At 39.2% G+C, this 288,358-nt stretch overlaps 2 protein-coding genes across 4 annotated transcripts; one reads left to right on the top strand and one right to left on the bottom strand.

The window, feature by feature from the left end:
• The first annotated feature begins 58,218 nt into the window (after window positions 1-58,218).
• On the top strand, window positions 58,219-73,356 carry SLC5A12 (solute carrier family 5 member 12). The gene is made up of 15 exons (XM_056354555.1): window positions 58,219-58,575; window positions 60,668-60,733; window positions 61,373-61,424; window positions 62,722-62,789; window positions 63,830-63,984; window positions 65,062-65,202; window positions 66,583-66,712; window positions 67,074-67,162; window positions 68,414-68,526; window positions 69,762-69,829; window positions 70,185-70,271; window positions 70,954-71,135; window positions 71,312-71,415; window positions 71,641-71,762; window positions 73,201-73,356. Exons 1-15 carry the CDS (start codon window positions 58,219-58,221, stop codon window positions 73,354-73,356), a joined length of 1,890 nt encoding a protein of 629 aa, XP_056210530.1.
• Window positions 73,357-75,801: 2,445 nt separating this feature from the next.
• Window positions 75,802-283,645, bottom strand: ANO3 (anoctamin 3). 3 transcript variants are annotated; one of them, XM_056354931.1, is made up of 27 exons: window positions 283,115-283,645; window positions 167,071-167,283; window positions 166,062-166,133; window positions 153,476-153,612; window positions 140,461-140,613; window positions 138,618-138,718; window positions 134,320-134,364; window positions 129,188-129,319; window positions 127,806-127,912; window positions 126,397-126,452; window positions 123,905-124,026; window positions 122,545-122,679; window positions 116,714-116,810; window positions 111,470-111,530; window positions 96,644-96,726; window positions 95,560-95,700; window positions 95,040-95,204; window positions 93,673-93,709; window positions 91,563-91,674; window positions 90,293-90,350; window positions 88,708-88,805; window positions 87,133-87,278; window positions 86,873-87,025; window positions 86,042-86,189; window positions 84,131-84,211; window positions 83,179-83,284; window positions 75,802-82,420 (listed from the first exon to the last, which is right to left on the bottom strand). In XM_056354931.1, exons 1-27 carry the CDS (start codon window positions 283,266-283,268, stop codon window positions 82,238-82,240), a joined length of 3,096 nt encoding a protein of 1,031 aa, XP_056210906.1. In that variant the 5' UTR covers window positions 283,269-283,645; the 3' UTR covers window positions 75,802-82,237. The 3 variants fall into 3 exon arrangements, with proteins under 3 accessions (XP_056210906.1, XP_056210908.1, XP_056210907.1); XM_056354933.1 differs by lacking the exon at window positions 283,115-283,645 and adding an exon at window positions 214,663-214,766; XM_056354932.1 differs by lacking the exon at window positions 134,320-134,364.
• Window positions 283,646-288,358: the final 4,713 nt, after the last annotated feature.

Raw genomic sequence — 288,358 nt, 5'->3', positions numbered from 1 at the left:
GAGAAAGTTTCTGTTTATTCTTCTAGCATGTCAGATACAGCCACCTACATAAAACAAACAAAAAATACCTTGCAGAAAATGCAATGATTTAAAAATGATATTTTTAAAATGTTGTTTTCTGTAATAATTGTGGATTTAGAATTGGACATCTAAAATCCAGACAGGATAAAGTATCACCTGCATCTACTGAGCAGTAAGGTTCACTCACCTACACCGGGATGCCAAAGGATGCCTACGGAAATTATGTGCTGAAATGCAAACTTGAGTGTCTAGAGAAGGCAGGGGGGAGGGCAGCGGTGCTCAGGACCACCTGCCCTCTCACGCTGCACTGCGCTGCACCATCTCCCATCCAGCCGCCACCCTGGGATCACTCGATTAAAACCCAAACCTCTATCCACACAAGACAGAAATAAAGCCTAAAACTCAACATTCTCCTGGAGACCTTTCTTAATTATTTTAAATCAAAACAAAACCCAAACACAAATTACAAAAAAACGAAACCAAAAACAAAACAACAAAAAAAACCCCACAAAACCCCCTTGTGTATTCTTTTGAGCAACTCCAGGCAGTCAGCAGTGCTTGTGCTTCTTTTCACTGTTTGCTTGTGATACAAAGCTGCACGTGATAAGTATTCACTTGGCCCTACATTTCTCCGATTTCTCACTTATGTTCTCTCCACTCCTTTGCAATGGCAGCTGTCTTTGCTTCAAAGGCTCTGAGGGAAAGGCTGTCCCTGTGAACTTTGCTCTTGCAGTGAGACCTACGGCACTGCCAGCACCCCACGGAGTCCCACCATGGTCTGACCTGTGGATGGTTTCATTTGTGGTTGCATACCTTAGGTTAAATTTAGCAACAGGCACTTCAGCTGATGCTTACTTGATGGGTCTCAGATAAGCCCACGGTAGCTGTATGGGCAAAAACTTCATAGTAACAGTAATGAGTTTCAGCCTTTTGGCTCTACAGTTAAAGTTGCCAAGGATACTCTTTATTCTTAATTTATTTCATCACCCTTCAAGAGCTTTTTATGGTGGCTGCGAGGAAGACTGAATTTGTTTTCACAAATCCCACTCACTTTGCCATAATTACTGCTCTCCTGACATGAGTTAGAAGACAGAATTTGGTGCAACGTTCCCTCTCTGCTGTTCCTCTTTAGCCATGGTAATATTTCAGACTGTCTTTGCTTTATGTTCATGTGAAAACCCCCAACCCCAAATCCAAAGAACAGCTCTGTATTTTAAAGTTATTAACCCTTATCGTGGAATAGTTAGGAAGCTAAACATCTCTGTATTGACATTTCTAAGCAGTGCTGGTTGTGGTAGTCAGGGGCAGCAGTAGGCGTGAAATATCAACATGCTTGAAGCTCTTCTCTATGCACCTGTAGTTGAGTATTAGTTGCCAAACTTAAATTTTTGCCTAAAATAACTTATCTCAACCTACAGGAGCTTTAGAAGAAAACCATGACTGGCAGTGAGAGCAATGGCATTTCACAGTTTGTTGTAAAGGAACTGGATGGAAAAGTTTTAATTATTTTGTTTTGTTCCTCTCCATCAAGCTTCAGTCTTTAGAGACTGTTTCCTTCTGTTGCACAACTCCACAGTATTTGGAGATCAAATGCCTGGTGTGAGGTGTGTTGCTTTCTTTAAATATCTAATTGGCTAAGCATACAGACCAACTTAGTATTTTGCTCAAATTTTAATTGAACTTAGGTCCGTGATTCCTTATAAAATAATCAAAACAATAACCTGTAGGTATGTCAAGATAAGGTTCCAAAACATTAGGTTTTTATCCTAAAAACACAAGTGTCCTGTTTTCTCATGCAGTTACAGACTGAATGCTTCAGGTAGAAAGCCCTGACAATCCCCCTTGGTTCTATAGCTTTTGGTGTCGTGGTGATGGGTATTTGCTTTTCCTTACAGCAAAAGACAAGTACAATTTAAAAAATAGCTCTAGCACTTTTCTCTGTTTTGAATACGAGAAGAAATATGCCAGCAGAGCCCCGCATTTGCTGTTAGCTTTTAGAGATAATTTATTCCTCATGGCAAAGGAACAATCTCAGAGATTGGATGCACAGAAACCTCAGTGCCTGTTGCAAGTTTCCCTCCCATGAAAATCAGTTTCACTTGAGAATTGTGAAGCGAGTTAATTACACATGAACTGTGAAAACTTGCAGCTCAAGGTAGAACAGGAGTGCTGAGTACTGAAACGCTTGTTCACCTGTTTCACTTGCACTCAGAGCACGAGTGATCCAGTTTAGCAACCAGCCAGAAGCAAAGAAAGGAGGCTGCATTCCTGGTCTCAGCCCGTTGCCCTGCCGTGGTCAGAGCGGTGCTAGCAAAGGAGCCCCTGGCAGAAGGAGGAACAGTGTCGGTCGATGGCAGCCCTGGACCCTGGGACAGGGCTGTTCCCTCCCCAGCTGTTTCAGGGGAGCAGGAGAACCACTTCTCTTCAACAGCTCAGCTCCTGAAACCTGTCCCTTCCTCCTCTCAGGACAGAAAAACACCAGGAGCAAGAACCACTGGCATGTGTCTATTACAAGCCTGCAGTACACAGTAACACAGGAGAGATGCCACTGGAGGTATGGTCCAAAGCAAGCAAGGGTTTACAGAAACACGCTTTGCAAGCTTCTAGGAGTGCTTAGAATTAAAATGCGTGCCCAGATCCAAATCCAAGCTCCTGACAGGAAGAGCAATACCTGCTGCTTTAACATGCGACAGGACTATACATACAGGAAGCCATACAGAAATGTTGGGAGTAACAGAAGAAGCCATATCGTGTTAATTCTCAGTTGCAAACTGCTAGCCATCCAGGGGGATGGTAAAGCTGCAGAGCAAGATTGAAGTATAGTAGTGGCTTTGTAATTTAAGCCTCAGGGTTAAAATAGCCTTACCACAGGCTGAAATCCCGGGAGTGTCAACTCTCCACTCTGGAAAAAGAAAATGAGCTTTATGCAGCTGGTTTTGCATATGTACTTCAAACAAGATAGAACTTTAAAAAATTACGAGTATGATTATGTGTCTGATTCCAAAGCATTTTCTTTAAAAGGGAGAGTGGTTGCTTTCATTTTCCCTTTCCTCATTGTTCCACAAAATGATCCTAAAAAGTAATTGTGAAAACATGTAGTAATTCCCCAAACTATATATATGTATATGTATATACACATATATGTGCACGCATGATACTGTATTATCACTCCATGAGAATAATATGTTGTTCCCAATATTATAGAGCCTATATTGTGGCTTCAACACCCTTGCAGATTTAGACAGCAATTAGTTTGGGGTTAAGTACCTAGGAGTACAGCAGGCGTTGCAGGTACTGCATGTACCGTGTTGCAATCCTGCGCAGAAGTCAGGTGGGGAGGATGCTTGGGCATTGCATGTATCTCCGTGGGTACCAGCTACGCTCTCCGTATTTCACTTCCCATTACCAGGCCCTTCAACAACGTCCCAGCTGCAGCTCTTAGCTAAGCATAGGCAGAAGCAGGAGACGTCAGAAAGTCTGAGCTCGGTTTGGAGGGGCTTATCCCTCTGGCAAACAGCCTCACTCCAGTGGTAAATCGTCTTACACTTGGCCAGCAACCTCGGGGGCCAGACGCCAAAGCGTAGAGGATATTTCCTCAGCAGCAGCTAAGCTGATGACTGCACATAGACCTGACATTGCCAGCTCTTCAGTTGTTTCATGTCTAGCAAGAAGAGCTTCCATAGCTGCCTTGTCCTCCTAGATGCTTTTGACTGACACTCTGTAACATTGCAGGAGAATTTATTACAGTCTTCCGGTACAGAGTTGCTGCTCTTTGTCACTTTAAAGTGAAACACATGCTTACGTGCCACCTATCCTTTTTCTTTTCTCTTTCAACTTCAAGACAAAGCTGTGCTGCCTGATCACCCCTACAGATCCCTTCCATCTGTATGTCCCCTCCTTTGGACTCCTCTTGCACAAGCAGCACTTTGACCGGCATCATCTCAGTTCTGGATGATATGGCATGCGAATGTTACTGACCCAACTGCCAGTTCCCCAGGAACACACAAACCATCATTGTAACGTGTAAGCAAAAGAGTTTTTAGTCTGTCGTTTATTCTCCTGCTTACATGTAAATCTCACCTTTTTAGGGTTGCAAGGCTGAATTCAAATGGCTGAAACTAATCTCAAACCACCGTTTCCCCTTGACACTGCAACTGTGTGTTATCCATGATGCACTGAACAAGTAATGACATGAAATTTAATATCACTACAGGGCTGCCATACATTATTCATTAAAGGCCAAAGGTCCTAATAACATAACCATGTGCACTGCTATCATCTTTCCTAATGAAACCCTCCCCAGGCAGCCAGAAGGGCAACTTCACAGGGTAAAATTTCGCATACATTTGCAGTTGCAGGGCCTAACTAAGTGTACAGATTTCTAAGTTCATTAAAAACAGAAGAAGGGAACTCCCAATGACTCTTTATAGACCACAGACCGTGGTCAGGATCTGCTGGTGCTGCTTGGCTGGATTCATCCCAGCTCTGCTGTGTGTGGGAGCCCTGGGTAGAGCAGCTCTGCAGAACTACCCCCGACCAGGGTCTCCTCGACCCTTGATGGGATGAGGCACGTAGCTGGTGGCAGAGCTGGCATTGCATAGCCAACCTGCAACAATTGCTTCTATGGGGCAAATCAAACCTTCCATCCAACATCAGAAACTTCCTACCAGCCCTGTATAAAGTGCCATAAATGCTTGCATTAAAGTAAATGCCTGCTAAATCATGCCTTTGCTTTCTATATGATTTGCGTGGTTTATTATACATGAATGCATGCTAAACAGCAAAGATGGTGATAGCAATTCCCTTTCATTTCATTGTCTAATATCCTCTTCGAGATCACAGCATAACAATAACAATTAAAAAAAAATCCAAACTCTTGAAAATATTAATATTGACTTTACAAAAGCCTTGTCTGTCACTCTTGGTTATTAACAGCTGTTGTGACTTTCTGCGTTGTTTCATAAAAGGTTATGCCCCAAACCACATCTCACTTGGCAGCAAACACGCATTAATTAAAGATATTAAGCTGTGAAAATTTCACAGAAAATAACCACCCTGGTAGTCATGCAAGATTTTTTCAACATCAGATTAGGAGTTGCAAATAATTGATAAACCGTGCCATCATGACTAAACCAGGTCATCAACACTAATCAAATTAAACTCTTGTGCATAAGCATGTACTGTTGATTGATGTAATCCTTGGAACAGATTCAGAAAACGAACATGTCAGGCATTTACAAATCCTCCTATTCAACAGCAGAGGAGAGTGCTTGACACTGTTTCCAGCTTCCAGAGCAACAAGCAAACCAAAAAGTGCTAGTTTCAGCTAAACCACGGCAACCTTATTACACTGTGCTATCTCAGCATGTTCGTACTCCTTCCACAGATCAGAGATAGTATTCCCAACATAATGCAAGTTTCCACACAAATTTGTATTCAAGGATTTTAGAGGTGTTTACAGCAACATGATGAGCCTCAGCAACAGTTCCCATTACTGTCCTCAGTTTTACGCATTGTATGTTAATCCTGCTATTTATCACTGCTATTGCAGTGGTCAGTCAGACCCAAACAGCATGAACTGGCCAACAGCAGTCTCTGTCAGGCGTCCCCTGGTCCAGAACGTCATGCTTCCAGCAGATCTGAGCCAAAAAAGAAGAGAAAAGCAGGAGCTCAGCCATCATTCTTCAAGGCAAAAAGCTAAAACCCACTCACTCAAGGCTCAGAGCAGACCCTGGATCTTCTCCCTCGGCCTTGGACTTGAGCTTCAGGATTATGTTTTCTGTGATGATGGAATGAACCCTGACAGCCTAAATCAGAATAATCCTGGCCCCAAGAATCACTCTCGTAATTGAAAACAATTGAGCATACGGCATGGTGGATATTTTTTGGTATTTTTTTTTTCCTGAATGAGTTATTTTCTTGTGAAGCAAAATGTTGGCCCTGCTCCAGCAAGAGGGAGCACACGGATGAGTTGCTGCCATTACATCTTGTCTAGGCAGCCGGGATGCTTTGGGAAAACACCTGTGATGCAAGTACACGTCATGCTCATGAACTTTGCCAAAGTAAACTTTTAATCTATATGAACACTGCGCTGCTCAGTCCTTTCTTCTTTCCCCTCTTCTATTACCAGATCCCTACTCCACTAATTATAGAATAAAAACCTAAAGCTGTACTTAACCTCAGTGCAGCCCCACAGGCAGGACTTGCTCGCTTATAAAAAAACACAACGACCCTGGAATAAACATCCTCATATTCTTTTGACATTCAGCACAAATGGAACCAGCCCAAGCACAGGCTGATGGCCAAGTGCCAGGACTGTGATATTTCACAACTGGAAACGCTCACTTCTGGGTTTCTGAGCTTGATGTCTTGTTATTGCTGTGCGGTGGCAACTCGTTGGGCAACTGCTGGGCTTTACAGAGCGCATTCCTCTGGCTCGCCTGGGGCTGCTCTCGGGCAAAAAAATGCTTTTAAAAGAAGGCTTCAGAAGAAGACAAAAGGGTATCCTTACTCTGCCATGAAAGACATAAAGGACTTTAAATTAAAAATAATAAGACTACAGCATGTTCTGTGTCCAGAGACTGCAGTACCACTTTGCACAAGCTGTGGTACGAGGAGGTGACGATGCCCAGTCCCACTCTGTCCCTTTGGCACTGACCTGCTGTAAAGCAGGAGCTGAAGCTCTTCTGGGTGCCGAGCAAACACCCATGTCCAAAGGCAACTGCTGCTGTCCCAAAGATGGGAACGTGAGAGGTGGTTTGGAGGTATTTGCAGCACGCTTACTGCAATGGCACAGCTGAGAAACCTGCCAAGGGTCCGGAAGGTCAGAAACCAGTGGTACTAAGCTGACAGGAAAACGATGAATTTAAATGTGTACATTAATAAAGACAAAATATGTAGTGCTATGGGACATGGTGTATGCAGCAGTAAGAGAGATGTAACTGGCGTCAATTTTTAACAGACTGAAGGGAAGGACGAAAAAGTGATGATCAGGAAAGGCTAATACTCGTCTTACTCATTGTAAGGCATGGTGAAGTCTTACACTTGTCATTCCATTAAAAATAGTGACATAACCTCATGAAAAGGGACTTAAAGTTAATTTACCAAAGGAAAATGAAATGGGGTTTAATATATATTTTAATTATGAAGCACAAACTTTGCATCAGCATGGCAAAACCCTCTGCTTCTAGAGCCATATCTGTATGAAAGAGCATGCGGTGTTTCATGCCAGAGGAAGGGTTATAGCCATGAACACAAAACGATTTTCATGTGTATAAGCAAATTTATATTTGCAGTTATCCTCCTTCAGCTACACAACCGTAATTTTTCTAAGGACACCAACAGCCTCACAGTCTTGCCAAAACATGATCCTGAGCTTTGCACGAGTGGTTTAAGACATCACCTTTGATTTCAGTGCGGTTGGTCCCGAAAAGTTCAACCACCACTGAAAAGCATCTCTATTTATTACAGCAAAAATAACTGAGTGAAAACCCAGATTCAAAGTAACGTAAAGGGTTTCAACCCTGGAGTGTTCCTCTGTCATGGAAAGCTTTGCAGAGTCACACTATGGCCAGCGGTCACTGATGTGCCTCTAACGGTGCCAGCGTTAAAAGCGCAGTGACAACTGCCCATCGTGCCAGAACTGACTGCGAGTCCCAGTATTACTGCTGCTGCGTTTAAAGAAATGTAACAGAAGGGTGACAAAGAGTGCTTGTACGTTATTTAAACCAAAGTCACAACTCCACGGTTATTGCCAAGTTACTTTCAGGCAGCCACTGCCCCGAGTGCACAGGACCTTTACCACCCTACTTGTTCAAAAAAAGCTTGAGCATGCAAAATGCCAACAAAAACTAAACAGACGATGAGTGAAAAGTAAGCATTAAGCACAGCGGTTTTAACTTATGGAAAAATATGTGATATGTTTTGCTTATGATGATAATACAATCTAAGTTTAAGTGGGTACTTTTGCAAATAACGATGATGAACAAATCAAATGCCAAGCATATGTGCCAAAGAAAGAAAACAGTAAGTGATATCCAGAGGCTTTAGGAGGAAAAGCAGCTGCTTGAATGAATTGTGAGGTGGAATGGCTGCAGAACGCGTTTGGGTAAAATCCTTCTCCTCAGCCTTTCAGGTCTACCCCTCTGCAAAAAACTTTCAATACAACTGCATTTTAAACGTGTTACAAAGCCAGATGCATGTTTAATTTTACAGAGGACAGCACTCCCTCCAACAGAAAGTTAGGCCCCCATGCTGGTAGAAACATTCTTTTTTTCCCCCTCCATCATGCTGTGGACATAAAAAATTTGTATTCAGTTCACTGTTTCCTACAGTGTGGAGCACTCCCTTTTGGAGAGGGATAGCTGGGCAAAATGTATGCAAGAACGCGTGCGACTGTGGTGCCAGAGTATACTAATTGTATAAGGGATATACAGGGTCCAAGTGAAACACTGATTGAAACGGTTTTGGAAATAGGCATAGGCATGTGCTAAAATACTTAGTTGAATTTGCGACTATACATAGCATTTGAAGGAAGTTTAGCCCAAAATCAACACTGCTGTTTTTCCTTAAGAAAACAACAAAAAAATCCCAATAGTTCAAATAAGTTCCAGAAAAAGCCTAGGAAATTTAATAAAAAGTCTCCTCTTGATATCCTCTTCAAGAGATTTCCAGACTATAAAGTTTTCCTGTATAAATGGTTAAAAACAGCTACAGAAAAGATCCCCTTGTCTCTCAAAACTCAAATTTTTTGCAGTAACTATATAAATACACATATCTACGCATGCTAAAACGATACATACTATATATAATAGTATATATATACTATAATAGTGTATATACTAGATATACTGTATTTTTATTTATATATGTATATGTATAAAACAGAAAACTACATTTAATCCTGTTAAGCAGGTTAACTTTTTACCAGATCGGTGAAAGGAAAGGAAATCTAATTTAAGAAGTATGGTTTTTGTTGTAGTATTTAATGGTAGAGATATCAAGAATTTATGTATACTGTGAGTTCCAGTAAAGTATAACATATAATAATCAATAAGAATTATAGAAATTTCAAAATTTTAAAGAAATTTTGGAAGTATTTAGCAATGAATGACATCCCCATAATGTTATCTATGGGCATGATCTTGAATAATATGCTCCCATTTATTTCTCTAAGAATGTTATCAAGGACTGGTTTTTGTTTCTGTTTTATTACAATATTAAGCATGTATTTGACTTAATTTGTAGAAAAAAAGGTAACTAAAATATATAACAGTATAACATAACATTTATAATTTTTAGGCAGTGCAGCAGTTAGCATTATACGCAGCTGCTGTTAGTGTTTATTAAAGACAGCACCCAAAAACCTCAGCAGAAGGCACGTATCACGTGCTGCACCCATTGCCAAAGCGCATACATGTTTTGGTGAACAAATGAGTGTTTGTGAACATAAAAACTGTTGGCAAATTACAGCAAAATTCTCCAAAGCCTGTAAAAAATCCTTGCGCACCCCTTTTCTTCATTTTGGGATAGCTGTGCTTTATGAAGTGATAGAACTGGAACATGCCTCTTTTTTTTTTTTTTTCCTTTTTTTTTTTTTTCCGTCTGGCTGATTTTACTACCTCATGCTGCTCCTTTTTTATTTATGTTGTGCACATGAATGAAGGAGATTGTCCTTAGCTGGGCAAGCAAGTTAAAGTGTTTCAGAGAATTGGTTTCTATTAGTAAAACCCCGGCTAGCAGCTTCTGTTCCAAGGTGTCAGAGCAACCTGCTCACAGAAAGGCATCCAACCATCGTGACACGAGTCTCACCTTTGGTGTGGAGGCAGCGATGTCACACCAGCTTTTGGACGTGAGATCCCAACTGCAGCATGCAGCAGCTCATACCCGCAACTCAAGCATTCTGAGACAAGCGTTTTTCTGTGACGAGGTGAATTTATACACCCGTATTCATGAATCCTAAGCACCAGAAAAATGTCAGTCCAAGACTTTATCCAGAGCTAAGTACCTGACCCATTTCCTTCCCCTTGAGGGCAAAGAAAGATATTCTGCAGATATTGGATTGTACAAATGAATGATATATAAACCAGAGCTGGAGCTCCTTGGGTCAAATTCAAATGATTGTGCACATCACTGCTATATAGACAGGAAAGTATGGATACTTTGGTATATGCAGAATAAGAAAACAACCTCAGAAAGGTGATTTAGTACGTATAGGGAAAACAACTTCAAGGTTTAGATTAAAATTATGGTAGATGCACAATGGTGTAACAGGCACCCCCCCTTCATACCCCAGCTGAGGAAGCATTCGGAGCACAGAGCAAGCAGAAACATATTTCTTTTGAGCAGCGTGTGGTGGCAGAGAGCAACGTTCCCATTCTAGGCCTGCATTTCCAGGGAAACAGGGCAATGAAGCTCAGACTTGTGCTCTGACCTCACACTTCACACCGACAACGTTTTGCTATAAAGCATGGTGACAGCTTCCCTCCCTGCTCCCCTCTGAAGTGTACTTATAAGCAAGGATGCGATGGATCCTTCTAGATCTCGTCTGCCTCCAGATTCCAGCTGCTACTGCTGTGCTTTCCCTGCAGGCACAGCCTGAAACTGCTAACTCCATTTTCATTCAAAAAGGCCACTGAGGTCTGAAACGTCTCAGTCCAGAGCAAACAAATTTGGAAGGCACCAGCCAAAAAAATAACAAAACCGAACCCACCAAAAACCCCACCAAAACCCACCCCCAAGAAACCCCAAAACCCAAAGAACCCCCAATATTATATACTTTCAAATGGATTTCCCCCGAACTACAACTATTTTTAAATTCTATTTTCTGACTGTTAAATATACCTTGCCTAAATCAGGGGGAAAAAATACCCGTCCTTCATGCCTACAAATTCAAGTTGCTTCCTCTGTATTTGCACTAAACCATGCCTGTGTTCTTTATGCTGCAGAAGGTACAGCTTGCACAAGGAGCCGTTATATCTGGATTACATCAAGCAATATTCACTCCAATTTGCAGACGGCAATTTCCTTGCCAAGTTTTATATTATTAATCCCTTGGTAAGCTGAAAGGAAAAATATCTGGTTCTAAACTCTGCGTAAAATGAAGAAGGGAAATCCATGCTTTGGGGGGGTGGGGGGCAGCACAGGGGATAAAAATCTAGTCTGTGGAATTTTAACTTATTTATGAACACTGCTGTTTTAAAGTAAGAGTAGGAAAAGCTGGAGTAAGTTTCATCTACTTAATTCATTGCAATATTTAATATAAGATGAATGTTTACGACACGAAGATAACTCCAGATTCACATCAGTGTGTCCTAAAAAAATAATTTGCTCCAGATATTTTCAGTGTTACCTTTCACCTACATATTGTAAAATTCATTACCTAAACTTTTCTGGCTGAATGAATGTTAAACTGACACGGATGTATGTGGAAACAATTTGCCTTAGGTGAAGAAATTCCAGCACAGGCATGGAAAAACTGCTGAACGTGCACGTTTACACTTTATGACAGGAGGTAACACTTGGCATGTCATTTAATTTGTATCTTTAATATAAAATGTGTTCATTTTTTCCTTGTGAAAAACAAAATATGAGCTTTAATTAGTACAACCCATCAGGATAAACTGACTGCTACACCAAGGTCATTGCTCCTTCGCAATAGCAGCTGTAAAGGCTTTTTGGCTGGTGGGAATCTCGAGTAAATATTGTGCTTAGGAAGACACTTGGGTTTGCAGGCAGTGCAGTAGGGGGGTGGGGTGGAGAACAGCATTGTGCATGGCAAGAACAGGGGGGGCTATTCGTTATCAGGACAGCACTGAGAAGATGAAACTATGTAGTTATTGCTGGTTAGAAAATAATAAGAAAGAAAACCAAGAAAGGCTATAATCTTTTGGGAGGCCGTGCAGCTGCCTCCCACCTAGGAGCTGTGTGCAGCCCAAGCAGCCACGTGCCTGTCTCGGTGGGTTTGGGAACAGCCAGAGAAATTGCAGCTGCAGGCTGCTGCATGGGATGATGCACACCCAGACACTCTGCAACAAGCTGAAGTATCAGCAAAGCTCTCAGACTCGTGGAGACCCATCAGTGCTCCAGCCGGACTCGCTGCCTCCCTCCAGCTGCCCAGGATACGAGGATTTGGGGAGCCCGCAGCCCTGCGTGCACTCTCCTCCGCCCTGGCCCCAGGTGTGGGGCATCCCCCCACGCCCCAGCCCCACCGTGCAACGCTGCTCTGCGGCAGCACGAATGCCTGATTAGTCCCTGGGGATCTTAACGAGGGACTTATCTAAATGAGTAAATTAACAGTATGGCAAGCTCCACAGCAGAACTCAGAGGCAGACCAGAGTAAATCCCCGCCCAAGTACATACTGTTTCTGACACTGTGCCCGCAGTGCCTACTCTCACTCTACAAACCTGCTTCTCTTCTACCTCAGCAGCAGCGTCACCATGTTTTAAACACACCATTTCCAAATGCTGGTGGTGAAACTTGGGTTCCCAATTGGATTTGATACATCTAAAATAACAGGCTAGGAAAAAGCATTCACAAAGCTGCCCTAGGGACCAGTTATTTTTATAGCTCTTAAATTTTCAGAGGTATTTTATGAAACTCAGACACTGTTATGCAAGCACATAAGCAGAATGAGTTAGTAACAGTCCAACAACTAATTAAATGACTGTCATGCAAGTCTCCGCGCAGTTTTTGAACAGTGCATACAAGTAACGGATTCAACTGTAAGATAAGCTTCTAGTGAAGCTGTGGAAGAAAGCCTGTAGTCATGATAAATATTCTGAATTATGATGCACGGAGCTGTAATAAAGTGAGTTTGAATGCTAAACGTAGATCACTAGGAAAAAGGAATAGATGTAGATCTGCTATAAACCTTTTCTATATTGTTTAAAGTTACACACCTGATGCCAACTAACACACACACAAAAATAGTAAAGACCTTTAGTGTATTTTCAAAGGAGAAAACGCAAAAAGTAGGAGGGTTCAGCTGAAAATCAAATGGGAAGCCTCACTGCGTTACCTGGCTTTGCCCTAGGCAAAGAGGAACTGGACTGTCAGCACAGAACACGAGTAAGAAATCAATTTGGTTCTAAAAAACAACTGCCAGATGCTGAAGAGCTCTTCCACAGAGAAGATAAAATTTTTGCAGCATGTAAACAGTGCTTATATTAAAGAATAGCACACAAGTGCCACAAAGGGGAAAGAATATAATTGTGAGAACGCAAAGGAGCTGTGACACACAAGCCTGGCAGACAAAGAACTCCAAAATACCTGGCTGTGGTAGAGGCTCACTAGAGGAAGGAGAACGCCTGGCTGTAGAGGGATTCTTGACACCATAGTTACCAACTGGACGTGGTGGAAAAAGACAGTGGTCTTTCTTTGTAAGCTAGACAGGAAATGAAATTTGTGATGGAAAAGGGTTCAGGATACTCAGATGAGCCACAAAATGAAGGCGTTGTGTGTATTGCACTGAGAGAGATATTGAAAGACACCCAAAGGGACTCTCCAGCAAATACATTAGGAACCAGTAAACAAACTCAAACTTTTATATGATTTTTTTTTTTTTTCTTTCAGCACCAATGAATTCAATTACTGAGAAAACTACTGATGACTCTGGTCGGTTCATGCAACTGCCTTCCCAAATGGCTTGGCGTCCTTGTGGAGAGGTGTCCACAAGAGCTTATTTTCCTCCGATGAGCAACACTGGTGACTAATACTTGTATTATGGGCTTCTTTAAAGTTACATTGGCATACACTAGTACATATTTTCACAGTAATTTGAACCTCTGAAACCCGTAGGCAGGCTCACAAAGCCGGAACAAACCTTCCAGAAGAAATGACATCATGACACTCACAGAAAGGATCCCAATTAGAACAACAAAAAAGCGACCAGAAACGTGAGTTATTAACCTCTGTGTTTCCAAGTAAAAGAGGGCATGCTGAGAAATGGCTTGCATCTATAATTCTCCCACTTCCACGATTTCTTTCATTTTGCCATTGAAATCTACAAAAATATTTACACATCTCTATACTTTAAAAGAAAGCCCTCCCATGCTTGATGTGCAGTGAATTGCGGTGGTTGCATGTGTGTTTTTCAATGCCGGGGCAAGTCAGCAGCCTACAGTCCCCTTGCTGCTGATTTCCTGGTACAGTCTCTTTACAGGGATGCACAAAGGACATGTGCAATTCCCTCCCTGCATTACTCAAAAAAAGAATCTTGTGTAGAGTTTACGTTTAAATATTTGGAATTCTTCATATGTTGCTTAAATCTTTCTGAAGACATTTGTAAGAGGAGTTAGAATCCACAAGGCAAACATGTTCTTGGTACTGCCTTTCTGAGCGTTTTTAGATTCAAACTAGCAAACAAGCAACACCTCAGTCAAATCACATTTCATTATCGCTTACTTCACCAGAATCTGAGGCAACCCAAGCTCTCAGAGGTCATTACTACAGTGGTGAATTGTGCGCCACTGTCCCACGTGCCCGTGGGCGCAAATAGTACTTGGCACAGTCAAAGGCAAAAGATGTTTCACTTGGCTTTATCCAGCAGCCCAGCCAGGGTGCTCGAGCTGCGCCTAAGCCAAAGACAAGCCACCTATTCAGCTGTCTGGTTAGTTAGCTCCAGTGTGCTAAGTAAAAATGCAGGTTTCAACACTGGGATACAGCACTAGAATGTATAGCATTTCAAGAAGAATTAATTTTTCCTGGCATTCACTTTTCTTCCATATTATCCCAGTGCCTAAGGAAATCTCTCAAAGACCCTTCAGTGCGAGCTATATATCTACCAAAGTGTTACCGAGAAAACATCTTTGCAATAAATGATCTACCAGAATATTTAGGACCATTCCTGCAGGGTTTTCTTAGTAACAATAGTTAGACCAACAATACTGAATAAATGTCCAGATACATAGGGGTTGTGTTTCATCCGTCTTTCCATTCCTACGATCCTCCTAGCCCCTTGTATAAATATATTAACATCTCTTTTTGAGGAATCAGTAAACCTCTTAACATGCTAAGTTGCTTGTACCACGTGCTGATCTGTTGCCTGATGGGACACCCCCAAAAATCAATCTCTACATAGAAAAATAAAACTCAGTTGCTGCTCAGCCAGCAAAATCCCTGACACAGAGTCACATTCTGAAACCTGACTTCACATCTCCCTGCACACACACGGTATTTTCATTGTCACACCAGTCTGCTAAAGCATACAGTGAGGTGGAAGATGAATTTTCCAGATCTCGAAAACTATGTGAACCACTACAGAGACCCATGCATATGGTAGCATCCCTATGGGACAGGTGATTAAACCTTCAGACAGAGATGAACGCTATGCAAACTCAAGATAGCAGAGGGGTGTGGTGTTACACGAGGAGGTCCCCAAGCACTCTGAATTCCACGTGATATCTCCACACCATGAACAAAAAACAATAAATGACTGTGTGGATATCGGCAACAGATTCCTCTTCAGCCAGCCCTTCCAGTAAGCACATGACTTTTCCTTCATTTCAATGCTCTTAACAGAACATGTCTTTAATGTTTACTAAAGCAATTTTTAAATGGCTTTATCAGATTCCAGTAATGGAAAAGCTATTTCAGAAGCCTGAGGCAAGTAGTATATAACAGTTATAAAAATAAGGTGTAACAAATGGGGGGGGGGAAAGATGTCTGTTATATAGTCTGCTTGAGCTAATCATAAATTGTTATTCAAGTAGCTAGCTTTATTAGGACATGAGTTAAGCTAATTTTAGCTAGTTATTGGTATCAAATTTTGTATAGCTGAAGTAATATTTTGTGCTTGGGGTACTCCTCCTGCATCTTCTGCTTCTGATCTCTTACACCCTGCATTGGCATCATTTACTCCATAGGGAATTACTTTTTTTCTCTACTGACTAGATCTAAAGCAGAGGTCTTCGTGTAGGTTTTGTTTTATACAACTTTAATATGGCATTATCTTTATTTATGAACTCAAATGCAATATCCTAACCTAGCTCATTTATATTTGTAGAGCTGGATGCAGGGCTGTTGGAGAAAAGGCAGCAATAGCAACCCCAAACAGCACCGCATGGCAAAGCTGAGAGGTTCTTGCGCCTGCTGTGCTTCAGAAAACACTATTCCTACATGAAAAAGAAACAAACTAGAAGACCTTTCCCCAGCCTTGCGTTAGCATATACACTATCTGGCAGCCAGGTCAGTGCCCCGAGGCTGGAAGATGCTTTGCTTTCCTCACAGCATCAGTGCACCCCATGGCATGAGGTGAAGGAACAAAGGTCTTTGCTTCTACCAAGAGTCTCCCGATAACCGAGAGCTATCACTCTGTTTGCCTCACAGGCTTTGATTCCTTGATGAGCAGAAACCACAGAAGATGTGAAAAGAATGATGCAGATACAGGTAATATTTGTATACTTCAGTACCGTCCATTTCACAGCAAAGAAACCTTTTATTTCCAAACTTCCTTTTTTCACATGCTAAGTCCTTCCCTGGCTTATCCATAAATTGCTTGTTTAGGGGAAAAATCAGTCCAAAATCTGAAGCTGTGCAAAATCTACCTTTCTTAGTTCCTGATTTATTGGAGTTTTAAAACTCACATCTGATTACATTGCAGTCTTAAAATAGTTGTTACTGGACAAAAAAACCAACCAAGCCAAAACAAAAACCTGTGTGAAGAGACAACAGATGCATCCTATACATAATATGTACATCCCTATGTACACATACAGACATAATACATGTACATCCATATGTATGCATACAGAAACGTGTAAGACTGCAGGGTGAGTGTAAATGAGCCACTTGGCAGAGTTCTACTATCGAATGACTGGACGACAAAATTATTGATGACATATGTACAAAAAGACTATCATTGCATGGAATAGTATTTATCCAAGACATTTTTCAACACAAGTCATTAAATCGCTACCTGCTTTACCTCCCTACAGGAATGTAAAGGTGACATAAAATAAACGTCGCATACCTCCGGCTCCCTTTCAGCCAGAATTACCAAACTCCATGCTAAGTTACCGTAGGTAATGCCTGAGCGCAGACGAGCCGTCTCGCTGCTCGGCGAACTGCTCCGATTCATCAGCAAGAGTAAAAGCTCTCTAGCCATCATTAAAGTGTGGCAGTCAGATTTAAATCCAGTAGAATATATTGCATATCACAATTTTCAACTGAAATAAAACGCTGTTGTTAGGGATCAACATGGTGACAGAGCAATAAATAGTTTTATGTCATTTCAATTAAAATTTAAAAAAAAATTCAAAAAAAATATACCTCAAAAGCAAGATATATAATTTTCAGAAAGTGTCAACGTGCTTGTTTTCTGTTCCAGAAATGATCCTGAGTCCAGTAGCTATAGTAACAACATATTTAATAATGAAATTCGTATAACTTATTGCTCTAATAGACCACTGCATGTGTTTTTGATCTTTGAAGAACTTAACTACAATTTTTATATTTAATGCTGTTTTTTAGTTAAATTAGATATCCAGACAAATAGAAAATATTCCAGGAATATTTTCCTTTTTTGTTTACACCACAGGAAGACTCTAAAGCATCCAAAAGAATGAAAAAAGAGAAAATATAAACCACTGTTGTCGGTAATCTCCTACTGTGTTTGTGACGTCTTTGAAAAGCAGGATTTCATTACTTCTATTTCCTTCAGTTTTGCTTGCTGTTCTCTTATTTGTTTTTTTTGGAAGTGTATATGCTAAAACTGGCTATTAGAACCTTGACTTGTATACAGTTTTTTTTTTAATTCCCCTTCTTCTATTTACAAGTAGCACGTATTCTTCCATAGGTGGGAAAATCATGGTTTGATCAACACTGAAACCCTATCTTCAAAATATAAGATCCTTTTAAACAGGATGCAAGTAAGTGGAGAGGGAATATGCATCACTGAAATGAAACTTCAGGCTGGCTGAGTCCTCGCTTCTTAAATATACAAGAATATTCTATCATCTATATTATCCATATGTATCCGCAGTAATGGCACCAAAAAAAAAAAAAAGCAGCAGAGATACTTTATCAGATACTTTGTGTCTCACAAAACTACATTTATTTTCAGACATTTTTCACGTCACCTTTTCAACCAAACGCAGCTACTTCAAATCCAGAATTTGTCTTATCAGAAGTAGATTCTTTTATAAGCACTGTAAACTATTCAAACCTGAAGAATAGCTCTAACAACTAGAAAACATCACACTAAGCATATTGCTTCTTGTTAACTCCTATTGTCACACTGACTTCAGTGGTTTCTCTTGGAGACGTATATTTGCAAGTATTACATACAAACTGTATGAAATAACCTGATGCTTTGTTAGGTAAATTGTGAAATTAATAGGGGAAAATACTCGATGCTTCACTTTTATATTGCTTTATGCAGCTAAGTCAAATTTTTTTCTTACATTTATTAAAAGTCTTTTTGGAAATTTATAAGCACATTCATCACTGAAATTAATAAACTGAGTTTTCCACCCAAGTATTTTAAAAAGGGAAATTATAATGACTTCTTGAACAGCTGTTAAGTTTAAAAGATGCTTTGAAAAGATTAAATACTCATAAAAACTTTTTGTGACTTTATAGTTGGAAATAGAGGCATATAAAATACAAGTCTGCATGGATTCATTTAAATGTAGTTTTAACTTAGGAAGTTAAGGTCAGAAAACAGGTTATTAAAAAAAACGGTAGCTGTGTTAAAATTAAAACATTAAAGACAAAATACTATTACTGTCATAACAACACAGGAGCACGCAAATATGCTTACTACATGTTTAACCGACCCTTGAGCTATTTCCAAGATCAGCCTGTTATGAAACTGCCCCACTGACTAGTTAACCAGCATGGTTAGAGCCCAGTTGGGGTTGGGGGGGGGGGGGGGGGGGGGGGCGGGAAATGTTTCCATTCCGTGCAGATGTAGAGATCTCCAACCCAAGCGATCCTCATCCTCCTGCTCCTACTGTTCCGCAGGGAACATCCTGTCCACTGCAGCCCCCAGCCGAGAAAACCAACAGAGAACAGAAGACGTGACCCACGCGAGCCCCAGGCTCCTCACCAAACCTCCCCTCCCGCGGTGGTGAGACAGGACCGTGCAGCCTGGCCGGAGAAATTACACTCACCCTCTCCCAGCAGTGAATTCTAGGGAATAGAAATTCTGCTCCATAGAGAAATGCTAGTAGTTCCTCCGGTGAAATGCTGAAACACTCAGAATGTTCCACAGGAGATAAAGCTTGAGTTCACATTCGGAGAGCAGAGGGGCGCACAGGGAATTAATCTGATCATTGTGTCCCCCACTGCAGCTTTTCTAAGTAGTTGACAAATACTGGCTTGCTCATATAGCAATAAATGAGTATTTCTTATCTTCTCATTTGTATTCTTACTCAATGGTTATTCTTATTACAAAAGGCTAATTAGAAGAAAATAAAATTTCCCTCGCCCAACTTTATAATGGGTCTATATGCGAAACTGGCCCTGCAGGTTGCTGGGGGATGGATACATTAACATACTGAAGGCACAGCTGACCTTCCATAGGCATTCCCGAAGAGAAACCGTCTGAAACAAGCATTGTCGACTGATTTTGTTCTGTCATACTTTGGATTTTCCTGTTCTTTTGTATTTTAAAGTAAAAATTAATTCTTGGGATATTCTGCCTTGGCTTTGATCATCACTTGGCCTGAGGGGTGGTAGAAAGAACTTATGTAACTGAGATGGCTTGGAACAGCTTCAAAGGGAGACATTGACCAACATCCTAATTTTCTTCTCTGAGGATGCAATGTGATGCAATCAAGCAGTTACTCAACAGAAATAAAAATGTTCAGCCACTGGATACAACAGAGCTCCAAAGAAACAGGAAAGGGTGGGGAAAGTTTTCATTAGTGTTTCATTCGCTTTTTTGTTTGTTTGTTTATTTTGGTTTGTGTGGGTGTTTATTGTTTGGTTTTGGTTTTTGTGTTGGTTGTTTTCTGGTTTTGTTTTTGGTTTTTTTTTTAAATAAGGTCAGGAATTTCCTCTTTTGGGCATGATCTAACTTCACCAAGGAGAGCGTTGCTGTAATTTGAAAAGGAATAAGCTGAAGTTACAAACAGAAAGTATAAAAGAGGAAGGAGGAGAAATAGTTAAAGAATTGATAAAGGAAAGAAAACTTTGAATTCTTGTGACATCCATCATAAGGCCTCCCTAGAATAAAAGATTTGAAGGTAAGTGGTTTGGCCTAGTGAGAACCTTTAGCAGGAGAAACGTTAGGCAGCAGCAGTCCATCACCCATTCGCTGCCCATCACTGTAGAACTTCACCAGGACTTGCCATTGCGAGGTCTGGGCAACGTACTGGGCAAAGTGGGGCATAAATTTGGAGGGGAAACACCAGTTTTCTATCAGTGACACGAAATCACTGTCAGAATTGCACAGAGAACATGCTGTACGGAAGGTTCACTTCCCTTTCCTGAAGAATAATTTTCAGAGGGGCAAGGTAAAACAGTATTTAGTTTAATCTTGAATTTTTCGGTAGTATATTCATAGTGAGTCTCCCTATTGCTTTTATTTTCTATTCCTTCAGCACAGATTTAAGCTAGTGCATAGATCTGGCAGCACTTTGGAGTCTGTTTAAAGATAAATTTGCTTGTAGGATATTTACCACTGGAAATCTATGCCCCTGGATGAGAGGCACCTATGTGTCCAGCTCAAACATCCCACTGAATTCAGGCAACCAAGTTGAATTTCCAGTGGAAGGATACATTTCATATTACTCAGCTAAACAAAAAGGAGACAAGAATAACCTAGAAGAGTGATGGCCAGTATGTACTTAGATGGGACAGCTAGGAAAAAATTTATTATTATCACTCAGAGCTCAGGGCTTATATTCCTTCTGATGTGATACATTTAGATTTTTCATCACTTATCTGATCAGATAGTTAAGTCTAGGCACTTAAAATGATTAGCTCTCGTAAATTATTCAGTTTCCTATGAAAAACATATAGTTGACAAATAAAATATCAATTCTTATTTCAGTTTCTACCAAAATAATAATACTATTAATAATAACAATAATAATAATGACAACAATAATGATGATAAATCTTCACTTGAGTACTTCCATCCTAATTCTGAAAGACTATACAGCCTTCATTAACCCTGTCTACAGCTCACTGGAAATTAATTAAAGCTAGTACTGAACTAAATTTAATCCTACTGTTTGCAGGCTTCTTCCCCACTTATTTAAAAAGATTTTGCTCCCAGTTTCAGAGCACACCTTAACTCAGTTCATCTGTTTTTCAACACCTCCAGCGTGTTCTCACCTCCTGGGGGTGGATGCTGCTTCACGTCAGGCGCTGCCAGCTTTCAGAGGCGAGGAAAAAGCTTGTGGGCTTTTGCTTTTCTTTTGGAACAATTAATGCAGACAGGACCTATGACTGTTACGAGGATTCCAGATAAAAAGCCATGTACAAGTAACTGTAGGCACAACAACAAAACCACTTGTTCCCTGAGCCAAACCCCCACACCTGTGCATTTGAACACACAGCCTTTATGCGTAGCACATTGGTAGCTGTGCTATTTATAGTCGTCTGTACAGATGGCTGAGAGAAATAGTTGTTTTTCTGTTACTTTACTTGCTTTTACTCACAGGGCAATTTTAGCAGGAATTATCTCTTGCCCACTGAATCTCATGAGAATATATTCCTCATGAGGGAAATCTTTTCTATAGGTTTTGTCTCTTGCAAGACCCATGACAAACATATCTTGTTCAGAAAGTCTTGAACATCATTATAGATGTGGACATCAGAAGCACAGCTAATTGCAGCTCTGAGAAAACACTATGGAGCTCACTCAGGCTTTTGGAAACCCAAAATTGTCAGTGTTACCCTTTACAAAAAATCATAATGGTGCAACTTTCCTTCCTGGCTAGGGGCAACACCAGCACATCTCAGAAAAAAGAAATTCTGCATTCTGAACATGATTAATCTATGATCATGAAAATAAGAAGTTAAAAGAGACACTGAGCACTGTTTCCAACCTAATGAATCTCCTTTGGAGCTGCAGCACACCAGCTAATGCCAAGTAGATACACTTTTCAAAATACTTATCTATTTCATCTGGGATGATAGCCATTTATTTTATTTATTAGTCTATGCGGAGCAATTTAGCTTTAATTTATGCCTTTTCAGCTAACCTCTGGTTGAGTGAATTCTGATCCCATGTTGTGAAGAAGGATGAGGATAAATCTAGTTTTCTTGCAGTTATAAAACTGTAAGTTTTTTCCCTCCTCTCCTTACAAAAAGATGGAGAGCAAAACACATCATATTCTTGAAAGAGGCATTGTGCATCAGATGACCTTGCAAAACAAGTACAAGGAAATTTTATAGCACAAATGTTTTATATTTAGAGCTACGCAAGTACCATATAACTAAAGAGGTCTGGGGTTTTGTTGTTTTTTTGGCCTTTATATTTTTTCCTCTTTTTTTTTTTTTTTTTTTTTTTTGTATTTTTTTGCCCCCCTCCCCCTTTTTTAAAAAAAACAAAATAAAACCCACAAAAAATCAACATAGTATTTCAGGGAAAAACAAGTCTTTTCCAGAGATGCTTCAATACACCCAGCACTGTCCTTTTACCAGTGATCAAAGCTAGACCATGGCTACCGCCCTCCCGTACTTCATTGCAGAGGGCATCACACCAGGACTTGGGCCCAGGCCAGGGGCTGGTCCCCCTTCCTCACCCAGCACCATGGGCTGGTTCTCTAGGTTCCCCTTTGCAGGTCAAATGAAAACTGACCCAGCCTCAGTTTCTAAATCCCCACTTAGCTAGTCATGTAATTTTTTAACAAAAAGGAGGGCTTCCTTGTGCTACAGTTTGCCTTGTTTTCCCCAAAGTTTTTTTTCACCTCCCCCTTATTTCTGCCATGTCTTGGTGTCTCCTTGTTCAGTCAAGCCAATTTCACAAAGATCCTGTCTAAAAAATAAGTTTCTCTGGTCTACCAGGCTGCCTTCACCTGTTATTGTACATGCATTACTGCATGGGCTTGTGTCTTCACTTTCTTCTTTAAAGGGAGAAGAAAACTTTGTAGAAAGGATGAATAAACTGCAGAGAAAACATACCAGATCTCACTCCAGGTCACACTGGAAATCAAACAGTATTTTTCATATGATGAGCTCACATTGCTTTCCAAATCCCTTTAAGATTTTCATTTCTTCCAAATACAGGAAAGCAATTGCAAAAAAATTGATCACAAGTAAAAGAGAAATAAATTAAAGTTTTCTTTTGCTTGTTTCCCTAACAGCTAAATGTTTTTATATTATTTGCATCTCTATTCCTGTTAAGAAACCTACTCTGGTATCTACTTTCTAGTTTATCAAGCTCCTACGTAAATAACGGTCCTGCTAGCTTTTCCGTAGCATCCCCCTTTTGACTGTTGGAAGCAATCTGGGAACAGCAGGAAAAGCTGTAAGCGGAGGGAGAAGTCTCAGTTACAGGACATATTTTGGCAAGCGTCAATGCAACGAACATCTGGTAAACATTGATTTGGCCAACTTCACCACTGATGTTGTTGTCAGATAATACTATGGGTAGGAATCACTTGTTTAGCAGGGGCCTTTCAAGACTCAGTAATTTGAACTTTACCAGAAGCTGAATGTGTAGAAAAATAAAGGTGTTATACAAAATGGAAGAGTTTTTAACAGAAGCCTGAAATTTTTTCAGGATTGGAAACCCTGGCAAGATTATATTTCCATTTTCAGTGGATAATTACCTCCTTCTGAAGGAAAAAAAAAGATTGATGATTTCCATTTAGGCTTATAATGTGTTTTTAAAAGTGTAATTACATATGCCAAATGTTCATCTTTGTCCTTCAGAGTTTATATAAACTCCCAGCAGGATTCAATTGGACTTGGCATTGAGAACAACAAGTCGACAATCATTTGGGCTCTGGGCAATTACCGGAAAAGCGGCAAGAAAGTGAACATCAATTTAATTTTGACTTTCTTCTGGAGAAAAGAGATTCTTGCTTGAACTCTTTTGGAAGAATTAGAAAAATCAGTACAACAAATTATTACCACATGGAGAAACCCAAGCTCGCTGAACAAGCCCATAACTACAGTGTCATGTGGTGGGATGAACCTGAATATCAGAAACAGCACAGCGTCTGGGCTAGGCTGTCCCTCCAGAAAGGTTCAAAAGTTGTGAACTCAGTGGTTTGGGGTATCTAAAAAGCAATAGATGCTTTTCAGGAAGGTCGACAGAGATCCTGCAGTTCCTTTTGTTAAGGGAGCCTGTGGAAGCTTTGCACAAGCTGATAAGAAAATGACCGAAGATGGTGGAATCATTTAAGTTGGAAAAGACCTTTAAGACCATCGAGTCCAACCATTAACCCAGCATTGCTAAGTCCACTGCTAAACCGTGTCCCTAAATGCCACATCAGCATGTCTTTTAAACACGTTCAGGGATATTAAATGCAAGATCATGGCTTTCTGCCCATTTTAAATTAATCAGCCTGACAGAAGCCCTCACCTGAATATGAAAAATATGTGAAGTTTTTTGTGTTGTCTCCTGTACCTAGCAGAGGAACAATCCAGAATTTTATGGTATACTGAGCTCATTAAGGATTACGTTTAAGTGAATTTTGATTCGTGCATTATGAAATTCAGTGCTATAGGCTGGCTAGCCAGTTTATTGGCATTTGCTGAAAGTGGTAAATGAACCGGCATCTTTCTGCTACTGAAACTAACTTGGGACATAACAGAAAGCTTTGATTTTTATCAAGCTTATCATGCTCTGGTTTTATTTATTGTGACATTTGCGATTTAAATGTGGCCTAACATGCTAATAGCATTCCAACACAATAGTTTGTCTTGTCTGGAAGAGGTTTTAGGGTAGCGCCCTGCTATCATATCTCTGTATTAAATACAAGCCTTGAAGAAATGAGTATTAGAAACAGGAAATATTCATTCTGTACTTAGAGGTAAGTATGCCCCACTCCTCCTTGTAATAGCAGCCCCAGGGTCTCCTAGCAAGCAAAAGGCTATGACTGGTCCCCAAGTCCCCCAGCCCCTCCTTGGGCAAGGGACACCCCTGCCCTGGGCAAGGACACAGACAGACAGAGCTAGGCACCGATTTTTTTGAGGCATCACTGGAACAGCTAAGAGAAAAGATCTACCCCCGTCTCCATTCTTCTCAGACATTTAGCAATCAATTAAACTAGGCATTTCAAAACCAATGTCAGTACCAACACATTTTGACTACAGGCACTGTGGCACTCAGGTTGCGTTCTCAAACTCTGGAAACTGGAGCCATTTATGTCTAACTACCCTTCTGACTGTGGAGATGGCAGCTTAAAGAGTAATTATTTTTTTACATGTCAAATATTTTAAAACCAATTAAAATATTTATTTTAAAAAATAAAATCTTAAGGTTCATGAACTCCACCTCATATGTTTAAAATGCTAATAACTTGAATCATAAAATGAGAAACAATAGAAATCGTTGTTCATTAAAAAAAAAATCTCCAGGTGACCTTTTTGGGATTGATGTGTTCAGCAACTGAGATGTTATTGCTAGCCCATATATTCACCACCCTAGCATGCAAAAGCATATGGATGTAGTTATTTGTAACTTGAAGCTGCTTTTAAATTATAGTAAATTAAATATTTTTGGACTGTTGAAATTGCAAGTCTTTCAGACGTACAAAACTAGGAGATACTGTTTGAGTGTGTTCTGATAGCGTGGACTACTTATGATTTTTCAAGCTACCTTGTAAACTAAAACTCCGCAGGAGTCAATCTGTTACAATAACAGGCAATCCAAAAGAGAAACAGTAATATTAAATGTGAGGTTTTAGAAACTGCTCCTTGCTCTTTCTTTACATGGTCCTTTCTCAGAGACTTCTTTTACAGCTATCAGTGTACGTTTGCTGGAACAAAGCCCTCTAATTTTATGTGTTGATAAAACTAGAATTAAAGTGTAACCTCAAAAAACCACCCCAAGAGTCACAAATATTTAACTAAGATAAAAAGAGGGGCTACAGCTTGCATGGAGCAATCAGCCAGACAAAGTAATGGGACCAAGGCAGCAATAACCAATTGTGTGAGTCCATACTGCTGCCGGCCAGGGAATCCCCCAACCTCACTCAGCCCAACGTACCGTGCTGCCACAGAGGCTGCAAGCCCCAGCAGGGCTGAGCTGGGCTGTGTCTCTCACTCCAAACCAGTAACCATCTCCCGAGTCCTGAAATGTCTGTCTCTTTTTGGGTTAAACAGGGAATCAGTTTGCACTCGACAATGCCACAATTTGGCATCTTACCAGACCTGCGCCAAACCCCACGCTAGCTCTGAATGCCAGGCTGCTCCGGGCTTGAACATGGATTGAACTCACCAGCGCTACTGCAGCAAGCACCCCAATGCACCTGAAAGCCCTGCAGCATAACTGGCTGCAGTCAGGCTGCCAAATTTGACCAAGAAAGGGATTTATGTCCCCAGAAGGAGCCCTCCACTGCCCCTCCACAGGTGCAGATGCCTTGGTCTGCAGCAGGCGGCTACCAGCCAGACATTGGTATGTTTGGGAGCATTCTAACCTCATGTGGCAGCTTTCCCCTACCTCAGGAACAAATAGCCTCAAGAACATGTTCTGGCATCACTGAAGAAGGCGGCTGACATGGACTAGACAGGAATAGCAAAGGGCTGAGATGCAAAACTGAAGGACACTTGCTCTTTTTATTCTGCGAGCCGGTCTAGGTCTGAACAGGGCAGGCACAGTGGTCACACACCAGCCGGGGCAGCTCAGCTGTGTTTTCTGTCTGAAGACCAGCAATTACAGACCTTTCCATTCAGAAATTCAGAGTTCAGAAAACCCCTCCACTGCCTCCTTGGAGGGGCCAGTCCTGCCTCTGGTTGAACTCCCTTGTCCCATACTCCCCAACCTTCCCCACAAGCAAGAGGGGACCACTTGGTAACAGCTGTCAGGGCAGCACTTGGCCAAAGCCACTTCCCTGCCAACACGATGACAGAAGAAATTCTTCCCGTGAGATACTCAAGGCTGTACATGCCTTCTGAACCCAATCCTATGGCACATTCATGCCAACCGTCATAAACGAGAAACAGAAAACAGCCTGGTGGTCTGTTCTGTTCCACCTCCAGTGGTGGAAGGAGGGGGAAAACATTCACAGATCTAATTTTTTTTGCAAATATTTTTTTTGTAGATCTATTTTGTGAAACCTTTTCTAATAAGTTGGCAGAAACAGACTGAAAAGGGTAAGAATTTATAAATGAAGCGACTGCTCATCTTGGTTTTTTTCTAGTTACATTTCACTTTCAAAGACTTGGTAGACAGCATAATGTGTAGAAATTTCCCTTATGTTAATGTCAGTGTTATATCCCTAAACTAAAAGCACTATCTCGTTTCTGTTACTAGTCTTCTGTTCAATCCATACAAGTCTCCTGGCTCTGCTAAATTTACAGTTAGCCGAAAATATTTCTGCATTCATACTCTATTTTATTTTAACATAAATGACTTATTTCCTTTTTTTGGTATTAATAAATACTCAAGTTTGGAAAAGCTCAGACTGCTCTAAAATGCCAAGATAAACATGAGAAACTCACATGCTTCCACTTGCCCCCTCCAGCTGTTTCTTGGCTGCTCTGAACTGGTGTCCAAGCAGCCCTGACAGTGAGAGGATACGCATGTTGCATCCTACCAGCCAAGGAAAGAGAAGCCTGATAGGATCTCTCAGATGGAACAGTAGAAAATAAGAATATTCAAGAAATCAGAAATAAAGTCGACTACACTGATCAAAGCTTTTCTAATACTGCCAAGAAACTGCAAAGTGTACATGAGCATTTATGTTTACACACAATACATTTTAGAGGTTACGTACATACAACTAAATTACAGAGGTTTGAAGACTGTGGGAGAAAAGTCTGCCGTTATTTACTGAAAGCTGCCTAACAAAGCTTTCAAAAGGGCCTTTCACAGATGTGGAATTTAAATGTACACTTACGTTTCTGTGACCACAGGGAAGGAGTCACCACATTTCATTTCAAATGACTCAGCTATTTAAGACCTAATATTCCACTCATCTGCAATCAACCAAAATTAGTATGTGGCCCAATCAATCTGAAAAAGGAAAGTCACCTTACAATTTAAAGAGATCTATTGAGAAATGTTTAAATTCCACTCCATGGAAGCAGTACATCTGAGCAGACGCAGGGCTCGGCTGTCACTCAGGATCCAGTTCTGCAAGGTTTACACTTCTGCAAGAACAGCATCACCATCGAGTTCAGTGCTTTAATACCACCTGGACAAAAATTTAAGATGAACTTTACATTCATATCAAGATCATAAAGTCTCCTCCCGACCTACCTGCAGACATATACTGGGAGGTATTTGGTGTTCTCTTAGGCTGAGTGTCATTACCAGGAATTAGAGCCGTAGCACAGGGTGACGAAGTGATTAACGTGGCATCCACAAAAGCAGGGATCAGTGACTGTCATCAGTCTTGCTAGATCTGACAGAACAGTATGTTGGGGCCTGCCTTTGGAAACCAACACATACAGTGTCCGTGAGGTTTTTTGTTTGTTTAAGCTATTATTTACTTGGGTTTATTTAGAATAGAACCATAGAATGTGTTGGGTTGGAAGGGACCTTGACAGGTCACCCAGTCCAACCCCTCTGCCATTAGCAGGGCCCTCTGCAACTGGATCTGCTTGCTCAGAGCCCCATCCAACCTGACCTTGAATTCTTCCAGGGCAGGGGCATCTATGGCCTCTCTGGGCAAACTGATCCGGTGTTTCACCACCCTCAAGGACTGTTATCTTTAGTGATGTGTCACACTTACTAATAAAGCCATTTGTCTGTTGCTAGATAAGTGCTCAGAAGCTCCCTGAGCTCAGGGACTGAGATATCTACAGAAACCTACGCACGACAACTCCGCCAACAGGGGCTTTTCCCAAAGGGCCAGAGACAAGCAAAAGTATATTGGAAGATACTATCACAGGAGCAAACAAATGCCAGAGCAAACAGTGGCCACAAAAACAGCCTAGGTAAAATGAGCCTCAAAAAACGATACCATAATTTGTTGGGTTTTTTTGTTGTGTGTGTTTTGGTTGTTTGTTTTTTTTTTTAACTTTGACCTCACCAGGAAGAAATTCTACTTTAAGATCATCTCCAATGAACTGTGAGGAATTCTGTTCCTTCCTTCAGAGGACCGCAGCCAGAAGGCTAAGTGTTGAATTCAGCTGTTAACTCATTGGTTGGCATTATGGGCAGGAGCTAAAATAAAAGCACATATTCTATCAAATCCCTTAAACAGCAGAAATGGAGTAAGGAAGCACAGATCATGCTGTCCTTACTTCCCGATGTAGCAATGCAACCAATTTTTGAACCCTAATAAGCATTTGAATCCCTAATAATGTGCTGAACCCGCTGAGCTTCTTATCATCTTGGGAAAAATCTGTGGCTTTGAAACTGGAAATGAAAAATATTTCTGCTGATCAAATTGTTTATTCCATTTCACAGATGAAAAATAGTGGAGCTGGCTACTGGTTTGCTAGACTGCGAGAGGGGTATAAGAACAGGGTGCATTGAGCCAGGAACATTAGTTACGAGATTAAAGAAAACAAAAGCTCCTCCAACCCCATACAAATGAGCATCTAAAAATATCTATTGTGAGTCAAATAACATGGAAGGGGGCACTGCGAGCATTTGCCTGGCTCCTCTGGCTGTTCAGGTTCAATATTCATATTACTTGTCGCTTCTGAAGGGAGCACCCGTACATGCAAAGCACGCCAGACCTCGGGCTGCTCTGCATTGAGAGCTGTTAAATAGTTCATTGAAGCAGCTGGGGTGTTCTGGTTGATTAGGGTTTGGTTTTGTAAAATATTATTTCCAAGAAAGTGGAACACGTTACAGCACGAGAGCCCACGACTGTGTATCATAAATAAATACACCAGCTTGACAGAACAGGTAATTAGAAACCTGATCTATCCAAGGACCAGCACAGCAAGTAGGGAAATAGATGAGACATGTTCTGTATTTTCTTATAAGTGGGTCTGAATCCTGACTTAAAAGAAAACTCTGGGGATGGGAAAGACAGTCTCTGGACGGGAGGGCATGGAGGTAACTGCTGAAGCAAGCAGCTGGGGTTTTGGGCCAGCCCTAGGAAAGAGGGACGCTGAGGGTCAAGACCAGCCCTAGGTAAGGGGGATGCAGAGGGTCAGGACCAGCCCTAGGAAAGGGGGGTGCTGAGGGTCAGGACCAGCCCTAGGAAAGGGGGGTGCTGAGGGTCAGGACCAGCCCTAGGAAAGGGGGGTGCTGAGGGTCAGGACCAGCCCTAGGAAAGGGGGGTGCTGAGGGTCAGGACCAGCCCTAGGAAAGGGGGGTGCTGCTGCTTTCTGCTCCATCATCACTCACTGCCCCTCTTCCACCTTCTCCTCTCCACCAGCACATAGAGCATCCTTCCCCCCCGGGAAGCAGGAAGGCTTCAGGTTTAGGGCAGCAGCAGTCACCATGGGTTATCCTGCTTGGAGGTGGACATGTCTCTGTCTGATGGCACATGCTGCTCAAGCACCCCATCTGCGACCCTGCCCCTGCGGGCAAATACACAGTGCTCCGGCACAGCACATACAGCACACATGGCTGCTGTCACAGGCGTCTCTCTATTACTTTTATTTAACTTGACCTGATGGCAAGACATTTAGATACTATCTCCAGCACCAAGAATCTTTGAATCAGTTCTCACGTAGATCAACAGCGTGAAACTACTAAGGCAACCTGCTCCGTGAACGAGGCTCCTCCAGACAAAATCCTTCACTAGCTTGCACTAGTTATGATCATATTTCCAAAAAATGCTTTAAGTGTGTTCTCAAGACTGATTGCAGAACTCCAGACGAGTGCCAAAAAACCTGTCCAACTGAAATGGATTCTCTACCATTACGCAATTTAAGATAGTTTCTTCAATGTTATGAATATTTTCCTCACTATGTTCCTTATTATAGACCCTCTATAAACTTCCAGGTTGCTTTAGTCATCAACATCTCATTTGCCTGGAAACCAGATCCCCAGATTATTCATTGCCAAAGCAGCTGTCGCTGCAGTGGGAAGTGGAAAGGCACATGGGACCCCCTCTGCCCCCCACCACTTCATTTCCAAACGCCACCATCAATCTAAACTCTTTCAGAGCCCAAAATCGGCTTTGCTTTTGTTTACCTTGGGGAAATCAAAGCTCAGACACGCTGGAAAGTACTCCATCTGACAACATTCGAGAGAAATGTTTTCCCATTAGCTCTGTCAAAGGCTCTAGGAGTTTGCATCAGAGAAGGCGAACTGTAATTTCTACAATAAACACTTAGCTGGGATACACTGTGCCTCCGCCTTGCTGCTGGCTAACGCTTGCTGCTGTTTTGAGGAGTCTGCCAGCTGCATTCAGTTTTAGTTAGTCACTGAAGTAAATTAATTTTTTGTGCTATTACCTGGCAACTGGTTAAGAAGCCCTGGATGTAACCTTTGATCTGTAGGGCGCAATATTACGTGCAAGTATATCTATATAGATCTATAGATGGACATATTTGGTATTTGACTTTGCTTACTGTTCTTGACAACATCGTAAATCAAGATCATCTGCTTTACTGTTAGATTAAAAATATTTGTTCTTGCTAATTTTCCATTTAAAAGCCAAGTGTTTAACTTCAATGAGCAAATATTTGCAGTATCATACCCCAACGTTGTTATAGAATCCTTTCCTCCACACAATAAGGCCATTTTAGATCCCTTTCTGGTTCTCTTTCTAACATACAAATTAGCAAATATTCTTTAACATATATAAACTTATATATAATTTCTGTAGTTCTTCCCACTGGGTGGAAAACTCACCTCCTCCATCTTCATTATGTGTCTGGATAGATGTTGTGTTCTCTTACTTCATTTCAGCCACGGCAGATTACCTTTATTACACCTTAACAAGACCTACAGACCTTATAACTGAGCCTAAACCAACCAAGAGCGTATCCCACCTCACACCTCTTACTGTCTAGGAACAAGGCAACAGGAAAATGCAAGGAACGGATGGGAGAACACAAGGCAAGAGTCTGAAAATTCATAGGCGGTCGATGATCACAACACACCATTTGCCTGTCCATGGTTGGGTTTTTTCCCCTCCTTTATTTTAACCATCACACAACAGAGATGGCTGCTGGACACGGAGTCTAACGGCCCAAGGTTGTCTTGCAAATTCCTGTGAGACGTTTCAGCCCTAGGTAGGAAATAGCATCTTCCCATCCTTTAGACAAAACAGCAGCAGTCAACAACAGGATGGGACAGGCCTGAAGCAGTAGAGACAGTAACAGTATAGAATAACTGGTGGCATCCTCTTAGCCTTACCAGCAATGTATAGCGTGAGCCAGGGAAACAGTCCCGCCAGCAGCATTTTGGTAGAAGCATCACAGAGGACCACGCTGCATTTCTGAAGGCCTTGGAGCTCACAGGGAAGGAGAGAAGCAAACAGCAGCACAGGCTGTTGTGGGGGCAGAGGATTTTAGAGCCCACATTTTGTCATAGTCAATTTAGACCAACTTCTAAGTCTGGGGAAATATCTCAAACTGAGATTTCAGCCTGGCAGATGTCAGCTCTAGAAGCAAGAGGTGGTCTGGGAGCGATCAGTAAAGCAGCGCTAGCGTAAGGGGTGTTTGTGAACAGCTGTGGTCAGCAAGAGATGGGCAGCAAGCAGCATCAGCTGAAGGACAGAACCAATTTTAGAAAGAAAAACCTAAATCTTGGAAATGAAAAATGAATCCCCATTAAAAAAAAAAGAAGTTCGCTGGAAATATCTTTCAATTTTGAACAAGTTCATGTTGCAGCCAGTGTGCTCTGGGTTTTAGGCAGTTTACAATAAAGTGGGCCAGTTTTCAATAAGAACACGCTTTTTCCATGAGTCTACAATTTAGGTAACTCATGCAACTGCCAGCATAAAATCTCCAAGTGGCAAGATATTGCAAGTAAGCATTTAAATCCAGCTTGAATCATTTTCAAATTAGGACCAAATGCTGCCCAAGCCCTGACAGTATTCCCTCGCTCCAGATCCACAGCGCTATACATAGAACCAAAATCCGGGCCAGCTACGAACAAGTTAGTGGGAGTACTACACACATGTTTAGAGTATTGTGCCACGGAGGTTCTATCGTCCAAGTCTGCTACGGCAAGAAAAGTGATTTATTAAAATCGTGTCTGGCAATCACCCTGAAAGACCTCAGAAGAGATAAAGGCCCTTTTTCTGCTGAGGCCCCACAGAAGGATGGCGAAAACCAGATATCCAGGTATCATCGAAATGGATACCGGAAAGAAAAGGTGGATTGGGAACGGGAATCACCTCTCCCAGGTTCCTTCAGCAGGTCAGCACCAGTACCACCTAGTGATGTGCCTTTGGCCAGCCCTCTCCCCTGTTACAGCAAGTGTGGCTGGTCCAGCTCTCCTTGCAACACATTATAACCCTCACAAAAATGAGAGGAATTCAATACCTCACAGGCTCAGAAAAGGATGGTGTATTTATTCAGAGGTGGCTTGTGGAGCCTCAAGCTGTCATTATTTTCCAAGCCATACGATATTTGCAGTTCTCCTCAAGTGGTTTGGGAAAGGATTTGCACAAAGCTGGTGGCATGAGAACATTTACAGCAACTGACGTTTTCTTGAAGTATGGTGGAGGCCATAAGATGATGAAGCAGGCATGTTTCCCTATTAGTTCATGTAATTAGTTATGATAGCACAAACCACAACTTTTACAACACTGAGCTAGATACAAGCAAATGCTTGTGCCTACAGTTATCCATTTATTTAAAAGCAAGCTAGTAGACTATACACGTAGAACTTGTTAATTTTTTAAATTGAGAGTACAGAAGGATCACAGCATATTCTCATTACAATATGCTTTCTAACCTGAACTGATATTCACAGCAATTTTGTCATTGATGATACAGTGTAAATTTCCAAGGGAATAGGCATATCACCACCTAGGCTAGAAGCAGAGACAGCTGCGGTTTAGTTCTGTGTCACTCTGCCCCTTATCTGCTGTTCATACTACAGAAGCCTCTCATGCTGAAATCTTATTGGATTCATTTTGAAATGCAGTATTAATTACAACATTTTTGTATCATAGTGCATGTACCAATTCAAATAAAACAGCATTAAACTTCTCTTTCCTAAGGAATAACTGTGTTCTGCTACATTATTGCTACAACATATGAACTCTTTTGATTTGCCCCAAGTATTATTTCCATGCTTTTTATAAAATACAGATGTTAAATTGATAGTTTGAAGTGCTTCAAACTGGCCCTTCACTCCCCAGCAATTATTGAAATATTGGTACCACATTTCTAGCCATCTAAAATGTCCTGAAACTTCATACAAACTGGAAAAAACGTGCTGGTTTTCGTTACCCTCAAATTTTTCCTTCTCCATCTCCTTTCAGAACCCATGATGAACATGCTTGTGAACCTGCTGATTATTCAGGATTCACCCCACTCCCCCCGCGGCGCCCCCTCCCCCCCCCTTTTTTTTTTTTTTGAGGTTATCCTGTTCTCCAGACACCCTCAGGAGCTGCTGCTAAACAGAAGCATTTCCATAGCGGCATAAGGCATTTTTGCAGTGAATGCAATGTACCAAGGTTTAATTAAACCACCACTGCTCAACTTAAGTCACTTATTTAAAATGCTGGGAATTTAGCACGTTGCTTTTTAGGAGACTTCAAACTAGCTTAACCAGTGAGCCATATTAATTTGAGATTCCACTGTCTCCAGTGAGCTGGGACAGTGCTCTGTGCTTCCAAGAAGCGCACAGCTGTAGGTGTCCCGGTGTTCCTCAGGGAAAGGCCAGCAAAATCACTTCTGAAATGAGATCAGGGGCTTGGAAGCCATTAAAGGCACAAACTCTTACTACCTCTCATAGGCTGTCATTACTTTTCAGGAGGGGAAAAAAAATAAACTCAGTTCATTGTCTCAAATTTAGTAAAACTTGGACCAAAAAGGTAACTCAGTTGAATGGTAGGGCTATAAGGACCATCTACAGGACAAAATTATAACCTGGCTGATGTATTTTGACAGCACCAGTTTTACAAATATGTTATGAACCTTCTTTACAAACATGATGTTGCTTTTAACCCAGGACAGCATTACTTCTAATCTGCAATAATAATTTAGATTAAATAAATCTGTGCTGCAAAGCATTGGATGACATTTCCAGTCCCTCTTGAGACAAAAGAGCACTTGGCTCCATCTTCTCCTTTAAAAGAAAAGAAAGGCTGCTTTAGTGTGAGAGCAGTCGAGAGGGGCTGTTCAACAAGCTTTTGAATGCAGAATATAGACTACTGTAGCGACGTTTACCTCTTGTACATAACGAAACTAAAATAATCACCGTAGTCATCCTTGCACACCGAGTCCAACCTTCAACCCTCCTTTAAGACCCACGTTAACAAGCAGGAACCCAGATTTCCTCCCCCCCCACCCCCCAACCAAGACATCAATAAATCTCCATCAGCCTTAATAGGATTTACTTGTCTACTGCAGCAGGAGAATCAAAGCCCTGGTGTGCAGGGACAAAGTATATTTCTAGCTCTCACCTGCAGCACTTGCATGGATTGAGAGCAGTAACACGAATGCCTAGAGTATTGAAAAAGTGACCTGCCTCCACACACATGTATCTGCATCGGCACACACACACACGTGGGTTTCACGTAATTGGAAAAACAAGTTACATGATCCCTATACTATGATCTCCCAGCTCTGTGCTGCTTGCTTTTTTTTTTTTTTCCTGTTTCTTTGATTTTCTGTTTTCCAGATGAGGAGTGGAGGGATGGGAGTTGGGAAAAAAAAAACACCACCATTTAACAGACCACAGAAAAAAAAATAATGGAGAAGGAAAGATCATTTTTGTAGTCTCCTCTCTTAACTAAATTAACATTAACTTCATTTTTCAAAGTCCCCACTGTTCCTCCTGATTTACTGTTTTTCTTTCTACCTGATTTATTTTCCAGACAGAGGACTGTAAAAGGCAGACAACTTTTCAGCATGGTGCCTTATTTCCTGCTGGGTTATTTTGTCTGTCCAAGGAGTAGTTAGAACAGAGGGCAGAAAAATGAATTTACGTTGCTGTACCTGAAGAAGACACATGCAGCCGGGCCCATCTGGATGGTGACAAATGACTTCTGCATGTTACGGCACAATGCTGCAAGGGGCTGGGTGTTTGCTTCGCAGCACGAGGGGAAGTGCCCACTTTCCGTGGCACGATTTTGGGGTGTGTGGCAAGAAAAGGCTTTCTAAGATCTTCCATATATTTGTGAGACTCCTAGTTTCTGGTGCAGAAACTGGAAGCATTGAGGAATAGCTGCATGCAATGTTTGCTAAGATATGCAAATTCCTTGCTACAGCCATAACAGAAACAGTTTAGAAATCATAGTGAAGATAAATACATAAATAATAGACCATCGTGAACAGCTATGACCAGCCAGTCAGATTTCCCACAGATGAACGCATCGTATTTGAGTTGGATTAGTTCTTCAGGCGACAACCATTCTTGATGCAGATTTGTGTGTAACAGGTTTGCATAAGCACCTTGGATGCTGAAGAGCAACGGGCTCTTTCTTACAATATTGAAGTTAACATTTGCAGTATGTTACCTTGCACATTAAATCAGGAAAAAAAACAAAACAAGCAAAACCCCAACCCACAGAGATCAAGTTTGGACTTCTTTCAGTCAAGCAGTTCACGTGCAAGAAGTGTTATAGATAAGATTGCATTTGGAGAAAGCAAGAATGATGAACTGTTCAGACTAGCACGGGAATACATTTTTTGATGTTATGTGCATCTACATGGTACTACTAAAAAGGGTCAACATCTATTTCTTTTAGCCCCATGTCACTATTAATAATTAAAATGACAAAACCATGTCAGTAAGTGGCTTCAAGTGAGGAATCCAGTTCTGATACCTAAATGATTAACTTCTGACAGCGAGTTTTAGGTCCCTTAGCTAAATGCATTAAAAAATAGCAGATTTCATGTTTATCAGAGTTCAGCATCCTACAATCTTTAAAGAATATGAATCCCAGAGCCCCAAATGTCCTATGGGCTGCGGAATACAGGATCCTCTGATTAAAGTACGGTATTTTGAAGTTTTACATATCTGTATCTACCCGACACACCAACAGCTGTCTAATTACTCAAGCAAGTCATCTCTCCAACAAAATGTCTCTTAAAATCTTTTCTACGTCTTGTATTTTTCTAGAGCAGTAAGGTCACACCTCATCTCGATGCCCTTCAGCAATAACATGGGACGTACCTATGATTAAATACTCCATATTTTCCATGTTTCTGCCAGTTGTCTGCCAACGACAGACAGACCTGTCACATGGACACGGTTCCTTCACTTGAAATTTGACAAACACAATTAGCTCATCCAGCTTGCTTTCCTGGGGCCACAACTTTCTGTCTGGAATCAGTTTGGAGAGATGTTTATTAACACAGATCCTGAGGCTTGCTCTAGTCACATATGAACGTTTTTCAAGCGCTGTCATTGAAGATGTCTCAGGAGACATGCTTTACTATAACATTAATACAGGTATTGCCTGCAGTAATGGATAACGAAGTATTTCCAGTTTTCCCCTCTGTGTGTCATACCCCCTCCCCCCCATTTGTTTATTTATTTATTATTGTAAACCACCAAGTGCTCATCAAGCAACATTTTTCGACTTGAAGATGCCTGGCAGGGCATCTTACACACACACACACCTTCTAGCCTAAATTATTTTGATGGACCTGACAATACCATCTGTAACACTCAGAGTTTTAGAGAAACAACAGCGATTTAAAATAATCCCCGTGAAAGGTATAGCGAGTAGTTCCACAGCATAGGTCACAACTGGTCCTTTTATAGTCACATCACCCTAAAACTTATTAAACTCTCAAAAGAAAAAACACCTAGACCAAGACCCTGTAAGCTGTATAATTACCCAAGCAGGTTTTTTTTTCCCATACTCTACCCTATATGGGATTTTCATGACAGCCTTTCTGGGATCTGCTTTTGCCGTGATCCACCTCCTGTTCCACCCTACAAATGGCTACATGCAAGTGATGTATATTCACAAAAGTGACATATGCATGCTGACCACCACAAGGGATCCTGTATGGAAATAGTTTTGCAGGATCAAGGACACTACTGAATTGCTTGAGAAAGAATTTCAAGGGTTTTCGTGTGAAACCTTCTGGTCAAGGAACGCTGGAGGCTCTGGTTTCCCTCCCTACTTCTGAAAGCAGGTGATGACACACTAACTTCGTTACTGATACAAAAGGTAATAGACAGAACAATAACACTGTGGGTTAAATGAGACTTGCAACTGCTTTGTTTCAAGAAATTAGGGTACCATTTCTTCTCAGGCATGCTGAGATGGGAGCTCAGACCTACATGCATCCATGCAGAGACTCCAATGTATTTCAGTGGGATTTACAGGTTTTTCTTAACATAAACAGACAATAAACAGAATAAGAAACAATAAGACAGAAGAAGCAGATTCAAAGCTGGCAGAACTGAGTAGAGCTCCAGTGTATTCAACACACCTGCCCTGCCAGAGCTTCTTCAGTTGTGTTCAGCAACAGCCTTGAACTTGCCAGCAGTTGTTAAACTACTTTTAAGTCTGAAAAACCCTGAATTATACTCAGTTCCAAGACCCCTCTGACACTCCCTTTCCATTCCTGCATACCTGCCTTGGCTCTCTGCTGCAGGATCTCCCTGCATTTTTGTGGGTCTGCTTTCCTTCCATCCAAGCGTTGCGACACATAACCATGGCCATTGTGCTCCACGGGACAGACCTCTTGGCCCAAAAAGCTGGCAGCTCTCTGGTGTTCTGACTAGTGTTCAAACACTTCCATTCAAGGCATCAAAGTGACCTTTAAGGGTGTTTTGGGAAAGAGCGTGTGTCTGGGATTTTGGTGGGTTTTTTGTTTGTTTGTTTGGGTTTTGTTTAGGTTTTTTGTTTTTAAACCTAAATACTTAAAACAATATCGTAAGTGAATATAACTGTACAATTATAGCCAGCAGTGAAGCCCTGTCCTGAGAAATAATACAAGCCATTTTCCCCAGAAAATTTACAACTTTTAAAAAAGCCAGGGAAAAAAAAAAAAGAAAATAGAAAAAAAAAAAAGAGTGGAGACAAGCAAAAGAAACAGGAGACACGATGAAACAGCAAGAGAATAAAGACAGCATCATAAGGTACAGGATATTCTTCATATGTCCCAATGTCTTCCATTGTGGTTCAATGCCTGGATTTGCCTCATTAGTATAAGATTTAATATGAGGAGTTTCATTTACTGTAGGATCAAAACATACTGCAGTAGCCTATGAAAAATACCAGGAATTAACAAATAGCAGATGTGATACATTTAAGTTGAGCATGACAAAAGCATGCATTTGTACAAATGCCTTTCAGCTGCAAAACCATCCTCAAAGCACGAGTAACCACCACTGCCAGCTTGCTCCCATGGTAAATGCCACTGGCTTTTTGGTAACTCAGTCACTGAAAATTGAAACATTCAATTTATAGTTCCTTACGTATAGAGAACTGTGCGATTAAATAAAATACCATTGCCTATGAATCAAAATAATGTATTGTGACATTTATTGTGGTGGCGCTGAGTAGAATAGTCTGTGCTCCAGTCTGTGGAATTAAAAAGCAATTGCATTGCCTTCCAAATGTCTCCTACTGATTTACAAGGCAGAATTTGAACTAAAACTGAGAAGAATTCGGAGTTTATGAGACTGAGCAGCAGTACCTCATTTTGAGGTATCTTGAAGATAATGTTTCCAGTTATTCCAAACTGAGATGCTACAGAAAATAAACGTGTGATTTTTTTTCCCCTCCAAACATTATCTAAGGTTGTCTTAGGAATGACATCATGCGGCAAATCCAGGGAGTTGATTCCCTACAAGGAAAGCAAGTTCCTGACAGATTCTGGTTTCAGCCCAGCAGAGGGGATGAAGAGGTGGGGTGTGGGGCATTGCCTGCCCTCTTCCAGGCAGCTTCATACAGAAGAGCAATAGCCACATTAAACGTTTCACTGAGCATCAAAAGCATTTTTAACTTTGAGTTATCTTAGGAATCACTTTAACACTAGGACAGCTTCCCACATTCCATTCTCGGACAAAAATCTAACGCTTACCAAAACATAAATTAATTTTGGCTTGTGGATATTAAATGTTTAAATTCAAAGAACTCCAGTCAAAGTCCTGCCAAGCCTTTGACAGCTCTGCACAGAACTGTTCCCACTGAGGTAGTTGCCACAACTGTACAAGCTGGGTTAGGGAACCGAGATGCTGGACAGCAAAAAACGTATTGAGTTGTGTTGCTGGCATTCCAGACATCAGTAAAATTATACTAAGTGTCAAGTAGATTGTGAACCTTTAGAAAATAAAGAAGGGGTATTTCCTTAATACTTAATACTGTTTGATTCTGCTTAATACTGTGGGAAGTTGCTGAATCGCTATGCGACATATCCCTACCTTGAATTACTCCAAACACCAGAGAAACCAATATCAAAACTTGATATGGTTTTGAGTTTAGTATTTTCTATTTTATTATTATTATTATTTTGGAGACAAAACGTGGCCACACTTGCCTCCTGAGCTATCAGTGAAGTGACGTAATGCTGACACAGAGGCAGATAGCGGCACATGTCCGTACAGCTCCACTCACCTCTGCCCTTTTCAGGTTCTCAGGAGCTTGATGCTCTGTCTACCTTTTATCTCTGTGAGCCAGGAACTTCTCCAATATATCAGTGCTTAGGCTGTAATATCCCAAATATCACAAGTACTGCTAAACACTCTCAATGTCATTTACTGTCTCAGAGGTCTTTAATTCTGGTGATTACGGTTGCATTTAAGATGTTCTGCTTTCAGAGTTCCACTGCAGATTCCCAGGCATCTGTCACTTGCATAAAAAGATGGAATTCAAATCCAGCTGACCCTTTCATTTACGAAATCATTTTTAACACCTCTATATAAAATGTATGGCAGTAATGTGATATTTTTCCATTTGATACTGTTTTAAACTTGAATTTATTTATTAAAGTACGTAAGGAGAATTCAGTAACCCACTGATTAATTTTCAAGTAGAATAAAGTGCATGTTGAATTCTGAAATTCCAAGAGATGAACTGAACAACCCATCACGCATGTCTCATACGTTTTGCACAAGTTTACAAAATGAATTAAAATGCCAAACCCTGATGCATACAGCACCAGAGAATTACAAACCCAGGTGTGTTGTTATTATTAAGTGTCTATGTGCAGAAGTTGATCTGACCTTGATATAAGGCTTTTGTGGGAGAAGAGACCCTCTGTCTCTCCGAGTCCCCCTTGGCAGCCGAGCTGGCTATGTTCAGCCTAACCTAAGTGCAATGCTCTCCTTACACATGGTCATTTTTCTCCATTCCCACTGATAAGGAAGTCAGATAAGACAAGAAATTAAGTCTTTTGCAGGCTGAGTCCCTACCAGAGCATCACATACAATATTATACCTTGAACATAACCATACTGAAAATATATAAAGAGATGGAATGTGCCAAGGAGCTATGGGAATGAGTTTTGAGTTTAATCAACAGAAGCCCTGTTATTTTAAGGCAATGATTTTACTACTCCATTTTATGGTCTTCTTGCCACCTTCCACAAAGGATCATACTTCACTCAGATAAAATGATCCTTCATCTCCACGTCCTTATGTATAACATTCACTCTGTGACAGAATTTTTGGAAAGCCCGATCATAATAACACTTTTGCATCTGGTTGCACATTTTCCAAGGCTGTCTAGAGCCCGAAGCACGTGAAAGCATCAGGACTGTACACACTCAGTTTGAAGAGCAAGTGACAGAGCCTCCCCCTCCCCAATTCTCCCAATGCCACTGAGTACTGGTTCTTAAAAACAACTCCTCCCACCCCCCAAAAAAACCCAAACCCACAACCCAAACCCCAAAACCACAGGATGACAGGCTGTACTTCAATTAATTGTATAGAAAAATACCTCGGTTGTCTGAAAGAAGAAGAGTCACTTAAATCTATGAAACTAAAAAGTATATATTTTTTTCCTAGACTAAATTTTGCTGTCTAAGTAACAGACATTTTCAGTGTAGGAGGAAGTTTTGCCTGCATTCAGACAGAGTGTGGGCTGTGATTTTGGAGGAGGAAGAGGCACTGACTGTATTGCTATGAAAGAAAAATAAAAGGTGAGTAAATACTAGACAGGAAAAAACGAGTTGGAGCAGTTGTCTCATCTAGTAAAAACTGGAAATAACACGGAGAATTCAGCTACCACAGCTTGCTTACACAGTTTCAAGAGGTGTACCAACAAGGAGGCTTCTTGTTTCTGTTCTAACCCCTCCACCTTGTCATGATGTTCTAGAGTCAAGAGCAAACCCTCCTCTGCACCCTGCCCCAGCTTTCTTGCTGAAATCTTGGGTTGGTTCCTCCCAAGCTTCTCCTTGGAGCAACTGCTCAGTGGGCAGTGTAAATAGTTCAGGATATCACAGATTTGTAGCAAATAATGGAGAAGCAAAAAACCCCTAAACAATACAGAAGCAACCTTGCACACAACAGCAGCTACCAAGCGCCTGGGGTGGGGGGTGGGGGGCAGCTGCGCATGGCCCTGCGTCTATCTGCACAACCTGCTGTATTTGGTACTACAGCATAAGAAATGAGTCCAACAAGCACCAGATACATTTATACAGGCTGTTTACTGAGCAGGAATGTAAAACCATAGAGCCATTTCCATTGGAAAAGACCTTTAATATCACAAAGTCCAACCGTTAACCTGACACTGCCAAGTCCATCACTAAACTGTGCTGATAAGTACTGCACCCATGCCTGTTTTAAGCATCTCCAGGGCACGTACACACACATCAAGGAAGATTGGACTGAAACTGTCCTAAATTCCCTCTGGTGAGAGCCATATTTCTACACCAAGAGGCTGCAGAAGGTGCCAGCCCAACAAACGTGCGGGAGAATCCTTGGCCAGCACAGATCTTCCCCACGCACTTTTATTTCCCACTGTTACTGACAGCAGTTTGTGGACTTGATTGTAACTGGTGTAATTGGAACAGAATCTGTTGTAAAAGAACAGGTACCAGAGGCACTGAGATCAGCCCCGACTAAATCATGGAGCGAGGCTAGCACAGATGTAGGGTTGTTAACATCTGCACAACCAGCGGTTGTATAAATGAAAGGAGGAAATCCACCAGCCACGAACCAGTATCCTATTCATCAAGAAGCTGAGGAAAGCGTACAAAAGCAGATAGACCGATATCTAGTCCAAGGGATTTTAAAAGTATGGATTTCACTATGTCATATTCCCATACACCCTTTAAAAAAGAATAAATTAGACATAGGTTGAGGTCCAGAACACACTTTTGTGCAAGATTTGCACAAAATCTACGTGTGGTGTCTCCTTACCTGGTGGTGCCTGACCCTTCCTTCCACAGTACTTCTACAAATACTGCATCGGGCGAAGTATTTTAACTTAATTGATCTATAATGCTGCTTTCTGTAGTATCCTACTTGATGAACGCAGTCAGCCCTCATGTGCCTTTCCATGGAAAGGACAATCAACGTATAGATATGCCTCCCTCAAGGCTTCACAGGGTCCGATAGAATTTTGTCACCAATATTAGGAAATGGTTCAAAAGATGTAGAATTACCAGGTGAATCGGCTCTTGTACAGCATGTAGACGATTTCCTGATACCGGGTAGGGATGAAAATGTCTGTATAATAGACACGGCACATCTGTGCACTGCTTTAGCAGAAAAGGGCCACTGTGCATCCCCGTCTAAACTCCAGCTGTGTCAGAAAGGAAGTAAAATATTTAGAATTCCTTTTAAGAGAAGGCCAACAGCTAGCAGACCCAGAAAGAGTAAATACTATAATAAAACTCCCCCATTCAGTAACAAAGAAACAGTTATGAGGGTTCCTTGGAGCTGTGGGATTTTGCAGACCATGGATTCCTCTGACAGAGGCAATGAAGGATGAAGAGGCAGAAGGCATTGCATGGGGCCGGAGAGAGAGCAAGCCTTTAAAATCGTAAAGGGAGCATCGGTATCTGCGCCTGCTCTCATGCTTCCAGATTATACAAAACTCTTCAATTTGTATATACGTGAGCATAAGGGGATAGCTGGAGAAACGACAACACAAGGATTAGGACTCTGTCAGAGACCAGTTGCATATTATTCTGCTCAGCTGGATTCAGTTGCAGCAGGAGCACCATCCTGCATAAAATCTGTGGCAGCAGCAGCGATAGAAGAGCCACATGTTATTTCTGGGACACCCTGTAACCGTTCATGTTCCACATGAGGTAGAAATACTGATAAAAGAGCACACAACACAGGCCCTGTTACTACAGTGAGCACACAGATATGAACTGTTCCTCCTAGTGGCAGGTAAAGTAGCCTTGAAAAGATGACATCCTTTGAATCCAGCAACACCACTGACTGTGCCAGATGGTGGAGAAGAACATGGCCAATGTGAGCAGGTGATGCATACCTTCTGTAAACCATAAAACAGTTTAACTGATGTTCCTTTGCAAAACCCAGATCTAGTTCTATTTGTAGACAGTTCATTGTACTACCTGCACGGACAACGATGGACCGGGTAGGCTGTAGTCAGCCAGGAACAAGTGACAGAGGGCGAACCACTTTCCACACGGAGGAGCACACCAGGAGCCGAGGTAGTAACCTTGACTCGTGCAGAACACCTGGGAAAAGGAAAGGGACTTAACATCTACTCTGACTCTTGGCATGCCTTTAGATGTCATGGAATGTTATGGATTGATGTTACAATTGGGATGTTATGGAAAGAACACTGACTTCTCACATTGTCACCGAAGAAAATATCCAAGAAGATACATACAATTTGCTGGAATCAATCCAACTACTTAAAAGAAATCACCGCAACACATTACCCAGCACGTACTCCGGACACTACAGAAATCAGTAAAGGAAATGCTTTAGCTGACACCGCTGCAAAGGCTGCGGCCCAACAGCCTCTGAGAAATATGTATGGTTGCCATTGCAACAACAAACCAGAGTGAATGGCCAAACTGAACAGACCCCAAAATCACATATGAAAAGAACTGCTCAGCAGAAGGGAAGAAACAACTGGATAAGTGGGAAAAGGCCGATACAGGAGGGGTGATAAAAGCCTTGCAAAAAGAAGCAATACCCAGGTATGGGGGTCCAGAATCAACTGAATCAGGCAGGTGCCCATTTTACAGTAAACATGAGTGATCAACTATATAAATCACTAGGAACAGAAAGGAGCTTACCTACCCCTTGTCACCCACAGTCTTCAGGATGGGTAGAAAGAATGAACAGAATGTTAAAAGAAAAAAATAGCAAGAATATGCACACACAGTAGCCTAAAATGGCTAGAAGCATTGAACTTAGCTCTATGGGAAGTTCAAAATGCTCCTTGATGACCCATAGGGCTAACAGCAGCAGAAATATTCTCTGGGAGACATTCAGCCATACCAGGGACTTATATTCCAGCTACAACCAGCCTGTTGAACAGGGATGAACAGTGTCGTATACATATAAAAGGTTTGAAAATCTAAAACCCCAAACCGAACAACAAAAAAAACGCTCAATGGTTTCAGTCTACACCACCTGAAATATAAGTGTACACTATACAGCCTGGGGATGCCCAATGAAACCCCTGAAACAGTACCTGTATATATTGGAAAAGGCTGCACTTCTGTAAGAACTCGTGGTGATTTTGTATTAGCAGATGGTGTTACAGTAGGAGCCTGAAATCACTCAAATATTTGTCTTTCTAATGTCACTACAATATGGGGTGTGATTTCATTTATTAAGCTCCCGTTCTGTCTGATTAATTGTTACAATCAAATTGTACGTTAATTCAAGATTTACCACCCACCGCAAAGGGACTAAAAGCTCCTAGTGGTTAAAGCCTCAGGTGGTATGAACACAACCTCTCAACTGAGTGCACGATGAGTTCATTTTCCCTACCACCACCCACACAAAAAAGCCCCTTCCTAATTCTCTGATATTCCCTACACACTTTACTCTTGGGAAACTACTGTCTCAGCCCATTAATATTAAAGACAACAGATCCATGTATTTTTCCCTAAGATTTAACTGCAGCTGAGATTCAACGTCAGTCTTTTGGCAAAGTAAAACAAAAATCAGTGTTCAGGAGAAAGTACCAGGGGAAAAAAAACAACCCTGAAAACCAAAACCAACCAAACAACAGCGCAAGCTGTAAATTTTAATATCTGGAGTGCATTTTCCAATGGCTACACATGTCAGTGCTGTGAACATTCTGTAAATTAAGTACAAGTGAGAAGCAAAACATATACAAACTCATTCATTGCATCAAGACTGTTAAGATGGGCTTCTCATTTCCACAAGCAATTAAAGCTTCTAATTCATGCTGCCAAGTCATTGCTAACGCAGGATGCTCACCTTCAGAATCAAACCACACTCTTACACCAAAAATAAGGCTAGACACACGAACCATGGTTTGCCATTCAAAGATGCTGCTCAGCAGCGCGGTGTCTTTTCATACTCAGTGTTGATTTTGGCCTGTACCTACACCAAGCCAAGAAACAAGAGTCATAGGAACACAATCAGCAAAATGGCTTTGAGGTGGATGTTTTGCCCCAATTATAAATATCTTTACTCAATAAATTATATACAGTCCTTATGTCCTTTCTTCTAAATTAGCCAACTGCCAGGAAAGTTGTGATGTAAATATGAAAGTGAAATGCAAAACGATAGTCTTACTACTACTCTTACCACTATTCAGTTACAAGCAAGATGCTTAACCACACTGCCTAAGCCTCCATCAGATCAAACCCTGTCTTACAAATTTCACTTATAGTCCCAAAGGGAAAAAGCTGACTCATTCCCAGCCAGTTGTTTTAAACCAGTATTAGTCCAAGCCTTCAATACAGCTGTGTTACGATTTCTGTATTATCATTTCCAGATTATTCCTATCATGTTTTTCCTCCAGAGATATCAGTTATCAGCTGTTTCTGTGTTATGGAGCTGTGCCTAGACACTAAGCTTTCCGGAAAAAAAACGATAAGGAACTACGCACATTGCAAAATGAATGCACAAATGTTTAATGCACACTGCAGTAGTCAAGAGGAACAGCAGTTCTGTGAGCGATCATCTGTATTAACATAATTAAATTACCAGATTAGATAACATTTGGAGAACAAAGTGTCCTACAGCTTGTCCTACGTTTATAAATCAAGCATTTTCATCCTGTAAAGAGTATTCTGGTCGTAACTCCAAACTCCAGCCTAGAGATGGAGCCGAGAAAAGAGCAGGGATACAGTGACACAGATATTTTTGCACCATGAGTGGCACCTGGACCCATCTGAATGCGTTTCCTCGCACAGCACCGCTAGGTGCAGTAACCTTGGGCTACCTGGCAAAAGGCTGATGAGTCGCGCCTTTTCCTACATCTCAAGTTAAGCATCTGGTCTTTCTTTATTTTCCTTTCCTGTGGAAAAGGAAGGTAAAAGACTGAATTACTAATCCAGAGCCACACAGCCAGCTGGCAGGAATGAGGCATGGGATCGGAAGTCCTGTTTCCAAGTCTTCACCCACAGACAAACCCTACTGGAAAAACAAACCCAAAGAAGGCAGCTGCCTCTCTTGTTTTTCCCTTTACTCCTCCAAATTGAAAGCAATACAGAGTTACTGTTTCACAGATGTTACAAAGCAAAACAATACAGAAAACAACGAAAATGTTAATTAAAATAACCCCTAACAACCAAAAAACAGAAACAAAAAAATCCCCAAGCAAAAAAAAAAAAACCAAACCAAAAACCAAAACCAAAAAAACCCAACAAAACAACCACCAAACCACAACCACTATGACACAAGCAGCGAAAAGCCCAGACAACAGTACTTCACAGATTATCCAAAAATTCTGCTGCTACTTTGTACTGGCTGCATTATGTATGAGAGGGAGAAGCAGAGGGACGAGTTGCAAAAGAACAGAAGGTTGAAAAACAATTCCTGTCGTCTCTATATCCAAAATTCTTTGGCAGTGAAGTTACCAGACTCTCAACAGCAAGCGACTTATCCCCAAGTTTCCAGTTACCCTGTCACAGCTTCAAACGGAACATAAAGTAGAAGTAAAGGAATTGACCTATTCTCAAGCCTGCAGTACACAGGCAAGGTGTGTTCCACTTCTAATTTTTCAGTCCATCAAGTCACCATAGAGCAAAGAGGCAACAGAGAGATGTCCTGTTTTTTGTTTACATAAAATAAGATAAAGGAGTTTTTCTTCTTAAAGGATTTGTAAAATGCTCCATGTGTCACGTGAGACAAAACCTTCATCTCCTGAGCACTATATTCTGCATTTAAAACTGCAGCTTTTCCACTGTATGCCCTCATGTATAGCAAACATCCCGAATTTATGGCTGAACCCAAGTTTATTTCCAACTTTCTTAATTTCAATGTCTAATTTACTGCCATTTGTAGATCACATTCTACTATCATAATATTTTCTTTTCCCTGCTTAACTTCAGGGGATAGCTTTCCAAAACTGTTCAACATGTGTACAGAGTCGAGTTTTCAAATGAGTAAGTGACTCAGACTGAATAAAAATAACATTCACCTCCCCACAGCTTACAACGAGAACCACCCCAAAGCTTTTTGGTATACATAGGAAAAAAAAATATCCAAAATGAAACTAGAGAGATGAATGGAAGAAACACACATCAAATCTCTACAGCCCCTCTAATTCACCAATGTATATATGTATGTTTTACACATATATTTGGATATAGGCACACACAAAGGCACAAAATGGACGGAGGGGACCCACATAGCCATGAGGCAACCACATTTTCTATAACAACATACAGACACAATCGCACGCAATATGACATTTGGGATATTAGCCAGCATACAACAAACTCATTGCCAATAAACGATGAGGCAAACCTGTGGTTTAGGCAGCCACCTAGGCAGCAATGGGATTTATCTCCCTCTTCCATTACCAGCAAGAGAAAAGCTTCAGCGGGCAGCAGGCAGAGAAGTTAGCAGCAGAATGGACATCATATAGGGTGTGATCCCAGCCCAGCCCCTCACTGGTGGGATTTGGAGATCCCCAGCCAAGCCCCTGCTGAGGCCACGTGCTGGTGCCCGTGGGCTGGATGAGCACTGATGGGCTGTGGCACAGCCCCAGTACCCTGCAAACACTTCTCCCGAGCATCAGGAGATGCTCCCTTTTGAGCAGGGAGCTGTCATTTATATACATCTAAAGGAAACAGAAAGGGCTGTTGATGTACGCTTCCAGCTGAGGTTTTGTTTCCTTTATGGTTCACGATATTTAGGGCAACCCCAAGATATTTTTATAGCTTGTCTTGCCAAGATCACCAGGTACCGCTGCGAGCTGGAGTCCTTGTGATACCTGTTTAGAGATGCTTCCTCGAGTCTGCATCCAACATGCCATCTGCTTCCCCCGTCTGCACCCTCTGCCCCTGATAAGCGGCTCACACATTTCCTTGAGTCACCCCAAGTGAAACCTCTGGTTTCCCCAAACAAGCAAAACAAAAGCGTCCCTGCTGTACTGGAGGCAACAGCACCAAAAGCTGAGCAATTTATCAAAAAGCATGAACATATGTAGGAGTAATTGTTCACATAAGCAAATTCCAGAGACTTTTTTACAGCTATTCACGCTGTTATGATGTCCCTTTGCCCGATTTCAAAGCAATTACCGTGGCAGCACATCACACGTCCAGCTTCACGTGAGGTGCTGAGCACACGCTCAGCTCTTACAAAAACAGGCTAACGTGGCACTGCATGTGAGCTCCCCTACTACCTGCTGTCTAGGGGCAAAGTCTGTTTTCCATTAAGCCAAACACATCTCAAACTCCTAAGGCTCGCTTTATGTCATATTATTTTTTGATACCTTCCAGAAGCTTTCCCTTCTCGCCCTGCTTTTTGGCCCCTCGGGGAAGGATAAAGAGGAAGCTTTCCACAGCCTTGAAGATAGCCCCAGTAAAGGTCTGCACAAACCCTCATATATCTGAATTTAAATTATTTACAAGATTTTAGCAAAGCAGTAAGAGCTTTAGGCCCTCACGTGCAAGACAGGAGAGAATGCCCATCAGGGCAAAGACCTGCAGAAAAGCCACTGCCCAGCAACTTTCTTCCTCACCTCATGCCCCATCACATGCACGTTAGAGGCAAGACTAGAGCAGGCCAGCTCTTCCACCTGGTTCTTTCAAGAGAAACTTTATAGTCACAAGGCAAATTTGCATTTATTTATTTATTTATTTATTTATTTTGCTTGGTTATTTTAACTGTGACTAGCCTTTTATCTTTCATTGTTTTAACTTATCTTAAGGTAGGGAAAAAAAAGGAATGGATAGTAATTTGCAGAGTGCAATGATAATGAGCAATATCTGAGTAGTTAAACAGCTCAAGAGAAGCTATTTTCTGCACAAAAACGCACAAACCCTTTTTTGCACTGTGGTAATATTACGTTGCAATCTATATCAAGGTAAGGATGTGAGTACATAAAGAGAGTGAAATTATATAGGCAAAACAGGATGGAGAGATCCTTTTAATGTATATTAAGGGAAAAAAGTGAAAGTGCTACAATAAATAAAATAAAAAAGAATTATTAAGGATGATTGATCTCCAAGTCCTATCAGAAAGGTCTTCCTTTGATTTGGGTTTTCTATTATGTGAGAAAAGGTACTTTATGTAACAGCAGTGCACTGGAATACATGGAAACTCTAATCTGAGGGAAGATGCCAGACCAGTTCAGTGTTAACCAGCTTCATTCCTTGGGGAATGCCTGAATTTTCCCTTTCCCTTTAGTAGGGTAACATGGAGCTAAGTGAAGGCTTATGATCCTCAGCTTTACTGTAAGTAACGAAGCTCATAAAAGCTGCCCATGACCAGCACAAGCCTCCTGTATGGACCAGTAATGATTATCTCATTAACTACACAGCATCCTTCTGTCCCTAAGCTTGTGAGACTGTTTCCCAACGAACACAGTTGACTTTGGTTTCCAGAGCTTTGAACAGCACAGGAACAGTGAAGCACACATTATTTTTTCATCCTTTTCAAGTGCACTCTGTGCTGCTTTATCCTTAAATCACCTGCAGTGAGGTCTCGGCTCCCTCTTTCCTTCCCAGCCGCTACGTAATTCCTGAAGGGCTTCTTGACCAGTGTATCAGGTGCCTTACTCTTCCTGCATCTTACCCCCACTTTAAAACAAACCAGAACATAACGCTGCTGTTTTGTTCAGTCCTTGACTGCTGTTTTTTGATGAGACATGCTGGGAGCAAGGTGGCTTAGCCTTTTGTCAGTCCACAAGTATTACTTGAAATGAAAAGCCAGGCTTAGTTTGCAAAGCTAGGTCTACCTGTAAGCCAAACAAAAATAACTTGGGTGTTCTCATATTGTTAACACCCTGCTCTTTGCTGCAAGAGCCTGAAATAGCCGATGCAGTACAAATTCCGCCAGCGCAGCCTTGCCCTGCCTTCCCTCGGTCCATCGCCTTCCCTTCCCTCTGCCACGCTCATCCCTGTGCATGATCCCTCTCCCACACAGCCACTTCCACCGGCAGCACCAGGGGAAAAGGAAAAAGTAAATCTGATTCTGGATGCTTCCTGAAACCTGGGGACCTGCAGCAGCAGCCAGGTGTCAGAACAGAGCAAGTACGAGACATGTCACAGGTAAAAGCATCCCGACGCGGTAACTGGAGAGCACTCCAGAGTAAGCTGAGACCTTCCAGTCCCACCACTTAAGGAGTGTTTACCGCAGTGTCCAAGTGGCAAACAGGGATGATCCGAAGGACAGCCTTATCTCCTGGCTGCCCACACCAAGGGCACCACAGCCTCGCTGGCTCGCTCTGCTCTGCGGCCAGGCCAGTGGTGGCCGTCCCAGCACCTCCACCCAGCTCCGGGTGTTACGGGCTGTGCAGTGCGTGGGCTTCACTGCAATATCCATCAGCTGTTTTGGCTGATATTTGGCTAAAACCATCTTTCTACATATCTGTGCTATTCCTGGAAAACGTGTCATTACCCTGGGTAGATAGGTAGCAAACTACTTTCTTATATGTTATTTTTCCTCTAGAAACAAGCAAAAAAAAAGGAAAGCAAGCGAAAAAAAGGAAAACAAGCAAAAAAAAACCAACCCAAAACGAAAACAAGCAAAAAAAACCAAAAAGGGAACTAAAGGTGAGAAGCCAGGCTGCTGCCCTGCGTGCCGGGTAGCTGGCGTGGCCCCGTGCAGAGGCAGCCAGGGAGCTGCAGGGATGGCTCGGGTCCTGGGGAAACAGCAGCCGTACGGTAGTACGGTAGAGGGGGTCCCTCTTCTGCTGCACTACAGGTTAGGAGCGGTATCATTTTAACCTTTTTTTTTTTTTTAAGAATAGGATTATTGGGAATCCAGTGTTTCAGATGAGCACTTTCATCTGCAGCTGCCCAGCTCACTGCCTTTGTCAAAGAGAGCCCAGCTCCCAGTGCCCACCACGCACCTTCCTCTCTAAGTGTGTAGCAGTGAAACCCACCTCCGCACAGCCCCAGCGGCCACGCTCACAAAGCACGCCACCCGCTCGGCATGCTACTCTGCCGCTTGGCATCCCAGGGTGCGAAGTCCAGCAGCTGGGAGCAGGGGGATGGGAGGAGACCTCGCCGTGGGGGCTCTGCTGCGACCTGGCGCTGCCAGGGAGGAGCCATCCGCAGGGGGTGCTCCCTGTCCCCCGGGAACAGCCTGCTCTCAAACCATAAGCAATACCTCCAGTTCCCCACACTACTGGGTTATAATGATCTTTGTATAGATAAATTAACATGTCCTTCTGAGAAAAGGGTAATCATTAAAGAGGAGCCTCTTAAGAAAAGACAAAGTCCGCCGTCAGGGAGAGATAATAACCCATGGGCTTAGCAGGGGCTCCTAAATGATGCACCTTTGATTTTCAGTGTGGTTTGTGCTCCAGTAATCTACTTTTCCTCAAAAAACTACTTACTACATCATTTCAGCCACCTAATTAATAGTGACTTCAATCCTCCAGTGCCTATTTAGATGAAGTTTTCACAGTTCTATATTGAAAAATATTGAGAACTAAAAAATATCTCAGTCAAATATCAGGGTGCACTAAAACACTTCTAAAGCTAACCCCTCCTGTAGATGCTGCCTTGCAGAAACGCTACCGTATTGTGTAGATTATTATTCAGTATCGTTGGGAACGACATTACACCATTTTTTTGTATGCAGCTGTTACTCATTTCCCATTTGAGGGGAAGGAGAGACTCTACCTTACTAAGAGTAAGGTTCAGCATAAAAATCGTGGCATCTTCTACAATACGAGACGCCTCTTTGTGAAAAGAACCCTCCCTCTAAATCAGTACCTAAATACATATGAAAAGCAAAACATGCACTATATATTACTACTTATAAAATAACCACACTATATTAGTTTAGGAACTGTGATTTGGAGGGAAATCTTAAACTATTAAAAAAAAAATCATGCAAAATTTTGATTCAGGAGTTTTTCAGCTGATAACACCCCCAAACATGATTGTGTATGTACAACTCTACTAAGCAAAATGTCTCTGCCTGCCCCGCAAGGGGGAAACGACATTTTACTAAAAAAACCCCTTTGTATAAACTGAAATACTACTTTAAAATTCAAAGAATCTATGTAAGCACTAGTATAACAAGATTTCAAATATTTGTATTACACGAGAAATCTGTTTACAACAAAGATATAATTTCTCTTTTCAGGCTGAAATAGGGTTAGAGCTAGAATCTGTGTTAATGGAAACCAAAAGTCCGCTGCAGAAGGTCTGAGAAATCACTGTCCTACAAAACTACATTTATCGAACAAACAAGAATATTAAATATAACCAATAATTTATCCCCTTTTAAAATAAATATCAAAATACATAACTAAATTACTTGAAAGATCTCAGCGAAATGCCGAAGAGCAGGTCACGCCCATAGGTTATTCAAGACAGGATATAATTCCAAACAAGGAAATCAACAGCTGATTGAAAACCACCTCATTTATACATAATCTTACCTGTGAAAGTTAACACAACCCAGGGTGAAGGATGCTGCCAGCTGAAAACACAATGGTAAAATATCATTCTTTGAAAATTCTTCATTTTAGCAATTTCTAATGATTTCATATATTGTACATTTTCTTCTCCGGACATCTTTTCCCTGCTCAAAAGCCTTGAACTCCTGTCATCAGAAGACTTCATTGGCAAGCAACATTGAGGTCCATGAAGAATAGCCTCTGCAATTAAGCTCCCTCAGCAATTTAAAAAAAATCTACTCATAAAGCATCACACTGAGAAAGTTTAAGTGCTAACAACTTTTGAAAAGCTAGCTCCAAGTTAGTCACCGAGGATGGGTCCACACATGGCCTTGAAGCGCGCAGTTTGCATCCAATGAACTTCCTCAATGGTTATGCAGCGGAGCACTACCCCACATGGGGGGCACCTGGGCACCAAACCCCAGCAGGTTCCTCAGTTTAAGCACGTTCTTATCATTACATTAATACCTAATTGGCATTATAGGCTGAAAGGGATAGAAAGTAAAAGCACCCAGCAAATTACAGCTCTGAAAGTTGTTCATTTCCTAGAAGATGAGGAAACCCCATGATTATAACTATCCAAGCAGGAACTATTATGATGATACCAGGAGAACTTTATGCCTTATCAGAGTCTCTAAAGCAAAACTTGTAAAATTAAAATAATTAGGAAGACCTAATTGTGGCTCAGTTAATTTCCTATGATACAAGAATAGAATGAATGCTTGAACGTTATCAGCCTAGATGCCAGGCTCTACTGATTGTTTAGATAAGCTTTTGAGCACTGCAAGACAATTGCGCTGCCAAATCAGGATCTTCACACTTCTGACGCCTCTGATTTAGGCCTGGGGGGGGGGCTATGCAGCTCATTCCCCAAATCCCTGACCTTGGTAAGAAATTGCCTTGCTGTTCTGCACAGCAGCCTGCAAGGGGTTCACCCCTGCGTGCAAAACCTGCCCTCATCGTCCTTGGCTCAACATGCCCAAACAGCACTAATGGCAGAGATCTGCCTTCGTGAAAGGCTGTAAATCATTTCACTGACTTAAAGAGACCATGGGAAGGCGGGGGTGGAAGGAAAAATAAATAAATGTATAGAGAAAAAGTGGCTGTAAAAAGAAAGTGCTGGGCAAGCTTTCATCCTCAGCCCCTCAGAAGAAGACATGCTCAAGCAAGGATGTCTTAAAGGTGGAGATGAGAACAAGCCCATCAAGCAAAGCTTGTCAAGCAATGTGCGGTGACGATCCATCTTAAGGGAAGGGTCCTGCGCTCTATTTCAAACACAAGCCCTGAATTTCTTCAATAATAAGGAGCCAATAACTTTTCCATTAGTTGAAGTACTTTTAATCAAGAAATTGTACAAGCAAAAGGCATAATTGAGATAGAGAATATAATTAATAATGGTTAGTTGGTTGATAGCTCAAGCAATTTGATGGTAGTATCAAAATATACTTGGCATACATTTGTTTGTACTGCTTAAATATATTGCTTAAATGGGAGATTTTTTTGCTATATATTCCTTTGGGTCCCTGTGGCCGTGTGAAATGCAGGATCTGGGTGGACAGGGTGGCTGCGACGTTTCTCCCAGGGAACTGTTGCAAACATACAAAGCGTGGTGTATAGAGCATCACTTTTTGGGAGGTCCTAACCTCTTGATGGCCCGTGGATCTGGCAAGCGTTGGAGGAGAATCCTGAAGTGATTATAACGTTAAACTAAGGCCTGAATTTTTCCTAATCTCAGCTGGAAAGATGCAAGTGATGTATAGCCATTCATTCCCCTCTCCCCTGGACAGGGCTGTTCTTACCTCCCCAAAACCAGGGGCAAAGTAGCACAGGAGGTAACAGGGGAGAGCATCCCTTGCAGGTTTGCCTGCCTGGCTGCAGGAAGCTGGGCTGAGAACTAATTAAAAACACCCTTATCTATTTCAAGCACTTATTTCAGATGCCAGAATGGGTCCTGATACAGCCCCTCAGATGCTAACAGCTTGGAGTGGTAAATCCAAGCACTGGAGTCGGATTTCTTGTCAGCTCCTTGGCTTGCAATCAGCTATGGAAAGGGGTATTGAAGCTTCAGGAAATGAAGCTTCTTCCTGAGGCTACTCTGGCTAAAACTTTATTTCACAGGAGTTTTCACAATATAATTTTTTTATTATTTCAGGGAAACGAAATTTCAATTATTCCCATCTAAGGCGCACCATCATAAAAGAATAACAGGTGGTTTTGTACTGTTTTAAAATAATATTTCTTCTTCAGAAATTGTATTTATAAGGTATATTCTTTTGTCTGTGAGATTTAGCTAAAATAGCTATTCTGACCACCACCATGAAGCTATGCTAAAGATGTATCAGATGGCTATAGAGTCATAAAAATACAGATTTACATTTCTAACTTTGGTTCCAGTTTATTATTCCATTAGCTTTTTTCTACTTTGTGTGAAATACTATCATCCAAAAATAATTTTCTGCCAGAAAGAACATTAATAATTTAAAATAAAATAACAATTAAAAAATATCTCTGCAGGCTTACATTTATGCCAATGGGAATTTTGCTTTTGGAAAAGCTTCCTGGAAATCAACCCAAATTGCTATGCACTGAGCCCGTGTGAGCTGACAGGCAGCTTTATTTGTCGCTGTGTGACAGCACAGTTAGCCCAGCTGCTAATTAGCAGCGTTTGCTGATGGCAAACACGTTTTAAAAACATATTCAAGCCAATAATAATATATGACACTACAGTTATTTTCCTAAAATGGATGATACAGGGATCTTAGCGTTTCTCTGGTTAACATGACCGGCACAAAAACCTTCTGACCCAGGTGTGGTTTGGGATTTTTTGCGGTTTTGTTAGGTTTTGGGGGTTGGGTTTTTTTTTAACTTTTATTTTTAATTTTTACCCCAGGCCTCACAACCAGTTCCTCACTCTCTCCACCAACATGAGCCAGACTGATGCAGTCCTACATGATGCAGCTCAGGGGCTCAAGTTTAAGAGCAAATACCCTCACGTTTGGTCCTTTGCAGCTTTTTGTTAATTCATTTGACGTGACAATGCCCGGGCAAGCTGGCCATCAGCCGTGCTTTGTGGGGAGCAGCAGGCACGTGGTTTGCCTGCTTAGCCCCACATGCTGCATTCATCCCCCATCAGATTAGCTCTCTGCCAGCTGAGGTTGGTGGTTGACCCTAGAACCTCGCTGCTCTAACCGCATGGCTTTTACCGCTGCCGGAGACATTTATTAATCAGACTCGGTAGGCATGAATTAAAACCTGCAGAAAATATCCATGTTCTTACAGCTGTAAGGAGTTGCAAAAAGGGGGGGGGGGGGGGGGGGGGGGGCAACCACCCCCCCAAAAGCAGAGAAATGCCTGGCAAGTAGAGTCACTGCTTTTTTGAGACTGGACACACCCTAAGACATTTGTTCTGTACAAAAAAGAAATTTTAACTAGCGGTGCGGGTACACTTAGATAAACAAATTACTGTGAAGCAGTTGTGTGAGAATTTACAGAGCATTATCCATACTGTCCATTATCCATACTGTCTGTTAACTTCTAGACTGTCTACCAAGGACCACACTTAGAATGTCAAAGGACAATCCTGAACCCTATCATTGATGTTCAATTTCAGTTTTTAACCATATGAGGGAATTGCTCCTCTGAAAAAAACCTCACCAGTGGGGACATGGGTCTGTACGCTGAGCTTTCCTTCATTTTGCTTTCCTTAATTTCTTTATTGCTCTCATTTTATTATTTAAAAATGCTGAGAGGTTAGAAAAAAAAAAGAAGTCAGATCAAGTCAATGTGTCAGGCTAATGGTTAACCTTAAATTAAAACCTCACAGATAAAAAGGGAGCATACTACAGATTTCACAGCTAAGCCTGCCTTGCACAAGTATCAGTAGCACCAGGGTCTACATCCATCCAGCACCCTCCTAACTCATACTTAGCTACTTTTATTTTTTATCTCCTTAGAAGCGAACTGGTTAAAAAAAGAAAAAGTCTCCTAACTGAATAGTCTTTATCACTTGCCATTGATGAGCTACAGCTTCAACGTTGTTGCCAACTGAGTTACCTGTTTGGAGCAACAGCTACAGAGCAGCAGAATCCTCCACCCGAGGACTGTCCAACCCGGACTATGTCCAACTTCATAGCTCCAGAGGTCAAAAAATTTGTGGTGTGGGACTACATTGTTTTTGCAGCGCTATTTTTAGTATGTGCTAGCATCGGAATCTTTTTTGCAGTTAAAGAGAGGAAAAAGAAAACCTCAAAGGAATTCTTGGTGGGCGGCAAACAGATGACGTGTGGACCTATAGCCTTCTCGCTCACATCAAGCTTCATGTCAGCAGTGACCGTTCTGGGGACACCCTCCGAAGTTTATCGCTATGGGGCATCCTTTGTGCTCTTCTTCCTTTCATATGCGCTGGTCATCATTTTCACTGCGGAACTTTTTCTACCTGTATTTTACAGATCTGGCATTACAAGCACTTATGAGGTAAGTAAAATCCATGAATAAAATAAAAGGCACTATTCTAACATAAAAGTCAGTATCATGCCTATAGATACTTTTAGAGAAAAATCTGACAGAAGACTTTCTGCAGCATTTCACAGAGCGAATGTATTGATAAGTTTATTAGTTTTAGAAACAGGTTGCATTATTCTAACTAGTTATTTATGTTGCAAAAGCTGAGAGCACAAACTGAGGGTCAGAGCTCCTGTTATACATATATAACAAAGACAGCATAAGGGTTTAACATAAGCACCAAATTAAATTACAGCTGGAAAATAACTGAAGTATACCTAAATGCTTCTGATCTTATAAGTAACTATTTCACTCTGGTTGAGAGAGCAGGTATTAAAGACAGACTTTAAGAATAATAATCAATAGTATCCAGTTAAAACTCTGTCTACATCTGGCAGTTCAGCCTAATTTACTTTGAAAGTGGACTATTAGATATCTAAAACACTGAGGTGGGAAGAAGGGATAAAGAGGAAGATGGTGGGTCTCTTTCAGAAAAATAATAAAATAGTCAGGGCTGGGTAATTAATTCAGGGATTCTCTAACAAATTAAATAAACAACCTCTAAATTGGCTATGCATTTTGCCTGGCATTCCTCCTAGAACACAATATTTGCTTCATATGACAGATCAGTAGTTAAAAAATAAAAATCAGTAGTCCTCGTGATGTTACTGCTAGCAGCACAGCGCACAGCCCTTATCATCTGCACGCCCACGGGGTGGCTACAGAGCATTTGGGAATAGCTTTTTAGTCACTTTAATCAGCTGTCACAAATTTGGTTGCTCCCGTTTGTGGGCAGTTTCAACTAAGCAAGAATGGGATGAAGAAAGCCAGGTTAGTTCACGAGTGAGTAAGGCTGCTCACGTTCTTCAAGCCCGAACCCAAGGGAGGGCTTTGGGCAAACAGCTCTGCCTGGGTATTTCGTAATACTCCGGTTACAGATTAGAAAAGAGAAAAACTGACCATCCATTCCCATTGCCCCAGGTAACTGCATTTTTTTGGCTGGTTTTAATGCAAGATCAGAGAATGAATTTCTTTTCTCATCTGAACTACTGAAGGTGTCATCGTAGCCAGAGTCCCTCCAAGGTGGCTCTGCTGGCTTCAGGAGTCATTTTTAGAAACAAGTCACAGAAATCAGCTATTGACTCGTATGGCAGACCGTAGGGCTTATTATGCAAGAGGCACAAGAAAGATGAACATGAACAAAATTAATAAGAAAGAAGCTGCTTTGGAAGTACCGTGCCCAGAGACTTGTAAAAGAGGGGACTGGTACAGCCTCTGCCTGGCGTCTGGTGGCCAGCACAGGGGCTACGGCCCAAGGGGAGACCCCAGCCCACCCAAGGCGGCGTGAGAGGCTGCCATGGGGTTAGCAATGCCCACTTCATTTTTGTAGTGATAATGATTTAATTTCTTTTTTTGGTCAACTCTACAGAGAGACTCCAGGTGGTGACTCTGGCTTAAAATCTGGGCTCTTGGGGCTAGAGATCTATTCACTTCTGCAGCTGTGCAGTACTGGGGAACACCTCTCTACATCCACCTGGAAGTCCCCAAAGACTCCACTTGCCTCTCCATACCAATGACGCACAGATTTGGCTTTAGACTGTGACAGAGGGAAGGGAGAAAGCCAGCTTAGCTCCAGCACTGCAGAACTAGGTTGCTGCTTCTCCACCTGCCCTACCACATCTGTCACTACAGGAGTCCTATTCCTCCTAGAGATGACCCCAGGGTTCCCCTTTAACATAGTTGGATGATATTTTCATTTGAAGTTTGAAATTGCTTTTCTTTGTAGCCCTTGGGCTTTGTCATTTATTCCCAATCAAGAGCAGATACTAACCACAGAAACCCAACATACAACTTCAGGTACATGATACTGATGAGAAGACTTCTTAAATGTAATTATTGCTACGTGTAATAACAACTATGCTGTCCTGCTCATTACTCACAGTAGCAGAGCCAGATGTCAGTAATTTTACTTGCACAACAAGCTGTTACTCAGAGTGAACAGAAGGTTAATAGCTATGTCACAAATGCTACACATGCAATTCAGTGAGATTCCTCTTTTCCCTAGTATTTGGAGTTAAGATTTAACAAGATGGTCCGTTTTGCTGCAACATTGATCTACATCCTGCAAACGGTAAGAGGACATCGGCTTTTTGCTAATTTCACTCAACATTTATTTTGACAGACTAGTCTTAGACTGCACATTTTTTATAACGAGATGTTTTAATGAGTACGCTTTTTAATTTTTTTCACTTGGACTGAGAAAGTTAAAAAGAAAGAAGGGTTGCTTTCCTAACTTATCCTCTTTAGGACCAAAAATGCCATTTGTGTTGTCTTTGACAACTGGATGTTGTGCTGAACTCTCACAGCTCTCAAACTCTTGGTCTCACTACGTTCCCCTGAAGCCTCTTTCCACGAGTGGGTTCTGTCATTCTTGAGAAGCCAGATGAGCTGTACCAGGTGCTTTTAGTTCACCAGTCACCTGCCTACGTCAATGGGGATAAAGCTATCCTGTTTGAAAGCTGCTGCATGTGGCATCATCTTAGCAAGGGGTAAAATAAGTAATAGGAAGACAGATAATGGCTCTTCTATCAGAACGGAATTAAAACAAAGGCTTTTGTTTTGTAAAGGCTGAAACAGAAAGCCACACACAATACAATCTGATCTAAATAAATCCCTAGAGCTGGTATTTCACGCTGAGCACCGCCCTAAATAGAAGCCTTATCACTGAGTAGTCACATAAATGGTTTTTTATCAACTTTTTCTCCTTCAGATCCTTTACACAGGAATAGTGGTTTATGCTCCATCACTGGCACTCAACCAAGGTGAGTTCCCATACCACGCTATATGGCTACCTCAAATAACCACACCACAAGACAATCAGAATAAATGAAGTGAGGAAAAATAGATAAAGAAATCTAACAAAAAAAAATTTCTTCGGAAGTTCTGTAAGAAGTTTTTGCCTGCACCTTGTAGCTCTGCATTGCCGACTCCCCCGATCTCTCTCCCACATCAGTATGTCAGCAGGAGCCCCCTATTTGCTGTCCTGCTCTCCTTTGCACTCAGTAACCACTTGAAGAGGTGAGCAACGAGCAATTTCTCAACATCCTGACAAAGTTCACAGGACAAGCCGACGACCCAAGACCATACCCTGTACTTTGCTTGCCCCCTTCCCTGCCTCCCACCATCAGGTTCCCATGGGCAGAACCTCGCTCCCTGGAGCTGGAGCTGAACGCCGTGCTGCTCTCCATCCGTGCCCTGCTGCGATTAACCTTCATGAACCAGGCAGGCGGCACCCATCATGATGGATAGGATTAGTAATGTCACTGGAATCACCGTGACCCAACTCCTGATTTCACCAAAAATCGATTGGGAAGAGACTGGGAGGCTCTTTTCATTTTTTAACATCTAAGTTGCATCCAGTTTCTCCAGCTCCACCTCTTACCCAGCGTCGAGCCTCCTTCCTCTGGAGCTCAACCACATTTTATGTGACAGTTCACGTTCATTATCAGGCCATACTAATTTTGCTAATAAGAGAACCTTTAAAAATAGATTTTCTCTCACAAACTATGCCTGGCGGAAAACACTACAATATGAGCCCACTTAAAATTTGTACATCCTGAGCAAAGTACATTTATGAAGCAAGATGAACATGAAAAATCATTTTAATGCACTACATACCAGCATTAAACTGCTCCTAGATGCAGGGAATGGAACATAGTTTGGTGTTGGTTTGTTTCGTGTGTTTTTTTCCCCTCAAAATTCTTTGGAAATCTCTGAAGAACTTGATCTCGCTAGAGAAAATACTCGACTAAGAACCAAAGGAAAGCATTGCTTATAAAGCTGCGTCCCTTAGGAATGCTGTTTACGCTTTGTGCAATTCTTCTTAGGCATTACTTTTGTGCACTTAAAAGTTAGTTAAATCCAATTTGCAAGAAAAAAACAATGCAAACCATTATCCAGTAATGTTAGGAAACCTGAACAATCCAGCAAAGCTCCTAATAGACACACAGAAAAAAAATTACTCCCATCCTTCTAAGGCTGAAGGATCATAGCTTTCTGTTACCATCCATATGGCCTACCATCATGTCACTAACCATTTGGTTTTCTTTGGTTTCGCAGTGACTGGATTTGATCTCTGGGGCTCTGTAGCTGCAACAGGAATTGTCTGCACTTTCTATTGCACTCTGGTACGTAACAGGCACAACCGAACAGCTGGAACACAGATTGCTCATTCCACCATCCACAGGCTATCACAGAAGGGCGGCTTCTAAATACAGTCCAAGTGACCGAAGTTTAAAGTAAGAGAACACAGAGACAAATTTCTTTTAGATTCTGTGGTATAAGCAAGCCGATTTGGAGGAGAAAAATATTTCCTTTCAAATCCTCTGCTGGATGCCCCCAGGTTTAGCACAGACAGCTTGAGGCAGAGTCCTGATAAGGAGGCAATAACCTTCCCCTGCCATACTAAATCTTTTGAGAACATGACTCTTATCTTTTACAAGTTATAAACTGAAAAACACTGTAATGAGAAATGTGCCTCGGATGTCACCCCAGATCAAGAAGAGGGTGATAAAACCTAGGAAGGATGATCAACAAGTCATAGAGAGCTTTGCTTCTGAGTGGAAGCAACAGGAGACTCTGGATTACAAAAAAAGATAAAACAGGGCAGTGGAAGGGGCAGAGCCCTGGGGCTTAGGACACCACCTCATTTCTGTTTTCATTACCACTAATGAATTTTCTCAGCGTTTTGGTCCACCCTTGCTGTAAACACTTGTGTTGCTCTAGTACAGATTTGATCAAATATGAGAGTAGCTATGGGAGAAAGCTGGACTGCAGACTGGCCACAGCTATTTTTCTGTGTTAGGCAAATCATGGGTCACTGGGCTCCGAGAAGCAGAGTGCTATGGCAAGTACCAACAGCTTGTGTTCCCTAGGCTTTTCCACACCAGGATATATTTTTCCAATACATACAAAGGAGGCAGGAAAAAAAAGCATTTAACTGGATGTCAAGTATTTTTATACGACTGCGGACAAACAACGGAGGCCACATCATTTTCTCACCTCTAAAAATAGAGTTTTCATGGGAGAATCCAAAGTTTAAGCATTGCCCCGAATTCCTAGATGCTATGCATCCAGCTCACCAGCTCCTGAAATAAGGGGTCTTTCTACCTTTCGCTGTACTTGAACAGCGGGAAGAAGATGAGAGCATACAGTCTGTTTGTTTTAGGGAGGATTAAAAGCTGTCGTCTGGACAGACGCATTTCAAATGATTGTCATGGTGGCTGGCTTCGTGGCGGTTTTGATTCGAGGAACTACTCTGAACGGAGGATCGACCAAGGTCTGGGAAGATGCTTATGAAGGATCACGGCTGAGCATATTTGAGTAAGAAACAAACGGTGCAAACTTTCTCCTTTTGCATACTTAATGTTTATAAACCCCACCCTTACTAAGACAAAAACCCCTCAGGCTTGTTATTCTACTACCAGTGAACAGCTGCGGTGACTCACAGAAGCCATTCCCTGTTTCTTTGGTCCTTGGGAATGCAGTTGACCTTCAAGAGGCCAACCCCTCTTTCTGTTACCCTCTTTGAAGAAACCAAAGCCCCGCTGAACTGGAAGGGAACTTGCCCATTTTTCTTTCTGTAGGTACAAACACACCCCAATTATTCCTTCCAATTGCCTCTTTAATTTTCCACTCATAAAACTGGCACTTCATTTTAAGTACACTCACCACAGCAGCTAGCAGCGATGCGCTGGGACAGAAAACTGACCTTCCTTTGGCTGTTTGTGGCGCTGACTGAAAAGTTCATTGATCAAGGCAATTCACTGACAGAATCTAGCAGCAAGGTCAAATGTTATCTGCTGTACCTATCAAGGTTAGGAGAACTGCAGAAAACAGATGTGAGACAGAAAGAGGTGCTTGTACTGGTTAGAATTACTGAGTAATGAAGTTTCATTGTTAAAAAGATAACACTGCAGCTGAAGCAATTTCTTGTAAGGGAAATCACACATCGTGATGATGTAACAGAGTTGGGAAGATTTTAAGAGTTTAGCAACTGGCTTTGCTCCTCGCAAAGGACAAGGTCCCAGGCAGGATGGCTTGGAGGTTCCACAGGTCTGTTGCTGCAGTATGACACAAATCTGAAATCTGAGCATAAGCAGCCTTATAGGTGTGATTTATCCCAATTAATTGATCCTCTGACTGCGCATGCATGATATATGTTTATCCTTGACTTGATAGTAATGTGTTCCAATATAAAAGTTTAACACCACCCTCACCCCACCCCCAGTTTCCAAACCTGAACACATTAGATGTTTGTGCTGGAAAACAGTATTACTGATACAGTATTTCTGATTCAGAGGGTAGGACATACCAGATAGCTCTGAAAAATCACCTACCTCTTGCTAAATAAATGTGTGCTTAAATAAGTGAACTGAACTGCTTCTTTCTCTCTTCTAGTTTTGATGTCGACCCTTTGAGACGACATACCTTTTGGACGATTGTTATTGGGGGAACATTTACATGGCTAGGGCTCTATGGAGTTAATCAGTCCACAATACAGAGATGCATTTCTTGCAAATCGGAAAAGCATGCTAAACTGTAAGTTGCCTGTCACTAATCTATCCCAACAATCAAATGTATTGACATAGAGTTATACTAAGTTTGTTATTTATGTTAAATAAGTATCGGAATCCTGTTGGGTAGTAGTAAGCTAGTTGTGCTCTGATTGTCTTACACCCTCTGGCTCTAAATGCTGTAAGTAAATGCAGGAAGAACAGGTAGCTAGCTACCTCTTGCAGCTGATTAATTTGGGGTCAGGCTGCCAATGTAATCCTCGGAAGCAAGAGTATGGAAGAGATGCCCACCCAGAAGCTGTGCTATCTACAGCTTCATTGGAAAAGTGATTATTGATTTAATGGGGCACTATAGTACAAGGCGTTATCTAAATAAAATTAAGTTAATAAGTTCTTAAATTATACAGCTTAAGAATAATTAGAATCAACATTAACCAAGTGAAACTTTACAATATAGACATATAGGTGTCCAGCCTGCTACATTCTTCCAGTTCAGCATCAGTATGTGCACAGCTAGACACGTTTTACTAAGGAACCAGATTTTTTTCATACGCCTAGCACCAAGTGCTTGCCTACTTGGCTAGAGCATAAAGGTGGCAATGTTTTCCTTCTTCAAACAGTTAGCTTTTTTGCTAGCTGAAATCACACTCGTTTTTCTTAAGATCGTAACAGTTTATATGAATTTATCCTGTAGAAAACTCAGTCTCTGAAAAGCGTTTGGAGGTCACAATAGTGAAAACGCCAACAGTAAAAAGTTCTGAAAGACCTTCAGGTCCCAGTAGCACAGCTCTGAACTGCCCCTTGCAAGAGACCTCGCATAAAGCGATGCTCTAATGTAAGGTAGGCTAAATAAAACCTGGCAGCTCTCAGGAACGACAGGATTACCCAACCGCAGCCACATGGCCTCCCCAAAGATACCGTCAGCCACAGCCATCTCGTGGACTACTGAAAAATACCCAAGGGCTTACTTTGCACGGTGATGCCGCAGCCCCGACAGAATCCACCAAACCAACACTTTGCTGGGCTTAAAGGGGGAGCAGCCAGAACAGCTCCCCACAGGCAAAACTGCTCTGAAGGGGACAGAGGGACAGACCCAGCGCTCAGTGCAGCCCGTTCCACATACAATTTACTGCTTTCTCCCAGCTGTACAGTTACTCAGAACCTTTACCCTTGCCCTATACCATAAAGCGGCTGTATTTGTCCATTTTTATGTATTTTTTTTTTTTTAAATCAGCACTATGTACAATTTCTTATCCTGGTTATGCCTTTAAGAAATTACATAGCCAGCTTTCAATTATATAGCTAGCTTTGATTCAGGTCTCTCCCTTAAAATTTAGAAATAACTAACTTCAAACAGCTTTTCTATATTTTTCTTGTATTCAACAGTTTCTCTCCTTTGTTCCAGGGCACTTTACCTGAATTTATTGGGGCTTTGGACAGTCCTGGTGTGTGCAGTATTTTGTGGTTTGGTGATGTACACTCATTACAAGAGTTGTGACCCTTGGACTGCTGATTTCATTTCAGCACCTGATCAGGTACAGATACCCCTTACCATCACGGGGAGCTGCTTTGGGCTCAGACACAGCACATATTGAGACAGTTTAAAATCTATTGTAATTCTATATGTCCTGTCAGCACTCAGGCACCAAGGCAGTTGCCGAATCAGGGCTAGAAAATTATATATATATATATATATATATATATATATTCTGGCACTCTGACAGCACTAACCAGATTTTTGCCAAATGACATTGCCTTTGCTCGAAATCTGGCACCTTTTGTTAGTTGGAACGAACACACAATTTAACAGCGTGCTCAGAAGTAGCTACTTCTCTTCCATTATCCAGGAAAATCTGAACTAATTGCTCGTGTTGCTCTTGTGCTCCTTCCACCCAGCTCATGCCGTATTTTGTTATGGACATCTTTTCTTCGATGCCAGGAGTCCCAGGACTGTTCGTTGCCTGTGCATTCAGTGGAACGCTAAGGTCTGTTAATCTGGAGTGATGTTTTAGCTGCAGACAACTGATTTCTTGAGGACCCAGACTGAGGTCAAAACATGAAACCTCAGAAAAGCCCAGCTTGTTTTTCGGAGAACGTTCTAGGAAGCAGCAGTTGCATTACATGAATGTCAAAGTCTAGCTACACTTCTCCAGTATCTTTATCCCAAGTACATTTTTGACTAACATTTCAGTACAGACAAAAGGGTAGGAAAACTGAGCTCAGCCTCCCACAATCCCTTTGGAGCTGTGCACGGTGAAATGCCCTTTACACAACCTGACTGCCAGAACACTCCAGCGAGGGACAGGGAGTTTCCCAGCACATCTGTCCATACATGAAGCGGAGTTAGACTAGGAAAAGAAATGTCTGCATAGAGGAGTTTTAGAACTTCTTTTGAACTTTGGGAGGTGCTGCCTGCTACTGTAGTTTCTACCCTTTCCAGGCCAAGCGCCAGCACTGCACAGGACATTAGAGAGAGAGAGAGAGAGAGAGAGAAGAATCAAGTTCACACTAATTCTATGGCATTTGCATAACACCAGTCTGCAACAAGCTGTTTCTAAAGACTTGTATCTGCAGAAAAAGCAAGACAGTGCTAACCTTTAAATGGTCCCTTCCAACCCAAATTATTCTATGATTCTATTCCATGAAAACTGGGGAGAAGAAAAAAAACAACACCAAGAAAGCCCCCACATAAAAGGCACCAACTGCTCCTGGCAGGAGAACAGAGTAAGGGGGACCGAACGCTGTGCTGTAGGCACTGACACTGCCATGCTGTCACTACAGATGTGCAGAGAATGTATTCACCAGACACAGGTTCACTCACCCAGCTAAGAGGGTCAGACTATTCCATATTTTTCAGTTATGAGAGAAAACAACAGGCATCTTGTGGAGGAACAGGGTATCAGTAGCGGTCACTGCACATCCTTTAATTTGCAAAGGAGTAAAATTTTTATTCTAGAACACATGTATATTCTTAGTGTCTTTGCAGACTGCTAAGCCCAAGGGTCAGTTAGGATGAGTTTCTATCTTGTTCTGTGCCAGCATGAAGCAGACCCCCCCACAATCGCAGAAGGGACAGAAACCTCTCCAGCATCAGCAGCACATGTGAAAAATACTATAAGATGTACAGTTCTTGAAGAGCATTATCGCTGAAAAAGAGGAAGCATTTCTTTATAAATACAACTTTGTTAAGTACATAGAAGGCAATATAATCTGAAATATTCTTCTCCTTTCTACAGCACGGTAGCTGCCAGTATCAATGCTTTAGCAACTGTTACCTTTGAAGACTTGGTCAAGAAAGGTTTCCCAAACCTCTCTGAGAAGATGAGTACATGGATTAGCAAAGGCTTATGTAAGTACCCCAGATGGTATCCATTTCTTTAATGGCAAAGATGCTCATCCCCCCAGTTACTATCACTATAGAAAAAAAAAGGGCAGGATTGTATATACTCTGAGCCTTGAGAGTCTCAGATTCCCAACTGTCTCCAAGAGCAGTTCTGTGAGTAGTGAAGGGCACTGTCTGGAGACACCTTCAGAAACACACTCGAGCTTTGGAAATCTCCACAGAAACGTAACCCTTTGTAAGCTCTCAGGATGAATGTCAGCCTAATGTTTCAGTAAAATTAAGCGTGGGTACTATACGGTACAGAAACAAACCTAGGCCACCACTCAAAATCCTTGGAAAAGTTTAATCTACTGAAAATATTGGAGGACACTCTGGGATCTTCTTTACGATACAGAGAGAATATCAGTGTAGTTATTAACGCATTACTCTACAGTGGAATTATTAAATTATTTTTTATAGTAGTACAATAAGACATTTCTATTAAAACAGAGTATTGCATAAGAATGTTGTTCAGCTTTTCAGAGAAAAGTAGAAATGTAAAAAAGGCAAATGAAAACTAGGTCGTTAACACATCAATTGTCCAAAGTGGTTTGAAATTCCAAGATACTTTTTACAAATATTGCAGTAATATCATAACCCTTTACAAGTTCTGTAACAACATCATAACCATTTGTTAATGTTCGTAAAGATCACAGAAGAGCCAAGCCAATACTTCCTCCATCTCTGCAACTGTCTCAGCCTGCTCTGTTACTGCTGTTCCACTTACTACTTAGTTTTTGCACTCGGGACCCAGAAAGACAGACAATTTTTACCTCTGACACTATGCTCTGCTAGCCCATAAGATAAGTTTGGGTTGGCTTTACTCAAGACTGTTACATACAGAATTTTGTCTACCACAAAGTTAATACTGATGTCAAAGGAAGAAAGCCATGTTGTTTATCGTTGCCTAATTCATTCCTTAGATTATTTTAAGTGTTACTTCAAGGCAACAAAAACATTTCTGCACGAGGCATAACTTCCAAATTAATTTCACTGCTAAATTCTGCTTCATAAGAAAACCCAACCAACCAAAATCCCAACGAGACTTCATGCAAGACACGTCTGGGTGTTTGATGGTCAAGTGTTAAAACATCAGAGCGCTAATTCATCCATGCTGCCTGGTCACTTCAGACACCAGATGAATTACAAATTGTCCACACCATTAACCAGCACCACCAACCTCGCTGCCTGACCTTTTCCAGGTATATTATACGGTGTCCTGTGTACTTCGATGGCTGCAGCGGCATCGCTGCTGGGAGGAGTTGTGCAGGTATCTATTGCCTCCAAAATATGATGAACTGAACACAAATCAACAGAAACACAATGCACTGAACAACTAATGCTGAAGCCCTGAGGACTACTAGATTATGCAAATAACTTCTATGGACACTCTCCTGAGGGGCATAATTATGGGGGATGGCAAAAAAATCATAAATCCCCCAACTCCTTCACCATTTACTCGCTGTTGGGAAAAATACTGAGTGTGATCGTCTCTTTAATTACACACTGAAATCACTGCTGGTCCCTTCTTCCCCACCATTTCCTGAAAATTACAGAGCAAACCCAGAGCTGCCGCGCTCCCTCCAGCTGCTGTGCTAAGCTACTTTCTCTCCCCGTATCCACAGGCTTCCCTCTCCATCCATGGGATGTGTGGCGGACCCATGCTGGGATTATTTACCCTGGGAATTGTGTTTCCTTGTGCTAACTGGAAGGTAAAAAAAAAAAAAAAAATATCCTGATCAAAAAGAAAAATCTTTTGGACTTGTTTGGTTAAAACTCAACCTTGAAAATTGTTTGGGTTTTTTGTGTTTAGTCTCAGAGCTGCTTTTCAGATTTAGAGCATGAGGAGTCCAAGATCTGTTTATAGGTCCCTTTTCACTGTCTGAATTAAACCCACTTGAATTTAACTCTACCCGACTGTGGAATAATTGGTGATTAGATCCACATGAGAGTTTTTTTAAAAAAGATTTTTATTTCTGAGTTTCTTCTCTTCAATTAAAAAGAAAAAAATAGTAAACACTCACCCCAGCCTATCTTTGCCTTGGGACACACAGGATGATTTCAATTGCTCTGCCTTTACTAACTCCAGCAAAACATGAGATGAGCTCATCTCATATTGCCCCACGAGCAGTCCCATCAAGCTCACCCAGAAGAAAAACTCAACTCTGCATTGAGGTTTTGATCATCACAGTTTTCCTCCAACTCTTATTGCTAGAGGACAATAAATCACCATGCTTTACACCTTGGTCAAGGGAGAACAGAACTGATATCCAGCAAGAGAGCCTGTAACCAGCCATCACCTGCTCCTGCCCCCCACACCCCCCGCCCCCCCCCATTCCCAGGGCAGTGCTCCCCACGCACCAGCTCGAGCAGTGCCTTTCTCCCCCTGCCCAGGGCGCTGTCGGAGGCCTCGTGGCTGGGATCACCTTAGCTTTTTGGGCTGGTACCGGCTCTTTCATTTACCCTGCACCCCCAACAAAGTCCATTCCTCTGCAACTGTCGACTCTCAACTGCACGCTGGCTAACAGCACCGGGGTGCTGACGACGGCGGCGGCTCCCACCGCAGCTCCAGACAGGTATCCTCCCTGCCCGTGCCGCTCGAGCCCGCGTTTTGGCACAGCTGGCAACTGCCACACAGTGAGAGCAGCTCATACACCAGCTGCAGCGGGAGCTGCATTTTGCTGGTATAGTCAAGACGCAACTTAAACCGCCCCACTAGTCACTGCTAGCTGCTTTTGTCACCTTCCCACAGGCCTTTGCTGGCTGATACCTGGTACTCCCTGTCCTACCTGTACTTCAGTGCCATCGGCTGCCTGGGCTGTGCCACCACAGGGCTGCTGATTAGCTTTGTAACAGGTTGGTGTTTATATATATATATATTTTTTTTTTTAAATGCTTTTGCACAAAAACCTGACTCAACTGTTAAAAAAACTTTTAAAAAGTCCAGCAAGCAGATGATGAGACCCAGACTAGCAGAGGGCAGCGGGCTCCGATCCCGCTCCCCCAACCTCACCACCTGAAGCTCCTGGGGCTCACACCTGGCTGCCTGCAGACTTACGAATCATTATTTTCTCCTTTCAGGACCCACTAAAGGAGAAGATATCCCACCAGTGTTAATTAAGCCAGTGTGCAACCTGTTTTGCTTTTGGTCGGAAAGGCTGAAAGCTTCCCTATGGTGCGGCGTGCGGCACGGCAGCCAGGAGGTGAGTACAGGACACGTGCCACATGGCGAGTGGGCTAGCTGTCCGCAATTGCTTCTTACAGTTACACAAGGGATGCTGCATGAGCAACACAGGTTGGAAATGAGACCAGCCAAACCCTACACAGCGGTGGTCAGGAATAGGTTAATGATTTTCCCTGTTTGTGCAGCACGCAGGGACTTGGGGGTCTCTGGAGACCAGCAGCCCTCAGGATGGCCAGCAGCCCATGAAACGAGGCTGACCTCCCTCCCGCTCTGTCCTCCCCGCTCCAGCAGCCAAATGGGGACAAACCTGTACTTTATCCCTCAGAGATGAGATCATAAGCTAGAGCCTCCTCCCACCCAGCACAGACAAAAAGACTTTAGCACTCACATGTCCCTGGAGCTCTCCTGCTGCTGCTGTCCTCATCTTCAGACCCTCTAGGACCACTTTCCCCTTCTAGGGCGGCACTTCCAGCCCATAAGGCAGAGCTACAACCACCAACACCTGTGCCGTTCCTGCCCACCACCTCCTCCTCCTCCTCCACCAGCACAGGACCAAGCTTTACCCCAGGTGTCTCAGGGCTTCATAGCTCGTTAACAAGCCATAAAGAACAAGCACCTCGTTTTCTTGCAGTTGTAACAGTTTGCAGAGAAACAACATTGCTCCATCTCAGCAGAACCTGCTAGGTTTAGAGAAGGGACATAAAACGTACGTTTTCAGGTCCTTTAGAGTACTCTACAGGTAGGTTGAAAACTTGAAAGGATTCTTTCAGCTGTAAGACTCACAGTAGTCGGTGATAAGGCAGAAGCTGTCCCTCCACCCAGCTTGCATTAAGCTTAACATTAAGGTTGATGGTTTAATTTGGAGAGCAGCTGGGGCTCTAGATTTGCTTCAGCTGTTTCACCTGGCTTTTAGGTGCTTCACACAGACTTCAGGTAGAACTTTGCTGGGGAAAAAAAAAATCTCAATAAAACCAGTTAGACAAAAAAGATCACATATGCACTTATTGCCTTGTATTTACTTAAAATGTAGAATAACAACATTAATTAAGTAGCGGCAGTGTGAAACCAGTGAGGCAAGTGTGGACAGACAAAAAAAAAAATCAATCCACTAAAATATGCAGATAACTATGCAAATGAAAAACAAAATCTAAGTGGCTGGGAATGCACCAAGGGCACATTTTAAGACTTTTATATGAGGGAAAGAGTTGTGAAAAGTTGTTTGTGTTGCTTTTGCCAAAGACTTTCCATGGGGGAATTAGAAAACCAGCAGTTGCTTATGGAGGGGACACACACTAAAGAGTGCCTGTTGGTGGGTAGGACAGGCATTTTATATAGTGAAGTAACTGCTCAGATCTATAAGAAAAAACGTCAAATGCAAAAAGATACCCTTCAAACAAAGGAAAAACCCAGTGAATACAAGCTTCAAACTACTTTTTTTTTTCCTTTTTTTTTTTCAGGTGGACTTTGAAAAAAATCTGCCTAAAGTTATTGCAAATAAAACTGGATCAGATGACGTCTTCAAGAGTAAAACCAAAGAAAACAAACGCCAGTTCCCTGATTACAATCCCAAGGAAAAATCCTATACTAATATGAGCAAAGAATCTCGCCTCTAGAAGCTGAGGGACAAGGGACATTTAATCAAACTTTATTTCTCCAGCTTCAGGAATGAAGAGCTTTTTTTATCACATTTACCAGCTTGTAGATGAGCGAGGGGGAACAATTGCTCTCTATAGCAATAAAGGCCAGATTTTTATTTAGGAATTTCATGACAGACCTGGGAAATCATTGGACAATGGGGTTTTGGAAGCACTGTTATTTCAGAAGAAAGGTTTCCTGAATCTTCTCATGGAAGCTCCTGCCCAGGAGTAGCTGCAATACGTCTGTGTCACACGCTCTGTTCAGTAACTAGTCATCGAAGGAGAACGTGCAAAGGTGAACTGGAGATAAAGCGAGACTGCGGAGAAGATTCTGAGGTCTCTCACCAAGGTGAGACTGTGAACTGCCCTCTGATGGAGGGGACAGGAGGGAGGTCAAGCTGAGCCAATCTCCCCCTGTTCCTAAGTATTGCAAAAAGCCTCCTCACAGGAACGTTGTATAGACCAGACTGGTCTTTTAGTGACTGAGTTAATTGTGTTTGATTCCTCTGTGGAACTCAGGTTTCTTTACAATGTCTCATTGTAAAAGCTATAGGAGAGAGTAACAAGTTTTCCTCTGAATTCAGGATAGTTCTTTACCTGTGTTAGCCTTGGAAAGACATCCTTTCAGCTCAAAAAGATCCATCTACTACCTTTATGCAATAAAGAAAATAAAATGACATTTGGTGATGATGCCTCCTAATTGATAATCCATGCTGAATTTTGAAAAATGACACATAATTAGGCAAAACAGTCTGTCCCATAAAAGTCATTGAAGAAGGTACCTAGTCTACCAAGCGCTCTGTTTCAGTGAAACACATTTCCTCTAAAATTTGCCTGTCGTAACTTAACAGACCACTTCTCACCTTGATAAACTTTTGGATGTAGTTTTTTGGATGAATATATTTGTCTTTAAACAAAACTCACAACTGAATGGAACAGACTGAATGAAAATACCGAGGACAACTCAGTTATGGACCCAGCGGATATATTTGGCTCATATTGCTTTGAAGAGCCCAGCTGTTGCTTTTGGTTTATCAATGACCATCTTTATTAAGGAGAACTCAGTCAACCTGGTTCTTGAACTTACCTCCCCTGTCTGCATTCATGCCCCACCTCTGGGAATGGTCTGTAAATGTACTGCCTTGCTTGCAAAAGACAGTTTGTCAACCAACTGAGAATTAAGTCAATATTTGTGTTAATCCCTTCTACACAACTTTTACAGTCTCATAAAACCTTACAGCTGAGTCTGGCTGGCAGCCTGCTGTCTCACGCGGCGTGCTTTCCTTTCATGTCTCCCCCCTCGGTATGGTTAGCAAGGGAGAGATGGAAACTCAGGAAATAATGCTATCGTGCATTTATATGTCATGGCCACACACAAGGTTGCTTAGGTTATGCTAAGAGATCCTAACTAGCATGCTTAAAGACATACATAATTTTGCATGGGAAGCGGTTCAAAACACCAATGTGAAGCTACACGGTGCGTGAAAAAAATCGCTCCACTAGTAGTTGGAAGATACCTGATTCAGAGACTTCTAACTGTGACAACAACCAGGTCTGCTCTGAATATTTCTTGAGGTGCTAATTCACCGCAGTATTGTTATGCTCTGCATGCTGGAAGATGCAGTTTGATTTTTCAGTATTTTTTCACGAGCTAAGCAACACCTTTACACAGGATTCGCTATAGATTTAAAAAAAAAAAAGGAAAGTGAGTTAGGTCAGCTAGAATTGTATTCTCTCAAAACACCTTTGAAGATGTAACCTGAAGAATTTCTCTTGAACTTCGTATTTCTGGACTAGTTTTGTTTCAACTAAAGCTGCTCATCGAGCCCAAGTGATTTCTCTATTTGTAAAGGAGCCAGGCATTCCACAGGGTTTAACTGAGTCCAACACGTGGACTTAGGTATGATGGCTAACATTGTTAATCAGTAGTTCATTATTCAGTCTTCTACCAAGATTTAAGGACGTGGCCTAGCAGAACTGGAATTCCATTCCGATTAAATATTCATGTCAATGTTGTTTAATTATCTTCTTATCTTCTCACTTCATTTACATCTTGCGCCACTGAGCCTTCCAGAGAAGAGCTAGCCTGTGGACTTGAGTTGAGAAAATGAGATTAAGAAACTAGGAACATGTAAATTCTAAAACAACAGCTTAAATTCAAGAGATTGTTAGTCACTAGTGAAAGCAGCAGACCATAAATGATTGACTCAAAATCTGAAAAGTGAGTCTACATGTGCCTTGAGACCACACTGTGTATTTAATTGCTAAAAGTTCAAAGTGTCTGAGCCAAGTCTAACCCTTACATTACTTCCTTACAATACCGTCGTTTGAAGGCTCACGAGCACTAACTTTTCAAGTATATGATTATTTTAATTAACTTTGAATATTTGGAATAATGAAGCAGCTCAAAGCCTCTTTCAAAGATATCCAAGTTTATTACTGAAAAAATGCAATATTCAAATGTGTATGATACAGTAAGTAGTTGCATTTGTACATGTAAACCTTGATAACGTAAACAGCATCTCAAAGACAAATTTATGCCAAAAGTGTCTTACAATAGTTAATCAGACCAACAACTTTTTCCTCAGTGAATTCTTTTAGTTCTGGGGTACATCTCAGCTTGTAAAAGTAATCTTAAAACACAAAAGAAACCGAAAGCTGACACGCCAGAGGAACTTCTAGCTTGTAGTGAATAAAAGTCAACTTCTCTAAAACGCTCTGTGGTACTGTAATTTTATTTTAAATATTAATTACAAAGTGTGGACTTATGAATAGAAAAAATAGTTGAAATTTTATTCTTATTCCTTACTTAGAAACCAAGTTGTATTTAAATATTACATAAATTTCAAATATATACACATTTTAAGAAATCTGTTACGATCATGACGCTGCAAGTTAGCCAGGACTATCAGAGTAAAAAATGACTGAACTATGTCATTCAGTTAGATTTTACATGAGATTATTTCAAAGAACTGAAATTTCAGTGATACTACTCTAGGTAAAAATCAGAGCCAACAGTTTGGAAGTTTTTTCAATACAAAACTCCGAGTCATCTAAATAGAACTCAAAATAAAAAGGTGATCTGAAGTTATTTTTCATTATTAACAGAAAATTCAGTGTGTTCTCAGTGGTTAGAATCTCATCAACTTGAGACTGCATTGGGTTTAATCCTAATTTCCCAGCCAGTAGCATCCTAACAACTAGCTCACGGCAATAAGAAAGCAAACTACAGAGAGCACGTAACATTCTAAGGGTTATGGCAAAAAGGTAGAACAAGCCAACAGAACTAAAACAAGGTAATTTCCAGTGTAGTGAGGAGGGAATTCATGACTAAATTAACATTAACATTTCAAGACTAAATGCCAGTCCTGGATTTAAAAAGTTCCTGTATAACATGGAATAGCGAAGTGATTTCTCTACAGTTCCCAGTTGTGCCATTATAACTTTGTGCTGCTGTGGTAACATTGTGCTATCATGATTATGCCAAAATCATGCCGATGCAAATTACTGGTCAATGTGGTTGAAATGTCAATACGAGAGAAAAATTGTCAGCATGAGTCTATTATATAAATTTTAAAATGCTAGAATTGTGTAGGGTATTTGAGCTGTATGTGTGCGTGTAGGGAGGGACACAAGGAGTGCAAAGTGTGGTGGTCAGAAAGGACAGATCCTGTAATGGAGTGGCCTAACGGCACCCACAGATGCACCCCCTGCTTCCCCGCATCGCTCTGTCCAATGCATACCAACTTGTAAAAAGCACCAGACACACTAGGATTTGTGCGCTTTCTGCTCTGGCTTCTCATTAAGGACATCCCAAACGATCCTGTAAATAATTCTGCAGCTACAGAATCACTCTGCAAATCAGACTGTCAGCAAGAAGGCATCGTTTAATAAAACACTGAGGCTAAGTCAAAAACTGAGCCAGACGAGAAAAAGAAAAGGATCAAGAGAGCTGTCACCATCCTCCATCTCCAAACCCTTGTTCTGCAGAACCTGTCGGAGTTCTGGAGAAAAAGTCAGCGAAGAGGAGAGCTTTGCTTCCCCTGCTCACTCCCCGCTCCGCACGTGGGCCTGGTGCACCTTACCCCAGCAGAACACGGGCTTTACAAGCCTGAGGTCAACTATGAACAGACTTGGGGAGCTTTTCAAGCTGCTAAATTTTCCACCACAGGAATTTAGGCTTGCAGCTCACTTAAACGCTTTCAAAAAGTGTCACTGCATGCATTTTCATCAGACAAAGTATGCATTGGAACTAACAAAATAACTACTCTGTCTAAATGTGGAAATTTGTTGGAATTCTAGTGTCAGCCTTAACACCAAATAAACATTATTATGAAAGGCTGGCTGTGTATTTGTTTCAACGTTTACCCCCAAATAAGCAACATGAGTTGCTTAGTAAACATAAAGTAGTTTATGAGGATTACAGAACCTAAAATGCCTCTGGAAGTACCACTGCACTGTAAGAGATTGTTGATACGACTATTTTTATCTCTGTCCCTTTTCTCCTATGTAACGCTTAATAGAAAACATGATTGTTTGATTTTCCATTAACTTTATTGCCTTCATATTTAGCTGTTCATATAAAATGAGTTTTATTGATAAGGCCATTGCCCAGTGTATATAAAAAAATCTAGCTTATAATTGTTTTAATGAAAATTTGTGACACTTGCAAGTTAATTATGTATCAAACATTTCTTTTCAATTTATGGACGTGGGTGATTTTCAGTTAATCAAAATTATATGATGTTGCTAAATATGTGTGTAGTCATTTGTCCCTGAACAAACTGTGACATAATGCAAAAGATTAGTAAGTTCCATGATTCATGTAGGACTTTGCAGGTAATGCCACTGGACCTCACGGCTCCAGAAATTCTCTCTGGCTGCACTGCCATTTGAAATCTGGTGTGGAAGAAGCCACAGCGAGGAAACAGCAGGTGTGCACTACTTACATTAAAGTGACCATCTTAATAGCATATTAAGAATAAAATGTCACCAAATTTCCCCATATTAACACTCAAAGTTGTGTTTCCCAAGATACTTTTCATTCTGCAGAACTTTTTAGGCAACTTCAGGAGATTTATGAATTTATGCCTTAAGAGATATACTTATTAACCTATTTTCACTGGTTTTGATTATTAACTTTTTTTTAAGCTTTCTGAAGGACACAATCAAGCCTAACTGATCCTCAGAACACAATTTAAGACACGCTGCTGTCGGAAAAGGGCACAGCAACAGCTAATGTGTGTTTTGTAGTAATGAAGATATACTTCCAAAGAAACATCTAACAAAAAACCCACTTATGGTCCATCATAACTATGGAAATTTTAGCCTTGTCATCATCAATATTAACTTCAAAGTTCATCTAAATTTTCTCTAGAAATCCTTTAACAAAAAGGGGTAGGAAAGAAAAATTTTAAAATAGCCATCATGTGGTTTGCCTTGTTTCCAAATATTAGTGCTCTACCAGGATGCTCGATTACTGTGCTGTGTTTCTGGTAAGGAAACTGAATTACAGCAGAACCCACGGAGAACCTGTGCTTAGTCTTCAGGCAACCCTGTTAGAGCTCTGTTGTGAATACTGAGCTCTTAATGTGTGTGGAGACAGACTTTGAGCTCTAAGAAGAAACCTCTCATTAGGATGGCTAATGAAGCAGGATTATTTTTTTCCATTTTTTTAGTCACCAGAATTCAGATCTCACACATTAGGCACAAATTTAGAATACAAAGTCATAAGAAATGAGATGTGTATAATGTATGCGGACTTTTTGCTATTTCTGAAATGGAAATTTCTTTTGTCTGAATCAAGACATGGGATTCGGTTAGGAATAATTAAGACATTGTGAACTAATCCTTGTATTTAAAAATACCTAGTTGCTCATGCAGTCTCTCTAAGGGCGCATGCATAGAGCAAAGTTGTCATAGATTAGATCTGCAATGATCTAAAGCATTTTTGCACAAATTGAAGTTCTAAAGCTTTGTCAGATTTCACAAACGCAGCTTGCATGCACAGTCTATTCATACTGGTCATTTGTTTGGAAAGACAATATTTAGAATATGAAAAGACCATTCACCATTCATAAAATACATTATTCCTGAGGACAGTGTGTGCCTTATACTTTAGTAAAATAACGTGCAGTCAATGCAAAGAGCATACTAAACAAAGTCTAGCAAAAAGTTTCCTCAGCTTAAGCAAATGGTTAGATAGTGGCAAAACCATTAGACATTGCTGATTTCCTCCAAAAATATGCAACACACACAGTGTTTCTCCAACACTTCTTGTGCTTTCCCAGTGCATAAAATGCACAATGTCAGATCAACATACTAGCCTTTGATAAACTCCTATTCACCAGTGTTGAAAATCATTTATATATATATATATATATTTAGATGTCAAATACAGAAAGGTTTCCTTTCCTATGTGATTTTTAAGTCCAATTGGAATTTGCTTAAGTATGCGCTGACATGTGCCAATATCTGCAGCAGAAACAGGAAAGTATAAAATAATCAATATTTCTGATTCTTGCCTAATTTTATCATGTATCTTTATACCTTGGGCCAGCCAAAGTGTTTTGTTTTTTACAGAAAACATTAAAAAGGAAGCTCATCTGTGACCTTCTGAAGAACTTCAGTACTATCACTATGTGGCACAGGAACAGAAGCTGTGACAGACGGTTAATGCTGTCAAACGACGCTTGAAAATCCACAGAATGGAAGAGAGACACAATAAATCAAATCAAACTGTGTGATTATAAAAGCACTGAGGAGAGTGCATTAATTACTTCTGATGAGGACTCCTGAGGAACTCAACACACAACCCAGAATATAGAGGAACAAAACAGCCTTTCCAAAATACGGGAAGCTGAGTTCCACCAGCCGTTTACCACAGAACTAATGGGTAATATATCTGATTAGATCATACCTTCACAATTCCTTTCCTCCTTTGTGCAATACTGTAGGTTCTCCTACAGTTGCCTTGTCTGGTCACAGAGAGCTGGAATTAACCAAGAAATCTCATTAATATGACCAAATGACTAAAGAACTTAAGGTCTGATGCTAGGCCCTCTGGACAAAATAGAATGTTCTCAACCACTGTGATGGGCTCTTGACTCTTAAAATTAATTTTATATGGCATAATAAAATAAAATGATTGTGCTAATACATGCAAATGAATTCTGGAATCACATTATTTGGTTCAATAGGGTATTGTAAGTACTTAAAATACACATCTCTTCATTTCTGTCAGCAGTGATTTTGCTGCAGCTTTATCCCTAAAAATATGCTAAAATTTGCAGCCTTTAGAGTTACTGTACTTTGTGACCCTTCATTTCTTAATTTTTTCTCATCCAATATAGAGAAGCATTATTTAAAATTGTGCAAGAGAAACAGAATTAGAATCATTCTGTTCCTTCGCTCCCTTCTCTGCAAGGTAACCTCGCACCCTTGTTGAAATTGAGGGCTTATCTTTTCCCATATTATGAAATGTTAGTAATAGACAATTTCATCACCAAAATGTGACTATAACCATACCAACACTGCTGTATACTGTATGCACATAAAAACTGAAATTTGATTCTTTACATGAACACTACCTTTTATAGTGATTTCATCCAAAAAGCCCCCCAAAACTGTAAGAAGGTGTACAAATAATAATAATAATAAAAAATCTAAAAGTAACCTGTATGTGTGTGTGTGCATTTATATACAATCTGTATACATATCTGTCTGTATCTAACTCCCATGCTTTGACTTATTTAGGCCAATAAAAGAAGTGCATGTTACTGGAACATTTACTATTACAACAAGAGCATTGTTATAAAGTGCTCTGCTTCTCCTTCCCTTGAACAAGCAAGTCACAACGTTATACTGTATGTCTGATATATATCTGCATAAGCTTGCATACTATAGAGAGTTAATTGTATATTGAGGACGAAGTCATCTGCACTGTATGAGAATATTTCAAAGTAGCATTCTGTGAAGTCATGAAATCATTGCCCAGACAGGTCAAAAGGAACAGTAACACAGTTAGACATCTGCATGCTGCATCAGAGCATGGAAATGACAGTTCTTTCACCCTGGAAGTGTGTGGAGGTGGCCTTTCTGCACAGAAAAGTGGAAAGACAACTCAACAGCCACATCATTTTCAAATATAGCTGCAATGTGGGCAATGCAATGCATTCTTTTAGAGCTGCTGTTTTCTCTTTGAATTTAGAATTTTTGGTTTTCAACTAGAAGGATAAATTAATGACACTGATGTGCAAATCTTGAACTGCATAGTATATATTAAGCAGCCATAGACCCCTTTCTTAGGGTAGGACCACATCCGCAATCTCAACAAGAGACTAGGACAAACCTGACAAAACAGTAAGCCTGAAAGATCATTTATACCAAGTTATGGCCACAAAGGCAACAATTGCTCTTTTCTTCAGAGGCATTACAGATGGAGCTGAGCAATCAGAAGCTGTAGAAGTAGTGGATATCATGTAAGTTGGTTTTAGTCATGCCCTTACTGTATAAACTCACAGGCAATTTTTAAATTTCATTAGGCTGTTAGTATCTTCACGAACAGCATGAAAACTCATTGCCTTTTTGAAAACCAAAGTATCCAAATTTTTAATTTGTCTGCACATTCCTGAGTGCCAACTCTCCTTGGTGCTCACCGCAGACGAGTTACAGGTAGGGCTTTTCATTTTCTTCGTCAAAGCATCTGTTTTCCTATTCCCTCCAAAGCCTGCAACTGTACCGCCCAGCAAGAACATATATACACCGTGATTCTCACATGCTGATGCCACTCTGACTTCATTTTGTAAACTGCACTCTTCAATTTCCAAACAGTGTTTTTGTTGCAGCATAGTAGTGACTAAGGCCATTCATGGTGATACTGTTTGCCATTCTTTTTCCTTTCTCTCTGCAAATGCTCCAGTTCAGCCTCATACATCATTTCCTGGACTAAGTACTTCTCTCTCCTCATTCTGTCGCACAAGTCTTTGGGCATGTCTGGAATCAGGTAGGCAATGAAAGACTTAATTCCAAAAACAAGGTGCTGAAAAGAACAACAAAAATAATTGCTTCAAAGATGCATATTCATTCCTCAGGCCACGTTTTAGGGACTAAACGTCTGTGGGAAAACTGGAACTGAGATTCAATTAATCACTAGAAACCAGCTCCTTCCCTTTTTTAATACATACACACACACACAGAGGGGAGTAAAGAAGCTGTCTATCAGAAATGTGAAAATGCTGAAGTCTTCTGAAAAGCAAAACTAAGGGTATAGCTAGTGACTTAAATGAAGACATGACTGCAGGGTATGCTAGTCTCAATAACCTGCAAGCAGTCTTTGGGAAAATCTTGTAATCAAAGTAACCAGATTCCTGGTCAGTATGTAATACACTCTTCAAAGGTAGTACAAGCATTTTGATTTGATATTAGGCTAGAATCATGTCTTATTTTCCTGACGCAGATTTTAACTTGTAATAACTGTGCTTAATGTACACGTAAGTTGCATTTCTTCTTTTTCAATAAAACACAAAAGATTTGCTTGTGAACCAACATGCTGTATAAGATGACTGTTAAGGAAATACGAATTTTGGAGGGACTCTAAAATCAGCGCATACTCTGTCAATGCAGTTTGAAGCAGCTGACTGACAACGGTTTGGGGAGGGCTTTTTTTTTTTTTTTTCCTCTCTTGATTGTAACAAACAAGCTGTTGATGATACTGAAATTTTTTTCATGGGACTACTTTAAAAAAATCATTTTAAACCTTGAAGAGGTTGAAAGGAACTGTTCCTTTCCATGACTAACCTCAAATACTATGATGAAGGCCAGCCGCGCTGCCAGGACGTGCCAGAACTGCAACGTGAATTCATATGGAGTTGAACTCCATGGTGGGGCTCTGTAATCTCTGTACCTGTAAAGCAAAGAAATACCCAGTAAGTTAGTCCGTGCTAGAAAACCTGAACAGGGTGAAGAGCACTCTCTCCCAGATCCGGTTGAAAGCAGAGAAACTGAAGTGAAAACACGGTTCAGAAGGAATTAAACAGAAAAGGAGAATAATAGTCCACAGTATAGGCAATTAAATAGGGCTGCTTATAAGATGGCACTCTTTGCTCCAAAAATCCAGAGCAAACAACTTCTTTTGTTGCTACAAAGCTGCGCCTTGGAGTGTTAAGTTCAAAAGCGTTAACTCCAAATTGGTTCTTATCTTTGCTTATAAGGATCTGAGATTTTCCAGACAAGGTTTGCATAAGTGTAACGTGATTCTGTAAGTCCTTAGTCAACTCAAGCTAACTCTCACTGTAAAACTAAATCTGAAACCAGAAGGATTTAATTTAATGCTGAATTTCTTGTATTCACCTTGTGTAACTGTTTGGGATCCTGACCTGGGTTAGAGCCAAACAAAAAAATATATAATTTTATTTAATAGACCTCAGAATGCTTAACAAAACTGAAATGAGAAATTGTATCCTTCTTGGCAGCTAGGTAACTTTGAAATGAAATAATTCATAAAGGCACACAAGATACAGGTTGCAGAAGTCCTGGAAAAACTCAGAACACAGGTTTCCCATGTGTTACTATTGTGCCCTAACACACGGTGTTTGCACCTAAGACTTCCACACTGAACAAACTTGAACTCCAATGCTTTCACAGACAAAAAAGAAATTATTATGCCAGTAATTTAAGCACTGAATTTCCATTTAATATCTATATTAATGTCTATGCCTGTATTACAAGAAGGGAGAGCATTGAAACATACCGGCAGTATCCTGAGTATCCCATCCCGAGTTCACTCAAATCAAATACTGACAAACTGCTGTTGACATATCCTTTTAAGCATCTGAAAGAAAGACAGGGTCAGGACCTTCTTCATAAAGTGGTTATATAGCATAGATCCTGTATGGAAACATATTCTGCTGTCATGTATTGCAAACATACTATTTGCTTATCAGGACAAAAGCAGTTCTAAAATTTTAAGCGGAGAAGGCAAATTTTATTGGAAAGGAACAAATAACACCTGTTTCAGGGATAATGCAGTTTAAAAATCTATTTTCAGCACTTTTCATGGGTTTGCTTCTTATCTACCAGCAGATATAAACCAAGAATTGTTGCTAGCATTCTTCACTCTCTTAAAATTACTGAACTTAGAAAGATGGCTAGAGAGGCAGAGAGGAGAATAATTTAACATCCTTGCAGAATCTGCCACCAATCATGCAGCATATAGCAACAAATGACAGGTTTTATGGCTTGAATCAAAGAATTTTCACCAACAGTAAAATGAACAGTGCATATATACCAATCGGCCATCTGAAAGGCAACAACTTATGACTATTAATGACAGAAACCACATAAATACATTGAATTATGACTGTAGGAGTGAAATTTTTGTCTTTTCCTGGAAAATCATGGCCATATAAGACATCCCATCTCCTCGGAAATCTGTCCTGTAATTCAACAAAGAGCATTCTGAAAGGCAAAGAACATTTTAAAAGAGATGCATCAGGGATCCTACTACACCCCCTGAACTTTCAGGTTTGCTGTGACACCTCGAATCACTACTGGCAAAAGAAGAAATAGAATTATGTAGTTCTCTATTAAAAGGGTAGTGCACATTAAGCACTAATGTTGCTCTGATATTGTCTCTTTTCATCCTATCCTGCTTCACTATTTTTGCCCTTAAATTCTCTCTTCCTGTGACACCACAGGAAGCGTAAATGTCTATTTTGAATCATTAGAGATGGAGCAACGAGGGAAGGAAGGGCAGACCGCTGAGGTTTGAGCTGAGGCATGCTCTATGAATGAAGCGGTACTGGCTTGCTGGACAAGCCTTGATGCTTTCACTCTTACCCAACCTCCTGCACAAAAACCAAGATAAGTTGTGCTTGTAACATACGCTGTATTAGCAAAGTGATGCTTCCTTTTCTCAAGGTAACCCTGATTCCCATATTAAAAAGAAAAAAAATAAGAACACCCTTCAAAACCACCCCCCAAAACCACCTGTAGGGTATTGGTCTCCAAATAAATGAAAGGATGTCCATGGGTACCGTGATCTGTTCATATCATGTAAAAGGTCATGACAGACAGCGGGAAAGGTAGACAGAGCATGGTGGACCCACAGTTCAGGGACAGCAGTAAATGTCTGGCAGGAAACTGGCCCGGTGGTACAAAGATAGGCAAGATACCCTGTTTGATGCTAAGATACACTAAAGATGGAGTTACGTTAAATAGTGTCAAGGCCAATCTTGCTGGAGGTGGGCTGCAAGCATTTCTGAAAACAGGCAGGGAAGTTTGAGGGTGAATGAGGCGTAGCCTAAAAGAGGGTTTGGGATGATATATATGTGTGTGGGAGTGCAGTGGGAGAAGACAGTCCAGAACTATTGCAGAAAAGAAGAAAAGCTTATCTGGAGAAAGCCAGAAAACTGCTTGATGTATACTGAACTCTGTGGTTTGCCTTCAAAAGGGAAGACATGATTTTCCACTTCGGTAACTGTGGAGTAAGTTTGCAAACTCTTTGGGATGGATGAATTACTTGCACTTAACATCTGTGAAGGTTTGCACAGATGTAAAAGGTAAAAAGTTACTGATATATGTTAAGTATGTTAACACAGAAAGAGAGAAAAAGTGCGCTTCCACTGAAATATACATGTATATATAAAAGTATGTTAATTACTTTTCTTGTCTGTACCCTTGATCTGTACAGGGACCATATTTGTATGCATAGACAAAACGTGGAATGTAATCGGAAGTAATGGCAATAACAAAGGCGTTGGTGATGACAGCCAGAACTCCAATTCCTTCCAGAATCCCATACCAGATACCTAGGAACAAGAGAAATGACAACAAAGTCATTAGTCTTTCACAGTCATATTAAGTCATATGAAGTCATACTAGTAATATTAAAGTCATTGTTAGTCACACAGTTTTCCCTTCTTATCGAGAGAGAATTATTCAGTCAGAAAAGCTAGTCAAGATGAAGCCGTGTCCCCACATTCCTGCCACCAGTGGCTCCACCTGGACAAAGCCTTACAGTAGGGCACACCCTGTCAAGAAGAAAGAGTTAAGCAACAAATGTATAACCATAATCTTTGGATATAAAGACCAAATAGAAGATTTTTGAAAGACAAGGCTTATTTTCATTTAGTTCAGTTTTAAACCAAAACTGAATTTACTCCTTATATTTAATTTCTAAATTCAACTGATTTTGGATAGCATTTAAGACATACAGTTTCACAATTTGGAAGCCTAAAATACTATTTAGCCTGTTTTCAAGATTCCAACTACTATGATCCTTTATTGAAAATGGAAAGAAAATCCGAGTAGTCCTCTTAACTAAGCAACTGAGTATCCTTTTGTTGCTTAACAGGAGAGTTATCACTGAGATCTTTCGGTTACACTATCAACTTCACTCTTGATGCACGAAATATTTCAAGGGTTAAGCTGCACTGAAGAAGGAAACACAAATAAATGGTATGTGACAGTGACAGTCAGTAGTTTCTCTCACCTATATCTGTTGCTCTCGCAGGCATAGGTCTTCGCCACTGAGTAACAAACTTGTACGCATCTAACCTTATTTCTATGATATTATTAAGCAATGCCAGGAGCGGTGCCAGTGGGAAGGCAGCAACGAAGATGGTGGTAAAGCCAAACTGTAAAACTAGACAGACATTTTTGTGGTTAGCAACTGGAAATGCAAAAGATCTTTCAACATGTGACATAGTCCCAGTTTCTCAAAAGAAGTGACACATCCCTAAATGTACTCACCCATCTCTAAATATTCGTCCATTAAACCATGAAGATTCATAGGCTGCAGATTCCAGTCTTTTTCCCATTGAGGCAGAGAAACTTTATGCTCCATTAATTGCCCTCCTCTCTTCATTTTGCGTCGTGACCACCAATTCTGTAATAAACTTTATTAGATAAACAGAGTATTATTGACTGTACTTGCTCAGTAATTTACAATACTAGCCGGTATAGTTTTGCAGTCAGTGAGCCTATTTTGGATAGCACATGAATGTATATTTAGATATTTTTTTGAAGTATTTACAATATCATACAAGATACAATTCCAAGAATTTCCAAAAGTTCTCAAAATTCTGCATTACTATTTTAATTATGTCTTTAATGTAGCATATTAGTCATTGTACAAAAAAGCTTTTCAGAACATGCCATTTGCTTGCATAGACTTTTTTTTACAGGATTTATCTGTATGCCTAAATAAAAAAAGAACAGGGAAAAAAATCACACATAGTGAGAGCATTAAAAAAATAAATGATGCTTTATTTTTAATCCTGTAAAAGACAAACCAAGTAAATGGAGCTCATTAAGAACTCTATGATACCACCATATACTGAATAGTAGAATACGACTATTTTTGAACAAACCTAAAGGTCTAGATGCTCTACAGAATTTTTTCTGTAGCATTTCTCATGAAGCATGAAGAAGTGTCTAAAAAGGTGTTGCTGAAGCTGCAAATATTTAAGACTTTTTTATTTTTATAAAGCTGTGCAGAGGTCTTTTCACAAAGTAGTTATAAATATGAAGCAGGTCACAGTCTCACAAATTAAAGTGTTACACAAATGAAACCTATTACCCAGTACAGACACAGGCGGCAATGAAAGACCAGTGTTTGTTTCTAGACATTACTGAAAAGAGACTGAAGATGGGAAAAAATTTTCTTGTAAGTATTTTTATTAACAGGCTGCTACTTTTTCTCAAACTAGTGTTTAGCTCTTGATCTCTCGGTCACTGAAAGAGCAACTGTCGCCACAGTTGCAAACCATGGTTTTGTCAAAACAAAACACTGCTTTCCATAAAGGAAGATAAGCATCTTTGAAAATAAATTCTAGATAGAGTTAAGACACTGCTGGGCTGAGGAGACAGGAAGCCTGACACTTCAAGTAGGCTTCTTCTCAGAAATCCATCTCACAGCAATACAGTACGCTGCCCCTCATCTGCAGAATGGTTGCACATTGTGAGCATAACCATTTCTGACATATTTTCAAGGTTGAGACTTTGATTAAATTAATATTTGATGAGCAACCTTTTACTGAAAACATATTTTTCCACTTTCAAGAGAACTGTAAGACTCTTAGCCCATTAGTCTTTTCAGTAGTTGAACAGCTCTGTATTATGGAAAATGAAAACACAATAAACAATTAGGGTGGTTAACACACCCTGAGAAGCCTTATCTTATTGCTTCCCTTGGGAATAAAGCTACAGTTTGAGCCATGCAAACAGTGAAAACATTCTCCTAACATAAAAATATTTTTCCTTATCACTGAATCACACCAATACATAATCACTAGCTGTAAAAGAAAATTTGACATCTGAACTTACGGATAGCCTAGCTCCATGAAGTTGTTCCACATTTGTTTTAAAACCATAATAACTCCCATTTGCAAGCACAGATCTATCAAGCAGCCACTAGGATGACACTAAAATGAAATGGGAAAAGATTAATAGCTAAACAAGATAATTTCTTTAATTTTTATTTGTTCAGAGGGTAAATGAAAAATCTTCAATATATATGTCTAGTGAAGAACACTAACTTCCAGCTACAGAAACATTAAAAGAAATATTAATAACAGAAATATTAATGCACTTTAGTTGAACAACCTTTAGACATATTATTTCTTGAAAAACTAGACCACATTACCTAAGTTAAGGGTGTGTGTTCTACATATATGATAAATGATATAGTCTATTTCATTTAGACTGATACATACATATTCATTTCAAAAGAATGGAGCAATATTTCATTTTTAATACCCTAAGTTTGAACAGAGACTTAGTAGCTGAATCTCTGGTACTACTAGCTAAACTACCTAAATTGCCAAATTAAAATGTTTAGTAATTACAGAAAATTTTTTTTAGACCATGGACTACAAATGTTATGGCATTTTATTCTGTGGCTACCAAGGTTCAACAGAAGAAACCTGTTTTTCAGAGATAGGAGGGAACTTCAGCATGGTAGAGAGATCCAGGGAGATACAATCCTAACACGTTTTCAAGCTAAATTTTGAAAATACTGTTTTTCTTCTTTTAAATCATAGAATCATAGAATAGTTTGGGTTGGAAGGGGCCTCCAAAGGTCATCCATTCCAACGCTCCTGCAACGAGCAGGGCCATCTTTGACTACATCTGCTTGCTCAGAGCCCCATCCAACCTGACCTTGAACGTTTCCAGGGATGGGGCATCTGCAGCCTCTCTGGGCAACCTGATCTGGTGTTTCACCACTCTCATCGTAAAAAAATTTCTTCCTTATATCAAGCCTGAGTCTACCCTCTTTTAGTTTAAAATCAATCCCCCTTGTCCCATTGCAATGAGCCCTGCTAAAAAGTTTGTCCCCATCTTTCTTATGAGCCTCCTTTAAGTACTGCAAGGCCACAATACGGTTTTACCCCTGAGCCTTCTCTTCTCCAGGCTGAACAACCCCAGCTCTCTCAGCCTTTCTTTGTAGCAGAGGTAGTCCACCCGTCTGATAATTTTTGTGGTCGCCTCTGGACCCACTCCATAAAGTCCATGTCTTTGCCTGTGCTGGCAGAAACTTCAGAAGCTGATAGAAAAACACTATATATATGTGCATTACATTGCTCTCCATCCAAAAATTCCACATATTCAGGAGATTCCAATCCTGTAGGACTTAGTAGTGCCTCTGAGACAAGGGACTGTCACTGTTTGTTTTTCCCAAAGAGAGAAGCAGAAGAAACTGCATGTCTGGGGCAGAGGCACTCAGCACGGTAGAGGACACAGAAGGAAAAACATGTCTCCTGTTTCCTATTCTTTGCTATAAATAAGAGTTTACTCTTCACTGCACGTAGATGGAAAAATAAATCTTTCAAACCGAACATAATTCATATTCTTCAGCCATTTCCTTTTTATTCATGGAAATGTCACAGGAACACAAAACAGGATTGCTTACCTCTTCTAGTCTCCATCTGTTAAAAAGCTTGTTGTACTTTCCTGGGCGGCCTGCAAATCTGGAAAATAAGATTTCTGTTTCTCAGTGGACATTCCAAGAACAGCCTGTATCAGCATTTATTTCACAACATCCATTGAACAAACTTGTGAAATATAAACACATTAAATCATTGAGGCTTAAATTGGGTATCTGTAGGATATGGAAGTTTCAAAATGCAAACAAAGAACATCATTTTGCAAGTGATCCTAAGCTTTTATTATGTCCAGAACAAAAATCTTAGCTTCAGAGGTTTTAGACGTTAGATATTCAGACTCTAATCTATTTCTAAGAAGATAAGCCACTGCAATACATAGGAATTTACTGCATCACACGGATCTTCTTGCCCACGTGAAGTGTGCACTGGATTGCACCCTCAGACATAGAAGCAGAACATCACTCCCAAACCCATCATAATCAAATAGATTCTTGTCAAATGAATTGAATCAGAATTCTTCATGACCTCAGCAAAAGTTCATAAATGAGACAGAAAGACCTTTATGCCTGGTCTTGCTAGACAGAGGAGATAGCAAGATACAAAGAAGTTTTGGAACTGTATGGAGGTGCACCACTGGATGTAACATGCAGATATTTTACTCTTTACTAGATGTTTTATTTGTTTTTTTTTTAAAACATTCTTGAAGTGAAATTGTATTATAAAACTGAAATACTCTATGTTATATAGGAATGGTAAGTCTGATCATAACAAAATTGAAATGAAGATGAAGCAAGGTTAAACCTGTCTAGTATCTCATGCTCTGAGCTAAAGATACACACAAAACCGAGCCAGAATTTCTGCCTCCTACTCTTGTATAAGACCTGCCAGACAATATTTGATATTTATAGAAAATGATCCTGGGAAATGTAACCAAAGGGGAATAAACAAGAAAAAAATCACTACAGTTTATTAGTGCAGGGCTAAATACAGACCCACATTTAGGAAGTGGCTGTATTTTCAAATGAACTGAATTCTCATTTAGTAGGAAAGTCATGTATGTAGACCCACTTAAGAAGTACACTTTGTCTAGTTTCATGAGTAAATATTTCAAGGGTCCAACCCTCACATACAGTTAAAAATGTTAATGTAGTGCTATCAATTATCCTCAGAAACTGACTTGCATCTAAATCTTGCAGCTCAAACAATCACTGCATTTTCTTCAAACCTATAAAATTAGGAAAACTTATGAGTTCTGTGCAACTTTTCCCTCCAGCTCAGTTAGCAAAGACAACTTACCTGCCAAGAAAAAAGGCGATGTAAAAGATGGAGCTGTTCAAGTTGACAAACTGGAAGAGGAACATTTTCAAGGCAAAGCTGTTTTCCCATTCAGATTCTGTTCTAGGGTGCTCTGTGGAAAGACACAATACGTGATATAAACTAAAATGAAATCCAGTTATGCCTAACTTTGCTCACAGATCCACCAACACTAACAAAACAAGCGATGGTTCCAAGTCATGGGGCCTCATGAGGTTGCAATTAAGGTGTCTTTTTCTTCAAAGTATTCAGTTTGCAGGTCACAAACCCATTGTCCCAGCTCAAACTATGTTGGCTTTGTGTGGAAAAGGAGATACAAGCCCCTGGGTACAGAATAGATCACAACTCTATGGGAAGCTACCTGTTCCATTTCCATGAACAATTTCTGAATTCAGTGTGAACCTTTAATTTTAAGGCTACAGGTATCTTGGGGAAAAAAAAAAAAAAAAGCCTACAACAAAAAGCAAAAGCACCTGGCATCAGCAGAGCAATAGATGGGGGCTGCCAAGGAAAGCAGAGGGAAAAGAGACAAGCAACAGTCAGTTTCTCACCCAACCAACTTGCCTTCTAAATACGTCTGTGAGACCATTACTTCATCCTCAAGGCTTTCCTTTCATGATTCTTGTGAAGTGTTAAACAGTTTATAATTCCACAAGGAAAGGATGGAGGTCCTTATTTGTTTGGGGTTTTTTTTGAAAGAAATGTAGAAATGAGTAGCAGGGCTACAAGTATTCTGTGTGGGTCTGCACTGCCTTGCATGTATTTCTTTACTGTTTGTAGTACATTATTTATGTCTGAATTAGAACTTGGTGATAACAATTAATTATTTTTTTTTTTTGTAAAAAATTCAGGTTTCTCTGATGGATGTATCAAACTCAGAATATAGTACACTGATAAAAGTTGTAAAGCACATACATGAGTTAGAAGTCTAAGCAGCCTGGATTTTTCAGTTAAAATTTGTACTGCTTAATTACTTTGGTCTAATGATGACTACATTAGGATACAAATATACAGCCTTACATATGGACACTTGCTCCCAGAAGTTAAGATGTTCTCCTCCTCTTTCACATAAAACATCTTAGGAAATGGAGTGAGCTACACAGCTCAAACACCCAATGCTCCATCATGCTTGATTCAAGAAGCCTTTTTTGTGTGTGTTTTAATTCTTTCATGTATTTTGGGAAAAATCAGCTTGCACACTTAAATGAAATCACTATTTTCATTCTAATTTCCTGGTCTGTAAAAATGTATTTAAAAAGTAGGAATATAAATCAGTGTGATCTGAAAAAAAAAATTAAAAATTTTAATAATTCGAACAAGTTTACTGTACATCCTCAATCTTTCTAACCCGTTCAATTGCCTGTTGTCTGAAACACTGAAACCATTCAGTACTTGAACCAGAAGAGGGAGCCGTTAAATTTAAGCACCGAGCTTGCTTTTAAACTACTACAAGATCAACCGCACATTTGGACATGGGCTAAAATAGAACATGCAAGAAGAAACCCTAAAAGGTAACATATTCACATAGTAGATCTTAAACGCTGCCTTTGCTTTCTTGTTTTCTATAAGCTAGAAAGTTTTACCTCTATGAATCATGACTAAAGGCTTCAGTATAAATTTTTAATGTGACAAAATCAGAGCGACTTTAAATTTATGACTTAATATTTTTATCTTAGAAAATGTAGTTTTATCTTAGCCCATTTTTTCCCCATTAAAATACACATTAACAAACTGTAAACAAACAACAACCACCAAGCATTTGGGAAAACTGGAAAAAAAATCGCTATTAGCAGTCTAGGAAAGAATATGTTTTGACTTTTGTTCCATTACAAATGTCAGTTTTTAAATATACTATAAATGTTAATATACTATCAAACACACACAAAAAAGCAGAAGATTAAATATCTTTCTTTTTCATTATTTCCTTAGTGAAATAATAATTTCATTTCTTCTTCTGATATCTCTCACTTGGTTAGGGAAATGGCAGAATCATACTATGCACAGATAAAGTTTTCAATCCCTTATTTTATGGAAGTACAGAGGTATATGCCACAGCTAGCAAGAACCATACCATGAAGGCAGACCTACATACCTAAGTCTGTCAGGAGATAGGCAACCTTTTCATATACCTAAAACAGAAATAAGAGATGGTTTAAGTGTAGCATGTGCTGTCTGTTGTGACGTCAAATTCAGAATGAAAACATGCATCAAAAGCATAGGCGTTCTGTCACCCTATAGCATCAAGGTATCTGCACAGGGAAGGGAGGGTGATGTCGTAGCTATGCATGGATGTATAGTTTCCTATAAAGACTTCATTGAACTACTTCAGGCTTCTTTATCCATGTAAATATGTAAGTATATACATTAAATATACATTAAAGATAAATCAAGACCCAATAGATGAAGAGAAATGTTCAGACTTCAATGGTCCTTCAATTAATAGTTACACGCTTACCCTCTAACTTCAGGAACAAACCTATGTGATCAAAAATTGGCAGAAGCATTTACACAATGCAGTTTTCCTTTGCATGAATGTGCGTACTGGTGAGGATATTGGCCTCCTACTGAAAACGTCCTTATCTGCCTATATACTGACTACCTTCAGTCTTTATTTTAAGTGACATGTAGCCCAAGGTAGCTACCAACTCTGAAAAATTTTTCCTTGAGTATTTATTATTAATAGCAAGTTATTTTCAGTAGCTGTGGTGTGCTTGTTCACTTGAATGTACTTTTATGACTTAGAATTATCACATATAATAACAGAAATAAATAAAAGACAGTTCTGAAGAATGCTTTCTTATTGCAGCGAGTGCACAATCTTCCTAACAGAATTAAAAGCCATTGTTCGCTGCGCTATTATTCCTTTTTACCTTTTTGCACCTGCATGGGAGTAGAAAAAATGATAAATTATATTGCAGTTGAAGAAATGGAGTTTATAGCAATGTACACTGTGTTACCACAGTAACTGATTAAACCTGTGCTGTTACATGACAGGAAAAACTTAAAACAAAATTATGCATCATAGCGATTCTAGGACTGTGCAACACTGGTATCACAGCTGCATTTTAAAGAAGAAAGGGAAGAATTCAAACTTCTCAATTGAAAATAACAGGAAGGAAATTCTCAGCCAAAAAAATTATTTACTTCCATTTAGAGATGTATTGTAATGTATTGTAAAAGGTAATGTAAACAAAAAAAATTCAGGTGCAGAAGGCAGTAGCCTGTACCACTGTGACTTGGTGACGTAAGTAAAGATATGTAGTGACAAATCAAGCAGGCAAAAGAGAAAAACATTGACAAACACAGCATTAGAAGAGGAAAAACCCCTCAAATACTAGCCTCAGGCACTGCTAGATGGATAAGCAAGAATATGTATATATCCGATATACAGTAAACTCAGTCACCTTGTGTAAGTACTGTTTTAAATTAATCCCTCCTTTAAAAGAACAGAAGACTTACAACATTGAGTGACATGATGATCATAAAATTGATACAGACTCCAGTGCCAGATGTTGCAAACTGCCAATACTTCTTGATGAAATACCACTTGAAAGAAGCAAACTGTTCCATGGCTACCAGACGATACACCACAACTGCAAACACTGCAGTAAGGACCAGTGAAATCTACAGGTAAGTATTTATGAATAGAGATATTAGAACAAAATAAACCAAACCTGAAATAATTTCCACTGAATTAATAAAACTAACAAGTGTTTTAAAGATTGCCATTTGTTTTGGTGAGCAGACTTTAACAGAATGAAAATATTAGATTGATGAATTAAAACATTCCTTTACAATACAACTATATCACATCTTTTAAAAGAAAGAGATCCAAAACCTAACAGTATGACTGACACAATCAGTTTTGCTTATTTTATGTAAATCCACTAATTTTTATGAATGCACTCATGACTTGCGTTACTGTTTACATCAGAGTAAGATTAAAGGCTAAAATAATGTCAATACTATTAAACATTACCATGAAGAATATTCCTGAGACAGACACCATCAGTCGACTGAGCTTATCAGGGAAAGGCTGAAAAGGTTCAGGTTTTCCTGTGATGGGATTTACTCTTTCCACTTGGGAATATTTAGCTTCAAACTGCGGGCGCAGCTCTTCCTGGAACGACAGAGTAGATTCCATTTGTTGTACAACTTGCTTCACTACAGTATCAAAAATCAGACATATATGTGCTATAAAGTAAAAAATTTATATTGATACAAACTCTTTTTTATAATGTTCCAACTCAAATATCCAAATAAATTTGCTCTTTTGAAAATCCTTAGAAATAGTGCCAAAGACCTACAACGAACATAAACCATAACAGCCTTCCTCACTAAGCGAGGATATTAAAATGGTCACAGGTCATAATACTGACTTTAAAACTAGTTTATCTGCACAAATTGATGAGAAAGCTATAAATAAATGCCAGTTATTATGGTGCTTTTTGTGATATGAAACCATTTACTAAAAGCCACGAGCTTGTATCTACCCACCTATGGAAAGCTATAAAACAAGTAATGGTAAAGTCTCTATAGACTTAGACTGCAGTTAAATCACCAATATACTTAAATTACAGCTATGTTCAGTAGTGATTTATGAAGTAATAACATCATTTTATTATTGCTGATGCTGATAGTAGATGTAAAAGGATAAGTTATGTCTCTCAGAAGGACAGAGAATCCAGTCTCTGTCCCTTTGCTTGTCTTGGTCCTGTTTTGAGGCAGGATTAGGAATTTCCAGTACAAGAAACCACAGCATTGAAAGGTATCTGTGCTGACATCAGTCATAGCTCCTGTCCTCTGTATTGGCAGTATTTCCACTTGTTTTTTCAATGGACACTTTTAATAAATGTTGAATTACATTTTGAATTATAATGCTAGACACAGAAGGTAAAGTATCCTTGCATAGTCTCAAATATACTTCCTTACTCGGCAACTAGTGTTATAAATACAAATATCTGAATGACAAATTCAGATTACTGGTGTAAAATATGCATTGATATTTACACTTAAATCATGCTGATAGCAAGATTTACAGGTTTACTTCCATTTGGTCTTACCTCTTCATCTTCCCAGTCTATGAGGTCCCAGTCATAGGTTAACACAGCTCTACGCCTCTTCCAAAACTCTAGAAAGACTGTAGCTGTGGAAATCATCAATTGCATTTTTATTATGGAAAATACAGAGAATAGGCCATGCAGATCTCAAGGAAATCAGCAACATGTAGCATGACAGCTGTCACCAGCCACTTTCTGGCTGTCTTCCCCATGGAATCTGAAAACTATAAGTAACTTCAGGATAAACACTGTTAAAATTGGAACACTCAAAGGTAACAGAAATTAAGGAAGCGTCTCAGTTATCAGGAATAAAATTCTGAATTTTAAATCCCCCTGAATTAAAATACCCGACTTGGAGAAAGTGAAACCGAACAACTGAATTAGTGGCTTTTTCCCCCCAGTGCCATTACTGCAGAAAAGAACGAGGAAGGGTGGGCTATCGAAGTACACGCAGCTCCTTTGGGCAAGGAAATATTTTCGCCTGTGTAAATATCCACCGAAGCTGTGGTAATAAAATGAGGCAGTCGTGGCCTAGAAGTAATACTAGACTGTGGACAAATGGTGTCCTCAATTGAACATACACTAATCTTATAATGCAATATATTTCATTCTGTCTGTCCTCTAAGATTTGGGATAACTTGCTTACTCTTTAAATTAAGATCCATCTCTAAGTTAAGAGTTTTCAGGCTCTGATATAGCATGAATAATAGTTTACTATAATATGAATACTAAAAAATTATGTCTTTTATGTTACTTATGTACACAAAGCATTTGATACTGGAATGATCAGGAAAATCATCCATCTAGATGAAGCAGGTGAGGCCTAATCATTAACTATACCTCCCAACTAAAGCACTTTTTCCAGACCCACCTGGGCCCTTAAAAAACGCTGCAATACTCTTTACCACAGTTGAACAGCATTCATCATAATTTTGCTGTGCTAAAAGGCTACTGAGAAAATAGCATTAAAAACTAGAAGGATATAAATACAAAGCATGTGGGGAAAAAATAATCCATAAAACTTCTCTGCGGTGTAAACTTCTAGTCTAAATGACTATAAAAAAACACCCCAAAAAAACCCATCAGAATTTTGAAATTCAAGTATTGGTCCAGTTCTGCAGAAAGGCAGGATCCTTCCTGGCTTGCCTTTATTTTACTCTCTCACACCACTAATGCCACCTGTCTCTGGTTGCTCTCCATGCGCTCAAGCCCCACCAGCCCTAGTTGCTAGGCGCTCCTGGCTGATTCATCTCTCACCCTCATCTCCCAGCTCTGAAAATGCTAAGCTTTGACTTTTATCAATTACTTCTGCAGAAAACCAAGATGTACAATAGATGACTAATCCAACCATTTGAACATCAAGATGAGAATATTCATGTTTTAACATTGCTTTGAGCCTGGCAGAATTTCTTTCTGCCTAATCCTGCCATTTAGAAATTCTGGATAATTTACACTTTAGAGAGAGTCACATACCAGCCTCTGCTTTGCTACAGAAAACTTTATCTGGTGCCTCCCTTGTTCTTCCCCGGGCACACTGATTCCCATTTTATATATATCTAATTGCCATTCTGCATTTTAAATTTCATAATATATGGTGTACATCCAGCTTTTGTCCAGCATTTTGGCACAGACCCACTCATTTAGGGATCTGTTATTCAGTGCTCTGCAAGACTGCAGTTCTGGCCAAAACTTCCAAAAGTTCCTTTCCGTTCTTATTTAAGTTACATTTACTGCCCTTATGCTGCCAGTACTTGCATGAATGAAGAACTAAAATCACAGACTCATAGAATCATTTGGGTTGGGAAAGACCTTTAAAATCATTGATGCCAACCACTAACCTGACACTGCCAAGCCCACCACTAAATCCTGTCCCCAAGCGCCACATCCACATGTCTTTTAAACACCTCCGGGGATGGTGACTCAGCCCCGTCCCTGGGCAGCCTGTGGCAGTGCTTGACCACCCTTTTGGTGAAGACATTGTTCCTAAAATCCCATCTAAACCTCCCCGGCGCAACTTGAGGCTGTTTTTTTCTTACACTATCGCCTGTTACTTGGGAGAAGTGAGTGCCGTGCCCCTCGCTGCAGCCCCTGCCAGGCAGCTGTAGGGAGCCATCGGGTCCCCCCGAGCCCCCTCCTCTCAGGGCTGGACCCCCCCAGCTCCCCCCGCCGTCCCCCCCCAGCCTTGTGCCCCAGCCCCTTCCCCAGCCCCTGCCCGGCTCTGGACACGCTCCAGCCCCTCTGTGTTCCTCTGCCACGAGGGGCCCAGAGCTGAGCCCAGGGCTCGAGGGGCGGCCGCCCCAGTGCCCAGCGCAGGGGGACGGGCACTGCCCCAGCCCTGCTGGCCACGCTGGTTCGGCTACCAGCCAGGAGGCTGCTGGCCACCTTGGCCACACAAGCATGGTGCCGGCTCATGCCCAGCTGGGTGTTGACCAACATAGCCAAACCGTCAGCCTGCAGGTGACACCCGGCCGGGGAGCTTGGCCTGCGGGGGGCTCTGCAGGGGGGGCTGGGCAGGATGGGCCCACGGGCCGAGGCCAATGGTACCAGGTCCAACCTGGCTCGTGGGTCACAGCCACCCCCCGCAGCTGCGGGCCTGGGGCAGGGGGCTGGGAGCTGGCCGGCAGGGCTGGTTGGTGACTGTAAAAGTCAGGGCTTGTTTCCAGCAAATGTTTTTATGCAATAAAAACACTCCTCAGAATGGAAACTGCAGCTTAATTAAACACAGGCTATAGCTGACTGACAGCTCGGTCTCCTCTCCTGCCCCAGGAGCCTCCATAGTGCAGCACGGCACCGAGCCAAGACCCAAGTCACAAAGAGAGCATCTTCCACGAGGTGTTCACTCACTCAGGTACACAGTTTTTACTTTTCCTGATGGATGAATGAAACTGCTAACAAATTAAAAGGGGACAAGCGCATGCACCTTGCCAATCTGAGTAGAACTGCAGCCTGTATAAGGTCTTGCTATTTTCAAATAATATATATCTATCCCAATAACCTTTCTATTCCAATAACCTTTCTTTAAAAAAAAAACCACTATCAGACAGGTTTCGTAGCACCTTAATGAGAGCATGATGGTGCAAAGTATACTGCCGATCCCAGTATATCACTTGTCATTTGGTTAATGCTGCGTAGCATCCAAATCTTGACACAAATTTGTTTTCAGATCGCATGGTCAATCTGTTAGATGCATGTACACCCAGGCAGAGCAACACATGTGAGTTGGAAGATTGTTGATACACACTGTGGCACACGATACATTCCAAAGAAAACCAAACCCACGGTATCACTCTGTCCTCCCTCCTCTCTCAGACCAGCCCGCCTCATGCCACAGAAATAATTTACTTCCCCAAAAGGGATATTAGAAAGGGTAGAACTTGATCCATTTCACAGAAAACCCTCCACTTGTCCACTGCAGTATTTTCAAGAACAAACCGCTAGTCATTCCCATATAAAAACCTCCTGTATGTGCTGTATTCTCAACACTTATCTCAAGGATAAGTTATGAAATAGTATTTGCACTTGATGACTTAACAATTTGAAGTGGAAACAGATAAGAACATCATGGCATTCCACTCAAACAGTCACACAATGCTGAAACATTTCTGAGTTGCTCTTCACTACATACCAGCCTAGAATATATATACTTAAAGAAAAAAAAAAATGACGGGTTGATTAGATCAGCGTATTATGTTATACATAACAAGTTTGACTTCCTTATTCTTACCTTAACCCGGTATTGTTCACACAAAACCTAAAGTGAGGAGTAAGAACTGTAACATTCAGAGCCCTAGCTGGTTATGTATTCTAAAGTAAAAACTATTGACAGCTCATCAATTCAGGAAATTTAGATTTAGATTGTTGTCTTAAATTACTGCAACTGTGAACCTGGAGATAGGATCCGACCCATTTCTAGCAGCATGTTTTTCTTAACAGAACCCGTTTGGCTGCTTTATTTTGTAGGAGACAGGCTTTTCCAGTTTTCATCTCACAAAGTGTACCGTAGGAAGCTCTGTGATAAAAAGCAGCTATCTTTTGTTAAATTAATACTTGCACGGTACATGGAACAACAGTTCCTCTAGTTTACAGAAAACAGCCACCCTTCTGAAATACCGGTTCAAAGACTTTCGAAAGATTAAGCAACGAGCACTGCCACTTTACCATAAACACTGCAATTTCTGTGGACTCTGTAATGACAGAGCTCGGTTATGACAGCGGTGAGGTCGGTCAGGCGTGTTCTCAGACGCGCGGCTGCACGCAGCCAAGGGCTGCCCCACCTCGCCCTGCCGGTACAGCGCGTTCCTGCCCCGTGTCACACTGCCACATTTATTGTCCCTTCCCACCAGACTAATTGCACTCTGGGCCATAGCAGTATTTCAGCAGGTTCTTGCATATTTTGTAGAGCTCAAAGGTAAGTTTGAGGGGATTTTTTTAATGCTTATTAGTGGATCTGGTTAATAATCACAGTGTTCTTTTATACAGCATTTGGGAAAGCAAGTGGTGCTGTTGTAGACAAATTCTGCTTAAGAGTGTATTCTGACAAAATAATTGAAAACCACCCATTTAGTGATTCAAACACTAAAGCAGAGAAGTAGCAACCATAAACAATGAAAGTATTTCACTAAAATTCATACTTCTCTTTAGCGGGTGTTTACACTAAAATTCATACTTCTCTTTAAGGGGATGTTTATGCTTCTTGTCAAGCAAGTACAAATTTTCCTCAGTTCAGAGCCCATTTTAAATGCTGGGGGGTGGTGGTGGTGAAGGGAAGTATTCTGTTTATGCTATTTTACACAAAATTTCTGTAAGAAAAGGTATTGCTACATTGTTACTGCTTCTGCTGGGGTGAGTTACACCGACAATGAACTGGAAATACAGACTTGGGAAGCTCAGCCATTGCACTTAAACTTGTCAGTTTGCTAGCTAGTAACAGAGGGGAAAAAATACATTACTTATGGAATACTATTTATATTCCTCTTTATAATTCACTGAAAACTTACAAATTGTTTTCTCAGTCCAAAAATTAAAATACATTTGAGCTTGAAAATTTAATATTTATTGCTCATTAAATTTGAAGTATCTTCCTTAGAGAGCAAGCCAAATTTTAGACCAAAGAGCCAAAGAAGCAAAAATCCAACATGTTTCTAGGACAACCATTTGCTACTCTTTCTATCTGAATTCTAAAAGATAAATTTCTATATCTCACTTTATATTTGTTCCATCTATTTTTGGATCACTGATGTAAAAGCAAAACCAATCTACTTTATGAGGCTTCAAAAAGCATAGTAAGCTTTTTGTGACAGCTCTGCAAATATGAACGTTATTCCAGGTCACAAGAAACACAGAAGTGCCATTAACAATTTGCTCATCATGTCACCGTTTACTACATAAAGTACTTTCTAATCACTGCTGTAAGGGAAGGAAACAGTACAAGGTTTTATTTATTTACATGCAAAAGAATATCCTTTGAATTTATAGTTCTGAGGACTGTATTATGCACCCATAAGACGACGTGGAAATGCTTATTTTCTTGACAATTGCAGAGGTTTTGCAGACGTTACACCTATCTCTGGCAGGTGGGATTGTGTTCAGGAAATACATGTTGCAAATACTTTATCATGCCACAAATGTGTTTTTAATTACTTAATATACCACTGGATATATATTTATATGAAAATTGCCATATCATAATTTAATAGGACATTTTTTTCTGTGTTGCAGAAATATTGAGCACAAATCTGAGCAGTTAAGGCAAACACAAAGCCAGATGCAATATCCATGCAATCTTCACGGCCAAGTCCATAGACCCAGGGGAGGCTGATGTGAATGGGACCAGGGCTTCACCCAGACTGTAGGTGTGCAGATGTACACCTATGTACACTAGTTGCTTCATATTGAATACTTTCTGCTGTAAAGGAACTTTAATCTTTATTAATAACAGAACGACAAGGATTTTTGTAGCCTTTTTTAGATTTGCTTCAATTAAAATTGAGAAGTCTGTATGATAGAGGATGACAGCCTCCTCAGTGTGGCTGTACCAACACTAGCAGTTTAATCCACATCAGGAGGGTGATTTTAATGTCTCCTGATCATCTCCATGTGTTGCCCTTTGGCTTACACTACTGGGTACTTCTCTGCATAAGCTACGCGATATGCTCCAGGAGTAGCCTAACACAGCCAGCTCTTGGGGGGTGCTCAGTCAAAGGGAAGAGATTGTGGCAGGTTCAGGGTAAACCCCTCCACAAACATAGAAGAGTGGGTATCAAGTCCTCAGCACCTCTACAGATCTCTTGCAACTGGACTACACATTTTCTAGCATAGACACAACCAGCGCATACCGAGTATGCCCATGAGGTTCACATCAGAGGGCCTTTTTTATGGGAAACTGCATTCACGTCTTGGTGAATTCCTCAAATAAGAGCCACTGTATCTCTTCATAAAGCCATACACCAAAGGAGGCATTTTAGGCTTCCCCTTTTTGGAGCTGGCTTTTTTTCCCCTACCCACCTGTCATAGATCTCAGATGAAATTTGACTCTAGCAGCACAGAAACAAATGCAGCGTCCAAATTCCACTGAAAAAACACGGTGGTGTAACCACCCTATGTCAAAACCTCATTTTTCGTGTTAAAAACAGGTAGAGCTAATCTAGGTAAATGAACTGCAGCCTAATCCCATAATGATGCCATTTCTACTCACTTGTGGCTACGCCTACTGCAGCAGTTTGCACTGAGCTAGTACTGAGTAACGTGAACATCAGTGAATAAAAAAGCAAGACCTTTTTTTTTTGTTAATAACCTGTTTATAGCCTCCTTAAACAATTACTTGACCAACTAATTTAATGTTTGGGCTCTTCTGCATGTTTGGCTAATCTATAGCACTGCTGTTGTGCTGCAATAGCACTATTTACATATTAAGCTCCAAAAGCAATGAGTATCTCTGAAGAACTTCAGCGTTTTTCTAAACTGTATGAACATAAATGCTGCACTAGAAAAAAAAGAGTTAATTATTACAGACAAAGGGATTTCCAGGAAGCAGTTCATCACAGCCTGAGAAGTACAGCACACAACTTTCAAAGCAAGGATGTTTCTCCTCTATGGTCCCCCATGAAGATTACACAAATAAACTGATCAGAGAAAACTAGAAAGAATTTCTTCAGCAAGGATATTGAAAACTTTTCACACTGCTCCATGAATTAAAATTACAGTTAAAATGTATTGAGCATAATTTCCCTGTGTAGTTTAGTTACAGTGAAGGGATAATGAGCGATATGACCAAACCAACTTTGTTCACCGATATGAGTATTAATAAAAGAAGGAAAGACCATGCCATTGAATGAAAACAGTAATACTGTTAAAATGAAAGCATGTTCTTGAAAACTGTAAAATACAACAGGTTTCTACTTCACTGTTTTGCCGTTATTAGTACTAACAAATCAAAACCTAATATTCAGATTGCACAGCATTTCATAGTCATCTGAAGGCCTATCATTCAAATTGTAAACGTAATTGGAGCTGATAACTGAACTCCAAAGCGGTTTTCTTTGGCTGGCTTGTTTGGGGTCAAAGTGGTTCACTTGAGTTTAACTGACACTCAAGCAGTTCTCTCTTATTTTTTGCTGAATAAGTTAGAAAAATGTTCCAAGCATAGGTCCTTCCCGCAATATAACGAACCTTAACTTGGGAAATAAGCAGTGTGGAGAAATGGAATGTATGTTAAAAAGCAGATTAAATGGTGTTTTATAAATACACATGTGTTTCAAGTAATGGTACCACCTTCCAACCACAAAAGAAATAAGAACGAGGCCAAAATGAGATACCTTGACAGGATATTTAATTATAGTCTACCCATACAACATTGCTACAACATCTGTGAGTGCTTTCCATTGCTCTGACAGTGTTACATACAAAGAAGCTAACCTGAGGAAAATGCACAATTAAATGAAAAACCGAAACCCCAACCAAACAAAAGAACATAACCAGCCCTTATCTCCTTCCTCCCAACAAAACACCCATAGGAAAAAGCGTAAGGCAGTAGGAGGGGAGGCTGAACATGGAAGAAATAATTACTTTCTCCAGGTGTATATCTCCTTTCTTAGATGGTAAAGTACCCACATACATGGACACCTAATTAATTAACGTAACTGCATTAATTAAAGCAACTGAAAATGTAACAGTGTACTTTTTATCGTGCTGTCTGTCACATGAGAGGTTATATGGGGGAGTTAAAAGTTGCATGATCTAAACCTGTCTCATGTAGAAAAAACCCACAACCCTTGCCAAAACTCCACAGATAATACTGAACAGCGTAGCTGTTACTATCATTTGACTTCAAGATGAGTTTTTCTCATCCTTCTCAATCTAACGTTGGAAAAATGAATACATACAATACAGCTTCCAGTTTCCTATAGGAAAGGAAGTTTCCACACAAATTCAGCATCATCCATGATTTAGTTGTCTTATTTGCTCCTGGCAGCATTCATATGATGCTCACTGCTCAGGGTCACAAAACATTACCCATCAACCTTCTGGTCTAATTGTAATAATTATATTTCTTCATAAGGGAGCATAACTCTTCAGAATGGTCTTGGAGTTGCTGCCTGCCCAGAAAACATTAGCTTAAGCGTGCCATCAAAATACATATCATTACCTCATTCTATAGCAAAGTGGTTTTGAATTATTCCTCTCTGAGTATGAAGCCTGCGTACAGAACCAGGGAATTTTTCTTCTGCAAAAAGCTCTTGCTGATCATCAATATTGTTTTAGGTCACCCCTGAGGTTATTAACACCCTGGTACATAAAGTTTTCATCATCAACACATGGTAAACTAGTGAGATTTCTGTAGTATAACACTAACTTTTGCTACCAGCTTATTTGGGTCTTAACTGAGTAGCTTTGTTTTGCAAAATAAAATCATAGACAAAAGCAAATTTCTTACAGGTTCTGTATATTACAAACCAGACTTTGAAGTCAACACTATGAAACCCTCCTGTGGAATGATTTTCATTTTTCTGCTTGTAAGGCTGCAATGGAATAAAAGCAATTCTGAGAGCATAAAAGTAAACAAAACAAGTAATGGCAACAGCTCAGTTACAGATTACAGTCAGTCTACAGTGCAACCGACTTCACAGAGATTTTTTATTCTGCCTATGACTACTACCACAAATCCTTCTACTGTCAGTCATGCTGCACCAGTAACTACCACTACCAAAGAAAATGTAGTAAGAACAGAGATGAGCAGCTGGCAAAACAGCACACCCCTGAACTCCACTGATGGCACCACTTTATCTTCAAATGTCATTACGGTATCAAAAGATGGAATAACTAACTCCACCACAAACTTCAACAGAAGTCCAACATCTTTAGCGATGTTTACAAAAATGACTGACTCTTCTGGAGCGACCCGAAGTGCTGTAGCTACTTCTGCTTCCACAGTGACACCAAGTAACTCCAGAGTCACCTATAGTACCTCTTCAGCTGTGGCGCTCCCCAGTGAGAACTCTTCACTCAACCTCACGACGTTGTTCCCCACCAGTATCACTCTGACATCACCCACAGTGATGCAGGACAGTCCTATGCCAAACTTAAACCCCATTCAGCAGACAACAGAGTTGAATCATAATTTCAGCAACCCTTCTACTGCATCATCTAATTCAAAAGATGCCAATGCAGGTAAATACCTAACTAAAGTCCAACTGGTTTAATAAAATAATTTGAATTAAATAATAAAAAAATGTTTTCTTCATTGAACAGGAGGCTTGATAGGATGTGTGAATTAATAGGTGACCGAGTACAGAATAAAACTAACACTCAGCCCCCACCCCCCAAAAAAAATTAAAAAAAATATAATTATCTACTCTTTACTTGTTTAACACTTCCAAGAGTGGGGGAACCTAATGACAGGTACTGTCCATTCACACTGGAGTTGTGTAGAAAAAACATTTAAACATGTAACACATTAACTTATTTAAGTTCAGAAACTTTTGTGACCGAAGATGACTTCTTATAAATACTTCCAAAGGAATTAATCATTGTACATTTAATTATCAAGCTGAGGATGCGTGGGAAAACAATGGAACATAAAACCGTCACGGCACTTTTCTATCCTGCTGCTCTGAATCAGGTCTTCAGGAAAACAAAAGGAAAGATTAGAAGACACAGTAATTTTTTGCATTAATTAGCTTTCAAGCTGTTAACACAGGACTGAAAGGCTTATCCATCACATCCAGTAGAGTACAGTTTGTACTAAGAACTAAAGGAGCACCAGACTCTGATGTTTCTTATCATAGTTCTAATAATTACAACGTACCCAATTTTTAGATAATGTGACTGAAAAGGAAGCAGGGTGGGAGAGGCAAGTTTAGTTCCATGAAAAACAGAATACTTTGAAGAAAAGTCTTACAAAATCAGAGGAAAATCTTGGAGGAATGCAGTTATTCTCCTAACTGAGTAAGTGCAGAAAGCATTACTGGATTTCTTACCTTGCATACTCAAAAATTGGTACTCTAACAATCACTTGAAATTCAGAGGCTGCAATTTTAACTGCTGGCTTAAATACAAATAATTGCATTCAAAGAGTGATTGCTGTTTATTTCTTTAAACAAAAGGATAGTGGTTGATTTTGTAATTAAACCTGGAACCTTTTCATTTGACTAAAAACTCATGTAGCCTTTCTTTTTAAAACCTCCTTTATTCCCTTGAAAGTCAAGGATGGAGATGTCTCTTTTCTTTTACAATGGCAGAAAGTTTATGCAGAGAGGCTGGTTTAGTCATAGTCTGCACAGTGTTTCAGATCCTTGGTGGAAAGTCCCACTCCACAAAGCCCTCGACTGCTCCAAATCAAGAGTGAAGTATCTGGACTTACAGACTTATTATTTTCATTCAATTGTCTCTTTCTTTCTTTCTCTACTAGACAAAAACTACACAGAAAGAATAATAGTTGGTGTCACTGCAGGAGCCATTTTGGTATCAATATTAATTGGTCTGATTGGGTATTTTATATATGGTAAGAAAAGGTCTGAATCATTTTCCCACAGACGTCTTTACGATGATACAAGGAATGACCCAGGTAAGGAATAGCACAAGTGTTTTGCATAAGAACATTTTTTATTTCTGCACAGAACTGCTTAAATAGTCTGGTTTTATAGAGTTATTAGTAATTGTATCATTGACTTCAGTCAAGCTAGGTTTCAACTGACAGTACTTTATTATTTTAAAATTTTAGCTTAACCAATATTCCTCTTAACTCCCTGTCTCCTCCTTGCAAGTTATTTTTGTAACCTCTGAAATATCAGGAAATATCACATCTAGTATCAGTGAACCTGTTCAAAGAATTCTGGGTGAGTTCAAAACTGTATCTCAAAAGCTTTTGGAAACTTTGATTAACCGAAAAAGGCTAAACTACTTACTCATCCAGCTTCAATTACAAAATGAGGGATGAAGTTGTATCTGTTTTTAGGAGTTAAAATATTTTAAAGAGGTTTAAAAAGAGGATTGCTTTTGTCTTCTCCATGAATATGTATAAACTTGTATTAAAGCGTAATCTCACAGTCTCCAAACATTTATATCATGTTCCTGGACTTTATTTTTAAATGTTTAAACAAACACTGAGAGGCTAAACACACTTTTTTTTCTCATATAAAATCAAATCAAAATAAAACTCTGGCAATACGCCTTTTCTGGCTTAAATGCAAGAGCTGAAAGCTGCCAGAACGTCAGACTATGAGCTGGCTTTGGAAGCCAACCACCCATGAAGTGCTGAACGGGCATTGCTGGGAGGACGCATGCTCTCCTCAGAAGGTCATGAATCATGCCCTTCACCTTTTGCTCCCTCCACGTAAGGAAGAGGTTAACCAGGCTCAGCTGCAAGGGACTGCTGAACTAAACTGTGAGGTACCCAGCGTATGGGGATAAGAATCTCTTAAGCAATAGATAAAAAATAATAATTACACTATCCTTTCAGTTCTCCACTTGGACAACTCACTTGGACCATATGACCCAAGTTTTGCATGTACATCAGATGACAAAACCAGCACAGCAGACAAGGCTGAAGAAGACAACGCAGGGTGCCCATCCGACGGCATTCCTATGGCTGACATGACACCATCCCACTCCTCGTCATAATGTTTGCTTCAGATTATATTCTCACCTGTTATCTATACGCTTTCATTTTCCCCCAGATGACCTGGCAGCTGTTATCTTACAGGCATTGCTGTGCAAACAATGTTTTGGAAAGGAAAGGGAAAATCACAAGATACACTAATACACAACAAGCAGGGTCCAGCAGCAGAATATCTGCTCTTCTACTTTGTAACTAAATGATCAGCCTATGGTTTTCCTGGAAAGATATTACACTTCCTTTCTTAGAAATAATACAGACAAATTGCACTCAGATAAAGTTCTGCCTTGTGTAAGTTTGGTCAAGAATGGAAACATTGTAACAGAGCAAAATTTGGCTAGGATTGCAATGATACTTTAGCATCGATACAAAAGAATTCCCAAATTTAACTACCTTGGGGTGAAACTACTCTGTCCAAATATAAATTCTATCTGATAAATGACTCGGGGCATTATTTTCCCCACTCTACATTTGTACCTTCTTCAGTGAATATGACAAACAGAATTATATTTACTTGGTTTACTCAGAGGTTGATGTTTGGTGGGGAGAACAAAATCTGAGTGACATGGACTACATTTAACCTTTGACTACGATGACAGAGTTAAAGTTACTATTGAAGGGAAGAAATGAAGACAAGCGTTGTTCTGTCAAACTGATCTGTTGTTTGCAATGCAGGCTAGATCTGTAGAAATGATGTAAAAGGTTTTGGTACAGGTTAGACAGAAGAAATACTTATCTTAAAATGAAAGGAAAGGAATTATGTCTGCCATGTATATAGATATCCTAAAAAGCATGGTCCAGTTTTGTCCAGCTAAAGAGTAAAATTATGGCAGTATAGTGCAAATAATTGCATAGTGTATCTGTTTGCAATTACGAGACATGTCTAAATAGAAAGAAAGAACATGAAAAAGACATAGCTGTAAAGGCATAGAACAAACAAAGTGCAGAGAAAATAACTACTCACATGGGATAAATGCTTGTTACTATGACTGTTAAAATACTTCATTCAGTGTGTGGAGACTGTGGATCATGTCAATGGAGTTGTCTCACTGGACTAAGAGTTATATGGTTGCGAATGTTGCAATGACAGTTTATTCAAATAAACATGTGAGTAATGTACGTGCACACACACACCAGAAACAACGGCAGTCATACTGCAAAGGAGTAAACCCAGTATTTATTTCAAAGTATTGAAAAGATTAAATAATTGAGTGCGTATGTGCAATGTTGCCACTCCTACAGTCATAAATCAGCACACTTCCCATCAAAACTGGAACCTGATTCCTAACATTGTACCCAGCATGCTGGATAGCAGACTGACAACTGGAGACACATTCACCTATGTTAGGTGAGAGTATCACTCTGCTGCTCGAAATTAAGAAAAAAATCAATATTCAGCTTTCATCTTCCTTAGCACATAGACCATCTTTCCTGATAATGGCAAAGCAGGACATAAGCAAAATTCCTCCTTACATGTGAACCTTGGCCTCAGCTGAAAATAGAAAGAGATCTCTCTAAGGAGAACTTGAAGATAGAAGCTATCAGAGCTGCCTACATTGGTAGTGCAATGCATTTTAGGAATTTATGGAACTAATTATTAGTAACTGCAAGGCCATAACAGCACTGCTAGGAGCCAGTGAAGAAATACCAGAGGCAAGCACTCAAAGTGTGTCCTTCCATTATATTGTGTTAATTTTTATCAATCTAATTATGAATTTTGCATGTATGTGCATGTGTCTATTTACCTCCTGGATGCTTTGCTTTTGTTTGTATAGTCCTCTGCTTTTATCAGGCCAGCCTCCAAAATTTGTGACATTTGTTTATCCTTCACTTTAAGTTAGAATCATTAACGGTTATTCATATGTATGACATAAATAAATCTGTTGTCTGCCATTTGATTCTATCTAAAGTTGTAAAACCTGGCTTGAATTCAGACAGTTGTATGTATGTGAACTGGTGTTATTTTCTCAGGCTTTACATAGACAAACATTTACATTGGTAAAATTAATCACCTCTTGTTCCAATACCAGTCTTCCCTACTGTTCAGCAGCAAAATACTATTAGCTTCAGTGAAAGCTAATTCCATCAAGCATTTCATGCTGGAATCATTACATCTGTCTTACACAGCATGATTGCAATGACCTTCTAAGAAAGGCAAGACTGCTTTTGGTAACTCCTGTTCAACAGTGGCCTCTGTGGATATCACCCTGCTTGGCTTTGGGCCCTGTGACATGATGTGTGCGATGTCAGAGTGAACATAATGAGATACTCAGACTCAGAATTTGAATATAAATATTAAAACTGTTGTAAGCACTTAACATCAAATCTTTCCTATACTTCCCTCTAATTAGCTCCCACAAAAACATTCTCATTTATTCTATAAGAATTCTCTACACGACATGATTTTTATATTGACTCCAGATCAGTAAGTTAACCTACATGTTTGCCTCTAAAAAGACTTCTGCCTGCCTGATATAAAATGCAGGCACATGATTCTGAGATGTTAAAGACAGCCATTACATTAATGATAAAAGGCATTATTTTCACCTACTACTAGCACAGAAAGTGAAGTTGATTTAAACCGAAAAAAAAGTTTGTGTGACAGAATCATAATCCTTCTTTTAAGTTTTATCAAGAGCTATCATCTCCCTTTACCCAGTAATCATATAAAAAGGTCAGGTGAACTAAAATTACAAAACAAATAGAAATGTACTTACCCCAAATTGCCATGAAAATAGCAAAGAAAACAGTCCCTCCATTATCAAACAAATGTGTGACCTAAATAGAAAATAAATACATCAGGAACAAATAATTTCCACTTAATCTTTTGCCCCAAAGAATCCCAGAGAACATAACTGGTGGCAGAAACTAAAAGCTAAACATCTGAATAAGAAGTCCTACTTGCATGTTTCTTCTACCAAGGTTTGCCCCACTCTCTTTCAGTATAACTTGAACTCCAGTTTTCCAGCCCATCACCTCATGCACCTTCAGTCTATTTGTTTCACAGACACTAAGAGCTGCTCTGTCCATGCCCAAAAAAGCTAAAGATTCCTCCAGAATTCCTCTAATGTGCCAGGTCATATTCAACCCCAACATTTTCTATTTTAGGGTTTTTATAAGCTTAAAGAATGACTGTCTTTTCACTTTTCTTCCTCTGTATATTACTCAGGTAATGTCTCTTTTGATCCCATTTTCTTCTCTCAGGCCATCTGGCAATTTCTCTGCAGGTAAGAATGGTATATAATCCTTTTTATCTAGGCATCTCAGCTTCTCAAACTGTTGACATATTCTCCTTTTTAACAGGCTAGTGCCCCTACACTCCAACAAACATTAAATAAATTCTAAATACCTCCCCCTTCCCCAAAACATAACTCTAAATTGTGCACTTCATTTCTCCTCATGAATGCTTTCCCTTTTGTTGGATTTATCCCTTATCTTACTCTTATAAGATTTTTTTGGTCAGAACAGATGTTCTGTTCCAAAGTGCAAGGCTTACCCACAGAAAAAAGTAATAGTTTTTGCATGCCTATGGATCACTCTAAGCATCTAAGAGGGTGAATATCATGTCTCACTTATTATGAAAACATCACAAATTATACTAAAAAATCCCCAGATTTTTTAATATTCAAGCCATAATATCAAAGAGTATTTAGGAAGCTAAAATTAACATCAGTGCACTTTCAATAGATTTAAGATTGCCAATTTGCAGCAATATAATTTTTCCAGGGTTAACTGGCCTATATTTCTTCTAATGAGAGGTAGTTGTTGCTGAGTGTTAGTAAGCAAAGCACAGGCTTCAAATTTCTATTTGGAAAAAAAAAAAAAAAAGCACAAATCATTACAAAATAATGGAGCAAACCAAGTTATCGTCAACAGGCATATGTTAGGATTTGAAGTGAGCTGAAAAAGAAATGAAAAAATGCTGCAAGTGGCTTTGATATGTATCATCCTAAACCATCCAGAAAATTAATGGTTATATCCCACTCTTGAAAATAAGAAGAGCATGTCCTGAAATGGAATATTCTTGAAAATATTTTTTTTTCTTTCATCGGTGCTGAACCTGTTGCTGAATTAAGGACCAATTTTTAAGCTTTTATCGTGAAAAGAAACCTGTCCTTAAGCCAACGGAAGGGCACAGGTAACCAGGTTCAGTCTGTGATCTTTTCTTATGTCTCTTATGTCTTAACGCCCAAAGGTGCTGTGGCCAGCGGGACCATTGTTCTGTAGAGGAGCCTGCCTGCACGCTGGGGCTGACAGGTGCCTCGGGCAGGTTACCCAGCCTGCTCCCAGGAGAGCTGCCAGCTGCAAGAACTCATCCTAAGGACAGGTTTGGATTCTTCTAGAGAAGGCTGGCATCATTGCTTCTCTGCCTAACAAATAAAACTCAGGAAAGCAGAAAAAGCTAATGAAAACAGCATTGCTTGCCTCTATTTTATTTCTTATTGAGTAGAATTGTTATAATTTCGTGAGAAACCATTATGAACACGTATTTTATCCGTATGTCAGTTCTGTTTTTCTTTTTTTAAGGTTACCAAATAGTCACTTCCCCATTTGGGACTGGTTATCAATAAATCCAGTATCTCCGCTGCATGAATCGTACAGTAAGAACAACTGTACATACAAATACGTCTTTTGCCTTGTTTTCCTTTTGCTTCCATATGGGAAAGCAGAAACATAACGGGTATGAGACTGAAAATGTGAGAGATGAATGAAAGCTGTACAATAAATCTGATGAACATTTTCAGTGTTGAATGTAGACCTGTGTGAGGATGTGATTTTGGATATTCTGCTCAGTAAAGAGGGCATCTTCCCAAGGGCATACAAAATGAACCAACCAATCAAAACTAACCCAGCAGAACTAAAGTTGCCAAAGGTAGAAGATACTTACCTGGCCCCCGATCTAGCACTGTCTTTATAAAAAGAGCTCGGGTGAAAGTCTTTCAGTACCAGAATTAAAATTTGACTGTCTTGAAGGCTAAATGTGTAGTCTAAGACTCCGTGTTGACCAGAGGCCTCTAAGCAGAATTGAAACATCGTAGTGCCTGGTGCTGGTCCGTCAGCTACCTGACTGATATTCTCATTGTCATAGGAGACTTCAGGCATTTTAAATCTGCCCTGAATCAACAACCTGCCCTCAGGCAGAGGGCACGGTGGGCTTGGCACAGGACCAGCCCCAAGAGCCCTACTGCCCCATCCGCATCACCCACGGATCACAAAGTCCACTGAATGTGGACAGGAATGACAGCTCAGGCATTTGGCAATTCAGGTTACAACTCGGCTGTTACCTGCCCTTCCTTTCAATTATAAACTTCATCTCAGTGTGGCATTTATAAATGGCAATGGATTAAAGAGGGAGGGGATGAAAGAAATGGGAGGTAACAAGGAAGAAAAAGGCGTCTTTTGTATTTTGTCTCCAGCTTTACAAAAAAGTTGGCAGGAAAAACTTTCGAAGTACGTGATTTTTCTGGCATTTGTTTGTTCTGTCTGAAGTGCTCCTCTTAGAGGAACCTTGTCAGATACTGAAGAAAGAAACCCTGACATCAGTTTTAATAACTTGAAATATGGGCACAAGGTCTTAGATAAATGAGGCAGGTCCCATAACATAAGCAGGTTTGGGGAGATAAACTTCACTTAAAGGAACTCACTTTTCCTCATTAACTCAGTGCTTACGTACTCATATACAATGAACGATTTGAATGAATAAGGATTAAACCACTTATTCCAGAATAAGGGTGCCAGTGCCCAGAAGGAATGAGGAATAGTCTCCCTGGCGTATCAGTTCTTCGCTTGTGTGGTTATGTTCCCACAACAGCAAAACCAGAGGGAAAGGCTGACAAGCTCCCTCTCAGGAACAAGAAAGCAAGCAGGAAATGCCATTTTCCCTTCCTGGAGAGCAGAGCCGATGCCTTCTTTTTAAATATGTTAGTTCCACTTACGTTACTAACAGCGCCTCAAAAGATACAAAGGAGCATTTGATTTGAAATCAGATTGTCATTTTCTAACATTTACAGACTGTTTTCATTCACTAATTTGGGTGCAAGCACGGTGGAAGTGCTGACACACGTTTGGGTATGTGATGCTCAACTCATGCAGCACAGTGGCATCCAGCAGGACCACAACCCCTGCTGGAAACCGGGCACTTCCTAGGAGCAGGGTAACACACAGAGATGCAGTGAACTTTCCCTTAGAGACAACATGGTGAGTGAAGGCCCATTACAGCTATAACCTCAGAATTATAAAAAGCCTCATTGAGCTTTTTTTTATTTTTTGCCTTTTTCTCTGCCATGCGAGTGGCCAGATGGTAATCCTATTCCTTCCCAAAGAGAAGCACCTCCCTCCCCCACTTGGAGGACATCCAAAACAGACAAATCCTGAAAAGAGACAATTTTGGGTTGTTTTCGGTGCTCTAACGTAAGATTGATAGGTTTTTCAGAAAAAAAGCACCAGCAGGAAAAGTTGGAAGCTTACAAGGATTTCCATAACATTTACAGGCATCAGGAAAGGGTGCCTGCGAAGATGGAATACAAGTGGTTACTGCTCGTTTTCCCTGGCTGTCATCTGGGTTTGCTTCAAGGAGAGCAGTTTGAAAGTACGTGGAGGTATGGTTGGCCTGGCACATTTTCTCTGCAGCAACGAATTCACAGTGTGACATTAAATGTAAGGTTTGCATGATTGAAACACAGGGTGTCAGCGTAAATGTAAATAAGACAAAAAAACTTGCTTCTTATTAACTGGGGATGTTAAAATAATGGGACTTAAAATTAAAGGGATGCCACAGTGCCAAATGTAATAATTTCCTGTTAAACTGCAGTGGGCTGCTTAAGAGGTACTTGTCATCTTCTAAAAAGAGGCATTTCTGGGATGGCTTGTATAGTTTGCATAATATAATTTCAGTTAAGAAAGCTCTTATCACCAGTACACATCTTGAAAAAAAAAGAAATCAGTAAAAAAAGTTACAAAACAATCTCATGGAGCCATTTTCTGCCATAGAGTTATAGCAGTATTTAAAAATGAAAACCAGTTCTGCATTCAGTACAACATTATTAATGGTATTTATTGCTGCATTTGTTGCAAAACAACTTTTTAGTTTTAAAATTTTGGCATTATAAAATTGAAAACTAAATTTGTAAAATCTAAATATACATTATTTTCACAAATGTCAAATGTTTTTAGAATTTTCCTTTACAGATAATTTGGAATGTAGAGTTTTACTCAACATTGGTCCTATCTGTATGCAATACCAAAATCTAACACAAAATTGATTTTCCCTTTCACATCGCTGCAGTATGGTTGCAATGCCACGGCCCAGAGACAATCCCATTTTATAAATACAGGCTTCTGAGCTAGATTTATCTTATGGGTTAAAGAATGCCAAGAAAATGCCAAGGCTGCTTTTCCAGCATTATGAACATACCACACATCAAAACCTATTGCTCACTTGAAGAAACTGCATGTATACAGAGGTACTTGTGATTATTTAAGTTTGAAGGGTAACTTCTTGTAGCAAAATGTTTAGATGTGCAAGACCTTTGCATTAGTTTGACAGAGCAAAGCACATCACAGGCACATTGGACTACAAAATTTCTTTAGGAGGAGCAGAAATTCAGCTACAAAGTAAGCAAGGGAAACAGAGTGAGAAGTTAATTATACAGGAAAGTAGGAAAAACCTTCCCCAAAAAAGTTTTATTATTCAGGGGACTTGATAAATTGAAGAAAATAATAAGGATTTAGGAAGGTATTGCTCACGGAAAGTAAAACAAATTTTACAATAATCTCTGATCATTTCAGAGCATCCCATTAATTCTGATCATTTCAGAAACATGAATTGCAAAGGCTGAAAAAACCTCTGGAGAGAAAGAACGTGCTTTGCAGGAATCTTGGCTGAAACAAGAGCAGCCATTACACAATGAAAGTGGATCTTTAGACAAAAATTATCCTGGTAGCAGTAAGACAATAATTACCTTGGCATATATGCAGCTTTCATTAAGCTTTTGTAGCGTGCAGTTGCGTTCACACATAGGGCACATGATGGTTTCATTTGCCTCGCAGATCTCTTTGCTTTAGTACGAGAGAGGAAAATAAAGGTTATAAAAAGGCTTTTAGCATACTTAAGATTTTCTGAGGCCAGGCCGTTTGTGGTCTCTATTTGTTAACAGTATGCGTACACCACAAAACCGGCTCAATAAAATAAATTAAAAGTGACTGTTAGGTTTGAAAAGCTTCATCTCACATCAGTGACCTGAAAACCATGGATGCTAGAGCAGTATGCAGTATTTTTGGGCATCCTGCTGCACTTCTCACACTTGTGAATATCCCATTCTCTCCCAAATAGCACAAACAGAAGACCAAAACATTATTCACTGCCTTCAAACATATTTACTGCATATTTTTCTAAGCGACATAAAAGATACCAAACATTAAGATGATGGACATCACTGGTATAGCTACACTATTTCAATCAACTTATCCCAGTTTACATCAGCTGAAGGTCTGTTCCACAGGATGACGCTGAGATCAGTCAGTCACATGTAAAAAACCACTGACAAGGATTTCTGGCAGAAGTATTTCAAGCCTTTGCATTTTTATTTGCTACAGAAGAACTGATGTATAGGGCTAATAAAAAAACCAACAGCCACCAAACAACCCACTTTAATGTCCTATTTTGGGGGAAAATATCTTCAAGCCGCATTAAGGATCCTAAGGTTTAGGAAGATGAAGTCACTGTCTTCACTGGGACCATTCATATTCAAAATGTACTACATAATTATGTGTCTTGACAAAGGCAAAACAGAATTAACAGAAGTGCAAAAATTAATTTTAAGGCAAATTTTAACTGCAGTGAGTAAGCTTCCCAAAGAACCTCAGCAATCGCCTTTCCCTATCCTTTAGCAATGTTGATGTGCTTGAAATGATCCTATGACACATGAGGAAAGTAGCAGTATCAAACAAATGCCAGCAAATCCCCTCTAATTTGCTTTAAGAAACATTATGTTTTCACTCTCCTACTCATAAAAGCTGAATTTACAGTTCTAATACTGTACGGAAGTTTATGCTTATGTCCAAATGAGTGCACCTATTAAATCCTGTCTTTACATAACACTAAACAGAAATAAAAGATTCTGGTTGCCCAGATGCTGCTTTTGTAGTCTTCGGTCATACTTCACATAGCATCACAGAATCACTAATTCACTGAAACCCTACAACACAAGGTGGTCCTGACAAAGAAATTCTCCTAAGTAACCCTTAAGCCAGAATGAGCACAGCAGTCATATCAGAGTTGCAGAGTAACAGACATCTTAGTGTGTCATATCAGAGAATTTTCTTGCTTGCATTTTCAAAGTGATTAAGCACAAAAACAGTATTTCAACAGTATGTTATAATGGTTTGCCAATAATAAAAAATGTTGTCAAATATAAGGCCAAATTGTAATGTACTTTGAATTTAAATTCCAACATTATAAATGTTAGATTTTCTGTATTATATACCTTGAGTTAAAATCTTGGTTTGTTTTTAATAACAAGAAATTTTACAAAATCACACTGACAGTGATAGGTCACAAGCTTTAGCACTACACCGCAAAGGCAGTAACATCTGTAACACAAGTGTTTGTGACAGGTGCTATGTTAACTGTTACTGCAACTCAAATCTGCAGTATAACAGAGCAAAATAAGCTTCTTTGTGCTGTCCTCACTGCTATATCTGAAATCTGCAATAAAAAAATAAAAATGCAAAGGCACCTCAAGCTATGCTGTGTTCATGCCTGCCCTTTCTGTTTGGCTGACAACAAATGGACAACTTGCAACGGTGATAAATAATGATATGTATAAACCCATCTAAACAGAATTCTTTTAAACCATCACATTTATTTTTATATAGATGTGTAATAGCTTGACATCTAACTTAACAATAAAGATAGGTAATAGATATGGCACATAATTTGTTGAAAGAACCCAAACAAAGAAACTGCTATAGGACTATTTAAGCCCTTCCATTTGACCACCACTCCACATCTCCCCCAGTTAAGCTCAAGGAGGGCAAATGGATCAAAATATAGTTAAAAGTATATGAAACAAGAAATACAAAATCAAGCTCTGCATTTTTGTTTCTGCATGTCTGAGCCCTATGAATATAATTCAATTGCTCTGGAAACTACTACGGAGGTTCTTCTATAGAGATTCTCTGGATTGTTCTCTTGGCTACATTCATCTCACAACCGAACCCTGCAACGAGTTGCAGACACTAATCTCAGTACCACCAGGGACCTTGGTGCTGGCTCCTGGCAGCCACACTATTACCCAACTTTATTCCAAACCCATACAATGAAAAGAACATCCTCCATTCCAATGTCCTTTCAGAGATACTGCCCATCTTACGCACTTGATTTGTGACAGGACAGAAAAATGCCCCAAATTGTGTAGAATGGAGAAACTTCTGTTTCTAAACATGGGACGTCCATGCATATTTGCTTATAATAGTGTCTAGTGCCTGATACCACAGTGTATATGCAGGTCCTCCCATCTTATTTCACCTTCCTCCTCCCTACACACTTGAATCATCAAATGATTCAATCTTGACCTGAAAGTTTATTGTTTCCCTAAAAATGTAACTGAGGAAACAAGAGAGACACAGCGTGAGGGCAAAAGGCAGCACGAGAGGGGCACTCGCCCTGGGAAAGGAGGAAGGGTATCACCAAAAGGGAGCACGTATGCACCGATATGCACCACTTCCAACTTGCCCGTGGCAGCCACAGATGAATGACACACAGGTTCTGCCCTTCACCTTTGCCAGGCTGAGATGGGGTCCTGCCACAGGCCGATATATATATTTATAAAATATCATTAATATGTATAGAAAAAGAGCCACCTGGTATCATGACAGAACCCAAGCTCAGAGCAGAGAGAGGCACTCATACAAGTCATAAGACAAATCAGTTCTTAGGTGTGTATAACCCTCGCATTGCTGTACAAAACCTGTGGCTGGCATCGCAAGCAGTGTTTGGTTCTACGGCAATGCACGCTTGTGTAGTTGCTCATTCCTTCTGTGCTGAAACTGCTGGACCTCAGTGGAAAAACAAAAGGATGGGTTTGTGCCTGCAGCCACACGAGGGGGAATCATGGCAGCTCCCCGCACCCGAGTGGTGGAGGGACATCACTGAGGAAAGCATGCTTCTGCAAAATTGATTTCATCAGTCGCTAAGTTCAAATTTTGTGGTACACAAGACAGATGAAAAATAGGGAGGTTTTTGACAGAATTTATCACCCTGTAAATCAATACTTCCTAACATCCACTCCTTCCTAGCAACAAGTGTTAATAGGATAAAACCTGTTTCACACGAAACAGTGTTACACTGAATAATACTGAATGTGGGGCAATGGGGCAGTTACGACACTGCCATAATGTCCTGACACTAGGTTTAGATTCCTAATTGCCACTGGGTTTTCTGTCCCTAGATTTTGCCAGAATAACTTACCCAACCTTTCCTTCCAGAGGGCTGCTGAACACTGCATTTGCACACTGCAGTAGTAGCAGTGCTCAAAAGACAATGATGGATTATAAAACTGTTATAGATGTTTATCTAGCAGTTTTCTTCAAATGACTGCAGAAACACTAGATAGATAATTTCACAGTCCCAGAATGTGTCAAGAATAAGGTTTAGGTTGTGCAGCCTGTCTGCCTGCTAATGGACGAGTCCTGCCTGCTTGAGGTAGGAGGTTTCTGTCTAACTCTCACTAACCCGTCTAGGCTAGGCAAGCAGATATGGCAAGGAGCAGCATCTGTTATCACCGGCTTTTAGAATGGCCTCAGTACACAAGGTGATACAGAAAACATCTACATAGATTTTATCAGGCCAGTCACAATCAGCTGGAGTGAGTTAAGCTCTGTTCTGGAATCCATGTCTCACAGCAGATCTTACTGATCTGGTGACAGCATGCAGGGATGTGACAGTGCCCTGTCACGACTCTGCAGGGGGCCTGCACAGATTCACGCCTTCCGCCCAGAACGAACAGATCCAGGTTACAGGTGTGGGACTGCCACAGAGCACACAGCTAGGGCATTAACCCGCCCTCTGCCAGTATTGGGAAATGAACCCTGGCTAACGTTAGCTATGCTAAACAGGTAAACACTCCCCTCCCTGCGCAGGCATAGGAGGTATACGGTAGATCACCTAACTTTCAGGCTCTTGCTCTGTGTAACACAGCGTGATACCGAGGCACCTCAGGATGGGACCCAACACAAGCAGCCTCCTCGGGGAGCAAAATAAGATCTCTGTGTTCTGTCTGCAGCTACTCAGCAGCCGCCAAGGGGAAAAACTTGGCGAATGAAAACACAAAAGCTAGCCCACCTCTGCGCTCCTGCAATTTACACCCTGCAACCTTCAGCAAGCAATAAAACTGCGTCTGTCTGTCAAAAAAGCTGAGCAGGAACCTTATCTCCAAGTCTTCTTGGGAGAAGTGTATGACACCTATACAAACATGTAACAGCTTACAGTTTGAAAAAAAAAAATCTTAGAAGTTCTGTTCTTTCTTTTGGGCAGTCTCAATGCCAAATCTTTCTCTACTACGGCAATGCCTAAAATATTACACTGTAAGCTGATAATGGTAGATTACAGCCCTTTGTTCCCCTTTTGTTGAAACCGTGCCATTGTACACATGAAGAATACAAGATTTCCAGTTCAACAGTCCTAGTCCTGAGCTTTAAGAACAGGCTGATCCTCTACTTTACATCCATTGCATTTTAAAAACCTTTATCATGCGAAACAACCCTTTTACATAGAACTATACCTTAAAGGTAGCATAGTTTCCTGGCTGATACATTTATTGCATTTAATTGCATTTAACGCAGTTTGAAGCTGTAAAGCCTCTCAGGAGTTTGCTGTAGGAAAGCAAGCCTAAAACCACCTCACTTACAGCACTGCAGAACTCAACAACTCACTGTGAAACAGGAGACTGAAAAAGTTCCATAGAGAAAATGTAAATAGCCCTGCTCAAAGCCCAGGAAACACTTCCTAGGAAATCTGACTCCAAGCACACTTACAGCCTAAGCACCCAAACTGCTTGGAGGAACAGTTGCAATTGCAAGTGCACCGATGCTGTTGTGTCTGATGACATCTAATGGAAAACTTTGTAATAAGGGTGCCTCCTCTGAAACTGTTCCTAAAAACACAGGCAGTACTTAACTTGAGCACCCTCATCACGATTTCTAATTTGACATAAACCCCTCTCCAGCAAAATCACAACAGTGAGAAACCTGAAAACTAAGTTCATGTCATGTGGTTTTAATCTCCCCCAAGCTGGGTCTCCTGTCTGCAGTTTACACTGACGTAGTTAAGAATTTTCTTAGACAAAAAGTTTGCCACAATTAAAAGTGAGAAACAAACAAAGGCATAGGCGAAAATAAGTTGAAGTTTGGCAACTGTACTACACTGTGGAAGTTATAGGCAAGATGAAGGTAAAGAGGGAGTATGACTGACTGTTTTTTCACCCGTTAGCCTTGACTGGAATGACAACCATCGCAGTACCCATGGCATCAGAATCAGTACTTGCTGTTTTTCCTTACAGAAAGAATGGGAATCACCACAGCCGCTGTGACGGCTGTGAGTGGTACGCATCTAGCTTGATGCAAAGGAGATATACAAAGCAGATATACTTGACTGAAGAACCCAGTGTTTTATTTGGTTATTTTTACATGATTACCCTATCAGGAAAGCATTTGTAAGTATAATAATGATCTCAGTTGTACCAGACTTTTCTTAATTTTCAACAAGCTATTAAGTTTTTAAATGGGATTTTACCTTACTTGGCTGGAATCCATCGTAAATAATCCATAAAGGAAAACAAAGAGTCCAACCAGGGCAGCAGGAATAAGCATTCCAGTATACCACCCCAACCAGGCAAAATATAGTCCAATTTTTTCACCAAAATATCGCCTGTGTGAAAAGGAAACACATATGTTTTTTAAAGTTAAAACTTACGATGACCTCTATCCATTTTCACAGTAGAATAATTCTCTTGAGGAACTACCATTACAAGTTTATACTAAAATTATCATCGGTTTATCAAAATGTTTTATTTCAGGCTAGTATAACATTTTAGTGGCACTAACTGCAGACTTACCAGAATGTATATTTCATACGGATATAACTGAAGTGTTCTGTAATTTTCATGTCCTTGTAATGACTAAGTAGATGTACTAGTTTCAACTTGATTAAATGTAGGATGTTTTATTTATACACACAGATAATATATATACACACACAGAAATTCAGGGAAGGGATAAAGTAAGTTGGGATGACGTAAAGTATTTCTTTATAAAATGCATTTATGATTGAAATATGTCATATAACATGATTCTCTATTATTAGAGAAAATAATGGACTGAAAACACAAGTTGAAAGTTGATCCCTGATTTTTCAAAATCTGTGTGTCTGTTGCCGGAAGAGATGAAGTAGCAGTGATCAGAAGGCCAGTCACAGACAATACTATTTGATTAGCACAGAATTGTCCCATGGCACATGCTCAGCTGCAGTCTTCAGTGAAATGGTACTGGGCACAATGTTTGGGTATGACTGTCAGATCAGGAATAAAAACTGACAGCAAGGAAAAATGAATGACTGGTATTCCATGTCAAAGACGAGGTAAGTATGAAACCCAAACATCGCAATTATTTAACTTCTATTACATATATTTCTCTACTTTACATTTGGTAATCTATGACATTAATTATAAAATATATGAGCTGAAGTTTATTTAAACCCATGCAGAAAAGTAATAATTAGGTTACATTTTCCCTCCACTGGATCTGGTAACTCTGACTGTCCATGTGGGTAAGTCTTTGCTCTCCAAGGGGCTCTCATGAGGGGCAACCGTCTCTGATCAGCACATCACTTCATGGGTTTGTGTTTTAAGTTTCACACTGCAAATTGTTAAGCAGCTGGATCTATGTGCCTTTTATGCAGCCTCATTTAAAATTAATAGCCCTGCACAAAAGAGCACCCAAAAGGAGCAATTTAAAGAATTCCTAGCTTATATGATAATATCGATAGCTAAATTTTACAAGGAAGCATAAGGATGAGGAATTTAGCAGTATTGTTAATACACTGTTACCAGGTAATTCGTATCACAGAAACAAGCTACTCTTCAAAGTACTAATACCTGATTAAATCGAGAGGTTGGTATTTGTACCACATTCCCCACCGTGCCCAACGCTCATATAAGAGGTGTCTGTGGTTCTGAGCTCCGTGTGTTTTGATGGGATGTCTGCTTTTGTGGCTTCCCTGAGAAATGCAAAGACATTAAAATATACTATTAGGCACTATGGAAAAGACACATTTCCTAGGTATTTTTTTACAATGTTAAAAGAAGAAATTTCTATATTTAATAAATAGGTCTCATTATGGACATGTCTAGGCCATGTCATCTGGAGGCTTCATGCAGGCTTGGCAGAAGAGACAGGGCTACATATGCTTCTGAAATGGACATTTTCTCTAAAGAATTAAATGACAGAACCACATCGGTACAAGACTACACAGAGATAATCAACTCTTTATATGGTTTCGAGTATTTCCACTTCACTAATATGCTTATTTTTATGTTTCCATGTATTTCAGTTTTTAAAAATTTTTTTAGATGTTTGTGTTATCTGGTTTTCTCTCCCATAAAATTTCAGAAATTTCTGGTAGGTCAGCTTGGTTCTCCTCTCCCAGACATTTTCTATGGCTTTATTTAACTCCTGTTCACAAGTATAGAAAACCAGTCTTTCTGTGATATGTGTTTTCAGAGATGAGGGAAACAGCAGAACTGACGTTCGTTTCAAACCTACACAGGATGCTCAGAGGATTAAAAGCAAAACACAGAGCCAGGCTGAGCCAAGAGGAGTCCTTCCAGGCATGCCTGACATTTACAGACTGCCTGGCAGCCTGAAAGAATAGGCTTATGCTCACCAGTCGAAACGTAACGCACAGATTCATTAGAACCATCCTAATCAGAATCTCTTGTATTTGTAATTTTACTCCAATTCTGAAGTAGGACAACTCCTTCAGTTGAACCTTTTTTTTCCCCAAAAAACCCCCACCACTCAGTTACGATAAAGAAAATCTTTCGTCAAATAACTGCAAGTGAGGCAAATGATTTCCTGGGAAGAGCACAGAGCTTCCCAGAGCAGTACTTCAGAGTTAGGAATCAGACAGCTTCTCGACCCTGGTAGATCCAAGTAGTTTAACCATTTAGATTTTCATCATTTATTTGAAATCTTGAGCATTCCCTGCAACTCAAAGAAGACTATCTAATCATAGCAAAGAGTCCAATTCTACTTATTGACACCAAAGAAGAAGTAAAAAAAAAAAAATGCCAACACAGAGTGTGACCTTTGGAATAGCTAGGAACACCTAGGAATAGGATGTCAACTTACTCTCACAGTCACCTGGATGAATGACTGCAATGCATAAAGCATTACCCAGTATTGCATATTTTTAAATCTCCTCCTCGCCACCACCCCCTGCACCTTTCTGCACTGTTTATCCATGAGTTCAAGTCTCAGCATTCCCACTGGGACTGAATTTTCATTCTCACTTGCTCATGTGAAAAAGAAAAAATTGGGGGGGGGGGGGGGGGGCGGAAATAGGAAAGAAAAATGGAGTGTTCAACCAGTAGGCCTTAGCACCAGTCAAGCAGCAATTAAGGTTAGAGCAGCTTAAAAATATGACTTCATTAACCTTACATGAAACTTTGAAACAATAGCTTATGCCATAATAAAGGAACATATACATTAAATGGATATGGCAGCATGGTTTTGACAGCCAGAGAAAGCTTCACAGGTTTTCCCTGAAGTCAGTAACGCACAGCTGAAGCGTTAACAATGACGTTGAATTATTTATCAAAAAGACTCCTTTTCTGTATTCCCCGTATTTAATTATTAATACCATATTCAAAAATTACTCTCAGCAATTTGTAAAGCACGGGTCAGTCCTTTGAAACGCAACATGAAGTCACCATATTCAGCCCCAGCAACCACAGAGTTCACAGCTGCAATTGCTGTGCTGCTGCTGGGCTTTCAAACGGCTGACGGTGCGTGGCGTGCTTCTTTCTGTTCAGTATACAGAGACGGAAAACTTTCTGATGTCAAACACAAATTGTTCATTTACTTCATGGGTTCACAGCTTTCAGTAGACTTTAACCTGCTGAAGAAGATACCGTCAAGCAGAAGCTATCCAGAACTATTCAGAGAAGACTAAATGGGAAATGATTAACCAGTCTCCCTATGATGAAGTCCACAAGCTATTAGAAAACCAGAACATTTTGTAGGTGGCAGGCAAAAATAATTTAATACCACTAATTGGAACAATCTGGAAAAAGTGATATTCTCCTTAAGACCTCTACAGACAATGTCCAGATCACAAAAATAAATAAAGAATAATAATATTCTAGTTCAGTGACAAAATGCTCCAGGAAGTTATTATAATATATTATATATAAAAAAATTTTAAAAGCCAATATTAAAATAAGAGCTGTAAATAATAAAAGCCTCAAAAAATTACAGGGTGAAATTAAAAGTTTGCAGGACAAAATTACCAATGAATTAGGATCTCAAAACATTAATGCAAGTTTTAATTTGAATATAAAGACAAACACAAAATTAAAAAGATTACCTCATGTGGTGGAAATGCTGCTTCATATGTTCCATTATTTAATAATCTATTAATACCTAAAAAGAAAAAAAAATATTAGCTTTGATATATTTTTTTAAAATTATTATTATGCATTTCATTTCAGGCAGTGTGAATTTTCAAGTTACACAATGAGAACGTAACAGTATTAGCTGCTCAGGATGCTGCTAAACATGATGGTAAACCATAATCCCACCAACTGTTCGTGCAGGTCTTGCTGATGCCCTGAGATTTCTAGCTCTGACAAACTCCAGCAGATTCCTGAGGGGCAGCGTCTGCGACTTGTCTCTCGGGGTCGGGTCCTCGTGCCAGTTCAAGTGTAATACATTCCTGTTGTATTCATCAGAGCGTATGATACAGATTTTATACGTGACCAGGTATCTGACATACACGGAGAGTGGCATGGACAGACAATCCTTGAAGCAGCAAAGCCCTTGCATGGTTAAAAGCTAACCTGTTTTTATTTTCACATATAAGCCAGCTGTAGGAGTTGGTATCAGAGCAGTGCTCTGCATCATACCAGTTACAGCATTTTGGATCAGTTCCTAGAGGCTTCCTAAAAACAGATTTCCTGTACTATCAAAGCACATTATAAAAAATAAATAATTATAATAAAAAGATTCAGTAGCCTGTATGAGCACACCCATAGCCAACAGATTCCCCCAGAAACGTGTACTTATGAGAGGTTTCAGATTTGTCCAAATATACAAATTATGCTAAACTAATCTCATAATGGAAGTTACCATCGTCAACTTGAAGGGCATTGGGTTGGAACCCTTGTTTTCTGTTTTTCTTACTACTGCTTTTCTTCTGAAACTCAAACATCAACTTTCTGTAATTTCTACCATCTCATTTCATTTTTAATTTAATTCCTGCCAAGAAAACAGGAAATCATACACATCTCCTGTTAATTGCAAATCAATTTGAACAGTTAGACCTTCTAAAAAATAAAACTGTCATAAGGGAGTTGATATAAACTGAATTTAGTCTCAGGTCAACTGTCTCTGAGCTTCATGGAGACCTCAAATACGTTTAACTGTCGTTCACATTGATTCTGTTGGACTGCAACTGCTGGGTAGTAGCAGAACTACCAGGACCACTCAACAGTTTTCTGAGGTATGTGTTATCTTTACGTGGGTCTGCATCACATAAAGTTAAAAAACCCTGAGAAATTATGAAAAAGAAAAATTAGGTGAAATATATTGCTAATTTTCACTAAGTTATTTAAGAGAATAATTGATGTAACATTCCTTCAACTCTGTGACTGAGCGAATAAAAGATTTCAAGGAATGGCAAAATTTATTGAGTTTACTCAAATGATACGTTTTCAGGCAAGTAAAGATATGAAGTTTTTATAGCTTCAGGTTAGAAAAAAAATACAGTGCTCTCACCCATTTTGGACTTCCCATCTTCGTACTTTGTTCTCTGTAGCATGTGATGCACAATTCTACTTCTTGTGGAATTGCTGAAGAAGCTGTCTTTGTTGTTTATCGTAAAACTATTAAAATAATGATTGTCTCTTAATATTCAAAACAATGCACAGGTGTTCAAACATAGCTGCTCAAGTGTTTTCTTCTTACAGTGATTTACCCTCCTTGGTTACTGCACAAGACATAAGATTTTACATCCCTAGAGCACCTTCTCGGATCCAATAAATTTATCATCATCACCACAGATTATTGTTCTCAAATACAAGTTATGACTTGGCAGATGTCTGTGTCATGGAATCACCAGAATTGCTATTTAGAAAAAAAAAAAGAATTATCTCCATGCACTGGACAATTAAGTAGCAGCTCCACAACCACTTTCTCTTAAAGAATCCTAGGATGGAGCCAAAAAAAGCATCCTTTCCCAGATGGCTCTGGACTCCGGACGCCAGAAATCTGACATTCAGGAGCTTTTGCCTACTCAGCTGTGCCAAAAGTGACACTATTACAGTTGATAACGTCAGCTGAGCTGGTTGAGAAATAACACCAAAACCAGGTGATTGATCCAATGCAATATAGTTAATTACTGAGAAAAAATTGAGATTATAATGCAATTACTCTGTCTTTCCAGGGTAAAGTCAGTCCACTAGCACATGACTTCTTTACTGAGAAGATAAAAATCCTATTTAGCCTAATTTACACTTCTATTTTAAATGAACATTTATCTCCAGAAAGTATTATCACAAAATACTTTCAAAATGAAGAAACAGCCAGAATTTTAAAACCTACTTTTTGGGTCCTGAAAAAAATTCATAGCAGTGTTTAACTATATCACCATCAACATGCTGATTTGAACACATACATGTTTTATTTGGTGTACGTATATATTTATACTTTCAGAGACAAAAGCATCCTTAAAATGCAGATCTGATAAGAAAGGAATAAAATCTTCACTGGTTTTAGCTTGCCTTCAGAAGCTCCCGTTTCCAACAGCTGTCACAGGTTTTGCCTAAGTAAAATATGGAATTAAGCAAAGCAAACTTGAGCAAGTATTTGCATTTTGTAATATAATGGAAAGAAAAATTTCCAAACCAAAAAGGCAGCATTCATTTTTCAGTCAAATTTCTGCCTATATATACTACTGCATGACTGTGAAATAGCAAGTAACAGAGAGCAGATGTTGTCTTTAAGGGAAAAACCACAGAAAATATCAAATATGATACTGGGTATTTGCCAGTGGCCATCTGTTAACTGCTGCCTCTATGGTACTTGCTTAGAAGAAGTGAGAAAATAAAAAAAAAAATACTTGGGGTCTCCGGCACTGGCTTTCCAGTTCCAGCACTTACTGGTGTATGCGTGCACGGCTAAAGGGTGCTGTGTAGCAATCTGTTTCCTCCAGATCAGGTAGGGCCTCCTTATCAAGCTTCATTGGATTTCTGGGCAACCAGCTTTTCAGCTCTCTCATATTCCTTTGCAAACTGAGACAAGAAGAAATCACATTTACACAGTCTCACCTGCTTGCTGTTTCTATCTCCAACAATGTATATGTTGTGATATCATACTAGAAATGAAATGAAAGCAGGGCATTTCCACATTAAGCAACTAAAAATAAGAGTTACAGAGCAAAACTAGCACTATTTATTTGTGATCTATCTTGCACACTTTACTCAAGACCAACGCATCCAAAAATCAGTAGGATTATGGTTTGAGATGAGACTGCATCTTGAGTCCGGGGAAAATAATTTTCCAGGGTAGTTCATCTGGCAGAACTGTGGATGCTTATGCTTTACTCAAGAACACACTTAATTACCTTCTCACTTAATTAACCCACTGGACAAGGCAAGTGTAACTCCTCCTCCCTCCCTTGCCTGGCAAGTCAGGCATTAATATTCACAAAATTGGAAAGTAAATGTGAGATTGCTCAGGATCCATTTTTTATGCTTTTCTGATTTCAGTAAAGCCTTCCACTGCAAAATTTTCCTCAAAATCCAAGAGCTGAGATTGCCTCACGCAACAGTATACCTAAACATCAAATGAAGTAAAACACACCTTATACAGATATGGTAATATGGTATTTAAAAAACCCGAGGTGTGGCTTCCTGCAGTTTCCTAAAAATTGACATTACAAAACATAAACAGAACATAATTTTTGTAACCCCAATTAGATTACATATCGGTAACTTAAAGGGCTTTCTCCTACTGGCAACTTGCCTAAAGAGTGTCTCAGGACATAGTTTATACAGGGATAAAGCTTTAGGGTTTTTATTATTTAGGTAATAAGCATTCAGGTTTCAAATGCTAGAAGTTACCTCCTTAGCACTTGAATTCTGCACCCCTTGCAGATTTATATTTTTTTCATATTCAACTGCAGTAAAGTATAAGTATTTAAGGAGCAAGTCTATATATTAAACAAGTGCTATATTATGACAGTGTAAGCATGTCAGGGATCCAGAAGTCGTCCAAATTTTACAAAAAAACCATTCCCCAATGTTTTTTTAACTGGGATTTGGGCCTTATTCAATGAAAATGTATGCATGATACACAAAACACATATACATCATCAGATTTTTTTTTATCTGAGGTGAATTTTTGCCTCTGAGGTGAACTTAATTGATTGTGCTAAGCAGATGCACAGCTACCCATTCCATAATTAAGAGCAGTAAGTGATGACATGGTAAGTTGCTCTCAGGCAGCAAAGTGACCTTTGTGAAAATATACCTCTAATTATCAACAGCAGCCAAACAAGTTCTACCCCTATATGGCAGCGTGAGACAGAAACCGAAGCCAAATGTGGAATGAGAATTTTACATTTAGATTTAAAATTCTCAGTATTTTTTTCTCGCTATATGTTGCCAAAGTATTGGTGAACACTTTGTATGTAACCGATACTGTGCCTGAGGGACACCACTGTATTTGATGCTAAGAATTATGAGACAAAGAACATAAATATGTTTGTAAAGATGAAGCACAGAATACAGTTCCCAGGCAGGTGCACCTCTTAAGTGTCTCCTTTGCTCAAATAACACCTTAATGTGGAAGTTGATTATCTTTATTGCTTCCAGTGGAAGTTCTCTCGGTACAAAGTTATATACAGTGTATGTAAGTACAGTTTTCATTTTATTTTCTTCTTCTTTTTTTCTGTTTTACACATGTGAATTGTTTAAGAGTCAAAGCTCAGGCTTTTCTTTAATGAGGAAAAAAAGCAGATGCATCAGGAAGAAGAAAGGAAAGACAGTGCATCTGATTTCAGATGTTTTATTATGTAATTCTTTTAAAATTGGTTACATTAGAAGTCTTGATCATCTTCCTCCTCCAAAAAGCTAAAAAACTAGCAGATAATTATTAAAGAAATTACCTCCTGTTTAAAATTCATGCCTGCTCTTTTCAACATGCAAAGTAATGAAGAACACCATTGGAGTAAATTAAAAATAATGTCCACATCACATTTGCAACTTCTTTTCTGAGGTAAAATGGCTTTTTATCCAAGTTGTGATTGCTTTTTCATTACATCATATATGGTTAATAATTCCAAAACTTAGTGCCTTCAGATAGCATATAATATTTCAACTGAAAAGTATATCCCCCCACCATGTACAAAAATAATTCAGCTAGAGAGCTACAAAATCTAATATTTTAGGAAGATGCCTGCAATTCAGCTTTGCCCAACTGTATTTTTTTTGCAATTCAGCTTTGCCCAACTTCGCTTTTATTTGGTTAGTTGTTCTTTTTTGCAGAACTAGTTAGCCCAAAACTCTTTGCAGATTACATTTATTCGACAGACTGCAATGCAAAGAAACACAGTATAGGTGAGTTGGGAGTTATCTGACCAGACTCGTGGGATGAGATAGCAGAATTAAGCAGCTGCCACTGGTCACATAATGTATTTTTGACAGCAATCACCAGTCGGTAGTTTGCTCGGTGTTTGCAGCTTTCAGGACTGGCCAGAATTGTCAACCATATGCCACCGAACTCCATGGGTGTAGAATGCTTCCATGTTTTGTAATGGGAAACACGTTATGGTTGACAGATTCAACACATGGACACAATCATCATCAAAAAATAAATAATAAAGAAAAAGATACTATATTTGTTCAATGGAATGATACTAAAAAATTCACTTCAGCGTGCAGAATGAAATCCAAAAGGTTCTAAAAGTCCTTTTGCAAAGCAAACTGAGCACCTCAGTTGCTAAACAAAGTCATTTTTGTTTCTCTGTCCTTAGAAGTAGTAATTAATATCTCAGTGGGCAGAGTGAAGTTGCATACTAAGGCAACTAACTTTTAATTTTCTTTTCCTCAATGTCATTCTCAACCAGCATGAAATTGGTGTGTCTGGTAAGGCAGATACAAAAATGATTCATTAGATTATTCAGCCTTAAATCTGAAGAGTTCAGACAATTCGTGATACCTAATTTACTTATGTATCCCACTTTAGCAGATTCCTTTCCTTTGAAAACACTTATTCAAGCTTTTCCAAATACTGCTTTTAAGGAGTATGATAAAGTTATTTCTATTGTGTGCTCCTACAAATAGAATTCAAGGTTCATGGGACTGAATGCAATGTTAAGGGTGGGTTGTTTTTTTTTTTTAAGGTTCATAAATAAATAGAGAGAGATACCACATAGATGCCACATATAAGACAGACCGTATACTAGTAAGCATTAAAAATTTATCTTCTGTCCTTTCATTCCTGCTCCTAATAAAGCTTATGCAGAGTTTTTAAAGGACATTTACAGGTATATACATCTACCATATAACCATGTCAATAAATTCATCAGTGACATATCACAGTAGGGTCCAATATACTAGCCTTACCTCATATTCTTAAATTATAAAAACGCCATAGCTTTAAAATTTTACCTTTGATATACAAGGATTGTAATATAGTTCTTTATCATAGCTATTGTAAACTCTGCTTAAAAACTTGGAAACATTAATGAGAGCTTTGGTAAATTACAGAGAAGCAGTTAAGTTTGAAAAGTGAGATGCAAAGGAACAGTGACAGTAGTAGAAGTTGGAATAATGAAATGTGCATGTCAGCAATTCTAGAGCTAGCTTTCATTTTTAGATGAAGCTTCCTTTTTTCTTTTTTTCCCCACTATTCCTTTGCACACTGTATTATATAAAGTGCCAGAAAACATATTCAGAAAAATATTAATCCCAAATTCTCACAAAGTAAATCACATGTAAAAGCATTTGTCTCAAATGAAAAATCTATCTGGCACAAAAAGTGTTTATTACTTGGTTCACAGGTACTGTGCAACTGCAGTTGCACATTTCAGACATCCTTTTAAATAAGGAAAATAAATGTATTTAATACCCAAGACTCACCAGATGGATTACAGATGAAATGAAAGAATTTTGCAGTAAAGCTGGTTGATTTTGCCTTTGCATTACAAAACACAACACTTACATTTTTCAAAATGCACACTAAAATGGAGCAAGCATGTGAATGACTGAGAAGAGGAAAAAACGCAGTTGTAAATTTATGTAATGGATTGTTTTATTTCAATAATTTATCTGCCTATGTGTGTAAAGTTTTCTCACTTTACCATTCAACGGTGCTTTGTCTATTTTTGTGAGCGGATCACCTGGTAAACTGATATCATGAGACTACTTAAATTGTTCCTGGGAAATAATGAGAGTTTTTCATCATCTAAAGTAACAACAGGAGAAGCTAAATCAAATGTAATCTCATCTCAAGATCCAACTTGAGAAAACTCGTGACAGACAACTCTTTTAGGAGATTTCCCTAATGTAAAAATTTTCCTCTTTTCCTGAGGTAATTAGGATTTACAGACATTATGTCTGAGTAGAGTGATGGAGAATGACTACAGCTCACAGCATCCCCATCCTCACTCCCCAGCTCCTTTCGCCTGCTGCTGTGGCCTCGTGTACCCTTCTGGCTGACAGAAGCAGCAACAGCAGCAGCAGCCGCAGGTGAGGTTTGCATGTCTGCCTCCCAGAGACTTCAACAGCTTTCACTGCAGCACACAAGTTATTCTGACAGCTACCGACTAAATATTCAAACCAGCTTGTGGTGTGCGGCATCGATTTAGACCTGATCACCAGGACGCACATGAGAGAAGTTATGTTTGCGTGTCTAAGGAAATAGCTGACTACCAAAATCTGAGATACACGTTCAAAAGTATCCTTTCTGCTCCAGAAATATGCCTTACTAATGGCAGACGTAACTGTAGAGATAGCATTAGTATTAAATCTTTGTTGCCAAGACCAGGCCATTTATTGTTTTTTCCTGGCATAAATGTTTTTGCATTTCTAAAATGAGAACTAGTAAAGCTTTTAAGTACTGCATCTTGTTACAGATGAATATTTTAACACTTTGAGTTAACATATTTTGAGTCTTCAGGAAAATAGTCTAATTTTCCAAGTCTCCTGGATAGATTTACAACTGCGAATGGATTTTCTTTGCAGGGCGACTATCTGACAAAATTAGAAGCTACACATCACCCACCGACCTGCCCATGGTTTTGCTCCTCCAGTCAGTGTAATAACATTTTTTCCTGAAAGAACAGCAAAAATCAGCTGAGAATAAACAAATAGCATACAGTTGAAAAGGACATATACATTATAAAAGAACACTGGACATTTTAAAACATGTATTTTCACAGGCAGAAAGGAGAAAAACACTTTAAAAAGGCAACTGAAATAGAATAAGTCATTAAGATGCTCTAATTTCATATATTTTCCAGTTTGAAATGTGTTCCTGAGACAAAATGAAATTTTAGATTTGGAGCTAATTATAATAGTAACAGCTAATCAATAATTCATTCATCATACACTCAACTGACAGTGTTCAATAGTATCATGCTCATAGTCATTTCATGCGATCCTTCTCAGCTTTTATTTCATAAAACTCCTTTTAGAAGAATCACCAGGACTCCCATGCTGTAAACTGAAGACCAATAGACGGCCCTAACAATCTCAGAGTACCACCTGCAACAAACAGCGTCTATGTCAACAGGTCTTTTCTCTCCACCCCTCACTGCTCACGGACACTTAGAGAAACAAGGGCAGACATTCCCAATGATGTCAGAGAACAGTTATTTTGAAAGCACAGAGGGATATATTTGCTGCAATGGAGCGTTTTGCACATCTAGTTTCAGGTTTTCAGTTTTTTCTGGCCTCCTCCTGTCATTTCACATCACATTTCAAGCACACAAAGGGCTGGATCTTGGAGATTCCTCGAGGTATCCATACCTTTACCGTGGTGCTCAGCTGGGGCCAGGGAAGCTCAGCACCAGGGACTTTGCTCCTCACTTAATTCATCTTCTGGTTAAAATTTGCCTAAATCCTTTCTACTTCTGCTAAGTTTATTTTTTAGGAGGAACTAAACCATGTTATTTGGATAGATTATTATAGAGGTTTAACAATATTTTTCAGTTGATATTCTATCCCTCCCTCCCCCCATTCTAAAACACACAAAAATGGTACTTTCACTCTAGATATTTCACCATCACTTAGCTTAGAACCATACCTAGTTAACTACTGCCCATCTGGGCAGTATTTGACATTCATTTAAGCACATTACTTACATTAAAGTTAAAATGAAATGAATACATTAAAAAGAGTGAGAAGGAAATTTTGGCTGGAAAACATGTGGCCCTTGGAAAACTATTTATCTAACACTTGGTATTACTCAGCAGAATTACAAATAAAGCAAAGAAGAATTGTCAGTCATAATATTTTTTAACAAAACCCTTCCTTCATTCCCTGTAATTGTCATTTGCTGTTCTGCACAGCTGGAGTCCAGCTAAGCTACAGATACGACGAGATACTTGTAGGCACAGATAAAATTAAACTTTTGTCTGAATTGCAGGAATATATTTTATATATATATATAATATATATAATATATACATGGTCTATCAGTAGATTATATATATACATAATCTACTGATAGACCATGTACTTAACAAAAATATCTATAAATTGTTAAAAAAGGTGTAATTCAGTCATGATCTAACCTTGATGCTAAAATAAATCATCATATACAAAATGATTACCACAGACTGGTCTTTTGAAATGTTAGAAAAATTTCCTTTTGCAATTTAAAACCTGATATATTATAATATATATAATATATTACATATGTGCCATATACTATATATCTGCCAACATATTTAGGTATAATGGAATGCTAAACCAGTTCTGGGATGATGGGTGGTCCCTTGGGTCAGAAAAAAGATTTTTTTACTTTTCATTAACAAAGAGAGACAGTTCTTAACCTGTGAAATAATTCTATTTGTTTTGTTTAGATTCCCGGTTTGAGTAAAATGAACCTAAAAAGTTTAATTCTTCATGTATTATTCATACATGATATTGACATATAGTATCTTTTAGCAAGCATAATCAAAAGACAATTTTGCAACACCACGCAGGAGACAGCAGCTGTACCGCATTGAAGTTCTGCAGGGAAGGTTAGCTCTCTTCTTCAATGATGTTTTAAAAATGACAGTCAGAAACCCCTGATAAATCAGATAAAGGCTAAGAGAAATAATCTGTCCTTAGCATCATAGAATATCTCAAGCTGGAATGGACCCATAAGGGTCGAGTTCAACTCCCTGCTCCTTACTGGGCTACCCAAAACTACCTAAGGACCACCTAAAACTTCTCGGGAGGGAACTACTACAGTTTGTTGCCATTGTGGGAGAGTTGTAGGACTTAAGCTTCCTCTGCCCGCTGAACGGAGAAAATAGTTACCTCAGTAAAACAATATATGCCATCCAGTTAAGAAAGGGTTGATTTAAAAAGCAAGTTCAAGACTTAAAACAAACGGAAGTGCTTTTGACAGAAGATGTAATTAAATAATAAAATGTCTGGTCACAGGATGCTGTGATGGAAGTGTAGATGGCTATTTTTGTATCCATGAAAAGCCATCAGGGGCTAATATAAACAAAGATGAAGACATAAACCCTGTCTCAGAAGGTCTATAAACCACAGCCTTCTGGAAAGAGAGAAGGCATTGTAAAACACTGCACAAGCCTTCCTTGGCTTCTGTATTTGACACTTTAGACAGGCTGCTGGCAGAGCAAGACAGAACTCCTATTTTGCTACATCCACTTTGTGTTTACAGTCAAACTGTGTTCACATATTTATTTATTTTTTTAATGTATGGGAATTAAAGAAATAGCCTGTTTGAAATATTCACACACATTTTAGATTGCATTTTCATTTAAATTCTTTTGAAAATCTTCTTAAAAAGAAAAGAAATATTGATGAATTTACTCTTTCTCACTGTCCTATTATGGAGGTAGAGGCAGCGAGTGGGCTTTTTTCTTATCAAATAAACCTGTTTCCTTCTACAGCAATACTGTCTGTAAGGTGAAGCAGCAAAATTTAGCATTTTATCTACTTTTCATGTACTGAAGTGAGTGGGATAAAAGGAAGTGAAAGCAACAGCTCAGAAACAAGGAAACATGGATCAGATACCTTGCAGGGGGTAGCGGAGAAGAGAATATTTTCGCATGTCAGTGAATAATATAATAAACAAACATGACTTTGAATGCCTTCTAAATAAATAACATTGTAGAAGTCAGCCCATTTGTTTTCTGAAGAGCACCACTGATCTGTGAAGTTACTAAAATGATGAAAAATTTAAACTACTGCTAAATCCTACCTTAATTTTGTGACTGCATTATCAAACCCAAGAAAGATCTATTTTTGACCTGGAATTTGGTTGTCTATATGCATGGACACACTCCCATATTTAAAATGTTGACGAGTATTATTCAAACTAAAGAAGCTCAAATGGCAGTATAATAATACACTCAAACATACGGAAGATGACTGTTACAGAAAACATTTTTCATGGAAAGGACTTTGAAGGCTTAATGGGATGATGTGGAAACTCAGTATAGAACTGGGTATTTAAAGCAAGTTTTGAGCAAAAGATCCTTCACGATGACTGTTTCTGGCTTAGGACCAATGCAAGAGAGCCACATTGCAATAGCTGAAATCATCAGGGAGGTGAAAGAGAGAGCATTTGGCAATTCAAGTGAGAAAGGACTGCTGTAAGGGTATTTTCCTTGAGTCACACAGCTTTGGCATCTAGTTACCACTTTAACTCCTGATGAGGTTTACAGCACTCTACAGTCTCTCTCAGGAAGAACATTATTAATGAATTTGAAAAGGGACATTTTCTCCTTTAAAAACTTCTGTAGCGTTGCAGGAGCTATTAACTTACCCTTCACATAAATAACATATATTTATTGTCAAAACATATGATAGAATTTGTTGAACACATAGACAAGGAACTCAGTTCACTTCATTATCTGCCAAAGGAAAGCTAAAGGACCAAGAAATAAAGGCATCTCATTTTACTCAGAAGTGTGCCAATATGTATTATATTGGAGACACAGAAAACACCAGTTATTTCTGTCATTTCACTTGCCTTTGGGTAAGACTTCAGGAAATACCCTGAAATCAGGGAGAATATGTGAGCTCAGATGGAGAAAAACTGAAACTCTGCCAAGGACATCCAAAACAATGAGTGAACTGCGGACAGCATTTTCTAGAGACATATGCTTGACTTGACATGGAAGGTAAATTCGGAAACCAGCACCACAGGTAAACATGAGAAGAACAGCGCCTATTATTAGTTTCTCCTCTCCTCTCTCCCTATCACCTCACAAAATTAAACATAAGCATCCCTGACCACAATGCAGCAGAGATCACATTTTAGCCTTAAGCACAGTAATGAGCTTTTTATATTAAGCACTAAATTATAAGTTTCTTAAAATAGTTTCCACAATACCTGAAAGGCATCCTGATGTTCATTCTTTCTGCGTATTTGCACAACGTCTCCCATGGACAGTGAATTTTAACAAACATGATATCGCTGTTTGTAACAGCCGGCTGTAAAGAGCAGTAACAAACAAATACACATTAATAATTGAAACCTCCAAGGCATTCACCTTTCTGAAAGCATTCCTCAGGGTCAGATCCTGCTTTTAGACCTGAAGTGGCCATACAAGTAACTGCTTTTTTCTGCCAAACCCTGTAATAGGAGTAAACTAGTCAAAAGGAATCTGTAGGACAGATCTTTGCTCATAAACACAGCAGAAGTAGAGAATGGCTTTATGTGCTACTTTTTTAGACAGATAAATGAATTACTTTTAAATCCCCTCAAAATCATCTCAGATGAGGAATCTGAAGACCATTTTCTCTGTCTCCTGTTTAAGGAGGAGAGTGCTCAGCGGCTGGAGACATAGGAAGAGCTGAGAGAAGGCTGTGGGTCCCCCTCTGCCAAACAGCAACACCAGGGAATGGTTAAGTAATTGTGGTACCTGCTATGAACTTATAAATATGATCTCTGTATGAACTGAGATTTTTTTTTGTAAAATTACAAGTAATAGTCTCCACAAATGTTATTATCACTAATTTATTTGTACATAAAACAAGAGCTTCAGCATTACAGGTTCCTATATTTATCTTTACTTCTCAACACTTCAGTTCCACACCCTTCTCCCAGATTTATTTGCTGGAGTTTTTGCAGATAAATATTTTGATAGAGTTGAGACTGACTAAAGCATCTCAGAAACTTGAATAATGCAAGGTTTGGTAAGTGAAGGCAAAAGGAAATTTAGTTAAAGGGTTAATAAAATTTAAAATGTTTATGATTCTGCCTACCAGTTTGATAAAATCCTAATACAGTTCATGAATACTACTTCTAGGATTTTATTTTTCTTAAAAGATGTGGATAAAAAATACTACTGGAAGACAATTTAAAACACTTGATACCTAGAATTACGATCTTCTAAAAACTTTTTTTCTGAGGTGTCAATACTTTTGAACTGACAACAGCTGAGACTGGGATATTTATTGAAAACAGAACAAAACCGGGTATTTTTACCACTAGGGTGTAACAAATTTTAAAAGCCTTAAAACTAATCCACTGTCAGGTTAGTTATTTATGAATATTCCACATGCTACATTGTCAGCTAGAACTTGAAAGGACTTCAAAACAGTTAAAAGCTCGCTGCTTTCACAATGAGCACGTAAGGTAAGTCTGTTGAGTAGAAAAGTACAAACCAGGATGAAAGACACGTGAAGTATAGGGCTTACTTCAGGGTAGACTAAATGTATGCCTCTTTTAGACGTAATTCATGGAACAGCAAAAATCCAAGGCAGTTTTCCTGGCTCTGTTTTCGTTCATTTTTACATTAATACTGTCATTACTAGGGATGGATTAATTTGACACTGACACTTTTAACCCCTTGAAAAACAAAGGGATATTCGGTGTCACACGTTCTGCTGAAAGACGTAGAGGATATATATTAAAGCAACATCAGTTACTGGGGCTTCTTCTGTTCCGTAAGCATAAGGAGATGGAAGTTTTCCCTCTGTACTGCACTACACCTGTGTGAAGGGTACCTGTGTGTGTGTGTATAAGCACGCATCCCCAAAACACATTAAACACACACTATCAAACAATTGCTACTATTATTTTAAGAATATAAAAAAATGGGGTGTGGGGGTGTGGGGGGAACAGCCTAACTGGAAAGGCTTGGAAGATTGTCAAGATTCTTTTTATAAATTCAGTAAAATATGACAGCATTACAGAGGTGGTTTTATGCCACATAAGCTACAAGACTCACCTCTCGTTCTAACATCAACCCTTCTGCTCTCAAATTTTTCTCAAACGTGCTTCTTTTTTCTACTTGTGGACTTGATTTTTTGTAGACCAAGATGTAATCGATGCGCTTTTTGCCATCTTTGAAGAAGAGTCCTGATGATGCCATGGCATCAGCCTGGAGAATATTAAAAAAATAAATAAATACACTAAATATGGCATCCATAAAGATGAAGAGCCCCATCACAAATGGCATGGAAATATCCACCTCTCTGCAGGATGAAGATGTAAAGAAGTCACAAGAACAGGAAGTTCATATGCATCAGCTGCTGGGGGTTTCACATTGATCATAACAAAACAAAATAGCCCTACAAAACCCATATTCCAGCTATTTCTTTCAGCTGTGCAAAAATCTTAAAATTATTGTGTGATATACATCGATAGGAACTACTGTAAATCCTTACTTTCTAACAAGAATTTAAAAAAAAATTAAAGGCAAGAAATTAAACTACGTTTCCCAGCTTTGTACCTGTGTAAATTTTATAGAACATACATACCTGTATTTTCTCCAAGAGAGAAATAAATCGAAAAAATTAAAAAAGTAACCCTATTAGAATGTTTTCCTGGATATTCTAGCTGAAGCGCCTTCGCAATGCCATGTTAGCAATGTTTAAATCTTGCCTAGTTCTTTCCCACCGTGATTGCAAACACAAGGGATTCTCTGACCTTGATACAGAAAACTGCTTTACATGCTGCTGCTGCTGCAAGCTATTTTTGCATTCTGCATTTTGCATGATTCAGAACAGACAGTGACTGTATCAACTGGTGTCAGTCTATAAAGACTTGGAAATCTGAAAAGGTAAACTGAGAAACGATCATCATCTTCTGGAGAATGTAGCACTCACTTTAACACCAACTGTCCAGAACAAATATGTTCATTTGAAGGAAAATACATTACACCCATGTATATGGGGCCAGAAGCCTATGAATGTTGCATCTTCTGGCCTTAGAAATTCATCCTATTTGGATTATTTGCTATGAAATTTATAATACTCAGAGTTATATCCAATAGTTACACTCTCTATTGGTAAACAGAATCAAGTGCTAGTGCATGATATCAGCAGCATGAATACTGGGTAGCAGCTGACTTGCTTCTGCGTGAAAGGTTTTCCTTACTCCCACATACCTCACTGCCAATTTTTGACACATTTAGTGCCTCTGAGAACTCCTCAGTCTGCAAAACCTAAGGTTTTCTGACAAGATTCTTCCTCTCTCTATGCTTTTTTTAACTCCCAAAGAAAAAAATCAAGGAACAGTCATTCTCAGACCACCCAGTGTTACAAAGGAGTGCATCATCAGGCATATGAAAATGTAATTTAAGTACATTAAACCTCAATTCAGAGTCATGGAATCTTTTAGGTTTGAAAAGACCTTTGAGATCATCAAGTCCAACTGTTAACGTAACGCTGCCAAGTCAACCACTAAACCATGTCTCTATACCTAAGCACCACATCTACATGTCTTTTAAACACCTCCCAGGGAAGGTGAGGTGGTAGACTAAAGATGTGAAAATGTAAGTTTGAATATACACGTTTTTGAAGATCCAAACCTTTTTCAGGTTCAAGGCAGAAGCAATGAATCCACTCTTCAACAAAGAAGAATTCCAGCAGAGCTATTTCAAAAAAGCAGACTGGAGCTGCTTTTGTGGTCCATGAAGTGGGCAAAATCAGATGCAAAACACCTGGCCAAAATTCCCACAAAGGGGAGATCTCAATCTTCTACAATTTCTGTTCATGCAACTTCTGTACAGACATTCCACAAATTAAATCTACCTTTTTGTAATACACTTCTACCTTTCTTTGACTTCTTATTTCCAGTCTTTCTTTCCTCATTTCTAAAACATCTGGTTTTCTCAAGTCTTGAAAAAACATGTTTTCCTTCTCAGAACAACAACAATATGCAAATACTCCCTCAGATTCATCCGCACCACACAGAATTCTTTAGGGGCCACGTTCAATAAATAATGAGCTGTGCTGATAATGGAGAGAAATGTTCCATCTGTTCATCTCAGACCACTTTCTGAGCACTACCACCACAGGCTGAGCTGTGCAATCCTGAAGCCACTTAGCACAACCGTGCCGTGAACCTGACCTACACGCTATCAATTTCAGGACTGATTCACTTCAACGCTACTAGCACCGCTACTTTCACTTCAGTGCAATTCTCAGGCAATGTTGTTCACCTATATTAGCTGGAATACGTGTGCCACTAAAAGGAATTTATCTGGTGATTTAGGTGGGTTTTTTCAGTGGATTGCAAGGAGCTCCGTAATGTGTATGGGGAACAGGGAGCAGTAATTTCAGTTAAACATATGAGTCAAGGTATATTGGTCACTACCTACACCTAGCACAGCAAATCAGTCTGTTAGTACAATGGGCATTCAGGCAAAGCACATTTATTATTTCCCTGGTTTTTTGAACCAATCAATCTCTGAGTCATTCTTTCACCTTTTTCTCAATGCAGTGGAGGAGAAAAGCATCAAAAAATAATATATATACATATTGTGCAAAGCCCTTACTCTATTCTTTTTAAAACTTCCTATTTCACCTGAAAAATGGGTGAAAAATGGACTGATCAATGTTTTTCTCTCTAATTCTCTTCATCATAACTCTCTTCATTCATAATTCTCATCACCCTTTTAGTTTTCCAGATTTTCTGAAACACTACCCACTTGATAAGCTTTCCTAGATTTACACACATATGAGAAGTTAAATTTAAGTTTGATTTGAAAAAATTCTTTAGAATATTGTTTTATAATTCGGCTTGCAAACTCAGCATTTTAACTTCACCTCATTCTCCCCAAGTCTTTAAATACAAGAACTTTAAATTTCATCTATTTGTGTACTGGAGGTTGTGAAGTGCTTCCTCACTTGACAGTAAAAGTGTTCAGAATGCAGAATCATAATACACTGGTTTACATCAGAGTAAAATATTACCTGAGGTTTTGCCACTACAGATCTGTTGCAGTTCCTTGGCTTTATTATTTGTCAACATTTTTGAGTTGAGTCATAGCTTGTGATTATTACAGCAAATAACATGACACACTGCTTCAAAGTCTGAAACAGCGTAAAATCCAAAATACTGACATTATTATTCAACCAAAGTTTACACAAAACAAGTTGAGCAATTTAACCTAGGAAAAGAAGGTTTTCCTGAAGAAAAAAAAAAAAAAAGAAAAGAAAAGAGGTGAAATAGAAGTATAACAAATATTTAGCAAAGTTAGAAAATAAAGAGTTTACACTTCTACTAAAATATGGTGCTAGAAGAATTCCTTTGGATTTAATCAACATGGAGGGATTGTTCAAGAAACTATTTTTCAGATTCTAGTTAATAAGCAATGCCCTCTTTACCAAGAGGGAACAGCTGTTTTACAGGCTCTTTCTCCAATTAATTTAAATAGTACGATTTGCAGAAATTATAACTATTTCAACTTTGTTGATTTAAGTCTACTGTTCTGCTCTGTAGACTAATACTTTACCAATTTTTCACCCCACACATGGAAACAAATATTCCACAAGAGTGAGTTGGAAGCATTCCCGAAACAGAAAGCAAATATTAGATCCATGTAAGAGAAAATGACAAGGCACGCAGTTTAACATACCAGTATACTTGCATTTTTTTCCACCTTATACCAGTGAAAAGTTTAAGCTCGTGAAATAACACGCACTACCAAGGTAAATTCAGAGGTCAGCTAGACCCAACGCATCTGTTGCAACCATTAATTTCCCCTTGACTCAACTGTTGACAAGGCTCAACATGGCTAACGTAACAGCAACTGCTTAAAGGCTGACAAAAAAGGAGAGAACATGTACTAAAAAATGTGGTATTTCCCTCAACCATCCAATTTCACCTCACAGGTTTCTATGTATTTGGGAACTACCCACGGAATTCTTCTTCCAGAACTTTGTCCAGCTGCTGCCAAATCCATATAATCTTTCAGAATCCCCAACACCTTTGTTAAGGATTTCCGCAGCTCAGTTGTGGGAGGGCCACACACTCTTGTTTTGAGTTTGGGTCAAACTAGCTTTATTTGATGTTCCATGGCTATAATTCCACAAACAAATGTATGTGGTTTCTTAAGCTCTGTAGGACCTTATAATTACTTTAATACAATTAATGAAACTACTTGATTCAAATATTGCCTTAAATTTAACTGTACCCTTAAAAGATGTTATATTAATGAGAAATTACTATTTATTAAAACAATCACTATTCTTCTTTGGCCAAACATGTACAGTCCCCCTCTTATAAGGGACTTTCTTACAAAACTTCACAATTATCTACAGTCAGAAATGACCTATTAATAACAATTATTAATGCAGAGCAAACACTAATGATAAATATTTTAACATGTACATATCTAATCTACTGCAATAGTATATTATTTGTATTATATGAGTAATATAAAATATCGACTGTTTTGTAGACTGAAGTCAGACTTAATATTCAACGACACTTCACAGCATTCAAGCCAGGGCAAAAAGCTAACCTCTTGTAACAATCGCGTTGCAATAGTGACAAGGAAAGTTTTATTCGGGCAAAAATTCAAAGCACTTCAGTGTGAATTTGGCCTACAAAAAGCTGCACTATTAGATTCTACATGTTTTTATTTTAATAAATGTATTTATTTTAACTTAATAGCAACATCCAGTAAATCAAGTCTCACACGAAAGAAATTGTCTAACCTGTTTGTTTCACATAAAAGACTTTCATTACCATTATCTGACATATAAATGCTAAACGAAAAGCAGGGAACAAGACATATATTTTATGGCTTTACAGTTTCCTGAAATTTGCCAGCAATGGCAATGGAAATGAGCATGGTTTTAATCTATTTTGTACATGTAAATACAGAGGCTGACAATTCTTTATTTCAATATCTGTTAGAGTTTGCTGCTGATGCACTTTGCAAATTGCTTTAGAATATATCTAAAAAATAGTTTCAGCTACTCCCTCCACACTCAATAGTCATAAATAAAACATCATTACATCACCAGCACAGCACAAGTGCTAGTCTGGCAGCGTGCACAGAGCAGACCCAGCCGAGAGCAGGTTACTCTGACCCAATGTACGCACACAGGGGGAAACAACTTTTACGCTGGGGTGCAGCTCAGGCAGTGAACAGTCCGTGTTTCAATTTCTGACTTCAAGGACTGTCATTTACTTAATAAAAAGAATATAAGGAGTTTTCACATTTGTATGAACATACAGAGAACGTCAATTCTCTGCCACGGTTAACAACAAGAGCATTCACTTACATAAACACTGATTGAAACAGTACACAAGAATTAAGCCCCCACAGCATGATATGTTTATTTTGCTTCTGCAGTAGACAGGATGAAGTTCAACTTTCCTCTGTGTGGGTGGTAAAATTTGGATTTAGATTTGTAGAATTATGTAAAGAAAAGTAAATGTACCAACAGACTAGTGTCTGGGATCCAAAAGATAGATGGACGTGCACAGCTGAGCTTCGGTACTCTTCTTTTACATTCTGCAGCCCAGGTTTGCTAAATTTTTCGTCCCAAAATATTTTTATTTTATGGTGATGATGTTTAGAACAAAACTCATTTCCTCCCTACGACCGCTTGTGAACTCTGACAGCTAAACATGCTAGAGAAAAATCATTTTGGTAAACTCTTACCAATAATGAATCAACATCCTACAGACTCACTCAAATGTCTTGTTTTTTGTATTTTTTTTTCCCCCAGAGAAACTGTAAGAAGGGAAGGGAAGGGAAAAGGGAAGGGAAGGGAAAAGGGAAGGGAAGGGAAAAGGGAAGGGAAGGGAAAAGGGAAGGGAAGGGAAAAGGGAAGGGAAGGGAAAAGGGAAGGGAAGGGAAAAGGGAAGGGAAGGGAAAAGGGAAGGGAAGGGAAAAGGGAAGGGAAGGGAAAAGGGAAGGGAAGGGAAAAGGGAAGGGAAGGGAAAAGGGAAGGGAAGGGAAAAGGGAAGGGAAGGGAAAAGGGAAGGGAAGGGAAAAGGGAAGGGAAGGGAAAAGGGAAGGGAAGGGAAAAGGGAAGGGAAGGGAAAAGGGAAGGGAAGGGAAAAGGGAAGGGAAGGGAAAAGGGAAGGGAAGGGAAAAGGGAAGGGAAGGGAAAAGGGAAGGGAAGGGAAAAGGGAAGGGAAGGGAAAAGGGAAGGGAAGGGAAAAGGGAAGGGAAGGGAAAAGGGAAGGGAAGGGAAAAGGGAAGGGAAGGGAAAAGGGAAGGGAAGGGAAAAGGGAAGGGAAGGGAAAAGGGAAGGGAAGGGAAAAGGGAAGGGAAGGGAAAAGGGAAGGGAAGGGAAAAGGGAAGGGAAGGGAAAAGGGAAGGGAAGGGAAAAGGGAAGGGAAGGGAAAAGGGAAGGGAAGGGAAAAGGGAAGGGAAGGGAAAAGGGAAGGGAAGGGAAGGGAAGGGAAGGGAAGGGAAGGGAAGGGAAGGGAAGGGAAGGGAAGGGAAGGGAAGGGAAGGGAAGGGAAGGGAAGGGAAGGGAAGGGAAGGGAAGGGAAGGGAAGGGAAGGGAAGGGAAGGGAAGGGAAGGACCCACCAGTAGGAAAAGTGATGCTACTACTGGAAATGGAAGCACTGAATTCAAGCACCAAGCCCCAGCATCACCACTCCATAACAGCACCACCTCACCAATAGCATTTTTCAGAATCAGAGATGTAGGGAAAGATTGTAGAACCAGAAAACATTGGAGGAAGAAAGACAGACAAGTAAACAGACTGAAACATGTTTGCTTCCTCATGGAAACAACAACATGTTCACTGACCTACAGCTGACACATAAAACTTTTGTAAACACCACCATAAAGCTCATTGGCATGGAGCCTTACAGCCCAGACAGGACCACGTGGAACGTTCTCACTCTCTTCCTCTCTCTCAAATCACTTTGTCCATTTGCAAGGAAAAACAGCTTGGAATGGAGGGGTAAGAGGGGGAGAATGAAGCTCAAGGTGGAAAACACACAGGTGGGGCAAGGAAAAGTCGTCTGTCTCCTCATGTCTTGGTTTTTAAGAGATGTTTTATAGATAGCAATGGATGAGTTCAGGGCTAGTAAATCACGTATAAGACGGAAGTAGCCATGGAAACAATGTCAGGAACTAGTGCAGGAATTCTGACAGAGGTCAAGTCTGATGCGTGAAATTCTTCAGCACTGTAACTACCTAAAGCTGCAAAATCCACATGAATAGCTTTCCTGTTCTAACTCTTGAGCGGAATGGTTATTTCTCATAAAAGAAAACTTTCCTCCAATATAATGTATTGTTCTTAGAACTTCGTAAGATGCTATTAAGTGGAATGATTACTGGCTGATTCATGAAAACCACGCCATTTATGTCGATTACTAATTCTCTCTACCAACATTACCATGAACTTTTCATTACCATCTTCAGCAATAGTCACACTGAAGGATGCTACCATTTCGGTGGTTAGTGTCTCCAGCCAGAGTTTATGACTCAACACTTACCTTTTAGTATTTTCTGGAAATAAATGCATTTCTGATGCTAACTACAACGGGCTGATTTCCATGAACAAATGTAAGATTCCTAATTCATGCTTGCTTTGGTGATTTATAAAATCAAACCTGGGACCCCAAGGAGGTTACAGGCCTCTTAAGTTACACAGAATTAGCTGTGAAAATATTTCAAAAGATTTTAAAATAGTACTGGAATAATTTTTTACATTTTAAAGTCATACTCTAAGAATACTCTGTGGTGTAGTTTATGAGAAATTTTCTAAGCACACGACTAAATCAGCAATAATCTTTAGGTGTTTGAAGGGTTTTGGAATGGATAAACCAGAAATAGATCTATTATGTACATCCTTTCAATTACTTAATTCCAAAAATATAGATTGATTGATTTTAAGTGTGTAGTGTTTTGTGCTTTTTTTCTTTTGCAAATAATTATGAGCATAATAACGTAGGAAAGAAATTTTGGGACATATTTGCATATGCAAAGACATCCAAACTATCTTCGGCATCAGAGACAACACAGCCTGGTTAACACGACAGGCTGCTGCAATTACCCATGGTAATGTATGTCTGTGCATACCATGCTGTACTGTGCAGAGCCTAGCTGCTTTCTGAAGAGAAAGGAAGACTTCCAGAAATATCTAACCTTACCAATAAAACTGCAGTTTGACTTTTTAAGAGTAAACTAAAGAGTCAGTAATTATTTTAGCTTCGTCACAGACGGCTTTTTTTTTTCTCCCATTTTCATTCTGTTCAGTCGTACAGAGTAAGCATGAAAAATACATTTGTACATAATATGAACAATGCATTTTGCTTCAGGAAAGGAGTAGGCTTAGGTGGTCTTACACAATATTTTAAAAAGAAGTCTATTCAGCGTTACTGTGCGAGGAAGCAGAAATGGAAGATATTTGGAGACAGGAGGAGGCTTCCCATTTTTAATGCTTCTATTTGCTCTTTTAGGTCTCACAGGGAGGCCTTAATAAGAAGCGTACCGACATGACCACTGAAAATTTTTCCTTACATGCTTATTTTTTAAAACTTTCATCTTTACAATAAAATTACTTACTACTTTCCCTGCATTTCCTGAAATATTTTCTGAGGGTTTTCAAACTTAATTTCTGTTGCATTTTACCATGCCTTTCTACTCCAGTATACTGATTTTATCTGTTATCATTTCTTTAATTTTTTTTTTACTTTTGTGTTATTAGACTGCATTTGTGGACTACTGATCTATCAGGCTCCCTTTGCTCTTCTTTCCAGCACGTTGTTGTCTGCTGGCAACATCTTGTTCTTATTTATACACTAAAACATTTTTATTGCCACACTTTCTCCTTCAGCACACATGCCTGACGAATACTGAATACAGAGGCAGGATTATAAGTGAAATAATGTATGTGAACCTAGTGATAAATTTACAAGATTAGAACATACAGCAAGAATATGTGCAACTCTGAAAGTCATGGACTTCAAACAGGATAAAATGAAAACAGAAAATACCTCCTGCAAAAGTGTGGAAAATAACATATTAAGATTGAAGAACATTTTTATTCTGCAGATATTACATTTAATTCATTCCATTTTTCAAAACCACCATGAAATTCTGTAAGCAAAATACTTATTTTGCAGGAGAGAGAGGAATAGATATATTTGAAATTGCAAAGAATCCAAAAATATGCCTAAACAATGTATTTCGGGTTTCCACAGGCAGACTTATCCTTTAATAATCAATGCAATAATCTAAACTTACTGAGTTTTACTCAAAGTATAATGAATTTTCAGCAATATGTCCAGCTCATTAGATAAAATTCTCCATATGTTTTGGTCAATTGCTTATTTAAGTTCTTACTTAAAACTCCTTAGAAGTTTATGCCTCTCTTCCAGGGACTGAAAGAGAAATCATTGCAGACCCCATCCAAACAAAGGGAGTCTGGACATGCAGTATCACAGCGGATTTTGGTGGATACCAGGAAAAAGGCAGCAAACAAGGCTACTGTACAGGCAGCGTTTCTTTATTATTCCTGAAACCATAGCGATAATCTCTGAACTCTGTTCTAAAAATCCTTTCTTTACCTTGCCAAATAGCAAAATACACTACCTAGATAAAAAAATTCTTCTAATTAAAAAAAAAATCATCAGAACAAAGAGAGTAACAGGAATGTAGTGAATCAAAGTAAATGGAAATGTAATTTCTCAAATACTCCTATCTTGCCACAGTACACGTGATAGCAATCGGTACAGAAAAGAATTCACGGCTACTGACTTCACTGCTGCTTCAGACAAACGTTGCCTTCCATTCAAGCGATAAAGTCTATTTAAGCCTGCCTTCCTAAGAATAGTGAGACTAGAACATTTGAAATACCAACTTTCCAGGCAGGGGACTTCTCATTTCCTACATTTCCCTTGCAATAGCAGATACTACTCATTCCAGACTTTGCTCAGGAGCCACTTGTTGGCATCATTCCTCTGCTTGATGTCCCTTGGCAGAATCACATACATGAAGCCATACTTTCTACACAATCTCAACAGCAGTTGGTGCTGAAAAGACAGCAGAGATGGATAATGAAGACAGCTTTTTCATGGGCCTGAACGACTCACAATTTTTCAGTATGAAATCTGTGAATTCTGAAATGATACCAGCCTACACTAAAAAGATTGTGAGTTATAAATTATAATCAAGGAAACAAGAAAAGTAGATGACTATCAAGATGAATGTTGGCATCCAGATGCAGTGTTTCTGATTTTCATTCTCTGGCCAGACTGAGAGAACTCTTTTATCATGATACATCGGTTTCTTTTCCAAATATATGAGAGTACTTACCAGCTGTAAAGTTGTAAAGCAGTCTTCTATGCTTTCAACTGTCTCAAAAAGAATGAGAAGCCTCCTTTTGCTAGCTTTATATCCGTTTGGGGAAGAAGTTTCCATTAGACATCTTCCACCATCACCAAGATTTGTATGATAACCCAAAGGCAAAATACTGAACTTCTTTGCTAACAGAAGACTAATCTAAATCCCCTCTGCCTTTTTCCTGTGGAGGTGGGTGAACAGGAAACAGGAGAATCCGGCTTGGTTGCCTCGTGTGCTGGTTTTAGCTGGGATAGAGTTTTCTTCATAGTGGCTGCTGTGTGGCCCATGTTTTGGATTTGTGCTGGAAACTGTTGATGATTCAGGGATGTTTTAGTTACTGCTGAGCAGCTGTCACAGCGCCGAGGGCTTTCCTGCTCCTCAGCCGCCAGCCAGCAGGCTGGGGGGCACCAGGGGCTGGCAGGGGACACAGCCGGGACAGCCGAGCCCCACGGACCAAAGGGACATCCCATCCCATGCGGCGTCATGCTTGGCATGGAAAGCTGGGGGAGAAGAAGGACGGGGGGGACGTTGGGAGTGACGGCGTTTGTCCTCCCAAGTCACCGCTACGCGTGGCGGAGCCCTGCTGTCCTGGGGGTGGCTGGGCACCTGCCTGCCCCTGGGGAGGGGGGAAGGGGAGAAGGGCTTCCTCGCTTTGCTTCGCTTCCGTGTGCGGCTTTTGCTTTACCCATTAAACTGTCTTTACCTCAACCCACGGGTTTTCTCACTTTTACCCTTCCAGTTCTCTCCCCCATCCCGCTGTGGGGGAGCGAGTGGCTGCGTGGGGCTGAGCTGCCGGCTGGGGTTAAACCATGACACTTCATTTGCAAAAACATTATAAAAGCAGAAGGATGTTTCTAAAGTAATTGCTGTGATAAAAACAGTTGTCAAGGCTAAAAGCCAGATGTGCTTTCAGAAGCCTGTTTGTAAACCCTGAAGCACTTTGTTTGGTAGGTCAGGACATACGCAGATCGAGACATAAAAAGTACATTTTTGTTTAAACTTAACATAAATACGAGGCTTCTCTTTAAGCTTTGAAAGAAACATAGCTTACTGGCTACCTATAAACTTTATATCGGTCCTGAATGCAGAGCTGGGAGAAAACACAGCTAGTGGTCATTTTATATTTAACATGAAAATACAAAAAAATATTTTGCTTTAGCACAATGTAATGCCTGTTACTAGATAGAAATTATCTGTGACTAGATTTTTTGGTAGCAGCCTTATTACAAATATTTAGTGCTCTATAACCTAGTCTAAATCCTGCAGATTTTCCATTATTTTTTCTGTCTTTTAGGCCACATAAAAAGCTTTGTCTACCTAATCAACAAAATCAAACAAGAACATCTGTTATTATTTCTGCCTTAATTCATCTAGCTTTGCCAAAACAGCCAAAAATCTGTGAAGGCAAAAAGTTCTCATCGCAATGCTTTAGATTAAAATAGAACCCTTCTCTGTCAGTACCAAGGTTTCATTTTCATGTTACAGGTTTCAGATCCGTAAATACAATTATCTGTAAACCTACCTAAAAGTTATTAGACAGGTCTTATTATAGAAGGTTTTTTCTAAAAGCATCCCATGAAATGAAGTCTCAGAGATCACACCAACCTGCTACCCGTCTCCCAAAATCCTGTAGCAATGACGATCACTGTAACTGAGAGAACGAGCTTTCTTGCTCTAAATCTGAATTTAAAATCACAAAGCGCCAAAGGCATAATGGATGAGAGAACCGTATAATGGCCTAATGAAGAGTATACTGTATGTAAAGCACAGAACCTTAAAGCAATTTAAGAACTTCTAGACTTTTGGCACAGGCTTATTCATGCCTTTATATGTCAAAAGTCAGAGAATCACTGGTAACAAAATTGTGCTGCAGAATATGCTACTTCCAGCACCAGAAGAAGAAAATTATTCAGAATTTCTTGAGGTTAAGTCGTTTGTCATACATTTGCAAGCAATTATACTTAATGGAAAGGAGAATTAAGGGTCTCCCAGTTCAGAGCAAGAACAAAAAAAAAATAAATACATGTTTTGAACTGATAATCCATTACAGTTCTTTGGCATTATAGTGGATGAACTGCTGTAGAAGATGCATTGTAATGAATACTGTGATTTGGTAATTACTAAGCAAGATAACATGTCAGTTTTATCTGGTGAGATGGCTTCTCCAGTGCTTTAGTTGAGGTTCTTGAAGATATTCCTGCTCTTCCCTACACGTAAGAGAATTTTGTCTTTCATTCAATGTGTCTAGCTATCATTTGGATTTTGCTTAGAAGGAGAATACTACCCTTCAGATCACTCTCGACTGACCATTTGCTACATGAACTTAGTTCTTCTAAACTGTCATAATTTCTAGAGGCCTCCCAGCTGACATGAACTTCATGCTGGGAATCCTATGTCCTAAATTCTGTGCAATATACATTTTTTGAGGAAGGCTCCTGCCTCTTAGATGAGATGATATGAATCACTGCAATCTGTGATTCTATATGATTTTGGGCACATTTGGTACAGAGAATTCCATTCACTGATTCTGTAGTTCAAACTATAATATGGGAGCCACCTAACATTCTTACCATGAGATGTCTGTTTACTTAAGCTGCAATTCACCTAACACCTTAAAAATTGTGTTTTAAAAATATTTGAGTACATTCTGACAACTGATACAATTCAATGAAGTTTTGTGTCCATTACCTTTAAAGATGATTTTGTCCGAGGTTCTGTTTTCTGTCTGGTAAGCTTGTTTTGAATAAGCAATGATTGATCTGTACGAGCATCATAATTTCCATGTTCTGAATCATCTGTGTATGTGTCTTTGTCCTTTCCTGTGTCTGAAGGAAAAACAGAAGAAAACAGCGGCCGGTTATAGTGGAGAGAAACTAACAGTTATGTTACAACCACAGCTGAACATTCCTTTTAAGTATCCATGTTTCAATAACTTATATTCTATCCTTTCCTGCAAAAGTTCTTTTTTACTTTAAATGTTACTGCGTTTGTCTTAAACTGGAAGTGACTTCTATTTTTAGTAGAAGGCCTATAGAAACTGTTTTTTTCTTACCATTCAAATCAAAGAAGCCCACAACATTTTTACAGTAGTTTTAAAAAAATCCACAAAGCGATATAAAGCTAATATTCAAATGCTTTTCTGCCTGACTCACAGTTGTTGAGACTCAAAATGTGTTATCAAATAGGCAAGTGCATCCTGGAGACCAGAGGAACATCTCATGTTTTAAATTTAAACAAGCAATCAAAATGCATGATTCCCCTACACACATGCTGCTCATCCTTATAGATAGGATTTGAAAATTTGCATATTAAAGCATTGCAGTGACCACTTTGGAACACATTGTAAGAGATGTACCTGATGGTGGTAGAAGACTGCTGACACCATGAAGAAAGAGTTTTCCTTATCATTGGATTTAATTGCCCGACAAAAGTTTTTAGAACTTAGCTGAGTATCCTAAGAAAGCTACAGGTGACTGAGGACCTTCCTTAAAGCTTACCAAGACCCACTCCCACAGTTTAAATTTCCTCCCGCCTCATCACTGCAGGCAAGTTAGGAGGACTCAAGTCTCTGAGTCATTCCACATCCGCTATCAGAAGGGAGAATTTTTTTTCAGACATTTAAATTCCCTGCATGTTCTCCAGAAAAAAATCATGCCAATACTTCCCATCTATACCCAGGAGGAGTAAAATGAGGGGTCGTGACTGAACAACATTGGACCATGTAAGTTTTAATGACTGTTGGAAAATGGTTAGTCTTCAAAAAATATTTTAAAGATGACAAAGATGGAATAATTATTCCCACACAATTATATCTTGGATAAATTGGAAATAGAAACATATCCAGACAAAAGTCACCCACAAATCCTGAGCCAAGTTCTCATCTCAGTTTTCACATCAACATGGGAAAAGTCAGGGGGACTGGGAACAGCATTTAGTCCAGTAATTCTAAACCCTAAATAGAAGCCAAGAAACAACTCATGGTTGCTGTGGGAACCACAATCTTGAATTTCCTGAATTTTATATTCATAAAACTCATCTGCAAAAACAAAGTTTTTTCATTAAGCTGTTCAGTTAAATTCTCCACAGTAAATACAACAGAAAAAAACCCAAAACCAACCACAATTATCTCATGTAGCCTAAACATTTCTGAGATGGAATATTAAATGGAACATTTATCAAGGGCTGGTTTGTTTCTGCAATTTAGCTACTTACATAATGATTACACAAAATGAGCCCTCCGTAATTTCTGATATTGGTATTAACCTCAGTAAACCTGCAACGGGATTCCTCAAAGTTGCAAAATAAAACAAAATAGCCTGTTTTAGTTGTCAGAGCACCAAACTCAGAAATTTTATTTTAAACAACGCTTTAACCTAAACACAGGTTACTCTCTGGTCAACCAAAATGAATGTACTAAAAAGACTGTGAAAAAGCTTTTTTAAGTAGCAGGTATAAAAAGCAGGAAACAAGATACTTAAAACAACTTTGCACATTTGACTCATGCCCAGGCATGCTGAGCTTTTGGCATTACCAAAGATCGAGAGTCTGTAATACAAATCCAGTAAAACAAAGAGACAGGCTTATGAAACCCAAACTCTTGCATCTAGATAGGTCATTTAAACTGAAAGACTTTATTTACATTAAAAAGTCTATTTTAAAGCAAGACATTTTAGAGGATTAGAGATTATGAGTCCACCTAATACTCGAAAAAACCCTTTGCAAAACTACATAATGTTTTATTTAAACAGTTTATACTTATGTCATAAGTTTTTCCTTAGGGCTCAACACACTTTATCTGCTAAACATTTTTATGTTTTCAAGATCACGTTTTAAATTGTAGCATGTATTTTCTGTAAAAAATTATACGTTTTCTTTCATTTAGAGATACCTGCTATCTTGTCTGCAATGTAGTCAGAAAGGGTTTAGCAACAAAAACCCCCATAAAAATAAAGAGATGTAGAATTTAAAAGGCACGTTTCCTATACAAAATTTAACAATACTTGCTACTGTATCTTTTAGGAGTTGACGATTTATTTTGTGCACGTAAAACACTGTCAAACAAAGTAACGGTATCAATGCAGTAAAAAGAGAAATGAAGGTTTAAACATAGCATTTAAACGTTGAACTTGATGAAGCATTTGTTTTACCTGTCTGAAAAATCATCAGACTGAGATACACAGCATAAATCAGACATTTTTTAAAAGTTTTATTTAAAACAAAACTGTTTTAAAAAACATTCATGTAGGTTTTAGACATTACTGTCAACAAAGAACCTGATGTATGCTTTGTAGATACTCTAAATAGACTAGTAGTCCCATTTACCTCTTCTGCAGCATATATTAAAGCAAAATCTTTAGTATAAATAATTATACTCAAAGAAAAAGTTGAACTGATTGCATGATAGTGCTATACCAGAACAGGTTAGAAAGAACAACTGCAACATGTGTGTTTTGGGAGGCTCATTTTGTTTCTTAAGTAGAACTTTTTGTAAAGTTTTTTTGAATAGTTTTAAAATTTCTAAAGGAGAGAGAATGAAATACGTCGTGTTTAGAAAAAGACCTTTAGAGAAGGTGACAGAAATGAAATTGCCACCAACAGCATTGACTATGTTTTTGTATTTTTCTATGACCAGGTGCTTTTTCTGTAACAAGGTATTCACCACTTTTATTAAAGGAGAAAGTCTCTCTTCTGTGATCTTCCCACCCAACAGGTCCAAATGATATTTTCTTAAAGATAAATTTAAACAACCTAAATCAACTTGAGCTTGATTGTTCTTAGTGTCACCAATGCGTGCTACAATATGCAGTGATTAACCTCCTTAAGTCTTCCTTCAATAACCACAGTCTCCAAACTTCCATGACATTTTTGCATAACGTTCATTTATAAAGTAGCACTATTTTCTGCCATCCTTCCCTCCACAATCTCTGTTATGTCATTTTGCATTATAACTGCCATTTGGGATTGCCACAAGGGAAACCAAGATAGCATCCCTGAATGTCATGGCTGGGGTTGTACTGCCCAAGGACTTTTTTAATGTAACATACCCCAAAAGCAATGGTGCGGACTAACAGTCTTTCTCTTTGACTCGCATTATAAGTATCCATCTGATGTATTTGAGTTATTCTATTACATTAAAACTTATGTGGCAGTTGAAAACTTTTTGAACTGTTGTCACATGAGAATTCTTATTTTAAAAAAATCACTGAAGTTACGTGTACAAATTGTAAGCCCCAAGTACCCTGTTACAGAAAGGAAAATTAGTATGCTATTATGACTTCAACTCAGAAAGGGAAGGTTTCTGTATTAAACTGTTTAGCTTTCCTGAATACTGCAAAAATAAATAAAAAAAGGGCTGAATTTTAAATCAAGATGAGGATACTAAATCAGAGAAAAGGGTGACAGCTTCTTATTCTAGAGACAGAGGCCAAATCATTTCAATGAAGTCCATGGAAATATCACTATTCAATTCAGCAAGTCAAAGACTTCTCTTTAATTAGGTACAAACTTAAAGCAGATGCACCCATATAATTGTTACCATACCTGAACATATAACCAAGTGATGTGTACTGTCACCTTGGATCCACACTCAAGTATAAAATGATTTATAACAGACTCAATCATTAACCAAGCAGATAACAGCAGTAGTTGCTTTGTTTTGCTATCTTGTAATACAAAGGTATGATGAGTAAATTCAGTCTTCATACAGCACAAAACCCTATCTACGCTTCCTGACAGATACTTCTGCTATGCTTGAAGCATGACAGTAAGATTTGCCTTAAATGCACTTACAAGATAAAATGCTGGAAAGACTTTAATTTCTGGGAGTCTTTCACCTAGCAATGCAGAAGCATTTAGTTTAGAAATTGATTCCTAGGTCCACACATTGCACCTTGATTTTTGGGTCATCTTAATTGCTTGGCTAACTTTCTTGCCATCATACTTTTCTAAAGGGCCAACAGTGCATTTTAATTTTATGACAGAGGATGAAAAGTACATGTCCTGTATTCTCTGTAACATGTAATACATCAATATATATTAGAGAACTGTAATGAAAGTTAGCAAATGTTTTTCAGTTGAAATGTGGCATAGTTACAGATAATTAATAAAAAAAAAATATTCCTAAATAGCTTCTGTTTCACAAACTTTGATATGATGACTCGACTCAATCCTTTGAGCCTTTACACATTTAGGGATTGCAAAGCTTTAGTAAGAATGAGATTATTGGTGAAGAAATTAATCTCCTTTTGTCCTAATTTTTGTCCTAGAAACAACAAATAACCTGGAGAAGGACATCACTAGACACCTGGATAAATGACACTGTGATGGATTTAGGTCATCTTATTTTATTCTGCTGTGTACCTGGAATACTGTATTATATACATAACATAGCAGGTTTTCCAGCTACCTGTGTATGTGCCTTTATATATCAAAATCTACCATAACAGGCAAGCACAGGCTTTTCTTAATGTACAATTTCTCGTGAGCTTTCAGTGGTAACTATTACACAGAATATTTCTCATTTTCTAAAAAGGGAGCCAGGCAGGTATTACTGCTGTTTGGAGGAGTTAAGATGGTGTACGCAATCAGTACAGACAGATTAAATCCCTAAAGCACTTCAATATTTTGAACCTCAATATTCAGTCTGAAGACTAATCCTTATTATGTTTCAGTGAGCACTATGTTCATAACGGATCACACAGCTTCTTCCTCCATGCTGCCAGCTCTCCGGGAATGAACCAGCTCTACCATGGAAGCAGGACAGCTCCCACACACACCAGCTATAGGACAAACTGTCCTGCTGCAGCTTTTCAGCCATCTCACAACACAGTCAGGATAGATGTGATGGCCCTTACCTATGCAGGCATTGCCTCAGGACCACAAGCTTCTGAAAAAAATATGCTAAAAGTCACAACGGAAACATCCTGTTTCTGTTGAAGGAGAAACAGAACCTGTTTTTCTTGAGTCGTACCCTCCATGACCTTTCAGTCCCTCCTTTCATGTAAACACTGTATGTGTTGCACAGGTTATTCTGTCTATGCTGGTTTATCACATCACTTAATAAAAATTCACTTACAAGCGCTTCTGTAACCAAGCACTGAAAATCTTGCTATCATGCAGTTATTACGACACTTCGTTAGATTGTTAATTTTGGCTCAGGTCTTCATTTCTCAGTTCACTGCATTGCAGCATGGCACATAAGCAGGGGAGTTTCTTATCTATGAGCTTTGTATTAATTGGATTCAGGTTATATTCAGAATGCCAGGTAACCGTTACAGCAAAATTATGAACTACCTGATTCATGACCAAATTCCTATCTAGGAAGGATTTCAAGTCATGCTAAGGAAAATGAGTTACTATGCATAAATCCCCCATAATTAACCTGAATCAGGAAAGAAAAAAAGAAGGAACTGAAAAAAGAATACATTAATTAGTGTTGTTTTATTTACTAATGAGCGTTGGGTTTATTTGCCAAATAACCTAAAATTAGATATTGGTTACATCTAAATACTGAATGCCAAATTCTGTTGATTATATTAACCATTCATCAGTCATTTTTTACATCTTATTTGAAACAAAATATTTCAGCCTAACAGTGGAGGGCAGACCCTCGTATGATCCTCTACCATTTCTGATGCTACAATCTGCAGAAAGCTACTTATATGAGTCCTTGTGTCAGAATGAGCAAGTTGAATTTTTAAGTTAACAAGCAGACTATCAGGTTCACAACTCTTTCTCCTGAAAATCTTGATGCCTTAGCTATGCATTTGGTAAACCAGGTTTTTAAAGGCATTAGTCAGTATTGTAATATGAAATCCCATTTGTAAATCTGGCCCTGAGGGAACTGGCAGATGAAGTGGCTAAGCCATGGTCCATCATATTTGAGAAGCTGTGGCAGTTCAGTGAAGTGCCCATGGACTGGAAAAGGGGAAACGTAACGCCCATTTTTAAACAGGTAAAAAAGGAAGACACAGGCAGCTACAGGCTGGTCAGTCTCACGTCGGTGCCTGGCAAGATCGTGGAGCAGAACCTCCTGGAAACTATGATAAGGCACTTGGAAAAGGAGAAGGTGATTTGTGACAGCAAACACGGCTTCATTAAGGGCAAATCGTGCCTGGCAAATTTGGTAGCTTTCTATGACAGCGTTACAGTGTTGACGGATCAGGAAAGAGTGACTGACGTCATCTACCTGGACTTGTGCAAAGCTTCTGACACTGTCCTGCAAAACATCCTTGTCTCTAAAACGGAGACACATGGATTTGATGGATGGACTGCTCAGGGGATAAGGAACTGGCTGGACAGTCACACTTAAAGAGTTGGAGCCAATGGCTCAACGTCCAAGTGCAGACCACTGACGAGTGGCATTCCCCAGGGGTCCATACTGGGTCTGGCATTCAACATCTTTGTTGGCAACATGGACAGTGGGATGGAACACACCACCCTCAGTAAGTTTGCCAATGACACTGAGCTGTGTGGTGGTGTTGCTGGAGGGAAGTGATGCTGTTCAGAAGGACCTTGACAGGCTACAGAGGTGTGCCCGAGTGAACCTCATGAAGTTCAACAAGGACAAGTGCAAGGTTCTGCCTGTGGGTTGGGGCAATCCCAAGCACAAACACAGGCTGGATGGAGAATGGACTTAGCACATCCCTGAGGAGAAAGATTTGGGGGTGCTGGTGGATGAAAAGCTCAGCACGGCCCAGCAACGTGCACCTGCAGCCCAGAAAGCCAACTGAATCCTGGGCTGCATCAAAAGACACATGGCCAGCAGGTGGAGGGAGGTGATTAACCCCTTCTACTCCACTCTAGTGAGACCCTCCCTGGAGTGCTGCTATCAGCTCTGGAGCCCCCTACGTAAGGACATGGACATGTTGGAGTGAGTCCAGAGAAGGGCCACAAAGCTGACCAGAGGGCTGGAGCACCTCTCCTGTGAAGATTGGCTGAGAGAGTCGGGGTTGTTTGGCCTGGAGAAGAGAAGGCTCCAGGGAGACCTTACAGCAGCTCCCAGCACCTGAAGGGGCCAACAGGAAAGCTGGAGAGGGGCTTTTTACAAAGCCATGTGGTGATAAGACAAGGGGCAATGGTTTTAAACTGAATGAAAATACATTTAGATGAGATATTAGGAAGAAATTCTTTACTGTGAGGGTGGTGAGGAAGCATTCACAGCCAGGCTGGATGGGGCTTGGAGCAACCTGGTCTAGTGGAAGATGTCACTGTGCATGGCAGGGGGCTTGGAACAAGATGATCTTTAATGTCCCTTCCAACGCAAACCATTCCATGATTCTCACAGTGTTTGAAAGGGAACACAAAAAAACAGAAGTCAAACCTGGCAACACCAGCGATAGCGATTTTAACAACAGAGAGGGAGCTAGCAAATGGATAAGCACACCACATGTCAGTCCAGATACTGCCACTGTCCTTCTGTTCTTCTGCTAAACCCAAAGGATGATTTGAGAAAAGATCAGACCATTCAGTGGAATATTATTTACTGGTTTTGTGAGCCTTTGCACCTTACACAGCTCTTTTATACCTGTACCATGCATTAGAAGAGCGTTTATCTCAGTTATGGCAAGAATAAATCTATTCTTCCCTAGAAAAAGGGAGTTATGACCCAAAGTGAAACAAGTTCTCCTGCAAATCATATAAATTCCATTGAGCTTAACTCCAGAGTGCTTCATCTTCAGTTCAACAATAAAGAACTGCTAAGTCAACTGACCTCTGAAGCACACTCAAAACTACAAAATGGTGTGTAGTAACCACCCCCTACGATTTCAACAGAGAATACTGAAGGGGATTTTTCAGCTGTTCATGGAGATAAAATTCTACTGCAAATAACCTCGTCAAAATTGTTTACATTCACATTTCTTTCAAAGAAGACGGCCAGCCGAATTTGTGATCATTCAAAGATAAGGTTTGTTACCTTTGTGCATGTGATGGCCTTTAAGGAAAAAGAAATGTATTATTTTAAAAATTTACCAATTACTGTTAATTTATAATATAATATTTATAATATTTATAACATACCCTGGCACCAGTGGAGCAGCTCCTGGATTAACTCACTCATTAGTTAACCTTAATGTGTCTGCAATAGTTGTTTCTATTATTTAAAAAAAAAACACCAAAAAACACCAACTATAGAAAAACAAATTTTTATCAATGTGACTCTGTATGTAGTTACTATGTAGCTACCAGGAACTAACTATTCCCCACTTACATTTTCCAGCTTCAACTAGAGCTACAAGCTATTATTAGTAGCTGCAGTAAAGACAGAAATTCAGTAAATGAAGTTAAAGCTATGTCATTTAAATCCAGCTGGCACAATCAAAGTAATTGCTGAGCATGTCTTTCAGAAGAAAAAAAAAAGCAGAGTAAAACCAGAATGGAATATAAATATACACCACATTTTTAAAGTAAGTATCCACAGTCAGAAGACTGAAAAAAAGTGTGTGTATATATATCTCTATCTAAAAGAATTCCCTTTGAGACAATGAATGTCAAACATTTGAGTGTCACTGGTGTAACTTTCAAATGTATTAAAAAATGGATGACACCAGAATTATATTGTTACAGCAATGAGTTCAGACTTTAACGTCCAGGTTCTTGTGTAATACGAATTTACATGGATCTAGAAACACTGCACAAGTACGTTCATTTTTTCTTGTGTTTACCTCTTACAAGACTCTGACACTCAATTCTGAAAAAGTATGAAAAATATTTCCCCTCCTTTGCTAAATCTATGCCTTTTAAGTGTTTGTGACTTTTGCATCAGCATCAGAGAGCAGCCCGGGTAAGTCCTGTGCCACAGCTATACTGTTGTTACCTAAACAAGCACACAGAGCATCTGACCGTCTCTGTCAGCTCACATAAGCAACTCTCCAGTGTCCGGCATCAAAGGGTATACACCTAGGTAGTAAATATCTCTACTGTCCGTATAGGGGTTTCTGAAGTCTTCACATTTCATACCAGAACAAAATCTTTAGGCATCTTTCAGGAAAAAAATCAATTCTTACCTTAAGACCGCCTGTAACTATGTTACGGAGTTGGTCTTTCCTGTACGATTCAGCAATGGCAAACTCAGCCTTCCCTGCCACACAGCTTCAGCAGCAGGGTACTGGGTCCTCTGCAGTGGTCTTCCCACAGCAAGAAATCCTACCCTCCTCTAGCCTTGCATAAATATTTCTGAAAAAGTCCTGACAAATTTTAATGTTCTCGTCAAAAGCTTGTTCAGAGAATTCCCCCATGTGGTTATAGGATTTGACTAGCTACTTTCAGCTAAATGAGTTGACAAAAATGAATGTGTCTTGTTGAGAAGAAATTCACTGTAATTAAGTTTTTAAACTATATTATATTGGTTAGCAAGCCTCTTGGTCTCTTGGAGAAGTTCTCAGATAAAAAAGCATTTTCAGAACAGTCAAAAAGCAGGAATCTTCCATTCATTTGTTGAGTAAAAACCTTAAAAGAAGCTGCAGTGGAGCTGGAGGGATTAACGTTCTTCAGTGAACTGGGAACTCTGATCTTAATGTCATCCTTTTGTGGACTTAAGTCCCAACAAGTGATGAAGGTCACTTCAGCAAGAACTTTATAGTCTTCCATGATGCAAACACTTTGGAAAAGAAACCACTTTTTCAAGGAAGGAGAGGTAATAACATGATTTTGCACTGGACTGAACACCAAATTCTACAGACACGCTTTGAGAAATGTTTTGAGAAATGTTTTACTTAATGTCCACATCCAAGCAATAGGTGATTTCCACCTAGGTCAGATGCAAAAGCCCTGATCATAACCTTCACGGGGTGGAAACTCTCGTAAAGTTTTGGCTAATCACTGAGCATTCCAGTGTCTCTGAAACCTCATAGCTTGTTATATGTTACAGAAGCTCAGTGCACATTTTCTGATTCCTCAGACTAAAAACACTACTTACCACCTAAAACTGGCAAGAAAAAGAACATAAATCCATAATGCCCTTGATCCCATTTGTCTGTGCTAGCAGTAACAAAGGTGTAATACATTATCTTCTTACTTTATAAAGCCATCGATGTCACTAACCAAACAAGTCCTACGATTAATGGCCTCATCTATAGTCAAATGAAATAAAAGAGAACTTTCCAGTGAAGTCTTTCATCTGATGCCCATCTGATGTTAATCCCCTTCTCACAAAATTATAGTTTGTCTATGGACAGAACTCTGGAAAAGGAGAAAATCATTTAGCCTATTTTATGTACAGTTCCATGATGCTGCCTAATTAAAAATTCACCATATACACTTAATCCAGTATTCTTTCAGGTTATCAGGAGAGCTGTTTGAAAAGGTTCACTAAGATGATGATACCCATTAATCAGCCTACTTTGCAAACTCCAAAGTGCCGGAGTACTGACTAAAGCAGGCAGCAGTGCTGCATCACTTACGCCTATTTGGTGATCAAGTGATCAAGCAGCAGTATACGTTGTTTGGTTTTTGGGGTTTTTTTGCCTCCTTTCCCCTGTCATCCCGTTCAGGATAAAATAAAAAATTTTAGTCTTGCAAACAAATTCTTACCCACATCAATATGATCGTCAAAGACAAACAAACTGTATTTTGAAGGTTTATAGAAAGGCCATTTTTTTAAAAATTCCCCTTTAACTGTCCTCGATTTCTCTTTGTGAATTTAAAAAAATGAAGATTTTTTTTCCTGAGCCTAACTAATAATGCTGATTTTTATCTAAAGCAATTCTTACTACTGACTTCAGGCATTTATTTATAAACACTGTTTCCTTTCTTGCTTGTAGCTGAACATCCTAACCAATTATAAGTCTGTAAATACACAATAACTTCAAAGATTTCAGTGTTCTGATTTGGGATTCACTCAATTAACACAGGCAAATCAATGAATCAAGTCAACAAAGGGCTACCATTTAAATATTTTCTGTCTCTTCAAAGAGTATAGCTGTAGTCAGAAGAGGAGAACCATCCACACCAGTTTAATACAATTTTGAGCTGATGAGGCTCAAACTACCTTTTCCTCAGTCACTGAGCCCTCCACTTTTCATTTCAGGTTAAAACTAGGTGATGTGAATGAAAAATAGTGGATTGCTTACTATGAGAAAAGAAATACTGTTGCCATATATAAATATCCAATCATATCAGCCCATGTATGTGTGAGCCATTAGTAAAAAATAGAGCAGGATATTAAAAAAAGATTAAAGGAAATTATAAAAGTGAAATTTTCTAGTATCTGTGCTTGCCTATCTAATAAGCCCAATTACACTGACAGAGTGCTGTAGCTTCAACTTGAACCTTACTGAGACACGTGATTCTTTTATAAAAATCTTACGCCAAATTTTTGGTCCACATCATGATTTCAGAACATTTTGAATTTGTTTTGGAGGAAGTATCAATTTCACTCAGATTTCCAGTAGCTACCTCTTTAGGAGATCTTGAAGAGCCTCTTATCCATCATATATTTTGAGCATCAAGAAAAAAAATCGATGCTAAAACATGTGAGAGGTGAGCAGAAACAGCTTTCTGAAAGCAGATTGCTTTCCTTCAGCATGAAGATACGATTTCTAGTTTGATGCTACATTGACTGAGCAAAAAGATCTATCACAGTAGTTGTGCAAGGTGCAGCAATATCTGTGTGTACTTCAGGTGGGTAATACACAGCCAGAGAATTTCAAAATTAATTAATTTTAGAACTTGCAAATTACTATTTGTGTGTATATGCAGACTCATTTTGCAGTTGCAAGCATGGAATCATTCTAAGAATTACTCCTTTCCTACATTCTTTGACTTAATTAAGGTATCAAAATGGTATTAATGCAGGTATAAATATGCCCGAATTATAGCTATTTTTCTGCATTTTTTAATTTATTTTTTTTCCAAATTGGAACACCTTTTTTACATGAATATCTGAAGCAAAACCAGCCACATAACAACTGTAGCAATGACAATACTGAATAACATGCCTATACAGGAACAATAATAATGGAATAATAGTAACTATTGAAATGGAATTTCAAATACATGCTTCAAAGTGGTTGTGTTATGAAGGATTGTTATAGGAAAAGGTTACACAGTGCATGAAAAAAATACTGCTTTGCCTTTATTCCCTGTTTGCTATTAGTCTAAAAGGTGAGAAAGTATCAGGAAATCTATGACAGCACATATTTCTTTAGTCACATTTAGTCTCCTCTTAAAAAAACATGACAGTTCAGGGTAAATAGGGCCCTTCCACACTTAAATACTGCAAGTGTAACTGAAGAATCATTAATTTATTATTATTTCAGTTCAGACAGAAACTTACCTAAAAATGGATCGCTGTATTCTGTATTAGATAGCTTAAGCAAGTTGTTTTCCAAAGTCTCCATCACTTTAGCTGCAATAAATCCAATATTCATATCAGCATTCACATGCATTTTGTAAGTATGAGATATACTTTTTAAAGCTGTCAGTGACTCAAATGAAAATCTTTAAAATTAAATTCAGAAGAGTGCTTTCCAATGGCTTTCATTCTATTCCTGAGACAAGTTTAACTCAGTGAAATAACTACTAGAGCAATAATTAGTGCTTATCAACATTAGGGAAGGACTTATCACAATTCAGTAGCAGAAGCCAGCCAGGTTTATTTATTTTCTAAAGGTTCACGCACAGTTGGCAATCCTGTATGGCAACAGTTGGCAACGGGTGACACACACAGTGACTGGGATCTCCAGCTAGACTAGTCTCTCTGTTAAGGCATGTTTATCTGTTAAAATAAAAATCCTAAAAGCAAAGCAGTTCCTTTGTCCAACACAAGCTAAAATTATTAGGGATTAGCTCACCTTCCTCTCATTATCTCCATAACCACTCTTCCTTGATTCTGCTATTCATGAATGAATGCATCTGCTCTTACATGTTTGTAAAGACATATCTTGCCAAAGGCTTAATATTTATTTTTTTCTTTCTCTCCCAAGACAGGCTACAGAAACCTTCGTGCTCTTCCCTAGCCTACAGGAGCACTTTCTTTGTCTTGTTTTCAGTGAGAAGGAAATAATCTTGTAATTCAGAAAAATTAGTTTAAGCCTCACTTCAAACATTGTAGAGATTCACTCAAGAACTCAGTGCCAAGATTCTTCTAGCTGTTTTGTGCAAAAATATCTCTCCAACAAACTGTACATATCTGAACAAATCAAAGCTCATCAGATGCCCCTATAATTTAATGAAAAATGCTAAAAAAAAATATGTAAGACATCAGAAGAATTCCGGTGATATTCCCATAGATCACTTCTATTTCCAGTTGTGGATGAAGCTTCCTAAAGAGAAAAATCCCCTACCTCGTTCCGACACTACATCCACGGTAGCTGTAGATGTCCCTGCACTGAGAGGCTGAGGCCGGGGCTGTGGCTGCACACAGTTTGGCTGCAGGAACGACGAATGCTTGCTCAGGCTCTGAGGATGTGTTTGGCTCTGGGCTAGGCATGGCATGGATCTTCGAGAGGGTTTTAATGGATGCTCTTTCACCGTCTCACTCTTGCTTGTATTCATACCTGAAAAAGCCCAAAGAAAAAGAATGTGAGCTCTGCCATATTAGGCAACGACAACGAATGATAGCTAATTATGAAAATGCAAGTTGATTCATCCACTTAACAAGCAATGTCCCAACAAAACAGAAATGTTTAAAACAGTTAAATTCAAAAAAGAATACAGAATTGGGAAAAAAAATCCAGGTATTCTTCACCTACCCTTCCATCAACACCCCACAATTTGAAATCGCAATATCCTAAATCTGATGATTCTGTGGTGCATACGTCATACAGGCATTCAGAAGCAAACAACAGCACCTAGCATCATCCACGTTATGGTTGTTAAACAGAATTTTAATGCAGTGGTAGAAACAAAACTCCTCAAAAAACCAACCAAACAAAATGCAATACAAGCAAAAGATGTTCACGAGTTTCCTGAAGGATTCATGAACAACTCCTTTGAAATGCAGCTGATTTTGAGTTCTGATGAATCTAGCTGTCCCTGACCTTCAGACTGTTAACTGCTTCTTATTACTTCACCAACACACAGTATGACTTCTCTATTAATATACTGAAAAGGATATTAATATATCACTATGGAGCAGCACTAGGAAAAAAAGAGAAGGCCATGATGCTGCACAAGCACTGCTCAGCACTAACCAAAGCACTGGGGGGGGGGGGCGGGGGGGGGTACCAACCGTGTTGTAGTTGCAGATCTGAAACACAGCACCACAGGAGCTGCTGTGAAGACAACTAACTCCCTCGCAGCCAGACCCAGTAGACAGGGGCAGAAGTTAGTGCCATAAATTTTTGCTACTCTCTTGTTCAAATGCCTCAAGTTGTTCCACCAAAACCAATACAACGCGGCCTCTGAGAGACTGCTGCCTTTCCCGTCAAAGTGAGCTACACAGAAACACACCACAGAAGAAAAAATACAGTCCCCCAGATATCTGACAAATCTTTATGTACAAGGATATTAACATAAATGAAGATTAGAAATACACATTAATATGCACCTCTATCAAAAACATAAGGCAGAGGAAAAAAACCACAGAACACCTATGGTTACAATGCCGAGGAAGATTAAATACATGGGGTTTGCTATGAAGCGTGCTAAAGCCTCCTGTCTGTACAGCATCAGCAGATCTTCTGTCACTGCTGTACACCATGTCCAGGATCAGTGCAGAGTCTGTTTTACCACACTATTTCTCTGCTTGACAGCACAATTTAACTCTGCAGCGTGTTCTTATACATCTTAGTCTCTCAGTGATATATACTACCTCTCTCCGTGCTGGAAAGAAATAAGCAATCTAAACATTTCTGCTGCTTGGAGTGCCGTAAATTTGCAAGGAATTTTCTCTATCAACATCTGTGCCACTCAAGGAAGGATGTCACACTCAGCGAGCCTCTCACTTATCTAAATCTCAACAGGTGAGTCCACAAAGAAGGTCCTTTGATTAGCAGGGTACTCCCCATATTTAACTATAACAGCTAAGGTTTTAAAAAGGCCTTTCATTTAAAAACTTCCCCCAGCTGACCGAACATGCTTTGCTTCATTCTAAGCGCTGCTCTATCGAGAAATGGATTTCATGAGTCCACCAAGGACAGCCCTCCCAGTCTGCAGCATGGTGGCACTGTTCTTGGTCAGACAGATTATTAATTTAACTAAGGAAATTCAGGCAGATAGAGGCAAGCCTCTTCTGATTCAGAACAGGTCTCTGAACAGGTATGGGCAGAAAGGACTGCTTCTTAACGATTCTGAAACCCACGTTCTGTGCCAGCCGGGCACGCAGCAGCACTGGGCCACAGCACAGACGGGGCTCAGCACGGACCCCAGCAATGCTACAGACCCTCTCTGCTTTGCTACTGGCGAAGAAATGCTTTCCCAGAGGTATCCTTTCTAGCACTTCCTAAATGGACTTGTTTATTGGACTGAAGCCCACAGTACTTCAACAGAGCCATGGGTAATACAGAATAATATATAAAAGGATTTATTTCATAACTGTTCTAGATGGCTTTAACCATTGTCAGCAATTATGGACCCTATCACATCATTATTACTGTTGCCAAAAAAAAAATAAAAATAATGTTTCTTGCATCTGTACTGGAGTCACTGTGTGTAGCAAGATGAACCACTTTATTACCAAAGAAATTTACAGTTATGCAAATAACACAAACTGTCATTCAATTTTAAAAACAATTGAAGTGATACATATAAAAATAATAAAAAAAAGAGTGTAATTCTTTTATGAGGCACAGTCTCAATTTAAAAGAAAAGTACTCCCCTTCGTTCTCTCTCACTGTATATTTCTCTGTGTCATTTCTAACAGATTCCTTAATACCATGCTGCTTCTGCTTGGTGAGAGTGAGTCACAGCAAAGTAACCTCAGAGCACATTTGCTGTTACACTAGTAGTATGATTCCTTTCGTGACTCAAATTTAACAACCTAATTCGTTCTCTGCTAGTGTGTCAGAGCCCAGTTCTGTGACATGTGAGCTTTGGTGGCATTTGCTGTTGCGTGCCAATGTTTACCCAGCTCTGGCACACAAATAACTTGTGGTTGACATCACCAACTGGGTCAACTAAACTGATTTACTGAAATTATTCTTATTCCTTCCTCTTTTCTCTGTAGAGGTGTTTCCTAGAATCTGTACCTTTCCAGCTAGAACTTTGCTACACAGACCTCATCCAGGGATATTTGGATCTGCACTAAAACACATGTATATACTTAGCAAGAAAGAACACACTATTTTTTTCTATTCTATCTGCATTTATTGGTCATTTGCCTACAAAATACTCCTCTGGCACTTACCATCAGTATGAAAATGAGTATAGCATGAGTACAGAAATCTCTCATGTCGGAGAAAAAGGTGGTTAAAGTTTATGGTTTAATCAGATCCTACCTTTTATTTTAGCACTTCTGCCCTGGAAAATGTTCTTTCTGAGAGGAAGCTGGGGATTCCTGTTCTGTAGGCAAATCCCTGTATGGCTCAAAGCCAGAATAGCCAGCTGTACTACATCTTCTCATAGCTTCCTGGCAGAGCAGGCAGACAGGAGAGATGGAGCTAGAGTACAACGAGGTTTTCTGATCGTTAAATCAGTATGCATGATTTAATGCACACTCAACACTATGCCCATCTAGAAAGATTGTAAGTGAAGCCAGCTCTCAGTCGTCTCCAGGTTTTGGACATTAGAGACATGGAGGAAAAATTCTCCTATGCCTTATTCTGTGAAATACAGATACAGTCAATCATGTCTTTACTATTAAGAGAAAAAAAAATCATTGTATATTTGCATTTAATTTGCTCCTGATTTTAGATGAGGCAAGTTTGACAGCTACTCCATATGCATTGTTAACCCAGTGCTGGAAGCACACTTAACAAGGCTGGACCGGTGCTAATTTCAAAAAGAAGAGCCTAGTAACTACTGCCCATTTAATCCAGCATAAACCAGGCATAGCTACACTTTAAATCAAATCAATAGCATCAGCTTTATAGAGTTATGCTATATAATAATGTTCACAATCGCTATCAGCAACATGCAGGTCTTAGCAACTACACGTCATCACAAGTTTGCTTGATAAAAATACCTTCTTAATTGTAAAAAAACTTCTGTAAAGCCTTTGGCTTCACATACCATACATCACTAATTAAAATGAAATGTCATTCGTAAAACACACTATAACAGACTGAGAAGTTGATAAATCTCAAATGTTGCTGTCAAAAGCATCATCATAATTAGAATCTTTAATCACATAAAACATGAAGAAAAGCTTGCAATGGTTTTCATGACATTTAAGTTTAATGTGAAAACTTATTTCTACAATATCAAGTATAAAACAGCTCAATTGTGAAGAGCTTTTAGTTTTCAATACTCAGTGAATGTAACAGGTACTTACTGCTAAATAATCTTACTCTGATTGGCATCTGCAACCTACAAATGAAAACCTAATGTAGGATAATTACTCTACTAAATTCTGAAAAACGATAACCAAAAGATACTTAAATATGAAGACATAATGAATTATTTCAGTAACAGCAAAGTTTTCTTACCTATTTGTAATACCTCAACAAATATGTAAGGTATTCAGTGTCACGTATCAGACTTGTATTTGACTAATTCAGGAATGCACCCATGCTTTCCTTTTTTATAGCAAAGTAGAACCAAACTGGATAACCTCTGACTTCATTTTATGTTCTTACGGAAGGAAAAAACCCCAGCATCTAGTATTGTTATATCAAAAACACCTAAAAGCCTCATCAAAACTGGAGAAAATTAACCAATCCTTTTCTTGAGGAGAAAAAAAATCACACAACCAAGACATACACTAAACATGGGAGGAAACAGTATTCAAGGATGAACTGTATTTCTCTTCAATACTATCAGTATGACATGAAATCTCATGAATTCAAGTTTTCTAAGGTGTTTGTTTTGTGTTTTTTTCTCAGATCACTAACTGCTTTTTCCATTATGAAGTGAACAGGTCAACATAGAACCAAAGAATCATTTAAGTTGGAAAAAAACCCTTTAAGATAATCAAGTCAAACATCACTCCTATCAAATGCTTCAAGTGTAGCCACTCAGATGAGTGTAACTCCTAGGCTAGCCAAAAAATACATCCTGAATGAAGTCAGTTATTGTGATGGTGTTTTCCAGTTTCATCCCACTACACAAATAACATTGATTTATGAAGATGTTTATAAAATCATATGAGGTTTAATGATATCATCAATCATGCTTTTGAAGACTGGTTCCACTACATACCATGATTTTCCTTCAAACTTTTGCTCTTTTAAGTATTGTGAAAAGAGGAACATAAACCATTAAGTAAATTGTAAATGCCTATACTCCTCCTAGCCTTTTTTTTCCTCTCAAGTTAGACATGTGAGCAATAACCTTCAACCAAGAAGCATAGCTAATGAAAGGGAAAGGAACTGGCTGGATCATCTGAAAGTTCTCCAAGAAAACACACACAACAGGATATAAAAAAAAAAATATGGTTACTTCAATTAGGAATTATTTAAAAACTACTGAATCCTGGTAGAACAGGTTTCAGAGATGGTGTATTTTTCCCCTGTACATCCTGCAAATGGTATTAACATTTTGTGCAACCTTCAGTTTCTGGTTTCTTATTTTATAGAACTTTATCCATTAGATAAAGAAATAGAAAACAATTCCTTTACTTATTTAGATAATCATAGATTTTGATACCAGATCATTTTTTTTTCTGATTAGCCGTTTAGAAAGAACTACTTCAATGTGGAAGTCTAAGGAAGGCTAATGAAACCTTATCAATATTTCAGCTTTTTTTCTTGACTTAACAATAGAGTGGCACTCAACTTTCCAATAGCACTGTAACAACAGCAAACAGAAAGAGTTAAAAAGTCACAGTAGTCCTTTTGGCTATAGACCTTCCACAGACAGTGATTTATTTTGTTTATAAATAGCTGCCTCTTGCAAAAATAAAAATCCCTTTCTGAGACACTGTTTCCCAGGAAAAGTCTCCAGCTTCTGTGGTGAAACACCATTGGCCAGCACCCAATTTAGTAAGGGATTCAGTCCTCGCGACCTCTGCATGACAGTGCAGAGACAATTTGACATATACTTCCAGGTCACTACTGCAAATACCAGCTAGGTTTAAAAATGATCCCTAGAGAAACTCTGCTGGAAAACTCGTGAATAACTGGTTTACTATTTTTAAGCTTGATATTCATGTTTGGGTTGGCATTCGACATCCCCATGAACACAGAACTCTCCACTCCCTAGGGACACCATCTTCACCTAGGCACCTTCCCCGTGTGCCAGGGGAAGCAAAGTAACAATGCAACAAACCCAAAGGATTTAAAGAACGTTGAAGACATTCCTCCCATTTAAGTTACATTTGCAAACAGGATTCTCTGTTTCTGCAACTTTGATTGCCAAGTCTTTTCAAACAATCACGGCCTTATTTTTCTTGTAACTGTACTAAATGTAGAGTAAACAACAACCAACCAAACTGCCACACACAGACCTACTACAGCGCTTTCACAGAGAATCAGAAATAATGTTTCTTCTATTATATACCTCTCCCGCTCAGTACAGTGAAACAAAGACATATTTCCTTGTGGAAGCTGTAAGAAATTCAACTACTGGAATTAAATAATTGCTTGCAAGCTGCATAAAGCTCTGCTAAATATAGTAGGAGGTTGGCCTTGGTCATACATGGTGCCTATTGGGATAATTCCCGTAATGATCAGCTGTAAAATATGAGGTCTATTCCTTTGAACAGCTTTACCTTTGATAAACATTACATAATCAACTCACAGGTCAAGAGAAATAAAAAAAAAAAGATAAGTATAAGCATGTTTTCATTTGCGATTTGAAAGTACATATGTACAAAATGTTGTCCCACATCGCAAGATTTATAAAAGCAGCCAATAAAATGCCCATACTTAAGGGTTGTGTGTTGGAACATGATCAGACACCTATCTTGGGGGTTGTGGGGCAAATCAAGACATTTATCTCATGAGCTCATGAGACCTCCAGCAGCCCTGTTATACCTTCTGCTCACAGATAAGGGAAAAATGAAGGCTTCCATTGCGGACCACCACGTGTTGGCCCCAATATCTCTTACTTGAAGTCTTTTAGGCCCCTGTATGGTATGGATTGCTACGTATACACATAAAAAACTGTCAGTATTCCCAACTAAGTACAACCACACTACCTACTTTGGAACCAAGATGATTTAGCTAACTTTTGAAAATAGCAGTTCTCACACCCTCACCTTTTCAAGTAGATTATCTAACACAGGACCCAAATCTAAGCTTTCTGTTTGAGAGCTGCTTTAAGACTTCATCTTCTCCACAAGGAAATTACTTTTAATGAAAGAGATTTTAGTTTATGGATTTTGAAAAGTGTCAAAATGGAAAGGAAAAATGGATTTGTTTGTTTGTTTGTTTGTTTACAAAAATTGTATTCAAGTTAAATACAAAAGCCTGGGTAAGGCAGGACTCACACCAAATTTAACACGTTACAGAATACTCCTCCTTTTGTACAAAACTTTGAGATTGTCTCACAATTACTATCACAAACAAGATCATAGACTTTCCTGACATTACCCATGTCAGTGAGATGCACTTTAAGAGTTTTTAAGTGTCTAATTTGCAGATAATAGCAAATAAATTTGGTCTTTCCTGACAAAGGTGAGACAAATACAATTTTAAAGTAAGGGACAGCTCAGACAAGCAGAATGGGGGTTTTCTGCCCAGGGGTCTACTTGCCATTAAAAGCACAGTTAAGAAAAGTAAATATCTTTAAATAGTGATTTCATTCTAAAACTTTATGCAATACTTTTCATAAAGTTTATCTCCAGGAATATCTGTTCTTACTGAATTTACACTTTAATTTTAACAGAATGAAATTTAGTGGCTGTCTAATCAATAATACTTGCGTGCAAATAAAGCAAAATATTTTTGTGCTTAATTGACCATGGGAATTAAAAGGCTTCATAAGGCTGCTGACTAGTCTGGAAAATCTCCAGGTTGTTACCAACATATCTGCCAGAAAACATTAGAAATCCAACAAAATATTCCATTTGCTCCACCAAACTCATCATCATAGTAGATCTCTGGAAAGCTATATGTCCTCATCAAAGCAGCCTATTCCCCAGGCCTCATTCTTGGAACTATTAAAAAAAAATGTTTTCTCACAGCAGTCTCAGGAGACTGGCACTGGTATGATTGAGTGGATTTAGTAACAACATAATGAGGTTACAGAAAAGGAAGAAAGTGCATTATTGCCTTTTAATAGAGTAAGATAGAGCCTAAATGCACTAAGCATAAAATAAATAGGTATCAAGGGTTTTGAGCCAGGTCATAATATTTATTTGCTAGCCGAACAGAAGAGCAGATAACTGGAGTGAACAGCCCAAGAAGGCATAAAACTCAGGATGTTGGTGCTTTCTCTCACTTGCATATGTGGCCTGCATAAAGTGGCTCCATTCCCTTTTCACCATAGGAAATGAAAGGTCTGATAGCAACCAGCTCCGTTACAAGAAAGATGAGTTGTGAAATGTCTTTATTCATGTTCTGTATTCTGTCACAGTTGGTCAGATTAGAAGTCAACAAGTTAGAAGCAGGGTCCTATGACCTAATTCAGATTATCATCGTTGCATCAGTTAAGGTGTTCTGATAAGACAGAAAGCATCGTATATTACCAGTCCATGATCTTTTGTGAACTTAACTAAAAAGTCAATAGGAATAGGATTACAAAGTTCTGGTTTTGCTCAGCTTTTTGCATATATCTTTGCAGAACAATATATAAAACATGTATGATCTGCATTTGGTAAAAAGGACAACACATTGTGCGGAGCAAATCAGAGTTAATAAGAGCTGCTCAGTCAGTAGAGCGGTAATAACACAATATTCCTCAGGCTTCAGCACAGATCTGTGTGGAATTTACTTCTGTAAAAGACATGGGCAAGAACAATGACAACAAAAAAATCAACCTGCAAATTACTTCAAATTGTATTTCAATTCCAGAAATTAGGAATGGCTAGTTTGCTACATGGACATCAGGTACATGGTTCTGCTTCAGGTCTTGTCATGAACAATGCTTATGCATTCACCAACTTAAAAACAAAAAAAGATGTTGCTTATTTTGATCATTGTATTTTCAGTCGTAAGCAATACTGCTCCGTATATTTTCAGTCAGATCTAGAAAAACTCCTCTCCCAGCCCCAGATTTCATTTACAAAGACAGACCTAGTTGGAGTTTACAACAAATACCAAGCTCTCAGCCCTATGATTTCAATTCAGAGGAAACCTGCAAGTAGGTTGATTATCTTCATTTCAAAAACTGCTGCCTGCAAACCTTCAGCTGAGAATTGCAGTTACGCAGAAGGTACTTGGGACAATGACTTGACTGAGGCTTACAGTACTGCCATGGAACAAATGGTGCAATAAAAGTGATTAAAAAACTGAATTCATGCCAGTAGAGATTTGGTTTGGGATAATATTCCTTCTATGGATTATACACAAGTGTACTGGAGAATAACCATAAAACTACTGTTCTCAGAGAAAAACCCACATATTTTTTTGAGGAGGATTAGTACATACTTGGCAGATGGATTGATGCAATGAAAGAGATGGTGGATAAAACTAAATATGATAAGCTTTGAAAACCAATGAGTAAAAAGAAAAATAAAAAAATCAAGTTTAACATTTTTTGGTGCCAAATAAAAAACAAAACAAAACACAACAAAACTCTGTGAACATTTTCACATTCTTCAAAAATACTAAGATGAAGAGATATCAAAGCAGACAGTAATTGTCAGTTTTTCATGGAGGGACAACATAGCAGAAGTTAAAAGCATTGTACATTGCTAAAGATAGACTTCATGCACTGTGCAGAATGGATGGTCCTTTCACAGAAAGCGGAGTCCTGTAACAGGCACTTTCAAAGCTGAGGATGTTTCTTGTGGCCGGGCAGGTTACAGAATATGCAAGACAGAGGATAAAGCACTGCAGTGTAAAACAAACTATCTCTTTAAATGCAAGTATAAATGCAACCTCAATGGTTGAAAATACATATAAAAAATTACTGAAGGAAACATGATATTTAATATAAGATCATGCTATACCATAGCAGCTGTAATTAGCGTGAAAAAAGTGTTCTCACTTTTGTGGACGTAGGTGTCTCATCAAAGAGGCATGAGATGGGTCCAAATAAACGTACAACCGAAAGAGCAGTATCAAATTAAACAAACTGAAATGAGACAGTCAGAAGAAAACATCTAACAGCATTAATATACAATTTATATTGAGGTAGTTTTAAAAGAAAGTTAGCAACCGTAAACCAAGCAGTTTTACTGAGGAAATAATTTGGAGAGACTTCTCCAAGGGAGCCATTCTATTCTAAGTGCAACTCCTCAGCAAAAAAATTCAGTCAGGTTCAAAAAACCCAACAGCAGCAGCAACAAAAAAACACACCGCAAAACAAACAAACAAAATCAACAACAAAAAAACCCCAACCACAACGCAAAACCACAGAAAAGAACAAATCCACATGACTGAAAGACCTCCAAGCCAGCATGGCAATATCTTACTGAAAACGTACAACATATTTAACCCGTTTCAAAGTTCACGATAGACCTTGCACTGTACAATTGTGTGATTAGTCACGTTTTCCTGCCAAACCTTTGAATCCTCATCCTTTTAATTCTTTATTCATTTTTTTGTGTGTTCATATTTTATTCATATTTTGTTGTGTTTCTAGTTCCAGAAATAACTGTAAACTTAACCTATACCTATCAGCACAGTTAGAAAGTAGTCATTAACATTTCAACTTCTCTTCCCACTGACCTTTTCCTTCTGCTAGCAAATGGAAGAAAGGCTAAATTATTTCTTATTATAAGAAAAAAAGGAGGAGGGAAATTTAATTTTTGCAAGGAGTAATGAAAGAACATACACACTTTTTATTTTCTAGATTGTGTACTGCAGTATAAGTGCCTGTCAATAACCTTGTATAAGTATCTACAGTATAATAGGTATTGCAGTTAAAAAAAAAAAAAAAAAAAAGACCATACACATTTACTGCTTCTAACTTCATCTGTGTGGTCATATGACAGCAATAGAATTACTAAGATATAGTTAAATATAATTACAAGTTAAATCAAGTTCAAGATAAATACACTGTTTAAACAGAAATTTCTAAGAGACGGTAACACATGTAAGTATTCTTGAACAAAAGCTTAACCTAATGAGCATGATCAAGATAAAAAGTAATTTTTAAAGACATTGAAACTAAAATCTGTTATTTGAACACTATACTAATATAAAAGAAAAGAGTTTGCTTATTTCCATCTTTTATATTAATTACCTTGTAACTTTTCTAAATCACTTTTTTTTATAAGGAAGATAAATAACTCCTTTAGCATCTTTTCACTGATCTCTGCTGTGTAGGCAGATGGAAGGGCTATGTTCTTTCGGTCGGGTCCCTGACCTAATGACAAGTCACCAGGAAGGTGGTGGTGCTCCTCACATGCCCTGGGACCTGGCCACCACGGCAGGAACAGCGCCGGCAAAGAGCTCAACCGTGCAATCCGATTGAAGCACATCACTACTCTGTTATAAACACTGCGGCATTGTAGGAACTGTGTAAGCGAATCCTTTTTGCTGTACAACCATGTGTGTAGTTCTGGTGCCAGTGCTTTTGTTAGTCAAGGCTTTAGGGCCAGTTCCTGGTTACATCAACTGGGATGTGCTCACCAGCATCAGAGGCAACATACCGTAACCCGGTCTCAAATGCATTACTCATATACTGAAAATATGAATATTCTTTGCTAAGTAGAACCTTAAAAGTCCCTCCAAGAAACCTAAACTTTATTGGAACAGCAAGTGGAACCTGAAGGTCACAAAATGTTTCTGAGAAGGTGCTAGATCATCCCACACCACCTGCATCTCTGCCTCATCTTGCAGAAAGCACTGACAACTCTGGGCGAGAGCTGTGCTACTGAACACCACAGAAGCGTGTTCGTATTATTTCTAATCTATACCTTCTCATTCTCCTTGCATTGTTATGTAGGTGTCCCTCTCATAGCTTGCAGTACATAGCAGCAATGGTTTGTATATTTTTCCAAAGTATTCCCACACTAGAGATGAATTACAAAATACACCAGCACAAAAACAATGACTAAAAACTCCTGTAGTGTAAAAACCAAGAATTTCCATGTTAAATTTCATAAAATTTTTACTGACTCCATCCATTTCAACAGCAGGCACATACCCCAGGCTTTTTTTTTTTTTTTTAATTTTTGCTAGTTTGAATTTTAAAAAGTGCGTTATCTGTTTCAGAAACATTGGAAAAAATATATTTGCTAATGCTAAAAAGGATTCTGACATTTTCACTGAATAGCTATCTTGCCCACGTGTTTTAGAATGGGGTACACTAATTTGCAAAAACCTTGCTTTTTAGATTGCAGAAAAATACACCCACATTTGGTCAAAGTATAAACTCAAAAAAATCTCTAGTATATGTTAGATAATTTGTTCCAAAGCAGTGTGCTTCATCCATTCCACCATCCACAGTTTTAAACTTGCAGGCTACTAATTCAGACATGCTGTAGCCCTTTTGCCCAGCGTTATTGCTACGTGCGCTGGGGAACTCTGTGATAAAAAGATGAAAGCATGCTGCGGCCACCCAGGAGGAACGCAGGGGGGAAAGGCATGTATGATGGCAGTCATATGAAACAGACTGAAAAAAGAATCCTAAAATAAAATAAAACAGCAGGCCTTCATGGATGGACAGAAGAGTATTGTATAGCCTCTGCTGATTTAGTAAGGCTTTTGATTATACTTTTTCTGGAGTTCTGATTTCAGAGACTATGCAAAACTGTCATAGCATGGATTCAAAAGCAGTTGGCTCCTACTCTGACCAAAGGTTAAAAAAAAACAAACAAGAGCCTTTTTCACTGCAAAAGCATGACATGATAAATATATTGAAATACTTAGCATTTTCATTTTAGAAAGGAAAACCGGTTCACTTGGTCTACAAAGAAGCATATAGGATGGATTTAGAGTTAGCACACATGCCTGATGAAGAGACATGAACCAACTTGGGTAGTTTAGTCAACAAAAGGATGAACAAAGACATGGCAATGGTCTTCAAATACGTACGCCATTACACAATTGTTCTCTCCGTCTACAGCAGTCAGGGAAAACAGCAATGAGCTCAAGCCACAAGAAAACCAACAAAGTTACACTCTAGAAAAAACTTCTTAACAGACAAGGTTAGCTAGCCCTAAAATAGAGTGCATAACAACTTTTTTTTAAAAGACTCCTTTTGTGTGTGTGTCTTTAGAAAAGGTTAAGCTCTATGCTACAGCATCCACACTCAGGAGATGCTGCAGTTCTGTTAGGAGGCTTGAGGCTTATCTGCTTTGGTATGCTGGCAATGGCTTGCACTTCAGCATCCTTCTGGAGTGTTTGCATCGCACTCCCCTGAGTTTGCAGGTTCTTTTGCAGCCTGTTGCAAGAGGGCTGATTAAATGCAACAGCATGTGCTATACAATATCTGCAATTAAGACTGCAGAAGCCATTTATGTTCTGGCATTTCTGAGCTGAGTAGCACTGTACAGTCTACAAAAAATAACAGTAATAACATCTGAAAGGAATTCCAGTAGTAACTGAATAAATAAGAGAACACAGCATTACGTTAAATGCAATATGAAAAAGTATCAGTTATGTGCAATTTACGTCCCCAGTAATTTCCCTTCAATTTTTATAGTATTTTAAGAGCTGTTTCTGAGTTAAGACCACAGAGTCCTTGGTTTCAATTCAACACACTAAGATCCCATCTTCTAGCTTCCCTTTACCTTGCATGTTAAGCTATAATCATGATACTATTTTTAAGTTGCCTTCAACAGATGTCTCTGGAAAGTTCTTCCCCGGCCTCTGGTACTCAAAAGTACAAAAGATACATTAGTCAATACAATTTGGAGAAATACAAAAGACTGGAGAAACTGGAAGAACCCATCCTTGCAGATGTGCTCACATGCAGCTTTTAAGGGTTTGATATGCAAGCGGAGTCATTCCTGCAGACAGCGAGTTTTTTACAACAGTTCCATTAGGCTTCACAGCCTCAAAGGCTTTATTCTCAGCAACCAAAACTGTGCCAGAGGCTTTAACCCTTTCAGAAGTGAGCTATGGATCAACCTCTCAGAAGAACTTTAAAAAATAAGAAATTAAGTGTCTGGAGAGGTTTGTTCTTTCTTCATATTCTTGCTTACTTCCATAGCTGAGGATCAGCCAAGCCCTCCCATTTGCTTAACTTAATAGCTCTCTTCAACTTTCAGTGAGGACAAATGAGTTTGCTGCTAAACTCTGTGATAAATTAATCCACAATCACCAAAAAATTCATATTATATTTCACAGGAGGATTTAATGGCTCAACATGGGAAGCAGTCAAATAATCCCTGGATTTAAGAATCCCTAAGTACTTATCTACAAAAGTGACACTAATGGCTTCAAAGCTTTTTGTGCAGACTTTTAATATGTATTTATATGGCTGTACGCACTTCAAAATGCCTCTAAATACTGCAATGGTAATGAAGACAAAATAAAAAGACACAAAATGTGTATAGAGCTGAGACCAGGAATCACTGTGATTTATTTGTAGATGCAACAAAAACTTCTCAAGTGTATGAAGACTAAACTCAAAGCAAATCACTTCAAATCTGTTAAAGAACAAAACCAGTGAATCATGTTGAAGTCACTCAATATTTTTAATAAACATGTAAACTGGCATTGTATTACTCATTACTTATGTGTGAAGATATGGCTTCAGGATCAGAAAAGCTAGGTTTCTTGCTTGTCTGTCACGGGCTTGATAATCTCTGCTGAATGGAAAAAAAATTACAGTCCTGTATGGAAAACTGATTCCAAGTCTGCGTACACTGACAAGTATTTACTAGGGAAAAATAAAGGTCACCGTGAACTTCGTTGTGTGCTCAATGAAGTAAGGATTAAACCCTCAACACCCTGTACTGTCCTCTGCTGTGTATAGGAGGGCTTAGCTCATTGTTTGAAAACCAGCCAGAGTCTGAGTAGATAGCACTAGTGAAATACTACAGTCCTCCTACTCCCACATTCATATAATACGTCTTTTTGTTGTTTAAGGCATGCACACTTAAAGCTGTCAATTCTGCCTTCAGAAATTATGAGTAAGGTTATCTTAACAGGCGATGTTTGAATTTAGTTCCAATTGGACTTAGCAATCTTCAAGCCTAGATACACAATAAACGATTTATCATAAGAGAATTTAGAATTTAAGTGCTGTGCAGGAGGAAGGCAATCTGAAAATGTCCTTTATAAAATATTTAGAGGTAAAACCTGTTAAAGATGATAGAGCATACACTTAGCAACATGGGTCACATTTACAAAAAAAAAAAAAAAAGACTGAAAAAACTGCTGGGGTTTTTTGCTCTTCAACTCCTCATGACCGTTATTACTTGTGCTGTCCTTTTTTATTGCATTAAAAGCTAAACCAGCAATTTTAGCAATGGATGATCATTGGTACACAGAGAGCTTATACATCCTGCACTGTGAAGAAGTCATCATTCAATACATGAGTATGGCTTTCCAAACAAATGGAAAATCAGCTGCATCGCTTTCCAGAGCCCCTATTCCCACCTTTCTGCCCTGCTCCTCCTTACCCCACGGCAGGGACTGAAGCATGGCAGCACTGAACCACTTCAGTCCAAAACTCAAGGTCTGCTGCCTAACCCACCTTCACTGTCTGCTCCAGGAAAACCACTCGGCTGTGTATTGAAGCACCCACAGGAAGGCAAATATGCTGCTGGGTTTGACTCTCCTGAGATTTTAACTTCCACCGGTAACTTTTGCCCTCCCCAAGGCAAGACTGGCCATAAGCAATCATTCTGCAACGCATTCCTGTTCCCTTTGACTCTGAATCCTTTGATGGCACAGACTGAGACAATAAATGTCTTCTGAAAAATCCTTACATGTGTGCAAAATTTACATGTCCATTTGAACATGACCTCTATAGTATCCGACATGGTGAAAGAAATACTGACAGCTACAGTACTAAAGACAACATTGGAATGCAGCATTAAAAAAAAAAATCTAATCACACAGAGGCAAAATCTGAGACAGAAAACCCAGACCTCTTATTAGAAACTGGCTGTATTTAGCTGGACCACTTAAGACTACACAGTCAATACTGTGGACCATTGAGACAGAATCCAAATAATTTTTTTTACAAAATAAAGAGTATTCACATGTTCCAGAAAGTGATGAACTTTCACAATTTGAGTTCTGCTCATTTTCTGAGAATTTCTGCAAGTCAGAAGTGAAGCGTCAGATACTGGTTATATTTGCAGTCCAGTACCACCACTGCTCTGCTCAGCCAAACACACGCTGAAGATACAGCAGCATTAATACTTTAGTACGGAGTCAGAAAAGGACTGGGAAAAGATGGAGGGTGAAGACTACGTTATAATGGAATATTCATTAGGAGAAAACACAATCACAAGTGAACCTGAGCTGTTTAAGCAAATGTTTCTTGCTATTCCTGAATTTCCAGGTTCAGTGAGTTCCAGTAGTATTGTTTTTGCTTTATGATTGCTGAGGTAGTATGAGCAGGAAGAGTATACCCAGAGGAATGCTCAGAAAGGAGAAATGCCTGGGTTAAATTTGAAAGGCTGGATATAGTCTTTTATTCCATTTACTCTCTGACGTCTCCATTTCCACATGGAAAGGGAATATATTCTGGATGGCTTTTAAAATCAATTATGCATGCATTTTTCAAGTTCTCTTGTTTGGAAGACAGGTCAGTGCCCAGGCTTTTGAGAAAAACAATGGGAGCTGGTGTCTGGCACTCTGCCAGGCTGTCTTTAAAGTCTGTTCTAACTCTTGTAAACATTAATATCACCCCTGAGGAGACTTTTCCTTTACTCTGACTTATAGCCACTATAATGTAAGTCGTTCTCCTCTCACATTTTCCTATAACTTAGGGTGAAGCAGTTCTATTCAGATTCCTTAGTACCTGTACAAATGATTATACTTGCCCTCCTATATAATTATTTTATGTACGTAGATTTAAAGCAGTGACAGACTGCTGCCTGACGTCTGGGAAGGAATACTTTGTATGCCAAGCACACTTCTGAGTAAAGTAAGATACATCTGTTTGAAATGCTGTATTAGACAGTGCTCAGAACTAAATCGTCCACACTTCCTACTTTGCTGGTACACTGTTTTTGCAAGAAATTCGATAAAATATGTCATGGATGAGACGAGGCATCATTTATAATATCTCATTGCTATTGATATTATCTCGTTAGGGGATATAGTACTTCAAGATTTCATTAAACATCATGTAGATTGGAATGAGAATTTTAAAACAAATGTATTTGAATGACTGCAACCTGCATTTGGTGTCTTACACACCACATACACATTGCTCGCCTAGTGTTTTGAATCTGGGATAAGTCTCAGCCCTCTGTAAAATCTGTCTTAAAAGGTCCTCTTCAACCAACCAGAAAAAAACCCTCTTCTACTTTACTGGGGGAAATAAAAAAAAATAAATATCGATGGACACTATCCCTCTTTTGACAGTCCTTTATGACACTGAGCAGATAACAAAACCTGGATTTCTGTTGACAACTCAGGAGACCAGCATACCAGTCAGCCACTCCCGGGCTCTGCATCAGGCTCTGTGGTGAATTTGCAGTGCATGTCTCAAGGAACAGAAGCAGGCAGACAGCTTAGACATCCCGACAAGGTCTCCACGTTTCTAAGAAACCCACTGCAAGCAATAACTTAGCACTTTCACTCATACTTTTGAATTCTACAGCTTTTCTGTTATCATTTTAAACCTTCCATGTAGGGTAGTACTCTGATAATTAACCTGAGGCCCACGTGAAGATCACTGCCTAGCTATACTCTCCAAGAAAGAAGGAAAAGCTGCAGCAGGGACTTCAAAATACTGTGAGGCAGTGGGAAAACGTGGAAGCTTGCCCATATGTTAGCAAGGAATAGCCACACTCTCTCCCATCCAGCATACAGAAAATAGCCATGACTGCTGCAGCATTATTATAGCATCTCTCATTTTGAAATCCCCCTCTGCACGCAGGGAGCTGCAATAATCATCCATACCATAAATTAATACAACAAGAAATAAACTGACTTCAATTCCCATATCTTAAGTGTAATACTTATCTCAGTTCCTGCAGTCAGACGAAAAATTTCTTCTATATTCTAGGTATACATTCACTAATAGATTTTATTTTATTTATTTTATTTACTTAAGACTCTACCACGGTCTTTATTAATATCAGTTATATATTTGGAAAACTTTTCAGAGAAAACTGAAAAATAATCCAAAACAAAATGAAGCCTCCTGTTCATTCTTAACATTTTCTAGTACTTTATCAAATTCTAGTACATTAACATATTCTAGTACTTCCCTAGATTAGCTACAGAGTACATGTAGCACAATATTGCCAAATCTCTCCAAGTCTTCAGGCTTCTGAAAATATGCTTTGCTGTCCAGATGAGTATCCACTGACTCAGGGAAAGCAAAGTTCATATATAACGAACTCTGGCTGCAGAGTTCTTTGCTAAGGCCGAGTCTGTTTGGGACTGATGCAATAGAGTACAATGCAATGGTAAATATTATCTGTATATTTTAATTATGCCAGGCAATTAGACATTTACTGAAATATATGATATTGCATTATTTATTGCTTTAGAGTTCTATGAAGTTTCATTGAGATGGGGCAAATTATATATGAGCGATACACCAAAATACATGTCTACACGCTTAAAGTATCCATCCTCTGTTCTGTAAAACTACCATAGAAAAGACGACAATGTTACTCCAGAAGATGGAATGCAAAAGGAGGTGCGTAGAGGGTACTGGGAATGCCAGCAGCACTTGGGACATAAGGAGACTCAAGCATCTCTGTGCAAAGACTGCAGAGGCCAAGCCAGAAAAGCTGTCAGGCAGGGAGGTGGCCAGTATGTCTGGCCTTTACAACTACAAAGGTAAAATTTTAAAAGATTGAAATCACATAGTCTAAGCCACTACACTACATGCAAGTTTCTGATTTTTTCGCCCTTAGGCTAGGTCGAGCCCCAAAGTATGGTATAACCAAAGGCATGCATTCTCAAAACACTTCTCACACACGCCACCGAGCCAAAGCAGACCGTGTTCCACTCAGCACCTGTAGCACCCATCACAAGGGCTTCATTAAGCAGTGGGTTTCCAAGTATCCTGTCAAAAAATCCATTTTCCATAATACAAGGAGGGATAAAAGAGGGAAAAAAGATAGGGAAAGCACAAGTGTAGGTGTCACCTTATTTCTACTTGAGGCAACTAGTTACTGCCATATACTCCAAACACACCCACGCAGCTGCCTAACCTACAGAAGCAAAAAACATTCCAGTATTTATTTAGTTCTGTATTTAAATCCATCCTCTGGTCATGCTAATTTTTTCTTCTTCCCACCAAACACAGATGTCAAGCTGAGACAGTTATTTTCCCTAAGCCCTCATCCAAACAGCAATTCCCACCAACGCGTGCACGGCCATGCTGCCAGATGCAACGCGTTGACCCCCAAGCACGCTAACTTGGGCACTGCCTTGCCTCGCCTTGGCAGCCCGAGACTCCCCGCAGCCTGGGGTACCCTATCTATTGGCAGTGCAAACCAGGACTACAATATACCAAACACGGGCAGGAGACCTGTTGCAGAAGTTAAGGCATTCTTTTGGCACCATCACCCATATTCCAAAACATTAAGCACTGCAAAAGGCAAAGCACAGGCTCACCACAACAGTAACATATCCATCTAGGTTTCAGACTGGAACTGGTTTCCATTCCATCAGTTTAGACATTGGATAAAACCAATGTGCAACTCTCTTCACCCGCTGCCTAGAGACTAAATTAACCAAGTCTGAATTAACCACATTAATTGGTCTAAAGCCTTGAGTCTAAATTTTCCAAGCCGGCTGAGATAAAAGCATTTTAACCACTATCTGACAATAGCCTTTGTTACAGAAGTTGAACTTTCTATTCCTTGCACAGCATTTCATAAGTGGATGTGTGATTACTGCTTCATTCCATACGCAACAGTATTTACTACGTTGACTTTTGTTGTGTAGCATTTCATAATCATCTTGCTGTGTATGTAACAAGTAAAGGTTTTCCCTTGTGGCAGCATTTTATTCACTTTATATCATTTGCAATAGATTTTTTAGTGTTGCCTTGCTGCCTTTAAACCCTATTGACCACTGGTATTACATTAGTTGCCTTATTACCCATTTCCATTTTACACCGGTATCTTATCTTCGTTGCTCTTCACCTTCCCTTTTAATGCAGTGTGTGTGTGCTTCAGCACTGCTCCTGTGGTTCCCTTTTACTCCGATGGAGTTTTGCCCAGAGTAATTTGCTTTCATTACCGGAATTGTGACTTTATGCACAACCAGCAGGATGACCTCAAACAATTCTTTCAAAAAAATGCTTCCCAAAATAAATTTAATGTTTCAGTTGATCAACTGATCTGATTATCCGCTACCTTACATCAGCAGATACTTCAGGCTTTCAGTGGCTCAGTTTACAAGGTTTTAATAGATGGTTAATGCTGCCTTCTGTTTGCACAAAATCACTGTCTTTAGCACAGAGGTGAATAATGTTAGGGATATTTTTTAACTCTCAATAGGAGGCCCAAATCTATATTAATCTGTTACTGGTTAAGAAATAAAAATTATTTTAAAGTCTTACTTCTACTACAAGATGTGACCAGGAAAGGACCAGCAGATTTGTATGCATTCCAGTGACTTGTCTTATTTTTCTTCCCATATTAACAGGAAACAATTTTTAGGTCCTTTCCTACCTGTATCTAGCAGATAAGATAAAAGCAAAACTGTTCTTAATGATTTCTTAAGCTATGGCATATACTCATCAGTGATCCATTGAAGTATTTAAAACTTAATTTCTATACGTTTCAGATGCTCTGGTTCTGAATCATCAATCTCTCGGGAATGCATATGGTGTCTAAGATACCATTCATCCATTTATTTTATTGTACAAGTAACAATTTTGCTTCAGTGACTTGCAGTTATTTCTGTCAATATCCAATTTTTCTGACTAAAAGTAAAATAAAAATGTGCACTAAACAGACTGAGTTGCAACACCCAGTCACATGCACAATCAGCAAAGATTCCCCAGAACAATGTCCATCAAATTACAGTCTATGTGATGGTAGGTAGCTGAAACTACTACAATTTATGCAGCACTTAAACAGAAAAAAAAAAAAAAAGTAGTATAAGAACTCTGTGTGTTGGTATTTTGTTTTTCAGTTACTGTGGTGGTACTTTTTCTGTCGCAGGGTTATATGAAATGCTTAGGTTATATTTTTATGTCTGAAAAATTTTTTGCAGAAAAGGTGCATGTATTTTACTACTACTATAAAAACGCTGCCTACAAAGTTAATATCAAGTCCTAAAGGGATCTTAACATCTGGCACTACTAGTGGCTACACCAACTATCTATCTCATGAAAACATTTATTTCTCCTAATTAATAATGTCACTAATTAAAAAAGGGAAATATTTTTCAGTCGTCACATTACTGAAAAACACGGTACACAAGAACAAGGTTAGAAACGCTTACTGCACAGACAAGTTCTCCTAAGGAGCTTCAGTCAGACAAGGCTTCCACTCCCATGAACCAAACATGTTGGTATCTTCCATTCAGTATGAGTAACGCTACTCGTGTGTGAACTGCCATTAAAAAAAAAAAAAAAAAAAAAAAAAAGGAACAGAAATTCCTGCTAAATACTGCTAAACACACTAAGTTCATGTTCCATTAGACAAGACTGTTCCTCCATCTGGACCAAGCTAAAGATTTAGGTTGTTCTAAAACTTTACATGAGGAAGCAAGCTCAGCAGTCCTTCTAAGACCATGATTTTAATTTGCTTATTAAATAGGTCTAATTTTCACTGTGAAAATCTAGTATAACTCCTGAGCTTTTTAAAAGGAAACTGACACAAATAAAGTCAACATTGGTGACAGAACCAAACCCGAGTGTCACGTAACACTATTTAGAAGCAGAGCTACATACATTTCTCTTCTAAATGATTTTGGATAAGACACAAAAAGGGATGACTCCACGTCTGAGGTTACAGACAACCACACAAGGGCTGAATAGGAGGCACGCAGTATGTTAATTTGAGACCCAGAAGCATCGAGTTGTGACACCTAGAAAAAGATCCTCCTTCTGCCAGTTTGCCCTTGCGAATTCTGCTCTCACACACTTGTTTGCACACACTGAAACAAACAGAGATGCGATTTTGTTGCTCATAGGCCATATATGAAATCCATATTCATTACGTGTTGGCAGTTCATAGCTGTGTAATTACTTCTCGCCTGAGAATTTGTCTGAACGTCGCTACAGTTGGGGATGCTGGAGAACTGAGTGATTTTTTTTCCTCCACCAAGTGCGGTGTAACTCCCTGTTAGCTTTCAGTGACTGATGAGGTTTAGCAAGGCTGCTTGGAGCAAGAGAGAATGAAAAGCTTGTTAATTAGGTGGCTTTCTTTAGCCTCCTTCAGTAACCTTCCTTCCAAACTCCAGTCAGTTACCTGAACATTGGGCCCACGTAGACAGCTCAATGTGTCTTGAGACATGCTGTGGAGGTGTAGTTAACTATTTTAAAAATCCGTAATTTTATAATTTTCCTAAATTACAGGGGAAAAGTTGAGATCATTACTAAAGCACTTTAAAACTCTAAAGGTTAAATATCTGAAAAAAAATTACCAGTGTTCTTTCAAAGCCTATGATTTAAAGAGAAAATGATATCCTTTCAAGAAATACAATTAAGCAAAAAGTACAGAACCATGCAACTCTTCTATATTCATCTTGGTACCTGATTTAGATTTCAATATTACTGTAAGGTAGCTTTTCTTTTCATGAATGTCTTTTAACAGATTGAGAATAATGTCTTTTATTAATGTTTTATAACTTTATGAAATTACAGAACTGCTCATATAGAACATAATTCTTATTTCTCTCTTTCAAACCCAAATGCAGATACATTTTAACTATTATTTTGTCACTTCTCATATTATCCACTGCATCTCCTCTCATAGAAAGTTGGATCATCCTTCCAACCTGAGTTCCGTGCCTGTGGTAGAAAGATAGGATTTGCAACTAGTTCAGGAGCGGCTGCAGAACTGTGCATCCTGCAGGATACATGCCTTGGTATACATACACACAGAACGTGAGAAATCAGAGTGACAAAAGGTCTTTCCTGATAATGCCCCTTCACTGAACACACACCCACCATAACTGGATCCAGCTACTGATTTTTGCCATGATATTGTAACGGCAAATGAAGCATCCCGCTAATACTATCAAACATATTAAGACACAGATTTTGCATTCTTTCTTAGAAAAGACTATAGTCTGACCTCCTACTTAGCACAGGTCACGTAACCTTTCGTATAAATGAATGTCACTCTTCCAGGGTAGCCAGGAAGGTATACATCAAGAAGCTACAGGACCACTTTGATAGCCAGAGGTCATGGTCACTGTGGTCTACAGAGAGGCAAGGCTGTTTTTAAGCATGCATCACTGCCACAAGCTCAGCTACTATCGGTAGGAGGACTGAAAATGTCTCATAAAACATGTTTTCCACATGTGCTACAGGCTGAAGAGTATCAGCTTCACTGATTTTGCATTATGTAAAATAAAATGATGGCCAGTGCAAAGTATAAATTTAAAATAAGTGTGTAGTTCCTTTTATTAAACATAGTGTTTAAATACGGAATTGTCTCACTAACTAACTTAAAGTGCAGCTTCTCCAGGTATTTAATTTTTTTCACTTGGAGGTACAAATACCATCAGGTTAATCATAGATGTATTTTCAAAGTAGATTGCATGATCTCACAAGAATCAGTATCACAGATTGTATTTAATTATCTCACTAATACAGAGCCATACATAAACTGGGGACTAGGAAAGCACTCAAAATTTTGTCTCAAAATAGTTTCAGAGTTCTGTAGCATCACGCAAAAAACAATGTAACAGTGCAGGATCGAGGTAGCTTCATGGTCTGAAGCCTGTGGATAGTGAGGACATTACAAAGCCCAAGAAAATACGTTTGACTCCAGAAGGAGTTTGCAGTACAGTCTAAAAATAAAAGTTTATGTTCTTCTCCTTGCTTGGCAATTTTTTTAAATTAAATTTTTATGCTTTATGTTGCTGTCACATCAAACAGAATTAGTTTATAACAAGAGGAGAGAACAGCAAAATGGCTGGAATGTCACACCATGTCAAATGCCTGAGGAAACGCTTTGCCAATAGAGTTCTCTAACAATAAAAGAAAAAATTAATCACAGCTGATGCCACTATACTGTTTCTCTACTAGTTAGAATGTTCAATAACTGTGAATGCATTACTTTACAAAAGGTGAGGATGATGACAGGGTGAGGGTAGGGGGGAAATCATGTTTAACACAAGAGTGAGCAGTTGCCCCATGGGGAATCCTGGAGTTGAGCATAGGCAGAACCATTCAAATATATTAAATGCAAAAAATCAAAACGTAGTTTCTGACTACTGTTCTCAGGAACAGCTCTCAGCAGACACTGCAACTGGAGTTACATAAAATTTAATGGAAGGTATTCTGAAAGTGAAACATCTTTTGAAACCATTCAGATCATAAGTCAGTACTTTTACTAACCCGCAAATGTTAGTCTAAAGGTGGAGACGTGCAATCTGAAAGTTTCAACTAACTTTTAGGTCAGCATTTATCAAAGTAACTACTAAAGTGCAACACATTGGAGCTTCACTTTAATAACTTGTCACCCCATGCATTATTTGATAGCACTACTTGTGCTCAAGGTTAATACACGTTCAAGAGGTATTCAATATTATGTAAATTTTGTTCATTCAGATCAAATTTTCCTATAATAAAACAAATGTGAGTGCATAGCTTTGTATCACAAATTGTAATTATTTTTAGTCACAGTGGAATACCAGTTATCAAATACTACAATGACCCTCATAAATTTAAAATTCAGTTAAATCAATTAGATCACTGAAAGAAAAGATGGTGTAGTGTGTTTAAAAGATGTTATCAATCTCACAATTTCTTAATTTACATTTGAAGTTTACAGCTTTTATTTCAGATTTGCAAAAGTTTTAACGTGCTTAGAAGCTTGTCTTGTCTAATTACGCTAGCTAATAAAAGATATTTCTGCTTGCACTGCAAGACTTGCCTCACTTTCGCTGTTCGAGCATTGCCTTTAGAACTATTATAATCATTATGTATTCTGTGCAATGAAATGTAGAGGAGTCATATGCAACAAAAAATCAAGGTGTAAGTTAAATCAACACAAAGCTTTTCTATAGCTGATTACTGGACGTTTTAAAATTATGACTTCCACTTTAGGATTTGGAAACGATTTCTATATATCTTAGTGCAAAAAAAGGGGAAAAAAGAAAAATGCTTTAATTTTTAAGGAAGTGAAAACAGGTGAATATAACAGCATGAAAAGCTGGCACTAGTGAGATTTCAAAATTCATGCTTTGCAGTTATTTCACTCAACATGAAGACTCATACCTACTTGACCTGATTTTTTCAGTTTTTTCTACTTTTGTTTAAGGATAGACTTATGAATAAGCGATGCAAGGATATCATAAGCAATGATATTTGTTCAACACAATACTGTCCCTGTAGCTCAGGCTCGCAAAGAAGAATCATTCCAAGCCTATCCAGAAAAGCACATAATGTGTTCCCAGCAAACAATCCAGCAATTTCATTGGCATATATGCAGCAACAGATCATGTCACAAGGTTTGGATTCTTGTGGCAAAAGGAAAAATAACATGACATCTTCAAGATTTTTCTAAGTTATCAGCATTACCATAAGTCAACATGAATACCATCCCGTTTGGCTGAAGCAGAGTTCAGAAGAGCAAAACTGACTAAAAAGCCCATTTTAATCACCCAGCACAGTGTGTGATTCTAGGGACTAAAATCAAAAGGTGCAAAAATGCTGCTGACCCAAGGAAATGTTGATCATAGAGCAGGCTAAGATTTAAGGAACAAATATAACAAGGTATTAACAGATGATGGAGCAACCATATCAGGACTTCAGAAACAAGGATACTTCGACCCTTGAGATTTGCTAGCCTTAAGTCTTTAACCTTAAGCCTTAAGTCTTAAACTCTGGATTTGTTTGTTTTTTCTGAATACTGGTCCTCTGCCACAATGCCCAGTAAAGGACTCTACTTCATATCTGTACACGTCTAGCCATTGGAGTTGGCATGCTGTCACCCTGACAGCTGTCCCTAATGAGGGGTCATGCTGAGAGAAGACAGGACAAGACCAGTTGCTAACAGGATTCCAAATGGTTTCACACCGTCAGCTTTTCCTCATCCCATCCTAGAGGCAAATCATTACATGAAACAGACTGCCAAAATCTGCCTTTCCATCACAACTTGCTAAGACAATAAAAATGAGTCCAAAATTTTATCTGGTGCTATGAAAAACCTTCAGAGTGCTTTTATGGATTTATATCACCTCGGTTCCCAGCTAGGCTAAATACCTATAGCTCTTGGTGACATCACCCATAAAAAAATCGTTACCTTGGCTGAAAATAATGGGGCTGAACAGGTCTCAAGTATCTTTTGTCAGAAATGCTTTCACCAAACCTTATGTAAAACGTTAATTATTTTATATATACAAATATATATACACACATACATGCAAAATCTACCTGGCATTGAAGTTAACTTTAAAAACTCTCTTGTTCTTCTAGGGGTTATAAGGTAACGTTTATAGTTAGATACCTAAAGAACAGTAATTAATACGAAAATCATGTGAGTAGAAACACCATGTTCCAGTGCTGCCTCTTCTTGTGCAATGTTGTTTCCCATCACAACTAATAGATTAGTTTAAAACAAAGAAAATAAGAGGAAAGTACTTCTAAATGAATTGTCAGGGCTGATAATTATTTGAATGAAACACATCCCTAAACAGAGAAAAAGAGTGAAAATGCACAAAGAATTTTTTCAAGTACACTTCAACAAAAAGCCTGATGATACCTTAATTTTAAAGACAACAGTACGCAGTTGACAACCATTTCTAAGCATCAGTGTATAAAGCAATGACAAACTGTCTTTTAAAAAGCCTGAAAATTATTTTCTAATAATTTATGTTTATAGATGGCTCCTTTCACTTCATGAGCCATGCAGAACACTTCAACTGCAGGAAAGTAAGGGTCTTCCAAATAAAACAGCGAAGTCGCCCTCAATTATTTTTTTTTTAATACCTGGAAGGTTTTTTTTTTAATTATTTGTAATGACACTGTCCCAACTAGGCTGCCAGGAACGTAGCTATGGACCTTCCTGCGTCTCCTGTCCTCCCAACCCACAGAAGCAGCAAGCTGCCTTTTCAACTGCCTTCAATGTCCTATTCTGAGCAGTGAGGAGAGATTGTCCCGGTCCGGTCATTACAGAAGACACCAAGCCCATATCCTTCTCGGGTCATTCACAGGGGACAGAGGCATTTTCAAGGTGAGAAAGGCAAAATGAAGACTAAAGAAAAGGTGGCTGCAGAGCTGGGTCTTTTCACAACCTCGTGCATTCTCAGTGCTGTCTGAAGTACCACGTGGGAATCTTCAGCCCCGGGGCTGCCCAGGACTTCAGTAAAGTAAAAGCAGTTTAGAGATGACAGTTAATTTCCACACTCTGCTTCTCTATTAAAAGGAAGTGAAATGCCTTGGGCATTATGAAAGAGAGTAAAACTCCTTGGTTCACGTTATATATAAGCTTCAGCACCTAGAAAACTGCCACTGTCAGAGAGAAACAGGCAGGGAAGAGTTTCCTAGTCTCACCAGAAAAAAAAAGAAATTTAGTGTAGAAGAGAAGAATAATTTCAGTTGGGAGGGACCTACAACACTCATATAGTCCAACCGCCTGACCACTTCAGGGCTGACCCAAAGTTAAAGCATGTTATTGAGTGCATTGTCCAAACGCCTCAAACACTGGCAGGCTTGGGGCATCGACCACCTCTCCAGGAAGCCTCCTGCAGTACTTGACCACCTTCATGGTAAATGAAATTTGTTGTCAATAGTTTTGATCTGGTTTTTTGATCTAGTTTTTAAAATTGACATCCCTATTGATCTCCTTTATTTAAAGTATTAAATGAAACATTTAACATTACACTTACAAAATTTTGTACTTGCCAATATTAATGAATGTTTCTCTTAAGAAAAAAAAAAAAAACAAAAACAAAAAAACAAAACAAGAGGAAGGTATGGAGAGGTCATTTTACCCAGTGTAGTTTAGGCAGGACATATATATTTCATTACTGGGGCAAAGCATAGCTTCACGTCCAAGAAAATTAATCCCTTACCTCTACAGGAGGCATCTTTGTACTATTTCAATAAAAGTAAATTAATGTGGAAGGAAAAAAAAGTATGTATGGGGACAGGGTAACCACAATATAAGGTCAAGCTAAAGCATACTTTTTCTTTGGTATGCAGAAGTATAAAAAAGTGGAACTACTTGGGTGAGGGATGGGGATTTTTATATTCTAGAAGTAACGTATAAAGACGATTGCACTAGGAAGGAGTATCCATGAATTAAGCAATCCTTATGAAATTGTTTAGAATTCCTGACAGTGAAAGTGTCAGACAAGAAAGCAGCTTCTTTTCACAAACAACTTAAAAACTTTAATCTGCTTAAAATTTTCTTTCATTTTGACACACATTGTCCAGAACTAATATTTTGAACCATAATAATAAAACTTGGGAAGGCTGTTATGAAAAGTGAGGCAACATATCCTTTATTCTTTTTATTTCCCTTAACAGAAGCACACTATAAACACGACAACAAAAAACACACTAACAGAAACAAAATCCCTTCACACTTGAAATGGCATTAATGACTTGCTAAACACAAATGGGATACAACTTCTTTAAACATGGTAAAGATTTGACTCCATTTCTGAAGAGTGAAGGGAGAGACAAGGATACATAATGATGGTTTCAATGTTTGAATATTAAGAGATAGTTTCTATTAATTTATATTGCTGGAATGAAAGGAAACAAGGGAAATCCTCATAAAGGATAAGGAGAGATATATACCAATAAGTCTAAAATCAAATGAAAACCAATTAAAAATCAACCAGCAATTGGTTTTAAGGAATGATTACTTTTTTATGGCCAAGACATTTGGTTAAGTTTTCCTTGGCTAAAAGACAACGGGGAAAAGGGCTGGAGGGTGGGGGGAAGATGCTATTCAAGGGAGAGACAAAATAAGACAGGAGCTGGGGAATAACTTCTATGTATTCATTGGTTTAAATAGTGTTTTGGAGTTCGACTGCTATAAACAATGGGAAAATCAACCTCTCATTAAATGTTTGTTGTGAAGCAATTTAATAGAAATATCTATTTGATACAGTAAAATTTCTGTATTCTTCCTTGGCTTCAACTGAAAGCTCTGCAGCGGTACACACTGTTCTGCTTTTATATTCCTTCAGGCAAAACAGCAAAAGGAATATGAATACAATCTAGAAAAGAAAAAGGGCAATCTTAACTCTATTCTTTCTCCCTTTTTTTTTTTTGTTTTTACATAAGAGCAATTATTTTGCCTTGCTGTATGAAATTTGGCCAGCGCTTATGAAAGTAAAACTGACTTCCAGCGAGAACTACATTTATATTTCCACCATGAAAAGAAATCCAAAACTTCCAAATGAAGCAAATTCACCAAAGAGATTTCCAGCCCTGCTACTGAATTAATACCGTAACTCTATATCCGACCAACTGCTTAGATTCAACTTCAGATAAAATAAAAAAAAAAATCTGACTTGGTATTTGCAGGGAAGCCAAAAGATTAAATATTTTCTGCTGCAGTGATTCCTGCTGTCTGTCTGCACAGTCTTTCAGCCTTTGATTTCAAAGGTTTTTTCGCGATACTAAGGGAAATATATTTTGCTGATAGAAAACCATTGCATATTATCATTGGAAATATTTTATCACTGTAATTGCTCATTTTGATTACATTCTTGCTAGACTAGTTGCTGAAGCACAAAGAGGTATTAATGAAAAAGGAAATAAGTATCACTAATTATATCTGAAAAATAAAACTTAAAGGAATAGCTGCTTAAACTAAAAGCATCATGCTTTCCTATAATACTCATACAAAATTTTATTGAGCCAGATAAAAAGATCAGCTTTCTGTTCTAAAGTTCTGACAGTGCCATCTAGAACTAGCTTCTGCACAATGGTAAAGATGTTACCTATGGTGTAGATAAGCAACTAGCCCCAAAAAAACCCCAAATTCACACAATTCTTTCAGTTAAAGTCAGTTTTTTTCCAATACACCTGAAAGATGAAAATAGTTCATTTTTGTCTCAAAATTATTTAATAGAAAAATAATTCATTTGTTTCTATTTTTAAGGTAGTTTAAAGACAAAGAACTTCTAAAGTGAAAATTTCAGGGAAAAAAAAAAAAAGTCTTCAGTCTTCCTGCTACTCTAAAATTTAAATTTCTTCAAAGTATCCTTTTTTTGCTAGGAAAAAAAAAAAGGTTGAATGAAAATTTGCTTACACTTCCCTATCTTTTTAAATTGTCAAACAACACTGGAAGAAGCAGTGCCAAGATGTAAAGAACTGAAATTTTCCTGGAGAACTTCAATCAGGTGTGGAGGATGGAATGGCCACTGAACTCAGATTAGCAAATTAACTTTTGAATGCTTATTAAATGGAACTTAAAACTAGTTTTAAAAAAAACTCCCTGCCTTTACTGAATCAGTTATAACAACGGCTGTTACTTATGTGATTTTGTGATTTGAAAAGTCTATCTATACATTCAATGTTAGATGTATTAAAAAGCTGTGTGAAATGAAAGTGAAATCTGATTTGACTGAAAAATAAATATGAAATTAAACTTCTTGTAGAGCTCCAGTAAAGCTACGTCTATTCAATACTCAGTGCTAACGTTAATCAGCAAAAACAGTTCTAGTGCAAAGTTTCTTTTTTCTTTCAAACACAGTTAATAAAAGGATAATTCTAACTTCAAGCTTAGCCAGTAAATATTTTTGTAAGTTATTTGAATCTTAGGTGTGATTGCTAGACATTAATGAAATGGTTTACTAGTGCTTCAAAGCTCTTAATTATTGAAAATAAAATTTAAAAAAACCCCAAACATGGCAAGTAAAAAGATTTTGGAAAAAAAAAAAGCAAAGCAAAAACCCCACATTTCTTGCTGGAAAGTAGTGGCAAGTAATTCCGCTTTGCATCAAAAGACATGTGTATCACCCTGATTTGCACAAGGTAAATGACAATGGTTACAGAGAGGTATCTCACATCTCTTGAGGCTCAGCAACTGTTTTTGTTACATGTGACTCCTTCTCTTTAGTGCATTCAGTTGCTTTCAACTTCTTCCAAAGCTCTATCTGTAAACTCTGTGCACTTCTATATTTCACTCCAGGAGGGTAGACTGTTTTCCCCAAGAACTCAAAGTGCTCAAATCACTGCTAGTCTTATCTCTGATAGGCAAATTTACAAGCAGATGGGCAGTCTGCCATTAGTAGGGGTTTTCTTCACCCCTTACAAAAACATCCTGAAGGGTTGGTTTGGGCAGGGTGAGAGGTTTTGGTATTTTTCTTTTGCTACTGGTAGGATATGTGACTTATTTACTATGTTGACAGCAGCTTTTGAGGCCCAATTCATTCAGTGTGTTGGGTTAAAAACAAATTAAATAGCAGAGCTCATATATAGTTGGTGATCTGCCCTACCATGAGTCATCTATGCCTGTGAGAACTTCCAAGTACAGCCAGGACTTCAAATTAGAAGGCATTCAGTACCTGGAGCCTTGAAATCAAGGTTTCATTCATGACCTTTACCTACTCAAATACTTTACAAGCTCCTGCTTCTCAAGACAAACACTAGGCACTCCAGCAGGCAAACCATTCATCATCCATATCAAATGATAGAGCCATGCATACATTCTTTGAACAGTTCCCTGCTCACTTTGCCAGTGAAAGCCTTTAGCACCAGTTGAAACCAACAAAACAAGTTAATTTAGAAATGAATGGTGATGGCTTTTGGCTATACTAATATACAGTGCACCTCTCAAAACCTTTGCAGAAACAAAGGTGAATCCTTGCTGAGCTGCTTTGACAAGCGTGAAGCCAGAAGGTCAAGGGAAGAGATGATTCCTCTCTAGTTGACCCTCCTGCTGCCACATCTTGAACAGTGCCCAGTTTCGGGGCCTCCCTGTACAGGAGACCTCAAGATGCTGGAGGTGGTCCAGTGGAGGGTTGCTAAGATGGTTAAGAAGCTGGAGTGTGTGGCACTGGAAGAGCTGCTGGTGAAACAACGCTTCACCGCAGAAGACTAAGGGACAACTTAACTGCATACCCAGGCCACTATTTGCAGAAAATTCCACTACTTAAAAGGGGGGTTACAGAGAGAAGAGACAGACACAGGTACCCAGCAAAGACAGGAGAGAGCAGTCATAAGATGCAATGTCAAAAATTTCAAATTGGTCGTAAGGGAACAATTCATCCCAGTAGAGCGGAGAAACACAGGGATGGAGAGGACTGTGGAACTGGAAATTTTCAAAACCTGACTGGATAAGGCTCTGAGCAATATGACCTAGCTTTGAAGTTGGGCTGCTTGGAGTAGAGTTTTAGGCTGGATGCCCCAGAGACGCCTTCTGACCTAATTTCTTATACAGTTCTGGAAGCTTTTCCTCAGAGCGAGAAGAAAAGAAAAGAAGGAAAAAAACAAAGCCTGTGAAAGAGTTAAGCTAATAGAGCAACTACAGCAGAAAGAAGACAAAAGATTTATATATAGATTTTTTTTTAGAAGTGGAACTGATGAAGGTTCAAATATGGTAACAAGTCAAAAAGTTGGTTAAGAAGAATCTCCTGAATTCTGCAAGCTAACAGGAAAAGGAAGTAAGGAGTACAAATATCTTTTGACACAATCAGACCCACTTTTTAATTAAAGAGTCTCCTGAAAGGAACATACCTTTCCTAGTTAACATCCGGCAAATTCAACGTGGCTGTTATTATAAGTTACACCTACCAAAATACAAAGCTTTACTTTCTGCATCTGTAAGATTAATACTGCAATTTGATATGGCAGATGGTCTTGCTGAACTACATTTCTTTTTACATTCACAACATTTGTAAGGGATAGTTTACTATTTGAGTATCTCATTCTTGCGTTTTATAGTATTTATGCAGATTTATTTTAAAGATAAGGGTGCAGGTTTTAGTGTGTGGTAGTTTAACTCGTATTTTAGAGTACTGCCAAAAATGTAAAGGTTGTGTAAAGCTGAAGAAATGGAAATTCTGAGTCCTTTCTCTACAATCGTAGGTTTACTTAAGTGGTCTGTTGAGAAGTGCTGTTTTTCTTGCACTATTTTATCAAAAATATGGATGTCCATTTTGGAGAACTTGGCCATAGACAAAGTTGCCTAAACTCCGCAGTTACAAGAGCACGCAATACTCCAGCTGAACTATTCTCAATGAAATACCAGCTTCCAAACAGAACAAGATGACAACTCTGTGCAAAATCCACCTGCTTACCAAGAAAGAGAAACTAGACTGTATTTAGGACAGTCAGTTTCCTACTATTACAGACTGAGTTTCTGCATTACTTCCTGCATTAGAAAAAATACCATTTGCAGAAAATCGACTTTGCATCATATATTTGATCAGCACCTACAATTGTGAGACTGTGAAACAGCTCTGTCATACATTTCCTGGTAATATTCCTTACGACCCACTTTTTCAAGAACTGAACTTCATGCAAAACCTAAACCCCTGGCATGATTTTATAAATAATTTATAAAATTTATATAAATTTATAAAAATTATATATATAATATAAAAATTATATAAATTTATTAAAAAGTTTACAAAGCAGATTTGCATTAAACTGAGAGAAATTCAAAATAGGAAGAGAAGAGGATCATGCATCAATAATCTCTTGATTAGAGTAGCTTCTCATGAGGCATTTACTGAAAAGTATCATGTCCTATTCTGACAAGGAATATTTTTTTCCTGCATTGGGAAAATCTAATGCCATAGGTGTAAAACTAGCAGGGTCAGAATTTTCTCCCCTTTCCCAGTCTCTCATGTCTGTCTTCCCCTCCCTGCCCCCTTAATTTCTCTCAGCGCAGGCTCTTGGATGGGAATCATCAGTATTCCAGTCTCCATCGGCTTCAATAATGCAATCTGATAGGATATTTACCTACTGGATGTCCTGATTATTGGATTATTAAAGGAAAAAAAAAAAAAAGAGGGGGAAATGAAACAAACAAGGAAACAAACCAGAGAGAGACTAAGTAGTATCTTCAGATTTTATTTGACCACTATCACTGAATTATTTGTAATTTTTGGTCAGGTTCTTAGCTATGTGTTCTTGTGAAAAAATGAAAAATATAAGCATATTTTACAAATCTGAAGAGAACTGGACCATCAGTGTGGTGTCATTTTACAACTCAGACAATCTGCGGGCAAATCAACAGGCAATCTGCTATCAGCACCCCAGAGCTACACTGTGCTGTTGATAGATGCTGAAGTAGTTCTCATCAAATTTATTACTTTGGTTCACTTCTTAGCACACAAGGACATCATATGCAGTTATAATCTTATTAATACCTATGATGCTAGTTCTTAGGAAAAAAGAAAAAGAAAAAAAAAAGTGAAGTCATATTAAGCAACATACAATGAACTGCTCACACGTCTAACAACACCGACAATTACTTGTAAGACAGCTTGCAGTAGCAATGCAGATTTGCATCTGCTACTTTACTAGTTTTAGTAAGCATTAAAAAAAAAAAACCAAAAAACAAAAAGCACACACAAAATTTTTAGCAATTACTGTGTAGCATAAAATACATCTTCATCCAACAGTTATAGTCAATCTTCACACTGGAGTATTTTACAAAGACTTCAGAATTCAAGTATTTAGCATGTATAAAATGAAGTTTGAACAGAATCAAGAAAAACCTTGTGTTTACAAAACATAGATCATTACAAGAAAAACACACACATGAAAAAAAAAACAGCATGGGAAAGAAAGCACATAAAACTACATTAATACATGCTTTCTAGTGGAAACTATTAAATAATAATCTAATAAACAAAAGGAATATGAATGAAAATAGCAGCAACAACCAAATGGACTGTTTCCCCTCTCCCCTCCAGCCCTTCACATCTTGAAAACAGTGGATTTCAAAGGAAGAGAGGAAAAAAGAAGAGATAAATATCCTAATCAAGCTAAAGGAGGCTAAAATCTCTGAACTAAAACATTTTTTCATGAAAGTATACATTTTAAGGATATCCTCTATGAAATCTATGAAATGTTCTGGACAAAGACACTGCTGGTTTGAATTCAGCTGTCATCATTTGCTTCCTCGTGGTGTATTAACGGTCACATAATTAAAACAAGAGTGCGGTTTAAGAAGCTAGCATCTTTTCACTGATGGCTTCTTCCTTTCTCTGAGGTATATACATATATACCGGACATATAAAATATAAATGTACATTTGGCAGCTTAACAAGCATGCTGGAAATGAACTAAAATCTCATAACCATTTAGAATGGGCTATTTCAAGCCCCCCCGCGCCACACAAGGATCCCCAGATGAGTGCAGAGGAAGAAATAGCTTCACATATTCAACAGCAAGAGACAGCTACCAGCTCTGACCTTCTTCCCAGCCGCTTATTCTCTCTGTCTCTTCTAGAAGTCATGAAAGGGCTCTGAAAAGCACAAAGTAGCAGACACCTCTCATATGCTCTTCCTAATAGCATGGTCTTCTACACAGAGTAGTAGAATGTTCAAAGGGAAACAAGAAAGCCTTTTGTCTTCTACTACCTGAAAGCTGGGATGGCAAGGGAGGAAGGGCACAGCTTGATCCTTTACAAAAGAATAAATTATATAAATACTGTGGTCACAAAGAATGACCTAATTACAAAAATACAAAACTAGATATTTGCATATTAAGGAAAGGTAGCAATGAAGTCTTGTCCCTGGTGGAGAAGTGGAGCACATTCCTTCACTTCATCACTTCAAACATTACCATTTCAGGCCTCAACAGAGAGAACAGAATAAACCCACTAATTTTCTCGTTTCTTCTCTATATATTCTATCTGGTGTCACCTGGTATTTTTTCCCGACACCTCCAGGGTTTAAAGACTAACTCATCCGAGCATTCGGAGAGCCAACGTGAGAGGATCTATCTTAAACCTCAACGTGTAAGACGCCTTCTTTGCAACATTTCCCAGCTGACCAGACACCAAGCAAGGTAGATTGGCAATCCTTCTGTAACTTTACTCTTTTTAGCTACCTGGTCATGAATTGGTAACACCGCCAACAGATCTGCTCAGGAATGCTCAGAATGGGGACTCCCACTATCAGATGGATAACTATCCTATCAGATTTGTTGAGCCATAAGTCAACATTTTCATGGGACCAGAATTTTCTCGAGATTTGATCAACCCGTCACACTAGCACAGCTTTCAAAACAGCCCATTAAAATTCCAGTAAAGATAAAGTGACTGGCAGTAGAAACAAGTGAAAAATCATCAAAAAACAGAAAGAAAATTAAAATCATGATACCCTAATTATTCCACCTCTGCATAGCACTTAGAATGATGTCTTAAAATTCATTTCTCCTGGGAGCCTCTGTGTGAACAAGGAGAGTGTTCACAGTTAAAACTTGAAAAATAAAAAAGTGTTATTTCTTCTTATATTTTTGATACAGTAGCTTTAAAAAAGCCACAGCTTCAGCGTTTGGGGAGGCGGAGAAGGGGGAGTATGTCCCATTGATGTACTCTGAACTATAAAACCCAGTTATTTTTTTTCCCCCCTTAATTCATGGACAAGCATTACACTACTATTTCTTCCATTACCTTTTTTAACTAATGATTTTGGTATTTTTGAACTAACTGTTCTACATGCTAATAAAAGAAAGACTCTGAAGAACATCCCCTGTGCTCTTGTTTAATGGTTGAATTTTGAAACATGCAGCATACAGAAACGTCTGCCTGGAAGATAATAAAGAACTGAACAAAAAGGAACAGCCACATGGAAAATGTTCACTGTTTTGAAAAAAAACCCCACATTTTCTATACAGCTTGGTGTATTATAAAGACAACTGTCCATTTTAATGAGACACTCTCATCATATATTCATAATATGAAATCTGGTAAGCAGAGAACACGAACTAGTTGTAATATTCAACTTAAAAACCATCCAGTTTCCAGGTGTTTCTCTCTTCCCAGATCTCTCTCTTCTTCCTGGAACTTTATATAGTATTTTGTCAAGAAGTCATGCCTAATATTTTTACCAATTGTATTTTTCATTAATCATCCACACCAAAAACAAGTATTCTTTTTCCTTACATTACAAAGCTTTCAGAGCAGCCCAAGGTTACTGTAAAAAAAAGTTTTGAACAGCTGCAAGTGATTGTTAACCTCAGGCAGAATTTAGCATTGGTAAAAATGCTTTTCTAAGTTAAAGGAATACTTGTTTTGAAGGCATTTGTCTCTTTCTCTTTTTTCCTTGTTAAAGGGAAAAAATTGCTGAATAGCCAGTTTAATCAATTTCTGGATTTCCGCCCTTGCCTTGTTTTCATTTCAGCCTGTCAAGAAACTTGGATACCTTCTGCCTAGGCAAAAAAAGTCTGACAGCAAATATCTAACTGTGGCCGTAGGTATGAAATCCATGATTTCTAAAAGGTTATATATGAACTAGATGATGGCACTAGTAAGTAACAAGCACAGCTTCCCTCTTTGCTTTTAAATGACCACGAGAACATCTGACTTGTGCTCAGGTCCTGCAAGAGCTAGCAATTCATTCCCAGTAATAACACAGAAGTAATGCAAAACACGAAATAGGCTCTTTACCTGAACAACTAGTACACTTGTGAGAAATGTAACAGCATCAGAAAGCTCTAGGGAAGTCCCATGTGATCTGAAGAGAAGCTTTAATTTCCAAATCTCACCAAACCAATCATTAAGTCTAATAAAAGGCAAAACAGTAAAAAATTGCTTAAATATCACTAAATGATCACTGTGACTACAGTACTACTACTGCTGGATGCTAGGCACTAGACTTATTGTCAGCAAGACCAAATTCTAAACGCCTCAGGAACCAAATCAGATAACCCACTCCAGAACTGACACACCAGAATTGCACATAAAGTTCTAAGTGGTGACCAAGAAGGAAAACAGTCCAGTCAGACTGCCAAACAGATCTAAAGGCTTGTCATTAGGATACGAAGTGACATTTCCTTTTTTCTGAAGAAATCTTTCCACTGAAGACCAAGCACTTATGAATGCAAATTTCAGGACACTTCGTTTATTCCTCATTCTGAATACAAGTCAATTGCATGTTTATTTCTAAATTTGCTACAATACTAGAGAGCTGGAGACACTCCTTTCCTACAGTACAAAAGAACAGCAGGATGTGATTGATCCCTAACAGCACATTATATTTAATTCAGTTATATCCTAAAAAGTAGTCGCTTCATGCCTCAGCCACAGAAAAACCTCTGACAGACCAGGAGATAAAGATCAGGGAACATCTCTTCACATGGGGTCAGAATTTGAAGTATTGCTCTCACCTCATTAGCCTGTTCTCCTTGTAATTTTGGAGCATAATTAACATAATCTGTTTAACTCCTTCATCTACTACTTACATTTAATAATGAGATACCGGACCCATCATTCCTTATTCATAGCTAAACCCCATAAATGCAAATCAGATCAAAATCTCAGGTACATCCATTAAAATCCCGTTGTTATCAGTGAGAGTATGTGGGGCTCCTGTGCAGACTACATCCCTAAAATCTTTATGGCTAAATTTTATTTGTGTTCAAGTATGCTCAAGAAAATTACCAAATCAATCATCACGAAACACCTTTGAGTACAACCATATTTCAGGAAGGACAGCAGTAATGACAAGTGCTTTCTTATGACAGGCTGCTTTCCCACTCTGTTTTTCCATTTTATTTAGGTACCGGATTTCTAAAACAGCAGCTTCAAAGTCCTACATTTCTTAAAAGTGTGAATTATTAATAGCAACATGGTTAAGTTCCTGTGCATTATTCATTTATTCCTACCGATAATTTGAATTTGTGCTTCTGAAAATTCGTCTCTTTCACTGAACCTTATATGCTGACATATTTCACATAGCAAGAAATGCATTGGTGGTTGCTGAACTGGCAGCAGCTTATAATATTGCGACATAAGCAAACCGCAGCACAAAATATTTTATCTGAAAAATCCTTGCTTTTGCATACGTAGTGATTGTAATATTCCAATCTTAAGCATGTTGATTTCTCTTTCCCTGATTTGGTTCCTTCCCTAACAAGTCTTGTTCAGTCCTCAAATGCTCTCCCCCCGCTTCCCGTGATGTCTCCCATATCCCTAGGCAAGGACTCCTCAGCCTGGGATGTGCTGCAGAGAGCTGCTGCCAGGGATCCATGGCTTTTATACCTCCTTGAGTTTGCAGTTACTTCAGTGATACACAACATGCTACCCACCAATTGTACTCAGGAGGCTACATGACAGGATGAAGCTTGCAGCTTGCCTAAATCAGAATTCTGAGTTGAACCTGGGTGTAGCAATAACTACATCATAACAAAAGCATGTATAAGAGGTAAACAGAAACAGCGATTCAGGTTTAGATTTGTATTTTTACAAAATATAATTTTCTGGTGAAAATAGACTTGCTTAAAAAAATAAGCCTTAGATATTTAGGGTCAGCTTTTTAAAGTAGTGGAGTGCACTGAATCCCGGCACCTTGCACACAGCATTAGGTGCACAACCCCTAACAATTACTGTGCTGTTAGATAACCAAGCACTGTTAAAAACCCTGACAGAGTACTCGCCTGCATCTCTGAAAAACTTTAAAAAAATCTGATTATGAGTAATTCAAAGCCCTCCAAGTGTGCCAGCATTCAGTGGAATTTCACCCATGACAACCTTCTTCTACAAAGGATCAGCCTTCAGAGATGTACAACTGTTTACTGAACGCTTAGTCAAAAGTAAATTTTTACAATATATAAAAATAGAAAGACGTATCTATCTTTAACCGTATCAACAAAATGGAAGCTTTCCACACAAGATGAATTTAGACCCCCAGGCCTCTCCTCTTGAGACTCTTCAAAACCCAGTAATACATTTTACCACGTTTCGATTTTAGGTATGATATCATACAAACCCAGAAACATTTTAAGTGTAAGTAATTGCTAATGCATAGGTCTTGCGGTTTTCTCTCAGCTGAAAAACTCCAGCCTCTGCAGAGTATTCAAAACATACAGGTTTTGCATTCAGGTGGTACCTGAATGTCTCTCTCTGAAGTGTTTGGCTCTGTGCATACTTTCATTCATCATTTTTCACACACTCACTGTCACCTTCTTTGAAAACTGAATATCGTCCATTTCTGTAAGTTACTTTATCCTCTTTCTTTTAGCAAGAGACTTTGAAAACAAGACTCAGTGCTGAAGCTGGTGCTGCTGACATGGCTTTATGTCAAGAGGGTACTATTAGGGTATCCCCAACAAATTGTGCAAATCCCCAACGCACAGTCCTACTTCAGCACGACCAGCTAAGGAGCACTGCTCACACATAGGAGACCGTTCAATACGCTCAGCCTGCTTTCACTACCTGGTATTGTTCCACCTATCTACTTGCCCACCACCTGCCATTTCTGTGTCTCTCCATCAATACTCACCCTTCTACATTTGTTATTTACTTCTTTAAAAATTTCTCCCTAAAATCTCTCAAATGATTCATAAATTTTGGAGATTCTTAGGCTTGCCTGCTTCTCCCAGCATGTTTAATCCCCTTTGCTCTTTTGTTGATGTTTTCTCATACTGTTAAGTTACTTTTAGAACAACCACACAGAAAAAGAAGCTAATGGACTCCCGCAAAATAGCCTGAAGATACAAAGGGACCTCCTCCCCCCAAAAAACTTTGATTAACAGTTCAGGAAAATTAATTCATTAAAAGTAGTAACTCCGCCGGTTTAATGAAGCAGAAAGAGAACAGAATGCAAGTAATATATGTGTCAGACCTTTGGGCTTAGAAAGGCATACAATTGCTGAAGTTACTAAACAAACAGGCAGGAGTTTTCTGAGCAAGAGTAATTTTACTGCATCAGACAAGCAGTGAATAGAATATGACATTTCAAACATTTTCTAACTCCAGAGCTTGCCATCATCACAGTAGTTATCTGGAGCATACGTGACTAGCTACAGCTTTTCCATAACTGTGATGCACTTATGAATTTTTCAACACAGATTTGAGAGCACTCTATTTGCCTTTATTTCTGTATCCGTCTTCAGCTACCAGTGCGACGCAGAAATCCAATAACAATCACAGCCAAGAGACAAACCATGTGTCTTCTTGTCCTATGTTGTTACTAAAGAAACCAACAAAAACCATATGAATGGTGGCAATCTGTCGTTCAAAAGGGATTTCTGCAGATAACTTCTCATACTGGATGCTCTTCAAACTATACTTCCTTTTATCGAGTTGTGGAGATAGAATCTAATTCAGCGTGCTTTCATGGTTTCTTTTTTTCCCCTCAAGAGACCCTACCTTTTAGTAGATCAGACAGTTGTTGCTATTTGTCTGATGTTTGTATATGAGAGATGATGCAAAAGGATAACTAAGATATCAGCTTCTTCAAACCCCCATTTAAATTAGTCCAACATACTATGAATTAAACTGTGACCTCACCAGTCAGACAAATGAACAATCCCTCACTTCAGCAATCGCACTGGCTTCAAGCCCTCACAAGCCAGATGATAACCCAAATTGAGGCAGACTCAGAATCTCATTCTGAGAAAACAGTGATGAATTTGCATTCATTGAAGCTCAGAGTTGTTAAAACATATTGCTGTACACTGTAGCTTAGTTTGGAGTTACACTTGTCTCTGATAAATAAACTACTGTCACATATGCTTTAGGACAGACAGAACTGAACTGATTATAGAACTAGCTTGTGAAAAGGAATTTAAGATTTATAGGCCGAGTAACCCCAGGTATGATGCTTTCTGAAAACCACACTGCGTGCCTGACTCAAGACAACACAGACTCTCTTCAGCTTAGACGGCTCAAGCAGAAGACAAGAGCTCTTCATGTTGCTCGACAAGGTTGTGACTTTAGCATAGTTAATTTCTGCTATCACAGTGTGTCTAAAATAGGAATCACTATTTTTTTCTTCACCTTTCAGTGGGGGAAAAACCCACTCATCATTACTTTTCCAGTTGCTACCAGGCTGGCCCCATTACTTGGAACACAGGGCTCTTGTTACTATTAGTGAAGACAATGTTTCAAATCCTCATGGTTGTTACCATAAAGTATGTTGACTACTGCTAATTTTGTTGCAAAACTTTTTAAAAAAATCTGGTATAGTGAAACTACTATTACAAATACTAAATAGAAGTATCACCGGCAGAGCTGTTTCATTTATTGTCCTCATTTAGCAGATTTCAGAAAGGACAAAGCAGAATAAACCAACGAATATATGAAGGCAGAATGGGAACTTGCAATTTTGTGGTGATACTCAATGAAATATAAACGGTAAAATGAGAATTCTAAAGAAAACCAGCGTCGGCAGGTGTTGCCTATTTTAACAGGCCCCTACTGCCAAAGTTTTGAAAAGCTCAGGTATAGGTACAAATTTTTTTCCACAGATAATACTATATCAAGCTATACTTAAATCAGAATCTGGAAAGCTAATGCCCAGGCATCTTACCACAGCATGGTCATCTGTAGTCAGATGGTAGAATTATGCGACAAACCAAAAATTTCTGGTATCATCAGCTCTGGCATTTAAAACATTCATTCAGTCAAAAAACCAGAAACAATGGTTAACTTATTTCTACAGCACCTATGCACCTGCATAATATAAGGTTTAATAAGTCATATTTAATGATTATTTCCAATAAAGCTGTATACTTTACTGAAGTTGCAACCCACACCAGTATAATCCAGAATAAAAAGCCATACTATGGGCCCTTCTAAGGTGTCTGATTGAAAAAGGTGAAGCGCATATTGAGTTGTGCAGCTGTACCAGGCAACAAAAAGATAAGCAAATATAGCCAGCTAAATCTCAATAAAAATTGGGCCTTGCTTTTCAGTGCCCTGAAAGGGCATTATAAATGGCACAATTCAAATACGGTATCATTTTAAGGGAGTGTATGAATAGCTGCATTGCTCTCAGCTTCCAGAGTCAAGATGAGCACAATTTCAAAATTTTCTGTACGTTAGTGCTCCTTGGAATGCAAATGAAAGAGCTAAGCCCTAAAAATTCCTCTACTTGCACTGACATGGAAACCTGGCCTTTCTGCTCTGAAAACAGCAAAAGGTTCACAATCTCTCATAATTTTTTGTACTACAGAATTGCATCTTCTAGTAATTTCAGCAGTCCCTTTGGATTACTAAACTTACTAGGTCCACCGGTGCCACTGAAATATCAAACATCCTTGGAGAATTCTCCGTAAGGATCTTAATTACAACTCCAAGTTTCTGAATACTGAAAACTCTGGAGCATTAAAAAAAAAAAAAAAATGTTGATCTTTACAAACCCTCATTTCAATTCACGATTTAAATGCAAATTAATTTTGCAAGTTGATTTATAAAGAATGCAGGTCATAAAGATCTTAAAATTAGCGTCAAACAATAACAAAAAAGCTCTACTTGTAACAGCAGTGGTCCACTAAACAGCTCAAAGGTGTTGAACAGGACCAGTTAATGAAGTGACAAGTGCCCCCATGAAGGGAGAACAACTGTAGCTTTTTACAGATTCTCAACCCAACCCTCAATCCATCTAAAGTGTGCTACAACTTCAGATGGATAATAGATAAAATGAAGGAAAACACTTGGCACTGATGGGAGTTGAGATCTAGGAATACATCTTTTATGGAGAGACCTGATTTGTTCAGAAGCCACACAATTCCAACATCAATCCCCTGAGAAGCTAAATCAGCACTCTCAAAGACATACTGCTTATTGAAGTTGCTGAACTCCTCCCTGGACCATTACACACCTTCAACAGAAAAGCACTCCAAGTTAGCCACCGTGTTTCAATCTGCAGTCCGTGTTCCTAAAACTCATATGCCATATTAAAAACAACAGAGTTTTAAGGCACCAACACCTTTGCTTTTTCCCAGCCTCAAAATCTTTCATTAAAAAGTATTGATAGGGGTATTAAAAAGAACACCACCGGTCAATAAAAGCACCCAGCTGAGCATGCAGGAAATTGCAGTCTGTGTACTAGCATTAAAGGCCTAGATATTTTAAATTTTAAGCACTGTAATTGCCTTGACCTGCACCCTAAGCACAGGTTTACCTTCTGTCAGCCCAGAAACTCTCAAACCCACTCATCATCAAGTAACCGTTAAAAGTGCCCCTTGCAAATTAGGTTGCCTTTCCTTCAGGAGGATGTAATTTTTCAATAAAGCTCCCTAATAAAGCAAGTAATTGCTGTGCAGTAGTCCCATACCTGTTACAGAAAACACAAGTCTACCATAAGGCTACTGTATACTTTTACGTTTTACATGTAAAAGATTGTTATGCAACTGTGATTGAGATCAAACACCAAATCCTAATGAGCTGTCATTCCCTGCAACTATCAAGCCACAAATTACTTATGGAGATGCTCTTTGTTCTCACCAACATTCTTATTCTTTTTTTCTCCTTCCTGAATAACTACTTATTACTTAGCAATTTTAAGCAAAACTGCATATTAATGTCTGAGGATGGAGATTTTTCTTTTCTAAAGGACAGTTGGGAAAAAAAAAACCCTAGTAAATCAGAAACATTTCTTCCTTTTTCCTCTGATATAATTCTTCAGAGTCTATAGGTTGCATCACCCATTGAAGGGGTGAAAAGTACGAAGGTATACATTTAATGCTAAAGATTTGATCTTTGAGAATATGACTGAGGAAAGTGATTTCAGAAAAAAACAGTTTCTGCCACAGCAGACATTAAAAATAGCCACAAAATACTATACAGATGGCTCAACAGATCGGCACAAAGACACAGATTAGCCTACCTCTAGGACACTGCTCTATTTGATAGGCATACCTTTGGATACGAGTAGACGAACAAAAATTGTGGGGGTAAAGAATGAGATTGGGTTTTTAAAAATTCTCAGTGTCTTTTTGTAACACTATGTTGAGCTCTACTGCAGCTTTTGATAACTGAGGGTTTCACTCTGCATACGCAATCTGAACAAAGAGCAAGACAAACCCATGGCGGCACATTATAACGGCAGCCTCCTACTGTGAACACCTCCTCACCCTGTCAAGAGGGGAAAAAAAAGAAAGTGGGAAAAAAAAAAAAACCCACACCAAAAAACAACGCCCAAACTAACCAGTGACAAATCCTTGGGATATAAATGTTTTTTTTCTCTTTTCTCCTTCCTGTTGAAATTTATTAGACATCCAAGAAACTGGAAAACTTGGTCCTATTCTTTCAAGCCTTGTGAAGACAGCTTTGGTACAGAAACCACTCCTTGTATTCTCAGCCAGAATAAAGTGCTCAGGGTACCCAAGGAAATGAAATGCTCTCTAGCCCATTCTATCTCCTATCTTAGAATCTATCTCTCTTCAGCAATATCTGAATTTTATGTTACCTGGCAATAGCCATAGGCTGCGTTTCTAAAAAGATTAAAATTCATTTCTATTTGTTTTCAGGAACTGTTATCTTTGTTGATTTACGTCTTTCCCATATGATTGAGAACCCACAGAAAAATTAACACCCACTCCAATTCCCCCAAAGAAATGAAGGTCTTAATGGGGATGAAGTGTACAAGGCACAGCTGTGATAGGCAGTTGTCCATTTCACAAGGATTACCACCAATTCTGTAAAAAAAAAGGGAATTTAGGGCACTGTTTTGTGAGCAGCTAAAAAAGAAATAGTGCATTTAATTGAAGTGTCATCTACAGTAAGTTTGAAATAACAGTAACTGAAATCTTTAAATTTCATGTAGGGGAATGCTACAAAACACCAAATTCAGAAAACCTATGCAAAATGACACGATGCTCTCTGCTGCTGAGATCAGTACCTATCAACTCCAGAGTACCAGATTCTCAGCCTCTTAAATATCTCGTGATTAAATGATGAGTTCCTGATTATGATTTCTGTTTCCTTGCTTTCTCTGTAGCCTTTTGCCCAAGATTTCATGCTGTCCTCCCCATCCTTAAAAGCTGTAGGCTGAAAAAAAAGACAGGCTGAACTCATCCAGGTGGATTTAGCACACATCACGCTGCATGTGTTCAGGAAAAGTAATGCACGTAACAAGTCGGTGCTGTACAGGCTCCATTGCTTCATAAGAGCATCCTCTTTCCTCTAAAGCCTTAAGACTAGCAAGGTACCTTGATCAGGATCTCTTTAGGAATAAGGAGGTAAGAATAATCTACTCGGCAAATAACCACCAAAACCCACCAGGTTATTATGAAGCTCTATGACCACCGCAAACACACAATTTTGTAAATTACATAGCGTAGCTTGGTTTCAAGCAACGAAATGTCATCACTGAGCTTGAACATAATGAAGTTCGTTTTGGGGTGTTTTGTATAACTACTATTATGGAACAGCTGAATAGCTCCTGAAGGGCTTTGACAGGGACTCTGGAGCTTGCTGTAATATAAAAAGTAGTTTCTTATGATAAACTAAGGATTAACACTGTGGTTCCATGTCACCTAATGCTTTTATAAACATATCTACAGCAGCTGAAAAAAAAGATTTTTTACACTTATGAATTGACTTTGAACCTGACTAAACTAGGCATTTTACAATTTGAAAAAGCACCGCTCACAAGATAGGCATTAAAGGCAAAACCTCCACAGTAAAAGGAACTAAATTTATTATGGAATTACCAGAATGGAATAAGTGCTTTGAATTATTTATTTTCCACTAACCATCCAAAGAGAAGAAGTTGCATGAGGCAAAAATCCAATAAGTGAACCCGTGATTTATGTATGAAGCATACCACATTAAATCATAATTTACAGCATGCTGTACTCCAAGGAAAAAAAAAAAAAAAGAGTTTGTTAACAACTAAAACAATGGGAAGAGTGCAATGGGGTGCTCATAATGAAAGAAATCTTTGGTTCATCCTATCTGTCAAAGTAGAATTAGAGGGATAAAAAATGCAGTAAGAATATCAGCTCCAGAATCAAGAAAAAAAATAAAGTTTGTTGTGGGAATTATTACCGGGGACATAATAAAGGTTTTATATCGACATCAATCACAACTGAAAATTTACTGCTGGCTTTGTCGACCAGCAAAAGCTGTTGTTCCGTAATTAAACACCCCGAACGAACCAGCCACCAGCTCCAGGGACAGAACCGAAGCGGCACCGGCACGGGGGCCACCAGAGCCCCCTCCCAACACCAGCTGTTGTCCCTTCCCAAGGTTTACACCGGGACAAGAGGACGGTGGGGCACCAGACCCGGCAGCAGCGAACTCCCGAGGGTCCCGTCCCCGCCAGGACCCCGCGCCCCCCGCGCAGCCACTTTCCCGCCCGGGGGCGGCGAGGCCGGGCCGGGCCCCACCGCGGGGCGGGGGGCAGCGGGCCCCGCCGGGGTCTCCCCCCCACATACACACCCCCCGAGCGCTGCCGCCCCGGCACCTCGGGACCGGGCGATGACCCGCAAGCAGGGACCCGCATACCGACACAGGCGGGCAGGTGTGCGGGCAGGTGTGCAGCCCGCACCGGGCACCCCCGGGGCCGCCCCCTGCTGGGAACCGCAGCGGGGACCCGCACCCGCTGGGGGCGGCACGTGTGTCGTCCCCCACCCCGCTGGGGGCAGCCCCGGTGGCGGTCGGGGAACGGCGGGTTCCTACTGACCTTTCTGCTGCCTGAAGGACTGGATGGAGCCCGAGTGGTGAACCATCTTGGCGGCGGGCAGCCCTGCCAGCTGCCAGCCCGCCGGCTGCGGGGCGGTGGCAGCGGGGGGCGGGAACGCAGCGGCGCGGCCTGGCCCGCCCCGGCCCGCAGCCCCTGGCGCCGCCGTTGCTCCGACAACGGGCGGAGCGGAGCGGCCCGGCCCGGGCCGCCGCGCAGCGGAGGCCGAGGGAATGGCGCCGTCCGCAGCCCGGCGGGGAGAGGCGATAACGCGGGGCCGGCAGCTTCCCCAGTCCCGGTGCGGGGCGCTTGGGCAGCCCCAGCCCCGCGCTGCGGCCGCCCGTGGCGGGGGAAGCTCCGTGCGGCGCCGCTGAGGGGCAGCGCCGGCCCGAGCCCCCCTCAGGGGGCCGGCTGGTCACGGCTGCTGCCTCCTGCAGCGCCGGGCCCTCCCCGGCAGGCATCGGGCGTTACGGGCGGGCTGGAGGGAAGGAGGCAGAAACTGCACCCCCGGGGGAAGCTGCACCCCCAGGCAGAAACTGCCTCCAAGTAGAAGCTGCACCCCCAGGTAGAAGCTGCACCCCCCTCACGCAGCCCGAGGTGCGCTCCCTCTAGGCGCTGTGAGTGCGGTTTGTGTTGCAGCCCCTGGGTCCCTGTCCTCTCACCCTAAACCTGTGCTGCGTCACCTGCTTTGTTTATTTCTTTTTCATATGTGTTCTGAAACTTACCCTCAGTCTTCCTGGGGGTAGCTTATTACAAACAGGCACTAAATTGCACATTCAAGACTTGACGTGGCCCATTTCTATTGCCATTTGGGCTATAATTTCCCCCTTCTCCACAGTGTATGCCAAGAGGCTCCTTCCAGATGATAAAAAATCAAATTTATATTGTGTTAATTTCTTCTCCTGTCTCCCTTTGTGCACATTATTGTCTCCGAGTTCTGAGTAAGTTTCATGACCGTACTGTTCAACTCCCCTAGAATGTTTTTGGTTTAATTTTCCTACCACAAGGATCTGACTTTCCTATCCTCCTGAATCCAGTCAGTCCCAGCCTGTGGCTAGCAGTATCTGTCTCCCTCCATTTAGGGAGACACGCATTATTTACCTCTACAGAAGTTAATTAAATCACCTATTATAACCTGGGCAACCAGTGACAAAATCTGTATCATTCCTTCAAAGTTTGTGGCTCCATTTGTGTGCTAGGAGATGTAGTAGAGATTTCCTCCGACAGTAAAGCAAAGCTAGAACTTTCCCGTAGTTGACAGGGGTTTGTAGTATGCCATCTGCTTAAAGAATTACATGATTGCCACCCCTTACTATCAGGCCAGCCTGTACTATAAAGTTGTACTACTTTGTCTATATCGGTTTAGTTAAACAGCCCCCATGGATACGTACTTTTTTTTTTTAATAAGGATTTTTTCCCACTGTGAAAACATACTAAACAGTCGTACATACATCTGTACAAGGGCTCTTATTGTTAGACAGGTAAAATAAGAATTGCATTCTAACTGGGAAGGTATTCTCCAGAATATTTTTCTAGAGTAGACCAGACTTTGCTCTTATGTAACACGCAGCTGACACATCCAACTGTTACCATAAGGGAAAAAAATAACCTTACCTCCTCCCAGTAGCTGACCAAATTTTGTTTTTGTTTGGAACATTTGCAGAAGGTTTGTTGTCGGTTTAGGAAAAGATGCAGAAGCTACAGTGCTGTGAAGACATTATCCTACTCATTTGTTAGTCTCCGGTGGATTTCTGCACACTGCAGGTAATAGATGAGGCATTCCTCTGCACTCCTGCAATTTCAGGAAAACTGCTGGGAACAGCTCTTTCCTGCTGAGAGAAAGCACTATAGAGATGTTGCAGAATAAGGAAAGTGGAGACCAGCCAGGCTGTCTCTCGTTGATCAACAAATGCTGGAAAACCAGGAGCAAGCCAAAAGAAGAGGCAGAATCAATTCCTTGTTCCTTACATTCAAGCTTTTATGTAGATGTTAGATGGATACATAGGGATTAAAACCAAATGTACACACAGCAGCTGAAGGTCATCAGAGGAGGGGCGAAAAAAAGTATAATACAAACTATAAACTTTGTAATTAGTAATCATATATAGTCTGCAAACGGGAAGTATAATTCTTTCACTGTGATGATCTAAACCTTTGTAAGGTTCTAGGCCGCACCTATTTCTCCAAGAGACCTTGGCTGACACAGTTGACTTGCAGGTGAAGCAGAAGAGCAGCATGAATTATGCTGCCTTTCTTACCAGAGGAAAACAAGAGGACCATTATCTCGTCTCTTATGATAATAATCTACAGAATGCACAGGGAAGAAAAAGTGCTGATAAGTAAAACCACAGCCTAAAGAGGTTATCTCACAGTCTTGGAATAAAAGCTGTCAGCTGCCCGGTACTCAGGCCCATCCATCTAATTTCTAGTCCACAGTCCTCCATGGGGTTACAGAACTCTGAATTCAAACAAATGTATCCAACCCTGTTCATGCACAGAATGATAGGGAGAGAAAGCCAGGCTAAGGCAGTGCTCAGAAACCCAGAAAAGAATTAAATTCTGAGGACAGAAATTATTTATTTTTCTGCTTGTTAGTAAGACAGCTCTATTTTTTAGCAGAAGATAGCACATACCCATGAAACCACAGATATGACAGCTGGGGGTAAGGTCTGCAAAGAGAAGAAAAAATATCTCCACCAAGGTGTTTTACAGTAAATCCTTCACACTGTCAACTGACTAAGCTTAATAATTGTAAAATATGATGAGAATTGGAGGTATAATTCTTTGGTAAATAAGGAGAGATTGGTCCAGTTTAACAGTATTTTTTAAATTGCAACAACAGAACACTTCTGAATTCATGGCTAAGATCTGTAGGAAATGCACACATTCTTAAGCTTTGTATGCACAAGCTACACTAGCTCTGAAGCAAATTAAAATAAAAATCTACCCTCACACTCACTAGCTAATGAATATGCTATCTTTTGAAATCGTTAGTTATATTAAACTAAGTCTCACATGATCTCTCTGTAACTTTTCCTAAACCTTTTCCAAAATAGATTAAAACTCTGGACTTCATTAAGAGATCAGGATTAAACAGAACTAGACCTAAACCTTCTATCTCTACAAGTCAACAGAACCAAAATCATGATTCAGGAGCTTAACGGCTGATGTACCTGCACATCTTACTGAGTTTTTGCTCAGGTTTGAGGTGCTCAGTTTTGGCATTAAGATTAACTCTTGATAGACAGACATGCCTTTTTCATGAGATAGAGTCTTTGTCAGTAGAGATAAGAAAACAAGATTTGGTATTTTGGTCTCACTTCATCATAATATGCATAACTCGACATGTATCTGTATTACTTGCTATCTGTAAAAATTTTGCTTGATAACAACAGGAGGACTGATTCACTCCAGATTTACTTTCTATTTAGGAAGTTACTAAAACAGGCTGTGAGAGAAATAATTTAAAATTAAATTTTGTACTTCCATAGTACTTTTCAGAAAGCCACATGAAATAGAACCTTAAATTGAAACTTAATTAGCCTGTGATAAGTGGCATATACCAATGATTTCCTTAAGAAATATAGCCATCTCAAAATGTAATTACAGACAGCTGCTAACTATTGCCCAGAACGAAAACTAAACTTTCTCCAAAAGAAACTCATGAGGTTCAGTGAGCGCTAAATTCTGCACCTGAAAAAACCTCATACATCAATTCAGGCTGAGCAGCAGCTCTGATGGGAAGGACCTGAAGGTTATGGGAAACACCAGCCTGAATACCAGCCAGCTGTGCACTTGCATCACAAATGAGGCAAACCTTAGGAGAAACGTAGCCAGAAGATCAAAGAATTATTAATCCCCTTTACTTGGCATGACTGTAGCTGCACCTGCAATTTTCTGTCTAGCTTTCCCACTTCACATCCTCTCAATTCAGGCAAGGTGCTGCAAAACTGAAGAAGGTCCATAAAAGAGCAATCCAAGAAGGTCAGGGGTCTACAATATATAAACTGCGAGAAGCTGAAGAAACTGGGTTTATTTAACCTGAAAATGAAGCTAAGCAGTTCCAGCAGCCTACAACTACTTTTAAAGTCACAAAGATGAAAGTGCCACTCTTTTTTAGTGCTAGATGATCTGATTAGTGACAACAGCCACACACAATGGCATGTGAGTTTCATATTGAACATGAAGAACAAGTTTTCACAGCGTGGGTAATGCACCGTCAGAACAGGTTACCTACAAAGTAGTGAAATATCCATCTTTGAACATTTTCAAAATTTGCCTTGACCAAGTTATGCCTGACCCAGTTAGGTGACAGCAATGGTAAAGCTTCAAAACAAGGTTAGATGACCTTCAAATGGTTATAATAGAGGATGTAATTAAAAACAAAAGCAAAGGAGTTGGAACCAGACTAATTAAAACCAGGAGGCAAACACACAATTTTGAATAGTTATTAAAACAAGCTATAACGTTATGTTATCTTTTCACATCTCTAATGAAGGATTTTGCTGAATATATGCTTATGCAGCTCATCAAAATGCAAAATAGGAAGATGATATTAAATGGCCTATTCTACAAATTCAAAATGACATGTCCCTTCTCAAGCATACCAATTTCTAAAATTCTTGCAAAGTAGAATTTCTAAACAATTTACAAGAAGATTTTTGAGATCAGGGTGAATCCTTAGTCTAAAATGTTGTCTGAGTGAGGGCACTAAATGTTTACAGCATCACCCAAAATTATTGGTTTTCTATCAATTTTTATGTAATACATTTAAAAAGCATGAAAAGTGAATGTTTACAGAATTGTTGAGTCCATCTCTTTCAAGGAGGGAAGTTATGTACTATTTAAAGCTGGGCAATGCAAAATTCTTCTTGTTCAATATTTGCAGTAGAATTGTTTGCAAATGTTCTGATCTTACTCAAAACAATTGGAATTTTGCCATAGACACTAACACGATGAAGGGGACCCTCATTAGATCTAATAAAACTGTCAAGTCACTATGGAAGAGGTCTAGAAAGCAGATTATGGAGCATGTGAAGAGTGTAGCAGATTAATTTAAAAAATTGAACATTTCTATAAAGATTTTACTTTCTGTTGCTAAGATGCTAACCCTTGAAATCTCACTGATTTCCATATTTTAATATTTCATTTCTACTGCAATTTAATAGAACTTTTCTCTCTGACTAGATGAAATTTTCTTATAACCATGGAATTGACTGTGTTTTCTGATTGATATAAAGTGTTTGGGCCTTGATTCTGTAGCTCACTGTAATTGGCTGCTTATTTTTTAAGCTTATGTTGTATAGGTCCATGCTTACATCCTAATAATTTCCCTGAATAGAGTTATTTTTTCCAGTTTAGGCCTTAACTTAGCCAGCTAATATGAGAAACAGAAAGGAATGTACAGTTAATATGTTTATAAAAATTTAATTTCCCTCAGCAAAGAAGCTCAATTTTGTTCTGAAATATTTGGGTCAAAATGCCAAACTAGGATTCTAAAGAGTTCAGCATTCTTGTGCCTGGTATACACTGGAATCCTTGGAAAAGACCCACACAGAAGTGAAAAGATGGTGAAATGTCGGTTTGCTAGAAATTCCTTCTGTAATAGTGTTAAGAGGTTAGAAAGAAAGCACTAATGTCAAGAAACAGGTAACAAGGGATAACCAGAATTATAATAGCAGCATCTAGTGTGTGTGCTTATCCAAATTTTCCAGATATATTTTCCAGTCATATTTTTCTTTTCTATTATACATCTCAGTTTTCTTATTTCATATTTTATCTGAAGCAAAGAGCAAGAAAAATTGTTATCCAGCTCGGCAGTACCAGCTACCAAACTGCTGCAATATAAGTCTATTTCTGATTAGCAGCCTAATTTGGCATGTAAAGAATAAAATAATCAGATAGACCCATAAAAAATCCGCTATAAAAGGTGAAATCATCTAACTTACACTTCCACTGCGTAGATCTATTCTGCAAATTTGTGCAGAATTTCTTTAGTACCATGTTCTCAGCACAGGAGCCTAAAGAGTGACAGTAGCAGCTTTTAGAAACAAGATGTTAATATAGTCCTTAGCTGTACTGTCTAAATTTAGAGTAAAAGAAAAAGTTATAATTTAAGCATTTGTTCCTCGATTTACTATTATTTCCTGGGTCATCACTCCTTGGTTTAGAGGCTAACTCCCTATTACTGCTTAGTGCAAGCCAAGTCTTTCATCACCTCCAAGCTAGTTCTGTTTAGGACCTCTTAGTTCTTACTATTTCAATTTCTTTGGCCACATACCTACTCTTTTTACCAACTACGTTTTTCTAACCCCTCTCCACCCACCACCACCACCACCACTACCGGGGGGGGGTGGGGGTGGGAAGAAAGAAAAAACAAACAAACAAACAAACAAACAAACAAACAAACAAACAAACAAACAAGCCAAGAAAAGGCATGTTACAAACTGTGAAAAAGACAACAAGAAAATGTGAAACGAAGGAGGAATGAGCACGGTTTAGAATCGTGGCCAGCCAGCCACTCAGGCAAAACCTCTACCTGCATGTCACTTGGCTATTTCCACACACACCAAGATGGAAACAACACAGCAACAGTATGTGAGCTTGACATGTTACCTGCACATGAAGAAGAAGTGAAATTAATAAATACAGTTCATGCAGGAAAGGCAGTCTTTCCTGCTATACACTTCTTTACAAAATTCAGAACTGCAAAGTCCCAAGTCCACAGCTGAAAGTCCTAGGATTACAGTAATGTGAACAAAATAGTTCAACAAAAACATTAGAATATTCGTTTTGCAGCAGCTAGCAGAGAGATGTAACGCCACTGTGCAGCAATCTCAGACTTTTCCAACTTATGTAAAACACTGAAATTCAGATATGGTAATTTTGAATTTATCTCACAGCACGCCTGCATTCTTTGTTGGTCAACTTGTGATCTTTCAAAGCAAAAGGAACTAGTGACAATTTCTTCAAAGACGGCTATTTCTTCATTGCAGCATCATCAATGAAGTCAAAACAGGGTATTTCAGTTAGCATCTTTGCACAAATTTCTCTCTTCAGCATCACTCTTACATGCAGCTTTGGCCTTACCTCCTGTTGCATCACTAGACTTCTTCATGGCTGCAAAACCATGCCGGGTGCTATGTCCTCATTCCAGCTCTCCACTAGAAGTATAACAAGTATTTTCTCTGACAGCGGCGTCTGAGAGCGGATCGATGACAAACATGTGAGCTGCAAGCCCACACACCTATTTACCATGCATCAATCACCTCCCCACAATTTTGGAAGAAACATACTGAGGTGGGTTATCCCATCCCACAGACTTCTGCATTCCACCACCACAGAACTGCCTGCTCAGCTCTACCAGGTGAACTCCCACAAGACTCATGCCTCCTAGCATCAGTGCTATAGACTGTTTTGCAGAGAAATTACCACGGTGCCATCTGGCCTAGCGGTCCTGTATTCTGACCTAGGAAGAATTATACTATTACACAACAAAAAGATCAGCAACAGTAATATTGCAGATGCCTTTTTATAGAATTGTTCTCTGTGAGCGTCCTTAACATCACATCCAAGTGTGATAATGTGGGCTCAAAAAAAAAAAAAAACAAAACGAAAACAAAAAACCAAACAGGCTTTTCTTCTTTTTATGATAGAGCAAAAGTATAATGCTTTGTTCCATAACTATTTCATGCAGATTTTCAAAATTCCTAAGACTGATTGAAAAGTGAGGTAAGATTTTCAAAAGTAGTATATTTGTGATCACAAACTGCTTTTAGTTTGGTCATGGTTTGTCAACATCTGAAAATTTCAAATAATAAGCTTATGTATTTCAGTTTTGCAGAGTTAAAAAAAATGTTTCAGAAATTAAATATTGTCTTGTTGAATTTGCAACCCAGAAAGTCAAAGTAATGCAGCAGTGCATAATAGCTGAGGACAAATTAGACATCAGGAAGCGGATGATGAAAGAGGAACACTTTCCTTGTACACAAACACCAAGCTAATTTAATGGCACTGTCATAGGCTCCATATGAGCTAAAAGGACTCGAGTGAAATCATCTGTGAACGCTCTCCAGGACTTATTTTAAAAGGTATCTAGATTACGTGTTGTTCCTATGAACACACAGATATTCTATTAGTCTGTAAAACCATGGCTTACCCTCAGAAGATCTATTTATTTCTGTGCTTCTTACACGGGCCAAGTGAACTCACTGCAGACAGGGTATTTGTATATTACTTGTATCCTGGACAAATAGTAATTACATGCCAAATGCTGTTAAAAAAATAAACCTCTTGGAACACAAAGTATACAATGTGAAAGAAGAATAAACAATGATGTGAATGTTGCAACTTGTGGACTACTCCCCAGAGACACCTGGAAAACCAGAATGCAAATCATGGTTAACCAAAAAACAGATTTCTTTTTTCCCCTTCTCCTCCTCCTTTTCCAATTTTATTTTTTCTTTTCTGTTTCAGGCAGTTGTATTTCTCTAGTTTTCTCATCCTGAATCTTTTGCACTTAAAAAATGTCATACGTTGAAAAAAAGACTTATGTGTGGCCACAGAAACAATACAAAAAATCAGTTAGCTTCATATCCCTTTAGGTATAATTTTCTAAGCTCTTACACTGAAATAAAGGTTTTCTTCTCTGAAGAGGGCATTTCTAGCTTAACTTTCTCTTTTCCTCTCTTTCTTTAAATGGAAATTGGAGCTGTGAAAGCGTGCAAATATCAGTGCAAGGGATAATTTATTTATTTTTTTTCCTGAGAGAAGAATGGCATTTTTCTTTTGCCTTTTACAGTAGCTGGAAGGGCATAAAGCGTTTTTAACATTTTGTTCCTTAGACAAACTAAATAGTAAGGAAAGAATTTGTTCTGCCACCCTTTCTCTTGCTTTTTCCCTGTAAGGCATCTAGGCAAGAAAGACGATGCACTTTCATTTCACTGTGGGGTGAGAGCATGAAAGAATACATACAGGTACTATCTATATGTGTGTGTGCATATATATATATATATATATATAATTTTCTATAGAGTTAATATAGAATGTAAAGCAGGAAAGGAATTCCCTCAGGCTCCCAGGGGTTGGTGAGGGGGCCAGCTTATGCCAGCACCCACACTGGGGAAAAGAGACTTGCAAATTCCACCTGACTTAAACAGAGAAACAGGAATAATGGATGCTTCTTCCCAAACCCACTTTCTACAGTTTGGATTGCTAAATCTATTGGGAAATTTGTTACTATATTGTTTTATAGTTACTAGCTTTTGAGGTGGGATTGGGTTAATAGAGATGTATAAGAATGTCTAAGAGCTTTGAAGTTCAAGATTAGGATAAAAGTTGTTAAGGCTTTTGTCTTTACCTCATTAAGAATGGTTGACTATCTTCATTTCATTTAACACAAATAACAGAATGATATACATAAATAGAGTTACTGAATAACTGAGTCTATCATCTGTTTAAATTCATAGCAGGTTTTCCGTTGTGCTGCATCCCACTGGCTACATTCATTTACGCTGCCTTGCAGGCCTGAATTAGCAGAAAGCTGGGAGCACTGTATATCTCTTCAATTCAAATACAAGAGATTATTTACCTTTAAGTTAGTGGGACAATTTAGGACTCCATATCTCCAAATCCATTTTCAAAAGGCTTTCGTGTGAAATAGCTTTAATAGCTATTCAATAGCTGATTCTAAACAACTTGAAAATAAGGCTGGTTATTTTCAGTCAAAGTGGAATTGCACACTACAGAAATGCATTTTTTTACTTAATAAGATGGTTGTAAACTAAGGTAGTGATAGCATATGCAGTCGCATCTTTGCAATTCTACTTTTTCTGTTTGTATTTGGTAGGATTCTAGCCATTCAAAAACTTTAGAAATAACGTTTTTTGTAACATAAATATTCACAATTATTGTGTTAATATGGAATTGTGCCAATTAATTACACAATGTTTCATTGTTTTTAGTAAGTTATCCCTTGCTAGTTATTCTGAACATACATTCTTGTAACTTAAAAACTTTTAAAAAATGCTCATCTGTAAGACTAGCAATTTTGATCTCTCCTCCATTTGTATCATCATATTTATTGAAAAACATATATTTGGTAGTGCATGAAGAGACATTAGTAATCAGTTCTAATTCCATTATCATCACAAAAAGAAAAAAAAAGACAACAGTACATACCTACTTCTTTCTAGTATATAGTGTTTTGATTTCACATGCTCTAAAAGGCTGCATCTCAACAGCCTGTTCAAGGGTGTTTGGTGGTTTGTGCTGCTCTTGAAGCAAGTGTTGTTCCTGACTATTACTGCTGCAGAAGTAATGTGAGTTGGCTGACTGTACTGTATCTTGTTTCAGCATCATTTAGAACTATACAGATGAAGTAAGCTGTCAAGAGCAGAAAAATATTTGTTGGTCTCAATGCACCCAAGGCAAAATCTGCAAATCTTTTTCACGTACTCATTTTAACATTGCATTTCTAAAATACATACAAAAGTGTTGCGCATGAAATCAATGGATACCATTTCCCTCTCTGAACTGAATGTAAGAGATGTATGGAACTTTTGTATGTCATTGCCCAAACCCAATGACTGCCGTTTCTCAAAATGCCGATACACCTCAGTCTGTCACATGATTCTTGTTTCACTGTTTATCTCCAGAGCACACACTGTCAGCACTGCCGAAGAGCTTGATGGCTTTATGTTGCGCACTCTGAGACTTAAGAACAGCAGCAAAATATTTCATAAAAATTATTACTGAAGCATCCTTCCCTCCCTTATTCCTATAAAACTATAAAGAAATCATATTCCAGCAAGGTTGTGTGAGTTGCGCAGCTGCAAGCGTGCACTGTGTCACTTGAACCAGTCCTCCAGCTCCCCCAAGCAGTACAGCAGAACACTCAGGGAGAGAAAAAGTGGATAACCTGGGAAACGTGCATGGGACAAGCCAGCAGGTAAGGTTTCAGCTATTCTACCACCTATAATTGTAGGCTTCAGAGAAACAGGATCACATTTTTCACTACCTCAGGAAAATATTTTGCCAGCTCACTGGCAAACCCTAGGTTTCTAGCTCAGCTAACTGGTATGACTGAAGCAAGACACGCTGTAACCTAAGATAACAAATGGTGAGGTGCTTCAGGAGAGAAAGCATGATAACTAAAAATTGAACATTTTAAGAAAGATAGGACATGTTATTAGCAACTTCAGCTTAAACAAATATTCCCCTGAATGAAAACCCCCATGTTTTCCCACATTTATGCTGTTAATAGTCTCTTGAATCAAACAAAGCTCAATTCAACATCAGGTGAGAATCTGACCTGGGAAGCTTTGTGGATGCAAACCCCATAGTCAGTAACAGCCTGAAGGAATCCATGGGGTGCTAAAAACTGTTAGCTGGGTTTGGATAGGATAGAGTAGCTCAGGATGCCCCTGCAAATTGTCAGCAAGTTGTGCCCTGCGTATCTGTATCTATAGGTATACAGCCATTTACACAGATATATGCGCACAAGTATACACGTGCACATTTCTCACTATTTTTTCCAGGAAATGAATGACAGTAACACAGCAGGCTTTAGCACACGGTGCTGCGGAATGCGGTGGGGCAGTGTGGAGGGAGTTAAGGTTCTTCTGGAAAAGGCAGGAGGAGGTAAGAAAAGGCCAAGGGTGAAGAATAATCTTCAGAGCTCCCTGAGAGTCATATATTTTTTTCTGACCACTCTTTGCCAGTTGTCCACCTCCAAATATAACACTTTTTGAGCCATGTAGTGGTTAAAACCAAAACATACTTTTATATATATATATATATATATATATATAATTTTTGTGTGTGTGTGTATGAGAGATGTGTCATAACTCCAAGTAATCATTCTGTTTCTACTAACTGGTGTTGTAACAGCAGTGAACAATGAAGGACATGAATTTTGCAGTTCGCAGTTGACAAAAGGCATCAAAAAAGATGTCAACGAACTATGCAAGCCTTGTACCCCATGATGATTCTGCTTTTTACTTCACGCTACCCTAACAAATTTATTGCCCAGTACTTATGGAATAGAGTTTATAACAGCATCCAAAGCCATATTTTTCAAAATACAGCTTCTGAATAAAAGATGGTTCCCATTACATGACTAGATGTATATGACAAAAGTGCTTCCAGTCACATCATGATGATGGAGTGACAAGCAGAAGATGCCCGAGCTGTTCTCTCAGCCACAGCCTGACTGACGTCATGTCTAACAGCCCTGGGCAGCAGCAGGCAGGTGGCTCAGCACCATGCACTGAAGGTCTGCACACCAGGCAAAGTAAACAATCCCAGCCCAGCCCATCCCAACCAACAGGTGGAATAGCTTAATTGCCTATATTTTTTTTCTTATCCCCAACTTCAATGATTCAGAGCAATGACAGCTTAATAAGAAACACGAACCCCCTTTATTTTCCCCATTCACTGATACCACTGTTCAGTTATCCATAGCTATTTTTAGTTCTATTTGCATTGTAACAGTGACATCCACTGGCCAACCTAAATAAGTGCCAGGTAATTTTTCACTGATTAGGACTTGGTTATTAAACTAATAGGGACTTTTAAATACCTAAGCAGATTTATTGAGGATTAAAGTAAATAAAACTGACTGCTCATTGTCAAGTGAAACATGGAATATATTACAAATTAGGGTAGTGTAGCACCAGACATTTTACATTTAGGCCTAGTCTCCTCAAGTAAGGAGATTAAAAAAAAAATAACCAAACCAGAAAAAAAACCCCAACAAACTCCTAAATCAAACACACCAGCAAAAGAAAACTAGTCTGGAAAGAAATATTCATCACAAAAATATAATAATGATGAGCAGACATTTATTTATTCTGAAGACATCTGTTTTTCAGTTATTCAGTTGCCAAGAAAATAATAAAGTAAAATTTCTTGCCATTTTAGAATTTAACTAAACTCTGGATACTGCAAAAAAGAGATTCCCTTTTTACTAGGGCAAATTTATACCAGTGATAAAAATAGTATAGTAACAATATAATAATACTAGCACATAGCAATATAATAAGAATAGCATGATAAGCAACAGCAAGAACAAATCATGTAACTGTAGTAGGGAGGATGAGAAGCAGAGGAAATACACTGCATTAAAGATCAGCGGATGCTTTAAACTTAGGAGATCATAAGATAATGACTTTTCAAGACAGTCAGAAGTAAATTGTATGAAAAATCAGGCAGAAGTAAAATTCAGAGAAAAGAAAGAATCGAAACCCATTTCCTACTTGCTGATGGATCATGGAAGAATTAAATGGAAAAGGAGCAAAAAAAGAAAAGAAAACATGCATAAAAACAACGTGTAGATGCATTCATGTTCCTAGCAAAATGCTGCAAAACCAAAATAAGCCTAAGAGAACCAATGTAGCTTCACAACTAGCATTATCAAGAATGGTTAAACGGAGCTAAAGTTTTTCACTGTTACTTTAAAAATTACGGCTCTGGCATCCTTTTTTTTTTTACTCCCTCCCCCCACCCCAAGAAAAATCGCAGCATATGCTCTGCAAACTGTCTATCCTGTTAGGAATGTACACAAATAAAGACAATCCCTATTGCTACAAACATTGTGTATCTGGACCTCTTTGCTGGACTTAAAAGGGAGGACCACCCTGGTGACATGTGGCAGGAAAAATAGTAATAACATAAATTACTTAATCTCAGTGTTGATGAATCATTCTGCAGGAAAGGACTTTGCAGTGGGAAACTGTTTATGCTGTGGAAAGGAGCCTGTGTTCACAGAAAAGAGCAGCAGACGAGAATGGGAAGCAAATGAGGAATGTGGGCTCAGATGGTTGAACTTTTTTCTTTCATTTTCTGTCCTTCTGTTAGTACTAGAGAAATAAGACACACAACACAATGCTCGAGTATGGTGGGAGGAAAATGCTTACTGATATCTCCCTGCAACAACTACCTGTTTGAAGATGAGGCATTTGTCATTTTTTTGTCACTGCTTTTGTCCAAGTTGCAGATTTTGGAAGAGGCATCAGGAAGATGAAGCATGCTGCCACTTCGCTTGCTCAGAGAACAGCTGGCAGCAACTGCTCTTCCTCCTTTCCCTGGCCAGCTCACACTGCCTGTGTGCTCCTGCAGCTTTATCAGCCTACAGCATTTTATACACAGAGGTGGATTTATTCTCAAACCCAATTAAAACTTGGGACCTGAAGCAGCCCATGAAATAGATGGAGGTAGCCTCCATTACAGGCCTGGAAAGACAGGACTACAGGGATGCTGCACAGGCAGCACGGCAATCACATGGACACAGGTTTTCCCATCGCTAGGTGGGCTGGAAATCAACCACTGCAGAAGGCTGGGGCTGGGAGGAACTACTCCACCCTCCACGAAGGAGCCCTGCTTCTGTTTCTTGATCTGGCCTCATATGAAAAATACCGAACCATTCATTGTTACTGGTTTTTGTTTTTCAGCGACAGCTTTTTATTCTGAAAGAAGTACCAGTAGATGAAAATCTCAGCTTTTTTTTTTTTTTTTTTTTTAATACAGAATCTGTTGAAACTAGAAATTGCAACCAAGATTAATAAGAATAATGCAGTTAAAAAGTAATTGCAAGGAACAACTTTAAAAATGCATACTCTCATGATCTGTGAGTTTTGTCCTCTAGGGATCAACAGTGCTAAGGTTATCCCTATTTTAATAAGCAGTGGAATAAGACAAGGTATCAAGGATATTACAAATTTTTAAGAAATTCAGATGTCTTATTTTATGTATTCCATGCCTTGGACACGTCTCTCTGCACCCTACCCAAGCTTGGGCATTCAGTCCTAGGTTTTCCTTCCCTTTTCCCTGGTTATTAATGGAGCTGCATCTACCAGCACCAAACAGCCACGAGTCTCATGATAAATATTCTTCTAGAAAGTATAAGAAATAATTCAAATCTCTGCTCTACCCAAGCTCATTTCACACCAATTAAATATTTATGTGACCACAGGAGAAGGTATTTGATAGTGCGCAATTTCAGCTGGGTGAAAATTGCTATGATAAACACTTAATAATTTATATGAACCAGTGCCTCCTGGAAAGAGCTTCGGTAAGAGAAGAAACAAACATCTGGTAGATAGGAGACACCTGGAATCTGGGAGGTTTACACTCCGCTCTGTGCTCTGAGACACAGCACTCAATCAATCTTTTAAGATCGTGATGGTGTCCCTGCTATCACGGACAGCTACAACAGCTCCTACATTTTTCTCTTCCCAGCCACTTTCCTGGAGCAGGAACACTGGTACATACATGCTAAAAGCATTAAAGAAGTTTACTGAGTAGCTGTGCTGGGTGTGAGTTACGTTCCGCTGAGGGGCTGTGTAAACATGCCGACAGCACCAGGCTCCAGCAGTAAAACAGCCGTGGGGCTGCCCACGTGCAGGGCTGGGGCTCATCCGCATCTGCCTGCTCACAGCAGCAGAAAGTGGGGCAGGAACGTGGCTGGATTCAGGAAACAGGTGGTGCTGAGCTCAGCAGAGTCTGAAAGGAGGTTATCTTCCACTTTTGGTCAAGTTATCTGCAATACCTTTGCAAAAATCTTCCTTGCGTCTCTGCAGGACCATTTTTCCTGTAAGCATCTACCATAAAGAAGACAAGTTTGGAGAGCAAAATAAAGGTAAACTACCTGAATCTCGTTTGTAATTACTATTAACATTTGTAATACTAGCAAAAGTTGATTACACGCTCACTGACGTGAAAAAACATGCCAGCGCCTTATATCCTGTAAGTCTGTGGAATCGAAGCACATTCCAAATACACGGGTTGCAATTTACAAAGGTGAAAGAAAAAAGATGGGATGTGGAAACTGTATGATATCACATATTAAAAAGCATAAAGAAGAAATTAAATAGGAAAAGAGATTCGAAAGCAAAATTTGTATATACATAAATGAAAAGCAAGTAAGGTGTTTTTATAGACTTTATCACTCTCTATATGCTTCTTAATATTTTGAATAACTGGAAAACAGGGTGTAGTGTGACTCTTGAAACAACGCCACTGGCAAACAGCCTCCTCCTTCATGAAGAGTGTGTTAAGTTTACACCCTTTTGAAAGATTAGAGCAAAAAAAAAAAAAAAAAAAAAAGAAAAAGAAGTTTTCACAAGTTGTGGTTTCATAAACTCAAACCTAACTCGTAAGGAGGACAATGAGTGAATCTGTTGTTCAGTGGGTGCCTGCCTTTGAGGGATCTCTGCGTGGTTTTTTGGCTGGTTGTTTTTTCAGGTTATAATGTAACCTGATGTTTACAGTGCTTATGCAATTTACAAAGACTTCCTACAGCAAAAAAATAATTAATAGTAAATGAAGAGAGAAAAGAGAGTAAAGGAAGAGAGAAAATAGAGAAAACTTATTGAATACTTAGTCTGTTTTATTAGGAGTGTGTGATTTTTGAATCATTTTGTAAGCCAACGTTTGTTTTTGTTTCGGCTCATTCTGGGCTCTCAACCGAGTCTTTCTCTTTTAACCACGTCAGTTAGTTTGACCTCTCCCTCCAAGCAGGGCCAGTCTTTTCCTCCCTGGCAATTCCCACTGCACATCTACAACATCTGGGAGCTGCTACACAGCACACTATTTCGAGAACATGTTAATACCAAAGACAGCTGTTAGGGGATGCCATCGTTCCACAGCAAGTAACATCACCTTTCCATCGCTCTGTCGGCAGAACAACGAGCTCTCTGTTTAAACACTCCTAAAAGCCACAGGAGTGGAGAGACTGAGTGCAAAGGATGGGGCGATGGAGAGTTCTGATTCTTTTGTAGAAATAGTCGGGCTGGCTGGACTGATACAGCCACATGACTTGCCAAGCACGGAGCCCTTCCTCGTTACTTGCCACGGTCTATGATACCCACGTACCACAGCTGATGTGGGCATAGCGGTAGCCCAGCTCATTGCCACGAGAAAAAAGGATGCCATCTCAGGGTCTCCTGCAGCTGGCAAATGTGGATGTACAGAATTTTACCTCTCTATACAAATATGTGTTTATGAAGCACTTCACATTCTTACTGCTTATAAAATTGTGGGAAACTTAAGAAGCTCACCGTTTTCATTTGCATTTGTGCAAATGCGTGCATTTAATTTTGTGCAAGATGTTGTAGACCCATGAAGTAGTGTTATCTGTAAAGTGCAACGTAGAGTTTTTAAACAGCGATTTTCATACATGAAGAAGCTAAAATGTAGTAAATAGTTGTGAATAACAAAGTCCATGCTCCAAAAGGTGATAATCTTAGATCCAAAAGGTGATAATCTTAGAACTACTACAGACTGTATCCGACTGATCTTGTTGCTAAGGCCAGCTCAGCTCATGACAACGCCCAGCAAATTGCATGGGTGCATGTGGTACCTCACACCCACAAACACAGGGTGCAGGTGAACATTTCTATTGGCCTTTCAATGGTCAGTGTTTTGGTAGTGAGTACCTTGACACAACACTGACTATGAAGACACACACAAATTTTAGTGTTTGATAAAGGCAGCCTGCTGTATCAATGCAGACCCCCACTGCAGGAGCAGGAGGCATCTGTAAGTCCTCACACTGATGGGGAGGAAGGGCTGCCAACCTCAGTCGTCCCCCAAGAGTGACTTAACCAGCAGGCTATCAACTAGTGCTGGTCAATGCCTGCTTTGGAGCTGTTCCACTTGGCACTGCGAGTTAAATTCTCCATGTATCAGCAAGAGAAATACCAAGCAATTAAATTGTGTGATACACTGAGCTTCCAAATTAATAACAGAAGTCTGTTTCCTAAGTCCAGCCTGGTTTTGACCTTGCTGTCTTCCACCCTCTCACGGCCTTACTGAAATGTTGTTTTTGGCAGACAAGTAAAAGTCCAGAATTTCTTTTCAAGTCCGAAGCACCCTCAACTACAGAATGCAGCTGTGCCCCGTGAGCTGCCCTGGTGGCCCAGCCTGGTCCCACAGATGCACCAGGCACACGTTGTACTGGGGAGCGAGAAGATAAATAATTCCATCGCAGCACTAGTGACAAAAATTAAACCAAACCCAAAAAACCAATGAGATTTCCCCTGCTAACACAGCCACTGGTTGTCAGGGCTCCTTTTAATACCTGTGGCAGAGCTAAAGGCTTCCTTCTTTGCAGCGCCAACAGGAGGAAGTGATGCTAGTGCAAGCTGGCTGTGTCATGTCACAGAGTCCCAGCAGCTCTGCCCTGAGGTCCAGATCACCTCGGCAGCCCCAGCCCAGGTACCACTAAGTGCTCTCTGAACGTAGCCAGTGATACCTCCTCATACAGGAGCTTAACAGCAGCCTTCCAGCTCCTATTCCTCCTTTTACATGACATTTCACTTTCACTCTTTGCTTCAGCTTGCCCCTCTCTGAAACAGAACTGTCTGTTTAGACAAGCATTTTAAAAAAGGATCATCTCACAGGGGCATCCAGCATTTGTAATTATTGTTTGCTTTTAGCAGAGAGCATATTTGAATAAAAACAAGATTCTCAAAGAACTTCGATTAAACAAGTAAATGAAAATCATAGGCCAGAACATCAGCAAACCTGGGATTTGGAAAAAATTGTAGAAGCTTGGGTGGACTTCCAGTGGAAGGTGTCAGGCTTATTAAAAACACATGCTCCTTTACATGCTTCAATATTTATGAAACACACTGTCATGCTAGGATGATAAAAGCTAGAAGCAAAGATACTACCTTAGTATACTTTATTAAAGTAAATAATACATCTCGAATGGATGAAATTTTGGTTCCTCTAGAAATAACGTGTTGCCCTTTGATAGTTCTGTAAAGAATATAAAAAAGAAAATTTCTGCAGTGTTAGTACAAAGATTATAAAATGTAAATTATTCTGTTTGGGGGAGGGCAACAGCAATGGGGCTGCTGGTGTCCTAGCAAGCCAGAAAGCCTGTGACACCAAGTACAAGAAACAACTAGGATATACTAAATCCCATGAGAGTCTTTTCAGCCATACAAGTTTAATTCCCATGTGTGATTCTGCAGACTTTTGAGGATGTGCCTAGTCGATATGGTCAAAAGTGATGATGTCAAAGGACAGAAAAGTAAAGGATGTTGTTTACCGTCACATGTATCATTCTTGATTTGGATGCATTAGACTTCAGTGGCCGGTAAATATTCCCATACATTCATGTGGATATTTTTTAGAAGCATCGAAACTAACTGAAGAGATGGATGCTATCCATTATCACAATCACAACTGACAACCAAAAACAGACACCCAAAAGGATGATTGACTCTATTCTCCACACGTAGACTAATGGTATGAAAATGAAGAAACACGACTCTATTAAAAGAAAAATGATTTAAGGGAAATGGGAAAATAATGGTTATTTCAGAATGAATTTCCAGGGAACACTGTAAGTTTTCAAACTGCCTCACTCAAGCCAGTAATCATTAAAAAGGGACAAGACTGGCTTGAACAGCTGAATTATGACTATTTGAGAGTTATCTTGCCACAAGGCCAAGTGATTTTAACTGCTTTCCCATCAGCTAGATGGAAAATTGTGAGATTCTAGCTTCAGGGGGAATGAATGGCTCTTCGGCACGCTCTTGAGTTTTTCTCATGTTTACTGTCACTTCAACAATATTAACTGAAATGGTCTTACTATATTAGCTAGAAATAGAAGCACATTTTTCTTTTACTTTATGTACAATTTCAATTAAGTTTAAAGACAAATCTTCTTCTGTACATCTTCTTTTATGATTGCATGAATAGCTGATAATAATTTTACTAGCCACTGATTTATTTAGCTGATAACAACATAAACAATGTTTTAGAGCAGCTTTCTGTCACAAAATTTATGGCAGCAGATTAAAACATCAAATGAAATTAACAGTTCTACCCTCACTGGTCCTAGTGGAAAACATCGGTTCCTCTTCACAGTTTTGTGTTACCATGGGTAAAATTGCTGCCTCTGGTTAGCAGGATATTTGGCTCAGTGACAACAATGTATTCCTTGTGGCACCATTTGCAGAAAGAAGGGAGTCTTAATTTCAATAATTTTCACTTGGATTCTCAGAAGTCAAAAGATTAACTCTATCATCATCAAATGTACGAAAGCATCACTCAAGATGTAAGCAACAAACATCACCTTTGCATATTTTTTTAATTCTTACTTCAACACTAGGTAAACTGAGCTGTTTTACCTGAAGTAGTCCAAAGGCCATTCTCTTGGGAAATCTGCCAGAAATTTATTTTTGTGCAGAAGTTTATTGAAAGACATTAGTTTAGATATGTTAAAATAGCTTGCAAAAACACATTTAAACCTTTCTATCATCTTTTCACCTCCCTAAGTAACACACTATTGTTCCATTATCCAAGAGACAGCATTGTAGCATGAAAGAAAACTGCTGAGAATCTTTTTCCCAAAATTTCTCTAAATTTTTCTATTCAAGTAACACAGGTTACTTACTTCTTATTGACTAAATTAAAGAACTTGCTGCAGCAGAATTTCTACAGATTCTTTGGGTAGGACACCAAAACAGTAGTCAGAAATATGAACACTTAAATGTCATGACCTTATAGAAAGGGTCCTCAGAGGGACCTTTGGAAAGAAATCAGTAGGATAAAGTCCTAACAAAATAATTTATTTCCTCAATCTGCACCCGTACTTCATAGAGTTCTTTACTAACATCATTTGGGAAATGCCCAAATCAATAGGAGACACCATATCAAATTCTCATGCAAGAAACAACCTTAAAAATGAACTTAAGACAAAGAATGCAAGCCAAAGGCCAAGTTTCATTGTAAATGCTATAAGCTTCCTAAAGAAAACATATCATAAACCCGTCAACTTTATAGATGGTCTTCAAAGTATATGCAGAGTATGAAAGAAAAAAAAAAAAAGAAAAAGGAGCCTATAAACCATCACATACTGAAGCCTAGATAACGTTGATTCGGTCAGATCTATCTCCTGACCACACAGTGGACAAAGGAGTGCCAAAGTCTTCCTGCAGATACCCTGCAGATATTAAAAAATTCCCTAAAAGAAAGAATCTGGTACTGCAACATATCCAGCAGAAACAGCTACTGCAAATTGCATTTCCATCTCTCTGACATAAAGATCCAGTGGGGTCAAAGATCAGCATGGCCGAGCTGCTCTGCTCCACTTACCCTGCAGAGATGTGAAATGGTCAGGGAGCCAGATAAATCAGTTCAGCTTGAAATGACTCTTTGGAAGCATCAGTTAATAACACAGTCAATGCATACTAGCTTTGTGACGCCAGCTAGGGCTAGATAATTTGAGAGAACATCCTGTAGGGAAGAAATTAACGCATTACCTTCATTTGAAAAAAAGAAATCTCATAGGAAAAAAACCCAGAATCTCTTCTTGATAATTCCTGTCCCCCTTAAACAGTTAATCTGGCACAGACACTCAGTAAATACAGACTTTTTTGGTATTTCATTTTAAAAGTGAACTCTAGAAGGTGTTTGCTTATGCAGTTTCAGTGATGAATGGCATTTACTAGCAGCAATTAAATTCTGAACTACTTAAAGCCTGAACTGTGGGGACTTTTTGGGTAGGAGAGGCACACTTGATGAATGCCAGTGCCATCAAACCCTGGTCAGGACAGCTAGAAATAAGCTTCTCTGGATTTAGCCTTAAGCTAGGGCTACAAATTGCTGGCAGCATAAAAACTGAAAATGCCTGTTAGTGGAGAGGGGCATCTAAGTGAGATGCAGCTGATAAACACCTTGATCGATCTGTTTCTGAGGCAGCAAAGTGAGTCCGCTGTGGTCTGGCAGACTTTGGAACACAGTGACAGAGGACCATACCCCAACAGAGATGCCCTTCCTCCCAGCCATGATCTTATCTCAGCACTGGGCAGAGTGAGCCTCTACACAACGGTGAAGACAAAACCCGAGTCCTTTATGGAAATAGTACCAACTTTTTTCCCTATTAAATGGGATAATACCGCTTTCCTTTCCACTAGGTCTTATCTATGTTATATTTAGCTCACAAGGACTTTGGAGCACTCGTTATTTCTCATACAAAATGTACGAGCCTTTCCTATTATAGCGAGTGTCTGATTTTGTTTGGCCTCTCTGGGCATTGGCAGAGGGAAAAAACCTGACTAGATAGAGGCAGGCCGGATACTGCTCCCAGCCGAGCGACTTGGGACAGATCCGATTTGGGCCTAAAATAGAGTTTATTTATATCAGCTGCCGATCTGAGCCCTGTCTTCCCCCCCATTTCTCAAAACAAAGCCAAAATTAACCTTAATTGAAGGACTCCTTGACAATCCTTCATCTTCACGGTTGTCAGTGCTTCTTGATATTCCTGCTGAAATCAGGCCTTGAAGCACCAAAATATCGCAGGAAAGGCATTTCACACGCTAGTGAGTGGGAGCAGGAAATAATGGAAAACTCATGAGAAAACACATCTGGCAAGTGTACAGGCTCCAATCATCGAGATGCTGTACTTCAGAAGAGTAAAAAAAAAAATAAATTTGCTTATGATTCCCAAGCTGAACCTGAACTCTGGAACTCATAAATAAAAGGGAAAAGAAACAGCAAGGCAACGCTGAGTGGAAATCAGTTACAACATCTGTGGGGGGGTGAGAAACAGAAATGCAGAGGAAATGTTCCCACATTTTTGTGCCTCCTAAATTATTTAAATTAATTATCTGTATTTAATTATTTTTGCTGGATGGATTAACGGACTGATTTTACTTTAAATACTTAGTGGAAAAAAAACCCAACTATATTTTGGATTCTCACTAGAGGGAGCTCTGAGTTTATGTATAACTAGGACAGCAAGAATGAATAGTATCTCATCAGTTGTTTTCATACATTTTTACCAGCTTAAATGAATATTTTCTTCTTTATTCAATTAATTTACCAAGCAAATCAAATAATAATAAAAAAACCCAACAAACTGTACCAATCAAAAACCCCAAACCAACCCACAGATTCACTCCAGTATTCATGGAATGACATGAAAGATTACAAGGATCTTGGTATTTCTCTAAATGGTTTATTCTTCCTCCCCCCTCCCCCCCCCCCCCCCCCCCCAAATTCAAAGACAAGGCCCCTCATTTCATTTTGACACTGCCTCAGCTGAAAGACATAACATTTTATAGTGACCACAACACAGAACTTTTCTGTGGGAGAGTATCCCAGATTTGTCAAAGAAATCCCATAGGGACTCACAGAAATACAACGTGTTATGGATTATGTATTTAATTATTCCAGATGGATATTTTTTTTTTATACCATGTCCCCTATTAAGTTTAAATATTCACAAAAAGTGAAGTAATCAGATACTTTGAATTCCTGTGCATTCATATTTCAACTATTACACAGATTTTCTATCACCATCTGCAAAATGTAATAGGAAGTTGCACAAGAGCCGTACTTGCTCCTCAGTTCTACCAAACACATTGCTGTCATGATTTTTACACAACACTTTTTTCTGTGTGGCACCTTGGGCAGCAAGCATTATAGAAGACAAGATTTAGGGGAAAAGAGGGACCAATGTAGCTTTAAGCTCATCCTTGATGTGTTCAGAGCACCTTCAGGGCTTCCCTCGGGACCGGTATTCAGACTCCTTAAAATTCTCTAAACTAAAAGAGAGGTTTGCACAACCTTTTACAGTGCAAAAGCTGCTGCTTCTTTCCGAATGCCATCTCTCTGTCAGCGATATTTCTTCAATTTACAGACAAGGAAGAAGAAAAAAAAGGTCGCTTATCTGAGTGGTGCACTGCTCTGTAGCTAAGCTGCTTTACACAGCTGCTCCTGCATCCCTGCGTACAGCCTCGAGTTCCCAAGTTCTGGCTGAGCAGCTCTGCTCTAGCCAGGAACCATCGCTTGAGCGATGCAACACTGTCTTAGGGACAATCTTCATCCACAGGCTCACTGCAGCAGCCGTTTGCAATAAGATCAGGCAGCTAATTAAAAAGAGCACAAGGCAGAACTGCCTGAACAGCAGCTCCTGGACTGAGGATCATCTTTCCAGAATACACACCAAGATATCTGTACCTTGTCATCTTTGGGTTATGGCACAAGACTTGCCTGAGCCTCTGAGCAGCCTGTGCTGCTGGCAGATAAGAGGGGATCCCTGCAGAACATTTGGGCAGAGGATGCTAGGTATGAGAGGCTGTAGCATTTCTGAAAAAATCCTACTGATTAAAAAAAAAAAATAAAAATTGCTGTTTCTTTTATCATCCAAAGCAGGTACTTCAGAGAAATAGGAATCTAAGTAGAAAAAGTCCGAAGTAAGGGATGATTGTAATTCTATGGAAATTATCTAGGTTTGAAAAACTAGATTATTTTTAATGAAGTTTAATGTTTAAGCTTTAAAATTTTATATTTATATTTATAGCAGAATTGGTGATCAGTCAATAAAAAACTGCCCATCACTATCCATCTTCATCCTCATTTCTGGAAAAATTAGGTTTTCACTGTATCCTCTGAGAAAGAGAGCCCAAAAGAAATGATCATATGGTCTAGTAGCTACTGGATGTACCATCTGATCAGAGGCCGTGCTCCCCATCATGTGATGCTGAACTAACAGAAAATTTAGTCCTGAAATCTATTAGGAGAGCCTTGCTGGCATAGAGTGAATATCTTTCTGAAATATAGACCTTTGTCCAGGTTACTTAGCTTCAAAAGAAATTTAGCTGTGTCTTTTTCAGGAGGTCACATATGTGACCATAGACATTTGCCATTTTAGCTTTCATAGTTCCTATGTTCAATTTTTCTCATTATGCATATATACGAGAAACTCTGAAGCCGGAAAACAAAACACACACAAGATCTATAACCAGAAACGAGCCCTCGCTGACTAGGAGTGTTCCCCCTGAAGAAAGGGTGAAGCACAGTGGTACCATCTAAGCATCATTCTTTGAAGACTCAGAAACATGACATTTTAACTGTCAAAGAATCAATATATTTAAAAAAAACCCAAAACATTTTAGTATCTTATTCTTATGTATTAATAAATAGCTATAGGTTTGTGACCAGACTGCAAAATCCAGCCCCTATGATACTTCAGAAAAAAACCCAACAGATCGAACTGATTTTCAAATAAGGTTAAGACGGCCAGTTTTGCTTTGATCTCGCATACAAATTTCATCATAGACAATAATATACTGTCCCACAGAATCAGCATTTAACATCTTAAACTGAATGTCGTTGAGTGTATTATATGAAACCATTTTCCCTATTGACTAACTAAATCCAGCCTAAAACTGTCCTGGTTCTCCTTTCCCATTAGTGTAAAGGTTTCAGGTCCTTCAGCACTTGTAAACTAAGGATCAGAGAACATCCAAATGACCCACCAGGTGCATTTGCTATCATTTTCTTCCTTTTTTCCTTTTTCTAGCCATAAACTCTGCTAACATTCAATTTTTTTCAGTTCTGTACTTCAGCAGACCTGTAGATTAAGGTAAAAATTGAACTTCAACCTGTGCTCCAGCTTGGGTTTTGCTACTGATAAGACCTACTGTGATTGTTATGTCCCCTAATGACAGTACCATCTGACCGCCTAAAGGTGGAGAAAATTAACAGGACACTCAGTGGTCCTCTGGAACACTAAAGATAAAAATCTAGGAAAAATGTGAGAGCCATAAATGCTGAATTTCCCCACAGCTCATTTTCTCATCATTGCCTTTACCGCTGTTTCTTAGCAGTCGGCTCTGACAGTGTGATCCTACTCCACTGCATAGCTCCAGCAGCTCCCATGACATTTGTCACATCAGCTTAAAAACTGAAAAGAGAGAAGCTTTCAACACAGTAGTGCTAAAGGCTTACAGTCTTTGGAATTTCTGAAGCTGAAAAATATGGAAAAATAGTTTCAAATGGGACAGATATATGGATAGAACAACCCAAATTCAGCTCTAAAGGGGTCTTTGACCGTATTTCAGATTTAAAAATTAACAGTGAACCAGTTCCTGAATTATTTTCGCATCCTGAATGGATAAAAATGGGGAAATTAAGTACCACAAGCAGCAGTGGATATCCTTCTGAACCCTTGATGCGTTTTCAGAATATACTTGCATTAGTCTTTTTGATTATTTTTACACTCTATTTATGCACTTTGTCTTTATTTAAAGTCTCACAAAATTTGCAGTTGCACATTCTTATTCTGCAGCCTACATTTCTCACAGTATGTCTGAGATCCTGAAATACTTGTCAGGTAACTGATAAAAATGAGTGTTAGTGCTGCATTTGACACATAACTTCAATTAAAAAAATAATTAAAAAGTCACCAAAAACTTTATTGAACAACTTCATTGTACTTGGAAAATCAAGTATCTGAAAGCTTGGGGATGGCAACTTTAGAGCTACCTGTAGAATCTGAAATTGCATCTTCTGCACATTTTATGATACAGTCTGTAATTGCATAGCACATACTTTTCACCCATGTAGAGCAAAATGAACCTTAATTGCTTACAAGGCAAGATCTCGCAGAAGAATATTTTTCTCCTTAATCAACTTTATGAGCACTATTTCTTACATTTTGGACACTTTGGTTTTGCACTTTTAATGCAATCCTGTGAAAATGTATTGATGCTTGCCGTAGCCATTTTTTTTCATAACAAAACCCCCCTTCATTGGAAATAAATTTGTCCTCTGTACACACCTGCAAATTTAGGACAAGTGTGATAGATTCCCAAACAACCACAATAGAAATTATTCAGAGTGAAATCTTTCATCATGGGATATTTACTAGGAATGGGTCATGAAACTATTTTGATCCTACAGTTCCAGAGTGACCAAATGTAGTCTTTCCAGTACGGTCATTTTTGGAATATTTAAATCTATAGTTACACAAAAAAAAGTATTTTTAACGAACATATTTTTATGTCTGTGTTACATGTTTGTTATATAGGTTTGACATAACCTATGTTCTTAAAATGACATAGAGATAATATCATTAAATATAAAAAGTAAACCTGACAGCTATTCCAATTTTAATAGAGGTTCAACAGTACCAAACATTACACTAGCTTCGTTGCTGCCATGAAGAATAGTTATATTGATAATCAACCTAAATCCAGACTAAATGGTAATTTCTAAATATAAAATACGCCTAAGTACCACAAAACTCAAGTGATTGGAGTGAAAGAGAGTCTAGATAAGATCAAACTTCTCAGCACATGAAAAAAAGTCGTTTGAGCACTCAAAAGCATCTACCAAATCTGAAATCATGTTTAGAGTTAGCTATTTTCATATGATAATTAAGAAAGCATACTAGAGGCTGTTCCTTCTGTTTTTCTCTCCAAGCAAAGAAAAAATATAAGGTAGTTGTACGAGTTGCCTTCATTATTGCTAAGACTCCAATGACCACTATGAGTTTTTGATATTTGTTTATTGGTCAAGCAAAATTTGTTCAGTCTGTAGGAAAGACTGAAAATTTGGCCCAACACAGTGAACTGCTGCAACATCAAACTACTTAAATTCTCAGATAACGAATGAAATGAATGCAGAGTAAAATTTATTCATAATGACAAGTTGTTCTTGAGCTATTCACCAAACACAAGATGAAGTTTAATGCAGTAATGAGATCTTAAGCAGCATCACCAATACAAAACAGGAAGGTCTGTGAACATATTTAACGTTACAAACACTGTCAGCTGATGCAGCAAAATCCAGATGTGCAAGCTGATGCTTTAACAAAGCCTTTCAGTTCCTCTAAAGGTCACTTATGGCATTTGTGGGGCTCGAAAGGAATGCATAAATATGATTTACAGTAAACACAGAGAAGTTGCTTCATTCTAACAATGAAAACTCACGTGGTAGAAGATTAAACTGATCCATGTGCCTGACATTAAGTTTTATTCTCTCATAAAGAATTTTTTATAATCTGTTTGACTTATAAGGCAGGGACTAGTTCTGCAGTGACTCTGGAAGACGGGTGGTCTGAGCTCCTCTCCTGGTTCTGCAAGGAACATACTGCACAAGAAAGCAAATTATTTAACCTCTTCCAGTCCCATTAGTTGTGAGCATGACTCATCTCATTAGAAAGGGAACAGGCTAGTAACAAACATGTACGCAATGTGTCTTGAGCACTGGTATAGTCAAACTAAATCAGCTGGTTTCCAATTCATTATTTTGATTATCAGTCACATTTTACCGTGTCTGGTTAAAGATCCGTACTTAGCATTTACGTTGGTTTAACATGAACACAACCATTATGGTAAAGCCTAGCCTGATAAGAACTGTACACTACAATTTAAGTGGGTAGCCTCTTTTTACTTCTTATTGTGTGTAAAAGAAAACAAAAAGCAATGGTACAGGAGGACTTGCTGCGGTTCTGTAAGCCAAGTATAAACATCAGAAGATTGGGTAAGCAACCATGTAAGCCAGAAAGCTCACCTGGGCCAAGCCCACTGAGCTTCTCCAAAGGAAGTTTTTTCCCATGGGAAATGCAGATTCTCAGTCCTTTAAATTGCAAATGTCAGTGTTGTCAACTGAAATTAACTTATGGCTCCAGAGATGTCTCCATCTCATTTCCACAGGCAAACCCAGAACAGGAGGATTTAGGAGAGCTGTGCTCTCAGACGACTTTAAGCGGCACTGTATAAACTCATTTCTTCTGTAAGGAATAATATCAAATAAAAGCATAAAGAACTGATGCAAAAAGTCTGAAATATGTCTGATTAGTTTTTATATGAATTGTTAACTATATCAATACGTCTTTGAAAAAGAATCATTCCTTACATATGGAAGATGTCTCTGGGGGATTGTCTTGACTCCCAGTTGCCGGTGTCTGTCTCCCTTATGACACGAATTTAGGATGCAGAAGTGTTGAAGCCAGCTAAAGCTTATTTAAATTTGGGTCATTATTTGCATTAATTTCAGGAACACTTTAGGCAAGACCTTTACATCCAGTCACCTGCCATACTTGTAAGCAAAATCCCATGTTCTGTTTTTCTCACTCTGTGCTTTCCTTCATCCTGCTAGTGAGAAGAAAACCCAGAAACTGTTGACGGAGTTGCCCAGGATCAGCCCTGAAAAACACCATCCTAGTGGGGATGTTGTAGGGCATGCAGCTTAAGATGTACGAGCCCCCCCTTTTCCAAGCGTGTTTTACCGCACTCTGAATCCCCTGAGATGCAAGCACAGAGCTCCACTGCACCATTTTTCTCATGGACACCTCATAGCGAGGAAGTGTTTTCCGACCTTTCCCGTCCACTGCAGCAGGGCAATGGGATCATCCCGGCTACGCCGCAGCTGGACAGCAAACCCCCAACAAACACAGCAGCTCTCGCTACAAGCAAGTGTCTTTGCTAACACTGTACCTTAACCTGCCTTAAGTATGATTTAAGATAAAGAGTATTCCTCATTTAAGCATAGTATGTCTCCAAACCAAGCGCCTAGGATGCCTTAATAGACACTGTCATCATCTGCCCTGCATTGGACATTGAAGATAATGGCATGCACCCCCATTTCGTCTGGATCACTGTATGGAGAACTGGTCACACAGCAGTGATGGGGCAGCCAAGTGCCTTCCAAAGACCACCGGTGACACTGAAGGCTTTCAGGCAGGCAGGAAGAGACTGGGGAACAGAAGCCTTACAGAAAAGCCATTGCCAGGCTGGCCTAATACTGCAAAAAATACTCACCTGGCTTGCTAAAGCATATTGGCTCTTCAAAAATGCCCATCTAGCCTAATACCATGTTTCTGAGGAATATCAGTATAGGACTACTGGAAAAAGAGTGTGAGGAAAAAGGTCAGATAGGGACCTGTTATTCCCCTCTCCGTTATTCCCCTGCTGGCTTCCCACAGCGTGTGGCCCCGAAAGCTCCAGTGCCAGAGCCAGCTCCTCTGTCACCCCGACACATTCTCCCCATATTTCTCTACCCCTTTTTCCAAATCCCTCGAACCCCACAACGCACAGGAGCAAGGCAAAGCGTGTCCTTCTCTGTTTCCTTTTGCCTTATCGCAGCTCTTCTGATCCTGTCATGGAGTATCTTCCATTCCCTGGGCTGTACAAAAGAGTAGCTAATGGATCACTGCTTGTCACCTTCTCTCTAGTCCGAGTTGATGTATCCTTTCCCAGTCTGACCACTTTTAGCCATTTGTTTCCCCCCTGGGACAGAGGCCATTCCCTGGCTCTGGCCCTTTCTCAGGTGCTCTAGCAGTGCTGTGCTGGAATTCAGGTGAGGTACCCAGGGCTGTGCAACACGCTGAGGGTGCTTTATACTGCGCTTGATGGTACGGTTTAGTTAGGCTGTTTTTGTTTGTTTGGTGTTTTTGGGGGGTTCCCCCCTTCCCCCCTGCAATAATTTCCATTTTGTTTTCTGGGCATGCCTGCGGTTTAAGAAATAAGGTTTCTGGTGCTAACAGAAGATATCAAGTTCCTTACTGTATTTATGCTGTATTTGCTTTCCCCGCCTGGCACTGCTTTGCTTTTTGTCAAGCGATGGATTCACAGATGAATGTTAAACAGTCAGACTGCTAGCACCACACTGAGCAAACTAATCTGTATGTCGCTCCAGAAAGGCTGTGTCATCATTTTTGTCCCCCGCTATTCACCAGCATTTTAAAAGATGCTCAGTTATAGATAAATTACAAATGATAGTACCGATAAAATCAGTAGCTACAAACAAATGAATTCAAACACACAGCACTTAATAAGCACAACCTGGTTTTGTAATAGTCATGTCAGCTCGGTTTTCAGTCTTAATTCTCACTGACAAGATCAACAGCAGAAAAGATAGCTGGTGAAAATATAATATTTATTTTAGTTTAGTAATCTAAGTAAAAAAAAGTTTCTTTTTTCCATATCTTAAATAAGTTTAGCTTATTTTTCAGCTTACTAACTTCAGGTGTTTTCATTTTCCATATACAGAAGCTTTTCTATGTCACCAAACTTTACCTTAATAATCCCTTTTCATTTCCATTGTCTTGTTTCTTTGATCACCTTTCCTAGTGGTGGTAAGGGATGGCCCACCCCCCAGGCGGTAGTCTAGATTTCACTGCACCTGATAAATATGGGAAGACAGTGAATAATGACATTTTAGGTTATGGAGCTGAAGTTATAGCTTTAGAGATTTATCTCACTAATCTGAAGGATCCAACAAATGCCTTTTCTCCTGTTGAATCATGTGTTTCGTCTTTTGTTCTTCAGAGCCTGTGAATTCTAACCTACATCAGAAAGAAACACCAAACAACAGAAAATGATCAGGATAATCCTCAGCTGATTTAAGAACTGGCATAGTTCTACCGGCACATTAACAATAGCGTGTAATTAGTCCTATCATTTTTCACATCATTCACAAATTTATCTATTATAAAAGTTAGCTGCCAGCAAATAATTCTAACTTGGTAGGTCTAATCACATATAAATACAACGCACCAGATCTGTATATTGCTCTAGATTGGTCAGAGGTGTCCACATGCATATTACATATTATGGAAAAAAATATTCTGGATTTTTGTAGGGATTTTCCAAGATATTCCATCTTTTAAGCCTTGCAATAAGGATTTTAGTTGTCCCTGCCAAAAATTTACTATCTAATTGGCCAAATTACTGGGCAGAGGACGTTATTTTTTAATTTTAGCATGAAATTGCCTACAGACAACACATGTTCTGGGTGGCTTGTGTGCTTCCATAATTTAAGATAATCAGCGATAAAAAATTAATCCCATGTGCTGCTCATTTGTATTTCACATTCAGCTTATTTTTTGTAATGCTAGAGATACATTTTACAACACAGTAAGAAAAGTACATGTAAAAAATACCAAGATAGAATACCATAATGAAATCACATTCTTTCCTGAATATTTAAATTTGCTGCTTATGATATTTGGCCACAGGGTTTGGAGGGACTTTTGGTTTATCTGAGCATATTTCCTATTCATTTCACAGAAGTTGAAAACTCAGAGATACGGATATAAACTTACATTCATTTAGTATGAGCTCACAAAAGGACAAAGCAGACACATGGGACTGCAGTGTCGCACCCGACTCATTCACAGAGGTTCTTCACTCTTTAACCCTCCCAAGTAAGTTGTTTTTAACGTGTGACAGCATTTTTTTTGTGACCATACTTTCCTATCTCACAGTGATTCAAGCCTGACCGAACATATGTTGCCCCACAAGTAAAGCGCCAGGTTACCTAAGACTGAAATCTCTTTTAACGTTACGTTTCACTGTCCTTGGTGAACTGAAGTAACATTTGATCCGTGCTTTGCAAGGAACATCGTGCCGGGACAACAGCAGAATACAGAGCACACAGCCATTTGCTTGCACTGTCCGCCTGCTGCTTACAAAATTAACTCTCCTACGGCTCTAATTGTACTGTGGCACACAGGGATTTTTGTAGAACTGGGAAGATTCAAAGATCTGTGTGTTTTAAAAGGGAGGAATCACTCTCTTCTAAAGAGAAAAACACAATCTCTTTTTTATGGTCTATATGGCCATTCTGTATAAATACAATCAAAGAAAAAGCAGAACTCTCTCCTGCACGCTAGAATTGTTCAGAAATTTGATTTTGTGAGAGTTGTCTGATTTTTGAAACCATACCCTTTTGACCAAATACTTTTCCAGTTAGCAGCAGAAGTCTACCCAGGACCAATTTCAAAGGAATATAAGGGGTAGCCTTTAACAGAATACCAAGTTGAAGCCCACAGCTAAGCCAGGATGCTAAGCAGCCTAAAGTTTCAGAGTACTCTAAGCCCTGTACAGCTCCTGGGTTCACATTTTGAGGAGGTAGGTAACCCATGATGCACAGTTTATGCCATAGAAATGCTGGAGGAGTGGAGAGGGTACCAATCTTACCTGTCAAAATTCACATGCAAAAAATGCACAAGTACCTCTCTAAGGGAACTTGGTCCACTGAAATTAAATTACTTGCATGTTTCATATGCAGTAGTGCCTTATAGTCTTCTATTTTTATTGGATTAATAACACAAAATATAAATAATAAAAATGAATAGTAAAAAGCAAGCCCATACTTCTATGCCTTTGATACATCCAAGGAAACAGAGCTAAGAGTAGCATTCAACAACAGAGCCATTTGAAGCATCAAAATAATTGCAACTTTAACAAACCGCCCAAACACATATTTTGATGATAATTAGTTTCACAAAAAAAACCACTATGAAACTTATATATTCTGTGAGTTTGGTTTTATAGAAAGGTAAATAAGCAATTGTAGGATTTTTTTGCAGTGGTTTATCCTGTCGCTTACTGTTATCCTACCACTAACTGGCCAATATACAATAGGTGTGAAGAGACCAAAGGTGACTGCTATTTAAACATATCTGCCTGGAAATACGAAGCAATAAGCATGAATTCCTAGCCAGATACATTGCCAATAATGAGACAAAACCTAGACTTCATAAGTGCACAAAAAAATCAAGATAAGACCAAAACCCATGGCTCTCAAGCATAGAAATCATGTCTCATAAAGGTACTAGAAGACGACAAGCACATAACCCAGAGTGAAGCACCCAGTATAGCGTACGGGTGTTTCCAAAAATATCTTTCAACAATTTATCTTGTCAAAGTTTCTTAAAAGCCAACAACAACTAAGGTGCTGTAACATACAACTGTGTTTATAAAATAGGTTAATACCTATTTAAAAGACAGGAACAAAAGAGAAAAATAAATGGATAGATTTCATACTGGCAGAGCATTATTAGTGGATAATATAATGGACCCTAAGCTGCTGAAGATATTTGTACGGGGGGGTGGGGGGGGTGGGGGAGTGCATAGTGAAGTAATAGCACTTGCTTTTAATATTAAATTATTCACAGAATTTCAAGTTAAAGAAAAAGAGCTGCAGGAAGAGCTGCAGCATTATCTCATGATACGCAGTCACTGGTTGAAAAAATGTGAAATGAAATTCAGCACTGAATTTCCAATGTGCTATGAACAATGTGCTATGAACAGTGCATTATGGCACGCAAAAGATTTTCCTCCCTACATCTATTCTTAAAAGTTGGTTTAAGTAAAAAAAAAAAAAAAAAAAAAAAAAAAATCATACAAAGCCTAATTAAACTGTGAAACTGGTTGCCACAACTGTGTTAACATTACAAAGCAAACTTCTCTCATGTATTTTCCTCAGTTGAGTTTTGGGGCAGGAGTTAGGTAGACACTGATTTTGGGGCCCTTCTAATGCATGGATTAACACCTGTGAGACTTGTGACATGGGGCAATGGCTGTGCTCCTGACAGCATCTAAAGAATGCAGAGAAGCCGCCACCAGTATCATTGTTTTGGAGGACAGATAACAAAGACAGGGGAGAACCAAACCAGTTAATTTGGCAGATAAATGGAGATTGGCTTTTTCTTAAGAAAATGAAAAATATCAAGCAACACAAAGCAACGATAGCTGAAGTTATCCAAAGTAAAGCTAATGCAACCATGCTTTATGATGAGCTTACTGAATTTGATTTTTAAAGTGTTCACCACGTCAGATAAGCAACTCAGCATCCTCTTCAGAAGCCTAGCTTTTCTTTATCCCAATGACTATGATGTTTGTTACAGTTGAAGACAACTAATTAGCTAAAATCTTTGAGTTCTTAGTAGCGGTGCAAAGCAGTAACTGACCAAATACAATGAAAAAACTCCTGTTCAGCACATGCACAGCTAAATATAGGAGATATAGGTGATCCAGGAAACCAGTAAAGCTTGCACATGCTGTTCAGTGTCATCAGTTGTGGGATATTTCTGGAAATACTAAAATGCATCTCACTTTCCTTTATTTCCAACCCACCTCAACCTACGCAGGTATTGCACCGTAAAGCTGTGGGATTCTATTGATTTCTTCTCTGGCAGACTAACTTTTTTACCTGAAGTCCTGTATTTCATTTGGACAGCTCAAAGCAAGGGGTATTATTCCCCAGAAATTTCACTGGGTTTAAAAGGACAGGGAAAGCTCTGGTAAGCTATGAGATTTAAAGAAGAAAAGGACATTTCAGCAACCAAAATTCTTACTCCTTTTTCTTTCCAGTAGAAGCATGTTTTAGCCATAGAACAAACATATTTTTAGGTCTAAGCATCTAAAGCATCCAGATTAACTCCCTTAGAAGATTTAGGTATATACAATAAAACCTCATGTAGCTTCAAATTGCTCACTATTTTTTTTTTATAGGGATGAAAGCATTTTTTCATTGCAAATGTGCATTTGATAATACATTTATGCTGACCTTCAATTTTTCAAAGAGCATGATTTTGAAACACTGGTTGAATTTAGCTGGTTTACATTTTCATTCACTTCAATATATACATGACTATTGCTTCAGTTTGCTGTTTTCTTCCTGGTAATAAATTCCAAATAAGAGAGACTGAAAATGGTATACTGGTCAAAACCAATGTGTGTACAAATATATGTCAAGTGATGTGAATGGTTCAAGTGCCTCTGGTAGAAAATCCAAGCTATCCATGTTTGACTGTTATCCGCATGGGGAGCCGGTCAAGCAATACTTGTGCAATGGTTTTAAGGCTACGTTTAAGTAACCAAATAATCTGATTTTTACCCAATAACTTTTTGGTTAAATCAACAGTTATGTTAGGGTCAATGCAGCCAGGCTAACTCTCACTTTCATTAATGTAGTTTTAATGAAGACCTAAGTATTGTCCTTAATCTGTTCAGGTGGCAAAGCAAAGCACAGCACAAAATCACTACTATTACTTGTCAGATTTCACATAAAATAAAGAAAAAGATACCCTGGAAAACAATTATGAAGATTTTATGGTGTAAAAATTCATAAACTTCACATCCCAGAGTATACTTTGAAGCAATTTAAGATACTAAATTGAGTAATTAATCTTTTAGAAAAACTGTCACTATATAATTCCATAAGGAATGTGGGATGCTATGCTTTCGAGATACCGCACAAAACTTTCTACATTTTCAGTATTTAGCCAAGAGCATGCTCTGAAACCACACAGACAATATAGCACCCTGCAGAAGATGCTTTTTTTCTGCAGGAACCACATAATATGGGTGGGCACAGTTTATCACCACAGAAGCTGAAGTAGTTTGAGGTAACCCATTAAGGAACTGAATAGTTTTTGCTGTTCAGCTGTTGTGCTGAAGAGCAGCAACACTGCAAAAAGCTATTAGAAGCCAACAGCTTCAAGTAGGTGCATGGCAAGTACATAGCAAAAATCAAGAAAATTTTACTAAACAAAATGATGATTGCAGCAATTTTTTCGGACAGCAGGTCAGAGGGCTGAGGCAAACACCTTGTGCATTGGGCTTCAGGGGCGCTGGACTTGCTTAGCCTGGAGAGCAGGTGGCTTTGGCGATACCTCCTAGCAGCCCTGGGCACCTGCGGTGAGGTTACGGAGGGGCTGGAGCCAGGCTTTCTATAGGCATGCGGGAAGTTGGGCAAGTATTGAACGAGAGCGTTTTAGGCTGGGTATAAAGACAAATATTTTCCCTATGAGGGCAGTCAGGTGGTGGCTCAGGTTGCCCAAAGGCTCTCATCCTTGGAGGATTGCAGGACACACCAGGTCCATCCCAGCAGGCAGCATCAGCTTGGGCCAGAGAGCTCTCCAGGGCTGGGCCAGCCCGTGTTACTCGGCCTCCAAGTGTGCAAAATAATGTTCTTGATTAACGTATTCCAAATTACATTGGACTGAAAATAACCTAAATACAAGGATTTAAGACTAATGTCAGCACATTTAAAAAAATGATGACTGACATCTCTTCTCAGGGAGCAGGTGAGTGACACTGGGTTTGTCAGCGAGAGTTGGACTCAGCTCCCAGGGATTTTGGGAATGCTGCCATTGCTGGGTTAGGACAACTCGCTTTAAGCATCTTGTCAGAAAAGTGGGTGTTCAACAAATATTACATCTTCTTGCCATCCCTGAGACTTTCAGTCTTTACAATAGACCGTTGTGAACTAGTAAATCAGAGAGTTGGAGGAAAATATTAATGCTTTACAAATGGGAAGTCTGACATTTGGAAAAAAAAAAAAAGTCATACAAAAAGCACGTATCTCCTCAGAATGAAGGACAGAAAAATATTAGCTATACCTTATCATAAAGAGATGCATACCTTATCCTTCCATGTTTTAAAACCGTAAACTGGAAATAGAATATCATTTTAGCAGTGACTGAGCCAGCAATTTTACTCACTTTGCTACGTTATAAAAGATTTGACAAGTCTGAAAACCCTGAAGGTTGAAGGACTTTATGTATTGCCTGCTCCAAAATTCTGCAAGGGCAGCACACATTCCCCTAGATTAAACTGTTCAACATTTCCTCAATCAGCAGGAATAGAATAAAATCTCGCCTTTCCCATACAGAGCAAGTGTGGCAGTTTGTAAGGAAGGGCAGCACCGGGACTTCTCCTGCATCCCAGACTGAGCCACCGACAGTGCAGCCAACAATACAAGTTCATGAAATTCTTGGTGCCTGTGCTTGGATGCATTGAAAATAACTTTTCTCAGTGATGGTGAACATTTGGTTAATGGCCAAAGCACAGGAGGGTAACAGGTCCTTCTGCTTCTTTCAGGCTATCAGTAAGAAAATACTTTTAACACGACCTGAGATACAAAGACGCACTGAGTGCGAAACTTTTACGTAGTAATAGATTCAGTTTACAACAAACTGGATTTATATGGTACTGGCTTGTACAAGGGTAACCAGAAAACATGTTTTGAAGTGTCCTTAGAGTCTAAAAGAGATTAAAAGGTAACAGAAAAATGTGGTCATCTGCTCTGTTACAGTTTGCCCCATAAATCAGCATGTTTATCATACTTATTTTTAAGTGCAGTTCTAATAAAAACAATTACTTTGTCGTAGGAGCTTATGCATTTATATGAGGAAACCTCCATCCCTGCTGTTGTGTCTTTCAGATTCTGCAGCTCCTTGTGAGTCACACCTGACTAATTCATTTTTATGGAAAGAGACAGAAAAAGGTGCCAAGTACAGCCCAGTGCCCAAGCGATTTTCTACCCTGCCATTTATGTAGAAAAATCTCAAGAAGTGAAAATAGCTCTAAATCCAATGGAGTAGGAAAAGGCAAGAAATGTTTAGTGGTCAGAAATATTTTTCAGTATTGTTTCATGCAGTCGTCCACAAGTCTCTAAAAACTGGAGAGAACAATAGAGCCCACACTGCCGACATTCCAGCTTCCACAGGCAAATCTGGGAGCGCTCAAATATGCACAGGCTGACCACCCACTTGAAATGATGTACCACAGGGTTCCCTCTGGAGATTATGGATGGTATGAAGAAAGTGGGAGGAGAAAAGTCCCTTTGTGTATAGACAAGCGATTCTTCAATAAGTTCTCTTAAACCTGCGTCATCGTTTTGTTTAATGGTCACAGTAGAAAAACACACACAAAAGAAGCAAATGAAAATGACAAAATGAATGAAAGAAAGAGAAACATTCTTTTCAAACTTAAGGAGAGAACTCCAAAGTCTGTCAACACTGACATCTGCCACAAAATGAGAAACTGCTGATCGGCAGCGAAGAAGCTGTACACCGTTCTGGCAGCAGTCAGTCATTCCAGCTGGTCACAAGAGCATTTTGATTCTGCACCCACCAAACTCCCCACTGTCCCCTCCAGCCACACGCGCCTGCCTGCTCCCTTGCTCTCGCTCTGGCATCCATCAGATCCCTCTGCAGGTGGCCTTCCTCGGCTGGCTAACTGCCATGGCATGACCCCGGCCAGCGCAGTCCCCCGTAGCTGCCCACCCGCTCGCTCCCCCACAGTGGGATGGTGGAGAGAATCGGAAGGGTGAAAGTGGGAAAACTTGTGGGTTGAGATACAGTTTAATGGGCAAAGCAAAAGCCGCACACAGAAGCGAAGCAAAGCGAGGAAGCCCTTCCCCCCTCCCCAGGGGCAGGCAGGTGCCCAGCCACCCCCAGGACAGCAGGGCTCCGTCTCGCGTAGCGGTGACTTGGGAGGACAAACGCCGTCACTCCCAACGTCCCCCCCCGTCCTTCTTCTCCCCCAGCTTTCCATGCCGCGCGTGACGCCGCATGGGATGGGATGTCCCTTTGGTCTGTGGGGCTCGGCTGTCCCGGCTGTGTCCCCTGCCAGCCCCTGGTGCCCCCCAGCCTGCTGGCTGGCGGGTGAGGAGCAGGAAAGCCCTCGGCGCTGGGCAAGTGCTGCCCGGCGTGAGCTAAAGCATCCCTGGCCACCAGCGCTGTTTGCAGCACGGATCCCAAACACGGCCCGCACCAGCTACCGCGAAGGGAATTAACTCTGTCCCAGCCAAAACCAGCACACTAATGTAACAGGAAAATAAATCATCAGGGGGAAAAAAAGAATTGTTTGCAGGGTTTGCAAGTTGAAGCAGCTCACCAAAGATCTCAATGCATGTGAGAGCTGGTGCGTACTGTGGGTGGGAGCAAGCACAGGGAAGTGGAGCAAGAATATCTCTCTGCTGTGATTGCTGCTGCTCACTTCATTGATACCCACCAGTCACAAGTCCTTTACAATAACATCAATGTTATAAAATGGTGCGTATAAAGTCCATACGCCTAACGTAGTAAATCAAAGAACACAAAACTGCCATGTAACAATGGAAAAACACCAAAAGAAAATATATTTGCAAAAGGAAGTATATTTTGTATGGATTATTAGGCTTTTCAGATGCAGCTTGACTTTTGCTGAGTAGCTCCAAATAATGTCAAGAGCTTTTTATCTCAACTATAGACGTCAAACATATTTCACAACAGTAAATACTGCCATACCCCTTGAAATGGACTAATGTATATTATACAAAGTGATCGTTAAATTCCAGTAAGTGTAAGGTCAATACCAGTTTTACTGGTACAAAGAAAAGTATAATAAATAGCTATTAACTAATATTTTTCTAGGTAGCCCCATAGTTTCTGTTGGTTTGGACCATGCGTTCTGTACCACTGGCAGTTAGTACCGTACTTCATTCATTGTCTAAATTATCTGTAATTGCAATTACAGTTTATTTTCCAATACCAATTTCCCATTTTTAGAATTTTATTCCCTCTCTCATTTTTTGAGCACACTGATAATTAACAAAAGCAATATACAAATATACAGTAATTAAGGTTTTAATTTTAATAGCAGAAGGCACATAGCAACCTTAGGCTACAGGTATTTAAGCAGTTTTATGAGTAAACCGAGCTTCAAAAAGCTCAATTGATTTACTCAAAGCCACTCAGGCAAGACTGTAGAAGAGCTGAAAAGAGAATCAAGAAACCCCGATGCCCTGATCTAATCACTAGACCACCTGCCTTCCTTCCATAATGAGTCATTACACTCAGAGCCATCAACACAGCTATAGTTCAACAAGCTTGCACAATTTTTGCACATCAGCGTTTACAAATTTTCATAAAATAATTCTGGTGCCACTGACTCTCGTTATGCTTGATTAGCTGTAACAGAAACAGCATATGAGATACTTGAATAAGCAAGAGACCCAAAACCCACTGAAAAATTGAGTCATCACTTCCTATTTCAAATCCTCTACTTCCTTTAATGACTTAAATTAGTATAGTACATAAACCTGATATAGCTAAGCCGATCAGAGAGAGGACGCCAACAGTCATTTAAATATTAACATTTATGCCCAGGAAAAGTCATGGTTCTCTACAAAAAATAATGTAGGACTTAATGCAAACTAAGTAGCCACCTAAGAAAACACAAACCATTCGTTGTGTAAACGGCGTTTGCAGCCACCTCCATCTAGCCATTTCCATTCGGCTTGCAAACAGCTGCGTTGGGAACAGGGCTAAGCACCAATGACAGTGAGCCTGTTTCAGCTCTGACAAGAGATTTGGAATTCGTTAGGCAAAAAGGAAATCCAGCGATCTGAAACAGAACCTTATGGTGACGGATTGGGATGTGAATATGACAGAAAATCCAAAATACTATAAGTATTAAAAAAAACCCCAAGGTGTCATACATTCGCAGTCAGAATTTAATAAGCACAAAGGAAGAGATGTGGGTGTTCCTCCCTTGCCACCAGCCTGCGTCTCTCATTTTTGGGAAGCAGAAAGTGACAGGACAGGCGGGCAGTCTCAGATGCCCTCGCAGAGGGAGCTGGCAGCCACCCTACCAGCTGATCCTGAAGCTGTGGAAAAGGGATGCTCAAGTGTCTGTGGCCTCATGTGTTCCAAGAGAGAGATAAGTATTTCTGGATAGCAAGAGACTAAAAGTCCTGAAGGTCTGAACTCCCTAAAATACCAAGGGATTGGTAGATATTTTCAAGGTAACATACCTTTTGGGTAACATTTGTGGTTTGGTTTTGGTTTAAATACTATTTTATTTTTTAAAAGCCATTAGACAGCATATAGCCCATCACGGGATACAGCATGACATAAGAACAGAACTTGGGAACAGATGATTTGCTATGTAAGTACCTAGTCTGCATTAATTACTTTTTTGCTAACAGGGTGTTTCTTTACACTAAGTTTTTACGCAAGTTAATAGGAAACTTTGCTTTGAAATACATGTTTCAGTAGAGTAGTGGAAAAACCCTTCATAAGGAAAGCAGGTAGCTTTGCAATTCATAAATTGCATAAATGCAATTCATAAAATGCACAAATTACATAAATTGCATAAAAAGTCTTAAAAGTATTCCAAAGGCTTTCTGCAGTGTTTTTGTGTGCATTCAAGGTTTTTGGAGATACTGTCTCTTCGACTCAAACCATGTGGTTTCCCAGTTTCTTCATCTAGCCACCTGGAAAGTAACAGCACTGCAGACTGACTCAGCAATCGAAAAAGCCCCAAAGGACAGGACATTGCAAAGTATTAAATACGAAGTTGTAAAGAGAGGGAAATATAAATTGAGCTACACGTGTTATTCTAGTGACACTATTTTAAAATGATAAAAGTAAACCCTTCATGTTGGAAAATCAGGCCTGAAAGTTTAACAAGAGACAGCACAGTTGTTCTCTATACAGGCACTGGCATCTTGCCAGATGAATAAATACTGAGCTTTCATTAATTTTACATTTTTGTTAATATTGCTCGATTAGTTCAGGTCTAATAGTAGCAATCCAAAGAGTAGAGATGTCCTTACGATCACTGTATTCCGTCATGTTATGCAAAAACCTGGCTCTGTATTAGGTTAACCACATTACCCAGGCACAGTGCAAGGCTCATTTTGACTAACATCTTAGATATTCTTTAAGATTATTCAGGCACTTTATGCTTGAATGAAGGATGCAGGGTGTTACTACTCCTTATCTGAAGAAATCTTTCTGGTTTAAGTGTCTCCATTCCAAAGCAATTGCTTAAACAAGTATCATATTTTCACACATCATCTGAAAAAATAATAAAAAATGAATTCTACTATGCAGGATTTACTCCCTTTCCTAGTAAATGCACCTGAAATACCCAGGCTGCTAAATTAAATAATAATATGAAGTAGGCAGAACACTAGGGTAGATGGTAACAGGAAAGAAAAAAAAGAAAAAAAAAATCTCATTTCTGTTATTGCTTGCAACATTTTCAGGCATTGCTTAGATGGTTTTCAAATAAACTACTCAGCTTTCACTTCTAATTGTCACTGAGCAGATGAAACAAATGCTTTGCTGTATTAAAAAGCATTTGGAATGATTTTTTGTCTGGATCGCTTACTACTGGTCTTACTTTTCTTTTGTTTCCCTTATACGGGATTGAAAAAGAAATGGGAATGGTTCTAGTGACATTATCCTGAGGTCATAATATTCTTAGAGGAAATACCAAGTTTAAAGTCTTCATTGCTTCCAAGCACAATTAAAATCACTAAAGATTTTTTATGATGCTATTTGAAGCAGCCATCTTTAAGCTCCCATAAAGTTTGCCTCATTTCCAATAAATCTGTTGAATCACAAATACCAGCACATTATTATGGCAGAACATATTCTACCATTTTCCCTACATATCTCTGGATCATCTGAACTGATGTGTCAAAGGACTTGACTTTCTATCCGAGACTACAAGAGTTCACCTAAAAATACTAACAAGGAGAGAGTACAGCTGTAGGAGCACAGTGGTCATAAAAGACCTTTGTGTTAAGGAATTTGGGTTTTGTTTAGTTTGTTTGTTTCTTTGGGAGGTATGGAAAGGTGAACGCTTATCTCTGTTCCATAAATTCAGTTCAGAGCAGTGAACAAAAATTTTAACCGTGTACACTCTAAAAATTGAAGCAAGTATTCCCGTATGGCCAAATTCCAGTCATCTTATACAGCACAGCGGGTGATGGGCATAACCAAACACATGTTAACCCAAAGGCTCCTCAAAATGTTTCAGATAGCACTGATCACCACTAATACCGCTGCACGTACAACTCAAGCACACAGATCCTATAAGATGCTATGCAGTTCCTTAGTTACCCAAAGAAATACCACAGAGGATGAATTACTCGATTGTGTCGAAAAATTGTACACAACTAATTTTGAAAAGTGGCAACAGACTATTGTGAAAATATTAGCTACACAATTCTGCAATTAAAAAACAAAATCACACTATTTTTACTCACCTAGACATTCATAAGGCAATCCTGTGTCCTTTGAATTTATATTTATTTTTTTCCTCCCCAGGAAAAATCCCTATGTTTTACTCAGCTTGACAATACCAGTGACTGTGTTAAAAGTTTCAGCTGTGGTACAGAACCACGAAGGGGTCTAACTTTCCCCCCCTCATTCATAACTAACAGCATAACCAGCTGGAAACAGGTACATGAACACAAGCATATGAACAGCAATGCAGTGTCCCATTTATATTAAAAAATGATAAATGCCAAGTTCAAAATAAAGGCAAAATAAAAGTACCTCCAACATTATTTTTTTTGCTTACTTTGTTGTAATTCATTGCTTGCTTTGTTGTAATTCTTCCATTTGGCATACACTAGATCTGTTTTTCCTAGGAAACTTTCATGAACTTGAGGCACTAGGCAGCACGCTCAATCTGTTTTGGTACACTGGATAGATCTGTTTGCACAAAAGTTAATCAGTGTCCTTAAAAGTATTTCACTGCTATCTCACACGAAAAACTAATCTGAACTCAACAACTACCACTCACGCACGACAGACACACATCACTCCAAGTTCTTTTGGTAAGGGTATAATTTAAACCTCCAGTTTGCCCTATCTGTACCACACATTTTGCCTCTCCTCACTTAAGGACAATGCATCTGCAGCAGCAATTACGTGTACTTTAAAAAACATGTAATATAGTGAAATGATTTAAAGTTGTTTGCCACTGAACTTGGCACTTCGTGTTTCTCAGGTAGGTTTGGTACAAATCCTATGAGTCACATGAACTGTTTCACACCATACATCTGCACTACTATAACGAGCACTGAAAGCCTGCTGTCAGTAGTAATGAAATCACTCAATCTTTGAAGTAATTCTGGCTTTGGAAGCTGTCATGTTATTCGCAATTTTAAATTCCTCTGTACGCACGAGTCTTTTGCTATAAACACCGAGACAAAAGGCTAGGCACGAAGCCGTAATTGATCTTCATAACATTGGAATTTGGAAATACGCTTTCCATCTGATTCAGTGGTCTTTTTGTTTATTTTCATTTTTTACTAATTTGTAAAATCATAATAAAGGCTCACACAATCAAAAAAACCACCCCAAACCTGCAGCCTGGCCTGTGCTTTGCTGCTCCATGCTATAAACAGTTATGCTTGGATTAGCCAGAGACATTACAGAATTTTTTTGTTAACTCAGAATGGCACTTGCTGGAAGTGTAGGAATATAAATTGAAGTTCATGTAATCTTATTTGGAAAATAGCAGTAACGAGTACTACGTACGAAGTACTGCCAACAGTTGACCGTCGAAGCTGGAATTGTTAATGGCTACAGGTTACTTCAAAGTAGAGCTTGCTTTCTTTTTTTCTGCACATAATCGATCTTGGTCGGATTATTGTGACACCCTTCCCACCGAATGTATTTACATCTTTTAACCATAATGGCAGAGACCAATATTTACACCTATTCTCAAAGGCAGCTTGCACAGGAATCTGCAAGACATCATGCCAGCCAACTATCAACAATACCAGATGGCAGGGGATTTCTTTAATGTTTTCCATCCATCATCAATCATTTCTGGCGGCATTACATACGTATGTTGAATCTCATCCAAAACCCACTGAAGGGTTTGGATTCACTTGGGCGTTGTTTAGAGTAGACCATAATTTCACCCCAAGCCTTCTAATGATATAGAGAGGGATATCATTGCCCAGCAGGGATAGAGGACCCTGTCAGTGGGACACGGTGCTGCCGGCATGGCATGGGCATGGCCAGGTCAGACCTGCAAGGACAGAACAGCGCCCTTCAGAAAATTCTCTCTCTACATTCTACATACTGTGAAAGAAAGCAGATAATTTTATTGAGAAATTCTCTCAACTGTTTAAAGTCTGCAGACCTTCTGGTTTAAAAGGTCAACGTGTGGTTTACATAATGCATAAACTGTTAATTGTATTCAATTCTTCCCTTCAAGAACTAAACACAGAAGAGTTTCTGTTTATTTTAAAGGCAGAGACAGCATTTTATCAACCGTTGACAAGCTTGGGCTTTTAAAATATGACATCTATCAAGCCAAGTTCAGTTACACCCTAACAAGAAATTCTTATTTATTTCATTCTGGCGTCTGGGTCAGGAAGAACTTGAGGAGGATGCTTTTTCAACCAGTTCCACCTTTTGTTCCTTCAGGCTACTCTCACGTTGACTCCGGGGACCTGAAAATAGCCGAAGGCCAGAGATGTCTGGTCAAGGCCTCTCCTGGGGTAAGGACTAAGAGCTGAGGCAGTGGACAAGCTTCACGTCAGCCCTGAAGTAGCTGAGGTGACATCCAGCCAGCCTTCCGAACTCTTTCATTCCTTGCTTAGGTCCCTTATTTGTGTTTCCAAAGCAACACGAGAGAGAAAGCCACAATAACAGCCTCAAGGTAGTCAATTAAAGTAACAGCCTTCAACCCTGAAGTCCCTTCGTCATGAACTCCTCTTCCAGAAACAGAACACTATTATTAAAAAAAAAAAGGCAACTAGAAATAAACCATGATAATTCATACTATGTGCAGGCAATAAAGAATTGAAAAGCATAGGTTCAAAAAAATTATTATTAACTGCCTCATGCCTTACTGGAATAAAAACAAACTTAAGTTTGTGCCATTTCAAACGGTGAAAAAACCTTTTTTGACACCCAAAATATTTCCAATAATCATCTAGATTTCAATCAGCAAAGTCGGTCCTGCACCACAAAAAGTTTTCAAATTTCTCTTAAAATTTTGACAATATCCCTTGTATTACTTTATGAGACCCACTTGTATCAAGTATATTTTAGTTGCAAAGATATTTCTAAAATTATAGCCATGAAATCCCTTTTGTCGAGGAAGGTTGCTGCTCAGAAGCAATCAATAATTTACTTCCATATAGCAAATGGAATATTAAAAGTTGTGGAATGATACACTGCAGAAAAAACATATTAAGCTTTCTAAAAAAATATAACAAAGAGCAGATTTGAAAATTTAAACTTGTTCTGAAGAACAGAACTGAATCGTCTTGATGCCTAGGTGTCCTAAAATACCATTCTTGTCAGTAAGGTAGTGTTTGAAAGATAAAAGGTAGCATAAAAGGTGAAAGATAGCAGTTTAAAATCAATTTACATGAAATGGATAACCCATTGGTGTAGGAATGACTTGATCAAGCACTCCTTTACCCTTTTCAGAAATATAACTGCTTGGTCCCAGGGCAACCTGAGCAAAGCCGAGCACTGCAGGTGAGATTCCACCTTCTGCCAAAGTGCCATGTGCTGGTCAACTGCAGCCAAGTTTAACAACAGCTTAAATTGCTGTTTAGTCAGGGAATACCAAAGTGTAGCACAAAAGGTGGGCTGCACCAAAGAAAGCTAATCGCTCACAAAACCCCACACATTTCGTAAATCTAGAACAAGGTAATATTTTAGCCATAAGGAAGAAAGGAAGAAAGAAAGAAAAATAATCCTATTGTGTTGTGAAGAAAGGTCTGTTTAGATTAAACTTTAATATTATAACCATGTTCTGACTTGATCCAAAAAAATATTATTGGAAAATAAGAACTAGCAACATGGAACCTGTTAATAAGGTAACCTCTGCTGCCCAAAATTATGTTTCTAGTATTGCTCTGTTTCACCTTCAAAACAAAAGATAACAACAACAAAAAACGACTCAGCTAAGGAAGAGCTGGGTTTTTTTGTTTGGTTTAGGGTTGACTTTTTTCTCTCCAGATGAGCTGCTTGCACATTTTATTCCAAGTTGCCACAGGAAGACTAATCAAGTTTTGAAAACTAGTATGGGTTTATCACCACAGACTTAAAAGCTGTTCCCCTCTCATTTGCGCATATCAAAACGCTGGAAGCCACTGTTTAAGACTATTAGGCACAAAACAGTTCAAACTATAAATTAATTTGATTAATACAGCACAGTCAAGGCTGATGGAGATCCTGCAGTGCAAAGTATTCATCTCTTGTGTCAAGAAGGAGCCAGAAAAATTATCCATGAGAAAAAAAGTCTCTGTAAATTAAAAAAATGCAGCCCAAATCGAAGCTGATAAAAACTTAACATTAATGATATGATCAAATATATTCATATTTGAACCTGTACTTCTTGGACCAGCGTCCCTCCAGCATCTTAATTCTTGGCACCCCTTTATTTGTCTTGGCCAGTAATGTTTTCATGGGCCACCATAAGGGCCTCCAGGGACCAATGATCAAGATCTACTGATAGACAACTAGACAAAACACATTATAAACCGTATTTTCCTTCATACAGGGACTGTCACTGGCCACTCACAGCCTATAGTCAGTCATCTGTATCTGGAAGCAACAGCACAGTCAAGAGCAGACATACATGCTTCAAATAGATATGTTAGCCTGGGAACAGAACTCATGTATTATAAAAATAATAAAATGAAGTGCTATCACAGCAGTTGTATTTGCTCAGACTCATTCATTTCAGATGGGAATACAAGTATGTAAGAGAACTGACAGGGTTTGCCCTGTGAAGGAGCAGTACTGCATGGATTCATTAAAAGCCTTTCCACCTCCCTCTTTTACTATTTAGAAACATATAGAAAAATCAGTATTTTTCCTTCTTAGACAAAAAAACAGATTCAAAAGTTTTCACGTTAAGAAGTACTTTGGAATTTTTTGGAGCATTTAAATAAGAATGAAAATGCGAACATTTTTCTTGTTTTCTAAACATTGGCAATCCTAAACGTAAGGTTTCTCCATTACTTCCTTGCATGTTGCTGGAGTTCAATGGAAAGTATGTCCTAGAGCACACCTACAACAGCACGTACCGTTCTGGCAACATTTGCTCTTTCTAACCAGATCTTAGCATTTACAATTCTTCTACTATGTGGGATTGCCCGTCTCATTTAAGTACCAGTTTCCCAAGTTGGTTCATATTGTGCTTTCCTTACATCCATGAAATTTGCTTTAGGCAGAAGTTAAAGACTTCTGCATGATACAATCTACCTTTCTGAAACCATACTTCGCATTTAATTCTTTATCTATCTCTAAGACTTCAGTTTTCCTTTTATCGACACTTATTCCAAAATTTTGCGTAGTATTTCTAAAGGTAATTCGTTTGTGTTTCTGCAATATTTGGAATTTGATTCTATTTGGAAGTCTTCCTCAGATACGTATGCATTTTGATACTTATTCTCAAAGTGAAGAATTAATTACAAAACTCTAGTTCCTAAGCTTTTATATCATGTGTGTTTCATATTACTGTGATAGAAATAACCTGCTTCCCCCCCTCCCCTCTGGTTCCTTTTTATTGCCTATTCTTCTCGGGTTTATTTTTTATTTACCCTAGTACTTGTTTTGTTGTGTCAGTTAGTGGTGGAAAAAATCTATTTGATACAGTGTTTACAATTAATCAATTCTCACATAATAAGCAGAATTTATTCCCTATTCTATATCCAAGCAGTTAGAACTTCCATAATAATGGTTCCCATCTGTACTGAATTCTCTAACACAATTTCAAGCATATTGAATATGTCTTCCTATATCCGAATAGTAAGGAAATTTACTTATAGGATTTACTTGTCTGATTTGCTTTGTATGGCCAGAGTACACTACAGCTTATTGTTTTGTCAGGATTAATTTATATCAGCTGAATCAAACAAAATACATTGAATACCCCTGTGAAGCTATAAAAAAGTATGAGTTTATATATCTAGTCTGTTGGATAAAATAAGCACATCAATTTTGTCCAAACTTCCTTGTGGTATGTGATCAAAATATACCAGAATATAACAACTCCAAAAATGAATGAGATGGGCAGAAGTAATGAAAAAATTACCCCAATATAATTAATTTATAACAGCCATTTGAATTTTTTTATAAAATATGTCCATTGAAATGTATCAATAGCTTTAATAAGGAGGGATTCAAAAAAGGTTAAGGCTTATGAAATCTATTTAGACAATTTTTTTTTTTTTTTGAGGAAAAGGGGTTTGGGGATTTACCAGCTGGGGACCAACTTCACGAAGATATAAGCAACTTCACAGATTTTTTTGTGCTTTCATCGTTTTATAACCAATTTTATCAGAAGATTCAAACTTGCATGAAAGTAGTGTGTGATTACTGTGAATCAAGCCAGAAATTGAGTTTTAAAGAAGCAAATAATAAGATTAGGACTGAAAAAACCAAATTATTTCTATGCAGCAGATACTTGAGACGACTCAGGCTAGTATTTGTACTGTCAAATAATTACATAGTTTCAAAACCAACCAAACAACCTTCACACACAAAACAAGAGAAACAAGATAAATCCTTCTGCAGAGCATACAAATGATAAAAATAAATCTTCCTCTGAAACACTGTACTTCAAGTTTTTAAGAAGTTATTCCAAATTACTGCTCAAATCAAAAGATAGAGACAGAAAGCAAGGATCGGTTTTTTTTTTTGGAAACTTGTTGATGTTAAAAAAAAATTAATGTGGGAAACATTGAGAAAACAATGTCACGCAGAGCAGTGGCAACTGCTCACGCCCACATTCATGTCACAGAGAAGACAGTTCAGTTTCAGCTGTGGTGTAGTGGGTAGAGCAGAGGAAGAACACGCAGGTCAGTAGCTACCAGGGCAGGTGATACACTATATACCTGCCCTGTGCTTTTCCCTGAAGCACATAACAGTGCAGCTACATCTTTAAATGCACGAGTGAGATTAACTCAATTTACTCAGGTCCCTAAAAATAAGCACAAACGGAGCAATCAAAACACGTAAATATTCAGTTCTCATTGAAATACTGTGTTTACATTTTTACCCTTCAACAGATTCTACCTTTGTGTTAAACAAGAAAGTCCTTCAGTTTATGGAGCGAGAACTGTCACATTGCTTTAAACAAAGTAGCGAGAAAACAAGCAAATTCCCCTTAATCTGAAGAAGATTATTTGTACAAGAGTTCTAAGTCAATCCCTCTGGTATCTGACCCATTGTGAAGCAAGAATGTATTAACACAAACATAAAATTCTGGAAATGAAAAGCCTAACCTTACCCAGATACTATGCAACCATCCCTAGGAAAGACTTTGGTAGAAAATAAAACATAACGTTACTCAGTGAGAAAAGGGTTTAGCAGTTCAGCTTCCCGGACTTTTTAAACACTTGGCTTAAGAAAACAGAACAGGAAAGAGGAAGAAGCAGTTAATCCTCCAGGAAGAAATCCCATCTGGCAATTTCCAGGAGAACAGGTCTGCCATGAAAAGTACAGTTTCAAGACCTGTTTCTCCAAGGTCTCCTTGTTTTGTCAGCGGTGCTATAGATAAACAACTATGTGCATCTTACAAAAAGGTAGCTATTACTGTAAAAAAATACCTCCTTCCCCTCTGCCTCAAACTACTACATGGTGCAAAATGGGTGTTCAGCGCAGAAGACAAAACATGCAACACCCTGTTAACAAAACTCAATTGCCGTAATTGTTTTCTCTATCCTTCCTACACTAGGAGCTCAACAAGAAAAATTACTTGTCAATGGCATTTTGGTTGAACAAGCACAGTCTCTGTGTAGCTTCAACATGCCAAGGTTCTAAGGCCACATCTCCACCAGCAAATTAAGCCATTGTGGGCACAAGCATGTGATGGCTTTTGCTATTATGTTGTTAACAACGTGGAACGCAGTAAGTTATTTGAAGTCTCCGGCATGCCGAACGGCCGACATGGTACTTCCAAGTAAATAATTCAGAAATTAACGTGGTTCTGTGATTACTAACCATGAATTTCAATGCCACTGGCGTACTCCTAAGTTGGTCCTTTATCACTGTTCCAGGAGATGTCTTTCCCACATGAGTAGCTTCGTGCTTCTCAACCTGTGACCAAACACATTCTTGGTATGATCCTAGAAAACTTCCATTCCTGGAGGCTGTAAAGAAGCCTTATCAGTTCTGCCTGGCTTCAGAACGGCACCACGGAGCACGGAGGAAGAACACAGAAAAGCAACATGAGACGGAGAAAGGGCGCATCGGAAGGGGTGGATCTACCCTGTTGCCTTACCTCCCCAAACGGCAGGTCAGTTACACAGTTCAAGCCATTATAATTCCAGCTGAAAATTAAAATCAGCCCAATAGATGACTGTATGGGCCATGCAGATTAAATAAATTCAAAACAAATTAGTACGCAAACCATATTTGTATACATCTAACAGAACTTGTCTCATAATGACATTGCTATGCAAAGATTGTATGCAACTGCAGCAGAAATTTAGGATTGATCTGAAAACAAATTTTTGATAGAAAATAAGTTTACCCTTGGAAGACTGTGTTTCTTTTCATTATTCATGTTAAAGAGGGTGTGTTGAGCTATCAATCACATCATTTCTTTCTTACAAATTCTCTCTAAGGAGAGTGAGAATCGGAACACAGGAGCTGGAATACAAGCACTGAGGGCAAGAATAGTATTATTTGGAGAAAACTTTAAAAAAAGCTTTATGTTCTTGTCCCCATTTGGTGGAGGCAGCTCCCTCAAGTTTCCTCTAGACTAAGTTTAAGGTGAGGGGAATAAAAAGGAAAAAAAAAAAGAAGAAAAAAAGCAAACTAGAACTAACCATTTGTCCTTCAATAAATGTAAGAAAACCAAAGGACTCCAAAAGCCGCCACTGAACAGCAGTGACCACTAAAGCACTGCTTAATGCAAAAATGTATAGTCTCTCTCTGAGTGAGGATACCAGTTTCATTTCTCCTTAGGCTCTGCTTGGCTCGGACACTGCATAGCTAGCTTGTCCAAACCTGGCCTGCTGGAAAATGCCGTGTTTGTACTACAGATAAGCTGAGTATGAAACTCACTGTTCCAAGATTTCAGGGAAGCAAAGACCGAGCTTTTGTTTCTTGTAACAACACTTGTCATACAAAGAAATGAATCTGCAAACACAGAAATAGAAATGGCAAAGCACATTTTACCCGGTACTTATTGATCTGTATTGTCATATTTCAAGGTACAAATCTTCCATCATGTTAATTAAGTAGAAAGGAAGTCAGAAAGGATATTAATAGAGAAATGCACAAGGTGAAAAGAAATTAGCTATAAAGCTGTGCTTATGTTGATCATTTTTATGTTTTGCAGAAGAATATGATTTCACAATAAGAACAGAGGCTGAATGTCTCAGAACCACCATATTAGCACAGTCATTACTGAGAAAATAAATCAATAAGGGCTTACAGCACCTAAAAAAGAAAAAAAAAAGAGGGATTGATGGCAATATATTTCATTAGCTGAGTGACACAATGCTGATTTATTTTTAAGGACTGATTCCAGAGTCTATCAGTCAGTGACATACGCGTGACATGCTCGTTCCTTATTGGAGACTGCAGATTCATGCTTTCAGTGTTGAAGAGATGGTCCCTCACCATCAATAGACAGTAGCTTTCCCACCGCTTTTGTCCCAGAGAGTCCACACTGAGCTACTGTATTCAGCCATGGGAAAACCTTGCATTTCTTTTGCCAGTTTGATAAGAAAAAAAAAAAAAAGCGGGGGGGGGGGGGGAGTTAACTTTTGATCAGATGCTTCTTTTTTAAAAAATACAGAGAACATCATCATTATTTCACCTGTAGTGCAACTGTAAGACCACTTTTTCCATGTTAAGAAAATATTGGAAACCCTAGTCTTAATACCAGTCACTTCTGATAACTTGATTGGTAGAAATTATGCAAAAAACACTGGTATTGTACACCACCGTGAACACTACCAGTTACTCTGTCTGTTGGATTTTAGGAAGTAAAATCACACCAAAGGACACGCAGTGAGAAACCAACTTTTATATGCATCAGTGCCTATAGGTGTACGAAGCAATTTGTGAAGACATCACCATAAATTAAAAGATGTTTCTGATGTTGACAGAGGATTGCAAACTGGATGCAATGCCTCCACAACTGTGTTCTTCCCGACAGATACCCGAAAACAGTAACAAATGTAGAGCTTGTTAGGAGCCTGGAAATAATAAATCCTCCAGCTTTCATCTATTTTTTAGCAAAGCCAACTCCAGACCAAGTTGTCAGCTTTTACATGTTACACCTGGTTCTCCAGTGTTCAAAAAATACTGGTTTTGTACAGCATCCAGTGTACTACCAGTACATCCAGTTTACCACCCTGAACACTACCAGTTACTCTGTCTGTCAGATTTTAGGAAGTTTCCTACCTTAAGGCAGCATAGAGCGCCCCAGTTTCTGGGGAAGGTCGTCTATTTGAATGCTGTGTCAAACTTAATTGCAACAAAAAGAGCTGCGATCACATCTGCTAATGGCTTTGAAGTAATGTGAGAATATAGAAATAAGAGTACTGTCACAGCATCCTCGATTCAGCTCACTACATAAAAGCAAAGCGGTGCTCGCACAGAGCCCTAGTCATGTCAGGCTATTCTTGCAGAAATAATAAATCCTCCAACTTTCACCTATTTTTTAGCGAAGCCAACTCCAGACCAAGTCGTCAGCTTTTACATGTTACACCTGGTTCTCCAGTGTTCTTCAAAAGTAAAGTTAGTTATAGAAGGGCATAACCTTCTCACGTAGTAGTTTTTAACATACATCACGTAAATAACTGTACTGCCTGTCAAACCAGATACAATGAAAAAGAGCTTTCAAATTAACATGATTAAAAAATTACTTTTTAAGGTTTCATTACTTGATACTCTTACATCAACAGTCACATCTGATGATTTTCTTTATAAGTACTCTTTTATGCCCAAGCAAAATAAACGTATTAAACAGTCAAGAAGCAGTAAAGATGAAGTATCACTTCACATTTTAGTTCCTAATCCTGTTCTTTCTATGCAGTGTCCACGTTCCAATGTAAATACCGTCTGACTGAATTCAGTGAAGCAGAAAGACCTTTCTTTTGCTCTACTATTGAATTTCTAGGGAGGGGAGTGGTTTTTGGTTATTTTGTTCCCAACAATTTGCTAACATATACTGCAGCGTTACCACATAGTTCCTGTACATTCAGGATCCTGATGCTAAGAAACACTTTCTTAACACAGATGCAAAGACAAAAAAACCCACGGCCCATATGACTCTCCGTAAAAGTGTCAATGAAAAAAAATTAAGATAAATGCTAAAATGCAATATGTACATTGCAGAAGTGATTGATATCAAGGCTTCTTATTTAAGTAGAAACTACAGCTGTAAGTGCAATCTGCAAAAGGCTACTAAAGCAGTTAAAAATGCCGTTGTCTTAAAAGGTATGTTGCCCTTCCTTATCCTTTTTGTAGCTGAGAATTGCTAAGGCATTTATAATGAAAAAAGAATCGAGAACCACAAAAATGCATTTAACACAATGCAACTGAAAGTCCTTGTTAAAGCTAATTATTAAGCAGTTCTCTTCCTGAAAACCCATTAACTAGTGGTTTTCTAACAGAGAGGCTTTTAATATTTTTTTTTTTTAAATAAATCTCTAACCTGTTATTAAAGGATGTAATTTTCACTATTTGTTTCCCTACAACAAAACCTTCATAAAAGATCATAAAAGAAGTGGTCAAGTTTCTTGAGATGACTAAACACACAGTTCTTCCCGCTACACCTTGTGCTGTTCAATTTTAGCTGCACACATTGAGACACGGATATCAGATTTTACCCTGAGTATGTGCTGCTGGAGCATGGCCAAGGTAAAATTCACCTTCAGAACTTCTCGATGATTTAATCTTTTTGATATCTTGTGCAACTACCTGTATTTGAAGACTAAGCACTGACTGTTAGTGATTGCGTGACTCCGCGTAAAGTTCGACTGTCATTTTTTTGCTGGATTTGCAGCTTCAGGAAGGAACAACCAACCAAGAACTTGAAATTCAAGGCACAGTGTATCTGTAGCACACCAAGGCCGTGCAACTGCTCTCTGCTGGAAAAAGTTTTTAAGCATTAACTGACATCCAGGTCAATAGGACTGGGTTTGCATCTCACACGACATCCCCATGCTGTGCTGCAGCTACCTGGGGCTGACATGGAGGGATGCAGAGTGAGGTCTGGGTTTCTTACAACAAGCAGCCTCAGAGGCAGTGCCGGTGTGTGCCAGTGCGGGACAGGGAAGCAAAGAACTTTGTGCAGCCAGGCCACTCAGGATCCCTTTCACAGGAAGATTTAGGTACAGAACATGGTGCCAAAGAGAAGTGCAAGATCTTTAGGCAGCACAGGGTACTACATGGTGGTGTCACCACTGTGCTGCCCCAGGTGACTACTCGCGCAGCAGCAATCCCAGGAGCCAAGTCTTCTCCATTGGCATGCAAATATTAACAGGAGTTATGTGTAGTCCTGCTTGGTGTCTCGGCCCTTTGGAGAATTTTTTTCCAAGTTATGAAATATGTCAGAATGTAATTCATACTGTAATGGCAAGAGGGAAACGTGATACAATAGTAGGATTCAACTTTCGGGAGGAAAATTTATCAGCTGGACTCTAAACACTCAAACCCTTGATTTGTTACAATCAGTTCTTCCAAAACCCGTTTGGATTTCTCAAGAGAGCTCTGTGCAGTAGCTTTTCTTCATACCTGATCATCACCTTCAGCGTGAGGAACAAAAGCATGTTTGGACATGGACATTGGACCTGATTTGAACACTGGGAGCTTTGCTAGAGACTAGAGAAAAGGAGCTGGCTTGTTGGTAGCTATTTTTTACAGAAAACATACTATTGGATGGAAAGTCCTTAAAGGCTTTGCAGCCTCGCATCAGGTTCATGACAGTTATTTCAAGATTTTAAACATTATGGGGATCATATTTCCTAATACTAATTGTACCTGCAATGAACAGAAACATCTGGTCAGGGCTCTGCTCAGGTAGTCTGACAGCAAGAAGCTACTCCAACTCATTATAAAAACTCCTGGTGCTTTACTAATAAAAGCTGGTATTGCAAAACAAGCCTGCGTAACCTGTGCAGGTCAGCTAACAAGATGGTGTGTCCTTTCATGTGTTGAAACAGAATGTTTAGGGCTTTTTCTCCTACTTCAGGAAAAGAAAAAAAAAAAAAAAAAAAGATGAATGAGAAAACTTTGCCCTGCTGCCCTGGTGGCAGCAGAGATAAACAGACCCATGGCATCATTAAACTTGTGGCATTATCATCAGAACTATTTTTGGAGGACAGTTTGAACAAAGCTAACAAGCCAACTTGGAACACGCGGCAGCTTCATGTTTTTAATGTTCATCTGGTTTTTATATCCCGTATTTTTAAATATCTTCTCAAAAGCTGAGAGGGAACATTCGGACATACGTCTACACCCGGCTCACACCCGCACCTTCGCTCCTCGAAACAGAGAGCAAAGAAGAACTGGCAGCGCTGAGTGGGCAGCTCCAGGTCTGTTCACAAAGTCGTCAAATATATATACATGTATATTTGTGTGTATACATACATCACATATATACACACATGTATATATGCGCTAAGAGTGTTTACAGGTTTTAGCAAGACCTCAAATCCCTAGATAAACTGCTTCTAAAAGGACATTGCCACATCCAAGTGATTCCTTAGGTCTTTCCCTCATTTTTTCAGGAGAACCAGCTAAACTGTTTTTGCGCTTTAAGATGTTTGTTCTTAAATGCATTTCTGCAGAGCTATCTGCAAGCATTACTCCAAGCAAATCAATTAGCATTTCTATCAAAAAAACCCCACCCATCAAGTAAAACACTTTTTTTGAACGTTGCTTCAGCTGCTCCTGCGCAATAGCGGAAGTTTCTGTTAAAAAAACAACACAATCACAAAGCAAGATTAAAGCTTAAAGCATAGCAATAGGAGTAAATGACCACTTTTTCGCACCAAAAACTTTCTCCGATGAAAGAAAGAGCACAGAATTGTCTTCACACAGCTCCACACTTCCTCCAGAAGACTTCTTAGTGAGAATTTCACTATAGGATTCAGACAAGACAATGTTTAAGCTCTCAGGTGAGCTTTGCTGCAGCAATATGCTACAGCACTAAAAATTATGTCTGTCTGCGGTACGGGTTTGAGGCACATCCTGCAGCTGAAGCAAACAGGTGTGATGACGTGAACGGACAGCTGCTTTCGGCTGTACAGCAGCAGGAAGCCTGGCCCTTACTGCACCTACTTTTAAAACTGAAAAGATAAAGGATAAAGTGCTTATCACTTGGAAATCAAAATGGCACTCAAACTCCAACACCAGCCCTCTCTTTGGACTTAACAGAGCATATCCTGATGCCAAGTATATTTTTGCCATTTTGTGAAAAAGCATTAGTGCTACCTTCAAAAGATATTTCTTGTCTAGAAGTAGAAAATGTTACATTTTATTCTTGCCGAATTAGATCCAGTAAGCTCGGTAAGACAGTTTAATAGTATAATTGGGGAAAAATCGAAAAATACATTCACTAATTATTTATCTTTCTAAAAAACCCACAAGTAGCTTTCATAGAGTTTATGGCTCACCAGCTCCTTCATGGTCTGGGGCACATCAGTCAGGACCTGCTTTTCCAGAAGTGCTGAGCGAACCCACAGCTGTGCAAAATGAGAAGGAGCTTTAGCATTTTAATTTTTAACTGAGGCTCCTCATTCTCTTCACATCCTGTTTTTCAACAAACTGCTCAAGTAACTGAGAAAATTCCTTATTACTCGAGACATTAAAATTTACATAGATGGTATAAATCATGTCAGATATTGTATAATTTTGTCAGCTGCACTCACAGAAAAACGCCTAGAGATATCAACTTCAAGCTCCCCTCCTTATTGTAGTTCTCTCCTTCACAGAAAGTATACATTAAAAACATGATTTTGCAGACTTAAAAAAAGGCGAGAATAACTGTTTCCTCTTTTTCTTTCTTGAAAGAAGATTAAGATAGAAAAGGAAAGCATGAAAGGAATTGAAATAATTAACATCAGTAGGATCACGCCATCGACACCAGCAGAGAAAGTCATAGGGTCTTACTAATGAGAGGCAAGTCAGAGTACTAAAAGAGTAGGGTAAGGAAAGTTAAGATACTGAAAGTTAAACAACTGGTTTTTAGAAAAGAACTAAAGATTCATGTTTAAAGTATGTTGTACTTGGAAAGAGTTATCACTCCAGAAGTGAGAGGTGTAGAGGAATAAGTGAGAAAACAGATGCTAAAAATAAAAAATAGGCATGCAATGTGAAGTGAAAAGTCACAAGTGATATGAAACTGAATCAAAAGTGTTGATGGACAGATGAGGAAAGTTACTTTTGTGCAAAGGTCAGTGAAAATTTTGGAATTTGAGCAGAGGAAGACTGTTTCAAGTGCTCTATATTGGGTAAATCAAAAGGAAGAGGAGAATGTGTCCTGGTTGTGAAGAAGAATAAGAGTAACAGACCTTGGGAAACTCTGAAAAATATGAGCTACATAAAGAAGGATCAACATTGGTGCCAAAATATGAATACAAGGTTAAGACTAACGTTATTTAAGAGGGTTTTCAGTGAAAATCATAAGGTGATCCGTTCTAGAGGATTTTTTTTTTTTTTTTTTTTTTTTTTTTTTTTCCCCAGACACATTTAAGCACACTTTACCCATTCTGAACTAGCTAAACACAGTGGTTTGGGAACTTCTGCCTCAAGAGACTCAACTCTGCATTTGTGAAACTGAAGACTGATTTTTCTCAAGCTGAGTGTCATACCTCCTGCAGGACTTCAGTGCTGCTTAGTCAGATCAAGTGGTAGGATATCCTTGAGGAGATAATGGAATCATGGCCAACAACAGGCTTTCCTGTCTCCTTTCCTCCTGAAATAGCAGATACTGATTGCCGTCAGAAACAGGATACCAGACAAGGCAGATTTTGACCTGAGCCAGTGTGGGATTTCCTACGAGTTCTAGGAAGGACAGAAAAGCAAAACAGTTCCCTCCCAGATCTCCCAAGTCCTCTGTGTTTGCTTTTCCCAGCAAAGCAAAGAAGATCAGAAAGAAAGCATTTGGAGATTAAAATTATAACACTAGGAAACAACATTTTCTAAAAATTAAAGTAATAGTTATCGCATTTAATTCTACCATAACAAATACAATTAAAAGAAAGAGTAGAACATGCCAAAAATGCACTTTATTAAAGTTTGTGAATTTTGAGGGTGGCAAAATGTCTATAAACGGGGCACCTATTTGTACTTTGAATGGTCCTCACTATTTCCTTCCTGAGGTAGGTGAACAAGCCAATAGTATACCTTGTGTAAAAATTGTGTGCAAAACTATCTTCTTCCAGAAATGAAGGAAGAATATATAAACCCCCACCCCGCATTTGTTACATCATTTAAATTAGTCAGAGAGCAAGGCCAAGTCACTCTCAAAAAGAGTAAGATGTCAACCTTTGGAATTAACTTCACGCAACTTAGTTTTGATCATCCTTGAATTCTTAAGATTTATGTTTTCCTTGGGGTTTTTATAAACAAAAATTAAAAGAGCACATAAATATACAGAGACACAGAGTTCCTTAATCCTGAATGACTCAATCTTCTGTCTTTTTTTTTTTTTTGATAGAAAGAAAATACTATCCAGAATACACTTATACACTTGCTATTTTTATGGTTGTTTTATTTCTAAAATAACACGAAGTTCAGTCAATAGAAGTGAGCAGCGGCAATCAGCACCTCATACCAGGCGTTCCACTGAGCCAAAACGAGCTGCCGACTCAAGAGTCCCAGCGAAACTAAGCTGCTTGTTCCATGGTCCTTTGTTTTCTCAAGGACAACTTCCAGAGCCCAGGCATTTTTCAAGACAGCAATTTTAGGAAACCCGCCGATGAAAATAATTGTACTCCTGATGGATGTACATATGAAATTGCCTTTCCAAATGACTGGCCATAATCCAAGTCTTTAGTCTGTCAAAGAGCCATTGAACAAAAAAACAAAACAAAACAAAACACCACATTTTGGCTTGGCCAGGCCCACGGGGCAAGAACCTTTATTCATTAGTTTTTGTCTTTTTAAAGCTGCACTAATGGAGCTTGCCCCAGTGAGGATCCTGGAAGACAGTGTGCAAACCTCGTATGTCTCATGGCACACACCTATGACACAGCAACACAAGAGTTTGGTGGCTGTTCACTTAATTAGTTTCCTTGTTCAGGTTCAGCAGCATGTTGGGGTGAAGGAAAGACTGAATAAATGAATACCCTTACAAGGGCATTTTCCTTGAATATTTTATAATTTTTCTTTCAAAATTGAGAATTTTTGAATTCAAGGAGATCTAGGAGCACCTTTGGGGTGTCAAAATCAAGGATTCGGAATATAAAAGGCAAAGATATGCCGAGATGAGATGAGAAAAAGCTTGCAGGGTGGACCGACTCAAGTCATTTTAGTAACCTCATGGAACTCTGGTATTTAGTTCTTTCTCAATGCCTAGACAGAGAAAGCAGAAATCAGTTTTCAAGTCTTGTTCACAGTCTCGGTGCCATGCAATTCTGACTGACCTGTTGTTCCTGACCATAGAAAGAACAGAATGAGAGAAAACCAAGTAGTTAAGGAAAAGAATATTTAAAGCAGCTACTAGAAGAAAACCTTGCAGATCAGCGTAAATAAGAGAGAATTTCCTTTCAAAAATTGGAATGCTTTGTTTCAACATATGCAAGAAAAAGGCACCACAGAATTTAGCTTACACTTTAGGACTTGGGTAAGACCGATACAGTTCATCTTCAACATACGTCACTGTTCCTTCAAAGCAAATTAGCTGAATGTATTATACTACCTTTCTTGTTAGCAGTATTCTGAAATAAATAATGTCAGTAGCCCACTACAATATGAATTTTCATAAAGTGCACTGCATTACAGGGCGAAACAGAAGCATAGCAGCAAAACAAGGAAGGCTATTACTTGCTTAAGGTTTACGATACATAAAGTAATTTAGTATGCTGTGTTGAAGTGCTATCTACTTTATTTTGACACAGAAAAGAACGTTTGTGTTTTAGAAATAGTCATCTTGAATGTTCAATCGAAGCACTAAAACAGAAACCTGAGGCTAATTCTCTTTACAAATTGGATACAGCTAGAGAGGTTTGGCATAATCGTACCTTCTCAGGAGGTTGATGTATTTGGACCTAAGAGACTTCACCATGCCCCCTCAAAGGCGGGAACACAAGTATGATAAAGATCTAAATAATTGTTAATGCTTTTGCATATATAAATATATAATTCCTAGAGATACTATCTCAATTTATTATTTTACCGGCAAACTAGCACATTTTAGGATTGAGACAAGCAGGCAGCCAAATTCTTTCTCACCGTCTGCTTTTGGAAAAAACACGCTTGTCTCTTCCAGCACCACTCAAAACTATTTCTATTTATAACATTCCGCTGCCTGCAGATAACTCTGTAATTCTCTCTCGCCCATGATGTGCCTTCTAAGTATTACTAAACTTGCATTTTCAGAAAGTTTTGTTTTGTTGTTAAATCAGATTCACTTAGGTCATATTGCAATGCTGATAAAAATATCACAAAGGTCGAGAAAACGTGCTAGTGTTTCTGTACATTTACAACGGTGTAACAGAAACCCAAATACAGATCGTTCCATTAACACACACAAAAAATAAATCAATTATAACCAGAATTTTATAGACCATGTGCTAAACGGCATTGTTTGTTTCCTCATTATGTACTGTTTAGACACAACCATCAGATCTTATAGTAAAACCTGCGTGCAAAAAGGAATAAAATTGTATCCTCTATCACCACCGGAAGTAACTTTACTTTCAAAAGTCACCTGTACACGCCCTACACCAGTCCGCTCAAAACACTCACGACCTCCAGATGACTTTTTTTTTTTTAAAACCGTGATAATAGCATGTAAAGACATATTACCAGGCTTAAATTTTCAAGAAACCTGAACCACCTCAGCCACCTCCCATCCACACCGAGTCATCTCGCATCCTATGTTGTACTGGAGATTTGCTTGTAATTTTATGCTCATTATTCAAGAAGAAAATGATATAAGCACACAGACCCACCTCTAACAACTAAGATACAGGTGTTTCACTGCTGTGTTCAGGCTTTGCCGATATAAGATACACTGTGCTATAGGAAGACTGTCCAGACTTGACTCTTGTTGCTGTTTTTTGACCTTTGCTACCACGCCTGCACTGATCTGTTTTGTAAGTATTGACTTCACCTTTCAAATGAGGGAAAGGTTTAGTAATATCTGCAAGGGCAGCATATTCTTTCTGTAGACATACTTCATCTATAGCTACTGAGGGAATTTGGGAAATAAAATCCACTATCATAAATCATTAGAGTGTCTTTACTCGGAGTTAGCTGACCTACCCCACTCTCGAATTGAAAGTAAATAGCTCATTAAAGGAAGGAAGAGCACAGAAGAGAAATGATGCCTCTGGGAAAAATTAAATTTCTATATCCAGCTTAGTTTCCATTTATTGTAGCCACGTGAGGGTATAAAGTCATGACCCCCCGGGGCGGATGCGAATGCCTCTCCACGATCTTTGCATTATTCATTAGCTACAGGCTTATTTTGCGTATTAATGAAATTTTGGTGGAGATGGTAGGGCCAAACAGAGAAGACCTTCCAGTTGTAGCTTATAGTACAACTTTAGGCTGAACGGCAAAAAGACTGACTCTGGGCAGTACTGAAGTCTCAGCCAACAGAAGACATACCAGATAAATTGGAGTCCCAGCCTCCATCCCCATATGAACAAATATGCTTTCTCCCCCATTTTTTTTCCACCTGAAACCTCCCTAGAAGATGCCCACTTCATTTTCAAAAGTGGCAGCATTTCACTGACAGCGATTTGGACACAGCACAGTCTGCCTCCAAGGTAAAATTAGAATTAAAGGTAATGTTATCCACCAGAAATAATGAAATACTTCCTGCGGCATTGAGGTTAGGAGACCACTGGTAACTTCTATTTCTGTTCTACAGCTGAATTAGTTATGTTTCCTTCCGACTTGCAACTAAATGTTGGCTTGACATGGCAGAACAAGTAGAAGGATTATTTCTGAATATTGATCTTATTGACTGGAGAGTCCCAATAGGTTCTTGAAATGACCAAAAAGCACATTTCATGACCTTTTGTTTTACAAGAGAAATTGGAAGAGGAAAGCAGAAAACCAGCACCTGATCTTTGTGCAAACATTACCTTGTTTGGTTTGTTCGCTCTAAGTAAACACGTGCTTTCAAAACCTGCTTTGGTGTAGGTGTTTCAAGTCCCAGTTCTGCACTGTGCTGCGGCCTCTTGCAGGGCTCCCCTGGAGACAGGGCCTCGGCTGGGCAGAAGCTGCTGGAAATAAATTCCTGGGCATTCCATCTGCTGCCTTCCTGGTCCTACCGTGCAATCCCAGCGTGACTAAGGCAAACTGGTGGTGCGATGTGCACAAAGCTTATTTATTCAGTTCCCTGAACACTGTGATGCAGCTGTTACTGAAGCACTTCTCAAAGTTAGATCGAGAGAAATTTTCATTCAGCGATTAGTCTACTTTCTAAAGTTTAAAAGTAAACATGGTTTTAGCAGATTTTCAGTAATCAGAAGTATTTTGATGTTACAGGGAAGATGGAAATATAATCAGTTAAGGGATGTTTGTATAAGGCTTTAAACTAAAAGACAAATTCAAGTAAAAGCTGTAGATTATTTTGAATTCCCCCACCAATAAATTTCCTGTAAAGTATTTCCATTGCAATAAAGCAAATGGTCTGTATTGAAGACAATGCTCCACCACTGAGCATTCTAGTTTCATCTGCCACCACAAAGCACACGATTTTATTCCTTGGCACAGCGACACTCCCATCAAACAGTGATATGTGCACCGTGAAAAGTTTTTCAGTGGGGGTGATGTAGCAAGTTTTCTAGACAGGTTGCTGAGGAGAATAACAGCAAGCACCCAGAGCTCAGTCTGCTGCTGCCTCTCATAACCATCTCGGGAAGGAAAAGAGGGGCAGACAGCTGTAGGGAAACTTGCTGCATTCTTGTCCTTTTCATATTTGTCCTGGTGGCAAATGAGGACAAGTTCTGCTCATCCTTTCTTCTTAATCCCTGCATGTCCTGACATATACAAAGGGACTTCCTTACATTTTGGTGCAACTCAAACCACCTCCACTGCTCTTCTGACTCCCAAAGGCTCTTCTGCCCCTCAGACTCTGCTAAAATAGAAAAATACAGTTGTCACATCTATATATGTGCACTTACTACATTGATTGCCTTGGACACAGAACAGTGAACACCTGAAACTGTTTACTCAGTTACACCATCTTTACCCAATAGTTCCTATTTTCCTTTCCCTGAGCACCCTGTTAGCCTAGATGTCTTGTTAGTAGAGTGTAGATCAAAGCATTTTGTAGGCTTATGTCCTTAATTTTCTTATCCCTTGTTAACTGCTACAAGTTTAATAATGCAGTTTTTTTTCCTTTTCTACACTCATACAGCCTATGGGTGATTTCTACTACATAAATAGACCAGCAGTAAAAATAACTTCTGAAACATAGCAACTATTCTCTGGAAAATAACTTGCACATCCCTTCCCCCAAAAACTCATCAGTAAAAGAACCACAAAAAAAGGCAGGAATAGAATTGCCTCTCTAGCCTTGTATCGTTCTACCAGCAGTCAGAAAGCCAAATCCATGTGATTTAGTGCATGTCCCCTTTCAGGAGAGTGAGTGTTGTACTCTGAGCCCACCGCTACCACTTGTGTTATTAAGACCTTGCTTATGGCTCACATTGGTGGCTTTATTAATATATATTTGTAAGAGGTTTGTTTATTCTTTATCAAGAGTTACTAGGATAAAACCATCTCTAGGAACGTAGTAGAGAATTTGTGAAGAAATGTTGCTGAGTTTGTTTTACAACTCTAAGACAAACCATAGATAAGGAGATCAAGACTATTATTTGTAGGTTGAATGTTTTCAGTCATTTCCAGACTGAGAAGAGATGAAGCAGAACAGCACGTATCAGGGATAATAAGGTTTAAATCTGTACAAATATTTACAGCTGCCATATTCAGATTAGCTTTGCTTCCTGGGAGAAGTCTGAAAGGCAAATACACCAGGCCTGGGGGGAAATTCTAACGTGGCAAATGAAACTGAGATCTGGTCCTATATTTCTATACTGTGAATAGCCTGTTGCCCGACGGTGAAGACAAATTGCTGCAGCTGTGACAGCAGCATTCACATTACATCTTATTAAACATAAAAAATTCTTTGCAGCATAAGTAGCATATAAATCAAAATGGACTTCATTTTCTTAAAGATTGCTCGGCGTCTCTAAAAACCCACCAGCCCCACATTAGCTGCTGTGTCTACAAGCTTCACCGCTCCGTTCAAACTTCCACCAGGAGCGCAGGTATCCAGGTAATCTTAGTGCTGTGGAAAGCAGCACTGGCCATCGGTCTGCTCACGGACCATTCGTCACATGAGCTTGGTCACGCTTTTCAGGATTTCATTGTTTGAGAAAATGTCTCAATATTACACTGCAAGTGATAAACCCCCAAGGATTTCGATAATGCACTACATGGAAAAAGTCTGCATTCTGTACATGGAAGGCTAATTTAACCATGCTGTTATTCTATATTATTACTGTGCAATATATTCTGCCATATCTACAGATGCCAAATATGCCTCAGGATGGTACTTGCATCAGAATTGAAAATGGAGTGACATACAGAAAGTTAAATTTATTTAAAAAAAATTTTTTCTCACCTAACAGGAGATGTATAGAAAAGGAAATTTACATCCTATTACAGTGGATTTTGGTTAAAGCAGAACAAAATAAGAATATAGTAAATATTTTTCTGTCCCAGCAATGTTTCCATTTTCCATTTGAGAACATCAGACTATTTCAAGACAACACTTCGTCAGATTATTCACTTTTCAGTATCTGCACTGTTAGGTGTTATGTTTAAAATTAACACATCAGCACTACAAGACGAAAAGTTTTCCTTAAGTGATAATCTCTCTCTATTGAATTCTCTGCTCTTTATATATATCTGTACATAAAAAATCATAGTACAAGCATAGCATAACAGATTTTAAGCGATACACCTCTTAAAACATGGAGTGCATTGAGAGCGGATGGGAAAGGGACATGTTCTCTGTTGCTGCATTTTTGCAGGTTCACACCAAGTACTTATGTTTTCATAACTTACATACCTTATACTACCTCTAGTTGGTATTCATCTTGCCTGTGAAGCAGCACTGTCGGGAAATCATCTGCTTGTGAAGAGTTGGGTGCGTCACTGTAGTATAAGCAAGGGCTGTTTATTTTTTATCAGCAGCCATGGCTGAACAAGCAGAGGTTCCTAGAAGGCAGCGGCATGTGGGAGCAAACAGGGCTTGTTTACACTGTGCCATTCAGGCTTCAGCCAACACTGGAAACTACAAAGGGCTTGCTTACTTTAAACACTGGTGAAATAAATACATCAAGGCATATTTTAGAAGGCAAAAGATGAGATTGCATTTCTTGAAGTCATCATTCGTAAACCTTAAAAAATACTATAACAATGTATCGGCATTTCTTTGATTCTTCCTGTGATGCAAAGACACAAACCAAGAAAATCTTCAAACTCTGACAAAACATTTGTCAAAGACACTCGCTAGCACTGTTCCTGCTTTAGGAATAGTAAACAGCGTTTGCAAAAAATGCTTGCAAGACTTAATTCTTCTAACAAGAAAGTAATTATTTTTTCCAAATGGATGAATCCCAACAAGGACACTTGATTACATATATATTTTTTAATCTTTCTCCTGCAGAACTCTGACTGGTATAGTTCCACAAACAATATGCTGCTCATGCTGAAAGTTCATTTTACTCTTGATTGACCACGTAGGCCAGAACAGGTCACTCTGATATGTGGGAAATGTAGCAAAGCATATCACTTAGCACAGGCATAAACTCTTAACAACACTTCTTCAGGGTAGGAGAGGTAATTTTCAAGTCGTGTTTTTGGATCCAAGGGTAATAACACCTGTTTCCTGACCTTACAGAAACCTGCTAACATACGAGAGAAACTTTCAGAAGTATATCTACTGAGAAAATTCTGTTTTACAAAAGTTAGCAGAGGCTTTGTAAGAAGTAGAGTGAGAAAATTTCTATTAGGGAAAGAACAAGTTACCGGTTTTCCTTGCAAAAGGATATGGCAACCCAACCATGTGACCATTCAAATGTTTAAGAACTGATTTTATAAGCAAAAAATGTTCCAAATCTTTGTTACAGTGTTAAAGAAATAATACATTTTTATTTAAATATTCACCTACTTTAACCAGGCAAAAGCGGCAGCCTTCCCCTGAAAGCTAGTTGCCCTGTCACAGGAGAACGTGTCACTCACACTCAGCCTCCATTTGTCTTGTCTGTGCTGGGTTCCAGGGGTCACAAGCAAAAGAAAACACAATCTAAGTCAAAATATCCCTTGGGAGTTGTACAACTCAAAATACGTGTGTCGCCCACAAGGAATCAGAGTAGCCATTCTTAAAAAGTGTTTCCTAGATGAACGACCATCCAATAATTTAGAAGGTTTTAAGTGTGTAACTGAGATTCCATTCATTAACTGCAGATATACCCCCTCGGTTATATTAGACAATCCAGGGCAGCTACATTCTGTATTTTCCAAGACCACGGATTTTCAGAGAAATTTAATTTTCACGATGCTTTTTAATCGACATTTTTTGGGACCTACTGTAGCTATATGCAACACCTGCCACAAAATAAAAACAAGAAATGAGCCACACTGGTCATAAGAAAAAACAAAAAATATCAATCTTACAGCATACACAATTCCCTCTTTACAAGCCCCGATGTGATTAAAAAACCCCAAAACAACAAACCCCAGAGAAAAAGAGCAACAGTAATAAACACTAGAGAGCACAACTTATATATACACCTTGCAGTCTAATATCAGAGCGGCTGCTGGGGCTTCTCTAACTTACACAAAACCTATATAACCTCCTATGGAAAGCCCATCATCCAGGTAATGCCAAGGCAATAGTCTCCCGGGCTCTTCTTCCAACAGTACCCTATGGGCTAAAGTGTTCAAGAGACACTATTTATTTTATTTTTTTAAGAACAGATGTGTTTTATCCTTTATCTAAAGTAAAAATTACTTCGTATATTGCATGCGACACCAATGAATCCTGTGTTTTCCTTGTTGGTCTTAGAGTTTACTTGCAACATGTTACATCAGTAAATAGACACAGATTTGAGGAAATAGTTGATATAAATGCATGCTTACCAGCTGGTGCAGAACGCGAGCAGTGAAGTTGCAAACCATGATATTCGGCACATGATTCACTAAATCTGCCTTCCTTAAATTCTGACTTGGAATCCTTTTTGCTCTCAACCTCATCTGAGGAAAGCTTATCCAGTTCAATTATCACAGCTGACATTGTAAGATAGTCTCAGTGTAACTCAAAATAAAAACAAAGCTGAACAAAAGAAGAAGCCACTTTAAGCTCAGCTTCCTTAAACTTGCAGCCTGGGGGAAAAATAACTTCCTATCACCCAAAAAAGAGAAAATTCCCCCAACTGTAATAGTGCAAGATGTTTTTAAGTCAATGACTGAGCAACTGTATTTCCAAGCAGCTGTTCTTCCAGCTCTGCAGCTTTTGCTGCTTATTGCAGCGCTTCTCTAAGGTCGAAAACTACTACTTTAAAAAGTTCTTCTGCTCTTGTGACAACAATATTACAGCGTTTCTGTGTAGCTGCTACAAAAATAGCCAGGGTAAACGCAGACATCTGTGTGTCAGCTAAGTTGTGGACTTACTAACTTTGTTTTAAGACTCTAATTCCCCTTGTTTCCCACTGGTCCAGCTGGGAGGGGCTGAGCAATGCCAATGGCAACAAGTGCATCCCGCTGGCAGCCGGCCCATGGAAGCGCCTTGTGCCACAGCTCTGTTTCCTCGCACAACACTCCAGTCTTTGTGCGGGCTGGGTGCAGCGAGATTAATGACCAGAAGCTAATTTACTTCTTGAAAACAAGGAAGAAACTGTTCTCAGTTTCTCCGTTTATGATTTTAGAACCTCGAGTTTAAAAAGTTTCTTTCTGAGGAAAGCAGTGCTAGTAAGATTAAGTGGCTGAATCTTTTACAGCTTGCTTTTTTTTTTTTTTCCCCCCTCCCGTTTTCCTTTCCTCAGATGCAAGCAAGCCTCAGCAGAACTCCAGACGAGCTCAAGTCCCAGCAGGCAGCCGATAAGCAGAGCCGAGAGAGTCACCCACTGGCGAGGGGGGAGAACGGCAGAGCCCGGCGTGGAGCAGCCGGTGATGATGCTCCCCGGGCTGGGAGGCTCCCAAGGGCACTGCCAACTCCCCATTTCCCTTAAGAACAGCACGGCTGATAAAGCGGGAATCGCCATTTATGAAAACATACCACACCACAGTTTTTAATAGGAAAATTTGCAAGCCTTAGCTAGTGAAAAGGTGGTACAGTGATCTGTTAGCTGTGTGTCACACCTTCTCCGCTCCTCTTTGCGCAGTGGGAAAGAGGATTAAATACTGCAAGAAAAATCTATGCAGCCATGCAGCTTTCACTAAAGGGTCCCTTGTCCCACGACAGGGCATATGTGAAGTCTCAGGGCTGTTACTGCTAACCTGGGTCAGGTTTGAGTGGAGCTGCTGGTGTTATGTAGCCTCCATAACTTCTGTGCAAGTAGGGAGCAGGTGGAAATCCCACGCGCTTGCACAAGAAACATATCCTCGACCAGGGCCCATCTTTAAAAAAAAATATGAAAAATAAAAATTTAAAAAATAAACATACCAGTGGGACCTCTCTCTAAGTTCAGGGAATTTGTAAGTTGTAATTTCTAGATGGGTTACAATCACAGCAAGGAACCCAAGTGAGGTGATGAGGCTGATGCTACTAAGTAGAACAACATGGAAATAGGACTGAAAAGTCAATCACAGGGGAAACTTTCCAAGGAGGCCAGAAATAATATGTCAGAGTTGTCTGTTTTTCATTTCACTTCAATTGATGCATATCAAGGATGAGGAAAAAGAGCTTGGTGAAAGCGACACACCACATAAAAATTTAGAAACAGGGAGGAAAGTATTATGTTGTTTGGAAGGCAGATCCAGCAGGGCACACCCCAGGAAAGGGAAAGGGAATATCAGCAAAACAGTCTTGCATTGTATCTTTTTTTTTTTTTTTTCTATTAGTCCTCTATATCAATTACTCTTAAATCCATAAATTCTGCTTATGCACTGATGTTAGCTGGTGTAATCTGGTTTTGTCTTCTCAAAGACATTCTGCCCAAATGAAAATGCTGGCTGCTAAGTTTGCTGGAAATTCTCCAGGAGGTAACAGTCCCATCAATATATCCCCAAAAATCTATAGCTTAAATCACACTTCCCTGTTTATAAATATGCAAAAGATGTTTTACATGGACTTATTACTGAAGTTCGGTATATGGACATTTCTAAGGAAAGTAGAAGCTTAATGCTCTAAAGAAAAAGTCACAAATTCCCAGAGGGAGAAACATTCCTCCAACGTTCAGCTCCCTACAAACTTTACACTACTATTATCTGGGTCCTTGTAACTTTTCCTGGATATGTGCACAATTTGACCTCCTGTAAAAATCTTCATCTCAAAGTTTTCAGTTTCTCCAAAGACATTAATCTCAATGTATTTTAATTTTAGAAATGAACATAACCCTGAATATGTAAATAAGTCAAGGACATACTAAGCCTTTAGCAGTCTGTGACTATTTCTGCATTTGTACAAGGAAGTTTTTTTCCTCTTATATTTTATGCATTTACATATATGGCAAAAGAGAGGGTCCTGTTCCCTAGCAATGCAGACAATCCTCAAAGCATTGTTCTATGAACACTTTGCATATGTATCCAAAGCCCCTGAAAGTCCCAACGAACTCCACCGAATGGTAAGGCTTATCCTTTAAGATAGAGAGGACGACAACATATTGTAAAGAATTCTAGCACTTTTTTTCAGTTTTCATTTCAAATTCTGATGGAAAACAATTTCCTAGTCGTGATATATGATAACCCGTGCTTCTTGTTAGCGGTCAGGGGAAGACCTGAAAGGTTTGTAGATGCCTATAGACCTCTCCCTCATGCAAAAGCAAAGCCACGGTGCAGGACCCGACACTGCCTCTGCTTTTCTCTTGCAGCTCTAAGCCAGCCCAGCTGTTGCTGACACTGTTTCACTTGGCATCTCCTTTTTTCTTTGTGCCCCTTTTCACAAACAGATGTGAAAACTGGGAACCTGACCTGTTCTGTGGGATTAATACCTTGTTATTTGTAAAGCAGTTTTAAATCAGTCTATTTCTTCCTCCCTGCTCTGTCAAAGACTCATTTTTGGCAAGATATCTGAACAATGTTTTTCTAAGTATTGTGGGAATGTCAGTCATTTTCAGAACTTATTTATATACCTAAACACACACGTATAGGTCGCTACCCAAACCAAGCCAGAACCTGTTAGTCCTCCAAACTTCCTCAACTATTTGACTATTATAAAGCTGCTCTGTAAACAATAATTACTCTGAATAAGTCTGGTCCTTACACACTTAAGCACATTTTTAATGTTTTTTAATTGTCTTATGCTTCTAAATATCTGGCCATGTTTGAAACTATAGCTGTGTCCCCAAAATGTCAATATTTGCACGTTGTAAGATGTAACTGAAAGTAGTATTTATACACTGATTTTTTTCAGGGAGATAAGAAATTTAAGGATTCTAAGCCATTCAGCTTCCATGATGCCAAACTAAAGTTACATTTGTTTCAGAGGGTATTGTTCTAAATATTTTTTACTCCAAAAGCAAAAAAAAAAAAAAAAAAAAAGAGAAAAAGCTTGATGCCAAACTGAATTCTCCAACTCATATAAGAAAGTAGAATCTTATTTTCAGCATTTTGGGGAACTTTTGTGGGTTGTTTTGTTTAATACAAGAGAAGGAAGTGTTTATACTGTGAGTAAAAAGTGTTAACATCCTTTTCCCTTTGTCCAGCACGCTGGTGTTCAGGGATTCACATAAATGAAAATCCAAGCTTAATGACCTTCTCTGCTTGGACTGAGTTGTGTCTGTTCCCAGTGATGCTCTAAAATATTACAGCCTTGTTGAGGAACAGGTGTGGTCAAACCTCTCGTTGTAACCATCTGCACTACAGGTAAACAAAAGCCAAAAACTAAGGAGCAAGGGACAGCACCGCCAGAAAGCAGGGCTGAAAATAACACTGAATTAAAGGGATTCTCTTTTGCTGTGATCTAATTAATATTTGCTTATGTCATAAGGTGGGAATCCTCCAGCAATTAAAAATACAGAGAACAGCCTACAGATTTTGTTGGTGGCATCTGCTTAGAAGTGCAGTTTCATCATTTAATTGCACATTCAGCACCAGGGAGGAAGTAAATGTAAAAACAGGATCTCTCACTTCTCATACAACTGATAATCACTACAGACTTTTTCAGCACAAAAAAAAAAAAGAGTCTACTCAAACAGCAATTTGCAAGGCCTTAGGCAACGAGGGCAAACTTGAGTTGACAAACAAAAGAGCAGAGGCAGGAATTGCATCCAGTTGCATGTTTTCAGGAAGGAAGAGACACGGTGTGTGAGGGAAGTATTAAGACATGCATTTATTGCTAAGTCTCATCAGTGTCTCATGGCGATGTGATTGCTGACAACCTGGAATTGTGAAAAAGAGATACAAATCTTCTGTTCTTCTCCCAAGGGAAAATATCTAAATATATGACGTATGAAAAGCATCAAAAGGCTGTTCCTAGTTTAGGTATCTACCATCCCCCATCAACACTTCCAGTCACATAGACAATAATGACCCACCACACCAAGGGTCACATTGAATTTCTGGATCTTTTAGTCTGCACAAGAAAAAAAAGCTGACCAAAACATTTTTGCCTAGCTGTCTCCTTCCCAGAACCCTTGCTAAGAACTTCAAGAGGGGCAGAAAGCTGAATGAAAATAGCTAAGGGAGACTCTGAAACAGTTGGTCTACATACTTACTAACCAAACTGTGTGACCCAGGGTGAACTTAAGTGGACTTTACAAAGTCTGTTAGCTTTGAATGAACAGGTTCCCCAAGAGTTTGTCCAGGGCTGTTTTTTTCTTAGCAGTTAACACAAAGCCAGCTCTTACCAGGTGGCTATCCAAGTCAGGATCTTCCTGCACACCCAACTACCCAGTAGGGCTCCAATAGGAATGAGAGTGTTTGTCCTTTGCTATTCAGTAAGACAGCGACTGCTTCAGAAAAGCACAGGTCAAAGGATATTTTCTTTTTTCACAAAGATAAATCTATCCATCGGATTGATTTACTTTGCTTGCCAAGTCTAATTGACATATATCAGCTCAGAAAGGCTATTTAAATACTTTATTACTGTGTAAAAAGGTAGGATTTCCTTGCTCCACAGCAAAACACTGGGTCTCTAAAATAAAACCAAAGGCTTATCTGAATGTCATTTCTAAAACAGTGGTGTTATTCGGCAAGTAGTAAAAATCTGCACTGAACACAGTTTCA

Source organism: Falco biarmicus, chromosome 10 (assembly GCF_023638135.1).
Source record: "Falco biarmicus isolate bFalBia1 chromosome 10, bFalBia1.pri, whole genome shotgun sequence".
Taxonomy (NCBI): domain Eukaryota; kingdom Metazoa; phylum Chordata; class Aves; order Falconiformes; family Falconidae; genus Falco; species Falco biarmicus.
Note: the sequence above shows the minus strand (reverse complement) of the source record. Positions and strands in the feature narration are given on the sequence as shown.

Excerpts from the sequence above, each read along its gene's own strand:
- SLC5A12 (XM_056354555.1), top strand. The coding sequence starts at position 58,219 with ATGTCCAACTTCATAGCTCCAGAGGTCAAAAAATTTGTGGTGTGGGAC. Across the intron at positions 60,734-61,372 it reads TGATCTACATCCTGCAAACG|ATCCTTTACACAGGAATAGT; the intron begins GTAAGAGGACAT and ends TTTCTCCTTCAG. Across the intron at positions 65,203-66,582 it reads TCGGAAAAGCATGCTAAACT|GGCACTTTACCTGAATTTAT; the intron begins GTAAGTTGCCTG and ends CCTTTGTTCCAG.
- ANO3 (XM_056354931.1), bottom strand. The coding sequence starts at position 283,268 with ATGTCAGCTGTGATAATTGAACTGGATAAGCTTTCCTCAGATGAGGTT. Across the intron at positions 166,134-167,070 it reads GGATGTAGTGTCGGAACGAG|CTAAAGTGATGGAGACTTTG; the intron begins GTAGGGGATTTT and ends GATTTATTGCAG. Across the intron at positions 122,680-123,904 it reads CAACCTCTCGATTTAATCAG|GCGATATTTTGGTGAAAAAA; the intron begins GTATTAGTACTT and ends CTTTTCACACAG.